The sequence below is a fragment of the Saccopteryx leptura genome, chromosome 6 (assembly GCF_036850995.1).
Source record: "Saccopteryx leptura isolate mSacLep1 chromosome 6, mSacLep1_pri_phased_curated, whole genome shotgun sequence".
Taxonomy (NCBI): Eukaryota; Metazoa; Chordata; class Mammalia; order Chiroptera; family Emballonuridae; genus Saccopteryx; species Saccopteryx leptura.
This window is the reverse complement of record NC_089508.1, coordinates 61,790,944-62,030,975: the sequence shown is the minus strand read 5'-3', so window position 1 is coordinate 62,030,975 and position 240,032 is coordinate 61,790,944. Positions and strand designations below refer to the sequence as shown.

The window sequence follows — 240,032 nt, the reverse complement described above, 5'->3', positions numbered from 1 at the left end:
ATTTATTTATTTATTTATTGTATAATTCAGCAGTGAAACCATCTGGTTCTGGGTGTCTTTTTTGAGAAATTTTTGATTACTGATTCAATGATTTACTCATTATTAGTCTTTTCAGATTTTCTATTTCTCCATGATTCCATCTTAATAACTTGTATGTTTCTAGGAATTTGTCCATTGTATTGAATTTTTAGACCAGGTTGATAAGAATTGACAGTTTAACAATATTGAGTCTTCCAATCCATAAACACAAAATATCTGTCAATTTACTTGAATCTTTTAAAATTTCATTTATTGGTTTTTAGTTTTCAGTGTATATATCCCAAAGATATTTTGTTTGATTTATATGTAAGCACTTCCTTTTACTGGGTGAGGGATTCTAATATAAATGATACTGTTTTTAATTTCAAGTTCCAATTGTTCATTGCTGGTTTGTAGAAAAGTAGTTAACTTTTGTATATTACCCTATGTTTTCTGACCTTGCTATAATTGCTTATTTTCAGAAGTTTTCTTGTCAATTCTCTGGAATTAACTACATAGACAGCATATTATTTGCAAATAAAGGCATTTTTTTCTCTCTCCCCAATCTGTATGTCTTTCATTTCCTTTTCTTGTCTTATTGCTCTAAGTAGAACTTCCAGTACAATATTGAATAGAAACAGTGAAAGGTAGTATTCTAGCTTTGTTTCTTATTTTACGGAGAAAACATCCAGTTTCTATTAAGTATGATAATATTTATTTTTCTTATTTTTTTCTAAGTGAGAGGAGGGGAGACAGAGAGACAGACTCCCACATGCACCTCAACTAAGATCCAACCAGCAACCCCTGTCTGGGGCCGATGCTTTGCCCATCTGGGGACATGCTCACAACTGAGCTATTTTTAGCATCTGAGGCAGAGGCTCCACAGAGCCATCCTCAGCTGCCGGGACCAACGCACTTGAATCAATCAAGCCATGGCTTTGTGAGGGGGAGGGAGGGAGAAATAAATGATCGTTTCTCTTGTGTGCCCTAATGGGGAATTGAACTTGGGACATCCACATGCTGGGCCGATACTCTACCACTGAGCCAACTGGCCAGGGGCAGTATGATGATATTAGCTATAGGTTTTTGTAGATTTTTTTTTTGTATTTTTCTGAAGTTGGAAACGAGGAGGCAGTCAGACAGACTCTCGCATGTGCCCGACCGGGATCCACCCGGCATGCCCACCAGGGGGTGATGCTCTGCCCATCTGGGGCATCGCTCTGTTATAACCAGAGCCATTCTAGCGCCTGAGGCAGAGGCCATAGAGCCATCCTCAGCACCTGGGCCAACTTTGCTCCAATGGAGCCTTGGCTGCGGGAAGGGAAGAGAGAGACAGAGAGGAAGGAGAGGGGGAGGGGTGGAGAAGCAGATGGGCGCTTCTCCTGTGTGCCCTGGCTCAGAATCGAACCCGGGACTCCTGCATGCCAGGCCAACGCTCTACCACTGAGCCAACCAGCCAGGGCCAGTTTTTGTAGATTTTTTAAAAAACCAAGTTGAGGAAATATCTATTTTTACTTTGCTGATAGTTTTTAATAATGAATGAAGGTTGGATTTTCTCAAATTGGTGTGATCATATGCTTTTGTTCTTTAGCTTGTTGATGTGGTGGATCAGATTAATTGATTTTTGAATGTTGAATCAGCCTTGCATACCTGGAATAACTGTCAGTTAATCATAGCATATACTTTTCCTAATACAATGCTGAATTTGATTTCCTAATATTTTGTTGAGAGTTTTTGTGTCTGTATTTACAAGAGTTTTTGGTCTATCCTTTTCCTTTCTTATAATATCTTTATGTGGTTTTGGTACTAGGGTATGCTGGTTCCATAGACTGAATTAGGAAGTATTCTCTTCACTTTGATTACCTGGACCCCAATTTTTTAAAAATGTTGTTATCATTGGTATAGTCAATATTTATTTAGATCTTCAATGTGTTTTTACCGATTTCTTTGCTTAATGTTTCATCTGGCATTTCATTTTTTTCATTATGAGTATATATTTTTCACAGCAAGGATCATTAAGAAGTAAAATATCTTAGTCCTTGTATATCTGAAATGTCTTTGTTTTACCTTTGCTCCTGACTAATAGCTAATCGAGGTATAGATTTCTCATTTTAAAATTTGTTGTGTTTTTCCCTCAGCTCAATCCATCATTTGTTTCATTATCTTTTAGAATCCATTATTGCTGAGAAAAAGTCTACTGTATGGGTAGTATTTTCTTTCTGATACCTTTAAATATTTTCTCTTTATCCTTAATGTTCTCAATTTATGGCACTTTTTTTTTTTTAAGATTTTATTTATTGATTTTACAGAGACCTCTGGCATACCAAGATGACACTTTATTAATTGAACCACCCAGCCAGGGCAAGAATACATATTCTTAGTATATATTTTTTAATTATTTCACAATGTTATCTACATTTCCACCAGCATAAATTATCTCATTTGTGGGATTGTTCACTCTCATAGCACTGGACTGACTCATATATTGTCATTTTGTCTGAGAGCTCTCTTTGCAGGGGAGTTTTCTTCACTATTGGGTGGCTTCCTAGTTGCACATTCTTTAAATTTGACCTTTGGTTAATAGTCTAATGTTTCTGTTCTGGTCAGAGACTAAATTCTAGATACAGGGTGGAGTGAATTTCCAGTCATGCAAATGACCCTGTAGCATTCTCCTTGTGTGGGCGAGATGTATTTTTCTGATTCTAAATCTAAGCAAGCTGCCTGACCTGTGGTGGTGCAGTAGATAAAGTGTCAACCTGGAATGCTGAGGTTGCTAGTTTGAAACCCCGGGCTTGCCTGGTCAAGGCACATATGGGAGTTGATGCTTCCTGCTCCTTTCCCCCTCCTCTCTTTCTCTCTTCCCCTATTCATAGTGAATAAATAAAATCTTTTAAAAAAGAATCTAAGCAAGCTATATTAATCTTCATTCTTGAGCAGACAGCATGTTCTCCAGCCCTGGTCTCATGCCCAGGGCTCTCAGTTTAATCTGGCACCACCCTGAGTAAGGTAAACATGGCTCCCATTCTCAAGCAGGCACAGAAACCTTGACCCCCAGCTCATATCTGACCTTAGCTGTCCACGCATTCTTAGTGGTGGAACATATAGCTACAGGTTTCCATTCTGTTTGGGGGCTTTTCGTTTTCATTTATTTTTGTGTTTCTATTGGAAGGGAGTAGGATCTGTCTGTGCTCACTTGGCTATCTTGACCTAGCAGAGCTGAGTTACTTTTATAATGAAAACAAAAAATCTGCATTCTAAAATAAACATTACGTACAAGAGAGCTGGCTCTGTAGGCGTGCGATATATCCTGGGGACTAAACACACAGGTTCTGGAGTCAGACGGATCTGGGTTTGGATCCCAGCCCTGCCACTGGCCAGTTGTGCAATCTCAGGAAAACTGTATAATCTCCGTGTACCGCTTTCCTCCTCACACAGTGGGCATGCTGCCTGGGCCGTCGTCAGGACTGACTGAGATAATGGGTAGAAAGCGCCGGCGCACTGCCTGGCACATGGAAGTTCCTTCTTCCTCTACTAACCAGGTCTTCACCAACTGAAACTGATATCAGAATCAGTCAGAAGAGATCCAACTGGAGTTCTGATTACTGGTGGAGGTGTTAGAGAACAATGGGAATACCAGGTAGTGGGCATCTTTCCAAAAAAATAGTGCTTCATATCATCATTAATTCTATTTTCAACAAATTGTGTTATAATATCCAGGTCTATATACAGTGAATCTTCACTTATCATCCATAGGTCCTGTGACTTTAAAGAAAACAACATACAGGTAACCAATTTTACCACAGGCTAATTGATATAAACAAGAGTTCTACTCCTACAGCATCTCATCAATGTTATAACAAAAGGACATTGAACAAAATGATATTCTTCAAGGACCTGCTGCAACTTATTACCACAGGCATTGCTGCTGCTCCTCCAGTGGTTCATTTGAATAAGAAAGATTTCAAAATTTGTTGTAGCTTTTGGAGATTTTTGTAAAATGAGTTTGTTGTTTTGTTTGTGTGGATTTTTTTCTCTTGGCTGTGGGTGCTTTGAAGGGTAGGGACCAGGGGTAAGACTGGAGGAAACCGAGTCGAGGCAGACCTTGAACAGATGCCATATGTTAGAAGTGATTTTGAGAATTTCTTTTCTTACCATTGCTAATTAACTTGTAATATTGTATAAAGTAAGACCTAGATTCAAATTTTGTCCATTACTGGGTGCCTTTATTAGCCACAAAGTCTTGTACATACATTGATGCTCAGAGATTTCCATCAGCCAGAGCACAAACAGAAAACATTTTTAAAATAAATATAAATCATCTCCTCTCTTCTTTTTTCCCATACATGTTCCCTCTCTCTCTCTCTCTCTCTCTCTCTCTCTCTCACACACACACACACACACACACACACACACACTCAGGCAAACTCTAAACCACAATGTTTTTGTGGTTTTCCCCCAGTCACCTGGGCCCAGGGACTTGATCTTCTTTTTTAATTGTGGTAAAGCTACAAATGTAAAATTTACCATTGTATACTATTTATAAGTATACAGTTCAGAGGCATTAATTCCATGTACAGTGTTGTGCAGCCATCACCTCCATCCATCTCCGGAAACTTTTCACTAAAATACAGCTTTGAAAACTATCAATTTTATTAAGTGCCTCTCATTCAAATAGTAACAGCTAAAGAAAGAAATATAGACTGGGCAATGTCTACTGCTCTCAGCTGCTGCATTTCGGAAGTAATAAAGTAACCGCCTTTGAAAAATTTCTTCCCATTTTATCATTCCTTGCAAATCCATAGTAATGTCGCTTTATGAAAATATAATTTAAAACAGAAAACAAATACTCTGTCCCCTGCTGATATATAACAACCAAAATTTATAACAAAGTAACAATTTTATAGCCCTCCAAGCTCATTAAAACTACATTCTTCCTGTTGTGTTCTATCTTTTGGACAGATGTGTAATGAAGATAGATGATGTGTGATCCTAAGAGCTCCCTTACCAGAAAACATTCTGGACAAATTCAGTTTGTTACATTATACCGTTATTTTATATGTTCCTTAGTATCATACTTCTTAGCTGTTTATAGAATACCAAATGTAGGTCACCTTCCTTCTCAAAATGCTTTTTACCATTGTTAGAACCTTGAAGGAAGTTATAATTATTCAGAGATGTCTGAATTTTACTGCTGATTGGATAGATCTTTTTCTGGTATTAAATGTGAATATTAAACCCCTGAAACACAAATTGAACTGTTTGTTGGAGTTCTCTTTCACATCTTTCTATATTTTCTCTTTAAAATAACAACCTTTATTTTATTTACTTTAAATATTTATTGATTTTAGAGAGGAAGAAGTGGGAGAGTGAAACATCAATTTGTTGTTTCATATTTGTTGATTCTTGTGTGTGCTCTGACCAGGGATTGAATCCGCAACCTTGGTGTACTGGGAAATGCTCTAACCAACTGAACTTCGTGGCCAGGCCTCTTTTATATTTTCTAAAAATTTAGTAATGCTGTGAAACTATGCCAGGCATTGCATTAGAGCAGGGGTCCCCAAACTACGGCCCGAGGGCCACATGCGGCCCCCTGAGGCCATTTATCCGGCCCCCGCCACACTTCCGGAAAGGGCACCTCTTTCATTGGTGGTCAGTGAGAGGAGCATAGTTCCCATTGAAATACTGGTCAGTTTGTTGATTTAAATTTACTTGTCCTTTATTTTAAATATTGTATTCGTTCCCATTTTGTTTTTTTACTTTAAAATAAGATATGTGCAGTGTGCATAGGGATTTGTTCATAGTTTTTTTTATAGTCCGGCCCTCCAATGGTCTGAGGGACAGTGAACTGGCCCCCTGTGTAAAAAGTTTGGGGACCCCTGCATTAGAGTGTGGTATCCAGAGCTCCATTCTCTTTCTTGGGGCTTAAGAATGTTCTAAAATATTGTAAGGTGGGAATGTAGTTCCCAGAATCAAGAGAAAGGGAGTACGCAAAGATTCTGGCATGAATGGGCATCCCCCTCCTGAGTGGTGACCAGGCAAGGGGCTAACTTCAGAGGGAGGGGGGGAGGAACACCTGGCCAGTCCGGGGCAGGCTGCAGGGAGCCGCCTGGCTCCCACTGTGCTCCCTCAAGTCTCTCACAGTGGCCCTCAAAGCTATTTTTTAAAAATTCTTAGTTTATTAATCTTCTCATGAAACATCTGCACAATCACCACAGATAAAGCCACTGCAGACTCTTCACCAGCACCAACGTTGGCCTCTGCTGTCCCCCTGACTTGCTTCGTTCCGTTCTTGTGTTCCTCCCTCCGTTTCCTTGAGGTGTTCTTCTCACACAGGCCACTCCTTGCAAGTCCACGTTTGGGTTCATTTTTTCTTTGTATAACCCAAGGAATCATAAATCACGCGGAAGCCAGTTGTCTTACCACCACCAGAATGGGTTCTGAATCCAAATACAAAGGTGACATCTGGTGTACATTTTGGCTAGTATTCCCCAAATTTCTGTCTTAGGTACTGTCGCCTTCCCAGGGTCGAGGATGTCCATGACTGTTTGTTCCCACTGAAGTAGCCTATTGGTCATGAACTTCCTGGTCTAGATAGTAACGGTGTTGCTCATGATGGTGGCCGAGCTTCAAGCACCCTGGGGGGGGAGGAGAGCCCTCACATCTATTTTTCCTCATTCCTATTTGAATGTTTTTCCACACACACACGCACACGCACACGCACACACACACGCACACGCACACGCACACGCACACTCTTAGTCTCTACTCTCCATAGTTTAGAATGATATTTTCTAGTCCTCCAGAACAAATCCCACACGTAAGTCCGACATTGCCCAAATTTTTGGTCTAGGCCTAGAGACCTGCGAGTCTAGAGGCCTCTGAAACGGCCCCTCTGAGACCCCTTTCTCTGCTGCCTCGCACCCTGCACATCCCACCCTGCAAAGGAGAGGCAGAGCTGCAAAGAGCAGAAAGGGGGGATTAATACTGCATAGACATTGCCCTACTGTCACGTCAAGAGAGGAGATTTTCTCCGAGAGGATGCCGTCACTTTTGGAAAACTGATCTGGGGAACAGTGGTCTCTTTCCAGTCGCAACAGACAGTCTCTCAAAAAAGCAATTTGAGAATTTGTTATTGAGAAACTTAAGGTCTTATGAGAAATATATGATCAGAGCCAGGATCACAATCTTGGTTGCACATTAGAATCACCTGGGGGAACTTTTAAAATGCCCAAAACAGGATACCGGGGCCCACCTCTAGAGACTCTGTTTTAAGTGGCCTGGAATGGGACTACAGCAAAGCTATTATTCCAAGTTTCCCAGGTATTCAGCGCAGGGCTGAAGCTCTCGGTACAGAAGCAGGGCTGACTCATCCGTTAGACAATAGCACAGTGCCTGTGCACATGGTACACGTTCAGGGGCCCACAAAAATATGTAATTTCTTTTAAAAGTACAGGGGAACATGACTATTTCGGTGGAAGAACATGTTTTACTATATAATAGTAACATATTGCCTGACTGGTGGTAGCACAGTAGATAGAGCATGAACCCGGGATGCTGAGGACCCCAGTTCAAAACCCAAGGTGGCCAGCTTGAGCTTGTTGGCTTGAGCAGTGGTGCACCAGTTTGAGTGTGGGATCATCAATGTGACCCCAAGGTTGCTGGCTTAAGCCCAAGGTTAGAAGGTCACTGGTTTGAGCAAGGGGTCACTGGTTCAGTGTGGCCCCCACTCTCTGGTTAAGGCACATATGAGAAGCAATCGATGAACAACTAAGTGAAGCAACTACAAGTTGATGCTTCTCACACACACTCCTCCCTCTCTCAATCCTCTCCTCTCTCTCTCTCTAGAAAACACACATAAATTTCTTTATAGCAATGCATTTGTAAAATATAATTTTTAATATATTTTAAGAGGAAGGAACCCACAACACAAAAGTGCCCAGGCCCCATGAAGTCATAATGCAGTATTAAAGAGGCCAGGGTAAGGGTATGTCTTTGACTAACTGTAAATGGAATTACTCTGTTCACGTTAAGATAGTACACAGAAATGCGTCTGTGATATCTTCAATTTGCATTGGCAATAATGATGCCTAAATTTCTCTTTATCATGTCTGTCCATTACAGATGTTTCAGGGTTGTCTCTACTCAGTTTCAGTGAGCTACCTGTAAGTTTTGCTGCGTTGCCAGGGACAGTCTAAGACAGTGGTTCTCAACCTTTCTAATGCTGTGACCCCGCAATACAGTTCCTCATGTTGCGGTGACCCCAAACCAAAAAATAATTTTGGTGGCTACTTCATAACTGTAATTTTGCTACAGTTATGATTTGGAATGTAAATACCTGATATGCATTATGTATTTTCCGATGGCTTTAGGCGACCCCGCTGGGGTCGCGACCCACAGGTTGAGAACCGCTGGTCTATTTTTGAGTGTAGACTCTTCTACTTAAACATACAGTGTCACATTTGATTTGGAGCTGCTGCTCTGGTCCCTGTGGTTTGTCTGTTTGTTTGGGTGAGAGGCGGGGAGATGGTGAGGCAGACTCCACATGTGCCCTGCCTGGGATCTACCTGGCAACCCCATCTTAGTCCAATGCTGGAGCACTGAGCTATTTTTAGTGCCTGAGGCTGATGTGCTCCAGTGGAGCCCTCAGTGCCTGGGGCCACAGTCAAACCAATAGAGCCAGTGGCTGCAGGAGTGTAAGGGGTGGGGGTGGGGGAGAAGCAGATGGTCGCTTCCCCTGTGTGCCCTGACTGGTAATCGAACCCAGGGCGTCCATACACTGGGCCAACACTCTATCCACTGAGCCACTGGCCAACCTGTGGTTTCAAAGTCAGTGGATTGAAGGCCTCATAAATAAAGCAATGTTGGCCCTGAGCGAGAGGCCCGCACCAATTTGGGATTCTGCCTGGCCTATCCCCACCTCTGAAGCCCAGCTCAGCTCCTGCCCAGTCCTTTCTGTGGGCAGAGCTTCCTAAGGCTGAGTTACATAAACCTCTGCTGCCCCTTTTCCTTCTTTCCAAACCCATATTCAAAGTTTGTGCCATAGCCTGACCTATAGGGGTGCGGTGGATAACGCTGACCTAGAACCCTGAGGTTGCTGGTTCAAAATCCTGGGCTTGCCTGGTCAAGGTACACATGGGAGTTGATGCTTCCTGCTCCTCCCCTCTTCTCTCTCTCTCTTTTTAAACTTTTATTCATTTTACAGAGAAGAGAAAGAGAGAGTAGTGAGAGGGGGAGGGGTGGAGAAGCAGATGGGCACTTCTGTGTGCCCTGACTGGGAATTGAACCTGGGACATCCACACGCCAGGTTGACGCTCTACCACTGAGCCAACTAACTGGTCAGGGTCAAAAAAAAATTTTTTTTAAGTTTTATTTTTAATCTTGGAATTTTAACTATCCTGACTTTGGCCAAAGATGATAGAAAAGACAAGGCTTTTATATCCTGGAGCTGTTTCAACATAACTGGGGACACTTTGGGGATAATATTTAACAAACGCATCTTTGTTGAATTAGTCTCAATTGGTGACTTGGGGATGACTGAGGAGGAAGGACTGTAAACTTGTGCTGTTTCTAGATAATTCTTCCCTCAGCTTTGTCATTTCTCCTCTTGTTGTTCAGCCTCCAAACAAGTGGGCCAAGCTTTCAGAGAGTCCAGTTCTGTTTGGGTCCAACTGGTCCAAAAAATGTACACAAGAGACCTCTAACTCTGCTGGATCCCAAAGTTACTATTTCTTTGCCCCCTGATTTTTAAATCCATTGTACAAGTTGAAACAACTAGGGGATTCTTGAACTGTGCTGGTGCAACGGAGAGAGTGTTGACCCAGAACGCTGAGGTCACCTTCCAAACTCCAGGCACAACTGGTCAAGGCACATATGAGAAGCAATCAATGAAAAATTGAAATGAAGCAACTACAAGCTGATGCGCCTCACTCTCTCTTCTCTCACTAAAAAAAATTTTTTTTTTTTTTAAATAAGGTGCTTAAAAAATATAACAACGATGGGAAAGGTCTGTGGTATCTTTGTAGCTTACAGCAAGTCCAGGAAGGACGCCTGGAGTGGATCTCAGTCTTGTTTGCCCCCCCCCCCCCCCCGCCTTTTTTTAACTGAGAAATGTCACTCCTCTTTCAACATTTCCAACTACATGATAGGGATGTCCTACCTATAAGGCCAATAAAAAATAAAGTGATAGTTTCTTTATCTTCCTGTCTCCCACAGAATAAGAATATGTTAATGGTATGCTCAGTTTCATTACCTTCCTCCCTACTATAGACAAACACATTTGTTTTTCCAAAGGCTACTTAGGACCTTTAAGTAGTAATTAGGCCCCACCTATTTCCTGTGGGGTGCATGATTATCACCTCCCTTTACAGACCCTGGATCCAGGCCACAGAGAGATTAAGTTACTAGTCTAAGGCCACCGGTAAGTCTTTGTTTTTGTTTTTTTAAAATATTTTATTTATTGATTTTCAGAGAGGAGGTGGGGATAGAGAGGAGAGGGGAGGAACAGGAAGCATCAACTCATAGTAGTTACTTGTCCTATGTGCCTTGCCCTGGCAAGCGCAGTTTCCACCTGTGACCTCAGCATTCCGGATCCACGCTTTATACGCTCTATACACTGCACCCCCACAGGTCAGGCTGCAAGTCTTGGTTAGAAATCAGATACATTGGGCCATTCCCTGCTCTGGCCATAGGACCTAAGCTCAGAACTTGTTTCCAGTGGCATTTTCTGATGATGCCTGTGTGCACTGACTAGCATGTGTTTGCTCATTCATTCATCAGACATTCACTGAACACTGGCTAAGTGCTGGTGGCTTGAGAAGCCACCAGCTGCCGTAGGTTGTAGGAGGCAGGGCCCGAAGGAACCACATGCACTGTGACAGCGTGGGCAGTGGACAAGTTGTAGCTGCCAGGACGGCTCCGTGCAAACTCGGCATCATTTAGTGCTGACAGTTTCCCACCGCAAGTGAGCACTTTGGCAGCTGGGAGCCCCCTCAGTCTGGGAGCAGGGTGGGGAGTGTAACCCGTAGGGGCAACCTTGCTAGAGCCTCGGGGGTAATATTACTCCAGCCCTGTCCTCTGTGCTGTTAGTCCTTGGGAGCATTCAGCAGCTCTTCAAGAGGCCCCTTTGCATGGAGTAGCAATCTGTTACACACCCTAGTGAGGGCTTCCTCCTCCCTGTCTCCCTCTTCCTGTTGCTGCTTCTGCCCAGAGATCTCCAGCTAAATACACTACCTGCCCCACATCCTGTCGCAGGCTCTGCTTATAGGGCAGTGTAAACGATGGCAGCCTCTTTCAAAGGTTCCAACCAAGAGACCTCTTTCCATGCGCCCTTCCCAATCCCGTATTACTTCCCAAACCCAATTCTTCACTTCAACCAGGTAAACTACTGAACTAGTTTTGGCTTTGTTCACTACCTTCTGGTTCCTGCCTTGTGTGTCTGACCACCTCTTCCATGAATGCCCTTCTAACTCAACCAGTTTCCTGCGTTCACTGAGTCACAGTGTGAGCCACCGGAAGTGTCCCAGGATGCAGCTTCCCCTCTATGGCCCTGCTATATTCCGCATCCTCCCCTGACTTGTATGCTGCTTACATCATAGCATTTCTCTATTTCTGCACCATATGTATACAAAATCCAGTGGAGAAAATAGGTGATTTTTCTCTCCATTTCCTCCTGAAAATTTCTTTTCCGGTAAGTCGCTGGCAATTGACTAAACAAACAAACAAACAAACAAACCCATACAGGCTCAGTATAACAACAGTCAAGGGAGCAGAACTTATATGCTTCAAAATTTTAGATGTTTGGCCCTGGCCGGTTGGCTCAGCGGTAGAGCGTCGGCCTGGCGTGCAGGGGACCGGGGTTCGATTCCCGGCCAGGGCACATAGGAGAAGCGCCCATTTGCTTCTCCACCCCCGCTCCTTCCTCTCTGTCTCTCTCTTCCCCTCCCGCAGCCGAGGCTCCATTGGAGCAAAGATGGCCTGGGCGCGCTGGGGATGGCTCCTTGGCCTCTGCCCCAGGCGCTAGAGTGGCTCTGGTTGTGGCAGAGCGACGCCCCAGAGGGGCAGAGCATCGCCCTGGTGGACGTGCCGGGTGGATCCCGATCGGGCGCATGCGGGAGTCTGTCTGACTGTCTCTCCCCGTTTCCGGCTTCAGAAAAATACAAAAAAAAAAAAAAAAATTAGATGTTTTGTCTTGAGCAGGGTGGTGTTTACTTTAGGTTAAGGTTGAAGCAGCTTGAGCCTGCATTTTGACAAATCAGCATCAAAAGCAATTTCTCTGATAAACTAATCTCCACTCTGCTTTTCTCCTTGCCCCCAAAGACTCCTCTTATTTTTGTATCAGCAAAATATCTGCCTGGAAGTAGAAGCAATTGCTGATTAAATGCTTTTTAGATAGTTAACAAGTGACTACATTCTGCAGCTCCTTGTGTGAGAGTCCACAGGAGAAGGCGACTAGTGACTCTGGGCTTTCCTGCTGGCTCTCACGTACCCTTCTCCTCCCTCATCTGGTGCCTCTGCTTCCTCAGCCCCAAGTGAGGGCACTTCCCTCTGCTGTCCTGGCACCTGGTCCAGCCCTGGACTCCTTGGCCCTCCACCTGGGTAATGCCCATATCTGGCCCTATACCTTCCAACCCTCATCCCCTGCTACCTGGGGCCATTGCCACTGAAAAGGGCCATCATCACCGCACACTTCTCAGAAATTTCAGCAGCTCCTATGACAAATCATCCCAATATCTGGGGCTCTAAGCCACCAGCCTGGAAACCTTAGCTGTGTCTTTACCCTCTCCACTCCCTCACTACTCATATTTAGTCCTCAGGTCCTAGGGGTCTTCTTTAGAAATTTCTTACTTCCCCTTCCCTTCCTACTGCAATCCCTCCTCATCAGTTTGCTGGCTCCTGGGCTGTAGGTTTCTGCCATCCCAGGTCGCCAGAGCCATTTAAGTGCCCTCTGAAGGATACAGTTCCATTCAAACCATTTTGAGGTGTTCAAGTATTACTCTTTTAGCTTCCTCACTTTGATATTAGATGCTTTTTTCACCATCTGTCCTTGTCCCCATTTCTAGTATAAACCCCATGACACCCTGCAAGCAGTTTCCATTCAGTAAAGCTGAACCAGTCTCTGAACTCTGTTCACCTTAAATGTCCTCCTGGATACACCAGCACCTACATCCAATATTGCTAGAATAGCTCAATTCCACTTCCTCTAAAAAGACTCCTTTGACCATTTCTGCTTCCCTTGTCTCCTTAAGTAGTGTTCCCCATCACTATATTCCTTTAAATTTATTTAGTTATCTTGTTTATTTATTTAGGAATCATTGACATATAACAGTTTTAGGCATACAACATAATGATCTCTCCCCTTCCCTCTCCCCCTTCTCTACCTCTTCCTCTCCCACAGCCAGTGGCTTGATTGGTTCAAGCATCAGCCCTGGGCACTGAGGATAGCTTGGTTGGTCTGAACACATCAGCCTCAGGTTCTAAAAATAGCTTGGTTGATTTGAGCATTGGCCCCAGACAGGGATTGCCGTGTGGATCCTGGTCTGGGCACCTGTGGAAGTCTGTCTCACTATCTCCCCTCCTTTCACTTAAAAAAAAGAAAAAAGATTTTATTTATTGATTTTACCAAGAGAGGAGTAGGGGAGCAAGAAGGTTCAACTCATAGTTGCTTCACTTTAGTTGTTCATTGGTTGCCTGTAGTATGCGCCTTGACCCAGCAAACCCAGGGTTTTGAACCAGCGACCTCAGCATTTCAGGTCAATACTCTATCCACTGAGCCACCACAGGTCAGGTCAATATTTGTATATATTGTGCAATGATCACCACAATAAGTCCATTTAGCATCCAATTATAAAGATCTTTTGTTTCTTGTGATGAGAACTTTTCAGATCTCTCTTAGCAACTTTCAAATTTGTGATAACCATAATCACCATGCTGTATATTACATTCCCATGATTTATTTATTTTAAAACTGGAAGTTAGTACCTTTTGACCTCCTTTACCCATTTCTCCTACCCCCACCCTTGCCTCTTGCAACTACTAATCTGTTCTCTGTATCTATGAGCTTTTTTTGTTTGTTTTTTTAGATTCTACATATAAGTGAGATCATATGGTATTTGTCTTCCTGACTTATTTCTCTTAGCAAATACTCTCAATGTTCATCTAGGTCCCAAATAACATGACTCCCTTCTCTTTTTTCTGGCTGAACAGTATTCCATTATAGTCCCCTCCCCCCGTTTTTAGCTCACGTGCGAGAAAGAGAGAAAGACAGAGATAGAGAAAGGGAGAGAGATGAGAAGCATCAATTTGTAGTTGTAGCACATTAGTTGTTCATTGATTGCTTCTCCTATGTGCCTTGACCCGGGGGGCTCAAGCCAGTGACCTTTGGGCTCAAGCAAGTGACCATGGGATCCTGTTAATGATCACACACTCAAGCTGGTGACTCCACACTCAAGTTCTTGAGCATGTGCTCAAGCCAGTGACCTTGGGGTTTCGAACCTGGGACCTCAGCACCCCAGATCAATGCTCTATTCACTGTGCCTCCATTGGTCAGGCTATATCACAGTTTCTTTTTCTATTCTCCCACTGATGGACACTGAGGTTGCTTCCATATCTTGGATATTGTAAGTAATGCTGCAACGAATATACACATTTTTGAGTTAGTGTTTTATTTTCTTTGGATAAATCCAGAAGTGGAATTGCTGGATCATATGGCAGTTCTTTTTAACTTTTTGTGGAAACTCCATACTGTTTTCTATAGTGGCTGCACCAATTTACATTCCCACAAGTGTTCCCTTTTCTCCACATCTTCCCAAACACTTGTTATTTCTGGTGTTTTTGGTAATAGCAATTCTAACAGATGTGAGGTGATATTTTATTGTAGTTGTGATTTTCCTGATTAGGGATGCTGAGCACCTTTTCATGTACTTGTTGGCCATCTGTACATTTTCTTTGGAAAAATGTCCATTCTGTTACTCTGCCCATTTTTAAACTGGAGCTTTTGGGTTTTTTGTTTTTTTTTTACATAGAGTTGTATGAGTTCTTTATATATTTTGTATATTAACCCCTTATCAGATATATGATTTACAAATATTTTCTCTCTTTCACTATTACTTTTTAAAGTCTTTATATTGCTATTTTAAGTTATTGAATTTTCAAGTGACTATTTCAATCACTATGTCAACAGCATTTACTTGTGAAGTCCAGGTTGTGTGACATTTCCATGTTTTTTTTTTGTTTTCTGGCAATCTTTACAACCTGGTGGGGTAGGTATCCTGCTCCTCATTTCACAGAGGAAAGGAAAAGGCTTTTGCTAAAACTCTTAACAGGGGGTCAGCAGCATTCTGCAGTTTCCATTGCAATGGGCCTAAACCAGATCTAGGAATCTGGTTTCTAATCCCAGCCAGTATTACCGTCAGCAGTGTGGACTTGGGCCCCTCACTCCGTGTCCTAACAGGCACAGACATTTATTACTGTTAAATTGTAAGTGGCGGCTATCATTTTGTATCTCTCCACCAGTGTCTAGACATAGTAGGTGCTCACTAAATATTTGTAGATTTATTTGTGGTAAAAGAAAAGTTATACCTTAAGTTTCCGACTAGTTAGGGAGAAAAAGTCTGCACGGAAGGGTAAAGCAAAAACTGGGCTCAGAGGCTGTGGGGGAGAGACAGGAGGGGGTGGGAGTGCGAAATAGAGAAGGCTTCCTGGAGATGGGGAATTTGGAAAGGCAGGTTTGGAGGAGAAAAACAGCCGATGGCGGGGAGGGGTAGGTAGGTGGAAGGTATTCCGATCTGGGGAAAGGTGAGGACAAAGCGTGCTGGAGAGGAGTGTGAGGCTTGAATGAGAGGGGGAAGAGGCGCTGGCCAGGGGCGGAGGGAGGGCGCGCGCGGGCCAACCCGGGTGGGGCCGGTGGAGGGGTGCCTGGGGAAACGTGCCCGAGGGGCGGGTGGCAGTGACGGGAAGTGGCTGCCAAGGGAGGGCCGGGCAGGAGCGGGTGGGGCGGTCTGCTGGAGAAGGGGCGTCGGGGCGCTGGACTACCTCTGCTTGGGCCGCAAGGCCGGCGGCCACGGGGGCAGGTCTCGCCCCTGCCCGGCCCCCGGCCCCTCCTTCCCGGGGGCGGGCGGCGGGGGGGCGTGGCTCGGGCTGGCCGGGCCTCCTGGTGGCGCCGCGGACAGTGCACTCGGCCCGGCTCTGCTGGCTGCGGCGGGAGCGGGACCTGGAGACCCCGGCGGCGGTAAGTGAGCCGGGTGCGGAGACGGGCCGGGTGTGTGCGCTGACCCAGCCCCGGGGAGCCGAGATGTCTCCGCGGGCGGCGGGACTTGGAGAGGCTCGGGCTCTGCCAGGTGCGCCGCGCTCAGCCCGCGCGTCCGGCCTTGGAGCACCGCGCAGTGCCCGCTGCCCCGCGCGGCTCCCGCGGCTGGAAGGTGCACTGCTGGCGCGCGCCCGCCGCGCCCCGCCGGGGGACGGGCGAAACATATGGTGGGCATTCCGGGGACCCCCGCAGCGGGGCCGGGGAGAGGGTCTCAGGATTTCCCTTTAGTGAAGAGGGCCTGGCAGCCTTCGCACCCCTACTTTGACTCTCGGGGTGAATGACAGCCAGGAGGGAGCCACGGTTCCCTTGGGTCCCAAACGGAGCACCTCAGCCCCTGTCCTACCCTGTTTTATTTAATTTCCCGGCGTGCTCGTCCAGACCATCCCTTAAAAAGGGCTTGTGGCCGCCTCTCCCTCGCCTTCCGAGTCCCGGCAAGTCGACCCTGAACGCCCCCGCCTCAGTTACAGCACATATCCTAGCTTTCCAAGGGACTTTTGCACGTTGCATCACTGTTTGGCCTGTAGGCAGGTGCTTGGCTGTCATGTTGGATGGAGTTAGTTACACAGGATCTTATTAAAACTTTGTATATTTACTATGTGTGTATTTCCTCACCTCAAGGGTGCATCACCTTTCCAGCTCTGCTCAGACAGGTTGGGAATGATTTGGGGGCACTGGCTCTCAAATTTGGCTGAACATATAGTGAGTGAGTTTGTACGGATACAGATGGCTAGATCCCCACCTGATACAGATCTTGATTCATGTGGGCGCAGCCTGGGCAATGGAATATAAAAAGCTGGTGATTGTAAAGCCCCGCCACATTGGAGAAGCTCGGCTCTGGGGAAGCTTGCTCCCACAGCCACTTTTTGAACTACTAAAGGTTAACCTTAATACAGAACTCCTCTTAGGCACTGTTCTTTTTTCCCCCCTTACTTTTCCTTCAGACTTGCTCACTGAAAACACAGCCCTGCTCAGGCACTCTTGGCGCTGTAGTCCACCTGAACAGCCTCTGATGGTTGGTGCATTCCAACTTTAGACTGCAGATGGTGCTTTTTTCCTGGAGTTCCCTTTGTTTCTACCTCTCCACTTACAGTAAATATTGCCTGGGCACTTTCTGCCAAGGAGGTGGCAGTATAGGAATTGAAGCCATGATGTCCTTGGCAAGGGTCAAGGTTATCATGCGGGGTTGCCTTATTCAGAGGAAACCAAGTAATAGTTTGACTTGGCCTGTTTGGAAAGTATTTCAGATTAAAAGGAGGAAAAAGACTTGAGGACTCCATCAGCTTTTGGAGACCCTCGGCCACAGAGAATGATTTTGCATAGATGTGGGGAATTTTCCTTGAAGAAAGCAAGCTAACAAGGTTCCTGAGGTTTATATTGTGTTAATGTGTGTGCATCTGTGGTTAAGCTTTATTCTCACTGTGTGATTAAGCCCAGCAGATGTAACACAGTATACAGGTTGGGGCAAAAGTAGGTTTACAGTTGTTCATATGGGAAATAATATAATAATAAATAAGAATAAACTCGGTGGTTTGTGTACTCACAACTGTAAATCTACCCTTGCCCCACCCTATATATTTCTTATTGATAGAATAATATTTGAATTGGAGAATTAGTGCTTTATAGTAGTACGGCACATCTGAGGTGAGACTTTAGCCACTTGTCAAAGGATCTTTTTAAAAAAAAATTATTTACTAATTTTAATTTTTTTTTTTTAGAGAGAGAGTAAGGAGGGAAAGAGAGAGAGGAACATCGATCCATTGTTTCATTGTTCCATCTATTTATGCATTCATTGGTTGATTCTTGTGTGGGCCCTGACTGACTGGGGTTGAACCCACAACAGTGGAGCATTGGAACAATGCTCCTACCAACTGAGCAACTTGGTCAGGATGTCAGATGACCTTAAAAATAATAGAGTGGCCTTGGCCGGTGGCTCAGTGGATAGAGTGTCAGCCTGGCGTATGGGTGTCCTGGGTTTGATTCCTGGTCAGGGCACACAGGAGAAGCAAACATCTGCTTCTCTCCACCTCCTTTTGCCCTTTCTCTTCCTCTTCTCCTCCTGCAACCAGTGGCTTGGTTGGTTTGAGCGTTGGCCCCGGACACTGAGGTTGGCTCAGCTGGTCTGAGCAGGTCAGCTTCAGTTGCTAAAAATAGCTAGGTACTTGAGCATCGGCCCCAAATGAAGCATCTCCCCTCCTCTCACCTAAAAAGAGAAAGAAAGAAAGAAAAAGATAGGGTAATAGGACTAAGAAAAAGTTGAATATGTGTATGCATTGATTGTACATGTATAATAAACAATACGTGAAATATATAATATATATACTGAATTTGATCATATGTATTTTATTAAGGAAGTGTGTTTTCAGAGTCAGTGTTATTGTTGTGACAATCTCTTGGGATCTTGGTTAATTTTCTGTTATACCTAACTTGATGTTTGTATTAGATTCCCACCTGGGTCTACGGCCATACCACCCTGAACGCGCCCGATCTCGTCTGATCTCGGAAGCTAAGCAGGGTCGGGCCTGGTTAGTACTTGGATGGGAGATTCCTACCTGGATGTTGCTAGCTGGCCACAAACCAGTGGATTTAATTTTTGCTTGGGTGCTGGCCCTCTGTGTTGCAACAGAATGCCCTCCAGAGGAGAAGGACTGTTTGTGTCATTTCTAGCATCTAACATGAATCAAAAGAACATGGTTTTTGAAAAATTAAAATTATGGAGTTTTGCCCCAGGTTTGTTTGTTTTTTCTTTTTCCCACCTTTTACCATTGTGCCCTGCGCCTATGGCTGTATCTAATTGCTGGAAGTGGGGCCACTGTAGGAGTGCTCTTAATTGTCTTGGCTTGAGATTGGAGGTTATGTGGAGTGCATGGTCTCACAGGGTGGCCCCTGGCCCAAATCCTTAACCTTTGGGGAACAAGACCATATGGAAAGTGTTTTCCTACTGTTCGGCTCCTTCCTTCCTTCCTTCCTTCCTTCCTCCCTCCCTCTCTCCCTCCTTTCTTTCCTTTCTCGCTACCTTTCTCTTTCTCTTTAATTTTTTTTTTTTTTTGGACCACACCAACAAAATGAAGCCATGTTATTGAACAGTTTAATAATTTGCTAGTCTCGTCTCCATTTGGAGGGGACATGTTTATTTGAGGATGCTGTTGAACTCTTGGTCTCTGAAAAGTTGCACCCGAACAGCAATAGTTACACTGTGAATATAATAGTATATTTTGGAAAAAAGAAAGAAAAAGTGTATGTAAATATGGATCTGAAAAGATTTATTGAAACATTTCTCGCTCCAGGGTAGCAGCTCTAATATTTTAAAGTGATTAGAAGAACATATAGGAAGAAGAAAGAGTCATAAGAGGCTTCTTCATTTAGAGAAAAGGGTGTACAGCACTCAGAAGAGTGATCTTTGATTCATGTTAAGAAGAGACTGTTTTATTGGCTTCCTTTATTTCTTCAAGTAGGGCCAGTGAATGTGGTACCAATGGGGTGGGGGGTGGTCCAAAAAATTTAATGGCTTCCTTAACTCCCTTTCCCTCGGAAATCCACTTCTTTAAGAGATGCTATTGACGTTTTTTAAAAAACACAACTGATTTTATACTTTTCCTTTCTTTTCCTCTTCTGACCCTGGCAGTAAAGGGCATTGAAATGGCTAGAGGTTGGCATCACAGCAGAAAAACAAAGTTCGAGAGAAATTGAAAATTGAGTAATTTTCTCTGAATGACCAAGCGCTTACTTGATTCTGTCATGTGACATTGCTGTTATCAAGAAACAAGTTATGACATGAAAACTCTGAAAATGGAAAAGGAAAGAAAAAGGATTTGATGGAAATAGCAGCAAGGTCTACTGGCTTTCTCATAGCGTAAGCTTATTGGGGTTTTCAGTCAAAAGCCACAGAACAACCCCCATTATCTTCTTCATGTATTGTTCTCCATCCCCCGCACCACTACCCCTGGGCGAGAGAGTGCTTCATTTTAAATTCACCAAGTGGTGTTGTTTTATTTTTTTATTCACTCATTTAGCAAATTCTTTCAAAGTCCCCACCCCTGGCAAAGCTCTGTATTCCTTCAGGAATTCTTGGTAAATAGTGTATAGTCCCTGACTTCCAGAGCTTGCAGTCAGTTGGGTTATAGTAAGTTGGGGTCTCTCAGAATCAAGATGAGCACAGAAAACTGTGGGGGTAGCTAGATACTACCTGGCTAGTCTCACCTGGATAGATACCTACTCAATTCATTGGCACAAAAAAAGCTTCGCTCCAGTTTAAATTAGAATTTATTTTAAAACATCACTTTAGTTGTTCATTGATTGCTTCTCAAGTGTGCCTTGACTGGGGGGCTCCAGCTGAGCCAGTGACTTCTTGCTCAAGCCAGCGACTTCGGGGCTCAAACCAGTGACTCTAGGATTATGTTGGTGATCCTGTGCTCAAGCCGGCAACCCTGTGCTCAAGCTGGTGAGCTGTGCTCAAACTGGTGACTTTGGGGTTTTGAACCTGGGTACTCAGCATCCTAGGTCAATGCTTTATTCACTGTGCCACCACTGGTCAGGTTCTACATTAAGTTTTTTTGTGTGTGTGTGTGACAGAGACAGAGGACGGATAGGCAGGAAGGGAGAGAGATGAGAAGCATCAGTTCTTCGTTGTGGCACCTTAGTTGTTCATTGATTGATTTCTCATATGTGCCTTGACCAAGGGGGCTACAGCAGACAGAGTGACCCCTTGCTCAAGCCAGCAACCTTGGGCTCAAACTGGTGAGCGTTGCTCAAACCAGATGAGTCCGCGCTCAAGCTGGTGACCTTGGAGAACCTGGGTCCTCCACATCCCAGTCCTACGCTCTATCCACTGTGCCACCACTTGGTCAGGCTCTAGGTTAAGTTTTAAAGGACTGATTTCAGATACTTTTATGACAGGAGGGGGAAGGGTAAAGAGAAGTGAGAAGCGAAGAAAGAGGAGGCCAGATTCAGGCAGATGCATTTTGCTCAAGAGGTATGTACTTAACCAAGTTGTGCAAGGGTAGACCACTTGGGGCTGGGAAGCGGGTGGAGGATGGCTGGATCTATTTTTGGCAAATAGTAACTGGCAAAGTAAGCTTAGTTAGCAGTGGCTGCCTCTGCGACAGAGCCCTGAGGACAGAACAAAATACCATGTTAAAGCAGAGCTGTGGTACTTTTAATTTTTTTAAATTTTATTTATTTATTTATTTAAACATTGATTTGTCATTCTACTTATACAGTACATACCGTCATTGGTTGAACCCTGTATATGCCCTGACTTGGGATTGAACCAGCAACCTTGGCACGTCAGGACAACACTCTAACCCTACTGCGCTACCTGGCCGGGGTAGCTGTGGTACTTTTTAGAGCAGGTGGTTTGGATTATGTTTATGACTCCATCCAGTGTGCAGACATTCATTCTCTAGTCTAAATGTTGTCATTTTAGCTCAAGTTTCCTTGGACAGACTGAAAACTGAACTTCACACTGTTTTTCCTTTGGGACGGTGATTTCCAAATAGCTGACCCACAGGGCTAATAACCCCAGGGTTAGATGAGTCGTTACCATTTGTTTATTGACTGCTTTTCAAGTGCCAGGTTGTGTGCTCGGCACTTGTCTTCCATTCTCTGAATCAGTGTTTCCGAGAAGCAGGTGGCAGTGGACTCACTTTACAGATGAGGAAACTGAGGCCCAGAGAGGAGCTGAAATGTTGTAGTCACTCACAGAGCTCAGAAGTGGCAGAGTTGAGGGTTGAGAGTGCTTGGGTCTGTCTAATAAAAAGCTAAGTTCTGCCTGACCAGAAGGTGGCACAGTGGATAGAGCATCGTCCTGGGATGCTGAGGACCTAGGTTCGAAACCCTGATGTTGCTGGTTTGAGCACGGGCTCACCAGCTTGAGAGCAGGGTAGCTGGCTTGAGTGTGGGATCATAGACATGACCCTGTGGTCTCTGGCTTGAACCCCAAGGTCGCTGGCTTGAGCAGGGGGTCACTCCCTCAGCTGGAGACCCTAGCTCAAGGCACGTATGAGAAAGTAATCAATGAACAACTAAGGTGCCACAATGAAGAAATGATGCTTCTCATCTACTCCCTTCCTGTCTGTCACCCCCTTAAAAAAATAAAAATATAAAACAAATAAAAAATGAAAAGTTCTTTCCACCGCTCCTTGTTCCTCTTAAGCAGAATTAAGAAATGAATATTCATTGCCTGCTTTCCTGACCTCACAGTCCTTAGGTTTGGGTGACTTGCTGTTTTCCTCTACCAGAGGATGTTTAATATTAGACTGAAAATCACCTGTGGGCTTGTCATCCCAAGGACATTTTATAAAATCCTACTTTCTGTTTGTTTTTTTGTTTTTTTGTTTGTTTTTAATGTACAGGCTGTTCAGAAAGGCTCTGAATGGATCCCAAATCCTAGGAAATAACATACAGTATCTTCATATTTCTTCAAGTTCTGCAAACCTCTGAATTTCTGTAGGTAATTGGTTGTTGGGGAAGTGATTAAAAACAAAATTGAATGTTAAACATTGTGGAGCAAAACCAAGCTGTGCATGTTCGATTCCTATTTATGTGGTACTTGAGTTGAAACCAAAATGTTGCTGCATAGTAATTACCTCAAGCTCTTAAAATTACAGGTAGGAAGGGCTTCGAGGCCGAATGGAGCAGTAATTACTAAAGATGAGTTTCAGACAGGGTTACTGAATGCGTGTTCATTACTCTGATGGGCTACAGCTCTTCTGAGAAGGATCAGCCCCAGGGAACATTTCCATGGCACTCAGGGGAGGGTCCTTGTGGAGTTTGAGTGTTTGGGATTAGAGCACAGGTCCTTGTCAGGCATGTGGACTCTTTCTGCCAGTCTTTGTTTGTAGGGTGGAGTTTATTCCCAGCCACCCAATCACAGGGATCTCTGTTTGCTTAGGTAGAGTCCATAATGGTTCAGGCTGTTGTTGCTTTGTAGTTTTTATTATTATTTTTTTAGGTCTATAAAGGCCCTTTATTAATAATAATCTTTTACTGTTGCTTGTTGCTTTGCTAGAGGACCGAGGCAAGGTGACCAAGACTTTCTAGTTTGACTTCAGTAATTTTCTTGGTTTTTACACCTGACTCCCCCTGCCTTTCTATCCTTGTAGTTTTTAGCATTTGAAACAGGCACTCTGTTCTTCCTTGAAAATTTGGAGTCCATTCAGGGAAGAGTACTTACTGTGACCACGACTCCTCCCAGGGATCCTGTGGTCCTGTGACATGGCGCTGGTGTTAGTCTCAGTTTCCAGGTGGGGATCTTGGTGAGGTTTGGAGTCCATAGTAAGCGGGAGTTTGGAAATTCCAGCGCAGACCTTCAGACTCTAGTTAGCTGCCCTCTTTTGATTTTATGACAAAGGAAAAAGAAATGGCCCCCTCTTCAAAGTCACGAAGAGGTTCTAGTATATCTTATGAACTACTCTATATTGTTGAGCTTCATTGTAGCTGTATCAATAGTTTATGTTTTTTAAATTTGATTCTTCACCATTTTTGCCTATGTGGTTTTTATTCTCCTTATTAAGAACAGTGACTTACTCTGCATTGCACAGCAGCAGCTGAAAAGTCGATTACTTTCTCCCCTTGCCCTAATCAAATACCAAAACCCCGGAAAGTTTACTGAGAGTGGTGATTACAGTGGAAGCTTTACGAGTTGGAGAGGAACTGATAGAGAAAGAATGAAAGGAGAGATAACAGAGAATAGTTTGCAAAGGGACTGCAGGGTAGAGTTTACCAAATTTAAGATTTATTTACTCGTGAGTTTCAGGTTTGGGGCTTGAGCACCTTTGTTCCAGTCAAGCCAAATCAGCTCAGCTCTGTCTGTACTGCCCTGAGCCACCTGCAAGCGGTTGTTTTGGGTTTTTTCTGTGGGGGAGAAAGGGGATGGGTAGGTAGTGGGGGTTGGGTATAGGGTGGGAGAGAGGAAGTAGAGGGGTGTGTGCAGGAGGATGGGATTAGAGCCATTGCTTACCTGGTTCTTCATGTCTGGTCTGCTCAGGGCATGACCACCTGGCACTACCTGCACTGAGTCCAGCTTTCTGGGTGTGAGGCAGCTGAGTGGGGTACAAAACAGAAAGCAGGTCACAAATCTTCCAGGGCACGCACTTCTAACTCTGTCTGAGAGCTTTTAACCTAGCAATTCTGTGGGGTTGGTGCTGTCGTGAACCCACTTTATGTGTGAGCGAAACAAGGTCATGAGAAATTGGGTAACTTGTCAAAGTTGTGCAGCTTTCCAAATGGTAGGACCTAAGGTTCAGACTTGTCTGGCTCTGAGTTGTGCTGTTGACAACTTAGATGGCCTCTTTGTACCCAGAGCTCTGGTGCTGCACTGGCTCTTCATCCATTCTCTCAATTTACCCACTATTTCATTTCTTTCTTTCTTTCTTTTTTAAGTGAGAAGTGGGGAGATAGACTCCCGCAGGCACCCCGACTGGGATCCACCCAGCAACCTCTGTCTGGGGCCAGTGCTCGAATCATCTTGAGCTATCCTCAGTGACAGGGCGGACGCTTGAACCAGTTGAGCCACTGGCTGTGAGAGGGGAGGAGGGAGAAAAGGGGGAGAGAGAAGTAGCTGGTTGCTTCTCCTGTGTGCCCTGACCGGGAATCAAACCTGGGATGTCCATAAATAGGTCCAGCACGCTATCCACTGAACCAACTGGCCAGGGCCCACTATTTCATTTCTTCCACAAATTATTGACTGCTCATCTGTGCCTTTATCTCAGCAATTAGAAGACCATCAGTTCCCTTTGCTACACGTCTGAACTCCCACAAATATATGAACCTAGAAAGAGGACGATCTCCCCGCTGATCTTGTATCCCTGTGTCTAGCAGAAAATAGGTGCTCAACAAAGTTTCGTGGAAGGAAGGATGGAAGTCAGCCGGTGTTTTGAAATTTGACATCTTTGCATTTGGTCTCTCTGTCTCTCTTTGGCAGCCACAGTGATTTCTAAACAGAAAAACAGATGAGGGCTAAGAAGGCTAAGAGTGAGGGGGGAATGTTTCACAAAAACAATCAGAGAAAATTCTTGATAAAAACATGTTTTCAAAAGTGTACCGTAATTTCAAGCTCTCATGGCCAGTGTGTGTTTGTGCTTAAAACATCTATTATTTGAAGGTCATGCCGACCCCCAGCCTGCAGGTTATTGTGAGAAAAGGAGTCCTTTCAGACTTCCTGGCATCCTTGGGACTGTTCTTGTCAGCAGAGCATGTTTTCTTTGGAGTTAAGGACCAAACATTGGAGGCTTCAAGCCCACCTGCCATCCATTTTCCTAGGGCCAGGTGTGGTTTAACATTGAAATACAGGAGCTGGTAGAAACCAGTCGTTCTTTCTTGTGTTCTCATTCTTTCTTCACACCATAGAGCAGGAGTCTCAAACTCGCGGCCTGCGGGCCGCATGCGGCCCGCCGAGCAATTTTGTGCGGCCCGCAGACTAATCCACGAAGTTCAAAATATTTTGGATAAAATTAAGTAAGCCTAGGGACCTACTTGTATTTTTCATTTCTCTAGCATCCTAGCTAGATATTAGCTTAGTTAACAGCAGTTGTGATGCGAACTACAGTTTCTGGTCGTTTTGTGACACTGAGTAAACTGCATGTACGATTGTGCTTGTTGTACTGATTTTTTTTTGTTTTCGACTGCAGTGAGAAAAGTGTTTGTAACAGTTGCCTTTTGTAGACCTAGTGCGGCCCGCCGAACGGCTGTGATCTTGCTCTGCGGCCCACATGCTGAGTTGAGTTTGAGACCCCTGCCATAGAGTAATAGCGTTGGGGTCTCACCTGTTTGGATTGGAGGCCACATTTGCCCATCACTAGAGCGTGGTGGTTTGGGCAGGTCCCTCTTCCGTTTCAGATTTGTCATCTGTAAAATGGGAATGTAGTGCTTATCTCATCGAGTTACTGGGGCCACATCTCTTTGACATAGGATAGAGACTCTCAAATGGAGGTTGCAATGGGGGACACTTGGCAATATCTGGAGACATTCTTGGTTGTCATGACTGTGGGTGGTGGTGACTGCTGGCATCTAGTTGGTAGCGGCCAGGGCTGCTGCTTACTTACAGTGTACAGGACAGCCCCACAATGATGATCTAGCCCTCGCTGTCAGTGGTGCTGAGGCCAAGAGCCCTGGTGAGGCGGGACCTGGAATAGTGGTGGTTGTTTTTAGCATCTGTCATCTAACCAAGCTGTTGGCTAGTGACAAAGGGCCCTTCTTTCTTTACTAGAGTGGGAGATGGAATTTAACTTTTTAAAACATATTTTCAAAAACTTTTATTCATTTGAGAGAGAGAGAGAGAAGGAGGGAGGAGCAGGAAGCATCAACTCCCATGTGTGCCTTGACTGGGCAAGCTCTACGTTTCAAACTGGTCATCTCAGCGTTCCAGATTGACGCTCTATCCACTGTGCCACCACAGGTCAGGCGGGCCTGGAATTTAACTTTTTATTGATTCTTCTGGGTTACCCCACAGAAGCCCCTGATATAAAGGAAGAGCTACTTTCCTCTCCATGGAGCGCACCTTAACTTCATTTGTAATTGCTTGCATCTATTTACATATAAATAACTTAATTTACATGTAAATTATATACTAAAGAAACATCACAGAGGGTAGTTAAACCTGGCAGATTACAGAGTTGGGCCTAGAGTAGAAAGAAGCCAGACTCCTGCACTGGGCCTGTGGCCTGTGGCCTGCGGCTGGTTACAGACTGTGTGAAGCTTGCTTTTCTCCTAGGAGGTAAAAGGACAGGCATGTTGTTTCCAGGACAAATACATTAAAGCCGCACATGTGAAGTGACCTCTATAGACGTGAAGATAGCTGTGCACATGTGATTCCTAAGGTGTGCCTTTTTTTATTTTTATTTTAATTTAATTTTATTTATTCATTTTAGAAAGGAGAGAGAGAGAGGAGACAGAGAGAGAGAAGGGGGAGGAGCAGGAAGCATCAACTCCCATATGTGCCTTGACCAGGCAAGCCCAGGGTTTCGAACCAGCAACCTCAGCATTTCCAGGTCGACGCTTTATCCACTGCGCCACCACAGGTCAGGCCAAGGTGTGCCTTTTGAACGTGTGTTTAGAGAAGCCCATTCATAAGTGACTAAGCACTAAGTACCACTGGAAAAGGATTAGTGCTCGACAGCCAGAGGATATCTGTGTTGTGGGCAAAGTGGTAAACTAGGCCCAGAAAACATTTTTGCAGAAGAGCTTGTGATTTGGAGGCAGTGTGGGTGTAAGCTCCCTGGTCCCCCCGCCTCCCTTCCTCCTTTGGCTTTTCCCTTGTTTGTGTGTGACCCTGGGCAAGCTCCTTGACCTCCTTGCACCTTGGTTTTCTCTAATGGTAGCACCACCTACCTGAGGACAGGTGTAGGGGCAGTGACAGGTTCTTGAGAAGTACATGGTGCAGATGGGAAGCTTAGCTTAACCAAGGAGTTGCTATTAGTAAAATAATATTCTTTATTACTTTGGCCTATAACTATGTATATTTTTAGTCAGGTAAGGAAGGATTGTTTCTGTGTTAGAAGCTGATAATAGATTTTTCTGGAGTTCCTGGTATCATTTTTTTTTTTTCATTGTGGTTCCAGTATATGTGACATAAAGTTGATTAGTTTAATCAATTTAAAGTGTGCGGTATGCCCTGGCCAGATAGCTCATTTGGTGGGAGCATCGTCCCAAAGTGCGGAGGTTGTCAGTTCGGTCCCCGGTCAGGGCACAAGCAGGAGCTGATCAATGTTCCTGTGTTTCTCTCCTGCTTCTCTCACTAAAATCAATAAATAAAAATTAAAAAAAAAAAGTGTGCAGTTTAGTGATATTAAGTACTTTCACAGCATTGTGTGACCGTTACCACTATTTAATTCCAAACCTCTCCATCACCCTAAGGGAAGGCTGTACCCATTGACAGTCACTGCACAGTCTTCCTCCCCGGGCCCCGGCCGCCACTAGTCCACGTTCTGTGTTCTGTCGCAGTGCAGTTGACTGTTCTGGATATTTTATATAAAATGGAATCATACAATATGTGGCCCTTTTGTCTGGCTTCTCTCACTGAGTATGTTTCCAGATTCACTCTGTATATAGCAAGTTTCAGCACCGTTCATTTTTCCCTGGTGTCTTTGTAGAGCGACCCAAGCCTTGGTTTCGTCTGGCCTGTTCTCTCATGTTATACCTTGTTTTCAAGTTTTAAAATGTCTTCTTTTATTGCGGTCCTTTTTGACCAGCTTTATCTCTCCACCCTTTTCCAATTTAGCGATTCTAATGACCCTTGAAATGAATATTGGGAGTGAAGCTCTCAGCCAGGTTCTTGGTGCTGTGGGGGAGAAGGTCTTTTTAGGTATTTTGTTTCTGCTGAAGAATTAGCAGGAGGATCCCATGCAGGGACCTTGAGGCTTGCTTCATCTCCCCCAGCGTGGCACAGTTTTAAAAACAAGTGTCTGGAAAACACCCACCAGGCCTTTTTTATTTCTTGGTTTAAAAGCTTTCTGCGATGAGAAATGGCCCTCAATTAAGTTGTTTAATAAAAACCTCCCTCCGTTTTAAAGCATTCTTGGGAAGTGTTTACATTTAACGCCACTGCGGGTTTCTAAATGAGGAGCTGTGGAGTGAGTGATCCTTAACCTGTGACTTTAATAAGATCCTTTGCTTTAGATTTTCAGGTGAAAGCCTGGGCCAGATTTGTAGCTTGTCATTGATCCAGACAATCTTGACTCTATCGTCCCTACCCCTCCCCCGCCCCACCCCAGCCACCACTAGTAGAAGACCCGGTAACAGCCTTCAGAAAGGCCTAAACCCGCAGAGAGATGTAAAACTAGCTATTTGGAGAGAGACTAGATTGAAAAAGGTGAGGTGCTCCCCTCAACACCCCCCACCCCAATTCTGACTTTAGTAAGAGGGTTGAGAGCTTCAGGAAGAAGAGATTAAAGTGTTGAGGAGAGCAGCTTGGGGCTGCTGAGATTCTGGGTCCTTCTGGAGGGCGAGGCCTGAGCTTTCAGCCAGAATTTGGAACTTTCCTGTGCTAACGAGGCTGAGAGCTCTGATAGGTGGGGAGGCTGTATTTTTTGTTGTAATTTGGAGAGGTAAGTAGGAGGCAGTATGTGGGCAGTTTAATGGGGCTTACTGAAGGACACTTCAGGGTTTTGTTTTTTTTTAATGCTTCTTTAATTGATTTTACAGAGGTAAAGGGAGAGAAAGACAGGAACATTGATCTGTTTCTGTATGTTCCCTGATCGGGGATCGAACCGGCAACCTCTGTGCTTCGTGACGATGCTGTAACCAACTGAGTTATCTGGCCAGGGCTGAGGACACTTCAGGATTTATTGTAGAAAAGCTGTATCTGGAAATAAAGGCTGCTCCAGGATGGGCTCCCTTTGTGCTGCTTTCCTGGGGACGTTTGTTGAGCGGCCCAGGACAGGAGGGCAGAGGAAGCCCAGAGTCCCTGGCAGGGCTGGGGTTTACGGAGAGGCTGCAGGGCCTGGCTGTTACCGGTCTGAGTCCTGCCTCTGAGAGGGCGGCAGTTACCCAGAACAGTTTCATGTTATATAAATTAATATGTCCGAAGTACTTACAGGCGTCCCCAAACTATGGCCCGCGGGCTGCAATGGAGGCCATTTATCCAGCCCCCACTGCACTTCTGGAAGGGGCACCTCTTTCATTGGTGGTCAGTGAGAGGAGCACTGTATTTGGCAGCCCTCCAATGGTCTGAGGGACAGTGAACTGGACCCCTGTGTAAAAAGTTTGGAGACCCCTGAAGAACAATGTCTGCATGGGAAGGTGTGTGTCTTACTATTCTGACCCTTCACTTTTGTGAATTCCCAGCTGGAATCATTAGAAATCCTCCTTGTTTTCAGAGCTAATGCACCTCCGTACCCTGCAGACTTGGGAAGGGTGATATCATGGGGGCCCTTAAAACAACATGACATGCTGATTGAGAAATCATGCTTGATGAATGTATTAACGTTCTCTGAGGGAGAAAATAAATGTGGGAAGAAGGGCAAACCAGCAGATATAATTTATTTTGACTTCTAAAGGACCTCCGCATAAACTTCATGCCAAAGGTTATTTAAGTGTATGAGTCTCCCACAACTCTGTGTGGAGGTGAGTGTAAGAAGGAATATGGCTGAAACCCATCTGCTGAATGGTCTCAAAAATTCTTTCTTTAAAAAAAAAAAAAAAACTTCTAGTTCCTAACTGTCTTTTTAAGTAAATATACCGCTCACTAAAATGAGGGGTTATTTTAAAATGAATATGAAGTGATAAAATATCCCCTAATTTTTGTGAGCGGTGTAGTACATTTGTAGAAGGAAGTCGATTCCACCATCAGATCACTTATATGCAGCCATGCTGAATTTCATCCCTTCCGTGATTTGACCGGGATGAAATGAGTAGAAGCTTTGTTGACACAGACCCCTCCCCCACAATAGGATTTAGGAAGCCTGGAGTTCTGCTAGAATAAGAAGACACACGCAGGAGTTCGTGGCCTTGTAGTTTTCATTTTGCTCAGCTCCCTGTGGGCCTGCCATGGTGTCTTATGTGTAGAAGTGCTGTATACGTGTTTCAGTGATGAATAAATTACGATCTCTTTAAACTAGGCATGAATATTTTATTATTGTATGTTTATTAATGTGTCAGGAAAACTGAACTTTTTATTTGTTCCTATGATGTTTGTATTAGTTTTTGCTGTATAATATTGCTGGGTAACAAACAATCCCAGGTCTCATTGCCTAACAACCACAAACATTTATTTTCCCACTGACCCATCTGTTGCTTGGGTGTGGTTTGGTTGATTTAGTGGACTACTGGCTTCTGTTTGGCTTCAGGTCTGTTCCCCAGGAGCTTATTCCAGGGCCCGGGTGAAGGGCAGCAGTAACCCAGGGCATGCTCATCTCGTGGCAGATCACAGGATCATAAGAGGGCAAAGCCTCTTAAGGCTTTGGCTCTAACTGCTATTCTGTCGCTTCTGCAGACATTCCATTGGCTGACACAAATCACATGGCCAACCTCAATATCAATGAGGTAGGGAAGTATACTTGGGCTGTTCCAGTGGGATGCACTGTAAAGTCACATGGCAAAGAAGGTGGATATATAACCCCATTATTGAGTGAGGCCCTGGAAACAGTGTTTCAATAGACCACACTGGTGGAGAATGAAAGAGAAGAGAAGGAGGAAGTGTGGGCCAAACCAGCATTCTGGGAACTTGATAACCTGAGGCCATCTGGGTGAAGAATCGTACACATCTTGCCCAGGCCCTGGCCTAGACCTCGGTAGGACTAGAAATTAGCCTGGTACACTCTGACTCTTGGCTGGTTGCATGTCCCTCCATATTCATTCACTGTCATGGTGGTCCTGGGGTTCTGTTCATCAGTGGGAGGAGCAGAGTGATGGACTGTTTTTTTTCTGGTTAGTACCTGTGATTTGATGTGCTGCCCAATGTGGTGGCAGGTTGACAAGGAGAGGTAGCATAGAGGGCCAAAGTATCCAGGGAGGCCAGGGGCTTGGCTTACCCTTTACACCGTCACCTCTTTCATAGGTCTTTGGGAAGTCAGTCTAAATCCCACCTTTAATAGTCAGTGCCAGTTTATCATCAGGGCCATCATGTACCCTGTCCCCATCTTTATAAGGACCCTGGGCCTTAGTTTCCAGAGCTCTTCTATTTTATTGGAAAAACAGACCTTGGGAAGTTAGGTGACTTCTCTCAGCCACCCAACTCAGAGCCAAAGGAAGTCCTCAGCTCCCACCCAGCCTAGGGCTTATTTTTCCATGCCTTTGTGCCTCAGCCCGGGCAGTGTCATGACTGAAGGCATCACAGCATATCCCAGGCCTGGGATGCTGGCGCCTCCTTTCCTGAAGGAGCGTGTTGAGCCTTTTGCCACAGTGTGTGCCACAGTGTGAGCAGAATAGAACTTGTTACGGTGTGTCCTTTTCTTAGTGAAGAGCTGCCCAGGAAGAAAAGGCTCTGGCCGTTAAGTGAAGATGAAAAGGCGCTGAGCATAGATGGAGACTAACGCCCTGTGAGGCCAAGGATATGGTAGATGGATGTTGATACACATGCTGTCGGTTGGCCTTCTTTTTGGAAAGCAGTTTGGAAGTGGGGATATCTCACCTATAGGTAAACAAAACTCAATTAAAAGTGTTTCAATAATAAGGACATTTATTATCTCATGTAAACCAGAAGTCCAAAGTTAGGGCAGTTTTTGGGTTAATTAGTGGACAACTAGATGAATTTCCTCTTTGCCAGGCTCAGGGTTAGACATGAGTCCTCAAGCTTGTCTCATGGTTCCATTGTGATTGTAGCTTCTCCAACCTGTACCCTCATGCTCAGTGATGTCCATCCAGAGGCAGGAAAAGAGGCAAGCAGAGAAACTTCTACTATTAGTGACCTGCCAAAATTTCATGTCCTTTAGGCAAAAATGGGCCCAATGCCCACACCTAAACCAAATGACTGGCATGGGGACATTTGGCTTCTGCAGCTTGCTTAGCTCAATCTTGGCCCTAGCTAGGACCCAGCCTTCCTGAAGCACATGGCCATTGGGAGGAGGGGACAGTCCTGGAGCTCTGCTGGCCAGGGGGAAATGGGCAGTGGCTATATAGGTATTTGCTGGTGTTGGTCATGGTGTTATCTTTCCAAATTAAGAATGTACATGACTCCACCCGCCCATAGTTAGGGCAGTCATGTTATGAGTATACCTGTGCGAGTGTGCTGGCACACATACAAAGGTCTTTATTACAGCGTTATAATGGCAAAATGTTGGAAATAACCTAAATACCTCTTATAGGGAGTGCTTGAGTAAATTAAGGTATAAGCATATTATGAATTGGGCAAGTTTGAAAGTACTGATAAAAGATGAAAAATGAAATATATATATATATATATTTAAGAATATAAAACACCTGCCTGACCAGGCATTGGCACAGTTGTTAGGGCGTCGGACTGGGATACGGAGGACCCAGGTTCGAGACCCCGAGGTCACCAGCTTGAGCGCGGGCTCATCTGGTTTGAGCAAGGCTCACCAGATTGAGCCCAAGGTCGCTGGTTCGAACAAGGGGTTACTTTGTCTGCTGAAGGCCCGCAGTCAAGGCACATATGAGAGAACAATCAATGGGCAACTAAGCAACCACAATGAAAAATTGATGTTTCTCATCTTTCTCTCTTCCTGTCTGTCCCTATCTATCCCTCTCTCTGTCTCTCCCACAAAAAAGAAAAAAAGAATAAAAAAACACCTTTATTATGAAGCTAGGAAGGAGGAGGATTTCTTGGGGCCTTGGTTTCCTCAGCTAGAAACCCAGTGCCTTGCTCTCTAACCCGTAGCCGTCTGCTCGGCCACACTGGCCTAGTCTTCAAGTGGTGCATGCAAGAAGCTTGCCCTGCTGGAGCCGCTCTGGAAGATGGCTGATTTTGGTGGCGTTATTTTTCCTTTTGTCATATTTCTGCTAAATTTTCCTTGATCATCTTTTGTTTAAAACCGTGGTGGCGAACCTATGACACGTGTGTCAGCACTGACACGCATAGCCATTTTTGATGACACGTGGCCACATACCACAGAAGTATGGGGCCGCATGCCGAGAAAGATGTTTCATCCCTGGCTCCTGCACGGCCAGGTGCAGTAGAGAGGATAAAACATTTGCTGTAGTGTAGACACTTTGTGCTGGAGGTCTGTAGGCTAAAACAACAGAACTCTGGCACAGAGCGTCTAGTTCTGGGACTTCCGGTTAGGCTGTTGGGGGATCTTTGACCTCACTTCCGGCCAGCGGAGCAGGGAGCAGCGGAATGCCACAGGGGGACGCATCTCTGGGGGCCCTGTGATCGCCATTACCAGCAACCACATAACCACAGCAACCATCATCCAATCTACTGTTCCGGGGTGTCGTGGATTTCTAATTGACCATCATTACTGAGATAAGTGAGGGGGAGGCTGGGAGAGGTGAGGGCCTGTGTTATGGGTGCCATTTCTTACCATTAGAAATAGCGGCAGCCATCTTAATTTACATAAGATGCAACTTGCAGAATTTCAAGGCAGCATTTGGGCTCAGGTGTTTGTCGACTTGAGGTCAAAACTTGAGAATCTGGAAAGGTGCCACTTGGAGAATCAAGAGGAGTGCCACTACGAACAGGAAATTTGGAGTGCCTGGAACCGATTACCAGACACTTTTAGCACCCTGAAAAATGTAGCAATGGCTTTACTCACAATTTTTACCTCTATGTACTTTAGTGAGACCTTATTCTCAGAGTTAAATAATATCAAAACCAACAAAAGAAACAGATTGACAGATGAAGTTAGTAACGCTTGCTTGGGCTTGAAGTGTACAATATACCAACCTTCAATTGAAGATTTAGCTAATGAAATTCAGCAACAAAAAAGTCACTAATAGTCAGGTTAGTTAAAGAATTCCCCCTCCCCCTCACTTATCTTAGTTCACGGCACAGCACACAAGTTAAATAATATCAAGACCAACAAAAGAAACCAACTGACAGATGAACAAAGAAGTCACTAAGCAGGTAAGTGAAATAATTAGTTTTTGGTTTATTAAATATAGTTATATATTACAATTATACATTTTTGTTATTTAAACTATAAATATCACAAAATTATGGTTTTTTTTCTTGAAGTGACACACCACTGGAGTTATGCTTGGTTTTTTGGCGAATTTTGACACACCAAGCTCAAAAGATTGCCCATCACTGGTTTAAAATCTCCTCCTCCTCTTCAGGGGTCTGCTTGGCCCCCTTCTTGCGGCCCAGGGGCAGTGCGTAGTGGGACTCATACCAGGTCCGCACGGTGTGCTATCCGTGAGCACGAGGCAGTTCTTTGTTAGAGTCTTGGTGCAGATCAGTTCTTTGTTGGATTCATTGTGGACACATCAGTGATTCTTGTTTTGTGCATACAACACTCCGAGCCCCAGAAGTGCCCACGCCCAGCTTCAAGGCTCTGCACTTCTTGTTGCCTTCCTGCACGCGGACTGTGTGCATGTGGCGGGGGCCAATCTCAAGTGTTGGCAGCAGGGCGCCCCAGCTCAGTTTTCCTTCTTCTCTTTCCCTGGTCTTGTGGTGCTTGTACCAGTTGTCCTGAGAGATGCCCATGGCTTGGTGTTGTCTAGAAAGAGATACTATTAAGGTTTGTGTTTTTTTTTTTTAAAACAAAGTATAAATCAGTATATATTCTGAGATCTCATTTTTGTTTAAAAATTGCCTTAACTCTTAATTGCAAATATACATCTGAAAGCGGACCACCCAAGAAATGTGGTTATTTGGTCCGCAAGGATTGGTGGTTTGGTTGGGAAGGACATTTTCTTCTTCACTTCAGGCCCTTCTTGACCATTTGACTTTTATACAAATCATGTTATGTATTATTGTTATAATAAAAATAAAACAATTGGTATTTTCGTGTGTTGCCGGGGCTCAAGGAGAGGAAACTGGGCTCTGTGTACGTTATTAGAAACATGGCTGTGAGGGGACGGGAATGCCACTTGGCTGTGTGATACCGGCTCGAGGGGAGACTGCGGAAGGGAAAAAGTCCAGGTGTGAAATGGCATTTCTTATCTTCCTGGTACGTGGGGTAGTCTTACGTACAGTGGAGTCAAATGCATAGTTGAGGCTGTTTCAGTCAAGAGCCGAAGCAACTTTATAAAGTGCCAGTACCCCACCACGCAGCTCAGGTCAGCAAGGAGGTAGATTCTGCTGGAAATTTGTTTTGCAAATAAAATATGTTTCCAACCTTTCCTTGAGCTCCTAGCATCTGATTCATTGCTAGGAATCCATGTAGTCTGCAGCTTTGTATTCAACATCTGTCTCATACCAAAGGCCACTTACTGTGCCATGTTCTGGGTAATACAGCAGAACCAAGCTTTTATAGCTAAGGGTAAGAGCAAAGGCAGGAACCACCATCATGCATTAGCTGTGTTGTATGTATGGCTCCAGTGCAGAGGTATGAGCAGTTATTTTTTTAAGCAAGATAAGGTTCTATGATACTTGGGCTAATCAGAAAATAGCCCTTAATTATGTCAATGATAATAGGGGAAAAACACAGTTAGTAATAGTTAGTAAGGATTTTTTATCTGATTTTTGGCCAGTGTTGGTAGAAAATTATGAACATGCCTACTCGTGAAATGGAAGAATTATATGTAGTAGTATTTTCAAGCATAATTCTCTTCCACTTAGAAGAGCAAAGGCGTGTGAGTAGTAACAAGCCCTTTTATCAATATTAGAGAGGGTAGGAGGAAGGGGAAGTAGTAGGGTGCTACCCTTATGTTGTGATGATATTTTTCATAATTATTTGCTTGAGGGTTCTCTCTTTCTGAATTGACTCTTGTAAATCAAAGAAAGCATGTTGTAACTGAGGTTTCTATTGAGTTGCTTTTATCTTTTATGCCCTTGGGTTTTAGCGTTTAATTCTTCTGTAATGGCTACCGGATGCCCACTCTATTCAGACAATGATGATATCGTTAAGCTATGGTAAGATCATTTCCTTTGGAACAAAATGAAAAACTTTTTGTGCTCACAATTGGAGGAAAATATAAAATTTTAGTAGGCCTCCTCTGCCGCAGGTTGAAAAGAGTCCATGTTTGAACACCGTCTGCTTTGTGGCTCAACGGTGCCATGGAAAGGTTCCAGCGTGTTTTTGAAATACAAAAAACAAATATACCTTTTCACCGTTTGTTTTTGAAATTGTCCTTAGAAGTATTTGAAGGAAGAGTAATGGATCATTGGTACATTATGTTCTAGTGATTTTAATTACGTGTGTGGGTCTGAGAGAGAGAGAAAGGAAGAAGGAAAAGAGGAGGAGGGGAGAGGAAAGGAGGAAAGGTTTGTGCGTGCACATGTGTATACCTATACAACTAAATATTCCTGTTCACTTGACATAATCTTAGTACACATCCTCCTGTTTGTTTGTTTGTTTTTAGAGAGCGAGAGAGGAAAGGAGAGAGAGAAACATTGATTTGTTGTTTCACTTCTTTATGCATTCAGTTGATTCTTGTATGTGCCCTGACTGTGAAATGAACCGTCAATGTTGGAGTATCAGGACAACAATCTCACCAACTGAATGACCTGGCCAGGGCCTCCTCTGGTTTTCAGCCTATCCTATGTTTGCAAAATATGTTATTTATATATTATAATTTTAGACAAATTCTACATCTACGTAAGAAAATATAATAAAAATTAATAATAGCACTAGCATTCCATAGTACTTGGTTGGTACCATTTTAAGCATTTAATACTTATTAACTCATTTAGTCCTTATAATAGCCCTATTATTATCCCAATTTACACTCGAGGAAACTGAGGCACAGAGCAATTAAGTAACTTGCCCAGCGTTATACAGCTAATAAGTGGTAGATCTATGTTCAAGTCCAGGCAGTCTGTCTTTCCTTGGTTGAAAGCAAATTAAAATTTAATTGGAGCCAAAATTATGAGATATGAGTCATTCCTAAATCTACAGATTAATCTGATAAATTGGAGACTATTCTATCAGTGTGTATAGTATGTCATTTAACTAAAATAATCTTTTATAATCTGAATTCCTTACTTCATGACCAACATTTTAAATTACTTTACACAACAAGCATATACTTTAAAAATTATTTTAGATGTAAATCTGAAATACATTAAGGGGCAGTAAATTTAGCTAATCAACATGAAAAACTTTTAACAGAGACTTTCTTGTCTCCTCTCTTTCCTTAGGGAAGAAAGATGAGCTCTTTCAGTTCCAAAACGACTCCTCAATTTAAAATGAATTATTCCACTAGAATAAAATATTCTTTCTCCCCTTGCAGAAAAAGCAGTTACTGCTTTCAGAAGCTGAGGTCATTTTTCTCTTCAATAGCCTGTGATTAATCCTGATGCATGACTCTTGCCAGTTTTCTTTCTTTGAAACCTCAGCAGCAACAAAACTAGTGATTCACCCTTCTCCTTGAAATAAATGCTGTGATTGGTGTTCTACACAGACTTCTGAATGCTCAGGTCACAACCTGGCTTCTGGCTTTGAGTGATAGATAAGAACAGGAACTGAGAGAGATGGTATTCAAGTGACTAAGAGTTTAAGGCTTAGACACTGCCTTGCACCTAGGAAGACCTCCAGAGATGTCCCCACCTCATCCCTTCCTACTATTGATATGCATTGTGCTTGTGGCACTGTGTTAAATACTGTACATGCATTGCCTGATTTAATTCTTATCATATTCCCCTCAAGTGGGTGCTGTTTTCGTTTTTATCCCCATTTACCAATAGAAACAGAAACTTAGGTCAAGAAATTTGCCCAAGGCCATACAGCCAATAATTAGAGCTATGGTGCAAGCCCAAACCCAGGTGTTGTGTTTTTTTGTTTGTTTGTTTTTGTTTTTTTTTAAGTACAAAGGTACAGAAATCATAAGTATACACAGAATCTTTCAGAAGTTTTTTTGTCCTTCCTACCAGTTATATTCCTCAGCAAAGATAACCACCATCCTGTTTCTATCACCATAGGTGAATTTTGACTGTTCTTGAACTTCATTAAAAAGAGAATCATATTCATATAATGTATATGCTTTTACATCTGGCTCCCCCCCCCCCCACTCAACATTATGTCTGAAATTCATCCATGGATTTGTATGTGCACTTACTTGTTCTTTCTTATTACTGAATCTATTGCTACATTTCTCATTGTGTATGTGTACCTCAGTAATTGATTAACTACTGTTGATGAACTTTTGGTTTGTTCACAGTTCTTGGCTGTTATTAATAGTGGTACATTCTTGTTTATGCATGTATATTTTTGGGTATATGTCTAGGAGCAGAACTGCTGGGTGTTCATCTATGTGGAGCCATGGTTAGTACTGTGAAACAGCTTTCCGAAGGGGTTGTACCACTTTATATTCCCACCTAGTACTGTGAGTTCAGTGCCTCCAATGTTAACATTTGGTATTGAGTATCATCTTCATTTAGTTATTCTGGTGAGTGTGGACCTGTGTTGTATCAAACACAGGTTTGACTCAATAGATGCTTATTGTAAAACATTTGGAAAATATAGGAAAGTATAAAATGAAAATTAAAAACTTTTCAATTCTGTGATCAAGACATATATAGTTATGTGCAGTGACATAATGTTGTGGTCAACAATGGACCGCATATACAATGGTGGTCCCATAAGATTACGATGGAGCTGAAAAATTCCTATAACCTAGTGACGTTGTAGCCATAGTATTGTAGTGCAATGTATTACTCATGTGTATGTGGTGATACTCGTGTAAATAAACCTACTGCACAGCCAGTTGTATAAAGTATAGCATATATAATTATGTACAGTACATAATACTTGATAATGATAACTGACTATATTACTGGTTTATGTATTTACTATACTGTACTTGTTATTATTTTGAGTACACTCTTTCTAGTTATAAAAATGTTTTCTGTAGACAGTATGCCATGTTATGCCGGCAGCAGCCTCGTACAAACAGCTCATGTTTACTGCATCCCTTGATTGTATCGTTTCTCTTGTACTTGATTTAATCTCATGTTGTTTTGTACAGAAACATGCTGTAGGTCATAGCCTAGGAGCAGTAGGCTGTACCATATAGCCTAGGTGTGTAGTAGGTTGTACCATCTAGGTTTGTGTAAGTGCACATTGTGATGTTCACATAACGACAAAATCACCTTACTGATGCCTACTGGGCAATTAGATATTTCATATTAGTATCTTTGTTGTTAAGTGGCACATGACTATACAGCTCTTAATATTTGGGTGTATTTCCTTTATTTTCCACAGCATGTGTGCATGTATATATACGCTAAATACAAAACTGAAATTGTTTCATGCAAGAAAGTTACTGTTAAAGGGAGTAATTTGGGTGCCCATATAATGACATAGGAAAGCAATGAATGGAATGCCCAGGAATATTCTTAGTGATAAGTGTACATTGTATTGCTATTTTTCTATTATATTTGGAGGAAGAAGGAAAGGGGAAAGGAAGCCAGCATTTATTGTGCACCAGCCATGCTCTGGGCACTGGGGTGCTGGGAGTGGACTTGGGCACTGTGAATGTTTGAAAATACATCTGTTTCACACCTAGTAACTGGGCAGGTTGGAAAATGGCTCGTGTCATTCAGTATAAATTCAGTTTAATTAAACTGGGGGCTGTTGACACAGTTGTGAAGGCACACATACCTCCATTGTTTTAACCCACTTGAACATTACCACACAGTCAATACATGACACTTTGAATAGAGTGTCATGTATTGGTGCATAGGCTTTATATTTTAAACAATTGTCCTGTTTCCTTCAAATGCATTCAGTCTCACTGCATTTTGTTCAACATTGATTCTAATCTCAAAATTCTAAGTATAATGTATATTTGAATACTTTGCATTATTGGCTGAATCTTCGTGACAATCAGTTGAGATCTGGTTTTTTCTTAAGAGCAGAAGGTATGAAATCTTTCTCTCGAGGTTGTGGACTTAAGGTAAAGTTCTCTTTTGTGAGTTTTATTTAATTTTGTGTGTATGTGAATTACATACTTAAAAAAAATCCTACTCTGATTTTTTTTTCTGTGTGTGACAGAGACAGAGAGAGACAGAGAGAGGGACAGATAGGGACAGACAGACAGGAAGGGAGAGAGATGAGAAGCATCAATTCTTTATTTTGGCACCTTAGTTGTTCATTGACTGCTTTCTCATATGTGCCTTGATGGGGGGGGGGGTGCTACAGCAGAGCAAGCGACCCTTTGCTCAAGCCAGCGACCATGGGTCATTTCTATGATCACACGCTCAAACTAGCAACCCTGCACTCAAGCTGATGAGCCCGTGTTCAAGCTGGTGACCTTGGGATTTTGCACCTGAGTCCTTTGAGTCCCAGTCCAATGCTCTATCCACTGCGCCACTGCCTGTCCAGGCTGATTTTAATTTTAGTTGGTTGATTTTTAGAGAGAGAAAAAGGGACACAGAGAGAGAGAAGCACTCATTTGTTGTTTCACTTAGTTGTGCATTCAGTGGTAGCTTCCCCTATGTGCCCTGACCTGGGATGAAACCTGCAACTTGGGTGTTTTAGGACGATGCTTAACTGACTGAGGTAACTGGTCAGGGTCATGAATTACTTTTAAGAACAATGAATATTTTATCTCATGGCTTTTAAAAAATAAAAACCAGAATTCATAAAACCTTATTCAGTCAACACAACCTAAGTAGAAAAACAATAGCTTAATGATATAACATGTTGGGCAATTAGAATTTCATATTAGTTCATTTTTTTCTGAGTTCTGAAGTTTCTTCAAGTGGTAAGACTAAATATTTAGCTTTTAAGTTGAAATTTGGATTGGGACACATTTCCTAGACGCTGAGTAAAAGTTACCATTTTCATTCTTCTTGATCTTATCTGTCCTGTGGAGGTATCTCTAGGGGCTCAAGGTGCGTGAGTCTCCTCGTTCCTACACGGACAGTTGGCAACTTGCTGGGCTTCTGAGTCTCATGGCTGCTTCCTGTGGCACTTCTGTCAGCTTCCGTCACTGATACCTTGCTTGCTGCCGCAGTCGCTCGCATTCCTGTGTCACTACTTCTACTTTGCTTTGGCTAGGAATTGTAATTCCCAACAGTGTAAGTGGAGAGTAAGAAGAAAAGGAAGAAGGAATCCGATGCTGAGTAGTGTTACGTGTTGGGTTTGAGACAGCCTGCTGCCTACAGAGGAAACTGCGGCTTCCCAGCACCGTCGTTATATATGTTCAGTGGCCATTTCAGCTCCCATTTATTTATTTCTTTTCTAGTATAATAATAACTTGTTTGTAAATAAAAATGGGAGTGATATAGAAATGTGTGATATTAAGTGAAAACACTCTTTTATCATCTCCAGTCATAACTCCTCTTTAAGAATTTGGTCAAGTATTTTTTATTAGATATTTTTATACATATAACTAACTTTATAGAAATGAGGCTACACAATATTGACATACATTATTTTGATGCTTTTATAAAAACAATGTAGCTTGGTATTTTCTATGACTGTGTATATAAATCTTAGTTTTTAAATACATTCCTGAGCCCTGGCTGGTGACACAGTGGATAGGGTGCCAAACCAGAGTGCCGAAGTTGCTCACTCAAGCCCGGGGTTGCCAACTTGAGCCCGGGGGTGCCAGCTTGACCCCAAGGTCAGGGCACATATGAGAAGCAATCAATGGCACAACTAACTGGAACAATGGGTTGCTGCTACTGCTTTCTCTCTCTCTTTCTCTCAAAAAAAGAAAAAAAATCTTGGTTTTCCACAAAGTGGACGTATCATAATTTAACTCATCTCTTATTAATAGACATTTAAGTTATAAATACTTTATATGTAAATATTTATGCACTTAGTAGTGTATTCATGTAATTCTTCTATTTATGGTTAATTACTAGAATTGCTGGATTAGGTGGTGTGTACATTTAAAATTTGATATTGTCTTCCATAAATGTGCCAATTTCAGTTTTGTTCCCCCACCCTTATAAAGGCCATTTCTCCATATTTCCTGGTGGTTTCAAGGCACAAACAGAGTCAGAAGTGTCAGATGAGCCTGACCGGTGGTGGTGCAGTGGATAGAGCAGTGGGAGTCAACCTGGTCCCTACCGCCCACTAGTGGGCGTTCCAGCTTTCATGGTGGGCGGTAGCGGAGCAACCAAAGTATAAATAAAAAGATAGATTTAACTATAGTAAGTTGTCTTATAAAGATTTATTCTGCCAAACTTAGCAAAAATCCGACATAAAGTATCAATACTAGGTAAGTAATTATTATTATATGCTTTAACTTGCTGTAACTCTGCTTTATAAATTTTATAAAGTAAAGTTACTTCCCTACTTTATAAATCACCATTACTGTGGAACCAGTGGAGAGTTAGAAAATTTTACTACTAACAGAGATACAAAAGTGGGCGGTAGGTATAAAAAGGTTGACTACCCTGGGATAGAGTATCGGCTAGGAGCACTGAGGACCCCAGTTTGAAAATCACTGGCTTGAGTGCTGGCTTGTCTGAGCATGGGCTCATTGGTTGGAACACGGGTTGCTAGCTTGAATGCGAGATTATCAACATGATCCCTAGGTCACTGGCTTCTTGAGCCCAAGGTCACTGGCTTGAGCAAGGAATCATTGGCAGCTTGAGCCCCCTGTCAAGGCACGTGTGAAAAGCAATCAGTGAACAACTAAAGTGAAGCAACTATGAGTTGATGCTTCTCCCTCTCTCTCTTTCCTCTCTCTCTTCCCTCTTGTCTCTCTCACTCTCAAAATCAATAAATAAAAATTAAAAAGAAAAAAATGTCAGATGAGGTATTTTTGAGTTTCAGTTTTTAGTCAAAAGATAAACCTTTATTTCCTGGGTGTAAGAGGCAAGAAAGAGAAGAAATGGATTCATCTTTGTCAAGAAGAGAGAAAGAGGGTGAATGAAGAGAAAGAAGACAGCAGGGGAATGCTAGTCTTCCACCGGAAGCCGTCTCTCCTGTGCCCTCTGGTCTCAGCACGAGGCCGGTTCCAGCCTGGCCCAACGGTTTTCCTTAAATCTTGTCTCCTTTCTCAGCATTTCAGGATAACCTGAATGGATAACCCTGGGGAACTGGAACCCTCCCTCTTTCTATGAAGGCATCAATCACTGTCTTTAATTTTTAGCAATAGAAGCTAATCCTGGTAGATCTAAGTGGAGAGAATATACTGTGAAAATACTGTAGGCTCATGGAATTGCTGTGAAGGTGGGAACCAGGCTGTGAAAATGGGCTCGTGGAGAGAAGCCAGGTAGGTAGCATGGTCCCACCACAGGCGCGCTCTGATGAGGACATGCCACCGGGGGCCAGGCTGCCACTGGGACTCGGGTTCTTTCCCTAGCTGCTGGGGGCAGACATGAGATTTTGGCTCTTCCATTCCTACCAGTTGACATTGGACCTTGCCTCACTTCAAGACTCCTATGTATGATGGGGGATTCCCCAACACAGGAAGGGACTGCATTCAGATACTGACTGAAACATAGATCATCTCCAGCCTCCCTCCCTAGGATCTTTTAGATCTCAGAGAAGGGGGATATCAATGTGTATATATACATACAAGTCCATGCACACCTACGTATTTGTTTTAAAATCACTTTTTTTTTCTAAAGTGAGAGGAAGGAAGATAGTAAGACAGACTCCCGCATGCACCCTGACCTGGGATCCACCCAGCAACCCCTGTCTGGGGTTGATGCTTGAATCAGCCAAGCTATTTTAGCACCTAAGGCCGACACTCAGACCAACTGAGCCACTGGCTGCAGGAGGGGAAAAGGGAGAGAAAAGGGAGACAGAGGGGAGAGAAGCAGATGGTCACTTCCCTTGTGTGCCCTGACCAGGAATCGAATCTGGGACATCCATATGCTGGGCTGATACTCTATCCACTGAACCAGCTGGCCAGGGCCAAAATCACTTCTTAGATGGTTTTGTAGCACCAAGAAGCACACTTTTCTGAAGATGTTGGGTCTAACTGCCAAGGTTGGGATTCTGCAGACGGTTGTACCATGTGTGCTGGTGGCTAGGTAAGTACAATTTACTTGAAGTTCGATCTAGCCTGGAAACTAAGACCCTTCACATGGAAGACCTGAGTAAAATGATGGGTGGTCTGATTATTTGTGTTTGGGAATCTGAAAGCTCATATTCAAATTCCTCAGAGAGGTGATTTCAAGAAAGAGGCCTGGCCTGGATTATGGATGAAATGACTTAGGTTCTAGGTCTGATTCTATCTGACAATGAATAGGGACCCTGGACAAATCACATGACTTTTTTTTTTTTTGAGAGGGAGAGAGGAAAGGAGAGGGTGGGGAAGGGGGAGAAATAGAGACAGAGAAGCATCAATTTGTTGTTCTACTTAGTCGTGCACCCATTGGTTGCTTCTCAAACATGCCCCAAACCTGCAACCTTGGGGTCAGGCCAGCACCCTTGGAATCAAGCTGGTGACCTCAGGATTGACAACCCTGGGATGGATCCAGTGACTACAGGATCAAGCTGGCAACCTTGGCATTCTGACATGATGCCCTATCCAGCCAGGGCATCACATGACTGTTTTAATGTTTCCTTATGTTTGAAATGAAAGTTTGGATGAAGTCACTATTTTTTTTTTTCTGAAGTGAGAAGCAGGGAGGCAGAGAGACAGACTCCCGCATGCGTCTGACCAGGATCCACCCGGCATGCCCACCAGGGGGCGATGCTCTGCCCATCTGGGGTGTTGCTCTGTTGCAACCAGAGCCATTCTAGTGCCTGAGGCAGAGGCCACGGACCCATCCTCAGCGCCTGGGCCAACTTTGCTCCAATGGAGCCTTGGCTGCAGAAGGAAAGAGAGAGATAGAAAAGAGAGGAGGAAGGGTGGAGAAGCAGATGGGCTCTTCTCCTGTGGGCCCTGGCTGGGAATTGAACTTGGGATTTCCACATGCCAGGCCAACACTCTACCACTGAGTCAACTGGCCAGGACGAAGTCACTATTTTTGAACCAGGTTACTCATCAGAAGAATCCTCTGGTTTGCTTTTGTGTGTGTGTGTGTGCATGTGTGTGTGTGTGCATGTGCATTTGTGCAGAATTGTAGGCCTCATACCTAAACCATCTCTCAGTATTTCCTAAAGTGTGTCTCTAGGATGTGTAGTTTTAAAAAGCTCCCAGGTGATTCCAGTGGAGCCGCAATTCTAAGAGACCTAAGAAATTTTCCTTTTTTTTTTCTTTTATTTATTTATTTTAGAGAGAAGAGAGAGAGACAGAGAGGAGAGAGAGAAGGGGGGGAGGAGCTGGAAGCATCAACTCCCATATGTGCCTGACCAGGCAAGCCCAGGGTTTTGAACCGGCGACCTCAGCATTTCCAGGTCGACACTTTATCCACTGCGCCACCACAGGTCAGGCTGAGACCTAAGAAATTTTCTTACTAGCTTTGTTTTGTGAAATATGTTCAATTCAACGATGGATTGTTTGGAAAAATTGGTATCATAACTTGTTCAAAACACCTTCAACGTAATAAAGTTTTAGTTGTCCTTGAAGAATAATGTCATTTGAGACTTCATCCCTCAATACTTTTTTTTTTTTTTTTTTACAGAGACAGAGTCAGAGAGAGGGATAGACAGGGACAGACAGACAGGAACAGAGAGATGATAAGCATCGATCATTAGTTTTTCATTGCGCGTTGCAACACCTTAGTTCATTAATTGCTTTCTTGTATGTGCCTTGACCGCGGGCCTTCAGCAGACCAAGTAACCCCTTGCTCCAGCCAGCGACCTTGGGTCCAAGCTGGTGAGCTTTTTGCTCTAACCAAATGAGCCTGCGCTCAAGCTGGCGACCTCGGGGTCTCGAACCTGGGTCCTCTGCATCCCAGTCCGACACTGCATCCACTGTGCCACCGCCTGGTCAGGCATCCCTCAATACTTTTTATTTTTTCTACTACCAGCTCTTCTGAACTTAGGTAGAGCTCCAAATTGGCTCATCTTCAAATTGTCCTTTATGCATTATATTGGTAGGGTTATTAATTTCATACCTTCTTCATATCTTCATCCTCAGTAACCAAAAACCTGTTTTTCTTTTTAAAGAGAGAGAGAGAAAGAAGAAGGGAGAGAGAAAAAGAGGAGAGAAAAAAGAGAGTGAGAAGCATCAACTCGTAGTTACTTTTTAGTTATTGATTGCTTCTTGTACGTGCCCTGACTCGGGGGGCTCAAGCCAAGCCAACAACGTTGGGCCCAAACCAATGACCTTGGGCTTCAAACCTTTGGGGTCAAGCTGCTCTTTGGAGACCTGCTCCCAACATGAACCCATGCTCAAGCTGATAAGCCTGCACTCAAGCCAGCAACCTCAGAGTTTTGCTTTGGGGACCTTATTGTTCCGGGTTGATGTTCTATCATCCACTGTGCCTCCACTGGTCAGGCATGATTTTTTTTTTTTTTTTTTTTTTTTGAGAGTGAGGCAGTGTGTCAAGATTGGAGACTATAGCTGAAACTCTCTCTCTTTTTTTTTTTTTTTTGGTATTTTTCCCAAGCTGGAAACGGGGAGGCAGTTAGACAGACTCCCACATGCGCCCGACCGGGATCCACCCGGCACGCCCACCAGGGGGGGATGCTCTGCCCATCTGGGGCGTCGCTCTGTCACGACCAGAGCCATTCTAGCGCCTGGGGCAGAGGCCAAGGAGCCATCCCCAGCGCCTGGGATATCTTTTGCTCTAATGGAGCCTCGGCTGCGGGAGGGGAGGAGAGAGAGAGGAAAGAGAGGGGGAGGGGTGGAGAAGCAGATGGGTGCGCCTCTCCTGTGTGCCCTGGCCGGGAATTGAACCCGGGACTTCCGCACGCCAGGCCGACACTCTACCGCTGAGCCAACTGGCCAGGGCCTAGAGACTCTCTTTCACCAGTGATTTACGCTCTAGTAAATGAAGGGTAATTGTTATGTGTGGGCTTAGGGAATGTTCCAGGAACTGACTTGTATGGACAATGCACCCTTTCGCTTTTCCTGTCTTCCTACCTACTGCTTGGAACATGGACGCAATGCTGAAATCTAGCAGCCCTCTTGGATCATGAGGTAACCGTGACCATGCTGTATTGGAGCGTCGAGGAGGAGTCATGATACCAGCCCTAGACTGCTTATCTCCACACTTCTCTCTTATTGTTTAAGCCAAAGTTATTTCATGTTTTCCAACATATGCAGCTGAACTTAACCTAACTGATACACTTGCTGTGTCCACACCATCTTGAAGGTGACTTGTACGTAGTAGGAGCTTGGTTAAGTGTTTTAACAAGTTAAATGCCCAATGGCATTGAGATGGGGCATTTAAAGGCTCCAGCTGCTCTGACCTCTGTTCTTCTTGCCTTAGAGTAAGTTTCTCATAGAGACCTTTTGTTTTTCCTATCCTAACCTCCAGGAAGGTATTTCCCAGCCCTTTGTGCAGGGCCTTGGGGCTACAGGCTCAGATATTTTGACAAGTGGGCTGTGGGCCTTTAAGATTCCAATGACCTGCATGCATTATTTCACATGAAAATCTTAAGGGTCGGGCACCTTTCTGAATGTTCTCAAGAAGTTGCAGGTGGTGGTTTGAATGATGTCAGAAAAGGCCGCTAAGGATTCTTTTGCTGTCCTGTGGAGACTGTACTTTCCACAGCAGCTGCCAAGGACTTGATGTCAGGGGAGTCTTTGGAAAGTGACTGTTCAGGAGCCTTGATTGCCAGCTATTGAGAAGGGGTCTGCCTTCTTAGTGGCAACCTCTGAGGTGGTCTTGGCCAGACCAGCCCGTCCCTGACTCATGCTGAGCCTTGTCAGCCAGGCTGACACACCCCTCTTTGGGGCCCAGGACAACATGCTAGTTTCCTGGAAGCATTTAGGCTAAGAATCTGCTGCTAAGAAAATGATATTGTTTTTGCAAGTATGGGCTAATGAGAGTGTGTTTAAAACTCTTTCTCAGTCAAGAGTAAAGCTCTTTTCAAAGAAATATGGGGTTAAAAAAAAAAAAGCCACCCCAGACAAAAAGGAAAACTTGGAAGGTGAATGAATTCTTCACTGATGCCAAGGAGTATATTTCAAAATAGGTTTCATGGACTACAGGGGCTTGGATGGCCCACCCCATTGTGCGCCCAGTGAAAGCGGGGGCAGAGGCGGACCCACCCCCCTTTGTGGGAAAAAGTGAATTCCGCGGCAAACCCCAGTGGCTCAGGAGTGTTTTCCTCTCCTGGAAATAATTACAGAAATACGCAATTCTTGAAAGGCCACATCTGGCTGGTTGGAGGCAAGCTGGCAAACACTCAATCTAAATAGTTGGAGGTGACGTTGTGCAGAAGGAAAGGAGCAGCCTCAGAAAACGGCCAGTGAGTTTCAGTGTCCATGTCCAGGGAGACACCCCTGCCCTGTCCGGGGCTCGACTTCTTCCCTGGAGCTGCAGGTCACCCCTGCCTTTGTACGAGAAGGCTGCGCAGCCCAGAGCTCAGGTACCTGCCCCCTTCCCTTCCGAGGCTTCCATGGAGGAAAGGGGACCTCCCACAGCACCGGTTGGTGCCCAGAGCCCAGATGGGTTTGCTGTCCAGGGAGTGTTCTGGGCCGGTGCTGTGCGGTCAGCCTTGACGTGTCATCTGGTTCCAGTGCAATTTGAGGTGTTGATGTCGACCGTTAGAAATCTCTCTGCCCCTCAGTGCTTTCTCAGGACAGACGTGCGTGTGTTCTTTCTAACCAAGCCCAGACCCAGGTGTCCACAGTGCTTCCAGGAGAGGAGTTTTTCTCATGCACTCCCGCCTCCCTGCTGAGGTCAGAGGGGCTTAGCTTTGCACCTCTTGAAACCCCAGGGCAAAGCCCTCTCCAATTTTGCATCTACCAGCTGGGAACAAAGGTAGAATAGCATCTTCATGGATTTAAATCACTGTTGAAGGTTTTTTCTTTTTTCATGGCATGTGAGACATTTTCCAGTCAAGAATGCAGTTCTAATAAATCCAGTGAACCTGTCATGGATTTTCTGAAGCTCAGCTACGATGGAAAGCTATGGTAATAACATTTTGAAGGAACTTATTGAAAATATGGGCCTTTAGAGCAAGTTTTTGCAGTGAATGCATTTTCACATAAAAATGCTTTGTGTAGCAGTTTTTGTTCAGTTGTTTTGCAGCCTCTGGTTTGGTTTTGCAGAGCCTTGAAGCAACATTTTCTTAAAAATTGATTTTAGAGAAAGAGGAAGGGGGGAGAGAGAGAGAAAGAGAGAGGGAGAGATTTGTTGTTCCACTTATTTGTGCATTCATTGGTTGATTCTTGGTAGGTGCCCTGACCAGGGGATCGAACCTGCCACCTTGGCATTTCAAGATGACACTAACCAATTGAGCTACCCGGCCAGGGCTAGTTTTTAAAGGCCTGAATTTGACTTCTTTTTGGTCTCTTCAGCTTTTGAGCACTTCAGGAAGACCAGATGTCTTTTCAAGAGGTCATAGAATAAATCCCTGGAGGAATTTCGGAGGAGCATCTTCTTTTGAATGAATAGTCATTAGCATTACATGGATTAGGTCTTGTTAATTATGTTTGGAGGGGACTCAGGATGGTGCTCCCTGTTTGGATTTTGAGGGGTTGTTTGAAAGAGCTGAAAATCCTTGGAGCCCTAAATCCCCTCAAGTTCCACATCTGCATCTTGTGTGCTGTGCAATCTTGGACAAGAAATCCCTTGACCTTTCTGAGCCTCAGTTTCCTTACCTGGAAAAGTATACTGATCACCTCAGTGTCTTTTTATGTGAATCAATAAAGGTGCATTGTGTTGATGCTTTCTAAATTGTAAAGTATTCTGAAAATACTATCAAGATGATGGGGTTTTTTCACTTTCCCTATTCCATCGCCTCCATTGACAGTGGTGACATCAACATTATTGCTCTCACCTTGTCTGGGGTGGACATGTTCTGTCTGACATTCAGGCGGTGTGTCTGTCCTTCTGTGTCACTACCTTTGAGTGGGTCGCCATCCTGTACTGATCTTGGTTCGGGAGTTGTGACCTTTACTTTTCTTGCTCTCAGCTAAGTTTTTCTCTTTCCAAATCTTTCTGTCCTGACTCTGTCTAAGCCCCTACTTTCTGTAGCATTCTTTGCCTTGTCATTTGTAATTTTCAGCTCTTTCCTATTTTTTAAGGGTGTGTGGGGAGTGGAGAGAGACTGACTCTGCTCTGCTCTTGAAGGGCTGGGGACCCCTGAGAAAGTGACCCATAAATCTGACTTCTTTTGTGCTCCCTCCACATTCCCCTCTCTCAGCCTAGACTTGGCCCCTTTCCCCAGGGTTCTGGGAAGAAAGGGCCTCTCTTAGAAGGTGTTGACCATTGTTAACCCTGTGGGGCTGCAGCTTACACTTAATACAAATGCATTTGCCCTGGCTGGGTAGCTCCATTGGTTGGAGCATTGTCCCGATATGCCAAGGTTGTGTGTTTGATTCCTGGTCAGAGCATGTACAAGAATCAACCACAACCAATGAATGCATAATAAGTAAGTGGAACAATAAATCGATCTCTCTTTCTCTCCCTTTTTGTCCCTCCCTCCCTTCCTTTTGCTCTCCTCTAAAAGCAATCAGTCATTAAACTCAACAAACAAATGCTTTTCATTCATTCATTCATTCATTCATTCATTCATTCATTCAATACAGATATTTACCAAGTGCCCACTGTGTGCCAGGTCCTACATGGACACTAAGGATATGGCAGTGCCCTTAGAGCAAGGAGAGCAGCTTGTCTGGCAGTGGGGGAGACCTGGGGGAGGAGGTGCGGGTGAACACAAAGGCATGCCAGTGGTTGATAAGAGCTCAGAAGACCGGATGGCCTGGATAAGACGGATTGTGAAAGGCGGTGGGGGATGGTAGAGAGAGGCTCCTACCCCATGGGGATGGTCTTTGCTATGACATGGCGGCAACAAGTTGAGGCCTGAAGGCAAGTTTGGAGCATGGCTACCTGGGGAGCCGGCACCGGGAACAAGGCCCTGAGGCTCCAGGGATAAGGGCAGGAGGGAGCTGGCTGTGTTTCGGGAACAGCAGGGAGTGGAGTGTGGCTGGAGGGAGGGAGTTCCAAGAGGAGGCGGTTCTGCAGGCCATGTTAAGGATTGTATTGTGATGGGAGTAGGAAGCCAATGCAGAGTTTTGAGAAGGGAGGAGGCAGGTATTGCAGTTAGGAGCCTAGTGCAGTAGGCAGGGCTTTCTGTGGAACTTGTCACGCAGTCACTTCCAGGTGGCCACGGCACAGGGATGTGGAAGAGCAGGGTCCCTGAAGGAGGCAGGGCCCGGAGGGTGGGAGCGGAAAGCCCAGAGTGGATGCCCTAGGAATCAGATGCCCACCTGGTCCAGGGGGTCTTCATTTTAAAAATATGTTTTAAAATGTCAATGAAACACACATAGGTAATAAATTCACATGAAAATGCTTTGTAAATTCAAAAGATTATTAGTATGCATACTGACCTACTGGCCAGAGTTACCCAGAATAATGAGCTCTGCAACCATTCTGAAACAGGTATTTTTTCTTGCATTCATTTATTTATCAAAATATTAACTGAGTGCTTACTGAATAGTAACCTAGTACTTAGTGTACTGGCTGAGACGAGAATTTACGACTGTTGTCTTCCTCCCGGTCAGTTTGCAGGCCACTCGCAAGGTGGGGCCATCTGTCTCTTTGGCATGAGTTTTCTTGTTATCTGATGGGGTTAGAATTGGTAACTGTTGAATCACTTGATTATTGTTGGCAGAGTCCAGTCATGAGCCCCTTCTCTTGGGAGTGGACTTCCCAAGTGGCTTTCTGTATACGTGAGGAATTTCAAGACATTTTGTTACTGCAGTGAGAACTGTGTTTTAGTGTTTACAGGTCTTGAGTCACTTGCTATAACTTTCCTGATGTCTGTGTCTATTCTTTTCTTTCTTTGTTGTTGGCAAATATGATGGAAAAAAAAAGATTCCTCATTTCCTTTGTTTCTAGTCTTACCACTCCTAATAATCTTTAAAGAAGTAATTGTGGCCCTGGCCGGGTAGCTCAGTCAGGGCGCATACAAGAATCCACCAATGAATGCATGAGTAAGTGAAACAACAAACTGATTCTCTTTCCCTTTCCCCCATCTTCCTCTCTCTCTCTCAAAGCAATAATTAAAAAAAGAAATAACTAAAAAAAAATAGGCCTAGGATGAGGTTTCTTATCAGACAGTTTATTCAAATATTGTTAGTCTTTTTGCTATTGAAAACAAAAGGTCCTCTTATGATGGTAATTAAATTAAGTTCCAAAAAGGGATGCTGACATTTTGTTCCATGTTGGGGAGTATTATTCTGTTTCGTATCTTCCAAGATGTGGAGCTGAGGGTGGGGTGGAAGTCGAGGGAGTTAAGTGACCTGGTAAAATTAAGAATCCGGGTCTTGTTGAAACTTGACAGCAAGGGGGATGCTCAGAAGGAAAGCAGTCTCGCCTGAGAACTGGGTTCCCTAGAGCAACTGAGCACACACCCTGTCATGTGTTTATTTTAGTAAAGGGAAAACAGAGTTCAGTTTCCCTGGGGCCCTGAACATCAGGGCTGATGAACACATACATTCATAAGGTGAAATCATTTCCTTCAATAGAGACCTCTGTCCTGTGCGCCTCCTCAGAGGGGACTCTCTTCTCAAATGTGCATTGCCCAGTTCCCTGTGGACTCACAGCGCGGATTATTCAGAAATGTGACTTTCAGGTCCCAGAAGAAAGTTTGGGCAGTCTTCCCAGAGCTTACCTTCTGGAGACTGTGCACTTATCCAGTCGCTGAGGCTTCTTTAGAATTTGAGCTTACCTTCTACCAGGACCAGGAGACCGGACTCGTCACAGCTGTCTGGAGGGTGGCCTCGGCCCCTGACTCACTCTCCGCCAGCTCTGCCTTCATTCCTGCATTCTTTTATCGGACCAGCTGCGTTCGCACCAGACAGCCAAAACCAGGTCTGGCGTCTTCGCCCTCAGGGAGCTTACAGTTTAGCTAGTCTGACATTTCTGCCACGCACTGTTCAGCTCTCACGAGTTTTCTTCATTCCCTACTTTGGTGTGGATCATTTATTTTGTTGGACTTTGGCTCAACTTCTGTGTGGAGTTTCTTAATATCTTGCAATACCTCCCTGAAATCCTTTCTGCTGCTTTTCCCCTCCTTCCTACTCTTCAAAGGTTATAGACTTTAAGTTATGAGTATCAAGTACTCCTTGGAAAATTCCATCAAGGCTCCTAGTTTCCAAGTTCACTGTCAGTTGCCACATCAGTGTTCACAGCCTTTTAATGTGACCTCCTCAGGTTTCCTTTGGGACAGGTTTTGGTTGATTTCCTTCCTCTGCCATGAGGCTAATCAGCCAGTGACAGTTTTGACATTTATATTGGGATCCCCTGATGTCAGGTGTGTGCCTGAAGTGATTCTGGAGATTCTCATTCATCGCTGGTCCAGGCAGGAGCCCGTAGGCAGCGGATGCCAGAAGTTGGGCCAGAACACCCTCATGCCAGCTGCAGGCTGGAGCTGCCTCGCTCAGTCAGGAGACTTGAATTCTGAGGTTAGTGTTCTGTACAGAGAAAAATGAAGGCTGTTATCTAGAGACAACTTTGTTCTTTGGTGGTTCTGTTACCCTTTTCCAGACTGCTCCTGCTCTTTCTCCTTTCCGTGCATCTTTGGTGTAATTATCTTGATGTTTGTTTTTTTTTTGTTTTTTTTTTTGTTTTTTTTTGTATTTTTCTGAAGCTGGAAACGGGGAGAGACAGTCAGACAGACTCCCGCATGCGCCCGACCGGGATCCACCCGGCACGCCCACCAGGGGGCGACGCTCTGCCCACCAGGGGGCGATGCTCTGCCCCTCCAGGGCGTCGCGCTGCCGCGACCAGAGCCACTCTAGCGCCTGGGGCAGAGGCCAAGGAGCCATCCCCAGCGCTTGGGCCATCTTTGCTCCAATGGAGCCTTGGCTGCGGGAGGGGAAGAGAGAGACAGAGAGGAAGGAGGGGGTGGGGGTGGAGAAGCAGATGGGCGCTTCTCCTATGTGCCCTGGCCGGGAATCGAACCCGGGTCCCCCGCACGCCAGGCCAACGCTCTACCGCTGAGCCAACCGGCCAGGGCCATCTTGATGTTTTTTTCCTCTATATGTAAATGGATGATTGTTACCAAGTAAATATGAGTTGGAATTTTGACTCTCGGATTTGGAAAAACCTGCCTTTATTGAGGGGCTGAAACTGGAGTCCCTTCTCAAACCAATCCCTGAATGAATAGCCCCATCCACCCACCCCGTCCGCCCAACCCGTTTGCATTCCTCTGTGGATGGGGAACTCATTAGCTTATGAGACAGCTCAGTTTATCTTCAGGCATCTCTATTAGGATCCCGTCCCCCCTTAGATTGAACTGGAATTTGTGTCCCTGGCACATCTATTCATTGTTCCTTGTTCCAACCTTTGGAGCCACAGAGCAAGTTTGACCCCTTTTCACATGACATCCCTTCTGGTATTTCTGTTTGACACTGTATTGTGTTCAAAGCCCCGTTCCCCTCCTTCTGAGCCTGCTAGCTTCTCTTAGCTTCTCAGGCCAGAAACTAGCCTAGTCACCCATTTCTTAAACCAGGTTCTTGCTGCTCAGACCCCAGCAGAGGGGGCTCCCCAAACCCCCAGAGAGCAGGACTCGTGGTGAATGTGGCTGCTGGGCTGATGGCCCTCTGTCCTCCGGATGAGCCCCTGAGACTGTGTGCTTGGGTGAAAAGACACACTTCTGAAATACTTGGGGGGATGGTTCTTGATTTCAGGGGAGTCTGCAGTTTGGCTCATTGCCCTGCCGTGCTGCATTTGGATGTATAATTTCCAGAAACACTGGTCTTTGACAGTGAATTTGTTGTCAATGGTGATGATCCCTAAGCCTTTGAGGGTGGGGGTGGCGGGGGGGAGACAGAGTTTGCTTCTATGACTCACTCATCCTTCAGTCAAATAGTTGGATTCTTTAGGGCCTTTAAATCTCCCCATTAAACTTTGTTTTGTTAGGCTTGACCCATCAGTCCAGGCCGCTGATCTGTTTGGCTTCTTACCTCTCCCACAATGCGCTGTCTGTTCCTGGTTCCTGTAGTTCCAGTGCTCCAGGGCACTGGCTTTGAGGCAAAAGAGACTGGCTGTGTGGTTTTGGGCAAGGGAATAGTGAAGTGACTTCTGGGACAATTGAGAGAGCAGATGAGTGGTGTCCCGCAGGGCCCACGGGCAGGAGGCAGCAGCCCCTGCTTCTCTCTGAACACTTCCTGTTGGCTGATTTCCCCTGCCTGCTCATGGGGTAGGCAGAGTAGTGCCCTCCTCTCACCCCCTGAATTAGATGTCCATACCCTAATTCCGCAGCCTGTGTATAGGTCACCTTACATGGTGTGATTAAATTAAGGACTTTGAGATGAAGAGATTCTCTGGTTATCTAGGTGGGTCCTGTGTCATCACAAGGTCCTTATCAGGGAAGGAGGAGGCAGAAAGGGGCGGGAGGCTGGAAGCAAAGTCAGGGAGAAGGTGGTGCACTGCTGGCTTTGAATGGAGTACTGGGCCCAGAGCTAAGACATGCAGGAGGCTTTTTGAGGCTAGAAAAGGCCCCTAAAGCCTCCAGAAGGAACTCAGTGTTGTCACCACCTTGATTTTGGCCTAGTGAGACTTCAGACCTCCATTACAATAAAAATCAATGCAGCCTGGGCTGGAGAGCTCCGTTGGTTAGAGTGTTGTCCCGACGCGCAGAGGTTGCCGGTTCGATCCCAGTCAGAGCACATACAGAACAGATCGATGTTCCTGTCTCTTTCTCTCTCTCAAATCAATGTGTGTTTTTTAAAGCCACTGAGTTGCACATGCCTCTTTGCCTTAAAGTCTTCCTCCACGCCACACATCCTCTTGTGGTCATGAGCTCCCCAGCCTCCTCCTGTGCCCCAGGTTGGAGGCCCTGTGGTTTGTTCCTGCCTTCCACTCCCCTCAGCACCGTGGTCTGCCTCAGGGCCTGGCACGGGGTGGGTTCTTGGTACATCTGTGAAACCAAAGGTCCAAGTGAACCCGATGATGCCTTTCAGAAACCCATCTTTGCTGCTGCCCCCCCCCCAGCTCAGCAGCCCTGCCCCAAAAGGGAGAAGGCCAGTCCCTCCCTCATGGTTCTCCCAGAGAGCGGGCTCCCAGACGGCCTCTTCTTTCCTAAGTGTTCTTTCACCGCACTGGGAATCCCTGCTCTAGAGCTTCTGTGTGGTGAACCCCCCTGCTTTTGGAGAATGAAATATAGCCATTTTTTATACTCTTCAAATATCAGAGGTTGAATTAAAAAACAACAACAACACCAAATATGTTTCAGTGCCATCTGTTTCTTTAGTGTACTACAGTTGAAAACATGCTTCTACCTTCGTGATCTCATTTAATCCCCATAGTGGCCCCGGGAAGTTTTCTTGTGGGAGTGGGAGTGGTGATATCCAGGCTGTTTACATGTTGGGCTGAAAACCCACCCTCCGTTTTCATGGGTCAGAATTCGGGGTGGTGCCTTGCCCAGTCTCGCTTGTGTAGTTAGAAGGCGTTTCTCTTCCCAGGGCATTTGGAAGCACAGCTCAGCACCTCTCCAGAATCGCCAGGAACATTCTCATGCTCCCTTTAGAATTCTGGAAAGCTGCTTGAATTTCGCTGTCTGTTCTCATTAAGATGGCATCCTCTCATGCCCTCCTCTGTAGCTGCTTTTGATATGGCCTCTTTGCTGTCTGCGCCTGTCGCCATCTTCCTTCTGGTTTGAATTGGAGCTCCTCTGGGAAGGCCTCCCGGAATAGCACCTGCTCTCAGAGGCCCCTGCCGTCAGGGTGTTCTGGGGTCCCGATCTCATGTCTCCTGCTGGGGTGCGCACCGGGATGCCTAGTCACCGCTGGCTGAGTGCTGTCCTGGCAGTCGCATCCTCCTCCTTTCTCCTCATGATCCTCGGCAGGTTGCCCCACACTGCAAACCAGATGAGTTCCAAAAGGTTATTTTGCAATTAGTGGATGGTGTAGAGCAGGGGTCCCCAAACTTTTTACACAGGGGGCCAGTTCACTGTCTCTCAGACCGTTGGAGGGCCGGACTATAAAAAAAACTATGAACATATTCCTATGCACACTGCATATATCTTATTTTAAAGTAAAAAAACAAAACGGGAACAAATACAATATTTAAAATAAAGAACAAGTAAATTTAAATCAACAAACTGACCAATATTTCAGTGGGAACTATGCTCCTCTCACTGACCACCAGTGAAAGAGGTACCCTTCTAGAAGTGCGGCGGGGGCCGGATAAATGGCCTCAGGGGGCCGCATGTGGCCCGTGGGCCGTAGTTTGGGGACCCCTGGTGTAGAGCTAGAAGGCATCTCCCTGGGGATTCAGTATTATGAATGAGGGTACCGGTCCAAGTCCCCAAATAACTTTTGTTGCCCCTGTTATGTAGCCAACTCTTGAGTTGTGAAGAGAATGGATTTTGGAGTCAGACAGGCCTTGGTGACCTCTGGCTCTGCTACAGCTATCTGGGTGGCCTTGGACAAGTGATTCAAACTTCCTAGGCCTCAGTCGCCTACAAAATGGTGATAAGTAATAAACCCACCTGGCAGGGTTGCTGGGTAATGTGTAAAAGGTGCTTAGCATAGCACTTGGCACTTGGTAAATGCTCTGCAATTGGTCGGTACTGGTTATTACTGTACTATTAATTATGTATCATGTTTAATAGCAGCAGGCACTTAGTCATTATTTACGCTGCCATTTCTATGGCTGAATTGATTTCAAGGTCAAACTCTGTATTAGTCACTCATTCAAATGTCTTTTTTCCCTTCTGGAGGTCTCAGATTGCTGGTGGAGTGGGGGAGGAGTCTCTTTCCTTCCTTCCTTTATTCAGTTCATAAAGAATTGCATTATAGCCAGCATGCTCTGGACCACTGGGGGTAGGATGGTGGGAAAGCCAGTATTGTCTCTGTTCTCATGGATCTGATAGTCTGGTGGGAAAGACAGATATTAATTAAAATAAAAACCCACGGAAATGTAAAACTATATGTGCTGGGAGGAGCGGTGGCGGGAGAGGGCGGGGAGGTGCCGCCAGCTGTTTGCCGAGCCTCTGCGGTGGATCTGAGTCGTTGGGTGGCAGACGCTGTCTTCAGTTGGGAGGCTGAGGCTTGGGTGGCCCTGGGTTCAGATCAAAGCAGGAGTGGTGGTAGCTTGGGTCCAGCAGGTGCCGGCCCAAGGTGTCTAAGACATCAGAGACACAGCATTTATGAGTGAGGAGCAGCTGGGAGGCGCGCTGCTGGGAGACAGGGCAGACTTCCTGCTCTCCAGTCAGGGAGCTGAGTCTCAGGTGGTGATTATTAAGGAATGTTTCACCTGGGACTCGAACTTGGCCACTCCTTATATTCCACCCAAATAATACTCCATTCCACACTTCCTGTCACGGTGGCTTCCTGTGGCCAAGCCAGGTTGATTCATATCTTCCTCCCTGTAACCGCCTCCATCTCATCTCTCACTGTGCACTCCTTTCTTGCTCTCATCTCTTTGTTATTTCTCCTGTTTAATCTCTCCCATTCTGTTCTGCAACTGACTCAGCTCTTCTGTTTTTCATCCAGTTAATGTTTCCCTCGTTACTGCATTTTCTGTGAGCCTGAGATGGAGGAGGATGGGGGCAGAGTTCTGTCAGCACTGGCGCTTAGGTTTTGCTCAGCGCCTCCATTTAAATTGTGTTCCGATGTTAAGTGCTCTGTGTTTGTCCAGCTCTTGGCTGGCTCCTTCTCCCTTCCACAAGATGCGGTTTGAAAGTTTTTTAGTCATTTAGTTCTGCTCTTTGGTTTGTGGTAAACTGTGCACAGCTCATAAATTATCACTATGTGGGTCACATTCACACCTTGTGCAGTACTCGGAGCTTGGGGACTCGCTGGACGTCTCTTTGGGTACCTATGATGTGATGCTGTGTGTTCTCTGGGGCCAGGAAGATGGTTTGCTCCGCTCTTCTTGGCAGAAGTGTGAGCACTTCCTGGGGGCAATGCTTAGAGCTAACCTACCCAGGTGCCCCGTGATCTGTTGAGGGACATGAGGATCTCCATTCTGGCTGCCCAGCAGAGGCGTAAGATGGATCAGAAATCGCACGTGTTGGCTCTGCAGTAACCACACTGACCACAGTAATGGGTTTTACTGACTTTTGGCCTTTTATTTTTTTATTTTTAGAGAGGAAGGGAGAGAGAGAGAAACATCTGTTTGTTGTTCCACTTATTTATGCATTCATTTGTTGACTCCTCCTGTGCCCTGGCTGGGCATCAAACCATCAGCTTTGGCGTATCAGGTTGATGTTCTAATCAACTGAGTTATTGGCCCAGGGCTGTGGTAGCTTTTCAAAAAATTTATTTTAAAAGAACCTTTATTTTAGAATAGTTTTTGATTTACAAGAAGATTGTGAAGATAGTACAGAGAGGTTCCATACACCCTGCCCCACAGTTTCCTCTATTATTGACACACACATTTGGTTTGCCAGAATTAAAGCACAAATGCTGACAAATTGTTTTTAGCTCGAGTCCATACTTTATTCAGATTCAGACTTAATCTAATGCTCTTTTTCTATTTTAGGATTCTCTCCAGAGGACCACATTACAGTTTAGGTGTCATGTCTTGTTAGGTTTCTCCTGACTGTGCCAGTGTTTGAAATTTTTCCTATTTTTGATGATTTTGACTCAATAGGTATTTTAATTAATTAATTAATTTAGTGGGGGTGGGGGGGAGAAAGACAGGAAGGGAGAGGGATGAGACACATCACTCATAGTTGTGGTGCTTTAATTGTTTATTGATTGCTTCCTCATATGTTTCTTGACCAGGGGACTCAAGCCAAACAAGTGACCTCTTGCTCAAGCCAGTGACCTTGGGCTCAAGCCAGCGACCATGGGATCATGTCGATGATCTCATGCTCAAGCATGCGACCTCGGGGTTTCAAACCTGGGTCCTCAGAATCCCAGCCGATGCTCTTTCCACTGTGCCACCACGGGTCAGGCCATTTAATTTCATTATATCTACCAAGTGTTTAGTGGCTCTATGCCACTCCATAACAGGATTCTTATAATCTTTTCTTCCTCTGCTCACTGTTGGTGCTACTTGTTTGCTATGGACTGAATGATTGTGTCCCCCCAAAAAGCAAATGTTGAAGACTCAACTGTTGATGTGATGGTATTTGGAGATGGGCCTTCTGGGAAGTACTTAGGATTAGATTAGGTCATAAGAGTGGTGTTCTCATGATGAGATTAGTGCCTTTAGAAGAATAGGAAGAGTGAGCTCTTGCACATGTGCTGAGAAAAGTCAGTTTGAGGACATACTGAGAAGTCTGCCATCTGCAAGCCAGGAAGAGAGCTCTAACCAAGAACTGAGTCATCTAGTACTTCGATCTTGGACTTCCCAACCTCCAGAACTGTGAGAAATTTCTGTTGTTTGAGCCACCCAGTCCATGGTGTTTTGTTTTGGCAGCATGAGCAGACAAGACAGCATTAGATATGGAAGCAGGACAAGTACTCTGAGCTGTTGAGCCCTTTGCTAAACCAAATCCCTCAATTCCCTTTCTACCTTTAAACAACAAAGGGACCTCTCTTTTCTCCAAAGCATGTGGGATAGGAGATGGGTCCAGGTAATGTTCTTAGGGGTGCATTTAGATATGAGAACACCCAGGTAAGGCCTCTCTTGGAATTGTCTGAGGATATCTATTGGTCAAATAAGTTTGTAAATATGACATATATATATATTTGCTTGCTTATAGTTTGTATTGGGTGTGGGGGACAGGCTGTAAGCAGGCCGGGTTGTTATAGCCTAAGGCTTAGTTTTTTTTTTTTTTTTTTTTTTTTCTTTTTTTCCATTTTTCTGAAGCTGGAAACAGGGAGAGACAGTCAGACAGACTCCCGCATGCGCCCGACCGGGATCCACCCGGCACGCCCACCATGGGGCGGCGCTCTGCCCACCAGGGGGCGATGCTCTGCCCATCCTGGGCGTCGCCATATTGCGACCAGAGCCACTCTAGCGCCTGGGGCAGAGGCCGAGGAGCCATCCCCAGCGCCCGGGCCATCTTTGCTCCAATGGAGCCTTGGCTGCGGGAGGGGAAGAGAGAGACAGAGAGGAAAGTGCGGCGGAGGGGTGGAGAAGCAAATGGGCGCTTCTCCTGTGTGCCCTGGCCGGGAATCGAACCCGGGTCCTCCGCACACTAGGCCGACGCTCTACCGCTGAGCCAACCGGCCAGGGCCCAGCCTAAGGCTTAGTTTTAAGACTAAGCTTTTCTCCACACCCTTGACTGATTGCATGCTGTGGGGTGGTACACTCTCATGAGGAATCCCATTATGCCTCAGATAAGTGACTTTGTATCGGAGACTTCCTTATTTGTATACAGGAGTAAAGGTTTTGATTTTTACACTATAAAATGGGGGCAGACCGGGAGCTTGCTCTCTCCTGAGATTAGCATTAGAGAGGAGAGCAGAGGAAGGCCACATGGAGGAAAGGAGAAGCAGCCAAGATGGCAGAGTGCTGAAGGAGAAGCCAGTTTGTGCAGAGTTTGTGTAGAGAGAAGGAGATGGGGAACAGAGGTGAATAAGGCTGGTGAAGTAGAAAACTTTGATTCTAGGAAACTTGGATAAGTCAGTGGCTTTGGGAGCCCTGAATGGAAAGGGAAGTGTTTTCCCACTGTGTATTTCTTGCCCGCCGGGTGCAAGCTAGGATAAAGATGATGGCCCACCAGTTCTTGGCTCCATTCTTTCATTACCGTCTGTCCGAATCAAGTGGGAACCTGCATGGGCCAGGCGGCTGTGATGGTGGCTGTGGCTACTGGCCATAGAATATCTGTTGGGACACTTTTGGCAAAAATAAATGTTAGGATCGAGGGAATACTTCTCAGTGGAAAGATTAGAATCACCTACTTGGAGGAAAACATAACCCCTTTCCCCAAACATCCTGAGCCTCTGTGAGAGCAGGACAGCCTAGTTTTAAAAGCAGGAAGTACGCTGAGAAGGGTCGTGGAGCACAGCCGTGGATGGCTAGGAGCTGGGTTTGAGTCCCACTCTTCAGCGCTGTCGGCTCTACTGCATCATGTGCTCCCATGTGGACTGGGGTGCTCCCATGTGGACTGGGGCCAGTAGTGGGGTCCTGCCCCAGATCATGGATGTGGAAGCCTTTTGTAAACCATGACCTCACAGTGTGGAGGTGACTGATTGTTACAAGGTCCAAGTTAAAGGTGTTGGCTTTCTTGAAGCAAGTTTTTCCCTTAGATGCTAGTTGTGGATTTTTAGTGTTTCTTCTGTCGTTGTTTAGTATTTTTAGTTTTCTTAGACAGGTCACCGTGTCTTCTTCCTACAACTATCTACTCACTTCCTACAAGGAGAGAAGTCATAGCCGCTGTCACTGGTATAGAAAAAAGAAGCCTGTAGCCCTCAAATTAAAAAAAAAAAAAATCTCTTAACTTCCAGGGAGGGACTTCCTTTCATTGTGTCCCTTTTGTGTTTCTTCCTTTTCCTTTTCAGTGTTTTCTCTTTTCTTTGTAGTGATTTTTTTTTCATGTTCTGTTTTTTTTTTTTTTTAAATTACTTTGATTGCCTGTTTTATTTCAGAACTTGGCACCTGTTTTGATAGGACTGTCTGCTTCCTGCCGCCTGGGGACAGGCAGCGAGTGGGGGGTAGATTTGTCTCAGGCTTCCCACCAGGATTTCCACTGCTCTGACTCAGAGAAGGATCCCGCTGAAAAAATCCACCCAGGGAAACAAATTGCACTTTGGTTTTTCATACAAAAATCTTTCTAAATTGAGCCCCTTAGAGAAAACTAACACATTCATTTAAGCGCTCTCTCTTTTTTTTTTTTGCAATTTTTTTCTATGTGGTCATCAGTTAACCACCCAAATTAAAGTGTGTTAATGTTCAACATTAAGCTAATGTCCAGAGGGTAGTTTGGACATTACAGTTCGGAGAAGGTTAATATTCAACATACAAACATTTAGAAGAAAACTTGGTACTTAAGAATTAATTATACATATCATTATTGCTATTATTATTGCAAACTAAAGAATTGCTCCTGTGTTGCATGTTGCGGGATAGTAAGACAAGGAAGAATGACCTAACGTCACTGTGGGGTCAGGTGCAGAAAAGTAACTGGGATTGTCTTGTTCCTGGTGCAGAACTTGTGATGGGAATGGGGATGGATCCCAGAGCTAAGTTTTGATCTAAAAACTTGGAACCAGAGAGCTGGAAAGTGGCTCATTTTACAGATTTCAAGGGCGGGTTAGAGAGTCTCTGAAAGCCTGTCTACCTTTATTTTTTTTTCTTTTTTTTTTTGTATTTTTCTGAAGCTGGAAACGGGGAGAGATAGTCAGACTACCGCATGCGCCCGACCGGGATCCACCCGGCACGCCCACCAGGGGGCGATGCTCTGCCCACCAGGGGGCGATGCTCTGCCGTGACCAGAGCCACTCTAGCGCCTGGGGCAGAGGCCAAGGAGCCATCCCCAGTGCTCCAATGGAGCCTTGGCTGCGGGAGGGGAAGAGAGAGACAGAGAGGAAGGGGGGTGGGGTGGAGAAGCAAATGGGCGCTTCTCCTGTGTGCCCTGGCCGGGAACCGCTGAGCCAATTGGCCAGGGCCACCTTTCTACCTTTAGAAAGTGATTCTCTGTAGGTCCCCTCTACCCGGAGTGGGAAAGAGTAGGGGTGCTGAGCGTTAGTAGGTCAAGGGTTTCTATAGCAGAGAGGGAGAGGAGTGAGTTCTTTTTCTGAGTGGGAGGCTTTTACCAGTGTCTTTTCTGTTTCTCCCAGAATGGAAAAAGTATTTCCGTGTGCTTCTGCAAGTGGCTTTGATTAAAAACACAGGCCACACCTCTTCTCAGCTACTCTTGGTGCACACACACCCTTAGAGGCTCAGCTGCAACTCGGCCGGAGGGAGGGGAAAAAGTAACATTCCATAAAGTTAGGTAAGGTCTGGCCCAGAATGCTTTGAGCATGAGTACCAGGTTATGCGTTTTCATTTGCACACCTTCCACTCCCGCCCTGCAAACACATCCAGGGGGAGAGGAAATAGACACAGCAGGCATTTAGTGCTCAGGTGGGAGCTAAGTTTTCCATGACTGCCTTTATCTTTATGGTTTAATTTCTGTGATAATTAACATTCTCCATTCTTTCGCTAGCCCACTCTGGTTAGACTTCCATGCCTCCCACTCTAGTGACAGACTTCTTCTCAGCGTCATCTTTAATCTCCATCCTGCCGAGTACAATGGTCCGCTCCCTGTCTTCATCTGTTTAGGAACAGTGTTTGGCTTATTTGACCACGCCTTCCTTTGTCAAACCCTAGCTATTCTTGGCTTCTAGGCAACCACCACATTCTCCTGGTTTCCTCCCATCCCACTGGCTGCTCCTTCTCAGTTGTCTCTGCCTGCCGCTTCTCTTCTTGACTTATCAGTGTTGAAGTGCTAGGGCTTAGACCCTCCTGGAGATCTTGTTTAATGTACATAATGATTCAGTGGGCTTGGGTGGGGCCTAATATTTTGCGTTTCCCTCTCTCTGACTCTCTCTCTGTCTCTGTCACAAAATAAATAAATAAAATTAAAAATCAATAAATTAAAAAAAAAGAAAAGAAAAAAGAAACTGCTATAGGAGAGTGCCTAGAATGGTGGTAGGCTCCCAGTAAGAACTTGCTAGAGGTTAAAGAGAACATGAGTGTGAGTGAGCTGGGCGACCACTGCTTACTGCCACTCATTTCCTAGGCCGTGTTCATAACGGTTTGGGTGTCAGGTTGTATGATAGTATTTTAATTTTCACGAACTGTTGGAAAAGAACTGAGATGGATTGGACACATACGTGAGACCATCACACTGTGTGGAGACCGAACATTTGTGTGGCGGACTGCACAAATGAAGGTGTTGTAGTCTGAATAAAAACTGTTGCAGAAAACTGCACAAGGTAATTGGACGTGATGCAGTCCTGGGGACCTGCACGGTAGCTGCAGGTGTGTCTTCCTGTTCACGCCACGTGTGGGAATTTACTCAGCAAAATTAACATCCTGCGTGTTAAGTTCATGCTGTGAATTTGTTTTTTATTGGTTTTGTAACTAACTGTCTTTGCATTTAATGTGCAGATTTATTTTGGCTTTATGATATCATAAAAACTCTATAATAGCTTCATATTTGTATATTAAGTGAACACTAAAGGTCTTGGAGAATTTTTTTTCTTTAAAGGTATCTGTATATTATGTAAGCTGGCGAAAGACTAAAATAACAATAATTCAGGATTGAAGAGGCTGAGGACGGGGATACCCAGGACTAGGCCTTTACAAAAGGCTTGTGGGAAGCTATTTATAACAAAATAAAGAGTATAGGCTTATAGTGGGCTATTCAATTTTAGTATGTTTTCAAGAGAGTAAAAATTTTAAATGTCTATATTTGTTTGAATATAAAAGAATATACTATAAAAGACTAAGATAAATAATACTTTTGCTTATTTATATAACTGAAACTTGTTTCTGATTACTGACTCAATTTTTTAAAATTAATTTTAAAGGGATGACATTAATCAATTAGGGTACATAGGTTCAGAGTCAATTTTTGATTATTGAAAAACATCATGAATTGTGAAACTTTCTTACTGGAGACATCTGTGCAAAATAGAAATTTTGAAATGTAAAATGAAGATACTGGAGTCAATGGCCTTCACTACAGCAAAGCCAGGACCCCGGGGAAGAGGAGGGTAGACAGGCAGACGCTAACTTTTGCCCCAGGCCCTTTTGCTGTCCTCTGGCTCCTAGAGACCAGAGAGAGGAAGAGGTTTTGCACTTGGGAATGGGGCCCAAGAGGGAGATGAGTCCTCGATTTCAAAGTAGTTATGAATGGTTGTCCCACACACATTTCCTTTGAATGTATGTGTTTGTTTATATCCTGTTCACTTCTGTTTTAGTCTCTTTGGGCTACTCTAACAAAATACCACAGACTGGGTTGGTGGCTTATAAACCACATAAATTTATTTCTCCCAGTTCCGGGAACTGGAAGTCCAAGGTCAAGGCACCAGCGTGTGGCATTCTGGTGAGGTCCCCGTCGTGGTTCACAGTGGCACGTTCCCACTGTGCCTCTCATGGTAGAAGAGACAAGGGACCTCGGTGGGGTCTCTTAGAAGAGCACTAATCCTATTCGTGAGGGCTCCATTCTTACGACCTATACATCTCCCAAAGCCCCCGTCTCCTACTGCCATCTTGGGTGCTAGGATTTCAATGTGTGAATTTGGGGGAGGATTCAAATATTCAGACTATAGCAACTTCCGAACATAATTTTTGGCTCTCATACTAATGAGCCTGACGGTGTGGAAGTGTGAAACCAGGAAAGCCGGGACAGAGGATGGAGAGTCGCTGCAAAGGCGTGGTTGGGTGGTAGCACTGTAGGAAAGGAGAGAGGGATCTAAGGATGTCAGAAATGCTTGGCTTATCTGAAAGTGTGGTCCTTTCTTCAATATCCTGATTACTTGGCAAGAACAAGATGCAGCATGTTTGTGTAACTCTGGGGTCTGGGGTTGGGCCCCTTCTCCTTCTGTCCACCCTGGAGAATTCTGGAGAGGAAGACGGAGGTGGGAAACAAAGTCCCCTGTGTCATGAAACTTTGGGGATAACTGTCTTTTTTTTTTTTTTTAGGGAGAGAGAGAGAGTCAGAGAGAGGGATAGATAGGGACAGACAGCCAGGAACAGAGAAAAATAAGAAGCATCAATCATCAGTTATTCGTTGTGACACCTTAGTTGTTCATTGATTGCTCTCTCATATGTGCCTTGACCATGGGGCCTTCAGCAGACCGAGTAACCCCTTGCTTGGGCCAGCGACCTTGGTGACCTGTGCTCAAGCTGCTGATGTTGGGGGTCTCAAACCTGGGTCCTCCACATTCCAGTCCGACGCTCTATCCATTGTGCTACTGCCTGGTCAGATGGGATAACTGTCTTGAACACTGGAAATGAACTTACCCATGTAGTAATATGCCAGGTTTCTATTTTAGGAACGTTATTTTGATTTTATTTTTTAATATTTTGGGTGACAACACAATGTTCTACTTGTTTTTGACAGTCACACTGTGATTTCAATAGGTTTCTGTGGACAGTAATTTTGCTTTTATTTTAAAGATGTTATTGATTAATTTTTAAAAATTATTTATTTTTTAGAGAGAGGAGAGAGAGAAAGAGGAAGGGAGGAAGAGCAGGAAGCATCAACTCATAGTTGCTTCTTTTTTTTTTTTTTTTTTTTTTTTTGTCTTTTTCTGAAGCTGGAAACAGGGATAGACTGTCAGACAGACTCCCGCATGCGCCCAACCGGGATCCACCCGGCACGCCCACCAGGGGGCGATGCTCTGCCCCTCCGGGGCATTGCTCTGTTGCGACCAGAGCCACTCTAGCGCCTGGGGCAGAGGCCAAGGAGCCATCCCCAGTGCCCGGGCCATCTTTGCTCCAGTGGAGCCTCCGCTGCGGGAGGGGAAGAGAGAGACAGAGAGGAAGGAGAGGGGGAGGGGTGGAGAAGCAGATGGGCGCTTCTCCTGTGTGCCCTGGCCGGGAATCGAACCCGGGACCTCTGCACACCAGGCCGACGCTCTACCACTGAGCCAACCGGCCAGGGCACATAGTTGCTTCTTATATGTGCCTTCCCCGGGCAAGCCCGGAGTTTCGAACTAGCGACCTCAGCGTTCCAGGTTGATGACAGTCCTAGGTGCCTATCGTTTATAATGTGGTCTTTCTAGATCCCATGCAAAGAGCTGAGACATCTGTGAGAGCCGGTTGTTTGTGAACTTGCACCTGCAGGGAGGTAGGAAGGCTGCATCCCAGTCACTGACCCTGCCGGGGGTCTGGATCTGGCCAAATGTGCTCATGCTGCTCACTCCCTCAGTCCTTTCCTGGGTAAGGACAAAGACAGACAGGTTTCCCTGGCTTGGTCTTGTTTTCAGTGACTAAGAAGCGATGCTCTGCAGAAGGCATGACATTTTCCAGAGAAGGATTGTTAACTTCGGAGCTCACTTTGCAGAAATCCTCTTTGAGGAGGTGCCGGGAGTGTACAGCAGGCATTGTTGGAATTCCACAGGGTCCTTCTACTCCCCTGAGGAGTGATAACCTGGGGCCTGTTTTCTGCGAACGTGGTGGGTGGAGGTGGAAAGAAAAGCCGCCGTGATGCTGATAATCAGGTTCTCGTGTTTTAACCACTGGTACATAGTCCAGCTGGAGTTGGCAGGCCCACTACTGAAGGATGGGCAAAGAAGATATGTAATGAAAATCCTTGATTTCTTTTTCTGGAGGTTTTTTTTTTTTTTGTTTGTTTGTTTTTTTTAGAGATTGAGGGAGAGAGACAGGAAGGGAGAGAGATGAGAAGCATCAACTTGTAGTTGCAGTACTTTGGTTGTTCATTGATTGCTTCTTATATGTGGCTTGACCAGAGGTAGCGGGGGGCTTCAGCTGAGCCAGTGACCTTGAACTCACGCCTGCAACCTTGGACTTCAAGCCAGTGACTGTGGGATCCTGTTGATGATCCCACTCTCTCAAGCCGGCGACCTCAGTGTCCCAGATTGATGCTTTTCCCACTGTGCTACCACTGGTCAGTCAAACCCTTGACTTTTAAAAAATATATACTCATAATTTTTACTTTCATTTAAGATAACATAGTTTTTTCTTATAATGGATATTTTGCCACTTCACACACAAAAATAATTTTTTGCAGGTTCAGTTTTAAAGCATGGATCTCACAGACTTGTGTATGTGTCGAGCAAGGACTCCTTGGTTGAATTATAGCTGTTCAAATTGTTGAAAGTTCAAGGGGAGAGACCGAGGGGACCCCTCACACTGTCATGCCTCTGATGTCACTCTGACATTTTTTTTAATTGTTCAAATTTTAAAAGGGGATTCAGAGAGCTGTGTGTCTGGCACATAGTTTATCAGTTCATTCATTCATTATTCATTCAGCACCTACCATGGGCAGGACTCTTCTGGGGGCCAGACCATGGCAAGGAGGAAGGCTTCCCCGAGGAGGGAAACTTCCACTGAGATCTGTCAGACCAGAGGCTGCCTTGCCGGCACGCAGTGTAGTGGGACACAGTGACGTGTCTGGTCCACATCCCTCCCAGGGAACTGTCTGAGATACAGTGCGAAGCAGAGAAATGAAAACATGGTCTCTGCTCAGGAAAGAACGCAGGTCTTGGCCCTGGCCAGTTGGCTCAGTGGTAGAGCGTTGGCCAGGCGTGCAGGAGTCCTGGGTTCGACTCCCGGCCAGGGCACACAGGAGAGGCACCCATCTGCTTCTCCACCCCTCCCCCTCTCCTTTCTCTCTCTCTCTCTCTCTCTTCCCCTCCTGCAGCCAAGGCTCCATTGGAGCAAAGATGGCCCGGGCGCTGAGGATGGCTCTATGACCTCTGCCTCAAGCGCTAGAATAGCTCTGGTTGCAACAGAGCAGCGCCCCAGATGGGCAGTGCATCGCCCCCTGGTGGGCATGCTGGGTGGATCTCGGTCGGATGAATGCGGGAGTCTGTCTGACTGCCTCCCCGTTTTCCAACTTCAGAAAAATACAAGAAAAAAAAAAAGAATGCAGGTCTTAGGGACAGAAGGTCTGCCTCTGCATCCTGGTGCTGCCCTCCAGCCTGGGGTGAGACCTTGGGGAAATTGTCGCTGCTCAGAGCTGACACATCTTAAAGGGGAGCAAATAGAATCACTCCCTCATGCAGGGCGTGCTATGAGGATCCAGACAGTCCCAGTGATATAAAGAAAGCACCCACTTGTGCATGGCACCGTGGAAGAATGATGTATGTGTCAGGCACAGAATCAGTGAAAAATCTTAAGATGTGGTTGTTGGGACAATGCTGGAGAGTGGGTGCTGTGCTGTGGAGAGCTGACCTTGAGCTGGATGCCAGAGCCAGAAACTGCTGGAGCGGTGAGCCTGACTGGAAGCAAGAACAGGATTTTTGCAGCTGAAGGGAGATAGTTTTTTTACTGGGAGGAAAAAAAAAAGTTGAAAGTAGGGTCATAAAAACAGTATGGGGACAGAAGCTTCTCTTGCCAGCAACCCTCACATGTTCCCTTCCTCTTGGTGGCCCGATAGAATTGTATTGATGTCAGTAATGTGAACGTGAGCATAAGATAGACACCGAGTTGCAAGAGTGTTTCAGTGCCCAGAGTTGACTATAACATAGTGAATGACCAGACTGAGACATCTGAGAAGACCGCACTGGGGTTTAGGAGATCATTTGTTTTCTGGCCGTTTTGTCTCCAGCAGAGGGAGGTTTAGGTGAGGATCGTGACACATCAGGGATGACAGACAGGTTTCATTTTGTGTCTGCACTGATTGATTGGGAGTGAATGCCAGGGTGTGCTGTTGAGGAGGATGCTGCAGCTAGCTTTGGGCTTAGGAAGAAAATGCAGTGATAAAATAAGCCTGTATTGATATGTTTTGGGCTTATACTCCATGTAGGAAACTACAGCACATATGTCGTGAATCTGTTCTCTCTGGCTCAGAGCTTTTTCTGTGTACCTGACAACATTAAAGATATTCATGTATTTGGTCAACAGCTATTTATTAAATTTCCCCTGTGAACACAGCACTGTACTTTAGACTCAGAGCCCTCTGGTTTCTTAATTAGTTAATAAGCTATTTCAGGATGTTGGTGGTTAATGAGGTTTGGTTAACCAGAGGGGTTTTTAGCCTCTGTCTCAGAAGTATTTGAAAACATTTTATGATCAAAGTCAGCTTTCTTGTGGCCATAAATGCCACATTGAATTTTTTTGCTTATTATTTCCTGCTTTTTATTTAACAGACAACATGATTTAGTTTTTTCCTAAGGACCTTCAGAAGCCATCGTTAATGACCTGACTTTTGCGATAGGATAACTGAGAAGTTAAAGAACTTGCCTGATCTGACCCAAGTCAGATGACAAGACATGTGTCTGGCCCCTGCACCTGGCCCTTGTGCCCATTCCTGGTCCTCAGAATGGCGGACGTCTATATCTTAGCCTGCGTTGGCGGGATAACTTTCACAAAGCATTTCAAGGCCAAGAGGTGAAAAAGGATAAATAACATTTTCTAAACATTTTGCGGACCTGTATTCTGTGTTTTTTTAGAGACCATGTAGAATATAAAAGATCAATCACTGAATTTTTAAAATTGAAGGGGATATAAGAACACCATAAGTTAAGTGGTAATACACATCTAACCAGGTAAGAAAAGAGGAGTGGGATCAAAACCAGCAGAAGTGGAACAGAGGTGATGTGGCGGAGACCCCTGACGGGGACACAAGGGGATGCCTCTCCAGGGGCGAGGGGGCGGGTCCCGGGAGAGCCAGGTGAGCGCCTGCACCCCAGTCTGACTGTGGTCAGTTGCTTAGTCTGGTGAGCCTGCTCTTCACACTTCTGGCTGGTTCTCCACAGCTCTGACCCTGGTAGAGAAGGACACTTCCTGCAGGCCCTTCTTTTCTCTTTGCCATCTGCTTTTTGTACAAGCTGGGTTGGGAGGAGGCTGCAGAACTCAATATTAAAATGTATTTATTTTTTTCCAGAAATAGAAACATTTTGGTTATCATGCACATTTAAGGACATTCAAACCATACAGAACTGTGTAAAATAGACAGCGGCTTTCCTGTCATTTTCAAACCTCAAAGTTTATTTTTGAAATTGTTTTTCTAGGGATTTCTGAAGGCTTGACTGTGTGTGAAGATGTTGTCTTTGAAATATTAACGGTTTGGTTAGTTTCCTGTGTTTGCACTATAGAACTGATAGGTAGATAGACAGGTAGATAGGAAGAAAGAAAAAGAGAAAAGAGAGAAAGGAAAGGGAAAAAAAGATAGAGGAAGGGGAAGGAAGGGAGGGAGGGAGAGAGGAAGGGAGGGAGGAGAGGGAGGAAGGGAAGGAAGAAGGAAGGAAGAAGGAAGAAAGAAAGGGAAGGAAGGAGGTAAAAAAGGAAAGGAAGGAAGGAAGGAAGAAAAGGTAGGAAGGAAAAAAGGGAAGGAAGGAAGGAAGAGAAAGAGAAAGAAAAAGAGAAATAGAATGAAAGAGAGTGAAAGAGTAAGGAAATAAGGCTTACACATTTAGATAAGGCTGCCTATTTCTGTCATGTTTGGGACTACATTAAAAAAGAGTATGCATTTTGCTAATTTCCACACTCTGATTTTTCACTTTTATCTAGTTGAGGTTCTTTTAAAAAATTTATTGGGCTGATGCTGGTTAATAAGATTGATAGGTTTCAAGTGTACTATTCTACAATACATCATCTATATATCGAATTGTGCACTCACTGCCCAAATTTTAGTTTCCTTCTACCACCATATATGTATTTGACTAGTTGAAGTGTGTGTGTGTGTGTGTGTGTGTGTGTGTGTGTGTGTGTGTGTGAGAGAGAGAGAGTGACAGAGACAGAAGAGAGAGAGGGACAGATAGGGAGACAGATAGGAAGGGAGAGAGATGAGAAGTGGCACCTTAGTTGTTTATTGATTGCTTTCTCATATGTGCCTTGACCAGAGGGCTACAGCAGACCAAGTGACCCCTTGCTCAAGCCAGTGACCTTGGGCTCAAGCTGGTGAGCCTTGCTCAAGCCAGATGAACCTGCGCTCAAGTTGGCAACCTTGGGGTTTCATATCTGGGCCCTCTGCGTCTCAGTTTGATGCTCTATCCCAGGGTTCGGGAACCTTTTTGGCTGAGAGAGCCATGAACGCCACATATTTTAAAATGTAATTCCATGAGAGCCATACAATGACCCGTGTACGTTACGCATTATCCAATAAAAATTTGGTGTTGTCCCAGAGGACAGCTGTGATTGGCTCCAGCTGCCCGCAACCATGAACATGAGCGGTAGGAAATGAATGGATTGTAATACATGAGAATGTTTTCTATTTTTAACGTTATTTTTTTTTATTAAAGATTTGTCTGCGAGCCAGATGCAGCCATCAAAAGAGCCACATCTGGCTCGCGAGCCATAGGTTCCCAACCCCTGCTCTATCCATTGTGCCACCACCTGGTCAGGCTTTTTTTTTTTACTTTAAAATTTTTAATGGAAAACACATGAATGTGTGTATATATTACAGAAGATTTGTTTCACATACAGTTAGGAGGGATAGACTCTATATTAAATGACTACTACTATTTAAAAAAATTCCATTCACTTCTCCCCTCTGCAATTTGGCTTCTCCTGACATGATGCTACTGAAATTAAAGAATTAATTTGCCAAACATATGAGCATTGATAATGATACCGTGTCCTCGGGCTGAGCCCATAGCTTCTGCTCAGTTCCAGTCCACCTGACTCGCTGAAAACTACGCCTTCTGAGCCTTCTCTGCTCCTGCTCTCCTGTGGCTCTTCTGCTTCTTTGACCTTTTTTTTTTTTAATTTTAATGAGGTGACATTGATAAATCAGGGTACATATGTTCAGAGAGAACATCTCCAGGTTATTTTGACATTTGATTATGCTGGTCAGGCTTTTTTTTTAATTAAGTGAAAGGTAGGGATGCAGAGGGACAGACTCCCCCATGCACCCCAACTGGGATCCACCCAGCATGCCCCCTATGGGATGATGCTCTGCCCATCTGGAGCATTTCTGTTGCTTGGCAACCGAGCCATTTTTAGCTCCTGAGGATAGGCCATGGAGCCATCCTCAGCACCTGGAGCCAACTCAAACCATTAGAGCCATGCTGTAGGGGTAGGGGAGTAGAGAAAGAGAAGGGGGAGGGGTGGAGAAGAAGATGTGCCCTGACTGGGAATCAAATCCATGACTTCTATACGCCGGGCCGATGCTCTACCACTGAGCCAACCAGCCAGGGCCTGACTAGTTGAGATCCTAATGTAGATATTCCCACACAGAATTCATGTCTTTTTACTAGTCTTACAAGCAGGTCCTTTAGGAGTGAATGTTTTGTTCACTCTTTAGAATTATTACCTTTTGTGTATCATCTGACCTGCAGTGGTTTCTGTCTGACAGAAACAGTCAGTGAATCCCACTCTGGGGAAATTACTTTCTGGTTTGTGACTCCTTTGTTATTTCCTGGAATTGAGTTCAAGATTGCACTGAGGCTCCTTAGCTTCCCATTTCTGCTTTAAATCCTCTTTTAAATGATGTGTGTGATAAACTAGAACTATTCATCCAAGTGGACATACACAGAGTCCTCCCTGTGCCAGGTGCCGTGCCGGTGCTCATGCCAGCTTGGCCTGGCAGGTGGACACTGCTGTCGTCAGAGGGGAGAGCAAGCCATGGCAAAAAGCTTTCTAATTGCCCAGGTGTATTTCCATAGTAGCCACGGGGGCCTCTGGAATTGCTGGTGAATAGGCTTCCAGGTCTTGGAGGTGCCCCTGGGAGTTAGAGTAGATGTGTAGCCCAACATTGTGACTAACGTTCATGCTCGGCTGTTAACATGTGATGGCACAGAGAGAGGAAATGTTTCTATCTGGCATATGTCCATAGTTCTTCCAAGTGCTAAGCTCTTTGTTCTAACTCACAAACACGCTCATTGATCTCACTAACTAAAGCAATTATCATGATTTAGTGGTCTTTTCCAAAAGCATTATTTCCACTCCAAAACACCAGTTTTATTTGCCAAGTGCCACAGTGTTACATTCTGGCAACTGGTCAGCATTATGTGCTGCCAAATTATGTAAGCCCTGGGTTGGGCTTAGTCCTCAGCTGAGTAAGTGTGTCTGTAGAGTGTGCTAAGTTAGAGAGGTGGCCCTGTGTCTGAAAATGGAGAACAGCTGTCCTTAAACTCATTCATTAACTCAGTGTTTATACTGTCATTGGGAAGGAAATCCACATTTGCTTAAGATACCAGTGCCCAGCTGAGAAATGTCCTACCATGAAAATGTTGGATTGAGGTTTGTTGTCAAGGAAATGTAAATTGTGGACATTTTATGAAATTCAAATATGTGGATTAATTTGCTAAACCAAACTGGCCTTATTAAAAGATTGAAATGTAATTAGTGTTGACTGTAGTAGCGGCAACTAATGAAGAGGACTATAAAATCCTAGAATTTTGTTAATAAATATTAGAGGAAATATTTTCATAGAAAACTCAGAGCCAGTGTAAGAAGAGATTATGGGTGAGTAAAATGACCTCATTTAGTAAATATCATTAAAAAAAAAGTGTCACAGTGAATACATTTGTTTGTACAGAAGCTCTTCTGTTCAACAAATAATTTTAAATAAACTGTAATGAATAGAAACAATTCTGGAGACCAGGAATGAAACATGCCAACGTGGCTCGGAAACGGGGGATCAGGACACACCCTGTCCTTTTGGTTTTGGCCTTTATGCATCGCTTCATCAGTCTAAGGCACATTAGCTGTTCTTGTTCTAGTATTGAAGCGTTTCACAAATACGATTAGCCTTGTCAAGGTAGATGTTAGATCTTGCCTTTTCAAAATCCTACTCAAAAGAAAGTAAAGGAATAAAAATTAAACGTACAAAGACTAAGAATGGCAGTGGAGACTTAGCAGAGGAGAGTTCTGAAGCTGACTGAGGTGTGATAACTGAGTTAGTGGAGTGATGGATGCCTCAGCCTAAAATGCTGGCAGTGTAGACATGAGGTGCTCTGCCTGCAGAGCTGCTGAGAGGCTCGGAATGGAAGGCACCAGTCAGTGTGGAAGGCAGGCTGAGGGGCCAACATCCAGGGAATTAAGGGCCTTGAGAACTGGAGCAGGGCCCTCTCTGTACCCTGGATATCTGGGGAACCCACGTGCCCGCCCCCCCTCCCGCCCCAGAGCAGACTGAAGGGCTATTCTCTGGAGAAACTGAACTGGAATAATGTTGGAAGGGGATGTGGGTAACTGAAAACGGGACTGAATGAGAGCTGGGGCTTCCATGCTTGTCCCTTGTCCTGTTCCATTATGCCAGCAGCCAGGCCTGTGTGTCCCAACAAGGGAAAAGATACTCCCAGATACTGAAATGTATGGGTCCCTCATTGGAAAGCTTGGCCCCTTTTCCCCTACCTTACTTGAAGCTCACCAGCGAATGACTCCACACATACAGAGCCTCCAGTCTGCTTTTAGCACTTTGCTCTGAGGATCTGTCATATTAGGAAAGGCTCGATGCAAAAGATATAGACCCAAACAAGCCCAGAAGGAGAAACCTTGCAGAAAATGGAAATGGTGCAGGCAGCAGAGAAAATCTACTTTTATTTTTTTTAAGCGCGCGCGAGAGAGAGAGAGAGAGAGAGAGAGAGAGAGAGAGAGAGAGGGAGGGAGAGAGACAGGAAGGGAGAGAGATGAGAGTCATCAACTCGTAGTTGTATCACTTTAGTTGTTCATTGATTGCTTCTTGTACGTGCCTTGTTAGGGGAGCTCAAGTTGAGCCAGTGACCTTGGGCTCAAGCCAGTGAGTGACCTTGGGCTCCAAGCCAGTGACCATGGGATCACATAATCCCATGCTCAAGCCAGCAACTTCGCAGTTTGAACTTGGGACCTCAGCATCCCAGGTCAACACTATCTACTGCGCCACCACAGGTCAGGAGAGCAAATGTACTTTTTGAAAAAAGTTATAATAGTATTCGCAGAAAGAGAGAAGCTATTTCTTGTCTAAAATGACCAATAGCACTTATGAAAGAAAACTGGAGAACAAGAACATAATAGTGGAAACAACAAATTAAATACTTGAATTAAAAAAAAAAGAGTTGAGAATATATTTCTCCAAAAGTAGAACAAAAAGAAAAAATGGAGTTGAAAAGTAGATGAGAAAGAAATGTGAAAAATTGAAATTCAGTCTAAAAGATTCAACATTACTAATACATTAGATGCAAAAATCAAAAGCAAAATAAAATGGTTCTCTTAACATTATTATGGAAATAATGCAGAAATATTTCCTAGAACTAAAGACATGAGTTTTCAGATTGAAGGAATATATTAAGAGCCCACGTTTTATAAAGGCGTTCAATTGTATAAAACCCTCACTCGGGTCCATCACTGACAAAGAAAAGGTCTGAAAAATGCTTAGAGAAACAGGGCACATGCAGAGGAGGGCTGTCAGGATAGCTCTGGAATTCTTTACAGCTCCATTCCTGGAAGCTAGCAGATAATGCAGTAATAGTTTTAAAACCTGGAGAGAAAATTACTTCTAACCTAGATTCTAAATCCAGCTATGCTATCAATCAAAAATAATCATAGAATGAAGGCTTTTTTTTTTAGAGTACAAGGACCCCAAAATTTCTCCCTGGGAACTTTTCTTAGAAAACTACTGGAGGTATATACTCCATCAGATCAACAGGGTAAACTGAGAAAGAGGAAGACAGAAAACTGGGAAACAGTTTGGAACAAAAGGGAGAGAAGAACCAGACTCTAACGTGGGGCAGGAGGCTAGAAGGCTGCAGAAGGGAGGTCACCAGGGGACCAGGTCACCGAATTATCTGATCCTTTGATCATCTGGGAATAAGTATCTAAGAGTTGTGATGCAGCTGATGGAAGTATTTAAGGCTAGGCATGTTAGAAAACAAGACAAGTAAAAATACCAATCAAATTATTAGCTCTAGGAAAGCTAAAGTTTTACAAGAAAGTAAAGATGACCAGAATCTACAATTATAATAATATAAACAGTATTTTATTTTGGGGAAATTAGCAGAATGAGAAATTCATATGTATGCAGTATTATTGATCATATGTAAAACTGGTACATTAAGAAATGGGCGCAGTGTCTACCAACATGGAAGTAAGCACTAATGAAGCAGCTGTAATTTGCAGTTGGTGTCCTCTGGGGAATGTGACTAGGAGGGGTAAGGGAAGCTGGGGAGTATGGGTTTTCATTATATTTCGTGTTACTTTGATTTAAATAAAATTACTTTAAAGTATTAGTATAATGGATGAAACTGAAAGTAGACATAGTAAAATAATTGGAATCTGTGTGATGATAATGAATTTTGCAGATGAATGCCCCTCTCCAAATTGTTCCTATCTATAACTTAGGTGATGCTGTCTAACATGTTTTACATTTAGATGGAAAGCCAAGCAAAACTGATAGCTAGTAGTAGGAGACAGATGTATCCAGGAAGACCCAAGACAAATCAGAAAGACAAAATAAGTAAGGATGTGCCACAGCTGAACTAAATAATTGGCAAGGTTGTGTTGGTGGATATATTTTGAATGTTAGGCCTTTATAAAAGAGACTACACTCTTACACCCAGCACCCATTAGACACTGACAAAAATCATCTGTTTGACCACAAAGAAAATTTTAATACATTTAAAAAGGAAGAAATGGTAGGCTTTATTTTCTGACTACAGGGCAACTAGAGATGCACAATATATAGAAATAAAGACCCTCCAAGCCAAAACAACACAACAACAAACATACTGAATTTGAAAAATACTTTCTCAAAAACAACTCTTGTGCCAAAGAAGAGATCAAAACCACAAATTAAGACCATTTAGAAAACAATAATAGAAATATTACTGTGGTAGAAATATTACTATATGGAAAGCTGCTTTCCCATGGTTTGTTCTCTTCTCTCTTTTTACCAACACAACATTGATTTTGTTGAGCCACGTCACTGACCAGCTAAAAACCCTATTTCACAGCCCTCCTTTCAGTCACTGGGGCTGGGCAGTGGCCCTGTGATTAAGTTTTCACCAGTAAAATGGAAGGGATTATTGATGGGCAGGGCTTCCAAGAAAGCTCCTTAAAAAGAAGGTTGGCCCTGGCCGGTTGGCTCAGCGGTAGAGCGTTGGCCTGGCGTGTGAAAGTCTGGGGTTTGATTCCCGGTCAGGGCACACAGGAGAAGCGCCCATCTGCTTCTCCACCCCTCCCCCTCTCCTTCCTCTCTGTCTCTCTCTTCCCCTCCTGTAGCCAAGGCTCCATTGGAGCAAAGTTGGCCCGGGTGCTGGGGACGGCTCCATGGCTTCTGCCTCAGGTGCTAGAATGGCTCTGATTGCAACGGAGCAACGCCCCAGTTGGGCAGAGCATCGCCCCCTGGTGGGCATGCTGGTCGGGTGCATACAGGAGTCTGGCTGACTGCCTCCCTGCTTCTAACTTTGGAAAAAAATACAAAAAAAAAAAAAAAAAAAAGGTTGACTCAGCTGTGCAATAAGCCTTTGACATATGTGATACTGGATCAGTCATCTTATAATCAGAAGTTGTGTGATACATACTCAAGCTAGGTGAGTGGAAACATAAAAGAGGTATTCCTCAAAAATATTCAGGAATTCATTCATTCCAGCTCTGGATTTCCTACCTCTAGGGAAAAAATAAATCTGAATTCTTAAGTTACTATATTGGGTCTCTTTGTTAGTAGAAACCAACAAAATTCCTAACTGACATAGTCACATATCACAATTTATGGGATAAATACAATTAAAGAATGAAAATAAACAAATGGAACATACAAGTCAAGAAACTGGAAACAAAAACAACAAAATAAAGGAAAGCAGAGGGAAGTAATGTTTAAAATAGAACTCAATAAATTAGAAAATAAAAAAAAGGATAAATCTAAGAGCTAGCTCTTTAGGGGGAACAACAGTTTAAAAAAATATAGAGACATATATTTTACCTGCCTAATCAAGAAATAGGTGAAAAAAGCATAAACAAAACTAGATCCTGAGAAGTAGATGTAGAGATGAAATGATTTATACTTTGTAAAACTGTGTGCAAATGAATTTGGAAATGTGGATCAAACAAATGATTTTCTTGGAAAATATGCTACCAGATTGACTCCAGGATACAAAGAAACTCAAAAAGGCTGCTAACAGTGAAAGAAATGAGACAGCTGTGATCTGTGACCAGTTCTTACCGCTCCACCTGCATCTCCCTTGCTGTTGGAGTTTTTCAGTGATAGAAGTAGATTTCTAGTGGGAGCACCTTTGCGTGGGGCGCAGACTGCTGATCTGCCTGCAGTTTCTGACCAGGGTGGCCTCACACCAGAAAGGTGAAAGCAGTGATTCTCGGCATGAGCACCCATCACAAAATAAAGACCTTTGAGTCTTTAGTTTTTTGTTTTTTAAATTCAGAAGGGGAGGGGAGGGGAGGCAGAGACAGACTCCCACATGTGCCCCAACAGGGATCCACCCAGCAAGCCCACTAGGGGGCGATGCTCTGCCCATCTGGGGTGTTGCTCAATTGCTCAGGAACCAGGGGTAGTCAATCTTTTTATACCTACCACCCACTTTTGTATCTCTGTTAGTAGTAAAATTTTCTAACCGCCCACCGGTTCCACAGTAATGGTGATTTATAAAGTAGGGAAGTAACTTTACTTTATAAAATTTATAAAGCAGAGTTACAGCAAGTTAAAGCATATAATAATAATTACTTACCAAATCTGACTTGATGTCAGATTTTCGCTAAGTTTGGCAGAGTAAATCTTTATAAAACAACTTACTATAGTTAAATCTATCTTTTTATTTATACTTTGGTTGCTCCACTACCACCCACCATGAAAGCTGGAATGCCCACTAGTGGGTGGTAGGGACCAGGTTGTCTACCACTGCTCAGGAACTGAGCTCTACTTAGCACCTGAGGCAGAGACCATGGAGCCATCCTCAGTGCCTGGGGCCAACTTGCTCTAATCAAACCATGGCTGCGGGAAGGGAAGAGAAAGAGACACAAAGAGAAGAGCAAGAGGGGGAGGGGTAGAGAAGCAGATGGTCACCTCTCCTGTGTGCCCTGACCAGGAATCAAACCTGGGACATCCACACGCCGAGGCGATGCTCTACCACTGAGCCAACGGGCCAGGGCCGAGTCTTCAGTTTTTTATACCATTTTTCAGGTCAATATGTTCCTTGATCTTTTTTAGTAAGAAAAAGAAAATGATGGAAAATTGTATGTAATCATTTACTCTCACTGTTGGTCTCACAAACAACTGATTCCTTAAAGTCAAAATGTTTTAAACAGTAAATCCAAAGAAATAGTGATAAAGATTTCAAAGCAAGATTATACATAAAAAAGGTTGTGAAGGTTGTTTTGATGGAAGAACTTACGGTTATAGGAATAAAGAAAAGTGGAGAGCATCAGAATACCATAGCTCTTAATTTCATGGAAAAGTACCTTGTTCTCAAATGCTGGTAACTGGACTATCCCTATTGGTTAAACATAAATAGCATACAGTGTGAGGAAACCAGTTAAGGAAAGAAACCGAAGCAACCAGAACAGCCCATCAGCTAGGAGCAGAATCATGAGGTTTTGCCAAAGACTTCAGATCATTACACCAATTGTCCACCCTAAGGCCAGGGTTCAGGCCCTGTGTTGACAAACACCATGGTCACCTGAGCCCAGGGGCATCCAGAAAGGCCTACTTGGACATGCATTTGGTTCTGAAGTTTCCTTGCTGTTGGAAGTGTTTTGTTTTTTTTTTGAACTTTGATGTCTCCCCACATAATCTTCATTTAAACAGATGTAATTCTAACTAATGTCCTCTTTTTACCACATCTTTCCCCGGTAGCGGAAGCAGTGAACCATGGAGCTGTATTTCGGTGAATATCAACACGTGCAGCAGGAATACGGGGTCCATCTGAGACTTGCAAGTGATGAAACCAAAAAATCAAGGCATTCCCAGCACTCTAAGGCGGGGTCCTATGGTGTCAGTATTCGGGTACAGGGAATTGATGGCCACCCCTACATAGTCCTGAATAACACAGAGCGCTGTCTGCCAGGTGCATCTTTTTCTGAAAATGGGCCATCATTTCCATCTGCAGTGATAAATAACCTGCCTGTGCATCCCAGCAACGGGGCTGGACTAGAGGAGAACAGCGCAGAGGAACTGCAGCTTCCAGAAAACCCGTATGCCCCACCCAGCTCAGTCAGAACGCTGAAGCAACCCTCTCTCTTTGAGGGCAAGAATGGAGTGCTAGAACACAAAGAGGAGCTCATGAAGCCATCCTATGTGCTGAACTTTCAGAGGCATCCAGAGCTTTTGCAGCCCTATGACCCCGAGAAGAATGAGTTGAACTTACAAAAGCACCAACCTCCTGAGAGTAACTGTCTGAAAACCTTAACAGAAGATGGTACCAACAATAAGAAGGGTTGGACTTGCTTTCCCAAACCGAGTAGTTCCCAGCCTACCAGCCCTCCTTTGGAAGACCTGGCCAGATCCAACGTGACGGCCATTCGTGTGTGCAGCTCGGTGGTCATAGATGACCCCAAGAAGCAGACCTCGGTCTGCGTGAATGTTCAGAGCTGTGCCAAGGAGGGACTGGTGGAGGAGGTCCTCTCCCCTAGCGGGAGGTCCCTACCTGCCCACAGCCCACACACCCAGTCTGAAACCAAGAAAGCCAGGCCAGATGTGCTTCCCTTCCGGAGACAAGATTCAGCTGGCGCCATTCTGGATGGAGCTCGGTCTCGGAGATCCTCATCGTCATCAACAACGCCCACTTCGGCCAACTCCTTGTACAGGTTTTTACTCGATGATCAGGAATGTGCCATCCATGCTGACAATGTGAATCGTCATGAGAACAGAAGGTATATCCCTTTCTTGCCAGGAACTGGGCGGGATATTGATACGGGATCAATTCCTGGCGTGGATCAGTTGATTGAAAAATTTGACCAAAAACCTGGGCTGCAGAGAAGGGGAAGGTCTGGGAAGCGAAACAGAATCAATCCAGAAGATAGGAAGAGGTCCAGAAGCGTGGACAGTGCCTTTCCTTTTGGTCTCCAGGGGAACTCAGAGTACCTAAACGAATTCAGCAGGAACTTGGGCAAGTCCAGTGAGCACCTGCTGCGCCCCTCACAGGTGTGCCCACAGCGGCAGCCTGGCCAGGAGCCCCGTGGGAAACAGGGGGCCGGCAGTGCCTCCGCCAAGCTGCAGGGAGCCCACCCCAGGCCTCCCCAGCAGAGCAAAGATCTCGAAAGCAAAAGTGGTCAGGAAAGTGCTACGGCTTGTGCTTCCTCCCTCCCAGCACAGAATAAGAAGGAGGAGGAAATCAAAACAGCCACTGCCACGCTGATGTTACAGAGTCGGGGCCTTGCAACCTCCCCTGACTCTGGTGCCAAGAAGATTTCTGTGAAGACATTTACTTCCACCTCAAATACTCAGGTAATACTAGTTAGTGCTCCCCCCCCCGCCCCGCCCTTCCATATCCCGCAGCCTCTGCTGTAGGAAGCTATAGAATATATATCCTCCATCTGGAACGGTGATTACATATCCGATTTTTCTTTCTTTTTTTTTTTTTTTTTTTTGACAGAATCAGAAAGAGGAACAGATAGGGACAGTCAGACAGGAAGGGGCAGAGATGAGAAGCATCAATTCTTTGTTGCAGTACCTTAATTCATTGATTGCTTTCTCATATGTACCTTGACCAGGAGGCTACAGCAGACCAAGTGACCCCTTGCTCAAGCCAGTGACCTTGGGCTTCAAGCCAGTGACCTTTGGGCTCAAGCCACCGACCATGGAGTCATGTCTATGATCCCACACTCAAGCTGGTGAGCCCAAGCTCAAGGAGGATGAGCCTGTGCTCAAACCGGCGACCTCAGGGTTTCAAACCTGTGCCCTCCACGTCCCAGTCCCACACGCTATCCACTGTGCCACCGCCTGGTTAGGCACATCCGATTTTTAAAAAAGAGTTTTCCCACAGGTATGTTCTACTGCCAATTGTATGGTTTTCTGAATTAATTCAAGTACAACTAGATTTCCACTGTGGTCTCATCTGTAAAGTAACTTGGCAAACACTGTAGAGAAGTTTGACTTTTCTGTTTGTAGTGCTGTATAATCAGGAAGTGTGTGGATTGTTGCTAAACAGTGGTTCAATGCTAAGGGTATGTAGATATATTAATTTTCCTCATGAACGTGAATGACTGAGTTAATTTATGGGCTGAAAAATTAGGTTAATCCTAATTTAAACATAACCCTAAATTGATGGGATTTCTTTAAGTGGTACATTTAGTGTTTTGGTAGACACAATAATAAATTAATGATAATGGTAAAAATGATAGTAAGGTTAATAAGGGTCAGGCACTGTTCATTATCTATTATAGATAGCAGCAACCCTGTTAACCTAAATTTATAGGTGAAAAAACTGTGGTGAGGAAAAGGTAAGTAATTTGCCCAAGGTTACAGAGCTGTTTACTAAGTGGTGGAGCCAGTTGTAATGAAGATCTTTACCTGAGGAGTCATTTTTGGAAAGTAGGAATGTGTTTGGAAGCTTTTACTTCAGGGTTTTGCCTTCCAGTGATCTAATAACAGACATTGTGTTCCAGGCCACACCGGATCTGTTAAAAGGCCAGCAAGAGGTCACTCAACAAACCAACGAGGAGACGGCCAAGCAGATACTTTACAATTATCTCAAAGAAGGGTTAGTGCTTTTCCGTTTTTTTTTGTTTTTTTGTTTTTTAATTATTAAGTGAGAGGCAGGGATGCAAAGACAGATTCCTGCATGCACCTTGACTGGGATCCACCCAGCAAGTCTCCTACCAGGAGATGCTCTGGCCCTACCACGTGATGCTCTGCCCCTCTGGGGCGCTGCTCTATTGCAACCAAGCCATTTTAGCATCTGAAGAAAGGCCATCATGAGCCATCCTCAGTGCTTGGGGCCAACTTGCTCAAACCGTTTGAGGTGTGGCTATGGGAGGGGAAGAAAGAGAGGAGAGAGAAAGAGACAGAGAGAGAAGGGGAGGGGTGGAGAAGCAGATGGTTGCTTCTCTTGTGTGCCCTGACCGGTAATCGAACCTGGGACTTTCTAGTGCTTTTCCTTAAAGGAGCAAAATATTTTCTTTTCTAAGACTTTGTGTTTTGCCCTCCTTCGCTGCTCTGTGTGAGACATTTGAGGGTTATAGCTCAATGGCTGGAGTTTTCACAACAGCATTTAAATCTTGGGTGGCGGGGAGGGAAGTGCAGGAGAGGGCAGTGTAGGAAAGGCCATCATTCTTTTTTTTTTTTTTAAATTCAGTGAGAGGTGGGGAGGCATAGACAGATGCCTGCATGCGCCTTGACTAGGATCCACCCTGCAAGCCTACTAGGCAGTGATGCTCTGCCCATCTGGGGTGTTGCTCCGTTGCTCAGCAACCCAGCTTAGAGCTCGAGGTGGAAACCATGGAGCCATTCTCAGCACCCGGGGCCAACTTGCTCCAATTGAGTCATGGCTGCAGGAAGGGAAGGGAGAAAGAGAAGTGAGAGGGGGAGTTTCTCTGTGTGCCCTGACCAGCAATTGAACCTCGGACATTCACATGCTGGGCCGATGCTCTACTGCTAAGTGAACCAGCCAGGGCACCATCATCCTTTAAAAATTAAAAATGAATATATTTTTAAATGACTCTACTGAATTTGTTACTAAAAACAATTTCAAAGATAGGAAGAATGTCTATTACTTAGTTTTGAATTAAGTTTGCCATCCCTTTGAGTTCTTCCATGGAAGCACACAATAGTGCTCTATCATCCCTTACAATAAATTACAAATAAAAACACGTCCTCCCTCCCCAGAACTGACATTGGCCAGGAGCCCCTGCTTCCATTATTTTTAAAACATGTGTGAGTCATTCAAGGGTAGTGCTTTCCACGTACTTATCTTGGAGGTTGAATTTGTGTTATCTGGTTTTCAGTCCTATTTAGATACTAATTGTGCTGGAATTCTAGGTCAGGAATTTGAAGTTTCTGTTTCAGTTCTCTCATCAGATGTGATTAAAAAGAAAAAAAAAGCTGTACAGCCTGACAGGACTGAAAGTCACATGGCAAATACTCATCGGTATCAAAACACTTCACATTTTTTGTATTGCACCTTAGAATTATGTGTCAGTAATATAGAGCTGGTTCAAAATAGAAGATAAAGCCTTTTGAAAAGAAAAAAAGTAACCAAAGAGGTTCTTCTATTCTTCTAGCTAAGAACTAGTTATTAGTGTCTCTGTGTGAAGGGTTTTACTATATAAAGGTTAAGGTAGAAGAACTTTTGATTTTTAAAATTCTCGAAATTATTTTTTTGGTTCATGATTTGAGAGACTGGTGAGAGAGACTAGCGGGAGGTGCTTATTTAAGGAAACATATTACAATTTTTTCCCCCTAATTGTCAGGTATGTGTGGTAGAAAGTGTGGTTGAGGTTAATAAGACTTCAGCCAATCATTACCTGTCAAAGTCTAGACAAAGGGCTGCTGTGCTGACAGTCTTGGCTTGGAGTATTTATTTTTTTAGACATAGGCTAAGCCGATCATTCTTAGCATAATATTTAAAAGTGAAAATGAATGTGTATATGAGACATACACAGAAGAAATCCTTTGTTGAAAGAATATATTTTATTTGAATCAAACAACAAATTACTAAGTTTTCTCCAAGCTTATTTAGAAAGTTGCTGTGTCTCTTTCACATGTTTGGAAGTGGGAACCCTGTCCCAAATTGGATGGTAACATAGAACAACATATTTGCCAAAAAAATACACCATCCATTCTGCTCTTCTCACTTTGGTTTTGTAATTTATTCTAAAACAAAATCATACCTTTTGCAGTTTGTCCTTTTTTTCTTTTTAAGTGAGGGGAGATAGTGAGACAGACTTCTGCATGTTCCCCAACTGGGATCCATCTGCAACCCCTGTCTGGGGCTGATGCTTGACTCAGCTGGGCTATTTTTAGTGCTTGAGGCTGACATTTGGACCAGCCAAGCTATTCTCAGTGCCTGGAGCCAATGCTCGAACCAATTGGGCCACTGGCTATGGGAGTGGAGGAGGGAAAGAAGGATGAGAGGGAGAGGGGGAGAAGCAGAAGGTTGCTTCTCATGTGTGCCCTGACTGGGAATCGAACCTGGGACATCCATACGTTGGGCTGACACTCTTATCCACTGGGCAAACTGGCCAGGGCTGCAGTTTGTCTTCTTAAAGGGCTTGTTTGTGTGTCACAGCATATGAAATATTCTGAGACCAGTGGTTGCCCCTCACTGTTGGTTTTCTTTTCCAGAAGCACAGATAATGATGATGCTACTAAAAGAAAAGTCAACCTGGTCTTTGAGAAAATCCAGACTTTAAAGTCTCGAGCAGCAGGAAGCATGCAAGGAAATAATCAAGTAAGCTGCTGATTTGTATCTTGCAGAGGGCCTTTAACGTGGAAGGTGACAGACAATTTGCTGTTTCTTAAGTCTGTACAATTGGTTATAGCACCAGATGGAAGTTTCCTGAGTAGTGAGTGGTCCCTGGGAGGGAAGATCATGTTTTAAATGTTATAAGTTTGTACCCTGTCTCTTTTTCAGAAAGGTTTTAAGATATTTCATTTAAAAACATATAAAATATAATAGGATGGAACAATTTAAGAAAGGGAAACTAGGAATAGAAAGAATGAAGCAAATTGGATAGAAAATGGGAAGAACCCTAGTGTTACCATAGACAGATTGGGAAGGTAAGTGCGAACTGGCTTGGCCCCAAGCTCTGGAGCTTCAGGGAATGAGAAATAAGAGAATGGGAACAAGAGACTAAGGGGCAGAGACGGGAAGCGCAGGGGCATCCATAGAAGGGAAAGGAAGGGGTGCAGTGGTGCCAGATTTGTTTCTTAAAAGCTGCCTGTTTAATTGATTGCACTGAATTTGAATCGGGATTTGGGATCTTTTTATTAAAAAAGGATTCGTCTCATAGTTGATGAACATCTACTACTGTATGTCAGACACACTTGGTGCACTGAAAAGAAATAGCATTTAAGGGAGATGATTACACGCTTGCTCCTCATCCTACACTGTCATGCTGGGACCCGTTTCTTGCTTGTATGTCTTTACTTTCTCTTCTCGGGGGAATTCTGCATGAGCAGGAGAGAGAAGAAACCAAGAGCCAGGGAGCAGGAAGTTTGTCTGTGGCTTCTTTTCAACTTTGGGAATATGTATAGAGGATATTTTTAGGCATCAACTACCTTCTTTTTTCTACTGCTCAGTATTCCCCTGGCACTCGGCTAACCTCTGACTGCTGCTCTGGCGTCAAATATAGAATTATATATATGTGCGTATGTATATGTACATTTATGTGCATATGTGTATGTATATGTGTGCGTGTGTTCATATATATATATGTGTGTGTGTTTTATTATATAATATGTATGTATACACACAGATATATACACATACACATACACACAGAGGTGGGTCAAAGTAGGTTTACAGTTTGTATGGAAAATACAATAATTTTTTTTTTTTTTTTGTATTTTTCTGAAGCTGGAAACGGGGAGAGACAGTCAGACAGACTCCCGCATGCGCCCGACCTGGATCCACCTGGCACGCCCACCAGGGGCGACGCTCTGCCCATCCGGGGCGTCGCTCTGCTGCGACCAGAGCCACTCTAGCGCCTGGGGCAGAGGCCAAGGAGCCATCCCCAGCGCCCGGGCCATCTTTGCTCCCATGGAGCCTTGGCTGCGGGAGGGGAAGAGAGAGACAGAGAGGAAGGAGGGGGGCGGGGTGGAGAAGCAAATGGGCGCTTCTCCTATGTGCCCTGGCCGGGAATCGAACCCGGTCCCCCGCACGCCAGGCCGACGCTCTACCGCTGAGCCAACCGGCCAGGGCGGAAAATACAATAATTAAATGATAATGCAAGAATAAACTGTGTTGCATACTCACAAGTCTAGACCTACTTTTGGCCACCGTTGTATATACTATTTATTGATATCTATATGAGCTCTTCCCACTGGAGAATTTGTTAGATTATATACTTTGCTTCAGGGAGCTCTACATAGTTCTTAAAATTAGTTTAGGATTTTTTTTTCTTCTAAAACTCTTAAATCTAAGTTATCACTCTCACTCTTGCTTTTCATTAACTTGCATATTCTTAGGGAGAACACATTCTTTGTTTGCTTTTTGTTTTTCCTTTGAAATCCTTTGGTCTTGATGTTAAGATTGTCATTGTGCATCACAAACCCGGGTATCCAGCCCAAACTGGGGAAGCCAGGGTAGCCCTCTGGAGTCAGTGACGCTAACAGTGTCTCAAAAGATGATAGAATTCTCTGGGCTAAGGGAAAGCAGGGCGTCGAGGGTAGAGGGCAGGGCACAAACAAATGTAAAATGTCAAGAGGCTCGTGTTGGCCATGTGTAAGGGACGGAGGTAATGTTGTTCAGCAGGAGCAGAGAGCAGGTGGAGATGAAGCACCAGGTGGGAAGGACCTCGCATCGCATAAAAAGTTTCCATTTCAGGCTGAAGGTGATAGGTTACTGCTGATGGGCTTTAAACAGATATGAATAGCATCATACTCATAAAAATTCATTCCTTTTGTAGCTGCTTGAGAGATGTAAGATTAGAGGAAGGAGACCAGTTAAGAAGCACCACTGAAGCAAGTGAGAGATGAGGAGGAGATGAACTGAGGCCCTTAGATTTCTGGCTCCGATCACTGTGCTGTCCTCCCTTAATCTCCCTCTTTATTTTCTGAATCTGTTTTTCGCTGGCAAAGGCTTTGGAGTTTTATCTTTTTGGTGTCAGTTAAGTGATTTCCTGTGAGAGAATGTGAGAACCCTCTCCCGCATGGGCTGAGACCGTACTGGAAAACAGCAAAGTCGGCAGAGTTTATGCTGGGCAAAGAGCAGTGTGCAAGTTCCCTCAGGGTGGGATTTAGATTTCTCAAATGGATTGTTTTCATTTTATCTAAGAGGATTGGAAATCCTGCGTTTTTTGTTGACTGGGGGTTCTGGCTAATTTCATAGGAGCGAGTGAGGAAATACCTCCTTCCCGGTTCAGGAGGCACAGCTCACACCTGGATTCAGGCACATGAGGGCTAAGTCATTGCCTTTTCTAGCTTTGATTCTTGCTTTTCTTCCTCCACTCCCATTTGTAGTGTTCTAACGACTTTCTATAGGCTTTATCCCATTATTACATCCATAGAAGAAAAAGAAAAAGAAATTTGTTAATATTTATAATCAGATCAGAGATATCATATCTTTGACTAGACTCCCTTTAATCAGATCCCTTTTCATTATATCTCTCTCCATTATGGAAATATAACATCTAAAAGAAGAAAGCTGAGTTAGCCAGCATACATTTATTTACTACTTGCGTATAGGAATATGCAGGGAGTAGGGATATAAATCTCATTGGTGGTTATGGAGCAATAATTTCCAATCTAATGAAAATTCCGGGATAGAGTTTTATACAAAAGGCCTTGGGAACAGAAACATGGGCTTTGGATATTACTTTATGCAGTAGATGAATCTTCTCAAATTATTTTATCTTTTTACTGTACTTTGTTTTACTGGGGTATAACTTATACTAAGTTGCACTAATCTTAACTGCATAGTTCATTGATTTTTTTTTCTTCCGTTTCCAAGTGAGAGGAGGGGAGATCGAGAGATGGACTCCCACATGCGCCCCAACCAGAATCCACCTAGCTACCCCCATCTGGGGCCGATGCTCTGCCCATCTGGGGCCATGCACGCAAGCAAGCTATTTTTAGCACCTGAGGCAGAGACTCCATGGGGCCATCCTTAGCACCTGGGGCCAATGCGCTTGAACCAATGGAGCCATGGTCATGGGAGGAGAAGAGAGAGAGAAATGGAGGAGGTGATGGGGTGGAGAAGCAGATGGTCGCCTCTCCTGTGTGCCTTGACCTGAAATCAAACCTGGGCTGATGCTCTACCACTGAGCCAATTGGCCAGAGCCTTGATTTTTTTTTTAAAATTTATTGATTTTAGAGAAAGGAGAGAGAGAAAGAGAAGGGGATGGGAGGAATGGGAAGCATCAATTCCTAGTAGTTGCTTCTTATATATGCTTTGACTGGGTAAACCCAGGGTTTTGACTAGCGACTTCAGATTCCAGGTTGATGCTTTATCCACTGTACCACCACAGGTCAGGCAGAGTTTTTAAACACAGGTATGTGTCTAGGCAAACATTACCCAGATCAAGACATAGGACACTTTCAATACCCCAGAAGCTTTTCTTGTGCCCCTTCTCTGTAGGGATACACATTGGAATTGGGTCTTAAGATTTTAATGTTACTGCTTTGGTTATATTTTTGGGGAAAGGGAATTAAAATAAGTCACCTTGAACATTTGAATTAGAACATCTTTGTAATTAATTGCAGGCTTCTAATTCTTTGTCTGAAGTCAAAGATCTGTTGGAACAGAAAAACAAGTTGACCACAGAAGTGACTGAACTTCAGAGAAAGCTTCAACTAGAAGTCAAGGTATCTGGTTTTTCCTTTATGTTATTTTTTTAATTTCTGTCTTGATTGGTAAAGAATATTTTTATACCTTGGGATGCCCAAGTGAATTGAAAGCCTTTTTTCCCCCTGGAAAGACATATCTTTCTCATCACAGAAATAAAATCCTGTATATTTGGCTCCTGCTGTCTGAGGAACTTTTTTTTTTAAATAACCAAAGCACATAGGGACTTTATACTTTGACAGAGTCGAAGAAACACTGTTGGATTCGGGCAGTAGGAAACTAAACGCCTATAAAATATCAGAATTACCGTATTTCCCCATGTATAAGGCACTCCCAGGTATAAGACACACCCTAATTTTGGGGCCCGATATTTGAAAAACAATGTATTACATAAAGTTATTGAACTCAAGTTTTATTCATCATAAAATTCATACAACTCCTCATCACTGTCAAAACTCCCATCCATTAGTTTGTCCTCATCTGTGTCTGAGGACGAATCACTGTCTTCAACAATGAGCACAAACACAAGTGCGAAAAAGCGGGAAATGCAAGTAAAAAATCTACAACCACGGTATAAGACACACCCAGTTTTTAGACCCCAAATTTTTCTAAGAAATGGTGTGTCTTATACATGGGGAAATAAGGTAAGTAATCAAAATAGCAGAATGAGGTTTAGCTGTGTTAGGAGTATTACAACTCATTAAATATTTAATATTCTTTCTAGCTACAAACCCCTATGCCTTAATTATATAATTTGATGAATAATTAATATAATTAATAATAAAGTAAGTGCAAAGACATGGAGTCCATCAGAGTATAGAAGTAGGCTTCTGTGGGATAACATGAATGTACGGTGGAGGTACTTTTTTTTTTTATAAAGACAGAGTCAGAGAGAGGGATAGACAAGGACAGACAGACAGGAACGGAGAGATGAGAAGCATCAATCATTAGTTTTTCATTGCGCATTGCAACACCTTAATTGTTCATTGATTGCCTTCTCATACGTGCCTTGACCGCAGGCCTTCAGCAGACCGAGTAACCCCTTGCTGGAGCCAGCGACCTTGGGCTCAAGCTGGTGAGCTTTTGCTCAAACCAGATGAGCCCTCGCTCAAGCTGGCGACCTTGGGGTCTCGAACCTGGGGGTCCTCTGCATCCCAGTCCGACGCTCCATCCACTGCACCACTGCCCGGTCAGGCACGGTGGAGGTACTTTAAAATCACATGTATTCATATTAGAATCAACAGAACATTAAAGAAGAGAGAGAGAGAATGAAAGCAAACCTGGAAGAGCTCCAGGGCCAGCATGCAACTAAGGTGGAGGAGAACTCCGTGCTGCAGCAGCGACTGGAGGAAAGCGAAGGGGAGCTCCGGAAAAACCTGGAAGAGTAAGTTCTGGGCCAGGAGCCTGTGTCCTTCCTGGGTTCTTCATCTGATGTAGTCAGAGCCTTTTTGTTCATTTAGAACAGTGCTGGTCAACCTGGTCCCTACCGCCCACTAGTGGGCGTCCCAGCTTTCATGGTGGGCGGTAGCGGAGCAACCAAAGTATAAATAAAAAGATAGATTTAACTATAGTAAGTTGTTTTATAAAGATTTATTCTGCCAAACTTAGCAAAAATCCGACATAAAGTACTTGGTAAGTCATCATTATATGCTTTAACTTGCTGTAACTCTGCTTTATAAATTTAATAAAGTTACTTTCCTACTTTATAAATCACCATCACTGTGGAACCGGTGAGCGGTTAGAAAATTTTCCTTCTAACAGAGATACAAAAGTGGGCGGTAGGTATAAAAAGGTTGACTACCCCTGATTTAGAAGTACTAGGTCTCCCAAATATTTATAGTGGCTGCTGATTCTTCCTTTTCTCCCTGGTGAACAGAAAGGCTAGTAATTTTAAAGTTCTTTGTCTGTCTTAAAGGATGTTTTGTATAGTTTCAGCCCTTGGAATGGGTCTCATAGCAGGTGAGTAAGAAGTAGGGAACACTGCATGGCAGTATCTAATGACTGAGATTTCAAGGAGCTTGGGCCCAGCCTCCAAAAAGCACATCTCACGAGACCTCCCTGATCTCCAGTTTGTGAGTTTTTCCTGGGATGGTGCTGGTCTCTGTGACCTGTGTTTATACTTCTATTGGGTCTGCGGAGATGGAAAGTCAAGCTCAAGGTAGGTCTGGCATTGTGTAGTATTAAAATCTCTGAAAACAAGATCTGAAACTAAGGTCTGAAAAGGTACAGTGCTGTGAAGCCCTGTGGTCATGATGGAAACTTTTAAGTGAAGGTTCAAGCAGGAGTGAGATCTGGAGGGAAATTCAAGAGAAATAGGACATTATATAATAAAGGCGTTTAATTGCCTTGGCAATTTTGATGGTATAGATTTTTGCTTTTACAACATTCTTAGAGGTTAATTTTGGAAAAGAAGTTGGTAAGAAAAAAAATAAGAAAATTTAGGGCATAGTCAAGACTTTACAAAATAAAATGGTACAATAGCTGTGAATTTGATTTGGAGCAGAGGTTGGCAAATTTTTGTCGGATAGTAAATACTTTACAGTTTATGGGCCATATGGTCTTTGTTGGAGCCACTCAATTTTGCCATTGTATTGTGCAAATGACCGCAAGCAATCCATAAATAAATGACTATGGCTGTATTCCAATAAAACTTTATTTACAAAGGTCGGCAGTGGGCCAGATTGGCCCATGGGCCATAAGTTGCTGACTCCTCTGGTCTATAATAGTAGGGGTCGGGGGCAGCAGAGAATGGGAGGCTCCTTGGGGCTTTAGATGCCTCTGCCTGAGCATCTAAGGGTCTGAAATCAGACTGGAGGGAAATAAGCAGAGTACAGAAGAGATTGTCTGATACACTTCCTTTCCTGTCAGGCTTTTTCAGGTGAAGATGGAACGGGAACAGCACCAGACTGAGATCAGGGATCTCCAGGACCAGCTCTCAGAAATGCATGATGAGTTGGACTGTGCTAAACGATCTGAAGACAGGGAGAAGGGGGCTCTGATTGAGGTAAGGGGCCTGGGGGCTCAGGTGATAAGATAGGCCCCACGTGCTGAAGAGGATATGAGATGGTGGAGGTAAGGCAGGGACTGAGTGCTATGAGCCACATTCTGTCTCGTGCATTTGCTCCACCGGTGCCTGTGGTAAGAGCATCTATGTCACAGTGTTTAAACATTGTCTTAGGAAAATATTCAACCATTCAAAAAAGTAGAAAAAGTACTGCATCAACTTCCATGGAGCCCCAACCCAGATGCAACATTTGTCAATATTTTGTGATATTAGCTCCACTTATTCATTTGTATATCCGTTCATCCTTCCGTTTTTTTTTAAATTTATTCATTTTAGAGAGGACAGGGAGAGACAGAGAGAGAGAGAGAGAGAGGAGAGACAGAGAGAGAGAAGGGGGGAGGAGCTGGAAGCATCAACTCCCATATGTGCCTTGACCAGGCAAGCCCAGGGTTTCAAACCAGCGACCTCAGCATTTCCAGGTCGACGCTTTATCCACTGCGCCACCACAGGTCAGGCCCTTCCGGTTTTTTTTTTTATGCATCCATTTATTCACCTTTGCTGAACCATTTCAAAGCAAATTACAGGTTAGCTCCGTGCCTCACTGATAAATTCTTAGGCAGGCATCTTTGGAAAGTTAGGGAATCTTCTTACAACTAAAATACTGTTATCACACCTAAAAAATTAATAATTTCTGTTATATATATAATATATCAAGAGTTCTAATACCTGGGTCCTTAATTTCCGGTTGTCCCCCAAGTATATTTTATGGTCGTGGTCCCTTAGCCTCCCAGCCAGGATCCAGCCAAGAGTCTCTCATTGTTTTCACTGTTGTCTCCAGTGTTCATTTATCCTAGTAAAGACCTCCTCCTCCATTCCCTACTCCCTGCTTTTTTTTCTTCCATCCCCTCAATCTGGTGAAGAGACAGGACCAATGCCCCACTGATTTATCTGACTATTTTCTTATGGTGTCCATTAACTTGCTCCACTCTCCCTTGTATTCTAGTAAATTTGTACTTAGATCTCTACACATTAAACTTCGGGCAAAAATACTTTGTACATAATGCTGTTTATGCAGAAGCATTGAGAATACATTCATGCCCATATAGCACTTTTCACAGGTTAAATTTTTATTTGTTTAAGGCCCCACCAGACTGTAAGCTCCAGGACGGTAGGAGTGGTGATGATTAGCACAGAACTGGATCCACAGCTGCTGTCCCAGTGCTTGGGATGGATAGCACTCAGTAGATAAACATTTGTTGGTTGGTTGGATGGATGCATTATGAGTAAGGGAACGAGTGAATGAACGAATCTATTTGCTGTGTACACAGGCTGCCCATCTGGCCTCTGCCCATATTAGTATATTAAATAGCTAGCTCTTATCTATGAGTCAGTAAATGAGATTGCCTCTTTCCTCTGCTTATTAGCATTTGTTAATTATTAAGGGATTTTACAAAGACAATTATCATTTTTTCCCTGGAATTAGATTACCATCGTGTTGAGGTGTTAGATACACACATATAAAATGATTGGAGGAAGACTAGGTTATGAATTTTTTTTTGTTGGGAATGAGTTTAATTGAGGGTCAGAGAAAGATAGAAGTTTTATCTCTGTGCCCATTTAGATGCTTTGATATTTGCTATAACATTATTATCACCCATATTTTTGAAATTTATTTTCTTAATAAGCTTTGTTTTGTAGGAACAGCCCCCCAAATAAATTATGCACAATTTAGAGCAAAGCCAAAAAAAAATCAAATAAGAAAGGTACCTTGTTAGTACTGAACTTTTATTTTCTATTGCTCTTAACCGAAGAGTTTGAGTCTTTGTCCTCTTCTTGGGTTTAAAAGCTGCTGGCTTTTAAGTTCCTTGTTAAGTTTCCCCTGTCAATTGTTTTCTCAACCCCTTCCTTGTTTAGTTTTGAATTCCCCAGGAAGGAGTTTAGTTCTCGCCCTTCAGAATGTAGCCTCTCTCTTCCCCACGACTTCACAAGGGCGGGGAGCTGAGTGCTTGTACGGCACAGGACACCTCATGAATCCATTTTTCACATGGCTAGTCGTGGGAATTACTTCTGTTCTCCCCAGCTGACCATCTCTCTGTCTCTGTTTAGACCTTTTCTCCTGAGAACACTTTAGGCCTCTTTCTTAACACTGGTATTTCTCTTTTTATCCAAGGATTTCTTAAAAAGCACCATACTGATGGTATTATACTGCCTCTCATGGCTCTGCCTTTATTTTCAGGGCTCAGAGTTACAAAGACGGTGTATTAGAATGCAGTTTTGAGAATATGTATATTTATCACTGAAATATTGTTAAAACCACAAAATGAAATTTTAAAATGGGGGTGGGTGGGAAAACATCTTTTTTATTTTTTTATTTTTCTGAAGTCAGAAGCAGGAGTCAGTCAGACAGATTTCAGCATGCGCCCTACTGAGATCCACCCAGCATGTTCACCAGGGGGTGATGCTCAGCCCATCTGAGCGTTGCTCCATTGCGAACAGAGCCATTCTAGTGCCTGAGGCGGAGGCCATGGAGCCATCCTCAGCGCTCTGGCCAACTTTGCTCCAATGGAGCCTCGACTGTAGAGGGGAAGAGAGAGACAGAGAGAGAGGAAGGAGAGGGGGAAGGGTAGAGAAGCAGATGGACACTTCTGTGTGCCCTGACCGGGAATCAAAACTCGGGACTTCCACACGCCGTGCCGATGCTCTACCACTGAGCCAACCAGCCAGGGCCTATTTTCCTAACATGTTTTTATCTATCTATCTATCTATCTATCTATCTATCTATCTATCTATCTATCTATCTATCTTCTAATCTATCTATCTATCATCTATCATCTTCCTCAGTGAGAGGCTGGGAGGCAGATACAGACTTTCACCTGTGCCCCAACAGGGATCCACCTGGCAAGCCCCCTATGGGGTGATGCTCTGCTCATCTGGGGCCATTGTTCCGTTGCTGAGCAACTGAGCTATTTCAGTGCCTGAGGCAAGGCCCTGGAGCCATCCTCAGTGCCCAGGGCCAACTTGCTCAAATCCAGCTGTGGCTGCAGGAGGGGAGAGAGAGAGAGAGAGAGAGAGAGAGAGAGAGAGAGAGAGAAAGAAAGAGAAAGAGAGAGATTGGAGAAGGATGGAGAAGCAGATGTTCGCTTCTCCTGTGTACTCTGACCGGGAATTGAACCTAGGACATCCACATGCCAGACTGATGCTCTACCACTGAGCCAACTGGCCAGGGCTATTTTTCTAACATCTTAACAACTATTTTTATTTCTACATTTTCTGTTTGCCTCCCTACACATTGATGGGTTTCATCTACCTGTCTATATGTGTAATTGTAAGGACAATTACACAATGTCTCTATGGTTTTGATATCTACTTTTAAAAGTTAATGTCAGGAAAAAATTTCTTTATTATACCTTGTACTCTTTATGTCATTTTTTTTTTTTAGCAAGAAAGGAAGAGTGAGCAAGATGAGAAGCATCAGCTCGTAGTTGCATCACTTTAGTTGTTCATTAATTGCTTTCTCATATATGCCTTGACTAGGGGCTTCAGTCGAGCCAGTGACCCCTTGCTCAAGCCAGTGACCTTGCGCTCAAGCCAGTGACCTTAGGCTTTAAGCCAGCAACCTTTGGGCTCAAGCCAGGGACCATGGGCCTATATCTATGATCCCACGTTCAAGCTGGTGACTCCATGCTCAAGCTGGCGAGCCTGCGCTCAAGCCGGCGACGGTGGGGTTTCAAACCTGAATATTTAGTGTTCCAGGTGGATGCTCTACCCACTGCGCCACCACCTGGTCAGGCTATATGTCATTTTTAAGGAGTTAAACCACAATATATTTAATCATCCTCCTATATTTAAGTTACTTCCTTTTTTTAATTATGATAAAATATTGTGAACAGTTTTTACATGTATCCTTGTCTTTTTATAGAAAAATAGCCTAATGATAATTTTCCAGAAATGATATCACTGAAACAATTTATGGCTTTCAATAAAAATGTAGCTTCACAAACAAATATAAATAGAAGGTAAGGCTTTGACATACTTTATGATTACTGTGTGGACACTTCATTGAATGATTTTAATATATATATTTTTTTAGGTAAGAGGAGGGGAGATAGTGAGGCAGACTCCCGCATGCGTCCTGACCAGGATCCACCCTGCAACCCCATCTGGGGCTGATGCTCGAGTACTGAGCTATTTTTAGCATCTAAGGCTGTTGTGCTCCTAAGGAGCTATCCTCAGTGCCCTGGGCCACACTCGAACCAACTGAGCCACTGGCTGCGGGAGGGGAAGAGAAAGAGAAGAGGGAGAGGGAGGGGAGAGAAACAAGACAGTCAGTTCTCCTGTATGCACTGGCTGGGAATCCATACGCCGGGCTAATGCTCTATCTGCTGAACCACCAGCCAGGACCTCAGTGAATGATTTTAAAAGGGAAAGATGCTATTTTAGCTATTGGGGAGTCCCCTAATTTGCTGAATTTTCCCAATAACTGAAAACTGTAATGGTTATTTGCCCTTTCTCCTGATACCCTCTAACTTTAAATTCTTTATTTTAGCACATTTGACCTTGCTTTGTTTATGTATCTCTTTCTTCTAGTCAGCTAATCCAGTGCCATATCATATTTACATCTTCCCCCATTTTACACTAAGCAACAGAACAAATGAATAAATACATTTCAGTATCTAAATTACTTTACAAGGTCAACATTTTGAAAAAAGGCAATATTTCTGAAATGACCTAAATGCCTCTTTGCATCTTAAACACTTCTTTTGTGCATATATCAGTGGACAGAATATAATTAACTAAATTATTTATTGAGGTATTTGTAGTGGTAACTAGGATGAGGATATGAGCCTCAGTTCTGGTGATGTGTTTTCAGGCAGAGGCCAATAATGAGAGAACAGGAAAGAGAAATAGCGTATCTTTTCTTAAAAATGTTCCTGATGTTGCTGGCTTTCTGGTCGTCTCTTTCCTGTGATGGGAACTATTCCATATATTGCTGGCCCTCTGTAAGGTGAGTTAGGGCACACTTAGCTTCTGTGTGCCAAAGTGGGGTTCTCTCCCTCTGGAAAATCACCCTCAGTGTTTTATTTAAAAGAACTCTATTTTACTTTTAATTTTTCCGTTAATTTGAGAGAGAAAAAGAAAGAGAGGGAGAGAGAGAGAAGCACCAACTTGTTGTTCCACTTAGTTGACCCATTTTGTTGTGTACTCATTGGTTGCTTCTTATATATGCCCTGACTGGGACCACACCCGTGACCTTGCCCCGCCAGGAGAATGCTCTATACACTGAACCACCTGGCCAGGGTTCATCCATACTGTTTTAAATCAGTTTCCTTTGACTTGTCAGTGACATTTAAAACATGATCATAGCCCTGGCCGGTTGGCTCAGTGGTAGAGCGTCGGCCTGGCGTGCAGGAGTCCCGGGTTCGATTCCCGGCCAGGTCACACAGGAGAAGCGCCCATCTGCTTCTCCACCTCTCCCTCTCTCCTCCCTTTCTGTCTCTCTCTTTCCCTCCTGCAGCCAAAGCTCCATTGGAGCAAAGTTGGCTCGGGCGCTGAGGATGGCTCTGTGGCCTCTGCCTCAGGCGCTAGAGTGGCTCTGGTCACAATAGAGCGATGCCCCAGATGGGCAGAGCATCGCCCCCTGGTGGGCATGCTGGGTGGATCCCGGTCAGGCGCATGTGGGAGTCTGTCTGACTGCCTCCCCGTTTCCAACTTCAGAAAAATTAAAAATAAATAAATAAATAAATAAAACATGATCATAAAATAGACCCCATCTCCTTGACACTTTTAATCTATTCTTATATCTTAATAATAAGTGACTGGGGAATGTGATAACATTACAGTTGGGGCCAAGATTTCCATGCCATTTGGATTAGAACAGACTCTTAAACACATTGTGCTTGTGAATGTTTGTAAAAGCTTGAGGGCCCTATATTTTGTATATTTTGTTAGTTGCCAATGCACAAGATTTTTTATGAACTCTCTTCCAATACTATTTCACATTTTGTTAAATAACTTTGGGCCCCTATATGGAATCAGTAAAGTAACCTTAAAAGAGAACACAGCTCTGGCTGGCTGGCTTAGTGGTAAAGTGTCGGCCCAGTGTGTAGAAGTTCCAGGTTCAATTCCTGGACAGGGCACACAAGAAAGGCACCCATCTGCTTCTCCACCTTTCCCCCTTTCCTTCATCTCTATCTCTCTCTTCCTCTCCCACAGCCAAGGCTCTACTGGAGCAAAGTTGGCCCTGGCACTGAGGTTGGCTCCATGGCCTCTGCCTCAGGTGCTAGAATGGCTCTGGTTGCAATGGAGCATCATCCTCAGATGGGCAGAGCATCGCCCCCTGGTGGGCATGCAGGGTGGATCCTGGTTGGGTGCATGCGGGAGTCTGTCTGCCTCCTTGCTTCTCACCAGAAAACTACAAAAACAAAAACAAAGAAGACAGAACACAGTCATTTTTTTTTAAGGAAGAAAAGAAAGAATGAAGTAGAAAAGAATCCTGCTTTCTCTACATAAGCCATACAATTGAGCAGTAGGATGACTTTTTATTCTTAAACAACTGATGGTTCTGCACTTTTGTTTTGAACTCAAGGTACAAATATGAAGAACAGATTTTCAGCCACTTCTTTGTCCAAAAATGTGGTTATTTTGCATTCTGAGGGAAATGGTTGGAGATGAAACATCTTTGTAAGTGCCATGACAGTGGAGTTTCCTAATTGCTGACCATCATCTCTGCTGGGCGCCTACTGTGCTGGCAGCTGGGCCTTCTCCAGCAGCTTGTGGCATCTCCCCACATTTGCCAAGATGCCGGTTCTGTATGTATCAGTAAAATATACCGGCTATGAGATTGTATTGCTGTGGGGATAGACTGTTCTCAGAAATGATACTATTGAACATTATAGGAATTTTAATAAAACAACTAAAAAAAGATTGCTTCTCACCAGCCCTGTTACACTTTCTAAGCATTCCTTTGGGGGAAAAAAATCCCGAATTCTCTGTCAGCTTCAGTTTCGATATAAAACCTCTTACTTGCCCTTGAATTGAGTTTGGCCCAGAGATACGGATCCTATAGAACCTCTGGGCTGCACTTATGCAAGAGAGGGTTTAGATCGGTATTTTTCTCATTTTGACATGGAGCACCTATGAATAGGTGGCACGTGAGGTAAAGCCTTCTGTGGGCAAGTAAGTTGTTGCTTCAGACATGCTGGTATGTGTCTCTTAGTGAGCCCGTTGACAGGCCAGCGCTTGCTGGTCCCAGAGTATGCTTCCCTTTCCTCTCAGTGTTCCTTCCTCCTTGTCCTTTTAGGTTCTGGTCATGTTTCTTTGCTTTAGTTTAGAAAAGTTTAGCACAAGTCTTAATGTGCAGTGAGTACTACATACAGTGAAACTTCATAGCTTCTCATTCTACATGCATATGTATGTGCACACACACACGCTCACACACACACACACGTTCACACACGCGCGCGCGCACACACACACTCTCTTCTCCTGGCTGCTTTCATGTGTGCAGCCCATGAAAAACGCTGATTCCAAATGGCCAGCATTTCCCCTTGTTTTCTTTGATTGCAGTCTATAGAGAGGCATGCTCATTTCCAGTGGGTGATGACTTATATTTTGAAGTTTAAATATTATCTTTCCCTTGATATAATGGGCAATAAAAGCCCCTGAAATGATGAAGTCACATTTTTGAAATCTCCCGTGCTTTTTGGTCTGTACGCTGGAGAACTTCAAGTGCTCCTGACTGATAGGGTGTAATCTGATTGGATCTGTGCGGCACAGTCCACTTACGCGGCAGCCCTAGCCGCAGATAGCAGCGTGTCGGTGTAGAAGGGACCGCAGAACCGAGGTTCCTAAACATGCACTGGCGGCAGCGCACAAAAGACAACTCAAAACACAGATCTATTCCGGAACAGATAAGTGTGGGAAGAGGAACTGCCTTATCGTCACAACAATTGAGAAACGTGTGAGAGTAAGAGCAGGAAACGGGTTAGATTCACCAGGGCTGTGGTGCGGAGGCTGGCAGGAGGCTCCAGGAAGACCCAGCAGAGGAGCCAGCAGCCACAGTGACGGGGGAGCCGGTGCCACTTCTTAAGGGGGGCGGGGCTGGGGCTGCAGCAGGGCTTCCCCTCTGTTCTGCGTTTAGTGCTTGGGAAGAGCCAGTTCCCTTAGCTACCCGGATGCATGTCTTGATGTTTCATGTGAGCTTATCCATGCCTGTAGCTGATTCCTGGAGGGCTAAGTCTTGGTCTGTGCAATTCGGCTCTCACCCCGAGCCTGCAGAGCTTCCCCTGGTCCAGTGGGTACACGTGTCCTAAACAAAAGGACAGAGATTCATCGGCAGTTATACTTAAATCAGCACAAATATTTTCATCCACTCATCAGTGACACTTCTTGAATGGAAAGTAGCTTTTCTCTGAGGCCCTGGGTCCCTGGGTAGCGACCATTCCTCCAATTCCCTGGCAGTTCCCAGAGAACAGGATAAGTATTTACTTAGAAGCCACCGGTGAAAAAAATAGACTACTTTAGAATTCTGGTACATTTAAACTCCTTCTCTACTGTACATACTAATTCATTTACATCTAGAACAGAGACATTCCCGATACCACTTATCCATGTGTCAAAAATATAGTACATCAGATCTCTAGCCTTCTTTCAAGGGGCAGACAGTCTAGCAGGGGAGATAAGAAAATACATCTATGGACAGCAAAGTGAGAGTATTAAGTGCTGTGATAACTACAGCTAAAGTGAGGTGGTCATTCAGGGAGGGGATTCAAGGAAGACTTCTTGGAGGAGGTCATATTGTATGCGTCTTCAGAGATTTTCTGAACGGCAAAGGGAGGTGGGACTGAGAGGGAAGAAGGGCACTTCAGACGGAGGAAGCCCTGCGGCTCACCTCATGGAGGCCACAGGTGAGAGGCTGGGTGTGGGAGCTGTGAGGGAAAGGCTTGAAGACGTCACAGAACTTCTCGGTTATGAAGTACAAGGATGAGCTCAGTCAGGTTGCTGTCAGGCTTCTGAGCAGGCGCTGCCTTCACAGAATAATGAACAAAGGAAGAGGAAAGGAAGGACCGTGATGAAAAACATAAACCCACGGAATCTGAGGTGCCTGTGGCACATTGCGGGGTTGTGCCCAGCAAGTCATTGGAAGTGCAGGTCTGAATTCAGATTAAGAAGGCAAAGGTTTTGGGGTTATTTACATAGCATCAGTAGTTGGAGAAAAACAGATAAACTTGCCAAAAAAAGAATAAAGAATGCAAACTTGCGTTCTTGGGGATCATCTTAGCTTTTGGGAAGAGGAAGAAAAAAGCCAGAAAAGATTGTCATAGAAAAAAATGCCCCAGGGAAGAAAACAGAACAGTCTAGTGTCTGTGAACTGCAAGGCAAAAGAAATTTTAAGGAGATAGGTGGGGGGAATCAAAAAGGAGTCAAGAAAAGTGAGGACTGAGAAGGGGCTATTGGGTGTGGTGATTAGGAGGTCACTGTGACCTTGGAGGGGGCAGTCTTAGTAGAGTAGGAAGAAGAGAAACCAAATCACAGAGATTAAGACATGAGTAATAGGAGGTGGTCAAGAAGTAGAGGAAACAGAAATTACACTTGTAGAAAGTTTGGTGGTAAAGCGTTTTGTTTCCTGCCCTGAGACGCTCACTGGGAAGTGGCTTTGTGTTGGGGCAGAGGCCCGAGGTGCAGAGAACTGGGTGAGGGAGCCAGTCCAGGGTGAAGGGAGGTGGTCTGCAAGGGGGTGGGCTTTCAGCGGGGGGGGGGGGGGGCGCTGAGCCGGGCTGGGGTGAAAATGGCCACACAGAGGCATGCCTGTCGAGCTTTTGGCAGAACACGCTTGGGTTTAGGTAATGCGATTTGTAGTGGAACTTGTTGCCCCAGTTTTGTGACTTTCCTTATGAACTCTGAGCAGCTGAGGAGAAAATGTGAATATTTTGCCCTGCTCAGAGGCAAGGAGGCAGGGGGGAGGGGCGCCCCAGGTCTGAGATCCGGGATTGAGGGTCCAGGGGTGTGTGAAATAAGCAAGCAGCAAGTCAGTGTGAACCCCGTGAAGCAACAGCGCATGAAGGCCAGCAGCAGGGGCCACACACCACACCCAGAAATGAAGTGAGGTGGGAAAGACAGACATGTCCCCTCAAAGCAGTGAAAATTCAACCAGGTTCCCTTTCTCCCTCAAATCTCAAGGAAGCTGAGGGAGTTGAACCAAGGGGGATGATGGCCTCTGAGGAGTGAAGGGGGGAGGAAGAGATGGCCCAGGTGGTGCGTGGTGTGAGGACACAGGGAGAGTGGGGGCACGGCCCAGGCGGTGTGTGGTGTGAGGACACAGGGAGAGTGGGGGCACGGCCAGGCGGTGTGTGGTGTGAGGACACAGGGAGAGTGGGGGCACGGCCAGGTGGTGTGTGGTGTGAGGACACAGGGAGAGTGGGGGGATGGCCAGGTGGTGTGTGGTGTGAGGACACAGGGAGAGTGGGGGCACGGCCAGGCGGTGTGTGGTGTGAGGACACAGGGAGAGTGGGGGCAAGGCCAGGCGGTGTGTGGTGTGAGGACACAGGGAGAGTGGGGGCACGGCCCAGGTGGTGTGTGGTGTGATGACGGGGAGAGTGGGGGCACGGCCCAGGCGGTGTGTGGTGTGAGGACACAGGGAGAGTGGGGGGACGGCCAGGCGGTGTGTGGTGTGAGGACACAGGGAGAGTGGGGGGATGGCCAGGCGGTGTGTGGTGTGAGGACACAGGGAGAGTGGGGGGACGGCCAGGCGGTGTGTGGTGTGAGGACACAGGGAGAGTGGGGGGATGGCCCAGGAGGTGTGTGGTGTGATGACGGGGAGAGTGGGGGGACGGCCCAGGCAGTGTGTGGTGTGATGACGGGGAGAGTGGGGGGACGGCCCAGGCAGTGTGTGGTGTGATGACGGGGAGAGTGGGGGCACGGCCAGGCGGTGTGTGGTGTGAGGACACAGGGAGAGTGGGGGCAAGGCCAGGCGGTGTGTGGTGTGAGGACACAGGGAGAGTGGGGGCACGGCCAGGCGGTGTGTGGTGTGAGGACACAGGGAGAGTGGGGGCACGGCCAGGCGGTGTGTGGTGTGAGGACACAGGGAGAGTGGGGGCACGGCCAGGCGGTGTGTGGTGTGAGGACACAGGGAGAGTGGGGGCAAGGCCAGGCGGTGTGTGGTGTGAGGACACAGGGAGAGTGGGGGGCACGGCCCAGGCGGTGTGTGGTGTGATGACGGGGAGAGTGGGGGCACGGCCCAGGCGGTGTGTGGTGTGATGATGGGGAGAGTGGGGGCACGGCCAGGCGGTGTGTGGTGTGATGATGGGGAGAGTGGGGGCACGGCCATGTGGTGTGTGGTGTGAGGACGGGGAGAGTGGGGGACGGCCAGGCGGTGTGTGGTGTGATGATGGGGAGAGTGGGGGCACGGCCATGTGGTGTGTGGTGTGAGGACGGGGAGAGTGGGGGACGGCCAGGTGGTGTGTGGTGTGATGACGGGGAGAGTGGGGGGATGGCCCAGGTGGTGTGTGGTGTGATGACGGGGAGAGTGGGGGGACGGCCCAGGCGGTGTGTGGTGTGATGATGGGGAGACTGGGGGCACGGCCCAGGAGGTGTGTGGTGTGATGACGGGGAGAGTGGGGGGATGGCCAGGCGGTGTGTGGTGTGAGGACACAGGGAGAGTGGGGGGACGGCCAGGCGGTGTGTGGTGTGAGGACACAGGGAGAGTGGGGGCACGGCCAGGCGGTGTGTGGTGTGATGACGGGGAGAGTGGGGGGACGGCCCAGGCAGTGTGTGGTGTGAGGACACAGGGAGAGTGGGGGGACGGCCCAGGCAGTGTGTGGTGTGAGGACACAGGGAGAGTGGGGGCACGGCCAGGCGGTGTGTGGTGTGATGACGGGGAGAGTGGGGGCACGGCCAGGCGGTGTGTGGTGTGAGGACACAGGGAGAGTGGGGGCACGGCCAGGCGGTGTGTGGTGTGAGGACGGGGAGAGTGGGGGCACGGCCAGGCGGTGTGTGGTGTGAGGACACAGGGAGAGTGGGGGCACGGCCAGGCGGTGTGTGGTGTGAGGACACAGGGAGAGTGGGGGCACGGCCAGGCGGTGTGTGGTGTGAGGACACAGGGAGAGTGGGGGCACGGCCAGGCGGTGCGTGGTGTGAGGACACAGGGAGAGTGGGGGCACGGCCAGGCATTGTGTGGTGTGATGACAGGGAGAGTGGGGGCACGGCCAGGCGGTGTGTGGTGTGAGGACACAGGGAGAGTGGGGGACGGCCAGGCAGTGCGTGGTGTGAGGACACAGGGAGAGTGGGGGCACGGCCAGGCGGTATGTGGTGTGAGGACACAGGGAGAGTGGGGGGACGGCCCAGGCAGTGTGTGGTGTGAGGACGGGGAGAGTGGGGGGACGGCCCAGGTGGTGTGTGGTGTGAGGACACAGGGAGAGTGTGGGCACGGCCAGGCGGTGTGTGGTGTGATGACGGGGAGAGTGGGGGACGGCCCAGGCAATGTGTGGTGTGAGGACACAGGGAGAGTGGGGGGACGGCCAGGCGGTGTGTGGTGTGAGGACACAGGGAGAGTGGGGGCATGGCCAGGAGGTGTGTGGTGTGAGGACACAGGGAGAGTGGGGGCACGGCCAGGCGGTGTGTGGTGTGAGGACACAGGGAGAGTGGGGGGACGGCCCAGGCGGTGTGTGGTGTGAGGACACAGGGAGAGTGGGGGTAGGCCAGGAGGTGTGTGGTGTGAGGACACAGGGAGAGTGGGGGCATGGCCAGGAGGTGTGTGGTGTGAGGACGGGGAGAGTGGGGGCACGGCCAGGCGGTGTGTGGTGTGAGGACGGGGAGAGTGGGGGCACGGCCAGGCGGTGTGTGGTGTGAGGACGGGGAGAGTGGGGGCACGGCCAGGCGGTGCGTGGTGTGATGACAGGGAGAGTGGGGGCATGGCCAGGCAGTGCGTGGTGTGATGACGGGGAGAGTGGGGGCACGAACAGGTGGTGTGTGGTGTGAGGACACAGGGAGAATGGGGGCACGGCCAGGCGGTGTGTGGTGTGAGGACACAGGGAGAGTGGGGGCACGGCCAGGCAGTGTGTGGTGTGAGGACACAGGGAGAGTGGGGGCATGGCCAGGCTGTGTGTGGTGTGATGACGGGGAGAGTGGGGGACGGCCCAGGCAATGTGTGGTGTGAGGACACAGGGAGAGTGGGGGCACCGCCAGGCGGTATGTGGTGTGAGGACACAGAGTGGGGGGGACGGCCCAGGCGGTGTGTGGTGTGAGGACACAGGGAGAGTGGGGGGACGGCCAGGCGGTGTGTGGTGTGAGGACACAGGGAGAGTGGGGAGAGATGGCTCCCCGCTCACATTTCGTCTTCACCTTCCTGCTCGTGTTTCCTCATTTCAGGAACTCTTACAGGCAAAGCAGGACCTTCAGGACCTGCTTATCGCCAAAGAGGAGCAGGAAGACCTGCTGAGGAAGCGGGAGCGGGAGCTCACCGCCCTGAAGGGAGCCCTGAAGGAGGAGGTTTCCAGCCACGACCAGGAGATGGAGAAGCTGAAGGAGCAGTACGACGCCGAGCTGCAGGCCCTGCGGGAGAGCGTGGACGAGGCGACCAAGGTGAGGCACCCACCTGCAGGTCCGCCACAGCAGGCGGCGGCGTGGGGCTGGTGGGCTGTGGGGCCCATAGCCCGGCGAGACCCCTCTCGTACACCAGGGCCAATTGTCTTCCTTCCTGTCCGTCAGAGAGTACAGCTGTCTCTTCACGTCACGTCACAGAAATAGGGCTAACTCACAGAGAAGAAGCTCAACAGTGCTACTCTTGACTGTTTTAAGTCTATACACTTAAACGTTATTAAGGACATTGTTTGAATGCTGTTGCACCAGGGGAGATTTGAAGGCCCTTGCGTTAACTACAGAAGTTCTGCAGCCCCTTGCAGAGCAGAGAGCTGGACTCCTCTCGCTGTGCCCGAAGCTCAGAGGCCCAAGATGTTGTGTGGTTTTGCTAATGGCACAGGATGGCAGACAGGACTCAGATTTCTGGAATCCTTCGTCCCTGCCCGAGTCCGGTGCTTCTGACTTGGGAAGCCTTTTCTTAGACATTTCAGGTTCTGTTCTCAGCAGAGTTACAAGGGGATTAATTGGCTGACTTGCCCAAACTCTCACAGGATAATTTTCCTCTTAATTGAACTCTTGGCTCCTACAAATAGATCCTCATAAATTATGTTGAAGTCTTTTGGTGCAGGCCTCATGGTGGCTGTTGAAGAGGAGAAAAAGCAATGTTTTGAAGGAGAAAATGCTTTGAAATACCATGCCATCTTTAAGGAAAGAGGGGAATTACAGAGCGAGCATTTATTTATTTTTACGAGTCTCTGCAATGTCCAGGTCAAAAATGACGAAGAAGGAACTCTTGATATGGTCTGTTTATTCTCTGATGATAACAGCGACAGGTCGGAGCTGGCAGGGCCTCCCTTCACTGAGCTCCATGGTGATTCAGTGATTTTCAATTATGGCACCATAATTGCAAATGACAAGAAGTGAAAGATGGGTTTGTTTGTTATAAAAATAAAAAGCCTGGGAAAAGTCTGTTTGGGGTTATTATAACTGAGGCGGTTAAAAAGCAAAAGCCTCTCGTTGATTTGCCTATCTTAGATTCTTGTGAGATGTAGTGTGAGGGAGAAAAGCGAAACTGATTGAATTGTTATTCCTTTGAGGGGATGTCTGTCTTTTCCACCTCATTTTGCTTCTGTGCCACAGTCCGGTGTCCTTGCTAGTGGCCTTTATGTGCTGTTGCTTCACAGAGGACAGGCCAATAGGCTCCTTAATGAAATGATTCTCTGTTGAGCCCACCGTGTCTGTATCATCTTCAGATATTGCATCGAAGTTAACATGGTCTATTCATTGAAGGGTAGATAGTTGAGGATGGTGTTTAGTTATGTTTATAGTGATTTCACTATAAGGAAAAGTAAACCGGTTACCACACATAGGTCTCTCAGATGTTGTAAATGGGGAAGGGAAACATGGTAGGTGAAAGAGGATGTCTTTGTCGTATGGAGTTGAGATAGTCTGTAGAGGTTTAGGCTATTGCATTTTGACCTTCTTGAAGACCAACGTTGTCTGTTAGTTCGCGGCACTTGCGTTGTGCCAGTTCAAGAGGGGTAATCAGTCGGTGAAGGAAACAGCAGGTGAGTTAGCCAAGATGTATATATCACTGGCAGAGATTGTAGGGTTTCTGAGCACCAGGAAGCGAACACAAAGGGGTTCACCTTAGCATCCAGTGGGGTGCATGCCAGTGAGGCTCTTTGCCCCAGGTCGGGTCCTACACTTCTGCCAGCATCTTCCCTGAAAGAACAAATCTGGTCATGTCAACCTCTGCTTTAATAACTGCCTTGGCTCCCCGTGGCCCTAGACCTAAGTTCAAAATTGTGAAAATGGTAGGTAACAGAAGTTTCTTCTCTTCTTAACCCCATCTCCGGAAAACTTTATATTTTTTAATCCACTCGCCTCTTGCATATGTGAAACGACTTCCACTTTTCTGCCTGGAGCAACCTCTACTCATCCGACAAGACCCTCCCCAAATGTCCTCTCTTCTCTGCAGGTACCCGATACCTTCACTCCCTTTGGTGGAGTCAGTTGCATCTTCCTTAGGGTTTCTGTTGCCCTAAGGCAACAATAACCAATAACCAATAACCAATAACCTTGGTTATTCCTCCACCAAGAATGATTAATTTGTATTAGTTTGTATCCCACCATGTTGTAATTTGGTCTGTTTACCTCATGAGAATTGGAGCTTCTTAGGCACTGAGGCCATTTTTATTCCTTTTTTCCTCCTAGACCGGGACTGGCAAACTCAAATACCTCAGGGCCCAGACAAGGACATACATGAGTGAAGCCAGTGACCTTGGGCTCAAGCCAGTGACCATGGGGTCCTGTGTATAATCCCATGCTCAAGCCAGTGACCCCACGCTCAAGCTAATGAGCCACCCCCAAGCCGGCGACCTCAGGGTTTCAAAACCGGGTACTCTGCATCCCAGGCTGACGCTCTATCCCCTGTACCACCACCTGGTCAGGTGTGACCCTTCCTCTTAAATGTCTTTGAATCTGGAACCACCTTTATTGCTATTGCTCCACAAGGCCCCAGCTCAGTCACACACCTCCCATTCCCAACTACAAGATAGGGCTTGAACCCCAAATGTCCTCAGCCTCTAGGCTCACCAGTCCAAACACCATCACCTTTCACAGCCCAACCTAAACACTGCCCCCTCCATGAAATCTTTCCTGATTGCCACCGGCCTCCTTCCTGAGCACAAGCCACCTCCTATAGCATGTCATCCCCACTACATTTGTCATCCCCCATACCTTGCGACATTTGCTCTTTCCTACTCTGTAATCAGCGTGAGTGTTACTGATTTCCTTTCAATTTTCTGGAAGATAGATTTATCCTGATTTATCTTTATCACCCTCACATAACTTCGCACAATACCACGCACCTGGCAATTTGTTCAGTAAGTAAATTGGTAAATGCTGTATCTCACACATCTTCCTCCTCCCTCCTTCTCCCCTTCATCCACTCATTAAAGAGATATTTGTTGCTTCACGACCATATGCTAGCACCGTGAAAGTACCTAATGGTCCAGAAGTCATATGACCCAACACAAAAACAGAGTGGCTTTGTTTTTTTTTTTTTGTTTTTTTTTTTTTGCATTTTTCTGAAGCTGGAAACAGGGAGAGACAGACAGACTCCCGCATTCGCCCAACCGGGATCCACCCGGCACGCCCACCATGGGGCGACGCTTTGCCCACCAGGGGCGATGCTCTGCCCATCCTGGGCATCGCCATGTTGCGACCAGAGCCACTCTAGCGCCTGAGGCAGAGGCCACAGAGCCATCCCCAGCGCCCGGGCCATCTTTGCTCCAATGGAGCCTTGGCTGCGGGAGGGGAAGAGAAAGACAGAGAGGAAGGCGTGGCAGAGGGGTGGAGAAGCAAATGGGCGCTTCTCCTGTGTGCTCTGGTCGGAAATCGAACCTGGGTCCCCCGCACGCTAGGCCGACGCTCTACCGCTGAGCCAACCGGCCAGGGCTGTGGCTTTGTTTTTTATCATCCTCAAAACACCTGCAGCTTTTAGACACAACAGTCGTCCTTCCAAGAGCAACATTAACATTATGATATTGCTCCCAACAGACAAGATGTGTTCATTTTCATAGGAAACCATTTTAATCCATAAGTGAGACCTGAAAACAGGCTAATGCCTGGCCTCAGGATTGTCAGGAGTCAAAGGGCATCTCCCCTTTTGTCTATTCATTCCTGTCACCCACCTACGTTTTCTGAACAGCTAATAAGTGCCACACACATTGGAAATGCCTAGTGGAAAAATGATGGCAACAGTACTTAGTATGATGGAAAAAGAAAAAAATAAATTCCAGCTTCAGCAATTTTAAGGCCCAGGAGGGAACGGGAAGCAGGCAAGTTCCTGGAGGAGCTAGAATTTGAACTTAGCCTCCTTGCAGAAACCTGAACACACTAACCAGTCTGTGCTTCTCTTCTGAGCAAGAGTTGGAGACTGGAGGGTGGGAATGAAGAAGAGAAGCTAACAGCTATGGACAATCTTTGTGGTCGTCATCCACATCCCCAGTGACTGTCCCTTCTGCACATGGATTCCAGCCACTGCCACAGACCCAAGGAGAAAGAGGATACTTTTTTTAAAAAAAACTGAAAAAGGTCTAAAAGGATGTAAGGCAGCAAAAAAGTATGAGATAAAATAAGGTGTCAAAGTCTTTAGAGTCTTTTCAGAGAATGTTTGATGGTTCCCTTTCTGACAGACCAGGAGGACCCATTTCTCTAAGGGGAAGTGGCTAGCCTAACGATAATGACCGAACCACCCCCACTCTGCAGGGGGTGCTGTTCATTCCGCTTCGGAGAAAACCCACATAACCAGGGCACTCATCAATTCTCTGGGGAGCAATCAAGCTGTTCTTAAAAAGGTGAAGCTATTTGGGCCTACAAAAAACCCCCACTTTAATAGAGTATCTGTTTGAAATACCTGTAAAACGCTCTTAATAGACTTTGACAGTTTTCACCAAATGTTCTAGTAATTTAAAACTTTTAGTGCTCAAGCTCAGGCCAAGATGAAATGTTTGTTATTTGGTGATAATAAAATAGCACTTTAGAGTTTTTTGGCCCTGGGGCAGTGGGAGAAATTAGAAAAATTGATGGCAGGAAGTTGGGCTGCCTCCTAAGACGTACCAAGGAAATAAACTTTGTAATGCAATGCAGTTCCTTCATGAAATGTTAGCTTTCAGTCACAGTGGTGGGTGGGTGGGTCCTTCCCCAGGGACAGAAAAGGGTAAAGGCTAGTGCAGATTTCAGAAATAGCCTTTAGCAAGTTAAAACATTAAATTTAATTCACTCTCTTCTAAGTGGTTCTATTATATAATACCTATATGTACATACATAATGTAACAAAAAGGCTGCATCTGCCCACTAAATTAATGTGTTTTTCCATTAAGTATGCTTCTGGCACATTTGTTCAGTAACTACCTTCATAAGCAAGATCTAAGGATAAAAACATAATCATAATCCTCTTTAAAGGAAACTCGAAGGCAAAGCACAGAAATGCACCAACTAATGGCAGATTTCCTAGAAGACCTCCCACGTGATCGTATATTTTATTTTATTATTTATAAATATTTTAAGGCTTTATTTTGATTTAGTATTCTTTTAATATGTTTTAATTAATATTTATATATTTAATATTATTTTCCATTTTTTTAGGCTAGAAAATGCTTATTTCACTGCAAAAATAATTAAAATAATAAATATATAAAAAAATACCTATATGCTGCAAAATCCCGCGATATACTGAAAAATCCACAACACAAAATTAGATATATACAATTTAAAAATCCGTGATACAGTGAGACGGCGAAAAGTGAACGGCGATGTGGCGAGGACAGCTGTATTGTGATAAGTGAGGGGTTTACTTGGTGAGGGAGCACTGGATATCTTCTTCATGAGGGAGCCAATAGGTACATGACTTGTAGTGATGGGACCTGGAGGTCGGAGAGGTTAGAAGTTAGAAGAAGGACTAGAAGGAATGAGGAGGAGTGAGATGCAGGTGGGGGCTGGGGAGAGGTGGAGCTGCCAGGGGAGACCCCATGGGGGGCATGTGAAGGGGAGACAGAGCTCAGCCCAAGGTGTCACCTCTGGCTTCCTGGAAGGAGGCCTTGCTGGGAATGGGAAAGTTCCAGTGGTGCCTGGGGGGGGGGGTGGTGGTTAGTGAGAGGCAGGATGGCCCTGTCACTGGGTAGGGTGGTGAGCAAATCCCCAAGGGTGGGGGGCCACTCCTGAGGGACTTCGATGGGATGGAGAGAAGACAACAGGGGCTTAGGATAGGAGGAAAAGGAGGAGGACACAGAGGGAGAGACCTGAAGAGCCAGAGAAGGCCACTAACTAGAAAGTGAGGAGGAGAGCACTGTATCTAGCTTCATTAATGACACAATATTTGCGAACCTTCTAACATGAGCCTGTTTTTATGTCACATTATTTATACACTGAGTCTCTTTACTTTTGTCTTGTTTTGCCTCTCACAGGGTAAATTGTTTCTAACATTATACCCATATTTTATATTCTATAGCCTTTGTAGAACTTTTATTCAATTTCAATAATGAAACATTTTTTCCTTCAGAACTATTGAAATTATGGCTGCATGTTTGTGTTTCAGCTGGCAGTTGGGAAATGTCACTCAGCCTTCTAAACATGAATGTGTGTGCTTGGGCACTTCTTTCCCACGTCACTTCCAGGGTTTTCCTTCCCTCTTTCCTGCTATTCTGTGAATGGTTTCTTCCAAAGCATAAGGTCAGCAGAGGTTCAAGTGGTCAAACCAGGGCTAATCTCAAGATCAATGGAATCACCTCCCTGAAGACAGGGCTAATTCAGTGTGAAATCTCATTTTCTGTTTTCTCTGAGGGTGCCCAGTCAGTGAGGGAAACTGTAAAAAAAAAACCTTATTTCCTCAGCTTTTTTGCTTCAGATAATCAACTGACTCTGAATGACAACTCTTATGGGGAGGGGGGAGGAGCAGCAGAATTTGCCATCCGGTGCCCAGGTAAAGGAAAATACCTCTTTTCTGCAGACTCGTGTGCCTAGAGTGGCACAGAATTTTCTCTTGGCAAAAGTAAAATGGGAAAGATTTAAGGTAAAAAGAGATCTTCTTCCTTTCATTGTTTATTCTCCTGTCTATCCCCTCCTCCCAAATGACTCTTCTAATATATAATTGCAGCTTTTGATCTTTTAAGAATTGTATCACTCTTCTGTATTCTGTGTGTAAGGCTGGTGGTTCTGGCCATGCAGATTCACACTGAATTCGGGCAGACGGGAAAGGTGGAGCTGGAAAGCAGTGAGCCATACCTATTTGTTGGAAGCTCGCAAAGACAGGCAAGCCAAAAGAAGAGAGGGGAAAAAACAAAAACAACAACAAAGGAAAACCTGCTTTTCCCAGTGGAGGGCAAGGGATCAGGAAACAAACCACACTCTCATCGCCCCTGAGGGGAAGCACTTACATCCTTATAATAGAGCTGTCACATGCTCATGCTGGTAAACCAGCCAGCAAGCCTAACCCAGCTGTTTTGCCCACCCTGTTGAGTTAAAGTAGCTAAATATGAGGTCTGGTATGATGTGCTTGGGCATTCTTTTTGAACCCTCCTAAGCCCTAGATATGCTTGCTTCTGGCTGTGACTGTCATCTCAGGGGCAAGGGTCCTGACCAGCCTCTTAGGGGGTGGGGCTGAGCAGCAAACAGGACATCCACTCCTGGTGTTTTAACTGAGCTGTCACACTAGCTGTGGGTTGTAGAAGACAGAAGAAGAGTCCCAGACATACTCACTCATTTTTAATCAAGTGTTCAACTGTGGTCTCTAGCTTCGAGGCTCTTTTACAATGTTGGAGAGAAAGACGTGCAAATATCATGATAATAAAGGGATAGGTGCTGTGGTTGAGGCATGTGCAGGGTAGATCAGGAAAGACTTCCTGCTTCAGATAGCAAAATTCAAGAGAGAAAGAGTGGATCAGTTCTGTAACTGGACACTAAGTGCCTTTTTATGCACCCAAATATTTAAGAGTTAGAAATGAGAAAGATACTTCCTTTTCCCCGGACCTTTTGAGAGTTTCTAGAACTAGCAAACCTTGAACCTGCTGTTTTTGTCCCCAGCTCCTTTTAGTAATGTCAGAGGTAACAATGTGAACTGCTAGAAAGTTTAAATACGTAGTCTGAAGACAAAGGAAGAATATTGGCTTGGGGGACAAGTTAAAATAGACTGCATTTATTAAAAAAAAAAATCAATGGTTTCCAGTTACAGTTAAGATTTCCGGCGTCGTAAAATGAAATATTTATGAGGAGGGCCTCCACCTTTCCTGGTTGGAACTAGAGCTCTCCTGGGCTCTGTGTCATGACTTCAGGTGAGTAGTTTAGCTGCTGCTGTTCTGTTGAGTGCCGGAGGAAGTGCTGATGACGAATTGCATTAGGGAGATTCCTCAAGCGGATACAGGTAGATAGGACATTTGACAGTTTTTAATGACAGTACCTTCAAGCCTCATGAGCATTGTTAAGCAGGAAGGCATTTTCCCGCAGTTCCAGTGGGAGGAGTGGTGGAAATCGGGCTTTCAGGACACCCAGAGCACTCAGGTGATCCAATTCACATGCAGTGTGAAGAGAAGTGTTGAAACTTAATTGAGTGAAGAAGGAAATAACAATCCTTGTCCTGACCTCAGGAAGAGCAAGAGAACAGTCTGGTCTAGATGTCTTGCTGTCTGTGCCTCACCTGACACAGGCTCTAAGCCCACTGACAGGGGGGAGGGGAATGCTTGCCCTTCTCCCCTGTAATGAGGAATGACCAAGGGATGAAGCTAAATAATGCAGGAGATTTAACGTGCAGTGGTCAGCATCTACTCCTAGTGTTTAGAAATGGATCCTTGAGGCAGTTTTTTGAGTCTCTATCAATAACCAGTTCATTTATAGTCATTAATTAACTAAGCAACTATCTGTTGAGAATTTTTTTAAAAGATTTTTTAATTTATTCATTATAGAGAGGGGAGAGAGAGAGAGAATGAGAGAGAGAGAGAGAGAGAGTGAGAGAGAGAGAAGGGGTAGGAGCAGGAAGCATCAACTCCCATATGTGCCTCCACCAGGCAAGCCCAGGGTTTTTTGAACTGGCAACCTCAGCGTTTCCAGGTTGACGCTTTATCCACTGTGCCACCACAGGTCAGGCCCTGTTGAGAATTTCATTTGTGATAGGCACTGGCATAAATTCCAGTTGGGTTGTTGGAATAAATGGGCCAAAGGAGGAGGACAGACATTATTGAGTTAGTCACATGTATAAATTAGTCTTTCAGTTGTGGTAAGTGCTTTAAAAAGAGGAGGGAGGGGAAGCCTCCTTGAGGAAAATGAGGATGGAGATCTGAAGGATGAGTAGGAAGTTGCTAGATTTAAATAAAACCTGGCAGAAGGAACAGCATGTACAAAGGGCTTGAAGCAGGAAGGAGCGTGTCCTGTTCAAGATGTGGCACGGAGGCCAGTGAGGCTGGGCTGCAAAGGGCAGTGGTGTGCGAAGAAGTAGAGAGGGAAGTAGGGACCAGCTTGTGCAGGCCTGTTTGTACATCTTAAGGCTATTGTTCATTTTTTCTAAGAGTGATGGAAGTTATAAAAGATTTCTGAACAGGTGTGTGTGTGTGTGTGTGTGTGTGTGTGTGTGTGTGTGTGTGTGTGTGTGTGACATAAGCAGGTTCCTCCTATGCCCTGGATGATTTGTTCATGCTGCCACTGATGATGGAGGCACAGGTGCTCTGAGGTCTTGTCACCAGTCCCATTTGCTTTTTAAAGGGGTTATTACCTACCCCTCTCTGTTGGAGGGAAGAGAGGGTCCTGGAAGGTCCTATTTTGTTTGTAAGGGTTTGCTCTTTGCCTGGTGCTGGCTTCCTGAATTTGTAAATTGTGTCTGAGCCAGTGGATGAGGGTGGACAGGGGTCTTGGATAAAGGGAAAGGTTTGGTATGTTGGCAGTGAGGTCTGTAGGAGGAAAGTTCTCATTTGTTTCTTGTTTCATAGGGCTGTTGTGTCAGTGCTGGAAATACTTTTACAAATATTTGTAGAAGTGGAGAGAATAACCTAGTGGAGTGCCTGTCTCCTCAAAGGGAATGAATGTTCTGAGGTCTCCGTGGACACGCCCAAGCGTGCCATCAAGGCAGGAGCAATGACCAGTAACCATCACTGAGGGCCAGTAACCAGATTCTCTTCCAGGCATGGATATGGTCAACCCCCTGAACTGGGCGGTGTAATGCGAGGGGCTATTTTAAATAGCTAAGGACGATCACAGTCAGTTTAATGTTGCAAATAGTTTACCTCTTAACATCTGAAAGGAAAAACCACTTTAGTTTTATTATCAGACATACTACTCAATCTGTGTTATAGTTTCTCTGATCCTCTGTACTCTCTCTGGTCCTCTAAACTCTGCCTGATGAATGTTTTTCTAAAGACTTGCCAAGATCATTAAGTAGATTTCTACTCGGTGGGAAAAATTGGCACTCTTATTTGATCGCTTTAAGCAGAAAATGGAACATGTCCTAAACTCTAAATCAATTAGATAAGAAGTGTGGAAACAGAAGTGTCAACAATGTCAAAGCACTATCAGGATGTACGGTCATTTATGGGAGCCAGACCCAGAGATGGCCCCTGTGACCTACTTCCTGGTCCTCTTGCTCCTTTGTCATTGCTTCCCCTGTTGAATAGGCTGATCCGTGTGAACAGCAGGAAACGGAAGTGAGACTTCCAAGGCTAGGTCATAAAAGATGTGGCTTCCAGCTTGCTGCCCTGTGCAGAGATGTGTGCCCTGTCCACACTGCTTCCCACCCCCGGGCCTTTGCTGTGTAGTCCGCTCCCATCTGAATCGGTGTGGTGCAGCGAACAGAGTCGAGGCCGCTGTCAGAAGATAGGGGCCTGTTTCATTGCTTACTAGCAGGGAGCTCCTTTGGGGGAAAACTGTATTTTATTTTATTTTGTGGAGCACTGTTGTCCATGATTTTAAAAACATCCAATTCTGTGCATCAGACACCAAAATACCCTCAAGTCTCACCTCCTTTCAATCCTAGAAACCCGCTTGTGTGTTCTTTGGCAAATAATCTAAATGTATGTCGGTTGTTCTCAGCTGGAAGCGATTCTGCCCACTCACACTGGGAGACCTTTGGCAATGTGTGGAGACATACTACATTGTCACAGCTGGAGGAGAGGGGGTGGAGGCCAAGGATGCTGCTAAACATCCTACAATACACAGGACATACTTCTCCCTCTCAAATATTGCTGTTGTAAAGCTGGGGTCTGTGTGTACAAGTGTTTGTAAATATTTATGTGTGTGTACACATGCATATATACAATATATATTTATTTATTTTATTTTATTTTTTTTAGCAAGAGAGACAGAAAGGAAGAGAGATGAGAAGCATAAACTTGTAGTTGCATCACTTTAGTTGTTCATTGATTGCTTCTCATATGTGCCTTGACCAGGTGGCTCAAGCAAAGTTGTGACTTCTTGCTCAAGCCAGTTATCTTGGGCTCAAGCCATCAACCTTAGGCTTCAAGCCTTTGAGCTCAAGCCAGCAACCATGGGATCATGTTGATGATCCCATGCTCAAGCTGGCGACCCCGCGCTCAGGTTGGTGAGCCTGTGCTCAGTCCGGTGATCTCGGATCTTTGAACCTGGGACCTTTGCATCCCAGGTTGACGCTCTATCCACTGCGCCACCACTGGTCGGTCTATATAGTCTATTCTTTTTACACAAATGACTAAAGTCTGACCTTAAGCATAGTTGGTAAGCAGTAGAGTGAATGACTAAATACTTTGGGCAAACCACATCTATTATCCCAGAATCAATTCTTTTTTTCTCAGCTGGGAAAATAGTACCACTAGCACCTGTCTCCCAGGGTTGTGCATGTTTTAGCCTCAGTTTGTCTTTTCTGACTTGCTCTCCTGTGTCCTTGCCATATGGACTTCTCCCTCTGTCCTCTTCGTGTCTCTCTGCCTTCTTTCCTGTTTCTCTGCTCATATTAGCTGTCTATCTCAGATGTCCTTCACCAACCCTATGTCTCGTTTTCTGCTGGTTAAAATCCTTCCTGTCCTTCAGAGCTGAGTTCAGATGCCCTCTTCTTTGTGTGGTCCAGCAGCTGCTGTCCTTTCTCTTCGAGCTCCTCAGAGCCTTTTGCTTCCACTTTAGCATTTATTGTGTTTCGCTTTGCCTACAGTAGTTATTTGCTCACTCAGAATCTCAAGCACCGGTGAGCCTGGGGTGCAGAGACAGAGGAGGTAGTCTCTGCTCTCCCTCTGCCTAGTCCTGAGATGGTCAGCAACGTTGGTGCTGCTGATTGGCGCTCTGAATGGTGACATCCAGGCTTGGAAAGGCTTTTTTACGGTATGTAAAGCAGAAATGCAAAAAAGGGATGCCTTTGGTCCGTGTAGGCGGGCCAGGAGAAGTTCCTAAGAGGAGATGGGGCTTGGATTGATTCTTGGAAGCAGTGACAGTTAGTAAGGTGACCTTGGGGTGGGAAGGGACATTTTAGATGGGGGGAGACTTCATAAGTCAGAGCATGGGACATTTTAGGTTGTTCTCTTCAGAGACTTTAGGGCTAGTCATTTTCCATATTCTTTTAGTATCCTTCACAGTGTTACCCTAGGCAGTTAATAGATTTGTTTTTTTGTGTTCATGTCCTTACTTATTCAACAAGTAGTTTTGAGTGCTTTCTATATCTGAGGTACTGAACTGATGATGTAAGTGGGTAGGCACATTGTTGGTGGCAGATGGATTGCAGTAAAAACAATGAGAGTGGTAGGTGGCCTCTGCCATGATCCGATGTGGTTTAGTGAGGTTTGAGTTACGAATTAAGTCATGTGTTTGTGGTGAGCACACACTAGGATCCTGGAAACATATGTAAGAACAAGTCAGAGGCAGATGTGATGGGGAACTCCTACCCCAGTGACCACTCAGGATCAGAACTCGTTGTGGCCGACATTATTAGGCTGGTTTCATGAAAGACAGACAAAGGACGAGGTGTTTGTTCCTCAGGCTGAGTACAGCAGTTTTCCCAGTAGTGAATACTATAATGTTTTGTCAGCGGTGCATAGGAATTGGGTGGGAGAGGTTTGTTCCTTTTCTAGGAAATTCCAAAGCTGTGGCTAGGCCTTGTCCTTCGGGACTTTCAGACAGAGGGGAGAATGTGGCCAAGTCGCATATTTCTCCTTTTAACGCTTACTTCCCTTCTCCTTCTTTCTTTTTGTTTTATTTGTTAAATTTCTGCACATGTTTTTCAAGTGTGTGGTCCAGAGGGATGAAATACTGGTAGTGTCTGCATTTAGGAAACTCTGAGCCCACTTACAGTTAGGAAAAAAAGGTCTGGATGTGCTTCAAACACTCTTTGGAACAGATGGGGGAGGTGGCGTTGGAGATGGATCTGGACATCTTCGAGCAGATGTGGCACAGGAGGATGTGAAAACATTTGTCTTTTCTATCCCAGAATTGTCCAAGAGCCTGCAGACGTCTGTCCTGCGCCAGGGAAAGTATTGGCTAGATGACAGCACAAGGGAGACTTAGGTGTCAATTTAGTTGGAAGACACCGAGTTCTTCCTGGCTTTGGAGCAAGAGCCAGGGCATTAAGATGCTCTGGAAAATAGGCAGTGGGGTCGTCCTGTAGAGTCCATCTGGAGAGGTCTTTTGAGCCAGTTGGGTTTATAAATATGACCCTGAACTTGAGTCCAGGATCAGCCACGCCCTCTTTGCCTGGTTAGGCATTTGTCTTCTATGTCACTAAAGCCTGTGACCTTGTGTGAGAAGATTCCCATGGCTTATTTAATACGTGGTTTCTGAGACCTCAGGATATCACCTACCCTGCCCACTGGGCTTCCTTCCACCCATCCCGTTGTGAACAGTGTCCCTTCAGCCCCTGGTCACTGCCGTTTGCCATGTCTGTCTTACTGACCCTTCAGTCGGAAGCAGACTCTTGTGCTGTGTACCGTGAACTTCCTGCTGCTGAACTGGGGAGAAAACGTGGCTGGCAGGCGGTGAACTCGGTGGCAGTTAGGGCCCAGCAGAGAACCAGGGTTAATAATTTACTGTATCTCTGTGCAGTCACTGATGTTGACCTTGACAAAACTCTGGCAGAAATTAGTCAAGCCTGGCCTGGCATTTAACTAACAGGATAATACAGTGCAAAAATGATGTCTTGTTGAGAAGTTAATCCTGTCTCTGAGTTTACAGTCAAGTTGTATACATTTGGTGCTATTCGCATCCAGCAGTGGAGAACTGTTTGCTTACCGTGTTCACAGTATTCATGAGACAGCAATGTCACACAGGGTCAGTGGTCCGAGAACAGAAGTCACATTGATGGAGAAACCCCGTAGGGGAGGCAGTAGAACAGCGTTTGGACTTGTGGGTGTGGCAGGTGAAGAGCCCTCCTTCCCTTTAATTTAAAATTCATAACTCTTTTTCTCCAGCAGTTCTAAAACTTGTGCTTCTGGTGCTAAGAGAAGGTCAAGCTGATTAAAGTTCACAGTAAAGTCAACAGCAGTGCTGCTTAAGACACTTTAATCGGAGGGGCCCGCTCACTGTAGAATTTGCTCTCTTTTCCCTGAAATGAAACCAGCCCCAGGGCAATAAAGACAGCCAGATTGGGGTTCTAGTTAACTGTTGAATAAGCCTAGACTGCCAGTAAAGGTCTGGCAAAGGGGAGCCAAAGGGAGATGTTTACTTAGGAGGGAGAATCTAGATGGCTGTGTTAGGAACTATTGCTCTCTGGAGTCAGAATGCAGTTATGTCCCTGTCGGGAGCTGCAAAGCGCTGTAGAAGTCTAGCTGACCCCTTGTTCCCCCCACTCTCTTGGGAAGGTACAATGACTGGGTTAGAGATGGCTCTAGCAGGTAGATTTTGGGTTCTTGGTTAGTGTTTTTTCCAGTACACTGGCCATCACTTTAATCCAGCGAACATTTACATGCTCGGTAAATACACATGTGCTTTGGGAAAGGCAGCTGGCTCCAGGTGGGAGTGTGTGGAGGAGGACGGGACGGCAGCACAGGGCAAGCCAGGAAAAAGGAGAGGCAGCCAGGAAGGACAGGAGCTCAAAGAAAGAGGTCTGGGGACTGGAAGCAGTGCTCAGACACAGAAGAAATTAGCATTTGAAACAGGCAAGAGGGACAGTAACAACTGGGTGTGGTGGGCCCGGTGAAGTACAGCAGAGGAGGGGGGAGGAGGAAAGAGGAGGGGGAAGGTGGTGTGAACAGGGAGTGGGGAAGCTGGGAGCATCAGGAGATGAAAGACAGCAGAGTCAGGAGTTTGAGCCAAAGAACTAGAGGGGAGAGGGAGTAAAGATGGCCCTGAGGGGCACAAGAAAGGCAAAGAGATGGAGGATAAGCTGTGAGCTCCAAGTCACACCTGCTGTGATATCTGCTCCAGGGGTATTGACCCACAGTTATTCGACATAAAAAGCTGCCAGTGTTGATTTTAGAAATACATGGTTATAGCCCTGGCCAGGTAGCTTAGTTGGTTAAAGTCTCATCTCAATAAGCCAAGGTTGTGGGTTCAATCCCTGGTCAGGCACAGCACATACAAAAATAATCTGATAAGTGCATAAATAAGTGGAACAAAACAATGTTTTTCTCTCTCGCTAACTCTTTCTTAAAAAAGAAACACATGGTTACTAAACAAATAACTTTTAAATAAAATGTGAAGTGTAAGAAACTAAAAGAGGATAAATGAACATCTTGTCACCTGCGATGGGTATTCTTTATGCCTCCTATTTCTGGGGATTCTCTGTCAGTAGCATTCAGCATGGGTATGAAAATATGCATTGAATTTAATGCTTAAAAGAGTTACAAGTACCAATTATCTGTCTGTGGAAAACAGGACCATAGTTCAATAAGACTCGTCTGGTCTTTGGGTAAGAGTTAGAAAAGACACTACTGGAAAGACATCAGAAGAATAAATGACTCAGGGCCCATCCTTGGGAATGAAACTAATATTCACTAAAACATGTGTATACACTAGCTGAGAATTTCTATAACCTGAAGAGGAGATACACACTCTCTTGGTTCCCAGTTATCCATCTGTGAGCTTGTGTACTCTGTGTGTCCAGGAACTTACTTCTTCTATCAGCTGGCTTGGGGCCATTTCCCTTCCTTTTGAAATGAGCTTTCTTTGACATGTCTTTGGAGATTTTCTATTACTCTTCTCCAAATCATTCCTTGATAAACAGTGTATAGACATCAGACAAGCCAATATAATATGTTATTCTAATTTGTTTTTTGGTCGGTTTCTTGGGATTTCCTTCATAGTCAACCATGTCATCTGCAAATTGGGTTAGTATTCTTTTCTTCTTGTTGATCTGTATGTCTTTGACTCTTTTACCTGCTTTATTTTGCTGGCTAGAGCTTCCAGATCTTGTTAACTAAGATTGGTGAGAATGGACATGTTTGCCTTATTTCTAATCTTAGGGAGAAAGCATTCAGTCTTTTTTTTTTTTTTGTATTTTTTGAAGCTGGAAACGGGGAGAGACAGTCAGACAGACTCCCGCATGCACCCGACCGGGATCCACCCAGCACGCCCACCAGGGGCGATGCTCTGCCCACCAGGGGGCGATGCTCTGCCCCTCCGGGGGGTCGCTCTGCCGAGACCAGAGCCACTCTAGCGCCTGGGGCAGAGGCCAAGGAGCCATCCCCAGCGCCCGGGCCATCTTTGCTCCAATGGAGCCTTGGCTGCGGGAGGGGAAGAGAGAGACAGAGAGGAAGGGGGGGTGGTGGAGAAGCAAATGGGCACTTCTCCTATGTGCCCTGGCCGGGAATCGAACCCGGGTCTCCCGCACGCCAGGCCGACGCTCTACCGCTGAGCCAACTGGCCAGGGCCAAGCATTCAGTCTTTTATCATCGAATATGTATAATGTCAGTTGTAGGTCTTTTGTTGGTGCTCTTTATTAAGTTGAATATGCTCCCCTCTAATTATACTTTTCTGGGATTCTTTTTTAAAATTATGAATGGGGGCCCTGGCCGGTTGGCTCAGTGGTAGAGCATCGGCCTGGCATGCAGGAGTCCCGGGTTTGATTCCTGGCCAGGGCACACAGGAGAGGCGCCCATCTGCTTCTCCACCCCTCCCCCTCTCCTTCCTCTCTGTCTCTCTCTTCCCCTCCCGCAGCCGAGGCTCCATTGGAGCAAAGTTGGCCCGGGCGTTGAGGATGGCTCTGTGGCCTCTGCCTCAGGCGCTAGAGTGGCTCTGGTAGCAACAGAGCGACGCCCAGGATAGGCAGAGCATCGCCCCCTGGTGGGCATGCCGGGTGGATCCCGGTCGGGCACATGCGGGAATCTGCCTGACTGCCTCCCCGTTTCTGGCTTCGGAAAAATACAAAAAAAAAAAAAAAAAAAAAAAAATTATGAATGGGTGTTGAATTTTATCAGATGCTTTTTCTGCATTTATTGATATGATCATGAGATTTTTCTTCTGATTTTCAAATATTGAATTAGCTTCTCGCATGCTTGAATTAAACTCCACTTGCCAAATCCCACTTGCTAATATTTTGTTAGGAATTTTCATGCCTATATTTGTGAGGGATATTAGTCGTTCTTTTCTTTTCTTTCTTTCTTGGTATTATGTTTGTCTGGTTTTGATACAGGGTAATGCTGACCTTATTAAATGAATTGAGAAATATTTTTTCCTCTTCTATTTTCTGGAAGAGATTGTGTAGGGTTGATGTTTATTCTTTAAACACTTGGTAGAATTTTCCAGTGAAACAATCTAAGCCTGGAGATTTCATTTGGAAAGTTTTGAAATGTGAATTCAATTTCCTTAATAGCTCTGGGACTATTTAAATTATCTATGTCATGCTGGGTAAATTGTGGAAGTTGGTGCTTTTTGAAGAATCGGTCCATATCATCTTAGTTGTCAGATTGACATGTGTAGGGTTGTTCTCAGTGTTCCTTATTCTTTTGATGCATAAAGGGTCTGTAGTGATATGCCTATTTCATTCCTGATGTTGATCATTTGTATTTTATATTTTCTTTTCAGTTTTGCAGTTTTGTCAGTCTTATTGATCTTTTAAAATAATTAGCTTTTGAAAAATTAAAAAAAATATTTAAATCAGTTTTTTGTTTCATTAATTTCTTTTCTACTGTTCTTATGTTTTTAGTTTCATTGATTTCTACTCTTTTATCCTATTGTTTCCTGCTCTCTGCTTGCTTTGGTTTTATAAAGCTCTTTCTTTTCCAGGTAATTGAGCTGACAGCTTAATTTAATTCAGACTTTTGCTCTTTCCTAATGTAAATAATTCTATAAGTTTCCCTCAGTACTATTTAGCCATGTGTCACAAATTTTGATATGTTGTATTTTAGTTTTCATTCAGGCCAATGTATTTTTAAAAATTTCCTTGAAGATTCCTTTTTTTTTTTTTGATCCATGGGTTATTTAGAAGTGTGTCTAATTTTATAAGATTTGGAGATTTTTCTTTTATGTATTTCTAGTTTGATTCCATTGTGATCGGAGAATACCCACTGTGTGATTTCAATTCTTTCTTTTAAATCTGTTGAGGTTTCTTTTATGGCCCAGGATTTGGTTTATCTTGGTATACAGTCAGTGGGCTCTTTACAAGAACATGTATTTTACTAGGAAGTGATTTTTAAAATAGCAAATACAAGTCAATCTCAGAGATAAAAAGAAATGATTTTTTTTGCCCTGGGCAGTAGAGAGATTGTTACTACCAGTCATTTAACCATGCCCAGTCTTCATTATATCATCTACAAGATGAGAATGCATCCTTTTTAGTGCTTTACTGTTGGGCAGATAAAATATATTATGCTCACTTTGTTAAAGATGGCGCTGCCCATGTGGAAGCCCGTCTCCCAGGTGATAATATTAGTTGCCCTTATGCTTGGAATGGGCGTAATTATATTAATGTATATTGGGGGCAGGCTGTGGGCAGGCAGGATCCTTGTAGCCTGGGGCTTGGTTTTGGGACTAAGACTTTCCCACCCTTTTTGATGTGAGGTGGACTTTGTATCAGAGACTTCCCTATTTTGTATATTGGATTAAAGATTTTGATTTCTGCACTGGGCAGACCGAGAGCTTGCCTCTTGGTTCCTGAGATTAGCATTAGAGCAGAGAGCAGGTTGGAGAACAGAGTAAGCCCATATGGAGGAGAAGAGAGGAGAATTAGCCAAGATGGTGGAGTGCTGAAAGAGAAGCCATTTAATTCAGACTTTTGCTCTTTCCTAATGTAAATAATTCTATAAGTTTCCCTCAGTACTATTTAGCCATGTGTCACAAATTTTGATATGTTGTATTTTAGTTTTCATTCAGGCCAATGTATTTTTAAAAATTTCAGTTAGTGCAGAGTTTGTGAAGACAGAAGGAGATGGGGAACAAAGGAGAATGAGACTAGTGAGCTAGAAACCTTTGATTCTAGGAAACTCGGATAAGTCAGTAGCTTTGTGAGCACTGAATAAGTGGGTTTTGGAGCCCAGTGTGTGTTTTTACTTGCCTGCTGCATGCAAGCTAGGATTAAAGATAATGGCCTACCAGTTTGTGGCTCTGTTGTTTCATTACCATCTGTCCGAATCCAATGAGAACCTGCATGGGCCAGGCTGCTGTGATGGTGGCCGCGGATACTGGCCATACATTTACAAATCCAACTATATTTGCATCCTAAAAAGTAAACGGTTAAGGGTATGTGAAGTATAATATTATTTGCCTCTGAGGGTCTTTTCTCATTCAAATTGTTATGTGGAGTTTTTCTGTTTTAACTATGAAAAAATTATTTTGGATCATACTTTGGACAACACATATTTTTCTCTCTCACACAATATATTTAGAACATCTTTTTAGGTGAGTATGTATAGAACGATCCCATAATCTTCAATAGCAGCAGCACAGCCCACAGGACAATGATTTCATAGGGTTAGCTACCTGCCTGCCATCTTTTCTGATGCCTCAGCCTCACTGAGTTCTCCTAATAGTCTAGCATTCTCCTTCTAGAGAAATAAAGAGCCTGCCAAGGTAAGTCAGCAAACCAGGCCAGAGTAGGAGGGCCAGAAACTCAAGAGTTCATGAATAACTGAGTCAGGGGACTGGAATCAAAAGTGAGTGAGTCAGGATCTGGGCCCAGTCTGGGGTGGTGACCTTGTTTAATCAGCTACCTTCCTGATGCTCCAGGGCAGGGTTAGACTCAACTGTGCTGAAATTTCATCTCCCGCAGACATGGCCAAGGAATTTGGCCTAGGTCAAGCTTCCCCACCTCTCCCATATTAAGTTACCTGTCAGAAAAATGTAAACCAAAATTTAGGGTCCCATGACTCTGTTTCTGTCTGTGGAAATGAGAACGACATTATTGCAGAGGGTTAAGGAAAAGATCATGGAGAGAAAGGAAAAGGGAGGTGAATAACATAGTGAAGAAGAGAGAAACATAGGGTTGGAAAGCAAGACAGACAATGAACTCTTCTGGAAGAAGTAAACAATTCTTATCACATGCCTGATTGATTCTTTTAGGTAAGTCTGCCCACTCCTCTGCGTTACTTTTACTATCTAAGTCCTTAAATGGGAGTGCCTGCCCATAGCTATGGTTTGATTGAATGTGTGAGAACAGGTTGTCAAGAGTGACCTTCAGATATTTACACCAAGTGACTGGATGAATATTAGAGACATTGAAAAATTCATAGGTGGCCTTGGCCAGTTGGCTCAGTGGTAGAGCGTCGGCCTGGCGTGTGGAAGTCCCGGGTTTGATTCCCGGCCAGGGCACACAGGAGAGGCGCCCATCTGCTTCTCCACCCCTCCCCCTCTCCTTCCTCTCTGTCTCTCTCTTCCCCTCCCACAGCTGAAGCTCCATTGGAGCAAAGATGGCCCGGGCGCTGGGGATGGCTCTATGGCCTCTGCCCCAGGTGCTAGAGTGGCTCTGGTCGTTACAGAGCAATGCCCCGGATGGGCAGAGCATTGCCCCCTGGTGGGCATGCCGGGTGGATCCCAGTTGGGTGCATGCGGGAGCCTGTCTGACTGCCTCCCCGTTTCCAGCTTCAGAAAAATACAAAAAAAAAAAAAAAAGAAAAAAAAGAAAAATTCATAAGAGGTCAATGTTTTGGTAGTGTTGAGTGGGTTGGGGACTTAAACTTTTTTTTCATATTGCATCTGACTTTGGAACATCAAGGAAAGGTGTTTGGTCCAACAGAGAGGGTGGGCTAGAGCTACTAATTTTGTTTGGCTCCAGTAGGCACCTATATATAGTTAAAGGATCCCATGTAAGAGGCTGTTTGAAGTCTACCCTAGTTTTATCATATTCCCATTGGTAGGGCGTGTTCTAGAACTTCTTACTGAAGGCACGGCAATTGTAGGTCTGGCCCTGCCAACCATATTTGGGACACTGTGGAGGTAATCCACTTCTTTTGACTCCATTTTTTAACTATTTGCTGATATAGGCCAAGATTTTAGGGAAGGAGAACTTTTTAGTGAACAGATTAAAAGCACAATCACACTAAACTAACTGCATAGCAGTTAGAAAAACACAAGATTAAATACTCTATCGTATATATGTATTTTGGGGGTCGAGTATTTCCAAATTTATATGTATTATGTGATCAGGATGGCTTCTCCTTGGGGGATGAGTTTCTCTAGGATGGTAAGTGGGTTTCAAAGAACAACTTTTTCTTCTTGAGTTTATTTAGCTTCTTAGTTTATTTTGCCTTAAGCCAGCATCACTTATTTTTAGATAAGCGGAGCCCAAAAAAAAGTTACTAAAGAGGAGGGCTGGCTTATTTTTGTTTTTCTGGACAAAAATGATACTTACTGGGAACATTTGGCCAGGCTTGGCATACTGGGTTAAAATATTCTTTTTCTCCCCGCCATGTTTTTAGGAATTTAATGGGGTTAGTGTTCTGTGATACTGGTAATAATATAAATGTCATTGGTTTTTACCAAATGAACCTATATACTTGGATTTCCTTTTTTTCAGATTATTTTATATTTTTAAAAAGACCCAAGCTGAGACAGGTTTCTCTATGGGACTGGATGATTAGAACTGTGTTTAGTTGCTAGTTTTGTAGATATTGCTGCTATTGAGAATCTTGTTAACTGGTTTTTTGTCTTTTTCCTCTTTCTCCTTCTCCTCCTCCTCTTCTTCCTCCTTCTTCTCTTCCTCCTCCTCCTCCTCTTTTTCTTCCTCTACCCTCCTCCTCTGTCTCCTCCCCTTCCCCCTTTCTTCTTCTTCCAGTGAGATATAAAGGGAGAAAGAAAGAGAGACAGGAACATCAAACGGTTCTTGTATATGTCCTGACCAGGGATTGACCCAGCAACCTCTGCATTGGAACAATGCTCTAACCAACCAAGTTATCCAGCCAGGGCCTTACTGGTTTCTTTATTTCTAGTAAATAGCAGGCATGGAATTAGAGGTCGTGTATTCTGCCTAGATGAAATAGATTTGGCCACAGACTTAGATGCTGTCAGGTATGCTATGTGGGGAGAAAAAATAACGTTAAGATAGCTTTCCTTGAAAAGAACCTCCAATATGCCACATCTCTGGGTATAGTTTCAGAATATATGAAGTGTGCAGGTTTCTGTGTGGACAGATGTTTTAATTTATTTAGGGTATGAACCTACGAGTAGACTTTTTGGGCCATATAGTAACTTTGTGATCAATAGTATGTAGAATTGCCAGACTGAATTTTGAAGTGGAGAATTTTACATTCCCACCAGCAGTGTATGAAGGTTCCAAATTCTTCACATTCTCAACACTTGCTATTATCTTTTTTAATGATAGCCATCTTATTGGATGTGAAATGGCATTTTATTGATACTATTTCCCTGATGGTTAATGATATGAAGCATCTTTTCATATGCTTATTTGGTATTTGTGTATCTTCACTGAAGAAATGTCTGTTCAGATTTTTTGCCTGTTTATTAAATTGGGTTCTTTTTATTATTGAGTTGTAATGGTTCTTCATCTTTTCTTTCATTCTGTGGATTGCCTTTTTACTTTCTTGATGCTGTCTTTGGAAGCACATCTTTAACTCTTATGATGTCAAGTTTATATATGTAATTTTACTTATGTCATATCTAAGAAACCATTACCTAAACCAAGGTCATGATAACTTACTCTTCTTCTAAGAGGTTTTTTTTTTAAATTAAAGATATTTTTTGGCCTGACCTGTGGTGGTGCAGTGGATAAAACGTCAACCTGGAAATGCTGAGGTCGCCGGTTCGAAACCCTGGGCTTGCCTGGTCAAGGCACATATGGGAGTTGATGATTCCAGCTCCTCCCCCCCTTCTCTCTCTGTCTCTCCCTCTCCTCTCTAAAAACATAAATAAATTAAAAAAATAAAATAAATAAAATAAAAATATTTTTCAATTATAGTTGACATATAATATTATATTAGTTTCAGGTGTACAATCCAGTGATTAGACATTGTATCACTTACTAAGTGATCACCCTAATATATCTCATACCCATCTGACAACATACATAGTTATAGTTATTAGAATACTATTGACTATATTCTTTGTGCTGTACTTTACACTCCCATGACTATTCTTTTTTCTTTTTTTTTTGTATTTTTTCCGAAGTTAGAAGCGGGGAGGCAGTCAGACAGACTCCCGCATGCGCCCAACCGAGATCCACCCAGCATGCCCATCAGGGGGCATGCTCTGCCCATCTGGGTTGTTGCTCCGTTGCCAAAGTCATTCTAGTGCCTGAGGCCAAGGCAATGGAGCCATCCTCAGCGCCTGGGCCAACTTTTCTCCAATGGAGCCTTGGCTGTGGGAGGGGAGGAGAGAGACAGAGAGGAAGGAGAGGGGGGGGGGGTGGAGAAGGAGATGGGTGCTTCTCCTGTGTGCCCTAGCTGGGAATTGAACCCAGGACTTCCACACGCCAGGCTGACACTCGACCACTGAGCCAACCGGCCAGAGCCTCCCATGACTATTCTTAACAACCAATTTGTACTTCTAAATCCCTTCACTTTTTTCACCTATCACCCCAACCCCCCTCCCATCTGGCAACTGGCAACTGTTCTTTGTATCTAAGAATCTGTCTCTGTTAATTGATTTTGTTTTTTAGATTTAGTTGTTGATAAGATATGTATTTATTGCCATTTTATTGTTTATACTTTTGATCTTTCTTTTCTCCTCCTTCTTTTTCTCCTCCTTCTTCTTAATGGAGACCCTTTAACATTTCAAGTAATACTGGTTTGGTGGTGATGAACCCTTTTAGGTTTTTCTTGTCTGGGCAGCACTTTATATATATTTTTTATTCTAAATGATAGTTTTGCTAGGTAGAGTAATCTTGATTTTAGGTTCTTGCTTTTGATAACATTGAATACAGTGGTCTCTCGTCTATCATGGGAGTTAGGTTCCAGAACCCCCCGTATAGGTGAAAATCTGTGAAGTAGTGACCTTATACATATTTATTTTATTATTTATATACATTTTAAGGCTTTATAAACCCTACACACACTGTTATAAACCTTTGCCACACTTTACCTTTCCCACACTCTTTATAAACACTCCCTATGCTCTTAAACACTTTCTACATATTTTATGTGATTTAATATGTTTTAATTAATACTTTTTATATTTTTGTATATTGTTTTCAATTTTTTAGGCTAGAAAATGCTTATTTTACCACAAAAATAATTAAAATAATTATGTAAATACCTATATACCACAAAATCCCATGATATAGCGAAAAATCTGTGATACAAAATTAGTATATACAATTTAAAAACCCGCTGTAAGCCTGACCTGTGGTGGTGCAGTGGATAAAGCGTTGACCTGGAAATGCTGAGGTCACCGGTTCGAAACCCTGGGCTTGCCTGGTCAAAGCACATATGGGAGTTGATGCTTCCAGCTCCTCCCCTCTCCTCTCTCTCCCTCTCTGTCTCTCTCTCTCCCTCTCTCTCCTCTCTAAAAATGAATAAATAAAATTAAAAATCCGCTATACAGTGAGACTGTGAAAAGTGAACTGTGATATGGCGAGAGAGGACTGTGTTTCCTGCCACTCCCTCTGGCCTGTAAAGTTTCTGTTGAGAAATCAGCGGACAGTCTTATGGTAGCTCCCTTATAGGTAACTAACTGCTTTTCCCTTGTTGCTTTTAAGATTCTCTCTTTGTCTTTAACCTTTTGCATTTTAATTATGATATGTCCTGGAGTGGACCTCTTTGGGTTCATCTTGTTTGGTACTCTGTGCTTCCTGGACTTGTATGTCTATTTCCTTGAACAGGTTAGGAAAGTTTTTAGTCATTATTTTTTCAAATTGGTTTTCATTTTCTTGCTTTCTCTCTTTATCTTCCAGCACAACCCCATGATGCAAATGTTAATTCACTTGAAGTCCCAGAGGCTCCTTACACTAAACTATCTTTATTTTTTTTGAATTCTCTTTTCTTTTCGCTGTTCTGATTGTTTTTTGTTTCCTTATATTCTGAATTGCTGATTTGCTTCTAGGCTTCATCTACTCTAAGGTTGATTCCCTATACATTATTCTTCATTTCAGTTAGTGTATCCTTCATTTCTGACTGGTTTCTTTTTATGGTTTCCATGTCCTTTTTCATGCTGTTGAAGTTCTCATTAAGTTTTTTGAGCATCCTTACAGTCAGTGTTTTGAATTCTGTATCTGGTAGCCTGCTTGCCTCCATTTGGTTTAGTTCAGTTCTCTTTCTGGAGACTCCTCCTGTTCTTTCATTTGGGACATGTTTCTTTGTTTCTTCATTTTGGCTGCTTCCCTGTGTTTGCTTCTGTTATTAAGTAGAGCTGCTACATGGTGTCCTGTAGGGCCCAGTGGCACAGCCTCCCTGTCACCTGAGCTGGGCACTCCAGGGGCACCCCTGTGTGAACTGTCCTGTTGTAGTTGAGCCTTGATTGCTTTTGGTGTCACTGGGAGGGATTGAGCCCCAGGTTGATTGGCTGCAAGGACTAGCTGCAACTGCAGTGGAGGAGCTGCTGTGCAGGACTGACCCTACGGAGCAGGACTTGTCAGTGGGGCTTTAGTGTTCACTGCTTCTACTCCTCGAGTGTGTTGCTTGTGGAGGTGATAGGACTGTAATCTGGCATGGCCTGAACTTGCCCACCAGGTGCACTAGCTTGGGTCCTCCCCTGAAGGTGCAAGGTCAGCCACCACATATCCAGGAGAGGCCAAACTGTGAACCAAGGCTGGCTGCCACTAGTGCCAGGCCTGGGGCCACTCAGCAAAGGGTTTTTGAGTACACAGAGGCCCGATGCTGCTTATTTGAGAGATTTTAGGACAGTCCAGAGCACGAGGCAAAGAGAGGCCATTTCTATGGAAAACCACAGGAAACAGCTTGGGTTGGCCTGTAGGTGGGTAGGGTGGGGTTTCAGGGAATCACCTGGATGGAGGGGGGCAGTGTGAGCCAGGTTGATGAAAACTCAGATACGGTGCCTGCCCTGCTGGCTCTGTGAGAGAGGGGTCTTAGCATAGGAACAGTGGCCTCTACCAATACCTTGTTGGGCAGTAAACTGTCCTCCCAGCCCTGGTTCTTACCATAATGCCCGGCAATTCAGTTCCTCCCCGTATGTCCCTGTTTCCTTTCAAGGTGCTGTCCCAGAACTGGTGCTCAGAGGGAGTGAGTCCAAGTAAGTCTGTGGGCCCTTTAAGAGGAGCTGCCTGGAACTTCAGCAGCCCTTTGTCTCTGTCAGCCTCAGTCCCCGCTGGTTTTTACAGCCAGAAGTTATGAGGACTTTTCTTTATGGCACTGGAACCCTGGGCTGGGGGCCTGGTGTGAGGTTGGGACCCCACCTTCCTTAGGGGGGACCTTAGTAACCAAGATATCCCTCCTAATTTTAAACTGCCACACAGGCAAGTTCTGTGTCTCCACCCCTCCTACCAGACTCGATGTGGCTTCTTATTTATATCCTTATTAGTTGTAGGACTCCTGTTCAGCTAGATTTCAGGTGGTCCTGAATGTAGGTTGTTCCGTAGTCTAGTTGTAATTTTGATGTGATTGTGGGAGGATTCAAGTACTGTGTATACCTATGCTGCCATCTGGACTGGAGGTCTAAGAATCAAAGTTTAACTCTTCCATTTAAGTCTAAGATCCATTCTGAGTCCTTTCCAGTATGGTGTGAGGTTGGGGTCCATCTTATTTCTTTCGCATGTAGATGTCAGTTGCCCCAGCACCGTTTGTTGAGGCTGTTCTTTCCCCACTGAATGACCTTAGCACTGTTCTGTCCCTGGTGATATGTACTTTCCAGGCTCCTTACCAGCCATTTCGTTCCCAGATTTTAGGTTTGGTGGTGATGCCAGGACATTAGGAAAAATTAGACCATTTTCAGAGGGGACTGAAATACTTACTGCTAACTGCTAAGTTCAAATTAGGGTCCTGCCATCTCAGGTGGGTGAGAAATTTTGAGGAAAATTAGTCTGGTTTTAGAAAAAAGAATATCATCTTCCTGAATATCTGCAGGTAACATAAGCACATTTTTAAAATTCTGTTCTGCATGCAACCTTACTGAGGTCACTAGGTCACTTGGAGAAATTTAGTGATGGACATAATTTCTCTATGATAGACTGGGCTTTCACACATGTGCAACAATAGAAACTTGTAATAATGACAATTAAGAAATAAGCTTATGCAATAGAAAATAGGGGCTCCTATAATGGCTCGATTATTAAAAAGCTGTGTGACTTCAGGTACACTGCTTCAACTTCGCTCGCAGTTTTCTCTGTTAAAGGAGGGTGCTGGATTGACAACCTTGGATGTCCTCTGACTTTAAAGCTCTTTGCTGGTGTGTTTGAAGATGTTGTCAATATGTTCAGCCTTTGCTGTTTAGAAAGTGTATTATAAAAACTTAGCTGTTGCCCTGGCCAGTTAGCTCAGTGGTAGAGCATCGGCCTGGTGTGCAGGAGTCCTGGGTTCGATTCCCAGCCAGGGCACACAGGAGAAGCGCCCATCTGCTTCTCCACCCCTCCTCTCCTTCCTCTCTGTCTCTCTCTTCCCCTCCTGCAGCCAAGGCTCCATTGGAGCAAAGTTGGCCCGGGCGCTGAGGATGGCTCTGTGGCCTCTGCCTCAGGCGCTAGAATGGCTCTGGTCACAACAGAGCAACACCCCAGATGGGCAGAGCATTGCCCCCTGGTGGGCATGCCGGGTGGATCCCAGTCAGGCACATGTGGGAGTCTGTCTGACTGCCTCCCCGTTTCCAACTTCAGGAAAAAAAACACACAAAAAACTTAGCTGTTAGTGCCAGAAAGTAAGAAAGCTCTCAAAAGAAACACATGCATGTGCACAAACACACATTGATGGAGGTATGGCAGACTGACACAGGAACCAACAGAAAGAGCTCCTGGTGGTCAAATATGGAACAATTTGAGCAATAAAAGTAGCACTGGGCCTGACCTGTGGTGGTGCAGTGGATAAAGCGTCAACCTGGAAATGCTGAGGTCGCTGGTTCGAAACCCTGGGTTTGCCTGGTCAAGGCACATATGGGAGTTGATGCTTCCTGCTCCTCTTCCCCTTCTCTCTCTGTTTCTCTCCTCTCTCTCTCTCTCTCTCTTTTCGAAAAAAATGAATAATAAAAAAAAGTAGCACTGGATTATAACCCAAAATATAAAATAAATATCCAAGGGTCTATACTAATATAAACAAATGATCAAATAAATAAATAAATAAAATAAATGGGGAAGTATAGACAAATCTCTCTTACAGAAGCATTCCAAACAATTTGTACAGGTGCTTTGCTTTCAAGGAGGAAGAGCTTAATTCTACAGTACACAGTTAGGAAAGAAGGAATAAAGAGTACCTTCTTGGCCTGACCTGTGGTGGCGCAGTGGATAAAGCGTCGACCTGGAAATGCTGAGGTCGCTGGTTTGAAACCCTGGGCTTACCTTGTCAAGGCATATATGGGAGTTGATGCTTCCAGCTCCTCCCCACCTTTTCTCTCTGTCTCTGTCTCTGTCTCTCTCTCTCTCCCTTTCTCTCTCCTCTCTAAAATGAATAAAAAGAATTAAAAAAAAAACTTTAAAAAAAAGTATCATAAAAAAAAAAGAGTACCTTCTTTTTTCCTTGTCAGTGAAGAAACTAGACAAACACTACCTCAGCCAGGTTATCAAGGTCAATATCAACAGTGATTAATCACATCAATAGCATACACCCTTGATATAGTATGATAAGAACGAACTTTACCTCTAGGCTTCTCCCCATAACCCATGACCTCAGTCTAATCATGAGAAAATCATCAGATAAGTCCCAGTTGAGGGGAATTCTACAAAATACCTGACCAGTGTTCTTGAAACTATCAAGGTCATCAAAACCAAGGAACTGTCACAGCCAAGAGGAGCCTGAGAAGACAAGGTGATTAAATATAGTGTGGTGTCCTAGATGGGATCCTGGAACAGAAAAAGGACTTTAGGTAGAAACTAAGGAAAACTAAATGAAGGATGGACTTTTAAAAATAATGTATCAATATTGATTCATTAATTACCTCAAATGTGCCTTATTAATGTAAGATGAAATAATAGAGAAAATTTAGTGTGGGGTATATAGGAATTATGTATTAGCTTAGTAATTTTCTATAACCTAAAACTATTCTAAAAATATATTTTATTGAAAAAAAAACCCCAAGAAACAAAACCCCTGTGTGGGGAAACCTTCTAACACCCAATTTGGGACCTCTTCTGTCAAATCATCGCTGAGCAGCCCGTCACAATGCCACCTCATCCTCCACTGCACACCTGTTACGTCACTTGCACACTGCCCTTGGTTAATTTGCTCTGTCTGCCCTAGGAGTCTCCGAGCTCCTCATTCATCTTTATGCACAGCCTCTGGCACGCACTCACATACTTTTTAACTGACCTAATGAAGGAATGAGCACAAGAACAAATATGTCATGAATCTTCTGCGTGTGTGACCTTTTGCTATCTTGGTTCCTGTGTTCAAAGATGCTCACAGTGTAGCGAAGAAGCAGAGTAGTAATGGGATAATGGTGCCATGATGCAGTAAAGAAAACAAATGCCTGCCTTGTCTGCTTCAGAGAACGGCGTAAGATTCTCAGATGATGTCAGTGACAGTGCTCTCAAAAGGTGTTTGTCTCAAGTGGAATTCAGATGGTATTCTCCCATTTGTCTCAAGTAGAATTCAGTGGGACCAACTCTCCCAGCCCCCCACCCCAGTAGGATTTCTAGTTAGAGGCTTTATTTCTTAAGGCTGTTATTCTTTGAAATGCTCACCTATGCTGACTTATCTGGAGGAGCCCAGTTTGTCAGCTGAAGTTCTGATATCTCAGACTGATGCAGGCAGCATCTGGGATCCCTGGCAGTAACACAGGCACCTCTTAATGGAGAGGGAAGAGGATTTGATCCTCGTCGTAGCCCCAGAAAAGGAGGCTCAAAAGGTGCGGTGGGCCTAACTAGATTTCCTTCTTCAGAGATGTCATACACATTTCAGAATTCTGATATGGTCCTACCTCATAGTGCAGTGCAAAGACTAATGGTTGCCAGGCTCTCATTTAAAAGGGAAATTTCTGTGCCCTATAAGTTTGCATCTTTGTTGTACCCTGACATTTTTTTTTTTACAGTATGAACCTGAGACTGCTCACAAATGTACCTACAATAAAGTAAAAAAAAATATATTTATATATTTATAAAAGATTATGGAAAATATAAATCCAAATAGTCAATACTGGGGTAGTGGGAACAAAATAGAGTCCAATCATGTAGCCCAAAGATCCTGAAGGCAAATTAGAAATGTGGTCCTGAGATTCCTAGCAAAGTGCAAAAAGAAACACGATCACCTCATGATTTTTCCTGACTGTGAGAACACTCAACTATTTCCTCAAGGGAACAAAGCTTCTCTTCACATATAATTTTGAAAATTATACTCAAATTCCTTACCTAGTTTTAGGGGTGTAGGGACTCCATGAGCAGAGAGGAGATGGATGCTAAGACCCAGACATGCCACGGTCAGTTATCCATGTCCCTGGCTCCCGTGCCTCTAGGCAAGTCATTGCCCGTAGTCTGGGCCAGCCTCTTGGGTATGGGCGTTTTAGTTCCAGATTTTGCTTCCTTATTGAGAATTATGGGAGTACAGCTGTCCTTTAGCCTTGGTGGGAAAAGGGGACTAGCCAGGCAGCCATATATTGGTATGTGAGTATTTATGATTCTGAGATGAGGTTTGACACCAGGAATAAACAAGGTGAGGAAAGTAAGTATATTAGAGTAGAACTATTGCTTTTAATAATAAGTTCATGATTTCAAGTGTGCAGTGAAGTCAGTGATAGTCCAGTCAAGTCACATTGATCCCTGTTCTTTTTTTTTAAAATATTCAAAGTTCAAGTAAGAGGTGATCCCTGGTAGTCAGTAAAACTCAGGGTCATTCAAATTATGTCTGTCTTTTTTTTTTTTTAATAATTTTTTTTTTTTTTTGTGACAGAGACAGAGAGGGACAGATGGGGACAGACAGACAGGAAGGGAGAGAGATGAGAAGCATCAATTCTTTGCTGCGGCACCTTAGTTGTTCATTGATTGCGTTCTCATATGTTCCTTGACGGGGGGGGAGGGGGGCTACAGCAGACCAAGTGACCCCTTCTCAAGCCAGTGACCCTGGGTTCAAGCTGGTGAGCTGTGCTCAAACCAGATGAGCCTGCACTCAAGCCGGCAACCTTGGGGTTTTGAACCTGGGTCCTCTGCGTCCCAGTCCGACGCTCCATCTACTGCCCCTGGTCAGGCATATTGTCTCTCTTTTGACAGGGTTACTAGGCAAGGGTTTTGGGGTTACCCATAGATTTGGGAGTAGTTTTCTAGTGATGGACAGCTCTGTCCTGTGAACTTGTTTCCTGTGACATCAAGACACAGAAAGCATGCTTACCAAGTCTGTAGGTGACCCTCAGCAGTCAGAGTACCCACTGTCAACATAAAAAACAACTTCCAAGCCTATAAGAATTTTTAATGAGTTTATTTGAGCCAAACTGTTGACAATTTCCGGGAAGCAAAGTCTCAATGCTCTGGAAGATGGAGGTTTCACCACTGATTTTATACATTAGAATCGAAGGGAAAGACATGAGGGGGTTACATGAAACCCTTTGGTGATAGATTAGGGAGATGGGGAAAAGCAAAGTGGGGAGATCTTTGGGATTGAATAGAAAGTAAAAATGTATATACTGAAATTTCTTTTACATAGGCAGGAATAAGATAGTTAACAAGTTAAGGATTCCTGCGATAACAGTCACAATGAGGGTGGGGGCTTGTTGGTTTCTGTTCTGGTGGGATGCCTGCCTGGAGGGGACAGAAAAGATGACCCTTACATTTCAAAGACACGTTTATCAGGTGCGTTATCTTAGATACTAAAAGACAACAGACAGGCTTGATTAAGGTAAGCATTGACGTTTATTTAGAGAAAAATACCACTCTAGTACGTGACTAACCACCATGAGCTGCTTTTAGTTAGCAAGTTCTCATTTTAGACCCTTCTGTGTAGTTACTTTAGGTCTCTGAGTCTGCAAGGCTGCCATACAGGCTTTCCCTGAGCTGGTCAGTGTTGGGCAGATAAAATATATTATGCTCACTTTGTTAAAGATGGCGCTGCCCATGTGGAAGCCAGGTGATGGTATTGGTTGCCCTTCTTGCTTGGGATGGGCGGGATTATATTAATGTGTGTTGGGGGTGGGCTGTGGGCAGGCAGGATCCTTGTAGCCTGGGGCTTGGTTTTGGGACTAAGCCTTTCCCACCCTTTTTGATGTGGGGTGGCACACTCTCATGAGGAATCCCATTATGCCTCAGATAAGTGACTTTGTATCAGAGACTTCCTTGGATTAAAGGTTTTGATTTCTGCACTATAAAGTAGGGCAGACCAGAAGCTTACTCTCTCTCAGTTCCTGAGATTAGCATTAGAGAGGAGAGCAGAGAAAGGCCACGTGGAGGAGGCCAGGAGAAGCAGTCAAGATGGTGGAGTGCTGAGGGAGAAGCCAGTTTGTGCAGAGTTTGTGCAGGGAGAAGGAAGGAGATGGGGAACAGAGGTGAATAAGGCTGGTGAGCTAGAAACCTTTGATTCTAGGAAACTCGGATAAGTCAGTGGCTTTGGGAGCCCTGAATGGAAAAGGAAGTGTTTTCCCACTGTGTGTATTACTTGCCCGCCGGGTGCAAGCTAGGATTAAAGATGTGGCCCACCAGTTCTTGGCTCCATTGTTTCATTACCGTCTGTCTGAATCTAATGCGAACCTGCATGGGCCAGGCAGCTGTGATGGTGGCAGTGGCCAGTGGCTTTACAGTCAGGTTCAGCACCTGGCCCTTTTTCGTCCACACCACCGCCTTACGTGATAGACCCAAGACTCCGAATGGTCTCATCAGTTGAAAGCAGTGGATTAAAAATCAACTTGATTCGACAGAAAAGAGATTAAGTGATAGTTCTTGTTGCTTTCTCTCATTTTTAGGGGTTAAGAATGAAAGGGAGCATTCAAGGCTCAGTAGGACTTTTGGATGACTGTAATAAGATCCACTGCATGAACCCAGGCAGGCACTCAGATATACTCACATGCCAGTGAACATGCTTTCAAACTTTAAGATCCTCTAAAAGTATCACATAGTGGATTCAGTGAGATTGCAAATTCCTAAATTCCATTCTTTCCACCTGCTCTTGTTATAATAGGCACTTGGTAACTTTCCCAACTCAAGAATATTCAGCAAGCAGCAAAATTTTGAGCTCCAATTGTATATTTCAGTGTTTTTTGACCGCCAGCCCGTGGACCCGTCCACCAGAAATTTCTCATGCCAGCCTGCAAAGAGTCAATCATCCTGATGTCATATGAAGATTATAGACCAGTAATCTAAGCTGAATTTGCTTATGCGCAGGGTGATTTCTGCCTTAGCGGTCCCTGAAACAGTTCTCCTCTTTTCATTGGTCCCCAAGGTTGAAAACCACTGGTGTATATGACACTGGTCCAGGCACTGTCGCTGAGAAGGGCGACATGGTCTCGATCCTCAAGAAACCCAGGCTTCTCTCCTATGTGTGGCTGAGGGACAGAGCCGTACACCACTGCCATACCCCAGTACTCAGAAGGCTCAGACAATAGTAATCACTCAGAGGGAGATGCGAGGATACTGGCAATATCAACCCGAATATCACTTAAAAAAGAAATCTCCCCCCCCCCCCAAAAAAAAAAAAAAAAGAAATCTCCCGCCTGACCTGTGGTGGCGCAGTGGATAAAGCGTCAACCTGGGAATGCTGAGGTCGCCGGTTCGAAACCCTGGGCTTGCCTGGTCAAGGCACATATGGGAGTTGATGCTTCCAGCTCCTCCCCCCTTCTCTCTCTCTGTCTCTCTCTCCTTTCTCACCCTCTCTGTCTCTCTCTCCTCTCTAAAAAAAAAAAAAAATGAATAAAAAAAAAAAAAAAGAAATCTCCCAAGGCAAGGAAATGTATGCCGCAAGGACCATCATTTTTGTATCCTTTGCTCCTGCCATTTACTTATTTATATAGGTTTTATTTATTCATTTTAGACAGAGGAGAGAGAGAGAGAGAGAGTCGGGGGGGGGGGAGGAGCAGGAAGTATCAATCCCCCTATGTGCCTTGAGCAGGGAAGCCCAGGGTTTAAACCAGCGACCTCAGCGTTCCAGGTCAGCACTTTATCCACTGCGCCACCACAGGTCAGGCTAGCCATTTAAAAAGTTCACATTTATAGGCTCATTTAGTGAGTTAGTGTTTTAAAGGTGGAGCCATCCTATGAACATTTGTAATTGGATACTGTGTGATTGAGAAGGAGGGGTGGAGAAAGATCTGCGTTCTGAACTGGCAGCCAAAAAGCTTTTATTTATGATGGGAATACAAAGAATTCTTTCTTCTTTCTTCATCTTTTGGTCCCTGCTGTGGTTCTGTTGAAATTTAGGGTGTGGAAGAGCCCGTTTCTGCCCTCACCCTCCTCTTGGTCCTTTTCCCCCCTCTGCACCCGGAGTTAGCATTTAACACCCTTCCCTTACGAGCGACTCATAATAACTTACTCCTATACGACTAGGCCTTTGAAAATAGAAATATTAGAAAATTAAAAGCATTAAAAAGGATGGATTTTGTTTTGGGAATGGACCCAACCCCATGAACTCTTTGTTCTCTCTTTTTGGGGTTAAATGGTTGATTCTTCATTATAGACTAATTGCAAGCTGGAGCATATTACATTTTCCATCCCAGAACAACTGGATTATATCTTTCTCTGTTCATTCCTGAACCCCTGCCACTTGTGATGGTGCTCAGCGTTCAGCTGGTATCCTGTCCAACGGATTTTGGCCAAGGGTGTTCCCTGGAAACTTGAGTGTCTAGGCATGAGCTCAGATACTGGCACGTTTGCTGTCCTCTAAATAGCTCCATGTGCTTCTTGTAAAAAACGGACTGGAAAGCCAGAGGGTAGCTCCTCTTTTCCTCTGGAGGCAATAGGCTTCTCTTCACTTTTCTCTTCAAGATTTATCACCCTTTTTTTTTTTTTTGTATGACAGGAGCTGTGAAGCTGGTTGTCATCACCTCGAAACTCTTCGAAGGCAGGGTCTTACTTTATTTTTCTTTACATCATTTTGGGGACTTCAGAGGTTAGAGGATCAGTTCGTGTAACTTGGTCATACTCTGTGGCTGCGTAAACCACAAACCTTTCCTATGGTTTCTACAGGAAGTTTTTACTGCAAAGTCACTGAAATAGCTTGCATGTGTAACCCAGAAACCAGCTGTCAGCAACTCATTTGCATTATGCCATCAGTGCCCGTCTTGCTTTCTTGGTCAGCTCATTAACCACCAGGCCTCCCTTGTGCTGGTCTCGTAACCAGCGTTCTTACAGACGGGAAGATGCAGGGACTGGGGAACCTCTGCCTCTTCTCCCCTCCAGGCTGCTGGACCTGTCTTGATATAGGCTTCCCATCCAGGGCAAGAATTCCTTATGCCTGTTACTTGATTTCTTTAAAATCAAACTTATTGTAAAACCTGTGATGACCCTCAGAAATAGCCTCCTTTGCCCTTTTGACCTCGGAACACCACTAAGGAGAGAAGGATAGATATTAGCCTTAGGGACTGTCTGTCTGTCTGTCTGCCTGGGTGAATACAAAGGTATGACCACCCTACTATTTTGGGGCTCTATATAGTCAAGCATTGATGAACAATGTGGGGAGGTGCTTACAAACACCAAGAGGGTTAAACGAACCCACATTGTCTTTGTGTGGTTTGGAGGATGACCGCTTTCGTCACTTCCCTAACGTGGACTGACTTGACTAGAGCATGTGTTGTGGTCCCGCTGTGGCGTCAGGAAAGCCATGGGAAGGGTGAGGGAATTAGGAAGGCATCGATTTTCATGTAAAAGCATAACTTTGGAAACACATACAGTGACTAATTGACAAGAAACATGAAAGCATATTTCTAGAAGGCCAAGAATGCCTTAGCAATCCAGATACGTGTTGCTTGTAAAAGCAAAACTGATAACCAGGAGCCTCATGCACTCTGGGGAGTGGAGATAAGATAAATGAGTGAAAGACAAGAGGAGGGAAGTGTGTTTCCAGGGAAAATATTCACAGGGCTGTTCTAAAGGGCAGTTGGATGTGCTCACAGAGGCAACTGATATGTTCAAAAATAAAAACAAAACCCAAACTGCCTAATTTCTTTCTTTGTTGGGCCTTAAAACCAAAATGTGACTATTTCCAAAAAAATCATTTTAATTATCAACAGAACTGTCTGCTGAACAGACTGAGAGTGGTGCTGGACCTGGTGTATGGGAGGAGGACAGCCTGCCACCCTTACCCAGTCTGCTTTGTCAGGGAATTATCAAGGCCCTTAAGAAAGGTTGGTGGCTTGTGCTTGGGTCAGACCCTGGCGGTGTGATTTGGGGCTTGTCACTCCACGGGTCTGAGTCCCAGTCCCCCTTTAGTAAAATGAGTGGAATAACAGAGCCACAGAGCTGCCGTGAGCACAGGACGAGACTGTGGGCAGCACGGACTCCTGCACACTGTGGCTGAGCCAGATGGACACTCTTAGGCCAGGGGGCAGAGAGGGGGGAGGGCTGGGCCCCACGACACTGTGGCACATCAGTCACCAGAACAGAACAGCGGATACCTTGGCCCCATGTCCTGCTGGGTTGGGTAGCCTGAAGGTGGTGGTGGAAGTAGGAGGTCAGGGAGTGATAGTCCCAGCGGAGGCAGGTCCCTGTGGGTACCTGGCGCACCTGGGAACTCCTAACAAAGGACATCTGTGACCTTGTCATCCAACAGGAAAGAAAAGTCTTGGGCAAGAGGGCCCCTTTGTTTGCTTCTGAGTGTGCGCACCTCGTTGGCCCTGGCAGGCGGAACTAGCTGTTTGTTTTGTGGGACAGGGAACAGGCCTGGTTAGATTGGGGTGGGAAGGGGCAGGGGGGGTTCCCGATGGACTCCTTGTGGTTAAAACAAACTTGAGAGGCAGCGCCTGGCCTGTGTCACCCTGTTGCAGATGGGGAGTAAAATAAAAACACACATACATGCTTAAACTTTAATCCAGCAAAGTCAAAGCCCACAGAAAAGGGTCCTGAGTGACCTAACCCTCTTGTTCGTGGCTTTGTGTTCAGCACCCACAGGAGTATTATTGAGTATTATTGGAGATCGGTGCTAACCAGAGCGGGATTACAGAGAGGTCTGTGGTTTCCAGAAATGGGTCAGTTCCATAGCCGTGGAGGGTTTGGGTGGGCCACACACGGGGCAGGCCCTGCAGAATCTGCAGATAAGTGTTTCTAATGTCTAGGCCATGATGACCTGAGCCTGTGCGTTGTGCCACAGAGGTGTGGGCTGGCACACATGCACATGGAGGTGGCAGCCCTTAGGATCCCTGTCCATACAGATGAGGGGTTCACTTCTCACATCAGTGGGCACGTCTGTGCTTCCACTGCCCTTGGCTTCATGCTACAGAGGAGAGGGGAGAAAGCACTCTCCCTTCCCTTGAGGATTGCAGATGGGGATGGCCTAGATGTAAAGCAGAATTAGCCAGAAGATAGGCAGCCCTCGAAGGCTTTCATACCTTGACATGTGCTGTTTTTTCTTACCTACACAAAACACTTTTATTTCCTCAAAGAATCCTGCACAATACTTTTTTTTTTTTAATCTTTCTTTTTTACAGAGACAGAGAGAAAGAGAGAGAGGGATAGACAGGGACAGAAAGGAGCGGAAAGAGATGAGAAGCATCAATCATCAGTTTTTCGTTGCAACACCTTAGTTGTTCACTGATTGCTTTCTCATATGTACCTTGACCACGGGCCTTCAGCAGACCGAGTAACCCCTTGCTGGGGCCAGTGACCTTGGGTCCAAGCTGGTGAGCTTTTGCTCAAACCAGATGAGCCCGCGCTCAAGCTGGCGACCTCGGGGTCTCGAACCTGGGTCCTCCATATCTCAGTCTGACACTCTCTCCACTGTGCCACCGCCTGGTCAGGCATACTGCACAATACTTTTGTGTTATAGAATACTTTTGAGAAATTCTGCATTACCAAATTCCTTTTTTGGGAGTCCTTTCCACAGAGAGTTGTGGATATTGTGCAAAGTTGTGTAATTGGGAACGAAGCTGACACACAGTATAGAGAGGAATTTGACACAGAGTTGGAAGATTCAGGCAAGGATAGATTGACTAGGTAGACAGAAATCAGTTTAGAAAGGTTTTGGAGGCCAGGCTATGGGGAGTTTGGATTCCATTCGTTCTGTGTTGGGAGTCATTCTGGACTCTGAGCAGAGCTGTGCCATGGTCAAAGTGTCATTTTGGCCAGATCATTCCGGAAGACATTATCAATGAGTTGAGTGGTGAGGTGTGTATTAGAATCTGGTATCCAAGTTTTCTAGAAATAAGTAGATGAGAACCTGGACTTAGGGGAGGGAGTTACAAGGGGAAAATGCATCTTTCAGGTTGAGAAGGAAATATAAGATACTCTCTTTCACACCCTTTCCCCCGGTGGGTGGCCACTGTCAGCAGCAGCAGGCTTTTCTGAGGCCAGATAAGCACAGGACTTCCCCAGGGCCCTTCACTTCCCAGTCCGTGCTGGGAGAGCAGGTGTGTGTTCAGAATGGCGTTGTCATGGTCCGGCAGCAGGAGAGGTGTTACTGAGGTTAACAGATGATGCCAAGGAGGGGGTGAAATTGAAGTCTAGCATCTAGTTCCTGCCATGGCAGAAAGTCCCACTGTGTGACATTGAACAAGTCACTTCACCTCTCCAGGCTCCGGTTTGCTTGTCTGGAAAATGAGTGGCTAGAACAGATGTCAGGTTCTGCCTAAGCTAAAAATTCCAGCCCTGTCTTCGGGAATTAAACATTCATGTTTTAGGACGGTCATTTATCAGGTTAATAAGCAAGACCTCTTGCCTCTCAGAGAGCCATAATTTCATGAAAATTTGGATTGAGAATGGGGCCTTTGTAAAAAATGTGAGGAATGCCCAATTTACACATTCCATTGAAATTTAGACACCTATTCTGAGGGCAGAGATGTAGCAGAGGGAGGCAGATTTTAGTCTGGAGGGATGTCTTAGTCATGTGAAGATTAACAGCACCCTAATGAGGGAATCTGCTAATTGTGTGGTTCAGTTTAGGAAAGGAAGATGCTAACATTTATTTTTATGTAGGGTGTTTGGAAGTTGAAAGGATTTTCTCATAGACACATTGTTATACATCGGGGTTACCTTCTCAGGCTATTTAACCCAGGCCGATCTAGCTTATGACAGATCAGAAATAATATGTGTGTTGATAGTAAAAAAAAATAACATAGGATAAATGTACAATGTGGCCCTATGTATGTTTGGCAACTACACTGCTCACAAACATTAGGGGACATTTTATCACTTCATATTCAGTTTTTAAATATCCCCTAATGTTTTTAAGCAGTATATCATCAGATATGTCAATATATACTTAGATACTTAAAAATACATAGAGAGCCAATTAATTCACTCAGCTCCAATTGTGAGCACCCTGTGTGCCAATTTGTGGGCTGGACCCAGAGTGAGACACACATACATGCTTAAACTTTGTGAAGAGCTGACAGCCTAGTTTTTAGCCTGTTGGGTTTTCAAGATAACTTCCTGGGGTTGTATCCTGGCCCTACTGCTTCCGAGCCTGGAGACCTTAAGCAGGTTACTTACCCTCTCAGTATCTCTGTTTTCTCACTTGCAAGCAAAGGATATAACAGTTCTCCCCTCAAGGGCTGACTGAGGAATTAAGGAAGATGCCCGTGGAAGTCAGCAGTGCCCAGATCAAGAGAGCTCTCTGTAGGTATTGTCATGCCTGCTTGGCTTGGAGACTTGTCCTTGGGGATGCAACCAGCAGCATACCTGGGGCTAGTAGTGAATTGGCCCCTGGTCTAGTTTCTCATGTGTCGCCCCAGAATGAGATAAGGGGGAGCTCATTGGCCGTAGAGGGACAGACGTCTGGGAGGCAAAGGAGGTTAAGGGAAATAGAGGCAGATTAAGGTCGGTTGAGGCCCCAGGTGCAGAAGAAAATATTGGGCCCCTTAAAAAAAAAGACAGAGACAGGAAAAATAAAAATACACGTTAACCATATTTTTAAATAAATAAAAAATATGTACTGTTAATGTTAAAATTGCACATATGAAACCAAACTTGGTGTCATTAGAAAAAAAGTGTCAAGTTGGAGTTTTGTGGGGCCCTTCAGAAGTCAGGGCCCAGGGCACGCACCTGGTTCGCCCGCTGTTAAATGCCTCTGGAAATAGATATTGTCTTTTTTTCCCCAGCAGAATTAAAGAATAACTTCCAGCCAAGAGAGTGGCATTGGGTGACAGGCTGAGCTCTCAGGAGCTATGTGAGAAATGCATGCTAGCCAGAGGGGGTTGGAGGTACTCGGATGGGGAGGGAGAGGAAAGGCACTGGCCGCTGAAGGAGGGATGGGAGCAAGAGCAGGACTCCAGCAATACCCTGATTGTCAAAGCCTGTGCTCCCTGCGGTATTGCTCACAAGGGGGAATGGGCTTCTGGGAAGGGCCTAATGGATGTCTGTTTGTCGAGGTAGCTGAAGCTTTCTTTGGCTTGTGGACTTGAGTGCAATCACCAGGTTTCGTCTTTGGCCTCTATGCAGACATGGTCTGTGAGGGATCTATTTTATATACTGGGAGACTTTGTCTCAGCAGACTAGGGTGCTTGGTAATCAGAATGAAAGCAGACCAGACTCTTCTGGGAGTATTGTTTTGTTTTAGTGCCCCATTCCCTGAGGGACCGCTGGTGGGTAAGTATAAAGCCAGTAGCCAGGGCCACCATCACAGCCGCCTGGCCCATGCAGGTTTGCATTAGATTTGGACAGACGGTAATGAAACAATGGAGCCAAGAACTGGTGGGCCATTACCTTTAATCCTAGCTTGCACCCAGTGGGCAAGTAAAAACATACACTGGGCTCCAAAACCCATTCAGTGCTCACAAAGCTACTGACTTTTCTGAGTTTCCTAGAATCAAAGATTTCTAGCTCACCAGTCTTATTCACCTCTGTTCCTCATCTCCTTCTCTCTGCACAAACTGGCTACTCCTTCAGCACCTCGCCATCATGGCTGCTTCTCTTCCTCTCCACGTGGCCTTACTCTGCTCTCCTCCTAGAACGTAATCCCTCTTCTCTGGAACATGTGACCTCTCTTCCTTTTAAAACCTGTTGGTGCAAAAGCCCTCCCCCAACACAAATTAATACAATCACGCCCATCCCAAGCAAGAAGGGCAACTAATATCATCACCTGGGCAATGGGCTTCCACGTGGGCAGCGCCATCTTTAACAAAGTGAGCATAATGTACAGTGTGTCTGTAAAGTCACGGTGCACTTTTGACTGGTCACAGGAAAGCAACAAAAGACGATAGAAATGTGAAATCACCAAATAAAAGGAAAACTCTCCCAGTTTCATACCTATTCAGTGCAGTTCGAGGTGGGCTCACGCACAGACTTTTTAGGGTTCCTTAGGTAGCTATCCCATAGAGCCTCTACAGACTCATCACTGACTGATAGTCTACCAGAACGGGGTTTCTCCACCAAACTGCCTGTTTCCTTCAACTGCTTATCCCACCAAGTAATGTTATTCCTATGTGGTGGCACTTCATTATAAACGCACCGATATTCACATTGCACTTTGGTCGTGGATTCAAATTTAGCGAGCCACAGAACACACTGAACTTGCCTCTGTACCGTCCACACCTCGACTGGCATGGCCGTGGGCTGCTTCGCTGTATACACGGTGTTACGTCATCATCTGCGCATGTGCACATGCTGCCACATCATCCTACAGAAACTGGGAGGGTTTTCCTTTTATTTGGTGCAGATTTCACATTTCTATTGTCTTTTGTTGCTTTCCTGTGACCAGTCAAAAGTGCACCATGACTTTACGGACACACTGTATTTTATCTGCCCAACAGTAAGGAAGGACCTTGAAAGTTTAGCGTAAAGATAAAAAGACAGGGCCCTGGCCTGTTGGCTCAGTGGTAGAGCATTGGCCCAGCATGTGGATGTCCCAGGTTTGATTCCCAGTCAGGGCACACAGGAGAAGCGACCATCTCCTTCTCTACCTCTCCCCCTTCCCCTTCTCTCTCTCGCTCTCTTTTTCTTTCTTTTTTTTTTTTTTCTTTGTATTTTTCTGAAGCTGGAAACGGGGAGACAGTCAGACAGACTCCCGCATGCGCCCGACCGGGATCCACCCGGCACGCCCACCAGGGGGCGATGCTCTGCCCATCCAGGGTGTCGCTCTGTCGTGACCAGAGCCACTCTAGCGCCTGGGGCAGAGGCCAAGGAGCCATCCCCAGCGCCCGGGCCATCTTTTGCTCCAATGGAGCCTCGGCTGCGGGAGGGGAAGAGACAGAGAGGAAGGAGAGGGGGAGGGATGGAGAAGCAGATGGGTGCCTCCTGTGTGCCCTGGCTAGGAATCGAACCCGGGACTTCCGCATGCCAGGCCGACGCTCTACCACTGAGCCAACCGGCCAGGGCCCCAAATGGCTTTTTAAAAAGAACTGATGAGGTCCTGGCTGGGTGGCTGGGTTGGTGAGAGCATTGCCCTGATGCACAGAGGCTGCTGCTTTGATCCCCTGTTAGGTCACATACAGGAACAGATGGATGTTCCTGTCTCTTCCTCTGTCTCTGTCTCTCTGTCTCTCCAGCTCTCCCTCCTGGCCTCCCTCCCTTCCTCTCTTCCTCTCTCTCTAAAATCAATAATAAAAACATTAAAAACCTGATGGGACCTAGCCCTCAAGCAGCCCTGGGGCAGGTCTTTGATTAGACTTGGTCACTTTGTCCCTCCCCTCTTCTTCTCCAGAATCTCAGAGGAAAAGAGGCATTTTATTCTTCATTCAGGAGCAGAGGACTGAGTAAGAGCGCTGCCAGCAACTGTGGTTGAGAAACAATCGGTCCACGGGGATGGAGGCCAAAAAGTCACGATGCCTCCTTCAAGCCTCTGTCTAGAAGGAAATCTGTGATTTATGCTCTGTAGCTTCTGGGTGGTACTAATTCCTTCCTGGACACTGTTTGCGTAGCAACTGGTGTTTTGACACTTGGCACCATTATCTTTTTTTTTTTTTTTTCTCCTTGATCCATGCAGTGAATGGATCCATAGCACCACCCCTGTTTTTAAGAAAACCGGACTGCAATTCAGAGAAATTGTTACTTGGATAAAACCTCCGAGGGGGCAGGTGACCATACCTAGATTAAGACATTCCTATTGCTGGCCCCGATCCCTTTGCTCATCAGTTAGAGCTGGCTGCTGGCCCGCAAGGAGGAAGCCGGAGATCATGGGCTTGGTAGGAGCCCGATCTGCTCAACTCTGTCTCAGGGAATAGCCAACATCTTTAAAAGAGGAAGTAAATAAAGGTCACCCTTGTATGTCTCCACTCTGGAGACTGTGGGAACCAGCGTCAAAGCAGGTGAGAGTATTTGCCCAGCCTCCTGCCTCCCAACCATGTGATGTCGGTTCCACTTTTTCTCTTGTTTCTGCGGCCATGAGGTGGGTAGCAGAGGGAAGAGCTGACAGTTTTCTGCATGGAAAGTTGGTCTAGTGAGCGGGTGCGAAGGGGCACTAATGGGAATGAATGGTCATCGGAATGAGGGTTCCTGATCTAAGCATTCTCGTTAAAAAATTTTAAAATGACATGATTTCTACGGCTTAGGGTTGATATTCTCATCATTTACGGAAATATGGGAGCAGCAAAATGGGAAAATTGAAGGCTCTGCTTTCATAAATAACAAGATTTCTGGGAAGGAAACAGTATAGAACTGTGGGCTTGATTGGGACCTGTTGGCTCCCAGACTGAGTCTTTCGTTTATCTTGGAGGGGTCCCCACACCTCCCCGGTAGGCAGGGCTCTGGAGAACCTGCTTGTTTATATTCTGGCTCCAAAAATCCTGTTCAACCTGCTGGACCTGTGTGCTGACAGCAAGCGAATTTTAACCATTTGTAAAGCTATCGGGTCTGTCAGTGACAGAGTGGAGCTAAGGGGGTGTCTTACCCCTGCTTTTTTTCCTGCCGCCACCCCCCAGAGTTTTCCTACTGACGCAGAGCTCTGGACACAGCTTTGCCTGGTGGAGTCCCTTCCGCCAGCCAGCAGCTCCTTGAACTGCTAACTGCACTGCAGGGGGATGTTGGATTCTGCACACTGAACTTTAACTTGCTGGTCACAAGATTAGCTTAGTCTGGGGCCATCATGATGAAGGAAGTGGTGTCTTATAAAAATATAATATAATGTGACACTCTTTTTACCTGCCGGAAACTGAGAGGACCCAGGGAAACTGGTGAAAGTTTAGTAAGAATTTTTTAGGGAATGGTGTTAAAAAAAAGAAAAAAAAAAAGGCAGAAGTACATTAAAAGTGTGTCATCCAGAGCTCTGTTTTAGAGAAGTTGCTGAACTGCTGTTTTTATGATACAACTGCCTGTTCCTTTTGTCTCCACTTTAAATCAGGGTGTGTGGACATAGCTAAAGCCCCCAGTTGGCAGGTGTGGATCTTCCTTTTCCCTTCTCTATTGAGCGTGAGGAATTTCCCCTGAAGATGCTGCCTCACTTGGAAAACCTAGTAGCATGCAGCAGAGGTCGCAGATGGGGAGTTGGAGAGCTGGGTGCAAGTCCTAGTTGTGCAACCTTTGGCTACCCGACCTTAGTGTGCAGCTGTCATTGAGTTCTTAACTGTGTGACTGAGACATTGCTACATACTTCTAGCGTGTTTATCAGAACAGAGGGAAACTAGGGCTTAGCAGAGAACAAGTAGGGCCAGTCTGAGTTGGCTGACTCCAAGGCATGGGCTCTTTTTTTAATTTCTTTTATTTTTATTGAGATAACATTCACATAACATAAATTCACACTTTAAAGTGTACAGTTTAGTGGTTTGTACCACTAAATGATACACAGTGTTGGGCAACCATTACCACTGTCCCAAGTCCAGAAAATGTCCATCACCTTCAAATGAAATCCCTTACGTTTGAATTCCCCTCTTCCTCCACCCCTAGCAACTAGTACTAGTCTTTTTTCTTTCTTTGTGCATTTGCCTGTTGTGGACATTTCATAGCAATGGAATCATACCATATGTCAGGGCCTGAACTATTGAGCATGTTGCCTCTTGGGAAAAATCACTTGACCTGTTTAGGTGCAGAGTATTTTTATCATAGGTATTTTTACCCCACAGTGGGTATTTCTATAGGTCTGTTGCTTAAATGAGCACCTATGTCAAATGCATTCTATGACCAAGTGTGAGGTATTTTATTAGCATAACTTGTCTTGGACCTGTGTCTGAATTACAGGCCACTCTGAGAGCAAATCTTGCAGGTTTTTAACTATTTATAGGAAAGTATATCCACTTACTTTATGAGGAGATTGTGAAGGAAATCAGTGGTATTTTTTTTTTTCATTTTTCCGAAGCTGGAAAACGGGGAGGCAGTCAGACAGACTCCCGCATGCGCCCGACCGGGATCCACCCGGCACACCCATCAGGGGGCGATGTTCTGCCCCTCTGGGGCGTCGCTCTGTTGCATCCAGAGCCATTCTAGCGCCTGAGGCAGAGGCCACAGAGCCATCCCCAGCGCCCGGGCCATCTTTGCTCCAATGGAGCCTCGGCTGCCGGAGGGGAAGAGAGAGACAGAGAGGAAGGAGAGGGGGAGGGGTGGAGGGGTGGAGAAGCAGATGGGTGCTTCTTCTGTGTGCCCTGACCGGGAATCGAACCCAGGACTCCTGCACGCCAGGCCGATGCTCTACCGCTGAGCCAATCGGCCAGGGCCAAGGTATTTTTAATCTATATAATCAACCGAGTTACAAGTATGCTTAAAAGGAGTATCGTCCCCTCCCCCCCTTTTTAGATTTTATTTATTGATTTTTTAGAGAAATAGAAGAGAGAGAGAGAGAGGGAGAAAGAGAGGGTGGGCAGGATTGGGAATCATCAACTGGTAGTAGTTGTTTCTTGTATGTGAGCCTTGACTGGGCAAGCCCGGGTTTTTGATCTGGGGAGCTCGGCATTCCAGGTTGATGCTTTATCCATTGTGCCACCACAGGTCAGGCAAAAGGGAGTATCTTTTAGGTGGTTTCATAAGCAGGAAAATCACAGGAGCAATGAAAAAAATAAAAGCAGGATGTAAACAAAATCATTAGGCATGGTACATTTAAACTTGATGAGTTATGGCAAGTTAGTGACCGTGGGCCAGAGAATGAGCTAAGAACACGTTGCTTTGCTCTGTGGCAGGAAGTTGCCTGTCTTTAGACACAGCCCTCAGCTCCAGATGCTGTGGCAGGGACATTGGGGAAAATGACAGCATTTGAGTTTGAAATTGAAGCATATTGTTTTAGGAGTCAAACTTCTGGAATTCTTAATTTTGTGATTGCCTAACCCTAACCAGTTTCTTTAATTTCCTTCTGGAATCCCAGACTTTAGAACTGGCAGAGACATTGAAATTAGACTGACCAGGTCAAGTGACAGAGGAGGAAACAGAGGGCAGACGGAGGGCTTGCCTGAAGTGGTCACGGGGTCTACTGTTAGCAGAGTCTGCTCCAGAATCCACATCTTCTAACAAAAGGAAATGAGTATTGACCTCTACTCTTCTTGGCGTTGGAATCCACTCTTCCTTAAAAGTGCTTGGGGTGTTGGTAACGAGTACCCTCTTGTGCTTTGCTGCATTTATTATTATCTCTTTCATGCATGGCCCCCTTGCCAAAAACAAGCACGCAAACATGAACACAAACAAACAAATAAAAGGAGCTTCTCCAACTCTACAGCCAATGCAGTTCTGATAGGAAGGAGTGGTGTTGACATTTGGGAAATGTAATAGGGGAATTTTGGAACTCTGATGTTCTCAGACTAGGGGTTTAGGAATGATGTTTGTCAGCGGCTTGGTGCCCCTACTTGACCAAATGGTATGTAGGGACAGTCACAAAGGAGGAAAACCCACCGCTGTACATTAGTGTAGAGATTTCAGCTTTTTCAAGCTTTTATAGCTCTTTTTTTTTTCCTGATCCATTTAGAGAAGTATTACCTATTACACTTTCTTTAAGGGTATGAACTGAGCTCAGAGGGGTCAAGGGCTTGGATGGGTCACAGTGTGAGCTGGCCGCAAAGCCTGCAGTAGCACGTGAGCCACCTGGTACCCTATGCCTGGCTCTGGAGTCAGACCAACGGGCATAAAGGACTTGACAGTTGGGGCCTGATCTGGAACCTCTGCAGGATGGCCCTGAGGTCGGAGCAGCCTCTCCTCCGCCCAGACCTCACGCCTCAAGGTGGGAGCCACAGCCCAGTATGGTTGACTCCACCGGGGAGCATGTGAGAACTACACAGTGCAGGGCCTGCTCCATCCTTCCTGAGTCAGATCCCCAGGTGAGCCCTATGCTTATTAAAATGTGAGAAGCCCTGGCCCGGAGGCCTTATGCAGTGAAGTTCACTAGGGGAGGGGATGAACTGAGCAGCTTATGTCTTAAAATATATGTTGTGTCTATTCTAAAATAGTTCACTGTTGCTCAGGTGAGGGGGCAGTTGAAGACACACACAGAGGACCTGGTTCTTCACCCGTTCAGAGTGAGAAAGAGATTCACTCTATTTGTGATCCAGGTACTCACTGTGGAAATGAAAGTGAATACTGTACCAGCAGCTGTGGTGGTGGTGAAAAGGCATTCACCTCCCAGCAGATGACCTGCCCCAGGGTCCCCATCAGCGGAGATCCTGCGGCCTCAACCCACTGGAGTGCGGGGGTGGCCAGTGACATGGAACCGACAAGCCCACATTCCATTCCCTGGGCTGGGGCCTCCACGCCTCAGCTGTTTTCACTCATTCAGCAAAAAAGGGAGACAGAAAAGAAACAAAAGCCGGCTGTAGCAGAGGCCTTGTTAATTAGTAAGACCTGATGTGGCCGTGTTGGGTCTGCACTAGGACATGCCGGGAGAACCCTGTCCTGTGAGGTCACTTGTTATCCGTTGGGAGCAAACCTATCTGAGGTGTCAGGTCTGTGCCCCTGTAAGGAAGGCCTGTCAGTGCCATTGGCCCGGGGAAAACACTCAGATGTGGCCGTGCTTGGTGCTGTTTGGGGTTTATTTTACTTGTCACGGATAGAAGTTTCCTTTGGCCCCAAGGGGCACTGTGAACATTTCTAAATGTGGGTGTTAACTCATGAAAATGTGCCAGCTTGTAAGCTGGTCATTATTTGCAGTGAATGGTGGTACTTGACAAAGACTGGGATTTGGGTTTGTGTGTGTGTGATGCAACTGTATATTCCTCCCTCCCACACCCCCCCCCCCTTTAAATCAGTAATTGGAGCATATGGTTAAAAGTCAACTATTTCAGAAGTAGTGGGAATGTAGCAATTCAGCACGTTGAAACATGCTGTCTGTTTTGGAAGAATTTTCTTAGTTGCCATCAGTTTACCAGACCATCCTTGACAAGGAAATGGGGCTAAATTTTTAATGAATTAGCCAACCAAAAAACCTGACTTGCCCTTGAAATAAGACAGGGGTCACCTAATTTGTATGGTGCAGTGGCCCTGGAGAAACTATTTGAAGATCTCAATGCTCTCTTGAGAAAGCTAGGCTTGATATTTATCTGGTAAAGAATGTGCACTTTGTGCCTGACCAGGCAGTGGCGCAGTGGATAGAGCGTCGGACTAGGATGCGGAGGACCCAGGTTCGGGATCCTGAGGTCTCCAGCTTGAGCGCGGGCTCATCTGGCTTGAGCAAAAAAAGCTCACCAGCTTGGACCCAAGGTCGCTGGCTCGAGCAAGGGGTTACTCAGTCTGCTGAAGGCCCGCGGTCAAGGCACATATGAGGAAGCAATCAATGAACAACTAAGGTGTCACAACGAAAAACTGATGATTGATGCTTCTCATCTCTCTCCGTTCCTGTCTGTCTGTCCGTATCTATCCCTCTCTCTGACCCTGTGAAAAAAAAAAAAAAAAGATAAGAATGTGCACTTCGCTATCTGAAGCCAGGTTGGAGGATTTAGAACCCCAGTGGGTGAGCTGTGCAAAGTCCTGCCCTGAGAAGCATGCATGGGTTTCATTGGCCTGGTAATAACAACAAGAACTACAGTACGAGCCATCACTGCATTTACTGGATATTTCCAATAGTGTACAAGTTGGATAACTTCATCCTCCTTTTCCAAACGAGGAAATGAAAGCTCTGCAAGGCCAGGCTGGATGAAAGGCCCCAGAAAGAGGCACAGCCTGAAGTAGAGACTGCTTTTTCTTCTACACTGTTAGCGATGCACTTTTGGAATTAAAATCGAGAATTCCATTCTTGAGATGATTTATGTCCGTGTTTCCCGGGCTGCAGTGTGTGCACGTGTGCTGGGTGGGTGGGGAGGAGCATGCTTGGCAAAGCTCCAGGGTAGAAGTGGCACATTTTCCTGGAACACCAATGACACGGTATTGTAACATAAAGGGACGTGGAGTAGAATGAAAAATGTTATGGTGTCGAATGCCAATGTACATGCATTTTTGATGGGAGAACCCAAGCCCTGAAGGCAGTTAGTTCTCTGCAGTCCCTTGGTTGTCTCTCATCACCCCGCATTAGATTTCTCTGCCTTAGGGTTGCATGGGTGGAAAATTCGGAGAAGCACTCATGTAAGCGCAGGTCCTAGGCCTTTTCCTCTCTCCCAGCTATATGTGGTGAAAAGGAATGTCTTAACTGTGTAAACCAGCGTGGGAGAGTTGGCGCCGCACTCTGTTTGTACAGCTGCTCCTGAGCTCCAGCGTTGCTATCTCCAGGGCCCAGGAGTATCTGTGAATGTGCTGGGGAAGGGTTTCTAGAGGCTGGAGGAGGTGAGGACGGGCTGGGGACGTGGCTGTCCTCCAAGTGTCTGTGGCCATGGATCGTCAATCTTTTTCAAAGAAAAAAAGATATACTGAAAAGTATCTTTAGTTAATTAGATAATAGCTGTTATAGAACAACTAGTTAATATCTTTTGAATTTCTATAGTTCGAAATTCAGAAGTTCTGAGAGGGTTTGAGGTGTAGTGCCTGTCTCGGCTTCTTTCCATAGCCCCAGTCCGTCCCTCGCAGCCAGCCAGTCAGCGGGACCGGTTTCTTGTGTGGCCAAGTACATTCACATCTACTCCCTGTAATGCCAGTGGCCAAGGCCAAGCGGGTCCACATTGGATTCGGGCAGAGGGTAGAAGAACTGTGGAGCTGGAAAGCATCGGGCCATTCCTGTTTAATAGAGTCTCGTTAATGGCAGACGAGCTCACAGGCAGGGGAAAACCACTTCTCAGGCAAAGAAATAGCAAAATGGCCCCTCACGGTGGTGGGCAAGCAATCCGTGATTCCACAATCCCCCTGAATGCAAGTGCCCCTAGCCTTACATTGGCCACACACACATGGCGCTGCCATGCACTCATGCACCAGTCAGGCAAAGTGCTTGCAGCTGGTAAACCTGTGAGCAAGTCTAACATAGCTGCCCCACAGAGGACAGACAGACAGGAAGGGAGAGAGATGAGAAGCATCAATTCTTTCTTGCGGCTCCTTTGTCTCCTTAGTTGTTCATTGAATACTTTCTCACATGTGCTTTGACAGGGGGTGGAGGGGCGGCTACAGCAGAGCAAGTGACCCCTTGCTCAAGCCAGTGACCATGGGATCATGTCTATGATCCCCCGCTCAAGCACCCCCCCCACTCAAGCCAGATAAACCCACGCTCAAGCCAGCAACGTCGGGGTTTTGAACCTGGGTCTTCTGTGTCCCAGTCTGATGCTCTCTCCACTGCACCACTGCCTGGTCAGGCTTCCTCACCTTTTTATTCCTTTTTTTTTTTTATTGCACTGACATAACTTATTTTACAAGTGCCTGATTAATTGGTATTTAGCCATTTTTAATCTTGCTATTATAGTGCTTTGATTAATAATCTCATTTATATGTCATTTTGCACACATGTAGGGTAAGTGCTAGAGGCAAAGATGCGGGGTCAGAGAGAATGTACATGATCACTTTGTTTGATGCCATCAAATTGCCCCCCCAGGAGCTCAGACCAGCTTCTAGCCCCACTAGCAGTGGATGAGAGAACCCAGCTTCTTACACCACCTGCACTGTGTTATCCAGCCCTTTGACCTGGACTGTCTGATAGGTACAGAAATAATCTCAGTGCAATTTTAGGGGCTGGTCTGATCTTGAAAAACAGTGGCACACGGCACATCTGCTACCTTTGCCTTTGTGGGGATGACCTAGCACGGTGTTTTCAACCTTTTGGAGCATCCGAGGTATTGAAATAGATTTTAGTTAACTATTTATAACTCAATAATAGTTAAAATATTGAAAAAGAAAATCGGTATAATCCTTTTAAAAATAGGTATTACATAGATGATATGACATGCTAAACCAATTGTTGGAAACTGCTTTTTGGTTTTATTTATGTAGGAACATCCTCTCTAATCTTGTTATGACATACAGGACTTAAGATCAAAGAATCACTGAAATGTAGAACCAGCACCTTAAGTGAGGTCAACAGTAGTTGCCCCTGGTGACCTCCTGTGTAAGTAGATCGTGGCCAGTTCTGGTCTTGCTGGAGCTCTGCTGCCTTTGCCACATTCATGAGATACACTGTGAACCAGGGGTCCCCAAACTTTTTACACAGGGGGCCAGTTCACTGTCCCTCAGACCGTTGGAGGGCCGGACTATAAAAAAAAAAACTATGAACAAATCCCTATGCACACTGCACATATCTTATTTTAAAGTAAAAAAACAAAACAGGAACAAATACAATATTTAAAATAAAGAACAAGTAAATTTAAATCAACAAACTGACCAGTATTTCAATGGGAACTATGGGCCTGCTTTTGGCTAATGAGATGGTCAATGTGCTCCTCTCACTGACCACCAATGAAAGAGGTGCCCCTTCCGGAAGTGCGGCGGGGGCGGATAAATGGCCTCAGGGGGCCACATGCGGCCTGCAGGGGGCCGTAGTTTGGGGACCCCTGCTGTAAACAGTTGAAAGAGATGATGTATAGGTCAGTTCTGAGTGGAAGGGCTTTTGAAGGTCCTCTTTTCACTGGGAAGTCATGGAGAACTTGCATGTGGGACTTGCCTATAGAACAAAGGGAGGTGGTTTTTAGGTTTTTAGATTTCAGGACTGTTTGCAGCAGGTGAGCATCAGATATGGTTTCAGGGAAAGGAAGTTTGTTCCACGGGCTTTATATAAATTAGTGAACGGGGTGCATGTGTGGCAAGGTGGGGACAGGGAAAGGGTTCTGGAAAGGTTTGTCAGCAGAGGCTTAAGTTAATTTATTTGTAAACATAATGCGGTCTACCACACTATGGAGACACAAAGAAAAACGTATTACAAATAGTCAACACAGGACCAAGTATCTCCACACGCACACGCTCCCGGGCGTCATGCTCACTCAGCCTGTGAAACAGCCGGGATTGGGGCAGACCCTGCTGGTTGCCGCTGAGGGATCTCCTTGCCTGGCCAGGCTTCCCAGGACTCAGAGTGTGCCCCCACTGCTTTCAAACACAAAACACCAAGTTCTCAACATCAGAACACTACATCAGCTTCTTCGTGTAGCGTGTCAGGATGTCAGTCAGGCCCCAGGCCAGGTGAAACCAGATCTGGGTCTGTGTCCTCGTCCTGGATCCTGAGATTTCCGGTGAACGAGAGAGCACTGACCACACGTGCAGGTGTGCTTGGCTCTCCAGTCCATTTAGGCAGCAATCCACCGTCTTCTCCTCCTCCTCCTGCTAGCGCCTGGGCGGACCTCAGACCCCTGGGGCAAACGGCCGCCTCTCCCTCTCCGTCCGTACTTCTCCTCCAGGTTTCTTCTGTCTTTTTCCTTTTTTTTTAAAATCAGCTCTATTGAGGTACAATTCACATAACATAAAACTCAACTATGTCAAGTGCATGACCCAGTGGTGTTTAGTGTGCTCACAGAATTGTGCACGCATCGCTACAATATCAGAGTATTTTCATAACCCTAGAAGGAAACCAGCACCCTCTGGCTGTCATCTCCCAATCCTTCCGTGCCCCTCAGCCCTGGGCAGTCACTCATCTACTTTCTGTCTCTAGATGTGCCTGTTCTGGATATCATATACATGTCACCGTTTCTGAATAGCTTTCTTTTCACGCTGCACAGCTCTCAAGCTTTCTCTGTGTTGTAGCGTGTGTCGGTATCAGCGCTTCACTCCTTCTTAGGCCCCCCAGTTACTCCACCGTCTGGACAGACCATATAGTGTGTCCCCATTCACCAGCTGATGGACGTGTGGGTTGTTTCCATGTTTGGGCTATCATGAATAAATGTGCTCTGAAGTTTTTGTGTGGCCATATGTTTTTATTTTTCTTAGGTATATACATACTTAGGAGTAGAATTGCTCGGTCATATGATAACTCTGTTTAACATTTTGAGGAACTGCCAATATATTTTCTAAAGTAGTCGCACCATTTTATTTTCCCATCAGCAGTGTATGAGGGCTCTGATTTCTCCACATCCTCGCCAACACTTTCTGTTATTTGTGTTGTTTTTTTTTTTTACATTAAAGCCATCCCAGTGGGTATGAAGTAGCACCTTGATATATTTTTTTTTTGTATTTTTCTGAAGCTGGAAACGGGGAGAGACAGTCAGACAGACTCCCGCATGCGCCCGACCAGGATCCACCCGGCACGCCCACCAGGGGCGATGCTCTGCCCCTCCAGGGCGTCATTCTGCCGCGACCAGAGCCACTCTAGCGCCTGGGGCAGAGGCCAAGGAGCCATCCCTAGCACCCGGGCCATCTTTGCTCCAATGGAGCCTTGGCTGCGGGAGGGGAAGAGAGAGACAGAGAGGAAGGAGGGGGGGGGGTGGAGAAGCAAATGGGCGCTTCTCCTATGTGCCCTGGCCGGGAATAGAACCCTGGTCCCCCGCACGCCAGGCTGACACTCTACCGCTGAGCCAACTGGCCAGGGCCCTGATATGGTTTTGATTTGCATTTCCCTAATGACCAGAGATGTTGAGCAGTTTTTGATGTGCCTATTGGACTTTTGGATATCTTCTTCGGAAAAATTTCTGACTACCCAGATCCTGTGCCCAATTTTTTTTTTTTTTAATAATTTTATTTTTTTAATGGGGTGACATCAATAAATCAGGATACATATATTCAAAGATAACAAGTCCAGGTTATCTTGTCGTTCAATTATGTTGCATACCCACCACCCAAAGTCAGATTGTCCTCTGTCACCTTCTATCTTGTTTTCTTTGTGCCCCTCTCCACCCCCTATCCCTCTCCCATTCCCCCCTCCCCCCTGTAACCACCACACTCTTATCAATGTCTCTTAGTTTCACTATTATGTCCCACCTACGTATGGAATAATACAGTTCCTGTTTTTTTCTGATTTACTTATTTCGCTTCGTATCATGTTATCAAGATCCCACCATTTTGCTGTAAATGTTCCGATGTCATCATTTCTTATGGCTGAGTAGTATTCCATAGTGTATATGTGCCACATCTTCTTTATCCAGTCATCTATTGATGGGCTTTTTGGTTGTTTCCATGTCCTGGCCACTGTGAACAATGCTGCAATAAACATGGGGCTGCATGTGTCTTTACGTATCAATGTTTCTGAGTTTTTGGGATATATACCCAGTAGAGGGATTGCTGGGTCATAAGGTAGTTCTATTTTCAGTTTTTTGAGGAACCACCATACTTTCTTCCATAATGGTTGTACTACTTTACATTCCCACCAACAGTGTATGAGGGTTCCTTTTTCTCCACAGCCTCTCCAACATTTGCTATTACCTGACTTGCTAATAACAGCTAATCGAACAGGTGTGAGGTGGTATCTCATTGCCGTTTTGATTTGCATTTCTCTAATAGCTAAAGAAGCTGAGCATCTTTTCATATATCTGTTGGCCATTTGTATTTCTTCCTGGGAGAAGTGTCTATTCATATCCTCTTCCCATTTTTTTATTGGATTGTTTGTTTGTTTGTTGTTGAGTTTTATGAGTTCTTTGTATATTTTGGATATTAGGCCCTTATCTGAGCTATTGTTTGAAAATATCATTTCCCATTTAGTTGGCTTTCTGTTTATTTTGTTATCAGTTTCTCTTGCTGAGCAAAAACTTCTTAGTCTGATGTAGTCCCATTCATTAATTTTTGCCTTCACTTCTCTTGCCATTGGAGTCAAATTCATAAAATGCTCTTTAAAACCCAGGTCCCTGAGTTGAGTACCTATGTCTTCTTCTATGTACTTAATTGTTTCAGGTCTTATGTTTAGATCTTTGATCCATTTTGAGTTAATTTTTGTACAGGGGGAGAGACTGTAGTCCAGTTTCATTCTTTTGCATGTGGCTTTCCAGTTTTCCCAGCACCATTTATTGAAGAGGCTTTCTTTTCTCCATTGTGTGTTGTTGGTCCCTTTATCAAAAATTATTTGACTATATATATGTGGTTTTATTTCTGGACTTTCTATTCTGTTCCATTGGTCTGAGTGTCTATTTTTCTGCCAATACCATGCTGTTTTGATTGTCGTGGCCCTATAATAGAGTTTGAAGTCAGGTATTGAAATGCCCCCAGCTTCATTCTTTTTCTTTAGGATTGCTTTGGCTATTCGGGGTTTTTTATAGTTCCATATAAATCTGATGATTTTTTGCTCTATTTCTTTAAAAAATGTCATTGGAAGTTTGATGGGAATTGCATTAAATTTGTATATTGCTTTGGGTAATATAGCCATCTTGATTATATTTATTCTTCCTAGCCAAGAACAAGGTATATTCTTCCATCTCATTATATCTTTTTCGATTTCCCTTAACAATGGTTTATAGTTTTCATTATATAAGTCCTTTACATTCTTTGTTATGTTTATTCCTAAGTATTTTATTTTTTTTGTTGCAATCGTGAAGGGGATTATTCTTTTGAGTTCCTTCTCAGTTGTTTCATTGTTGGCATATAGAAAGGCTATTGACTTCTGTATGTTAATTTTGTATCCTGCGACCTTACTGTATTGGCTTATTGTTTCTAGTAGTCTTTTTGTGGATTCTTTGGGGTTGTCGATGTATAGGATCATATCATCTGCAAAAAGTGATACCTTTACTTCTTCTTTTCCGATATGGATGCCTTTTATTTCTTTGTCTTGTCTGATTGCTCTGGCTAGAACCTCTAGTACCACATTAAATAAGAGTGGAGAGAGTGGACAACCCTGTCTTGTTCCTGATTTAAGGGGGAAAGCCTTCAGTTTAGTGCCATTTAATATGATGTTAGCTGATGGTTTATCATATATGGCCTTTATCATGTTGAGATATTTTCCTTCTATACCCATTTTGTTGAGAGTCTTAAACATAAAATTGTGTTGTATTTTATCGAAAGCCTTTTCTGCGTCTGTGATAAGATCATGTGGTTTTTGTTCTTTGTTTTGTTGATATGGTGTATTACATTAACCGTTTTACGTATGTTGAACCATCCTTGAGATTCTGGGATGAATCCCACTTGATCATGATGTATTATTTTTTTAATATGTTGTTGTATTCTATTTGCTAGTATTTTGTTTAGTATTTTAGCATCTGTATTCATTAGAGATATTGGTCTGTAGTTTTCTTTTTTTGTGCCATCCTTGCCTGGTTTTGGTATGAGGGTTATGTTGGCCTCATAAAATGTGTTTGGAAGTATTGCTTCTTCTTCAATTTTTTGGAAGACTTTGAGTAGAATAGGAACCAAGTCTTCTTTGAATGTTTGATAAAATTCGCTGGTATAGCAGTCAGAGCCTGGACTTTTATTTTTGGGGAGGTTTTTAATGTTTTTTTCTATTTCTTCTCTACTGATAGGTCTATTTAGGCTTTCTGCTTCTTCTTGACTCAGTCTAGGAAGGTTGTATTTTTCTAGGAATTTATCCATTTCTTCTAGGTTGTTGAATTTAGTGGCATAAAGTTTTTCAGAGTATTCTACAATAATTCTTTGTATATCTACGGTGTCCGTGGTGATTTCTCCTCTTTCATTTTGGATTTTGTTTATATGAGTTCTTTCTCTTTTTTCCTTGGTAAGTCTTGCCAAGGGTTTGTCAATTTTGTTGATCTTTTCAAAGAACCAGCTCCTTGTTCTATTAATTTTTTCTATAGTTTTTCTGTTCTCTAATTCATTTATTTCTGCTCTGATTTTTATTATGTCCTTTCTTCGGCTGGTTTTGGGTTGTCTTTGTTCTTCTTTTTCTAGTTCCTTAAGGTGGGAAGTTAAGTGGTTCACTTGGTTGTGCCCAATTTTTAATTGAGCTATTTATCTTTTTATTATTAAGAGTTCTTTCTCTATCCTAGATATGAGTCTTTTATCAGATACATGATTTGTAAATATTTTCTCTTATTCTATGCATTGTCTTTCATTTTCTCGATACTATCATTTGCAACACAGTTTTTAATTTAGATGAAATCTAATATATCTATATTTTTTTGTCACTTGTGCTTTTGGTATTGTGTCTAAGAAGGCTTTTGCCTAACCCAGGGTCACAAATATTTACTCCTATGTTTTGTCTTGTTTTTTTTTTTTAAAGAATTTTATAGTTTTAGTTCTGGCTGGTTGACTCAGTGGCAGAGCATCGGCCTGGCGTGTGGAAGTCCTGGGTTTGATTCCTGGCCAGGGCACACAGGAGAAGAGCCCATCTGCTTCTCCACCCTTCCCCGTCTCCTTTCTCTCTGTCTCTCTCTTCCCCTCTCATAGCCAAGGTTCCATTGGAGCAAAGTTGGCCCAGGCGCTGAGGACAGCTCTTTGGCCTCCACCTCAGGCACTAGAATGGTTCCAGCAGGAACAGAGCATCGCCCCCTGGTGGGCATGCCAAGTGGATCCCGGTTGGGCCCATGCGGGAGTCTGTCTGACTGCCTCCCTGCTTCTAACTTTGGAAAGATACAAAAAAAAAAAATTTATAGTTTTAGATCTTATATTTACATCTGTGATATATACATATTTTGAGTTAATCTTTGTACGTGAATCCATTTGTCCTAGCAGCATTTGTTGAAGACTGTTTTTCCCCATTGAATAGTCTTAGCATCCTTGTTGAAAATTGATTGGTGAGGGATTTAATTTTGGACTCCCAGTTTTATTCCATTTATCTATATGTACATCCTTACATAAGTACCAAACTGTCTTGATCACTGTATCTTTGCAGTGTCTTATCTTCGAATGGGCAAGTTAGGGCAGGAATGGGTAATCTAGCCTTTTTTCTTTCTTTCCCTGGTCTGACCTGTGATTGGAATCTTTGGATTCCTCTTTAAGCTTCCAGCCACACTTGATTTCTCATTCACCTTGTTGGTTTAAGTAGGACATAATGTCCACACAGTCCTGAGAAATCCCAGCTGCTGAGCCCGAGTTTTCCCGCTCAGTGTCAGCTGACTGCGTTCTGACTCAGTAGCTTGGCCCTGGGCTTCCCCGGGTGTATGGGATGAAACATTTGGGTTGTGAAACAAAGTACTGGTTTCTGAAGCTCTCTAATTGGCTTCGTTCAGGATACTACAGCTTACTGTGCCTTTAAAAGATTCAAAGCTCTTTCTGAATGGCTACAGAAGCAAGCAAGCGATCCGATCCGGCAGACAGCTCTCCCAGGTGGGCCGCGACACAGCGGAACCTTGCCCTCCCTGGGCCTGCCGCTCCTTGCAGGCGTTTGCATCGCTGTTTTGTGAGCATTAAGTGTGCTAATACTGGCGTCATTGTAGTGGTGGAGAAATGGAAGGCGAGAGATCTGCTGGGAGAGGTGGGATTCTGGACAAGGCCACTTAATCACTTCAAGCGACTGAGCCAAAAAATTAAAAGTCTCTGTGACATCTGGAACTAACAATCACTCTCCTGTAATTGTTGCCATTCCTTTTTGTTAGGACTTGTGTGCAGCACAAGGTCACGTTCAGGTAATAAATATGATAGTACCTAGAGCCTGCACTGTATCATAATTTAAGCAAATTTTAATTTCCTGATTTGTATTGGACATTAAAAAAAACTACTATACACAAAAACTCTCCTTCATCAAGGGTGGGGCCCTGCCTCTGATGGGGGTTCAGAGAGGTGAACTCACCAGAAGGCAGTGGTTACAGGGTAGAGAACAGTTTCTGGATTCAGCCTGCCTGAATGCATTTCCTCCTAAATGAACATGGACAAGTTCCTTAATCTACTCAAGTCTCAGTTTCTTTGTCTTTGAAATGGTGGTAAGAATAGTGCCAACGTCCTGGAGTTGTTTACAGGTTGAGAACTGGCGTAAGCCTCAGTGTTTACTGAGCACCTTCTAACTCACTCTCCTGATTGCCGGATTTTATCTTTCCTTCTTGCACACACAAGAGCCTCCTCTGGACGTCGAGGACTTAATCCAGGCAAGGGTTAACAAACTTTTTCTGTAAAGGGCCAGATTAGTATACATTAGATTTCGTGACACCATAGGCCTTGTGGTCTCGGCCACAATGCGTCACTGCTGTTATAGCAGGAAAATAACCACAGACAGTGCATCCATGAACAGGCATGGTGGTATTTCAGTCATACTGTACATTTTTTCATAGCAGGTGGTGGGCAGGACTTGGCCTGCCTGCTGTATTGTGTCAACTTCTTGCTTAGCATAGTGCCTGGCTCATGGTGTTTTTTTTTTTAATTCATTGAGAGGAGGGGAGGTAGAAGACAGACTCCTGTATGCACTCCGAAAGGGAACCACCCGGCAAAGCCCACTAGGGGACGATGTTCTGCCCATCTGGGTCATTGCTCTGTTGCTCAGCAATGAGCTCTTCTTAGTGCTTGAGGTGGAGGCCATGAAACTATCTTCAGTGCCCGGAGCCAACTTGCTCCAATTGAGCCATGGCTGCAGGAGGGGAAGAGAGAGAGAGAGAGAGAGAGAGAGAGAGAAGCAAGAGGGGGAGGGGTGGAGAAGCAGATGGCGCTTCTCCTGTGTGCCCTGGCCGTAAATCGAACCTGGGACTCCTGCACTCCAGGCCGACACTCTACCACTGAGCCAACTGGCCAGGGCTCATATGGTGGGTTTTTAATTAGCGTTAGCCATCCTCGGAGCTGGCACTGCCCCTTGACACTGGTTTCCATGTTTGTAACAGAATGTTGAAGTCCTGGCCAGTCGGAACCCCACTTTGGAGCGGACCCAGGCTGCAGAGCAGGTGCAGGCTCTGGAGGAGGAGAAGAAGAGGCTGCAGGGAAGCCTGGCAGAGCTGGAGCAGAGCGCCGCCCGGCTTCAGAGGCAGCTGGCTGATATCAAAGGTGATGAAGCCAAAGCGAAGGAGACCCTCAAGAAGTACGAGGTGAGGCTTGTGGGCCCTGCACCCAGCGTGGGCAGCTGCGGAGCCTTCCTCCCCGTGCGAGCAGTTTCAGAAGTGGGAAGGGATTGTTATAATTTAGTAGGAAAGGTTGAGGCCCTGGCCGGTTGGCTCAGTGGTAGAGCGTCGGCCTGGTGTGCAGGAGTCCCGGGTTCGATTCCCGGCCAGGGCACACAGGAGAGGCGCCCATCTGCTTCTCCACCCCTCCCCCTCTCCTTCCTCTCTGTCTCTCTCTTCCCCTCCCACAGCCAAGGCTTCATTGGAGCAAAGTTGGCCCGGGCACTGGGGATAGCTCTGTGGCCTCTGCCTCAGGCGCTAGAATGGCTCTGGTTGCAACAGAGCGACGCCCCAGATGGGCAGGGCATCGCCTCCTGGTGGGTGTGCCAGGTGGATCCTGGCTGGGCGCATGCGGGGAGTCTGTCTGACTGCCTCCCTGTTTCCAACTTCAGAAAAATACACACACACAAAAAAAGGAAGGTTGAAGCCCTCGTGTCTGTGCCCTTTCTGCAAACCCTTCCTTCGTTTTCTCAGCAGGTGGTTTGACTAGGAACTGAGCTTCTCCCGAGGCCCAGGAACAGGGCTGATGGAGTCAGGATAGGGAACGCATGTGCAGGAATTCCACTTGCACAGATATCAGACACGCGCAACTCGTTGACACTGAGCAGAGGCCTCTGCACACCTGAACAGGCCATCTTAGCACCACCATCCGGTCCATTCTCTCTCATGACTATTTCTTCTTGTAACCCACAGCTGACGGTTTTTGAAGCTGCAAACCAATTTGACAAAGCGATTCTGTGGTTTGCAAGGTTTCTAGAGGTGGGAGGCTGTTTGCAAGAGACGGGTGCTGATGGCAGCTGCCAGTAAAGAGGGGACAGAAGAAATGTAAAGGGAGATGTGTTCCAACAGAGCTTCTCCAAACGGTCGTCCTCCAGAATCGCCTGGAAGCCTTTTCTGAAACTCTGTGTGCCTGAGTTTATTCAGTACCTGTGCCGGGGGCAAGGCTGCATATTTGTATTTTTAGAAACCCACCCCAGGGGATTCAGACATGCACGTGTGGTAGGGTCCGGAACCACCGGTGGGCACACATGTCCAGGAACATGGCTGCTGTGTGCCGTCGTGGACCTGCTGGCTGAGAGTACGGCGCCTCCCTCCCTCCTTCCACCCAGCCTCCCAGCCACCGCACACGTCTGAGTGCACACTCACCCCCTGCTTCATTGTAGGAGGAGACTCGGCAATTAGAGGAGGCCCTCCTGCGTGCAAGGAAGGAAGAAAAAGAAGCCACGGCAGCCCGACGGGCCCTGGAGAGCGAGCTCGAAGGAGCTCAGGTAAACACTGAGGGCTGTCGTCTCCGCGCCTCACACAGGGAGCCCGAGAAGCACACTCGGGGAGACCCGTACAGACTGCCTTCTAGGGAGCCCCTTTCTGATCATAACCACCCTGAGCTCAGGTTAGCCATCTGGAGCACTGCTCTTAGCTGGGGGACATTTGGTGATAGCTGGAGACATTTTGGGTGTCACAGTAGGGGAGATGATGGTGACATCTAGCGGGTCAAAGCTGGGGACACAGCTAAACATCCTACAGAGCACAGGACAGCCCCCATAGCAATGCATTATTTGGCGCCAAATGTCAGTAGTATTGAGGTGGAAAAATCCTGGTGTAGATGTTAAAGAGCTTAACAGCTTTCCAAAGATAAAGTCTGAATTGTGGGAGAAGGCTGGGCAGGGTCGGCTCCGGGCAGCGTGGAGCTGGCTGGCTGGCAGCAGCCAGTTTCTCTCTGCTCTGGGCAAGTGGACTCCGCAGGGTGCAGTCCTCAGAGATGGTTTTAAAAGGAGCAGGAGGAAGTCATTTTCTTGAAATTAAGTAGCTATCTCTATTCAACATCAATAGATTCTTAGAAAATTAGCTTTTCCTATTTGAAGGTTGATTGAAGTACATTCTTAAAAAAACAGTCTGCAGCATAGTTCTAAATTGATTTTGCACAGTGACCTCCATGTGATCCAGGTGTATCCTTCCTTCTACCTGCTTTCAGGATTTAAAGAGCCAACCCCAAGCATCCTTCTGGCAAGTTTCTGTAATAGATTCACTCAGGTCCCCTATAATCAGCAGTCTCTGACTTCTTTCTGGCTTTGGACAGAGACCTTGTTTTGTATATAGTAAAAGCCTTGTGTCCTGAGTGTGATGAGTGAGCGTCCTTGCTTTGGATTTCCTGCTCTAATGCTCTCCCTTTCCCCCTCCCCCTTTCCCCTACTCCTATTCTCCTCCCCCTTTCCCTCTCTCCCTCCTTTGCTCTCTCCCTTTCCCCACCCCTCTTCCCCTCCCCTCCTTCTCTCCCCTCTCTCCTCCCCCTCTCCTTCCTTCCTTCCTTCCTTTCTTCCTTCCTTCCTTCCTTCCTTCCTTCCTTCCTTCCTTCCTTCCTTCCTTCCTTCCTTCCTTCGTTTCCCTCCCTCCCTCCTTCCCTTCCTTTTTTTTTTCCACCATCCATCCACCCAACATCCATCCACCCACCCATACATCCACCCATTCACCCACACATACATCCACCCATCTATACATACATACATACATACATACATACATCTATCCATCCATTCATCTATCCACCCACCCACCCAACAATCCACCCATTACCCACTTACCCATCCATCATCCATTGAGATCTTTGTAACAAACTCATGTTCAGTTAATTTTGTGTGGATGGCAATTTCACTGTGCTGCTATTTAAGTCTTATGGTGGCTACCACATAGCTGCCAAGATGTGGGGTCTAAATTTGTGAGCTAGTTGGAGATAGAGAGGAGAAACATTTGTATTCTACAGGGACAAAAATCCTCACTTTCATGTCATGCGCACATGGAGCACTGGGGGGAGGGGGGGGGCCACCTGTTTCAGGATCTCAGTCTTCATTGTCCTTTGGTCAAACTCGAAAGTTTCACACAAAATGGAAGTAGTTCACTAATTATGACTCCAGGCTCAGGAGAGAAAAGAGACGGCCTAAAGCCCTGAAGATGTTAATGGGCCCTGCCCACATCCACCTCTGGATCCTGGCCTTGGAAGCTATCCCTCGCGTTCCTTTTCTTCCAGCCTATTTTCCCGGGTTGTTGAGATGGTGAGAGTGCTTCTGAGTGGTGTGTGGCCATCCTAACACAATCCAACAGGAATTTTAAAAGGGCCCAGCCATCTCACCATAGTTAATCTGCATTATCTGGTCTTGAAAGTAGCGCTGTGAAAAATGCATCATCACCCTGAAATCCTTTGTTTTCTCTAAAATTTGGAAGCAGATAATCAGCTCCTTTAGTTCCTCTGTCTGCAATGGAAGGAGGGCTTCACCCTGAGAGGATGAGGAAAGAATCGCTGGGTTTTGTTTTTTTCACATATGCATTTTACATTTCAAAATCTTTTTGTCCTTAGCAACCTGTTGCATCTTCATGTATGATATATTTCTTTATAATAGCTGAAGATCATGTGAACCTAGGTCTGATGTTATGAATCAGTCAGAACATGGCAGAGGGTCCTAACGATGTTGTGTTTGGTTTGCTCGACCCCCCCCCCCCCCCCAGTGGTTTAGGGCTGTGCTGCTGTGCAGATCTGCATGAACTTCATTCAAGCCAGAGGCATCTATGATTCATTTGAGAAGTGGCATCTGCAGATGGGGAAGTGAAGAAACCTTTTCTGGAGATGCCATAGGGAGGAATAGGATTTATCTTCTGCATACCGTCATCTCCCCTCATTAGGCTTGTGTGTATTGAGACAGCAGAAGGAGAGAGCCCCCCATGCTTCCACTCTTGCAGCCCATGGATAGGGTATGGCAAGGGCTCTGAAAGGACCAGCTTCCTCCTGATCAGCCTCTCATTCCTTAAGCCTTTAGGCTCACCTGCTACTACTTGGTTAATGTTAATATGGACGAAGCATGGTGTAGGGCTGGGTGCCATGGTCATGCAGGTTCCGATTGGATTTGGGCAGATGGCAAAGGAACTGTGGAGCTGGAGAATGGGACCATTCCATTTATTAGAGCAGGGGTCCCCAAACTACGGCCTGCGGGCCGCATGCAGCCCCCGGAGGCCATTTATCCGGCCCCCGCCGCACTTCCGGAAGGGGCACCTCTTTCATTGGTGGTCAGTGAGAGGAGCATAGTTCCCATTGAAATACTGGTCAGTTTGTTGATTTAAATTGACTTGTTCTTTATTTTAAATATTGTATTTGTTCTCATTTTGTATTTTTACTTTAAAATAAGATATGTGCAGTGTGCATAGGGATTTGTTCATAGTTTTTTTTTTATAGTCTGGCCTTCCAATGGTCTGGGGGACAGTGAACTGGCCCCCTGTGTAAAAAGTTTGGGGACCCCTGTATTAGAGTCTCCTAAAGGTGGGTAAGCAAGCAGGCAGGGAAAACTGCTTCCTCCTCTCTCTGAGGACTCATGAGCAAAAGGGAGGGGGGAACCCCTTCTACGAACAATAGCAAAAAATGGCCCCTCCCAATGGCAGCAGGCAGTCCACAATTTAAAATCTGTCGCCCTGAAGGCAAGCACCTGCAGCCTTACTAGATAGACTATACACATGTGGTGCTGCCCTATGCGAATGCACCAATCAGGCAAAGTGCAAGCGAGCAAGCCTAACACACTTGTTTGCCCAACACAGCACCTTACTCAGTCATGTAGTAAAAGGCTTTGCATCCATTGATGGACGATGGGCCCTAAACTCCAGGACACTCACTTACATAGTCACTGACTTTGTGTTTTTGACTTTCCAAGTTTCATAAATTTTCCCCAAGCTTTAATCCCAGTATTAGCAATGGGTTTGTGTAAGGCCCATGCCCATCGCCATCATGGCCATGCAGGTTCCCATTGGATTCGGGCAGACGGCAAAGGAACTGTGGAGCCAGAGGGTGGTGGGCCATTCTGTTTATTAAAAGTCTCGTAATGGCAGACAAGCAAACAGGCAGGGCAAACTGCTTCCCTTTCTATCAGGGCTCCCAAGCCCCAACTTGGTCTCCCGTTCCACACCCCAGACTCGTTGTCCAGACTCACCCTCCGGACTTCGAGGCCTCCACAAGCCTCAGCAAGGCTTTGTCTCTCTCTCTTTCTGCACTCTTTTGTAAAACAGGCTGGGGAAAAAACCCCTTCTCCATCAAACAATAGCAACAGTGGCCCCTCCCAAGCAGGAAGGCAATCCTCAATTTGCAATCTGCCGCCCTGAGGGCAAGCTCTGGTAGCCTTCCATAGACTGTGTACACATGGTGCTGCCCCAGTACAATCGAGCAAGCATAAAAAAGCCTGTGTTTACCAAACAGCTTGTGTTGCTGGGCTTGGAACTACAGTCATGTAGTTACGAAGCATTTTACCCCTAATTCCTAAATGCATAGTTGCCAGCTTTGCTGCTTGTCACATGAATGCAGGACACCTTTTCTCAGCAGTGATGTATTGGAACATATACAACATTTCTAAATTTTAGGGTACAGTATTAGAATTACCTGAGTAATGTGCAGGTGCAAATTTGCGGGCCCCATGCTGAGAAAGAATTGTGGATTCCATAAGGAAGGGCTAGAATCTGCATTTTAAGTAAGGAGTATTCCACTTGCTTGGTGATTCTGATATTAGGAATCTTTAGACTGCCTTTGGGGATAGATATTAATTTTCAAACAATGAGTTTTTATCGTATGCCTAACAGTGAGTCTGGGCTGAGACATAGTTGATCAGCTAAAAGGCCGAGAAGGGACTGGCCCATGGGACACACCCAGATAGATAATCTGTGCCTTGCCTTCTTACCTGTCTTACTGCCCTGCAAGAGAAGCAGGCGTAGGAGAACTATTTTAAAAATAATGTAGCCAAAACTATTAGTAAAATGTGTGTGTGTTGAGGGGGTGGGGTGGGGTGCTGGCTGGGCCCCAGGCCCAGAGTGGCTGAGCCTTGGTCTGCAGTAGAGGCAGGGGTCGGAGTTCGAGGCCAGCCCTGCGGGAGCCAAGGGTCAGGCCAAATGCACACACCCCGTGGAGGCTGAGTGTGGAGCCGGGGCATCTTGTCTGCTGTCCTGGAGCTGCTGGGATCGGGGTCCAGGAGAAGGAAAAAGAGAGGCTGGTATGCCCTGTAGGGCCAGGGCTTGAGCTGTGTCATGAAGGTTCTGTGGGAAGCTGTTGATCCCCCTCTGTTTTTATACTTTTGTTTTTCAAGAATTTACATTTTGAGACACATGTTTCTGAGAGTTTTCTCCCACAGAAAACTGGGTGCTCCCCTTTGCCCCCCACACCACTAAATCAACCGCAGACAGATCCCAGGCAGTGACCCTGCCTCCGGTGTGTGCCCAGCTGGGCTGTGGTGGGAAGTACTGCTACAGCTAGTGCTCGACTTATGACCACGATTGGTTCCGACAGACCGGTCGTAACACGATTTGGTTGTAAGTTGAGTAGGCTATATGTACAGTACTGTGAAGTGATGTTATAAAAATCTTTAAGTCATATTTTATCATAATTTTCTTTCATTATTGTTATATATCAGAATTTTCTTTGTTCATTTTATGCCATTTGTATCATCTCTACACCATTTTTTTTTCTTATTTTTATATTCATCAGGTTTAAGTAAAACACTGCCTTACCAGTACAACTGGTTTCATATTTGCAAAGACAATTTCCTGTTGGTAGACATCTTGGGAGGGGTTTGATGAAAAATATCCGAGACACAAAACACAAATTGCTGTACCGAGTCTGGGATAACAGTTGAAACGGTGCACGCGGAGATGGTAGTGCTGCCGGAAGCTGGTCCGCACTGTCGGACGCCCAGCTGGGCAATGCTTGCGCTGCCAGACATGGAGCAGTCGTGGCGAGCGATTGTGGTCGTAAAGTCGAATGGTTGTAAGTTGCATAGGTCGTAAGTTGATCAGTATTTGTAATTGTGCCACAAGAATGTCTGATTACTTTTCTTTAGCACCTTTCCCCCCACCCACCTTGGTTGATTTTGGTTCCCCGTAGCAAATATCACCGGAAGCCTGGCTGCTGGGTTGGCTGTTTTATTGCATGCCGCCCCATCGGAGTCAGAGGGGTAAGAAAGGCTCCCATAGATGGCTTTTTGGTTCCAGGTCAGGTGGTGGCCCACAGAGCTGTTTCCGTGCTCCGCAAACCAGCAGTGCCTGGTGATTTGGGAGTGTTTTCAAGCAGCTTGTATGTAAACTGTTAAGTACTGTAAACATATAAACCATTGTCAATACCCAGCCTCCACAGGGACACAGACTGGGGAGGTTCTAAGCAGCACCTGTACCAACCCATACTCAGCCCTCAGCACCAAACACTGTCCGGATGACCCAGCCCACGTTTGGGCCCTGCTGCCCATTCCGAGCTGGGCCTCTTCTTGACATTGTCACACCAGTGGGTCTCAGCACTCAGCCATGTAAAGAAGCCACTATAACCTTCCTAAGATATTTTAGGATTTTGTTTAGAATTGCATGTTTTTTTATAAAAAGGGCTTCAATCTATAGAAGGTTGTGAGAGGAGACTCCAGGGAAACCCAGGGAAAATGTCATGCCCAAGGTGGGGTTTTTTTGTTTTTTTGTTTTTTTTTACAGAGACAGAGAGAGATTCAGAGAGAGGGATAGACAGGGACAGAGAGATGAGTAGCATCAATCATTAGTGTTTTTATTGCGCATTGCAACACCTTAGTTGTTCATTGATTGCTTTCTCATATGTGCCTTGACCATGGGCCTTCAGCAGACCGAGTAACCCCTTGCTGGAGCCAGTGACCTTGGGTCCAAGCTGGTGAGCTTTTGCTCAAACCAGATGAGCCTGCGCTCAAGCTGGCGACCTCAGGGTCTCGAACCTGGGTCTTCTGCATCCCAGTCTGACGCTCTATCCACTGCGCCACCACCTGGTCAGGCAAGGTGGTTTTATTTTATAGTGACTACTAGTATTTGCTGTTGATTCACTAATCCCTCATATGTAATTATTTTTCTGACTGATGTATCTTCCATTTACCACTTTCTAGTTGTCAAGTTCATCAGTCTATAGATTGCCAAGTTCTTTTTCTTCTGTGTATGAGTCCAAACCATGTATTCTGTTGATTACAATTCCCCTGTATCCAAGTGGACTCTTGGCCTATGGGCAGTGTTCTCTGTCCTGATAGATTCATTTTTAGGTGTTTTAATGGTAATGATCATCTGCAGAACTGAGCAAATTAAAGAATATTAGGTGCCATGCTGTGTGGCACAGGATATACACTGCCACGTAGGTTTAGGTTGGTCTCATGTATAACTCTACCTCCGTTTTCAAGCATGAGCAATCAGGTTTTCGGACCCTACCCTGAATTGCCACGTGGGCTGTTTCCCACCCTTCATGTATGTTTTTGGCTAAGTCACCTTGGTCTCTGAATTTCGGAAGCAGGAACGCCCTTGTGTCCTGTGATGGCTCTGTATCACTGACATAGAAGGTTTGAGCGCTATGTGACGTGGTCGTGAAGCTCCTGCTGGGCCTGTTCTCACAGCTGACCTGGTAGGTAGATGACAACACTGTCCTTACCCTGCCATCTGCAGAGAAGTCTGAGTCGGGCCACCCAGGAGCAGAAGCAGTTGTCAGAGAAGCTAAGAGATGAGACGGAGCAGAAGGAGCAGTTAAGGAAACTGAAGAACGAAATGGAGAATGAGCGGTGGCACCTTGACAAGACCATCGAGAAACTGCAGAAGGAGGTGAGGGAGCGAGAGGAGGTGAGGGAGCGAGAGGAGGTGAGGGAGCGGGAGGAGGTGAGAGCGGGAGGAGGTGAGGGAGCCGGAGGAGGTGAGGGAGCGGGAGGAGGTGAGGGAGCGGGAGGAGGTGAGGGAGCGGGAGGAGGTGAGGGAGCCGGAGGAGGTGAGGGAGCGGGAGGAGGTGAGAGCGCGGGAGGAGGTGAGGGAGCGGGAGGAGGTGAGGGAGCGGGAGGAGGTGAGAGCGCGGGAGGAGGTGAGGGAGCGGGAGGAGGGGAGGGAGCGGGAGGAGGTGAGGGAGGGGGGGAGGTGAGGGAGCGGGAGGAGGTGAGAGCGCGGGAGGAGGTGAGGGAGCGGGAGGAGGTGAGGGAGCGGGAGGAGGTGAGGGAGGGGGGGAGGTGAGGGAGCGGGAGGAGGTGAGGGAGGGGGGGAGGTGAGGGAGCGGGAGGAGGTGAGGGAGGGAGGAGGTGAGGGAGGGAGGAGGTGAGGGAGCGGGAGGAGGTGAGGGAGCGGGAGGAGGTGAGGGAGCGGGAGGAGGTGAGGGAGGGAGGAGGTGAGGGAGCGGGAGGAGGTGAGGGAGCGGGAGGAGGTGAGGGAGCGGGAGGAGGTGAGGGAGGGAGGAGGTGAGGGAGCGGGAGGAGGTGAGGGAGCGGGAGGAGGTGAGGGAGCGGGAGGAGGTGAGAGCGCGGGAGGAGATGAGGGAGCAGGAGTGGTGGGGGAGCATGTGGAGGAGAGGGTGTGGGGTGAACGCCTGGCTTGGGACCCAGCCCGCCCTGAGGGCCTGATGTTCCTAGGTGAACCTGCAGGGATGTGTAAGCACAGATGTGTCAGGGATCTCACTCAGATCCCCTGAAACAGCTCTTTGGACTTTTTGAGAATCCCAGATATAGAGAAATGGGTCTAGAATATGCCAATACCCTCCAGATTCCAGGCCTAGCTCCTGCTTCCCAGTTTGAGGTGATTGGATGGCCCATGACTAGGCACTTTGCAGTCTTTGGGGGAGGCTGTCAGAGAAAGGAGAGGAGGTATGATCTGTGTTTAGAGGGGACCCGAGCCTACCTTCCTGGCCCCAGGTGGAACATCTCAGGATGGGCTCACACCTGTGTCACCTCTTCCAGATGGCCGACATTGTCGAGGTGTCCCGCACGTCAACACTGGAGCTGCAGAACCAGCTGGATGAGTACAAGGAGAAAAATCGCAGGGAGCTGGCCGAAATGCAAAGGCAGCTGAAGGAGAAGACCCTAGAGGCAGAGAAGTTCCGTCTGACTGCCGCGAAGTTGCAGGAGGAGGTAACGCCTGGCCAGAGCTGGTCCTGGTCCTCCCTCTTCTGAGCTTCCTTACTGCCTGGGAGACTCCCCTAGGAGAGACTCGGGGAGACTCTCCAGACAGCGTTTGTGCTTGATTCCTCAGTCTTAACCCTCTGGGTAGTTACATGGGGCAAATGGCATTCTAAGACACGGCGGTCCCAGAGTCTCTGAGGTGAAATTGTTAAAACTGTAATTTGACAGTTTTCTTGATTAATCCAAGATTTTCTGCCTAAAAAGTTTAGCTGCCATTTATGGGACACCAGTGGTGTGCTCAGCTGTATACAAATGATTTATATGTATTAATGTTTTAATTTAATCCTAGGACAAGGATTATAACCATGGTTTTCTTTTTATTTTCCCATTCGTTTAGAAAAGATAGACTTTTATTGGAGTGGAACTGGTAGACAAGAGTTTCAGAACAATAATGGAGACAAAAAGAGATCTTCAGGAATATATGTGTATGGAAATTATTAAAACATATTCTTGTTTATATATTGGAGAATAATAGAGCAAAGTAACCCAAATGTTAGTTCCCTCAGTCTTGATTTCTAAAGAAATGAGAAAAATAAAGAGAATGGTTTTAATTAATTTAATGAAAAGCTGAAGACTCTAATATGCAGATACAGTGATACTGACTTCTAGCTCTGTTTCTTGCCATCTGGGTGACCTTGGGCATATTACCCTAATTTTCTGAGCATCTGTCCCTACCTCTTTAAAAATATACAAAATAATAATGATTTAATAAAATTAAATAACATGTGGGACTATGTAACAGAGGGTCTGTGTAACCTGGATACAAATTTTATTATTTTTTATTCTAAGTCTTACTTTTTTTTTTTTCATAAGCAGTGCCAAGAGCACTAAGAGTTCACAGGACAACACGTTTTTCTTTAAAAAAACAAACAGTATCTTTGATGTTCAAAGAAAAGTCGCCCATGAGTCAGTGTTGAAAGTGTGTGGAAGAACAATGGCTATTTATTACAGACTTCTTGCACAGTTCTGAAAGGATCCTGATAACAGATCCGCTCTGGCGCAGGGTCATGTGAAGACTGAAATTAGCTTATTGACATCACAGTTCTTTTTGGCATTAAAAAAAAATCATTTTCATTTCTACAGCAAGTGGGCAGGGGGATTCGGGTATTTGCCAGGCTACCAACAAACACCAGGCATGCACTTTTGATCTTAGAAAATTACGGTGTCTGGGTGAGCCCTGCAAACAGCTTCCGTGGCTTTTTCTGTCATGGTGGTTCTGCTGGGGTGTTCAGATGAGAAGGAACCTTAGGGAGCTAGTTAGATAAGGAGACCGAGGTCCCCAGAGATTACTAAAGGCCAGATGGAGACCGGTGTTGTCTAGAAAAGAGCACTAATTCAAAAAAGGATTCTTTAGGATGAAAACAAAGATAGCCTTTCTTAGATTTTCTCGGGGGCAAAGCCCTGTGAGAGTTTCCATCTGAGTGGCAGAAGCGGACACCTCATCATTCTAAAAGGGAATGACAGATACCCTCCTGAATCAAACTGCGGAAGGCATGGAGTTGGTTAAGACAAAAGTCTTTGACCACCTCAGGATCACGCTGGATCCTCGAAAAGCTCAAGCTCAACTGTGGTCACTGCTCCCCATCCTAAGTGAAAAACAAAACCGAACCACAAAACGATAGGTCCATCCTAAGTGCTGCCATACTTGCCATCTTTGCTTTGAGGGAAACAGACATTTTACCTATTTTGCCTTTGGTGTGGAGCTAGGAAAGTTCCGATGTAGATGATCTTGAAAGAATTAAGACTTAGAATTTATGGTTGTTCAGTTTATTGTCTAAATCTCACTTAGCGAAAGGCAGTTCTAACTATGTAAAGGCAGCACAAGAAGGTTCAAAAGTTATTTGCTTACTTGTGATTCCAGACACTGTACAGTTATGCTGGTGAGCATAATACTTATCAGGTACTGTTAGTCTGCCCGAGCCCTGGAGAGATGTTCCAAGGACAGCCTGTGAGTGGTATGGTCAGAACGTGCGAGGAAGTGGGCTGAGGGGCTGCCTGGGTTCGGGAAGGACACCAACAAGGAGACACAGGCTCTACAGTCACCTATCGTCTCTCTGACTCTCAAACCATGTTCTTTTCTGGTATTCCTTCATTAGATTTGCATACCAGCTCTATAAAGTAGATTTTAAAATTATCCCAATATTGCAAATTAGGAAACTGAGGCACGGAGACATTATATTTTTAACTTTCTTTAAGAGAGATTTGTAGCCTGACCAGGCGGTGGCACAATGGATAGACCGTCGGACTGGGATGCGGAGGACCCAGGTTCGAGACCCTGAGGTCGCCAGCTTAAGCACAGGCTCATCTGGTTTGAGCAAAGGCTCAACAGCTTGAGGCCAAGGTCGCTGGCTCAAGCAAGGGGTCACTCCATCTGCCATAGCCCCCAGGTCAAGGCACATATGAGAAAGCAATCAATGAAAAACAAAAGAGACTAAGGAGCTGCATCGGAAGAATTGATACTTCTCATCTCTCTCCCTTCCTGCCTGTCTGTCCCTCTCTCTGTCTCTCTCTGTTCCTGACACACACACACAAAAGAGAGAGAGATTTGTAATGTTCTACGGTAAAGTGCACCGTCCTTTGCCAAAGACTGTCCAGCATCCTTTTCTCGTGGGGTGATGTTCACTTTGTGCTTTTACTCAGCTTCATTCCATGGTCATCTCTTCCCTCGGCCCCACCAGGACCAGGCCGTGGTGTTCATCAGGAGAGGTCTTCTTCACGGCTGTGCTATCTCTATAGAAATGCCAAGTGATCCCATCAGCCACCAAGAGAGGAACACAGTTCTGAAAGTTTTCCCACTGGTCTTCCTAAAGTAACCTATCTAGGTTCCCCGCTGCCACCCAGGACCATCTTTGGGGCTTTCCCTACCTTTCTGTGAAAATCACCCCCCAAAGAAGCTATTCTTTCACGGAGTTTTAATTATTATTATTATTATTATTTTTTTTATTGGTTGTGTTTTCAACCATCTCCAGGTGGGTAGGAAGTTGAGAACAAAACAGCCTTGGGCTTCACTGAATCTGTCAACACAGATGTTTCAGGAATACCTAGTGTGTGCAGCGGTGGGTCGTCCCTTTGGAAAACGGGACCATCCCTTGTGAATCAAGCTCTTTTGTCTTTTGCAGCCTTCAAAACTGTTAGTTTAGTGCCACCTTGTGGATGATAAGAGCACTGTCAGTTATGACCACTGATGACGTGATTTTTCTCCTAGTTTTCACCTAAAGGGCAGGTTTATATTATATTAGATTTCGTGCTTGCAGGTTGCCTTGGGGTAATTAATTTAGTTATTATTTCCCCCTAACTTTAAACTTCTGTTGAGATGATGCTGATCCAGGTGGGCAATCAGTTATACTCTGGAAAGCACTTATTTAGTTCAGTGGCTTCCAGTGTTTCTGATCATGACCCAAAGTAAGAAATACCTCTTGCACTGCAACCCAGTGATAAAGACACCCCTGCTGCCCTGGCCGGTTGGCTCAGTGGTAGAGCGTCGGCCTGGCATGCAGAAGTCCTGGGTTCGATTCCCGGCCAGTGCACACAGGAGAAGTGCCCATCTGCTTCTCCACCCCTCCCCCTCTCCTTCCTCTCTGTCTCTCTCTTCCCCTCCCGCAGCAAGGCTCCATTGGAGCAAAGATGGCCTGGGCGCTGGGGATGGCTCCTTGGCCTCTGCCTCAGGCGCTGGAGTGGCTCTGGTTGCAACAGAGCGACGCCCCAGAGGGGCAGAGCATCGCCCCTTGGTGGGTGTGCCGGGTGGATCCCGGTCGGGCACATGCGGGAGTCTGTCTGACTGTCTCTCCCCGTTTCCAGCTTCAGAAAAATACAAAAAAAAAAAAAAAAAAAAAAGACACCCCTGCTGAATATTTAGTACAGACGTTTCACAAAACATTATTTGCTTGTACTCTACTCTGAATATTTTTTGTCCTGTTGTATTTAATTTTAAAACACTGGTCAACATCTACTATATTGTATTTATAATACGGGTTGTTCCCTGTAGCTGGAACCCCCTCTCTTTTTACAGAAGGGGGCACGGAGGCCCCAAGGGCAGTGGCACTTGCTCAGGTCCTCTGCTGCCCAGTAGTGGGGTCCACCCGACCCTCCTCGGGCTCTGCTTGCACACGGTCCGCCAAGATCTCTGTGCCCCTGGTGTGCCGCAGCTGAGCGCCAACCCCTTCTCGTTCTAGACGCGCCTGATGGAGGAGGAGTTACGGGACTACCAGAGGGCTCAGGAGGAAGCACTCACGAAGAGGCAGCTTCTGGAGCAGACGCTGAAGGACCTGGAGTACGAGCTGGAGGCCAAGAGTCACCTCAAAGATGACCGGAGCAGACTCGTCAAGCAGATGGAGGTCTGTGGGCCGCGTGGGCGGCAGCAGGGCCTGTGGAGAGAGTGGAGCACGAGGGAAGCAATCTCTCTGCTCTTACCTCAGCCTCTGGGGAGTCTTCGATTTTTATTCTCTCAAACAGCCAGATGTTAGGAAGGTCATTTCCTGATCTGGGAAAGCTGGTAGTTCACAGACTCATTGGACATCAGTACTGGAAGGAGTGATGGAAGTAATTGAACCTAGTTTCCTCTTGCCTTGAGGAGGAAGCAGAACAGAATCCTACAGAGATTAGGTGCTTTTACAGAAGGGCACACAGAGGGCTCATGTTCTGTGTGCTGCTTTGGGCTGTGCTTTTGACTGCACGGGAGATGAGACTGCTGTAGATCTAGAGACGGGCCGAGCTGAGCTTTGGCTCCAAGCTGCCTCACTCCTAGGGACGCCCAGCACTCGCGGGCCACACCGCATGCTCCATTCTTGTTTGCTGATTTTGGCCCGTTTTCCCTTACCAATGACCCAGCTTTGCCAAAGCTAGCAGCCAACTTGCTCAGTTTACTTATGGACACACAGTATAAACACAGTTGAAGACAGTGTATCAGAAAGTGCTCAGCGGGGTCACCAGCTGGGGGTGAGCTGTTCTCGAGATGAAAAACACAACACGTTAGGAAAGTGAATCAAGTAATAGAATCTAAATATAAACAGCCCAGCAAGAATGACAGGAAAAACCTTAATATCAGTCTACCCGAATTTATAGAAAAGAACAATCCTCAAGAATAAAATCAACCCCAAACCAAAAAACACTCTCCAGTCGCCCACCCCGACCCTCCACATCCCAATGGGATTGAGAGAGGGAGAGACCTACTAACCAGCCTCAGAGCCTCGGGAGAAGTTAAAATCCTCAGGGTCGGAGAGTGCTCAAGGCCAGGGAGAGAGAGAGTATCGATTTAAAGTCAAGGGAACGTCCAATTCAACTTTGCAAATAAATAGAAATAATTTCTAAAGCCTCCGTGGGTTTTAACTTAGTAGCAGTTCATATCTAGAGAGTGATGTTTTAGCCACTAAAGATTTTTATAAATGGGCTGTTTTTAGAGGCTAGTATAACCTGGTTGTAGTTTTCTAGGATTGCTCTATATTTTTGCTATTGTCCTGGTTCTGATCTCATACTAGAGGAGGTCATTTTAAGGCAAGCTAAATTCAACCCAGTTGACTAGGAAGTAATTATTCTAGGCCCCAAACAGTTTGGTTAAACGCAAGCAAAAGCCTTGTCAGGCAGTGACGTAAGAGCCTTTGGTGTAACGACCCTTGGCCTGGCCCCTGAGCGCTCCTGCCGGGTTCTGTGCAGTACACATTGTAGGCAAGAAGAGGTGCTTTGAGCTAAACATTGGGCTGTCAGGGCACCTTCTAGAACAGGGGCCCCCAAACTACAGCCTGTGGGCCGCATGCAGCCCCCTGAGGCCATTTATCTAGCCCCCGCCGCACTTCCGGAAGGGGCACCTCTTTCATTGGTGGTCAGTGAGAGGAGCGCAGGATGCAGATGCCGCAAAGTGCAGAGTTGCTCATGTACAGTACTACTTCCCGGGAGGCAGGACGCACGTGTCACGGCTCAGGAAGCGCGTCATATGATGCACATCCGGTCTGCGGCTGCAGCGCCCCACATTGAAGTACTGGTCAATTTGTTGATTTAAATTTACTGGTTCTTTATTTTAAATATTGTATTTGTTCCCGTTTTGTTTTTTTTTTTACTTTAAAATAAGATATGTGCAGTGTGCATAGGGATTTGTTCATAGTTGTTTTTTATAGTCCGGCCCTCCAACGGTCTGAGGGACAGTGAACTGGCTCCCTGTGTAAAAAGTTTGGGGACCCCTGTTCTAGAATTTTTTGACTGAAAAGAACAGTTCCTTTTGTTAACTCAAGGTCTAGACGCAGTGGCGTAGCTAAGCTTCATTTATCCCTCTGTAATATTTTAGCTATTTCGCCACGAATTACAGAATGGATAGCTCTCCAGGTCCCACCCCGGGGAAGCACAGTGGAGGGGTGTTTCCTCCCCTAAGAGGCGGCTGGCATGGCGGTCTTGCTGTGACTAGTATCTCGCCTCTTCTTCACTAACATTTAAGTTAATTCTCAGGACTCCAGAGCTCTCTCAGCAATGAACATTTTCTGTAAACTCGGAAACTCAAGTGATAGTCCCATGTAAACGTGGCACTGTGGACCTGTGACTTCCAACTTGAGTGAAACTGGCCTGGGAGGAGTCGGGGACAACTGAACAAAAATGGGCTTTGGTGCAGGATTCAGTTGTCTGTCCTGAGTTGGACTTTGGGACTCTTGGCAACTAGGGGAGAGCTTTCTGGGCCCCTATAGATCTCAGTCAGTAAGAGGAGAGGCATTCACAGACAATGAGTCATTCCCATGCATTCTGTGACCTTTCTTTTTGGCACTTAGAGGGGCATCCATTGCTTGTCAGTCAACCTTGACAAAGGCAGAAACAGTATTTATATACCGATACCTCAGTCTCATGTTTAAAAACTCACAATGCTGATATCTTTTGTGTGTGTTTGGCTCTGAGTTAACCCAGACCTGTGACAAATTGGCTAGTGACAGAAGAAGCACATGTACCAAGCCCCGCCCCCCCTTCTCTCTCCTATCCAGTTCTAGGTGTGGTGGTTTATGTGAGAAGCTTCTTCTTTCATACACAAAGCTGCTTTGCAATTCTTTTCTCCTAACACTCAATGATGCTACAGTAGGAGATGGCAAGGAAGATAGAAATTATGCTGCTTCTGTGATGGTTGGTTCCGCAGGATGGGCTGATACTGCCTGTACATTCTGCTGATGTGGATTTGGGATTGCATGGTGCTCGGTGAGGTTCCTTAGGAGGAAGGGCAGGTGCGAAAAGCTGTTATAGACACTCTGAGCAGTACGGAGGCAAAACGTTGTCCCGAGCTCGGGGTATTTAGAGAAATGTGCCTTGAGTGATACCTCATTCCCCACATGTAACTTAGATACCTTAGGGTGCCACGGCAGATCTTAGTAGTTATTGGTTCATAAGGGGGAAAAAAAGACTCAAAAAAAATATGCTAAAATATTTGGTGCTTGTTAGGGTTTGGGGTAATGTTTTTCCTCCTTTAATGTATTTCCTAAATGCACAATTACGTTATACATTATGAAAGCACAGTTTAAAACACAGTTTTAAAAATACTGTTTTGGGCAGTATGAGAAATAGACACCCTTTCCCAAACCCGACTGACACTGGGCTCTGATGTGCTGTTGGGTTTCCCCCGACAGGGAACCCTTGCCCCTGACCCAGGTCAGTGTAAGTTCATAGGCTATGTGTGTGTGTCTTCTTGCTTAGGACAAGGTGTCTCAACTGGAGATTGAACTGGAAGAAGAAAGAAATAACTCGGATTTGCTGTCTGAGAGGATCACTCGGAGCAGGGAACAGGTACTGTACACAGTGGGATGATGAGTGGATTGATCTGTGTGAACCAGGAAACGCAAGACGTTAAGCCTGAGAATTCAGCTAGAGGAAGGGAAGAGAGGTCATGCCTTCTGGAAATGATGGAAGATTGCATAGTCTTCACCGTAGAAGATCCCTGGGAGGGAGGGGTAATAGACGTATAATGCAAGGTGTAAAGTGGAAGTTTCCAGAGTGGTTATGGAGAACAATCTATGAGCCATAATAGGCAAAGTGCTTTTGGAGCTGAGGCTCTAAGAATCATTAGTTCAGCAAGCAATTGTGTGAGATTTGGTAGCTAACACTACATTAGCATAACAGAAAGTAAATGATGTGGTGTAGTCTTTTACTTTAAGGACTTTACAAACTAATTAGCAATACATAAACCTAGGAGGCATTCACAATACAATAACAGTACCTTCCAAGTGAAGGCTTTTTGCAGTTTTGGAGGGAGTTTCACTTACATTTGATCCTTATAGCTACAGGATCCGGGGGGCAGCCAGGAGCAGTTCACCCTGTCCTCACGCTGTAGCTAATGGAACTAATTTTCCAAACTACACTTAGTATAATTGCAAGGTTTTCAGGTTTTTGTTTCCATTTTTAATGAAGGAAAAGCTCAGAGCGGTTAAGTCACCCCCTGGAGATGGAGTATCACATCACTAGAACTCTTCCCTATCAAAAGAAGCCCTGTCCTCTGGTCACTCTGACACTTGTTCACATTCCCCGCGCCCATCTCAGGACGGCCACGACCTGGAGGTGCCAGTGCCTAAGGACGGCGCCAGTCTGAGCTGGTCACCTCTACTCAAAGCTGAAGGGGAGTCACTGGCTTCTTTTCCATCCGCCATTGTTTCCCTGTTGACGGGTTCTTTGCAAACAAGTAAGGTAGTCATGCGATTTTGCTCCTGAGGATGAAGAAAGTTCCAGCTCAAGACTCCATCCGCCGTCTCAGCTGAGCTCAGGTTCTGTCCGCCTGGTCCGATGCTGTGCTAGTCACTTTCCTCTGGAGGGGGGCCCCCTATCCAGCCCGAGCTGGAGAAGTTTAGAGAAAGGACTTCATGAAAACTTGAAGTCCAGATGAGGAGCCCAACCGTGGCCCTTGAGCCCTGATAGGTTCTGACTAAAGCCTGCATTTCTCAGTTCTCTAGCTGTTTTGTTACCCAGCCTGGCTAAGTAGCCACTTTCCACAGGCCATTTTGGGACCTGGGAGGCATTTATGATGAGAGGAAAGGTGATCATAAATTTGTTTCGCTAATGCTTCTTGTGACTTACGTAAGGAGGAATGGTGGGAAAGAACGTCATCCTATCAATAACCAGGCAGTGAAAAGACTTCGGGACCCATGTTTTACATCCACAACAAAACAAAGACAGACCGGCACGGAGGGGTTGCCTCCCTTGTTCAGTTGACAGCCCTAAACTAAGGGGCTGATCACTTCCGATCAGTTTGCTTTTGGCTCCTTGTTACTCCTCCCAGCTGAGTGCTGGGATCCTGGGGGTTAGAACTGCTCTCCACAATCAGGGGCTGATTGAGGCTGCTCGGTTGCCTTGACAACTGCAGGATAAAGCCCTGTGGATCAAGTCTCAGGCTTCTGCAGTCACTTTAAGGAACTACCCCAGTGACCAGCTTATACCTGCTCCTTAGCCTGCACCAGAGGGATGTAACCCCCAGGATAGGGGACAGGGAAATAAGGCTGCAGGTAGTCAGTGAATGAAAGGTCAAAATGGGATTTCTTTCTTTCTTCTTTTTAATTAAAATGATCCCAGTCTCAGAACTGCCTCTTATTACATCGGCTGTTCAAAAACCCAATGTGTACGGTTGGCTAATAATAATTTTCCTTTCTTGTGACTGAGTATTGTTTTAATTACCATCTAGGAGTGTAGGCTCACCTGCCCCTTTACAGCCCAATGGTGATGGGGTTAAATATTGTTATTAGCAATCATAAATATCTCTGGCTTTTCATTAACTCAGAAGGCAGCTGCTTCTAATCCTGAGAGCTGGCTCAGGTCATGGGTGCCTCTGACATAAAACCCTTTGGAATCTGATACTGTTATTTCTGATCAGAATGCTCAGGGGTTAGCAATCCAGCTGTGATAAACTGTTGCCATCAATTTGACTGGAATTTTTTGTAACTGATTGATTTGAGAGAGAGAGAGAGAAGCATTCATTTGTTGTTCCACTCAGTTGTGCATTCATTGGCTGCTTCCTACATGAGCCCTGACTGGGGATTGAATCTGCAACCTTGGTTTGTCAGGATGATGCTCTAAGCTAACTGGCTGGGGCTCGATTGGAAGGTTGTTTTTTTTTTTTTTTTTTTTTTGGACCATTTAATATTAGCTGAAGGATAAACAGCACATAAAGCATTAAGCTTACATAAAGAAAATTTTTCCCAGCCTCAGATTTACTTTCCTATTCCAAAGGAGGAAGCTGGCCAAGCCACCAGAGCAGAGGCCTTCCTTTCTTTCTCTTTCTTTCTTTCTTTCTTTCTTCCTTTCTTTCTCTCTCTCTCTCTCTCTCTCTCTCTCTCTCTCTCTCTCTCTCCCCTTTCTCTCCCCTTTCTCTCTCTTTCTTTTCTTTCTCTCTCTCTCTCTCCCTTCCTTTCTCCCTCCCTCCCTCCCTTCCCTTCCCTTTTTCCCTTCCCTTCCCTTTCTCTCTCTCTCTCTCTCTCTCTCTCTCTCTCTCTCTCTCTCTCTCTCTCTTTCTCTCTTTGTTTTTTAACTTGCCAGTGTAGGCTCAGGAGAAGAAGGCTCTGATCTGGAATATTCCCAACTCATTAGGCCATTCCTGGGAACGACTGTGTTGAGCACAGCTAAAACACTTGGGGTTTCCCATAAAGCCCATCCTCAGGAACACTGCGCGTAACACCATGCGGATTCCTTGTACAGAGCTCCATGTGGCAGGTTTATTTTCAGATGTAGTGTCAGGCTGTCCTTTGTGAAGAGTTGAAGGAAGCCTATCGTGTTTGCCAAGAACCTTGGTTTCCAAAAGACTGAAGAAAAATGGTCTGCCTGGTCAGAGTAACTGTTAGGTTTTATGGTTACACATGTGTTCCTTCCTGCTCTACATGCTGATTTATTTCATACTTCCATTTTAATGGCCATCTCTGAGGGGATGCGGTGGGATAGAGATATTTATGGTTTGTTTTTTTCTTTGGAGAGTCACCATTTGCCAGGGGGCTTTCCAGCAGGGGTCTTGAACCTGCAGAGGCCTCCCTGATGCTGTTTCCTCAGGGCTCCTCCGCCCCGGGAGGCCCATTTTCTGGCAGGATCCAGATTTTTCGGTTCAGGCCATTGAGGGAGCAAGACTCGGCCACTGGCTGCTGCTTTAAGTCATATGGTTTGTCCTGAATCCCAGCCTGGGCCCAACGCTGACTGCTTGGCGGTCCTTGAATCTCTCCACTGTAGACATGGTTTTTTTGGACTTTGAAGTGCTTGCCAGGGCCCCCCCCCCCCTCGTCCCACCCCGCTTTTAGGATCTGCCTTTCCGGAGAGCCCTGGTCCTACAGGTTTCCTGGGCGGAAGAAAAGGAACACACGATTTCAGCCGGAAAGCCTGGATTGGAACCCCAAAGCTGCTTCCTCCATTACTGAACCTTCCACCTGGAGGGTGGGGTGATCACAGCTGCCTCGGAGAACAGGGAGGACTTACGGGCTCCCATGCAGACTCTCAGTTGCTCAGTGCCTGTCGCCAGAGGCTTGTGGTTCCCGGTCCTTCCCTCCTGGTGCTCCCGCGAGCACTGCTGCCGAGATCACCCGACCCTGAGGAACAAACACCCTGCAGCTGCACCAAGACCTCGCCTCTGCTCTGCCGGCCTTTTACTGGCTTTTGGGGTTTGTGGCCTCACACCCTCCCACAACCAAATTTCTAAATTCATTTTTCTTTCTACAGGCCTCTGGTTCTTCCTTATCCCTTCACTTTTGGGAAAATAATTTCCCCTTCCTTCCTCCCCTTCCTCTCCCTGCCTCCCCGCCTCCCCGCCTCCCCCTAAGCCCTGAGTTATGCTCTCTGTCCTGGGCTCAGAGGAAGGGGCTCTCTCTGCTCTCGTACTGACCTCAGTGCAGGGCCGGGACCTGTCCCTCCCCCAGTGGATGGTCGGTATTCCTGTCACGCTCCCTTCTCATCGCAGTCCATCGTCTGTACCTGTTCCCTCCTCCAGGAATCTCACCCTCACTGGCTAACAGTGCAGGGCACCCCTCTTGCCGACCCTGCTATGACCTCACCAGCCCTCTGGTTATAGCTGTCATCTCGTTACGGCGGGAGTTCCAGAGGAGAGGCGTCTGCCCGCCTCTCCGTGCCCAGCCCCCTCCTCTCCTGCATTCTGCTTCCCTCTGTGACGAGCCTCCCAGAAGGCGCTTCTCGCCCACCCAGGCGCGTCCCTCCATCCTCTTTCTGCCTGACCTCTGCAGTCCTCATCCTCGCTTCCTGGCTTTGGGGACAGGTCAGGGTCCTGGTTTTCTCCATGTCTCCCCTGACAGTTGTAGTGGGGAGGGCTCCCAGGGCATGGTTCTGGAACCCCCTCATTCTCATGCCTCTCTCCTTGGTGAGCTCGTCTGTCCTGTGGCTGCATCTGGCTTCACCCCATCTCCACACCTGTGTCTGCAGCCTCTTCTGACCCGTAGGGAGATGGGGATGGTAGCAGTATGTATTTCACTGGGTGGTGGATTAAATGAGTAACACTATAAAACTGCTCGAGACTCGCCTTAGTAAGTGCGGTACAGGTGTTCACTATTGCCACCTGTGTATGGGCCCTGTGGGGCTGCTCCCTATCTGCCTCTCCACCTGATGTCTTAACCTGTCCCCTGTTCCCCACGTGACAGTTCCGTCCTTTCAGTTCTCCCAGCACTCCCTGCTGTCCCACTTCCCGCTCTTTCTCAGTGGTGGTCCTGGTTTGGAAAGCTGCAATTCCTCCCCTGCCCCTTCCTCTACCCAGCCTGACACTGGCCTCACGGTTAGGTCCCACCTTAGGGTCCCTCTCTCTGGAGAATTTCCCTGGCCTTCTAAGTCTGGCCTGTGGCCACTGCCCTAGCCCACTGCCCTTCCCCATTGCAGTAACTCTGACCAGGACCTGTCCGTCTGTCCCCCATGAGGCTATATTAAGGGCGGGTACTCTGTTGGTCTTTTTGTCACAGTGTCCTGGGGCTGAGAGTGTAGTCTGGACAAATGAACGAACCCACCCCCTCCTTCCAGAGCACCCCAGCACCGGCACACAGACATGTATGTGCATTCACACTCTGCTGTCGCCTTGACGGACTGCATCATTTCTGGGGACAGTCCTAAACATGTGGAGAGCCTGAGGAGGAGGCAGGGGCCTCTGGCTTCCTCCAAGGGGGAGCTCCCCAGCCCCCCCAGAAGGCGGAGGGTTTGCCACAGTGTACTTTCACTGTGGTGCAGGCCAGCTCCCGGGGCCGTGATAGGCATCGCGTGAAGTTTGCTGTTTTAGAAACGAGGAGTCTGCCTGCCTCCCAGAGGTGAGCTCACACTCAAGTGGACGCTGATCCAGGCAGGGAAGCAGGGTCCGTGCTGCTTGTCTGTGTAATTACTTCCCACCGCAGTGGAAGTTTAACTGTGCCCTCAGTAAAGTCCCCGCCTGTGCCCAGGGGGTCTGAACAGAATGCTCTCTCCCGGGAGGCACGTCATGGTCCCGTGGCCCGGCCGTGCTGACGCCTTCCGTGCGTGGTGTCATCGGCTGGTTCTCAGCCACGTCCAGGGTCGGGTTGTGCGCCCGCATTCGTTACTCGGGGACTTTGTGCCCCTGCAGCAGTCACAGGAATCCTTCCTGCGCCCTCTCTGCAGCATGTGATTCCACGGGCTCTGGGGCCAGGGAGAGTGGGAACAGCCGCGGGCAGAGTTTTACGTGCTCTGCCCGCTGACCCTTTGCATGGCTGGCATTTTGTCCCTGCTGTACACAAGCCCAGAGGAGACTGACGGCCTCCCCGAGTCTTGGTTTGACGTGGCAGTTTGAACCCTGGGTCTGTTTGAAGCCTTTTCGCTGAGTTGGTCTGGAGGGAGCAGGTGGCACAGTGGGCAGTGAGCAGCGGGTCTGGCCCAGGGTCCAGTCCTGTTTCTTCCAGTTCAGTGTGTGACTGCCCCGGGCCTCAGAGTCCTCTGCTGTGCAGTTCTGAACCCCTATGACCTAGAAGCCGGCCAGGCAGAAATGCAAAAATGTGAGCATTCTTATCTTTTGTAATTTTTGGTATCCTATGCGTACCTTGTCCCCGCTTCCCCCTGTGGTATCCACAGCGCCACGTCCAGGCCCTGCCCGTCGCCAGTCTCACTCCTACACTCCCCGTCACCCCCGCTGTGCCAGCCACACCTGCTGCTTGTCATTCAGTGTGCACACTGTGGTGGGACAGGAGTCGATGGGAGCAGGTGCCAGCCTGGACCAGAGTGGTGGTGTCCCCCCTTACTACTTCTGGGACCCCGGGTCTCGTTCTGCAGGTGCGGTCTAGGGAGCTTGTGCAGGTGGTGAAATCCAGGTTGAGGCCAGTCTGTTATAAATGGATCGCAGGCGTCCTGGACTCCTGTGTGTACCTCTCCTACCCAGGCTGGACCCCAACCTTGAGGAGGACGGGACAGTTGTATTTTCCTGGGTCACCTTCTTAGTTCTCCTGGCTCCTCTAGACCGTCCTGGGCGCAGAGTCTGGGCCCCCTGCCTCTGACACTCATGTCGTTGCGCTGAAAGCCCATGGGGGACGGGGAACAGAGGTGCTGAATGTTTGGGTAGGCAACTCAATGTCTTTTCAGATGCTGCTCAGCTGGGCTCATTTCCTATTAATATAAAAGACATCCTTAGTAACATTTAGCCTTTGCCAGCCCACCTGGAGCTGCCCGGTCTTCCTGCTGACTTCTGTTTCTGGCCTGAGAAGGGAGAAATGGAGCAGCATCTGACTGGGTGGCCCAGATTGAACAAGAGAAGTTTTATGTCTCAGTGCTGGAGGCCAGAGTCTGAAGCCGAAGTGTCAGTAGGGCCGTACTCCCCCTGGACCTGTAGGAGAATCTCTTCTTGTTTCTTCCTAGATTCTGGTCGTCATCTGGCAAACCTTTGGCGTTTGGACCTGTGGGTGCCTCCCTGCAATCCCCGCCTTCCCTGCAATCCCCGCCCTCCCTGCAATCCCCGCCTTCCCTGCAATCCCCGCCTTCCCTGCAATCCCCGCCCTCCCTGCAATCCCCGCCCTCCGTGCAATCCCCGCCCTCCCTGCAATCCCCGCCCTCCCTGCAATCCCCGCCTTCCCTGCAATCCCCGCCTTCCCACGGTGTTCTTCCCGTGGCTCCGTCTTCACACAGCCACGTCGTTCCTCTCGGTTTGTCTGTCTCGGCATCCATTGTCCCCCTTTTCATAAGGACATCAGTCGTACTGGGTTCGGACTCACTTCATTTTTCTTTGATTACCTCTGTAAAGACCCTGTTTCCAAACAAGGTCACAGCTGAGGCACTGGGTGGTGGCTGGGTTAGGACTTCAGTGTAGCTTCTGGAGGGACACGATTCTATTCACAGCAGCAGGATTAGCTATGGCTGTTCCTGTTCGTTGTATCCTCATCTTTGCAATCACCGAGGCACCAAGCCTATCTAAGAAGTAGCTCCTGCACCCAGGAAGAGAAGTGGCAGGGGACCCCATCACAGACAGGAGCTGGCGTGGTTGCTGGAACTCTGTATCTGGAGCTGTTTCCGCACCGAGGATCTAGGAACCACCCCTCTGACCCCTGGGCTCTTGCTCTTGTTTGGTCAGATGGAGCAGATGAGGAATGAGCTACTTCAGGAGAGAGCTGTGCGGCAAGACTTGGAGTGTGACAAGATTTCCCTGGAGAGACAGGTGAGGGCAGCTGGCCCCGTGAGCCCTTCCTTCCTCCCCGAGGCTTTGGTCCAGAACCCCTTGGTGGTACCTCCTTTGTGTAGCAGTCCAAAGAACTCTGGGTGTACCTTGCCCAAGAGAGGTATTTCTGAGACTATTTCCAGAGAAGACTTTCTCAATAAGATTAAATACGCTTGGTACTTTACACATTGGGGGGTGGGTAGAATTACAAGTACTACAAGTACTGCCTTGATCCTAAAAAGGGTACATTAAAAAAATAATTTATTCATTTTAGAGAAGCGGGGACAAGAAAGGAGGGAGGGAGAGAGAGAGAGAAAGAGAGAGAGAAGGGAGGGGGAAAGAGCAGGAAGCATCAACTCCCATATGTGCCTTGACCAGGCAAGCCCGGGGTTTTGAACTGGCGACTTCAGCATTCCAGGCAGATGCTTTATCCACTGTGCCACCATAGGTCAGGCAAAAAAAAAAGGGGGTAAATTCTGATGTAAAGAAAATAATAAAGATCAACTCAAACACAGGTTGCTAACAAAGCTTCCTTTGTTACTATTTTACATGGTATTCATGTAAATTCTTCACTGAATATCATGTGATATTGGTGAAGGAGCCTTTCTCCTGCCAAAACTCTATGAAAGGTCAACGTCATTTGTCTGACACCCAGGAGTCCTAGGTCCTGGCAAAGATTTCACTCAGGCTTATAAGGCGTAGGACAGGATCTCCTTTTGGTCTGCCAGCAGAGGGTGCTGGGCCTTTCCCTGGAAGCACCCTTGGCTTCCCCAGGTCCCTGGGCCGCCCATCCTGGTGTGGAAAGCAGGCTATTACAGTCTCTGACTGAATGCCAGCTCCTCCTGTAACCTGCTCTGCAGAGAGGGCAGACACACAGCCCCTCACGGTCTCGCTGTCTGATTCCAGAACAAGGACTTAAAGAGCCGGATCACCCACCTGGAAGGCTCCTACCGGTCCAGCAAAGAGGGGCTGGTGGTGCAGATGGAGGCCAGGATTGCGGAGCTGGAGGACCGTCTGGAGAGCGAGGAGAGGTGAGCCTGGCCCAGCTGTGCTGCAGAGGTGAGCCTGGCCCAGCTGTGCTGCAGAGGTGAGCCTGGCCCAGCTGTGCTGCAGAGGCCTGGCAGGCAGTGATAGTCGCGTCACAGAATACTTTCATACTTGTGTCTCTTCCCATCATGTGAGGAAGGCAGAGAAAGTACAACCTTGCTGTTGTTATTATTTCCATTTGATAGATGAGAAAACTGAGATCCATCCAAGTAAGTACTCAAGGGAGGCAGCCTGACTGAACACTGGGGCAGCTGGCCTAGAACTCAGGACTCCTGCTCCTACTCTGTAGCTTCTTCACTGGCCTTGCTACTGCTTTTCCCATCCCCTCAGTGGGACAGGCGGCTTCAGAAGCTATACATTTGAGCCAGATTAGAGGCCAGGGTGCTGGCTCTGCCCTGAGGCCAGGTGTATTCACTCTGCTTAGCAGAGGCCTAGTGGCCATCTGTCAGAGATGGGCAGGTCGCCCCACAGCAGGTGGGAAGGACATGGGATCAGGTGACCATATACCTTTCCAGCACCATGATTCTTTGCAGCTAGCTCCCAAATCGCAGCCTGAGGACCAGCACCAGGTCGAACTTGACCAGCCTCAGTTCTTACTCGTGGCCCCTCTCCTTCTAGGAGGGGTCGTGTGGGTGTGACATTTCACATTATTATCAGTAGGACTTTGGGAGCTGGGCTGGAGCAGCCTGGCGTAGGGTCTGGCAGTGACCTTCTGTCTTACAGTGTAAAGCTCAGCACAGGAAGAAAGCACTCAGAGCCGGTCTAGTCCCAGCTCAGCCCCTTGCTAGCTCTGCAGCCTGGGGCAAGTCACTCCTTCTCAGAGCCCCTGGTTCCTCATCTGTCTGATGACCAGCCCTTTCCTCTTGTCCTCACGTGTCTCCCGGGATAAGAGGGCCCTGAGCTCTGCTTCTCCCCCCCCCCCCGCCCCGCCCCACCTCTCCAGGGACCGGGCCAGCCTCCAGCTCACCAACCGACGGCTGGAGCGGAAGGTGAAGGAGCTGGTGATGCAGGTGGACGACGAGCATCTGTCGCTGACTGATCAGAAGGACCAGGTGAAGGAACCCTGCAAGTTCAGTTCCCATGAGACTCTGTGTCCCAGGCTGGGCAACGGAGCTGTGGGAGACAGACCCTGTCGCTCCACTCCATTCCACCCTGTGACATCAGAGAACGGGCCTTTCTAGGCTGCTTTAGAGAGGATTTAGCAACCTTCAGACTGGGAACTTGGCTTGTAAAAAGCGAACTTGTCTGTCCCAGAGGATATGTCCGCTTTCCCATGGGACTGGCTGCCCCCTCTGTATGTCTCGGTTGCCTGGAGAGAAGGTAGCTGAACCGCCGCCTACGCGGGGACTCTGCCCCATCCCAGGGGGCTGGGGGGCCGCCAGCACGAACCGCCCACTCTCCCCACACAGCTGAGCCTGCGCTTGAAAGCCATGAAGCGGCAGGTGGAGGAGGCGGAGGAGGAAATCGACAGGCTGGAAAGCTCTAAAAAGAAGCTGCAGAGGGAGCTGGAGGAGCAGCTGGATGTGAACGAGCAGCTGCAGGGACAGCTCAACTCCATGAAGAAGAACTTGAGGTGAGCGTGTGCGCAGACCCCAGAGGCACCGGCACCCCGCCGTCTGAGCACAGCGCTCCGCGCGCCCGCCGGGAGGGCACCCTCACTCCTGCTCCGCCCCGGGAGGGCACCCTCACTCCTGCTCCGCCCCGGGAGGGCACCCTCACTCCTGCTGCTTCCAGCAGGTTTCCGGTCTCCGCCCTGTCCCAGCGATGAGAGTGGCTGCGCTCACCTCAGTTACCCCCTGTGCTCAGTAGGGCCTCACACGTGTCATTCTCGTGTCAGTGCCCTGATGTCAGCCAGGATCCCTGCTGTCGGGAAGGGAGAACCGAGGCTCAGAGCAGGAAACACTAGCTCCCACCGCCATGGAGGGGGCAGCTCCTCCATCAGCCTCTAGCACTCCTATTTTTACAGGATTTGGGGAGAAAAAAGACCAAGTTCTGGTTTGTATTCTCATGAGGACTAGAATATCCCGGGTTTCAGGAGCGAATTGCTTCTAACGCTCCACTGCGCTGGTCTCAAGAGGATAGGTGGGGGGTCGCTTTCCCTGTCCAGGCTCACTCACACCCTGGCGTTGGGGTCAGGGCGGGTTAGGTTAGTTCTCCTCCATGGAGTTGAGCATTTTATGGAGGCTGACTGTGCTGGTAGCACACGCAGTTCTCTTATAAATGGACGGAAGACTCCGGCCCCTAGAGAGTCCTGTAAACGGCCCATCCACCATTAAGGTGCCCATTTAAGAGGCCACCAAAAATCTCTGTAATCAAGATAGATAATATTAAATGCAATGTTGAAAACAATGCAAAAAAAATAAAATTTACGGTGGACAAGATATCAAACATTTAAATTAAGATGGGCTCAATAACAGCACCCCCTGCCTGACCTGTGGTGGCGCAGTGGGTAAAGCGTCGACCTGGAAATGCTGAGGTCGCCGGTTCGAAACCCTGGGCTTGCCTGGTCAAGGCACATATGGGAGTTGATGCTTCCAGCTCCTCCCCCCCTTCTCTCTCTCTCTGTCTCTCCCTCTCCTCTCTAAAATGAATAAATAAAAAAATTAAAAAAAAAACAAAACGTAAGTGCTTATGAAAAAATAAAAAAATAAAAAATAACAGCACCCTGATGAGCTACTTGAACTTGCTTGAGGTAAAAGTGAAATCAGTACTACTGACCTTGTCCCAGCCCTGCCTAGGCCCCCTCCCCCCAACACGGGCTTCCGTGCTGAGAGGCGGGTGTTTGCTCCTGTTGCTCAAGGAGCTGGCAGGTGCAGACCAAGTAAAATCACGTGCTTTCCTGACACTGAGTGGGGTGGAGGGACCCAAGGCCCATCCTTCGTGTCCTGATGAGAGGTGAGCCCGGTCCAGGGCCAGGAATCATGACCGTGTCATTTCCGCAGACTGAAGAAGCTGCCCAGTAAAGTGCTAGATGACATGGACGACGATGACGACCTCAGCACCGACGGGGGGAGCCTCTACGAGGCACCGCTGACCTACACCTTCCCCAAGGACGCCATCAGCCAGATCTGAGGCCACGGCTGGGGCTGTGGAGGTGGCCAGCATTCCTCCCGGAGACCCTCGGCCGCCCGCAGCTGGAGGCAGGAGAGGCAGCACCCTTCTGGCCTGAGACCCATCGCTGCCTCTGCACATGAAGCCGATTCCTCTGCGCCCCACTCCTCCGCTGATCTCTGAGTGGGAGCGTGGCTCTTGTATCTGAGATGGAGCTATTGCAGTTTAGATGTTAAGACGCCTGAGGCCTAGCAGCCACCACCCATTGGGGTGTTTTGGGAAATATAATTTGACAGGCTGAAGTCCTGTTGCACAGCCACCTGCCGGACCATTTGCATTGGCTGCTCCTGCCCCCGTTGCCCTCCCCCCTCCTCCCTCCCCCCAGTCCCCGCCCCCTGCCCAGAGAAAGGGTCCACAATGCTACTTACTATTTAATAGGCACTGTGCATGGTGGGAAGTGTTGTACAGGCTGTACATATTTTAAACCAGACCGTCTAATGACCACTGCTGTTCCATTTTTGAATGTTCAGAGGTTTCCTAGGGTGGCTTGTTGGTCAAGTTCACACATTGGCAGTGAGTATTATTTTCTTAAATATGAAGCTACTAGATTTTAAGTATTAAGGAACAGAGGCAAGAGAAAGAAGGTAGAATAAAAACCATTTTGGACATCAGATTTGGGAAAAAAGGATTGTTGTGGTGATAAGGGACAATGAACCCTGAGAAGAGAAACTTAGGTGGTCTTGATAAACAACTTACTGACGGAAGGAGGGAGAGTCAGAAGGTCACTTGTATCTGTGACCTTGCTTGTTAATTTTATCTAGAATTCTGTTATAATTTTCCAAACCATACCGAGATCAATTCTTGGTCACTAATTGCAATTTCTTTTACATGGGGCAGGGAGACTTGTAAGTAAGGTTTCTGATAAATGATGTAGTTTCTGCAAGGATGGGGCCCTGCTGTCGTTTCTTACTGGTCTTTTCCTGCGTCTTCCGACAGCAGGCCTCTGAAGTGAGTTCTCTTGGTCCTTGAATGGGCAGCTGCTGGGTGGGGAATAGGAGAATATGGGGACAAGGCTCATGGACTATGGGGTGAGGAAGAGACAGGTGGTATCCGGTGAGGTCACAGGGAAAGGGAGAAGGGAGAGGAGATAAGCAAGTGTCTGTGGGTTTGGGTAGGAAGCAAGAGAAGGAAGAAGTTCTTGAAAGCCGAGGGATGTGTAGACAGGAGGTGGGTGGGTGGAGCAGGATCTCATATCAGGAAAGGGAGGCAAGACAAGCCAGACAGAGACGTGTCAGCACAAACTGACAGGCTCCTTACTGGGACAGAGGGACATTGGCCGGCACCAGCCACGAAATGACTGGGATTGGGTGAGGTCTGGGCAAGGCCCCGTTGCAGGGATGGAGTATAGGGAGCATGGCATCGGGAGGATAGCAGGCTATCCTGGCACTTCCTCCTGGACTTCCTGGTGTCTCTTCCTACTGTGACAGTCCCCAGGCACACCCCGATGCCAGGTCTAATAACAGCTGGGCCCCCATAGGTCAGGGCCAGGAGGGAAACCCCGTGAGCTGTGAACATACATGGGGTGGAGATGACGATGTTAATTTGCTTCCACAGTGTACCCAAGCATCCTCATAGATGGGAATCCGGTGTACCTGAGAACGGGGAGCCTGCCGTGGGGGAGCAGGCTCTCTCAGCGCTTTCCCTACCCCATGTCACAGAGCCCACAGAACAGTATTCAGAGTGACCAGCCTGATTTAAGGGCAGCATCCATCTACTCCTCCCCACCCCCGCCTCCACACACACAGGTGAGGCCCACGGGGCAGGAGAGCCAAGCCCTCCCCCACCTCTGATTGGAGTGTGGAGAGAGTCCTCCCTTTAGCTATTCATTCACTTAGCAAATATTTATTGGACATCTGTAATGTCTCAGGCATGGTCCTGAGACCATGGCACTGAGAATATAACAGTGAGTAAAATGGATCAAAATCCCACCCTTCCTGGAGCATAGTTAGGGGAAAGAAGGTGATAGACAATAATCATACAAATGGACACAGAGGCTGAGCCCCTCTGTCCCCAGCCCTGGATCCCCGCTGTCCCTGTGGATGCACCAGTGGTTGCTGGCTCAGGGGAAACCCCAGGGCTGCTTTGACCCTCAGTATGTTCTTGATTTCCCTGCCGCTTCTACCATCATTAGATATTTGCCACAGAACCCTCCTGGTGATACCCTTAGCCCACTCCTAACCAAGTTTGACATGACAAAGGATCTGAAGCCAAAGAGCTTTGTGAGCGAATGAGTATCTGTCCTGTTTGTGAGAAAGTTTCTGCCCTCATGTTGGCCAATTCCTTCTGGTACCCAGCAGCTAGCTGGGAGAAGCAAGCCTGCCCATGAGAAGAGAGATTGCCATTCAGAAGACTCGCATCCTTACCCTAAAAACCAGGCCTTTTAGATGTTAAGTGTGCCCTTCTGCGTGGCATTGGAGCTGAGTGAGCTGGATGCACAGTGTAGCTTTGTGGGTGGGGGGCTGGACTTGGTGTTGCAAGGGGTGTTTTCAGGTCCCGCTTTATCTTACCCCCGTGACCTTGACAGGGCACGTGCTCTCAGAGCCACAGAGTGCCCAGAACAAATGAGGACCAGAGCCCAAGTTCTTTCTAGCTCTGACATGCTCTCATTCTTTGATTTTATTATATACACATATTGTTTTGTTTGTTGCTTTAAGAACTAACCCTATTCAACAATATTTTCTTTAGCTAGCTTAAAAAGAAAAGAATATTTAATAAATATGTAGCCAAATGCAATGGCAGGGAGACAATCATCATATATCTTTATAATCTTTTTCCTGCCTCTGAGAGTCATTCGGCAATGCCAGTAGGCTTATTCTGTTGGGCTTCTGCACTTGGCACTACGTGATTGCTTTGGGCTGTCGTGGGGAAGAGACATTCTTATGCAGCTACCTCCATGTAAACGAACTCCAATGAACTCCTGGATCAAACAAGATTGCCTTTCAATAAACGGTGTCACCCGACGGGAATCCCATCTCCCATTATTTTGACTTGTTTTCTCCAGAGCTTAGCTCCCTGTCTGCCAAGAAACAGCCAAAGTGAATGTCTGGAAGCCACTCGAGGAAGTGAAATGTGGTGGTACTCCAGGCCTGAGACCAGTTTCCGAAACAGAAGGGTGGGCAGAGGGTCAATGTGAACCAGAAGTTAGTGCACCTGGATGGTTGTGATGCTCCGAGAAATCCAAACTGCTCACTTCCAGAATACGGCAAAAGGAGAGGTGTGTTAATAACGGAAAATAAGCAGGCAGCCCGTTTCTTTCTTGTTCCTAAATCCAGGGTTCTCTTGTCAGCACAGTGTACATATAATCTCTCCAGCTGGCCGACAGTAGATATCATGGTCTCCATTTAATAGGGAATGAAAGTTACTCCTCCATGGAAAAGTCCTACACTGTTCATTTTCTGTCCTCAGACCCATTTGTACCCTGTCCTTTTTATTTATTTATTTATTTATTGGTATTTTTCTGAAGCTGGAAACGGGGAGGCAGTCAGACAGACTCCCGCATGCGCCCATCTGGGATCCACCTGGCACGCCCACCAGGGGGCGATGCTCTGCCCATCTGGGGCTTTGCTCTGTTGCAACCAGAGCCATTCTAGCGCCTGAGGCAGAGGCCACAGAGCCATCCTCAGCGCCTGGGCAAACTTTGCTCCAATGGAGCCTTGGCTGCGGGAGGGGAAGAGAGAGACAGAGAGGAAGGAGAGGGGGAAGGGTGGAGAAGCAGATGGGCGCTTCTCCTGTGTGCCCTGGCCGGGAATCGAACCCAGGACTCCTGCACGCCAGGCCAATGCTCTACCACTGAGCCAACTGGCCAGGGCCTGCCCTGTCCTCCTGATGTGGATCCCTGATTTCCCTGCGTGACAGATGGCCACTGTGGTTGGGGTCAGCCAATGGGAGCAGGTGGAGGTGGGGCATTTCTCGGTTGTCACTCACTCCCTGCTTTGTGCAGCTTTTTGGGCTGTGGCTCCTGTCTGCGGGCCTTTTAGCACCTGCAGCCTCCATGGACATGGGTGACAATACCTATCCTTGCATTTTCAGTTTGTTTGTTTTTTTTTTGGTATTTTTCCAAAGTTGGAAATGGGGAGGCAGTCAGACAGACTCCCGCATGCGCCCGACCAGGATCCACCAGGCATGCCCACCAGGGGGCGATGCTCTGCCACAATCAGAGCCATTCTAGCGCCTGAGGCAGAGGCCACAGAGCCATCCTCAGCGCCCGGGCCAACTTTGCTCTAATGGAGCCTTGGCTGTGGGAGGGGAAGAGAGACAGAGAGGAAGGAGAGGGGGAGGGGTGGAGAAGCAGATGGGCGCTTCTCCTGTGTGCCCTGGCTGGGAATCGAACCCGGGACTCCTGCACGCCAGGCCGACGCTCTACCACTGAGCCAACCGGCCAGGGCCCGCATTTCCAGTTTTTTTTTTGTTGTTTTTTTTTAACAGAGAGAGAGAGTCAGAGAGAGGGATAGACAGGGACAGACAGGAATGGAGATGAGAAGCATCAATCATTAGTTTTTCGTTGCGCATGCGACGCCTTAGTTGTTCATTGATTGCTTTCTCATATGTGCCTTGACCGTGGGCCTTCAGCAGACTGAGTAACCCCTGGCTCGAGCCAGCAACCTTGAGTCCAAGTTGGTGAGCTTTTGCTCAAACCAGATGAGCCCACGTTCAAGCTGGCAACCTCGGGGTCTCGAACCTGGGTCCTCGGCATCCCAGTCTGACGCTCTATCCACTGCGCCACCGCCTGGTCAGGCCGCATTTCCAGTTTTAAAGGTGGTCATGGCTTCCTGCTACTGGTCCTCTGGGACTCGGCAGCCCTGGTGGATTGTTGCAGCTGCCTGTCCTGCAGGGTAGCTCTTCCTTCTGCATCAGGACCACTGCAGGTGGCCGCTGTTCCTGCCCAGCCCTCTGCCCGTTGCCCCCTCGATGCCCCAGTCATGCAAGCATCCTGCCCATCCTGCTCGTCTACAGACCGTGGACTCCCCGTGTTCTGACCAGACCATCTCAAATATAAACGAAGTCTTCCTTTAATAAGTCCTTTAAGCCTTTGCATAAATTGTTTGCTTCTTTTAGAAGTCAGGTTTATTGAAGTATAATCATATCCTTTGTAGTAAAAGATCCTCTCCTTGGTCTTATTTACTTTTGAAGCTGTATTTAGGCCTTTTTCCTTGGCCGCCTGCCAGGGTCCTTGTGGGAGGAGTGCGGAGAGGCCACCTCTCCCCGAGGCCAGCTGGGGGAGTCTCTCTCAGGAGCCCGGCTCAAAGGGAACCGGTGCTTCCAGGCCTGCAGTCCTTCACATTTTTAGCATTCTTTCTTTGAACTTGAGGATAGTTAATAGTGATCCTGTCTTTGCTGGAGACCGTCATTAGCCAGAAATTTTGTGTTCTAAGTTTTCAAATGATAGGAAAAAATGACTCGACAGCAAGTTCCTATCGGGGTTTAACAGCCCCAAATCCAGAAATTCCAGGTTTTGCGTAGGGTCCAGCCTGGCTTGGTCCTGCTCTCAGACCTGCTGAACATCCTTGCAGACACTCCCGTGCCTGACCTGAGACCCGGCCTGGCCCCATTCGCAAAGCCAGATGTGAATGTGTGCCCCTCGCCGGATTTATTACGGCTGGAAAATGCGCAGCGTAGTTCCAGAAGACATTCCACACCCGTGCCTGTACTGTGGGGGGAGTTGGCAAGTTTCCCACCACGTGAACGGTCTCACACCAGAATGTCAGCAGCTCCTCTGTGACTCCAGAGGTTTTCTGGGTAAACAGAATTGAACAGATTTATGAGAAAGGCAGAAACAGGCAGGTGGGGAATCAGGCTTGGGGAAGTTGGGTATTTGCTGTAGGTCACATCTGGAGTAAAGAGCCAGCCGCGATTAGAACCTGCCGTCACAGGCCAGGCACTGCGGCAGACAGAAGGCTGAAGCCACAGTCTCGGACCTTCAGGAGCTGCCAGTGTAATGATAAAAATGGAGGTTACTAAGCTAAGTGGAAATTAGATAGAAAACTAAGTCCTTCATATATTTATGACACACCAAATTTGTCTATTTTAACTTGTGCTTGGCCAACTCACACTATGTATAGTCAGTACTGCATTTTCCTTGAGACCATATACAATTCAATCGCTAACGTGTTGAGCACGTTCCTGCCACGTGTTAGGCATTGTTCTAAACCCTTTACATGTGTCTATTCAAGTGATGCCTCCAACCACCCCCTCCCCCGAAGTGAGTGAGTACTTTTGTGACAAGAAAGGCAGCCCAGGCAGAGGGAGTTACTGCCCTACCCGAAGGCACGGGTGAGAGGTGGGAGAGCCAGGATTGGAGTCTGCGTCTGGTTCTGGGGTTCACACATTGTACAAGGAAGCTCGGCTGCCTCGCACCTACCCTCGCTGCCCGGGAGTGTGGCCTTTCCTCGGGCCTTGTACTAGGGCCTCCTGGGGCCTTCGGATCCTTCCTCTTTCAGACGGCCTCTTGTATTGCAGGGTTCTAGTCAACTCAACAGCCTGCTGCCTGCCCCCACTTTGAGCACACAAACAAAGGCACATGGAAATCAAAGCTAGCCTTCAAAGCCACACCTGATGGACGTGGCTATCACTAGAGTTTTAGCAGCTCTTCTAACCTAGCTGTCTTGGATGCCACTGGCTGCTATGACCTTTGGATCTCTCATTTTACCTCCCATGCTCCTCTGCTGCTCAGCTCACCCGACTTGTCTGGGCCTGAGCCGGGAGGGATGGCTGCTCTGGGCGGTCATCCAGCCTCCCCAGTCTCACCGTATGGAAGGTGGTCTTTGGTCAACTTCAGCAAGTCCCTGAGTGAAGTGGGACATTAACCTTCCCAATACCCAGCATGCTTTGTGATGAAAACCTTCTAGAATGGCATATAGCATGATTTCACTGTGTAGTACACCTTTCATGTTATGTTAGTCTTACATTTAAAACTACACCTGCAACCTGAAATAAGCAGATAGTCCCTATGGAACACTATTTATTGACTGGGGCCACAAATCACACCCCTCACCCGAAGAGCTCATTTAAGAACACTGGGCGGTTGGGCTGAGGCTAGGGTGTGGCAGTGGAGACTCTTCTAAGCTGAGGAGCGGTCCCAGTGCAGGTGGCTCTGCATCCGGGTGAGTGGGCAGACGCCGGTGCGCATGGGAGGGAGAGTCCCCTGGGGCCCGCCGGCTCCAGGACTTAGAGCCCTGTGTAGAAGCTCATCTGGACGGACAGGGACCCCTCTGCCCCAGCCATTCCCAAAAGGAGTAGGGCTGCTGCGGTGGAAGCTGGCCTCTGGCCTCCCTGACTTGGTGTGGGGACTGGCAGTGGGGGTTGTGTGTGCAAGTGGGCAGGTGCTAGGTGCCTGCTCCCCATCTACCCACAGACAGCATCCCTTCGGAACCCCAACTCAGGGGTCTTTTGAGCAGCAGGAATTAGTGCTGGGATTCAGCCAGTTTGCACCAGTTTGGCAGAACTGATACCTAGTGTTTTGTTGAGTTCTGCGAACCGGTTGTTACAATGGCACTTGTAATCAGGGTTCTCTCTAAGGTGGGCGCCTGGGCAGCCGCCCAATGTAGAAATCACAAATGTACATTGCTTACTCTTTTTTAACGTTCATCTGCACAATAGCGTAGTCTAAGTGCCCATAGTAATGTTCATTCCGTCCACAGGTGAAAAAATTTGATGGAACTATGCTTGTGATATTTATTTATTCATTTCATAAAACTCATACCTTTGGTGACATACTGCATTTTAATTCCCTTGTGTTTGTTACTTCAGTAAGCAAACATATAATGTAAAGAGAAGAAGTGCCAAACAACCATGGGGATAAGCTGTCCTTTGTTTCCGCTGTGTGTTACGCCCAAAATTCCCCTGAGATGTTATGAGTATTATTTAATATTTTTCATTAGTATTTTAAAACTTTATTATAACACAGTCTAGTTTTGTGTACCTCTTTTATTGTTATTTAAGTATTAAATGCATGAAATAATAAACTACCTTTCGGTATATCATTTTTTTATACTTAAAATAGTCGTTAGGGCAGAGAACTGGTTGTTAAATTATTTGAATCCCAGCACTGGTGGGAATGATTTTTTTTTCAAGATCTAAAACCCCTTACCAGGGCAGAAACTGAAATTTGGCAAAGTCCTGTGGGCCAGGAGTCCTTGTACCTCACCTGATTTCCTCTGTATCCTGTGGGTGCATGGCAGTAGACAGCGTGTGCAGAGGGAGAAATAGCTTGTCCAAAGTCAGCAGTTAGTAAACAGTGGGGCTGGGATAACGTCCTGGTCTGCTGCTCTTATCAGCCCAAAGGTGCCCTGTATCTTGGCCATCTTCCTTTGTTGTCCCTCCAAATAGTCACCTCTGACCTCCCGAGCTGAGGACGTTAGACATGAAGGCTGGGTGATTAGTCTGAGGTCACAGCACCTGGGCTCTGGATCGGAAGTCTGCTTTTGGAGCAGGAAGCCTGCACGAAGGAAGGCAGTCAGCCTGCCCGCTCCCCTCTGAAACCCTTCCGCGGTCTGCCTAACCTCGCTCCTCCCCCTTCTGGCCCTCTGGTGTCTCCAGGACAGGCTTGTTTTCCAGGAAAGCACTTGGAGATTAAGATAAAGCAGGTATCTGCTTAAATGTCCCCCTGCCTCTGAAAGGCCTGGCCTGGTAAGCCTGTCAGTCCAACCCCTTGGTTTGCTCAGTTTTATCTCTGGGCTGGGGCTGCCTGGCCTTTCAACAGGTGCCAGTGGGCGCGGGCCTATCGCTGGGCGTGGATAAGGGGCCTTTTCGAGATAGGCACAGGGTTCCCTGCAAAGCTGGGTAAGGGAAATAAGATCTGAGAAGACAGTGACAAATTCCTCTTGGGGCTTCTGGCTGCTCCAGAGGGAGACACTCCATGTCTCTGCCCGTTCTCCCTGGGGACACTTGTCCTGGCATCTAGATAACGAAGAACTAGGAAACAAAGCTGGCCTCCTGCAGCCCGCCCGCAGCCTCCTTGTCTGGCCTCGCTACAGACCAACGCTGGCCCTGCCACGTCGTGTTTATTCCCGACTCACACAGGGCTTCCCGAACCAGCGTCATTTTCGGAAACGAATGACTAACTCATTCTACTACCTCCTCCCCTTCGTGGCAATTTAAGGACTTTTGTCTGGGTGTTTCATTGTTCCTGCACTCCAAAACCAAGTACAAAATGCCTGTGGCCTTACTAACATCATGTGGGCTTCCCAAGCCCCGTGGAAGGGTGAGGTGTTTCCAGGAGAATTGGGTTAGTCAACGCCAACGATGGTCAGGGGTGTGCAGGCAGGAAGCATTGCACTCCCCCACTGGGCCTCTCCTGGGGAAGGGCTCTCTGAGGACTCTGGGTGTATCAGAGTTGGCTTCGCAGATGTCAGCAGGACTTTGTACTAACAGGAGCAACAGAAACAGGGAGCAGCAAATACAGGGAAGACAGAAATAGGCAAGGGAATACCACATGGCACTGAGTCTCTGAGCATCGCCAGTGAAGGACTTTGGGTTGGTTCTGTCGAGGAATATGTGTTCCCACCACCAAGAGTGAACAGTGATTAACATTTGGTTGTATCTGCTTCACGTTTTTAAAGAAAAGAAATAATATTTTAAGGACAAGGTTGAAGACTTTCCCTTTGTGCCTCATTCCTGGCCCCATTTTCTAACTTTTCCATATAAAAGAGGGCAACTGTATTACCAAAAATTTGGAAAATAACCAGCCTAATGCAGTCATCAAGAGCATTTTAGTGCATTTCCTTCCAGCCTTTATTTCTACACGGTTTTTAAAGAAAAGTATACACAGTGTTTATGTGATTTTACATATGCTTTGTTGTCCTTTAACATTAGAATAAACATGTTTCCTGATATTAGATGATCTTTTATTGCATTTAAAAATAATATAACATCCTCTTGAATGAATTCCATTGGTTAATTACTATCCCTATATTATTGGATGTCTAGAATTCTAAATATTGACTTCCTACAATGAATACTTTTGCACCTATAGTTTTTTCCATATTTCGAATTATTTGCTTTGACTAGATGATTGGAAGTAGAATTACTGGGTTATCAAGTGGGGGGGGGGGTGGGCTTTATCTCTATGAACGTTGCCAAATTGCTTTTCCAAAGAATTTGCCAATATGCACCGACACCAACAAGATAAAAATATGGCTGTTCCTCTAGGTCTCCACCCTCAATTACTCTCTCTTCCTGAGCAACAGACTGACCTCTTTCATCAGGTTAACCTCCTTTTGTATTGTTAGTGGGGTTTATTTTGTAAGATGTCCTTTTGGCACTTGTCTGTGCTTGTCCTTCTAATTTTTATCTGTAAGGCTAGAGCGTTTTTTAAGTATCAATTTTAAAAAATGCAAATAGTATATATAATAGAGTATAATAGTAGAAAGTAACTGCTTCATCCTTGACCCAATTTCTCCAGTCTTGACCCAAACTCAAACCATTCTTTCTGGTTTCTTTTGTTTCTTCCAAGTCCGCTCCTCAGTGTTTCATCCGGGCCCCAGAATGTCCGTGTCCCTCTGGACGTGTTCACAGAAAAGTACATGAAGGCAGCTTGGAGGATGTGTATAAGATGGTGAGGAGCGTGTGGGCCCTGGGAACGCCCTTCTCCCAGGACAGCTCCTCTTTGATGCCCCCACCCCCACAATAAAGGAGGCCAGCCTTGGGACTGCTCACCACAAGGGGCACGTGGAGGAGTGGGACTCACGGGTCAGGAGGCCAGCCTTGGGACTGCTCACCACAAGGGGCACGTGGAGGAGTGGGACTCACGGGTCAGTGAGGCCAGCCTGAAGGGAGGCTGTCCACAATGTTTTAATATTTTTCAGGGACTGTACTGTCAAATTCACAAGGGAGTTTCAAGTTAAAAGGCCTGGGGCTGTGTGAAGAGGCCTAAGCCTCAAGGGATCCAGGCTCCCAAACCCCTGTGCCTGGACATCCCTAGGACTCCCTGTGCTCGAGTCCCAGGTCGTGGCCATGTCAACCTCACCCCCTGGTGGCCTGGCCTTGCCCACCTGGCCGCTCACGCTTTACTAGCTCAGGCTCCCTACGGTGGTGACCATGTGACTCGCGCATTTCTGTCTGGTGGCCCCTGGATTCGTTCCTGTCCGACTTCCACTGGCTTTCAGGTTCTCTGTCTAGGGCACGCTCTACCCCAGCTTCAGGGTCAGGCCCTGCGGGCCTTCCTCCCCAGCAGGTTCACATGGTTAAAACCATAAATCTAGGGACAATTCTTGGAGGAGGCAGCAAGGATGAGGACCCCTGCGGCAAGTGGCTGTGGGGAGAGAAATTACAGGTTGACCCCATCTGCCTGAGATGGCAACAGAAGAAGAGCTGGACCAAAGTCTTGGGGTCTCTGGGAGGCAACCTTCCCAACCACGTGCTGGAGGTTGCTGGAAAGATGAAATTTTCCGAGGGCTTCTGGGTTCTCAGGTGGGCTCCTAACGGAGCTAAGAGGCTGCTAGCATGGAAGGATTCACAGGGCTACATGCAGCGAGTCCTGGCACAACAGCTGTGGTGGCCAGCGGGGGGCGTTGGTGGCCACTCTGGCCCTGATAGGGCATGCATGGTAGGTTAGTGGACACTGGATATCCAGGGCCGTTATCAGTGGTGGAGTTTCAAAGAGGCCTTTGGACAATAACAACCATTGTCTTCCCAGCCTGGCCCAGGCCATCTGGGGTTCCTAAGTTATCTTTATATTGTAATGTTTGCATTGCACTGATTTTAATTGCAACATTCATTGTAAGCTTCTATCTTGCGAGAAATCCGAAGCTACTCGTTTACACCTTTCAAAGGACATTCGCTGTGCACCAACTCGGCACTGGCCTATAGAGATGAGCAGGACTCAGTCCCTGGACCCCACCTGGAAAAGAAATGTCCACTAAGAACTAAAAAACAAGGGACAGAGTCTAAAGCTCCAAAAGAGATATACAGAGCTGAAGTGTGAGGGGGTTCATGAGGGGAAAGATCATTATGGCTTGGGAAATTAGGGAAGAATTCATGGGGAAGGGGTGTTTGAGAGGTCCTGAAAGTGGGTGCAATGTTTCAGCCTTTTTAATTTTAATTGTACAGGTGGGTGCATCCTTGGCTGATGGAGAGAACAGAGTGAACACATGGGTGCCAGCTGGATTCACAGCATCAGCTGGCATTAGAGTTTAGTAATATTTGAAGGTGAGGCTTTGGGACTGTACTTTTGGAAGATCTTGCTGTCACTCTCAGAAACAGGCAAGCAGTGGATGTCTATAGGCAGGAGATTCTGGATAACAAACAGAAGAGTTGGTTGTATGTCTTCCTGCCCTTTTTTTTTTTTTTTTTTTTTTTTTGTATTTTTCTGAAGCTGGAAACGGGGAGAGACAGACAGACTCCCGCATGCGCCCGACTGGGATCCACCCGGCACTCCCACCAGGGGCGACGCTCTGCCCACCAGGGGGCGATGCTCTGCCCCTCTGGGGCGTCGCTCTGCCGCGACCAGAGCCACTCTAGCGCCTGGGGCAGAGGCCAAGGAGCCATCCCCAGCGCCCGGGCCATCTTTGCTCCAATGGAGCCTTGGCTGCGGGAGGGGAAGAGAGAGACAGAGAGGAAGGAGGGGGAGGGTGGAGAAGCAAATGGGCATTTCTCCTGTGTGCCCTGGCCGGGAATCGAACCCAGGACTTCTACACGCCAGGCCGACGCTCTACCACTGAGCCAACCGGCCAGGGCCTGTCTTCCTGCCCTTTTGAGGAAATAAATATTTTTTTAAAAGTAGTCAGTGAAATTTAATGCTTATGAAAGGTATGATCTTTGATCATCAATAAGAAGAATTAGCTTCTCCCAATTGAGAATTCTCTGATTATTCATATTAAACATCCTAGGGTACAAATTGCTATTTAGTCTAGACCAGAAATTTAAAAATTATAAACCAGAATCACCTGGAAAGCTTATTACAATGTAGACTGCTGGCCTCACTTCCAAATTTTCAGGAAAGCCAAAAATTTGCTGTTGCTGCTGCTGCTGCTATGGGGACCACACCGAGAACCTCTGGATTAATTTTCCACTTGACCTTTCTCAGTAAATCCACTGGATGGCAGCAGAGAGCACCGCAGGCACCACAGTGTCCAAACCTGGCTTCCTCAGGCAGTGGAAGCTGTTTCTGTGAGCCTTTGATGTAGGTCTTTGCTACCAAAGACCTTGCAAACTAACCACAACCGGAAGCTCTCTAACATGCAATAACACATTGTAGAAGGAAATGCTTGGTGACTTAGATCTTGTTCCTTCTTCTGGATGTCCCCACTCCCACGTCTACCCCAAACACCCTCTGCTAAGTAGAGTATACGGATGGGTTTCAAGATCACCTCCAACAAAGTTTCTGTCGGAGGGTAAGGTATAGAGCTTGGAAAGGGAACGGATTCATCCAGAATGGACAGGTTAGGCTGTGGCTATGGTCCTCCTGAGCTTCTCAAACCATACCTCATGGTGCACTGCCTTCCGTCTTTCAGCAGAGATCACCCTACCCAGGACAAAAGGCTGGAATTAGCAAGGTGTCATTCTGAGTGAGATGGCATCCTCCCACCTCCCCCACCCCCACTCCACCAGATGTCTGCAATGCCTGCTCCTTCGTACAAAGGTTGTCCCTGTCAGCAGCACCAATGGCCATTTGGTTGACAATAACCCTTTCAGGAACCAGTACAGAGCTCTAAAAATAATTACCTACACATACTGCCTACTAGTTGCTGCATGAAGGACGTCATTCCTACTTGGGATCTGACAATTTAATCCACCAGCAGCCAAAATGGTACCCCTGCTTCAAGTCTAAGCGCCAGTATGAACCGGTATGAAGCCTTTTCTGATTCTTCAAATCCAGATTGCTCCCTTTTCAGGGCTCACAGCCCTCTCTGTTCCATTGTAACCCTTCTCAGATGTGGATAGTTGATTGCAGTTGATACTCTCTCCACCACTGGGTGGTGAGCTCCTCCAGGGCGAAGGCTGCCGTCTCATTACTCATCTCTGTAGGAGGTACCTCGTAAATGTTGATGGAATTGGAAGGAGTTTTATTTGTCTCACATTTTGAGAAATGATCAGGACTATATTTACCTAAACTTTATGATTTAGTAAACAGAAAGCACATTTCCTCTGGGCCTTTCTGTTCCTGGACTGAATAGATTTAAACGATTTTACTTTTACATTATAAGGCAACCCTCCACCCCAGGGAGGATAAGGCTAGAAAATCTAGAGGTTTCTAAGCTGATCTCTGAATTGTTGAAAAAGAATGGACACTGTTTTGGTCAAAAGGTGAGAAGTGGAGTTAACTTGAATCCACTGAGGACAGAGAGGCAAACACGCCTTCTGCTGCTGACCCATTTTCCCTGGTAATAGTCTCCTCTCGTTCTTTCTAGTCTGTTCTCTTTAGGATATGTATTCTGGTTCCTTATATGCTTGAGATCAGACACATGTTACTTTTATGCTAGTTAATTTACTTAACATTGATAGCATTTTCTAATATTTTAAAACATATCTCTAATGTTTTAAAACATTCTGAACATCTTTTTAAATCAGTATATATTATCTTATAATGCACAAAAAAATACACTTTACCTAATTCTATAGGCAATATTTTCTTTAGTATTCGGGATTATTTCCTGGAATAATGTCTCCCCAAAAGGAATTGTGTCAAATGCCTTTTTTGTGTGTTCATGTGGAATCTTTATTAACTTTTTCACTTAAATAATTTATGTGTTTTTGTTAAAAAAAAAAATACAGATAAATAAAGAGTAATAATAATAGTACAAACAAGAAAGAGAAGAAGGAGGGCAGGAAGGAGGAAAGTCGCCATTGGTTTTACTATCTAGAAGTAAATAGTTTAATGTATATTGTCTTGAATTTTTTTCCCCTCAATATGTATGTTTATTTTATAAAATTTGTAACCATACTGTTTATACTATTACATGAATTATTTTCAAATTATCATGACTTTCTCCATGTATAAAGACATATTTTCTCTACATGGTTTTAACAGCTGAACAGTATTTCATGAAATAATAATAATAGTTAACATTTATTTTGTGCTTGGTATATGCTAGGAGGTTACGTATCTAAGCTCATTTAAATCCTTATTACAACCCTATGAGATAGGTGCCATTATTCTCTGCATTTTAGCAAAAAATAAAAATAAAAATAAAAATTTTCAAGCATAAAAAGATTAAATAACTTGCCTAATTATAGGAATGTCATCATCCTATTGGTTCATATATGTGAACCAATAGTCTGTTGTAAGACATTTGTTTCTTTTTGTTTGCTGTCATGAGTGATGTTGCTATTAATTTATTAAACAAATATACATCCAGCTCCGACATATGCTGGTGTTTTGCTAGATGCTGTGTATACAGGGGTGAAATTGGCAGCAGAAGATAGGACTGGTCAAGGAGAGACCCATCTGAAAGGTCTGGCATCAGAGTAGGCTTTCTCCATTCTGTTTCCTCACCTGGCTGGGGGAACCCAGCGCTGTGATTGCAGCATCTGGGTAGGTGTGCTTCTGACTCTTCCATCAGCATCAATATTTCCCTATTTTTTTTCCTGCTCCACACACCTGTCAGGGTGGGGCCTCGTGAGGGCTGGCCTTCTTCCTTCCCCAAACAGGCAACCAAAGGCAGAGGTGCAACCTGGGGTCCTGGTTCTGCACCTCTGATTCTGCTCTTCTGTGTATAGTGAAAATGCCTAGACATGTTCATGGTCAGTTATTTATTTATTTATTTATTGACATGGACGAAGAGAGAGTCTGAGAGAGGGACAGACAGACAGGAAGGGAGAGAAATGAGAGGCATCAATTTTTCGTTGCAGCACCTTAGTTGTTCATTGATTGCTTTCTCATGTGTGCCTTGACCGGAGGGGGGGGCTACAGTAGACTGTGTGACCCCTTGCTCAAGCCAACGACCTTGGCTCAAGCCAGTGACCTTGGGCTTCAACCCAGCAACCTTTGGGCTCAATCCAGCAACCATGAGGTCATGTCCATGATCCCACGCTCAAGCCAGCGACCCCGCACTCAAGCTGGTGAGCCCATGCTCAAGCCAGATGAGCCCGCGCTCCAGCCAGGACCTCAGGGTTTCGAATCTGGGTCCTCCACATTGCAGTCGATGCTCTCTCCTCTGTGCCACTGCCTGGTCAGGCTCATGATCAGTTATTAAAGAAAAACGACATTTGGCTGCCTCATAGTGGAGTGGGTTACTCCACCCTGCTAGATCTCTACCCTTTCTGATAGGCTGTTTACTTATGTGTATTTGGTGTGCTGGGAGGGAGCCTAACTCTGCTGGGAAACAGACAAGAAAAAATAGCGGTCTTCAAGTTTTCATGTGTTTTCTTTTAATAACAGTTTTATTGAGATATAATATATATCATAAAATTCACCTATTTAAAGTATCCAATTCATTGGTTTTTAGGACATTCACAGAGTTGTGCAACCATCTCTACTATCTAATTTCAGAACATTTTTATTACCCCTAAAAGAAATCCCGCACCCATTAGCAGTCACTCCTCATTTCCTCCTTTCCCCAGACCCTGGTGACCACTGATGAGCTTTCTGTCTCCACAAATTTGCCTCTTCTGGAAATTTTATGTAAGTAGAAACTGACAGTAGTTACAGAATCAGTATTTGAACCTGATTCTGTCTAAAGCCAAATCTCTTCCTATTGTCTTAATTTTTGCCTCTTGAAATAAATAGTTAATATTTATTTGCCTTTCGACTCTGTTTTCCTTCAGAGCCCGATTTCAGCCGAGCACGTTTTCAAGGCTCACCCGTGCTGTAGCATGTATCGGCACTTCCTTCCTTTTATAGCCCATAATGTAATGTCCCATTGTGTGATTATGCCACACTTTCTTTGTATATTCATCAGTTGATGGACATTTGAGTTTCTGCTGTTTGGCTCTTATGAATAATGTTCTTGTGTGGACATATGTTCTCACTGCTCTTAGGTCTATACCTAGGAATGGAATTGCTGGGTCATCAGGTAACTGTGCATCTAACTTTTTGAGGAACTGCCAAACTGTTTTCCAAAGCGGCTGCCTAATTTTATAATCACACCAGCTTGTAGACAGGCTTTATGCGGTTTTTTTTTTTTCAATTACCATGACAGTCTCTAGAATCTGGGCAGTCACAAGCCAACTGACCCCGTGGCTCATCACTTACTCCAGTGCATTCCCCTCTCACCTGCTGCCACACCAAGGGCTGCCCAAAGCCACTCAGTGCCCCGTTCTGAAATGTGAGTGAACAGCGAAGGGTCATCAGGCATTTGAGAGAAACCAAGACAGAGACAAAAAACAAACAAACAAACAAACAAAAATCCCACAAAGAAACAAGGGGAACTTGGAAATTAGCAGGCGAGGCAACAGAAGGAAACAACTACCATAGTAATGACAACAAGGTCCTGTAATTGGTTGATCCCCGGAGAAAACACGCTCCAGGGCAAGAGGTTGTGATAAGGAAATAGAGAACAGAAATAATCTTTGGAACTTCGTAGTGTGAGAGCAGAAAGAAAATTAAATAAGAGTTAGAAACGAAGCTAAGGAAATCACAGAAAGTAGAACAATAATATAATCGGATGGAAAGCAGGAGAGAAGAAAACATAATAAAATGACAAGATCTGTCCAGGCAGTCTAACAGCCAAATAACAGGTGTTCTAGAGGAGAAAGAGCGTATGGAGGGGAGAAAAGTATCAAAGACAGAATTCAAGAAACTTCCTTATGTCTGAAAGACCTGGATGTCTAGATGGAAAAGGCCCACGTAGTGCCAAGCACACTCCATGGAAACAGCCATCACAAGGGTGCGATCGTGACATTTGAAAAGCTAAAAACTTCTGGAGGAAGAGAATGGGGCATCAGGAGTCATGAGAATGACATCAGACTTTTCAGAAAAAGCAACACTTGGTGCTAGAAAACCATGTTAAGAACCTTCAAAATGTGAGAGAGAAGGATTTTTTTATACCTAGAATTCTATATACATCCTAAGCATTAGTCGGGCCAGTTTCAGAAATGCAAAATGTTAAAGAACTTTAATTCCTGTTTACACTTGGGTGTAACAGGTCATCCAAGAAAGAGGAAGACATAAGATAAAGGAAGCAGGTGATACACCGGAGAAATCCAGGATGTTGGGAAGGGAAGACTCTGGGTGACGCTGTGGGGCCGGCCTGGAGAGGAAGCAGCCCGGCTGGAGCAGGAGCTCGAAGGCTGTGCCAGGAAGCTGGAGGACGGCTGTCTCCAGAAACAGACGTCACTGATACAGGGCCAGGGCGGTTATTGCTACTTTTGAAGTAATGCTAGTGATGAGTTAGAAATAAGTACTGCATTAAAGTTAAATAATGAAGAAAAAGTGGTAATTGTTAACTCCAGGGAGTTGTATAAGAAAATATTACTATACAGTGTACTTTATGATCTAATAATCTCACAGCAATAGGGGATAAGCACTGAATATCGACTTAACCAAAATTATGATACAGCTCTATTTGGAGAATGGAAGAAGGAGTGAACAGGGAGATTTAAGAGACCAGAATTTCAGCTTCTATATGGAAAGTTGATAGGTAAGCTCCAAGATAAAACAAAATCTAGATGAAGCCATATAATTGTTATTTGAATATACAGTAGTCTCCCCTTATCTGTGGTTTCGTTTTTCATGGTTTTAGTTATCCTTGGTCAACTGTGGTCTGAAAATATTAAAAGGAAAATTCTAGAAATCAGTAATTTATAAGTTTTAAATTGCATGCTGAGTAGTGTGATGAAATCTCTTGCCATCCTGCTTTGTCCTGCCTGGGATGTGATTCATCCTTTGTCCAGCGTATCCATACTGTATATATACATGCCTGTTCATCACTTAATAGCTATCTTGATTATAAGATTGGTTAAGAGAGAGAGAGAGGCCACATTAACAAAAATTTATTATAGTATATTGTCATAATTATTCTATTTTATTATTAATTATTGGTAATTTCTTACTGTGTCTAATTTGTAAGTTAAACTTTATCATAGGTATGTTTATAGGAAAAACATGGTAGATATATAGCAGGGGTCGGGAACCTATGGCTCGTGAGCCAGATGTGGCTCTTTTGATGGCTGCATCTGGCTCTCAGACAAATCCTTTTTTTTAAATTTTAATTTAATTTTATTTTTTTACAGAGACAGAAAGAGAGTCAGAGTGAGGGATAGACAGGGACAGACAGACAGGAACGGAGAGATGAGAAGCATCAATCATTAGTTTTTCGTTGCACATTGCAACACCTTAGTTGTTCATTGATTGCTTTCTCATATGTGCCTTGACCATGGGCCTTCAGCAGACCGAGTAACCCCTTGCTTGAGCCAGCGACCTTGGGTCTAAGCTGGTGAATTTTTGCTCAAACCAGATGAGCACATGCTCAAGCTGGTGACCTCGGGGTCTCGAACCTGGGTCTTCCGCATCCCAGTCCGACGCTCTATCCACTGAGCCACCACCTAGTCAGACTCTCAGACAAATCTTTAATAAAAAAAATAATAACTTTAAAAATATAAACATTCTCATGTATTACAATCCATTCATTTCCTACTGCTCATGTTCATGGTTGCGGGTGGCTGGAGCCAATCACAGCTGTCCTCTGGGACAACACCAAATTTTTATTGGATAATGCGTAACATACACAGGTCATTGTATGGCTCTCACGGAATTACATCTTTATTATATGCGGCTTATGTGTCTGTTTGTCACCGATAGCTTATTGGTTGCTTGCGTAACTGTACTAGCCAATGGGGTGAAGTTGCCATGGCATTCAAATAGTCCTGCCTTCTGGCATGCCACCTCACAAATTGAGGTTAAAGATTGGAGCAATTATTATGCTGTTAAGAAATCTTAACACCAGAAGGGGTCTTTGCAATGGTACAAGACTAGAGGTTCTCCAATTGAAAAATAATGTCATAATAGCTAAGTCTTTGACTGGCTCCTCTAAAGGTGAAATACATGTCATTCCAAGAATTGATTTGGCTCCATCTCAAACAGGGTTGCCATTTCAACTGAGACGTAGACAATTTCCTATAAAACTTGCCTTTGCTATGACCATCAATAAGTCTCAGGGCCAAACGCTTAAGCGTGTTGGCATTTTTTTACCTGAGCCTGCATTAGGACACGGTCAACTTTATGTTGCCTGTTCAAGAGTTCGTGAAAGAACGGACGTAAAATTAAAAATAATTGATGGTCCTCTGCAAGGCGAGCTTAAAAATGATGGAAAGATCTACACAAGAAATGTTGTGTACAAAGAGATCTTTGACATGTGAATTAACATTTTATTTTTTAAATCACCTTTATTTATTGAGCTAAGAAATGTACCACCAGTGGTTTCCTTCATTGCACTCTACTTTAAGCAATTAAGCAAGTAGAAGGGGGAAACCCCGTGGGGCAGTAAGCAAAGGGGCGTCCTCGCCACCTGCCCTGGGTAATTCAGTTTCAATTAGCAGACACCTTTGCACAAATCATTTTAATTACAATTTATAATATCTAGAACAGCGGTCATTTCGTATGACCGCCGGGCTTTCTAGTTTTAAAATATGTGGCATTCATGGCTCTCTCAGCCAAAAAGTTTCCCGACCCCTGATATATAGTCATATATATACTGTATATAACATACATACTCATATATGTATATATATGGTTATATATACTATATATGTATTATATGGTTATATTACCATATATATGTATATATATGTGTGTATATATGGTTATATATACACACATATATATGTATATATGTATGTGTGTATATATGATTTGGTACTATTGGTTTCAGGCTATTGGACTTTTAAAATCATGCATGTGTAACTGTGATTTCTTTTTAATAAAGTCAATAGCTAGTAGTTGCAGAATTAGTATTTGAACTTGATCTATCTGAAGTCAGGCCTCTTTGTATTATTGCAATTTTGCCTTTCAAAATAAATACTTAATGTTTATTTGCCTTTAGACTCTGATTTTCTTTAAAATCTGCTTCATGCAAATGATCCAACAATCTTCACACTCCATGAGGATATGGTCTGTTCTTATTTTGCTAACCACTGAAATAACTAGGCTCTCACAAAACATTTGCTTGGCATTAGGTCCATTTTCTAAATCTCCAGGTATGTTGGATTCAATTCTTGAATGTCCACATCCCTCTTAACAGCTGTCTCCGTCCTGCACACAGACATGAGCATCACAGCAGATACAGATGCAATAACAAGTTGGAACTGCAGGAGAGGGTTCAGAGTCTGAAGGATGGGGGTTGCCTGTTGCTTTCTCTCCAAAAGATGCCATGGCAGGGCAGCCACTGTCTGCATGATAGTGGCTGCAGTTTGGATGGCAGGAACAATGGCTGGCTGAGTTTCCTTGGGGGAGGTCTTGCTGGAGCCAAGTCTCACCCAGAATTTAATGTGATGAGATGTTACCTTGTACTCTAAATGACTGGCCTAAGGATCCTCCTTTTCTGTCCTCCCTTCCTAGCTTTCTCCTTCCATCCTGTCCTGCTTGCCCTCAATAAGCCTGTATGGAATACCTACTACTTACCGGGCACAGGCAGAGAGGGGGTAGGAGAAACTGGAGGGGAGAGAAAGGTGATTGATGATGCCCTTATCAAGGAACCCACAATCAAGTAAAGGAGTTGAGCATGAAGTCAACTTCCTGATTAGAGCAATGCAGAAAGAAGTAAGAGCTAACCATGGGGCCAGTGAAGGGTGTGAGAATGCAGAGCAAGAGGCGTGGGATACCAGCTGGGGATCAGGGAAGACCTGAGGGGAAGCCTGCGGCTCACAGGAGAGACAGGACAGAGGCGGTTTGGCCTGACCTGTGGTGGCGCAGTGGATAAAGCGTCGACCTGGAAATGCTGAGGTCGCCGGTTCGAAACCCTGGGTTTGCCTGGTCAAGGCACATATGGGAGTTGATGCTTCCAGCTCCTCCCCCCTTCTCTTTCTCTGTCTCTCTCTCCTCTCTCTCCCTCTCTGTCTCTCTCCTCTCTAAAAATGAATAAATAAAATTTAAAATAAAATTTAAAAAAAAAAATTAAAAAAATAAAAAATAAAAAAGAAAGGACAGAGGCACACAGAGGCCTCGAGCATAGCATAGAGGACACAGCAGGAGCACGGAGCCCAGCGCTTTCGGCAGACCATCCAGAGGGGGATTGCATGTCCTTCTCTGCTTTCTCCCTGAAATAGGGTTGTGATGGGACTTTACAAAATTTCCCAGAAATGCTGAGGGGGTGTGGGGAGAGCCTGGAGAGACCCCGCTGCTGTCTAGAGAGGAACCAGACAGGAATGTGCTCCATGGCCTCTGGGTGAAGCTGGGCTGTTACTGCAAGCACCCAGAGCCCATTGGGATTACCGTGACCAGGAGAACTTGTTCTAGGGTGGGAAGGATGTCTCGCAAAGCCCAAGGGCAAGGAACTTGAACCAGGAACTGGGGCACCAAAGGGAACCTGCGAAGTTCTTTCCATTGTTTCTCTGTGCTTACCCCTGCCTGTCTGATTCCCAAAGTAGAAAATAGCCACTGAATTTGTACCTGAATGGAGCAGCTAGATAGACACCTGAGAAGGGATGAGATACAGTCGTTCCTCGTTGTACTTTGGTTCACTTCTCGCGGTCTCACTGTGTCGTGGATTTTAAAATTGTATATATCTAATTCTGTATCGTGGGTTTTTGCTATATTGCGGGATTTTGCGGTATATAGGTATTTTTACATATTTATTATTTTAATTATTTTTGTGGTAAAATAAGCATTTTCTAGCCTAAAAAATTGAGAAGGTTTATAAGAGTACGGGGAGGGTTTATAAAGCCTTAATATATATATTATATATTATCTATTATATATATAGATAATATATAATAAAATAAATGTAAGGTCACTACTTCGCAGATTTTTGCCTATTGCGGAACCTAACCCCCGTGATAGACGAGGGCCCACTGTAAACCCAACATGAGAGCCAGCTCTAAAAAGTCTTAAGGGAGATCCAGTGGGAAGCACGGGCTCTTTGTGGAGCTCAAGGGGTGCATCTGGTGAATGTGGTTTAGGCCTGGGCGCTGGCTTCCCTGAGGGGCTTTGTCTTATGTTGGGATGCCCTGGTGGACCCCAGGCTACAACAGGCAGCCACCCTTGGATGGGTAGCTGGACTGGGAGATCTTTAATGGTATCTTCAGAGAAGTTGTTTACCTGTGTTAGAACAAACGTAGAACTTGTGCAGTGGCAGGGGGCAACACTGACTTGGAGTCTGAGGACGGCATCCCAGTTCTGGCTCCTCCTCTTCTTAGCTGGGCTATTGAACATTTGATCTGTAGCCAGTCCTAGTTGAAATGTGCTGTGAGTGTAAAGTACATAGTAGATTTTGAAGACTTAACACCTCTCAAATATAAAACATCTCATTGCTATTTATTACTAATGGTAACATTAATATTAGTGTTGAAATAATATTTTGGATAGTTTGGCTTAAATAAAAAATAGTATAATTAGAATCAATTTCATCGGTTTCTTTTTACTTTTTAAAAATATAATTCTTAAAAAATTTTTTTCTTCTTTTTCCAAGTGAGAGGAGGGGAGATAGAGAGATAGAGTCTCGCATGCACTACAACCGGAATCCACCCAGCAACCCTGTTTGGGGCCGATGTTCTACACATCTGGGGCCATGCGCACAACCTAGCCACCTTTAGCGCCTGAGGTGAAGGTTCCACAGAGCCATTCTCAGTGCCCAGGGCCAATGCGCTCGAACAATTGAGCCATGGCTGTGGGAGAGGAAGAGAGAGAGGTAGAGAGAGAAGGGGGCGGGGAATGGTGGAGAAGCAGTTGGTTGCTTCTCCTGCGTGCCCTGATCAGGAATTGAACCTGGGACATCCACATGCTGGGCCGATGCTCTACCACTGAGCCAACTGGCCAGGGCCTTAAAAAATGAAAAATTACAAAAATGGTTCTCATTTTATTTCTATTGGTCATCACCAATGTAGACTGTGGACCTCATGCATTCATAGCCTTTATCAAAAATAATAAAATTACATAGCCTTGGCACTACTCTGGAAAGCTGGGGAGAGGTGTTAATGTACTCTTTATGCCTTAGCCTCCATTTAATGAATTAATTTAGTAGCACCTTGTCCTCTAGGGTCCCAAACCCTGGCTCAATCCTCAACTGCCTCAACCCTCTACAACAAGCCAGCCCTAACCATAGGGACAATGTGAGGACAATATTCTTAACATAAGGCTTGTGTACCCTAAGGGGCCTGCAGATGTCCTCCGGGGACCTGCAGGCTATTCTACTGCTCTGAAACACTGGATTGGAAGAAATCCTACTTCTTCCCCAGTACTGCGGCTGTGACTGCTGAGATCAGACTTTCCTGACTCAGGGCTTCCAGCAACCCAGCTGGGCAAGGTGGGTGGTCTCAGCTGATCAGAAGCTCTAATATATAATGGTAAATCTATGTGATTAATGAAAATGTTGAGAACAATTTAATTTAATTACTTATTAAGATGTAACTGGTGATGGAAAGTTTGGAAACCATTGACAAAAGTACCGTATTTTTTGCTTCATAAGACTCACTTTTTTCCCCCCAAAAGTGCATCTTATGGAGTGAATGTTTATTTTTTTAAGCTGCTGCGGGGTTCCCGGACAACTAGAAGAGTATTTGAACATTAAAGTTTCTTCTCATTTGTTAATAAGGCTAATGGTTGTTAATACTGCTGTTGAGTTTACATTGTTGAAATATTATTGTGGTATATTTCATTAAATATTTTAACATACCATTTGGTTCAGAATATTTTTTTTTCTTATTTTCCTCCTTAAAACCCTAGGTGTGTCTTATGGTCAGGTGCATCTTATGGAGCGAAAAATACAGTAGTTGTATTTTCAGGGTTCTGGTCTTGCATGTTTTGTCTTCACATTTGGTTGGTTAGTGACAGAGTTCCCCTTAATGTTCCCCCAGGAATATGTCCTTGGCATGTACATTCCTCCGAAGTTCGTAGATTTTTGGCATTTGGAAGACCTCAGTTGTTCTTCCATCTGGTGTCATGAACAACTGTCATCACTGTCAGAGAGCTCCATGACCAATCCCCATGAGCTTTGGTCAGACCTGCTTACTCTACACCTTGGAATGTACCAAGCTTTAAACTATCCCATCTCTAAGAACTAAGAGTCATAACCACAGGCTTCACTCATAAACTTTTGCTTGTATTTGACAAAGAAAATGTCATAACCACAAATTTCTTAGTTTATGCTGCAGCTCTGCATGCCACTGCCATACTCACAGAACCAGTTCTTTACCCTCATGGAGACCACAGGTGTCTGGGCCCTCCCAGTGTGCTCAACATCACACTCTCCTTGACCTGTGTCTCCAGCCCCCACCCGTAAGGAAGGCAGCATTGACCAGAAGTTAAGGGCCTGTGCACAGGGGAAGGCTGCCTGGGCTGTGTCCCACACCTTCCTTACAGCCAGTACGATTGTGGGCAGGTTACTTAATCTTTCCAGAACTCAACTGCCTTAACTGTAAACTGGTGTTTGTGAAAGCACTTACCTCACTGAGAAGGATGTGATATATAACTGTGTGTGTAGATACACTATGTATATATGTACACATTGTATATACTGTATTTTTAGCTCCATAAGACACCACTGACCATAAGACACACCTAGGGTTTTAAGGAGGAAAATAAGAAAAAAAAAATCTGAACCAAATGGTGTGTTAAAATATTTAATAAAATACTGTATTTTTTGCTCCATAAGACACACGGGCATTTTCCCCTCCACTTTTTGGGGAAAAAAGTGCGCCTTATGGAACAAAAAATACAGTATGTGTACTAGCGCACAGATGCTCTCAGCAATGTTAGCTATCATTAGCCATTATTGGTTCTGTCTTTTCACCTGCCCATTAGTGCTTCTCGGAGAAAGCTCAAGAATCAGACTGCTTGTCTATGCTATGGAGTCACCATACTCCCCAACGGGACCTCTCATGGCCCGGCTATCAGTGTGTGTGCATGTGTGTGTAAAAGTTTCATCTACAAATGTGTGCGTCAGTGCTGTTTTTAAATTTTTTATAGCAGCTTTATTGAGATGGAATTCACATGCCATACAAATGTATGGGTTTGAGTATATTCACAGAGTGACACAACCATCAGCACAATCAATTTAAGAACATTTTTATGACTTTCAAAAGAAACACAATACCATTTTCAGTCAATCTCCATTTCCCCCCAAGCTCCTTCAACCCCTGGCAACCACAAATCTACTTTTATTTTTCTCTTTTGATCAGCCTATTCTGGACATTTCATGTAAATGAAACCATATGATATATGGTCATTCACGACTGGTTTTTCCCCCCACTTAACGTATTTCCAAGGTTCATCCACACAGCATGAATTAGCACTTTATTCCTTTTTATGATAAAACAATATTTCATTGTATGAATATACCACAATTTGCTTATTCATTTATCAGTTGGTAGACAGTTGAGTTGTTTGCACTTTTTGGCTACTATGAATAACGTTGCTATGAGCATTTGTGAATTAATTCATGAATGGGCATATATTTTTATTTCTCTTGAGGGTACAGCTGGGAGGGGACTTGCTGGATCACATGTTAAGTTTATGTTTAACCTTTTGAGAAACTCTCAGACTATTTTCAAAGTGGTTGCACTCTTTTAGGATCCTACCAGCAGTGTAGGAGGGTTCTAATTTCTCTGTATCCTTGCCAGCACGTGTTATGCTGTGTCTTTTTGATTGTAGCCATTCTAGTACTTGTGAAGTGGTCTCCTATTAAGGTTTTGATTTGCATTTCCCTGACGGCTAATGATGTGGAGTAGCCTGACAATCATTTCATCCAACATTTGCTTATTTCTCTTGGATTCCCAGTGTGGGTATTCCAAACATTTTCCAAACTTCACAAGGTCCCAATTCCTCTCTTTTCCAGAGATCCCCATTTCTTCTGCCACTCTGAAAAAGCTCCAAGCACCCACTCATTCTTCAACAAATACTTATTGGGCCTCATTTGTGCAGAACTATGCTCCTTGCCTTCATCTCTCGTTTGCTCACGACGTCCAGTACCATTTACAGTCTGACTGCAATATGGCATCGTAGGATGCTCTGCCTACTACACTACACTTCAGTGACACTTTTAAAATTTGGGATAACATCTAATGGTGAAATTCACAGCAACCAAAGTTCTGTGTATATTTGTCTTAGGGAAGCTCAACACCCTTCCTCACCATCTTCCTTGCCTCACATCTTCTCCTACCATCTTAGGCTCCAAATGAAGAATTCTTTCATGCAGCCCTATCCCTGTTCTCCGCTGCCCTACTAAACTGTCGCCTTCTCCTGAGGAAGGGACAATTCTCACACATCCTTGAATTTCCTACAGCCCAAAGATGGTAATTGACACATTCAAAGTACTCACCATGATGCCATACAACATACTTGATATGTTTATCATTGAATTAGTAAATGAATAGATGGAAAAATAAGTGAATGAATGAAAGTACAAGGTCTTGCTAAATAGTGAGATTTATTTTAGTTTTTAGTTGGCTGAATTGGAGATCTATTCTGATCCTACTTCATACTGGCCTGAATGATATGCCAGGCCAGGTGAACTGGGGAGGCTTTATTTTAGTTAAGTATTTATAACAAATAGTGCTGCCTTTTTAAAAATTTTATTTTTTTACAGAGACAGAGAGTCAGAGAGAGGGATAGATAGGGACAGACAGACAGGAAAGGAGAGAGACAAGAAGCATTAATCATCAGTTTTTCGTTGTGGCACTTTAGTTGTTCATTGATTGCTTTCTCATATGTGCCTTGACCGTGGGGCTACAGCAGACCAAGTAACCTCTTGCTCAAGCCAGCGACCTTGGGTCCAAGCTGGTGAGCTTTGCTCAAACCAGATAAGCCCGCGCTCAAGCTGGAGATCTAGGGGTCTTGAACCTCAGTCCTCCGCATTCCAGTCTGACGCCCTATCCACTGCGCCACCACCTGGTCAGGCCAAAAAGTGCTGTCTTATGGAGTGTTACCTCCTGGCATGTTTGCATTTGTTGGTACCCTGTGGGATTTTAAGCACAATGAAATAAAATGACATAAATAACATAAAATATCCACAATCTGATGTAAACACACTGAACACGTTAGAGGTGGCTGTGTCAAACTCTGCAAGGAAACCTGGAAAGTTCCGAGTACCCTGTCATGGGGCATCTTCCCCACTCATCCTCATAGAGGCAGGATAAGGTCTTTCTCCTGCCAGGACCGGAAAGTGTTTCTCCCCTGAACAGTCTGGTTGAGGGAGGGGATGGAGAGGGTGGAAGCGGGCTTCCAGTGGGGTATCCGGCGCCCTGTGGGAGACAGGATGCCGGGAGCCAGGCTCTCCAGCCCCCTCCACTCAGGCTATTTCCTATTTTCAGAGGTACAGGTGATGGCCCATGTGACACAACAGTGATAAATGCATTGTCCTAACATCTGAACTGGGAGGGAGGAAACGCCTGGCATTTATGATTATCTGTCTGCTTATTCTCTGAGAACGTCGTCTGGGGAAGATAATGAACTCAGCGGAGATAGTGTTCTCAGAGGTCTTGGTGACTGTAACATCCTGATAAAGGGCTAAGCCACTGAAGACATCTGAGGCAGGACTCACAGCCCGCTGGCCCCTGGCTCTGCTCCTCAACAACCCTTGCTCCATTTCGGGTCCCCCCAGTTGTCCATACTCTGACTCCCACATCTCCAGCTCTGGTACCGTTTTCCCCCACACACTTACATTGCTCAGGGCCACGGCTCCCCCACGGGATGCCTTCTCCTGGCCAAAGCTACCCACGATTTTCCTCTCCCACTCCTGAAACTGAACAGTCAGACCTTCGCTAATAGGTCAGGGAGGAAAGACTACAGGAGACAGCCCTCTCTGCTCCTCTTCTCTTAGTACTGCCACGTGCACGTGTCTTACTTCCATCATTTAGGTAATCCTAAAAACCTCAAAGGAGTGATAGAAACCATTTCCCCCATTTTGCAGGTTGAGAAACTGAGGGAAGGAAACTAACGGTCCTCAAATGGGAACCCTGGGGATTTGAACTCTTAGACTAAAGCAGAGACCTCACTCTTCTTCAATACATTCTGTTTCCTTCCCGCTACTTGCAGACACCATGTGAATGTCTGGGGCAACAGAGGTGCGCAAAGCAGCCCTACCCTTGAGGGGTTTGGGGTGACACGAGCACTGATGAAGGTCTGGGAGAGGCACAGCACCAGCCGGGCTGGGAGGGGACAGCGGGGTGAGGATGGACGGTGAGGGAGGACATGAACGTTGGCCCTGTGATGGCTGCTGCCCCAGCCCACTTGCTGCCCCAGCTGCAGGAGTGGTGGTTGTGACGGCTCCCTGGAATTGCCCGATGTTAGGCCTCCTTCCCAGAGGAAGCAGAGTGCAGAGGCCAGCCTCTCTGCCACAATCGAGCACAACTCTGAAGGGCCACCCAGCTCCAGAGCACCCCGTCGAATCGGCCGAGACCTCTGGTGTGACTACATCTCAGGCCAGCCACCCTCTACCGGTCCTGCTGCCCTGGTTCCAGGACCCTTCTGCACACACGCCGACCTCAGATGTGTGCCCCAAGGAACCCAAGACCCGTGGAAGCATGAGGTGTAAAGGTACATAGCACGTTCCAGAAAGTAAAAGGAATCCCAGACTGCCAGGCTGTAGGATGTGGGTGCACAGGGCACGCTGGGCAGGTGGCGCTCCCCGAACATCCAGTGAAGGACCTGTCTCTAGCTTTTTCCAGAACCAGCCTGCAACTCTGCCCAAGAGTGGCCTCCCGTTAGTTCACCGTTCTCTCCACTACTCCTCGGTAGAGCTATTTGTCATTCCGAGCAAGAACTTAAACATGAGCTCATGAAGATTCACTCATCCTGGGCCTCCAACAGCGACTCATCCAGAGTGCCAAATGTCCTTGAAGAAGACTGCCACCCAGCCAGCTTCCCCCCAGTGGCTCTGATGATTCTCCACAAGGCTCCACAAAGTGTCGTTCTAGAACCTTCTGCATTTCCCCTACTTCCTATCAGATCAAATTCAGCTGTTTTTTCTCCAGCCATGTGGAAGCCATAGAACTCACAACGATGGCTGCTCTACCTACTGGCGCAGCTGTTCAGTGTTGAGCACGGGCTCCGGCCCTAGGGTCAGTGACTTCTCTTTACCACGCTCCCTGGGTGAGCTGGGCCCCTCCCGTCTCTGGGGAAAGTGTTATCAGGTAAACTGACCTTCAGCGAAGGTACTTACTGTGACCAGTAACAGTCCTTAGCCCTACCTAGTACATTAACCTCTGATAAATGGATGACTGACCCATCGATGTGTTGGAGACAGCAGTGCTCCATCTCGGCTGCCATGTCTGGATTTGAGACTTTGTCCTTTGATCTGGCTTCAGGGCTTGGCAATTACTAACCCACATAATCAGAGTTTATGTGAGCTTCTCTTTTTAGATTAGGCCACTTTATGGAAATGCTGCCTAGAGCAGTGTCTCCCAGCTGGGATCTGGGCTGTGCTAGCTTCCTGTGCGCTCTCTGTACTACTTATTCCACGTGCTGGGAGGGTCCTGTGCAGAGGCGGATTTAACGGCAGGCGCACCGGGCACGCGCCCTGGGCCCGGACTTCTGAAGGGCCCCGCAAAACCCCAACTTTACACTTTTTTCCAATGACACCAAGTTTGGTTTCATATGTGCAATTTTAACGTTAATACTACATAGTATTTTTTTTTATTTATTTAAAAATATGGTTAACATATATTTTTATTTTCCCTGTCTTTTTTTTTTTTAAGGGGCCCAATATTTTCTTCTGCGCCCAGGGCTTCAACTGACCCTAATCCGCCTCTGGTTCTGTGGTCATTAAAACTGGAGAAACATAATTATAAATATTTGTCTTTGGAAGATGTTCCATCTACTTTAGGGCAATAAATCCTATCTTAAACCTGTCTACTTTTGTTTAACTTAGATTTTCCCAATTTTATTTGACTACAGAAACTTTTTTTGCCTGGAACATCTTTCAACCTCCTTGAAGGAGGTTAAACCTCGCTTCTTTCTGAGTCCCGGTTCTCTCCGTCCTGGCTCTGACAACGAGCCTTTCTGTCTGGGCGGCTCCAGTGGACTCATTGTTTTGTGCCTCCCAGGGCCCCTCCGCACACTGGGGTCTGCCTGTGTTCCTGTGGCTTTGCTCCCTGCTTCTTGATTCTCATTTATCTGGGACTGATGAAGTTTTCAGGGACATGGGACTTTTCGTGCTACAGCTGAGGAAATCCCAGGCAAACCGGGACGTGTTGGTCCTCCGTCCTGAGCCCTGCTCCGCGCTTGCAGTCCCTCAGCTCCCTGGCAGCCGCTCTGGTGCTCCCCAGGCCTCTCCTGGGATTCCCTGTCCCTGGGCTCAGCCCACCTGGCAGAGCGCACAGCTATTTCACCTTCAAGTTCCTGCTTCTGATCAGTGGTCTGGGACTGGGACTGCAAGTTGCTTAAGTGCTTACTCCCTCCCTTGCCTTTCAGCTAACTCAACCTTCTTATCATCCCATGGCGGGGGCAGATCCTGCCATTCCCTTGCTGCCCCTGAGCAGAGCCTGATCTCATCCCATCCCACGCCGAGTGGACTTGAGTATTCACAGCACCAGGGTATCCTTCTGCCCTCAGCCCCCAGCCTCTGACAGGCACAAGGGGAGCTGAATGGCTCTCAAAAGAGGTCACAGTGATGTGCCCTCAGCCGAGAGGGAGCTGACGGGTCAGGGGCTGCCCTGACATGTTTGTGCAGACGGCAGAGAGAGCCCAGGTGTCCAGGGAACAGCAGCTGCAGCCACCCAGTCCCTCCTCGCCCCTCTGCCCTGTCGCCACAGTAAGCAGAATTTGGGGGATTGGTACCTGGGATGGACGACTGCGTGCTGCGTCTCTGGGTCACACAGAAGTCCACTCTGATGAATGAGTAGTCTCTGACGCCAAGGACCCTCTCACAGTTGGGGAGGGTGACAGAACATGGGAACAAATGAGTGTGATCTAGTGTTAAGACTTGTCAGGGCGTGCTCGCTTCGGCAGCACATATACTAAAATTGGAACGATACAGAGAAGATTAGCATGGCCCCTGCGCAAGGATGACATGCAAATTCGTGTAGCGTTCCATATTAAATAAAAAAATTAAAAAAAAAAAAAAAAAAGACTTGTCAGGGCACAATTGGTTGGATGATTAATTTGTCTCTGTTTTAAGTGCTGTAAATATTTTTTCTTATTCTCCAGTCCTTGCTCAAACCTTCCTATTCCCTTGTTCCAGGGTCTTTTCTGTAGGTCCAAATCGGAAGTTCCTTTTTTTTCATTAGCACCCTAACTTATTGAGAGACTGGCGACATTTATTCTCAAAGGGGAAGGTATGAGGTGACCTGTTGCAGTAGGGAGGAGGGGACGGACAGAAATAGCCATATCAGAGGGAGGTTTGGACCAGAACTAGATGTTTTTCCAGGCCTGGTGAGCAATGGAGCCCAACACTACCCCCATCCAAAGGTGCTGGGACCTTGGATGAGCTCATCTGAGCTGCTGTCACCCTGGGGGCCACGGCAAAGGACCACTCATTCCTTCGGACTGGGATGCATAGGAACCAGGTTCGAGACCCCGAGGTCGCCAGCTTAAGCGCGGGCTCATCTGGTTTGAGCAAAGCTCACCAGCTTGGACCCAAGGTCGCTGGCTCAAGCAAGGGGTTACTCTGCTGAAGGCCCACAGTCAAGGCACATATGAGAAAGTAATCAATGAACAACTAAGGTGTCGCAACGAAAAACTGATGATTGATGCTTCTCATCTCTCTCCATTCCTGTCTGTCTGTCCCTATCTATCCCTCTCTCTGACTCTCGCTGTCTCTGTAAAAAAAAAAAGAAAAAAAAAAAAAGAATGAGCTACTAGATGTCTGTTCTGAGCCACACACTCTTATAGACTCTGGGATTAGAGGAATGAAGGAAACAGACGACCACTCCTGCCTTATTAGATCTTGGGTCTTAGGGAGATGAACATATACTAAATATAAAAGACTTGGGCTTTCATCTGAAGAGCTGTGAAGCCATTAGAAAGGTGTATGCAGGGGGATGGCTTTAAAAGAATCACAGTGGCCTCGGTATTATGATTAGAGTCTTGTGGGACAGGGGCAGAGGTAGGATGACAAGTTAGGAAGCTGTTTCTAGGATTCAGGGGAGAGGTATTATGGCTTAAATGGTGATGAAAAGTGCTTAGATTTGGGTGAAGCCAGATAAGGAGAATGTAGGGTATGAGATTAAAGGGAGGAATCGAGAATGACTCCAAAGATTTTGGCCTGAATTCCTAGAATAAAATGCCATTAACTGAACTCCGGAAAGGGGAGGGTTGGTGGTGAGGAGGAGGATCTTGCACAGAAATAGCAGTTTTCATGCCCTTGATTTCAGGCATGAACCAGTCTACATGGTTGTGTGTGGGTTAGAATGGCATCCCTTCCTCTGGTGGGCGTAGCACCATACCAGGGGCACAGCTTGGCAAGGGGAGCATTAGCTCTTCCAGCCGGAAGCCCTGGTGCTGTGAACAACCTTTAAACCACAGAGAGAGGCCCTGCCTGAAGCGCCTATCGGCTCATCAGGAAGACCCCTCCAGGCAGGATGGGGCCAAATAGATACTTGGGACAGAACAAACTGAACTTAGAGAAATAATTATTCACATCTCTAGGTCATGTTTAAGAGGAAACTTTATACTTGCCTCAGCAGCTATAAAGAAAGTTTGTTTGCATGAGTTCATTAGAGACATAAGGGCAGAAAAATAATGTTAGGAAGTATTGTTGGTCTTCTTAGGATTAAAAAAAAATGCTGTTTAGTTTTAAAGTTATATGATCTTCTTCCATCACATGATAAGGGCCGATAAGTTCTTTTTTTTTTTTTAACAGAGACAGAGAAAGTCAGAGAGAGGGATAGACAGAAACGGAGAGAAATGAAAAGCATCAATCATCAGTTTTTCGTTGCGACACCTTAGCTATTCATTGACTGCCTTCTCACATGTGCCTTGACCCTGGGCCTTCAGCAGACCGAGTAACCCCTTGCTGGAGCCAGCGACCCTGGGTCCAAGTTGGTGAGCTTTTGCTCAAAACAGATGAGCCCACGCTCAAGCTGGTGACCTCGGGGTCTCGAACCCGAGCCCTCCACATCCCAGTCCGACGCTCTATCCACTGCACCACCGCCTGGTCAGGCCAGTTAAGTTCTTTATATTAATGTCTTAATAAAGCAATCAAAAGAATGGTTTTCATTCTTTCCCAAATGTCTTATATTAGCACTGGTATGGAACACAATATATTTGCTTTGAAGAAGTTGTTCCAAATCTAAAGAAGTGTTCCATCCTCTTTCACACTCAGCATTACCCAAAAAATGATCAGATAATTCATGGTTTTCTTTGGAAGGTTCCTCACAACATACTATAGTCATATAGTTCATACATTCATTCAAGCCTCACACTGACCCTAAGAGGTGGAAATATTACCTCCCATTTCACAGGTGAGAAGATTAAGGGCTGGAGAGTGGAAATGACTTTCCCGGAACCCTTCAGTTAATACATATGTGGGAGAGCCTGAATGTAAACTCAGGTTAGTTTGGCTCCAAAGCCCAGGCTCTCTATTAAACAGTGTTCCTCAGATTCACCCCTCTGATGTGAAACCTAGCATTCCTCAATCCCAAGGCCACAGGTTCCTGAATTTGTAGGTAACAAATGCTCCCTCCTCCATCAGATACCTGAGATTGCTCCAGTCATCCTTGATGGGATATCTTCACCAGTGGTCTCAGCCCCTAGTCAGAATACAAATGCTAGATGATGGCATAAGAGAGATGGAGAAGCCTATTTGAATATAAATATCTGGGTGTAATCTCAGATCCATTAAATGAGAATGTCTGTAGGTCAGGACCCAGAAATGTATAGTTAGCGAGTCCCCAGGTGGCTGTGGTGTGGAGCTGGGCTTGTGGACCACGAGTAGAGCTACATTCCTGTGATGGGGATTGCCCTGCTTATGTCCTTGTGTGAGCCCTGCCCATAATTTCCACCCTTCTCAATTTCTTTTCTTTATCCCCGGTCCTTGGTTAGCTTTGGCTATTACAGTATTCCTTAAATTACATTGAACTCCATCTCCCTGGAGCTTTTCCTGCTGGGCCCCTTTCTACACTGTGGGTTACACAGAACAAGTTTCAGCACTTTGCGACAGTGACAGTCTTTCATGAATTAAAGTCACCTAACATGTTCCCTGGTCTTTTCTTCTCTAGGGACAGTATTCCCAGCTATGTCACCTATATTTTTCACTATTTAATATCAAGTTTTTATACCATCTGTGTTCTTCTGAAGTCATTCAGGTGGCTCATGTCTTTTTAAACTGGGGTATCCAGAACTGAAGGACACATTCCAGGCATGGTGGGACCACCCCACATAGCAGGGAGTTCTGCTTTGCTGGTTTCAGACCCTGCTTTTCTCTAAATGCAATTTAATTTGGATAAGATGTTCTGGGTCACTAAAAGATGAGCTTCTGTGGAGCTACTGGCCAAGCTGAGTTCTGGTATCCTTAGTACATGACGCTGCTGAGCTGGGTCTCCCGTACCTTCCACTGGTGCCATTATTGACTTTGGACCCAAGGTTAAGACCATAGTTTTATTCCTGCCGACTCCATTTTGTTAGATTCTGATCCTTGCTCCAGACTCTTCATTTCTTGGACCCTGCCTCTTCCATCAGCAGATTGAGTGTTCTTTCCTCTGATTCTTTCAGACTATCTAGATTCACATTGTTTTGTGCCAGACTCTCTGGGCCACACAGTGGTTTATGGTCATTCTTGTTCCAGAGGTCTTTACTGTGAAAATGACATATATTACATACTCCTTGGCATCGGTCTGCATATCCAAATTTTTTAAAAAATTTTAAATTTTTTTTATTTTTCTGAAGTTGGAAACGGGGAGGCAGTCAGACAGACTCCCGCATGCGTCCGACTGGGATCCACCCGGCATGCCCACCAGGGGGCGATGCTCTGCCCATCTGGAGCATTGCTCTGTTGCAACCAGAGCCATTCTAGGGCCTGAGGCAGAGGCCACGGAGCCATCCTCAGTGCCCAGGCAAACTTTGCTCCAATGGAGCCTTGGCTGTGGAAGGGGAAGAGAGAGATAGAGAGGAAGGAGAGGGGGAGGGGTGGAGAAGCAGATGGGTGCTTCTCCTGTGTGCCCTGGCCGGGAATCGAACCCGGGACTCCTGCACGCCAGGCTGATGCTCTACCACTGAGCCAACCGGCCAGGGCCTGCATATCCAAATTTTATATAAATATAACATAGAGATATAGTGGACACAGTTGGTGCTTACCCAAAGCTTTCTGGTTATCTCTCACCAGCTGTGTGTGTCTGTTTTCCAGCTATTGTGTGATTTGATGCTAATCTTCAGTACTTGTCACCATCAGAAAATTTTCCATGGACCTACAGGCTCCTTGCCCCTGTGGAGTGCCACAAGTGCCTGGGAGTGACACACCTCCTTGGCCCTCCACCCCCATACCAAGGAACCACTGACAAACACACAGCTCTCTGGTTTGGAGGCTGGACTCACTGAGATGCAACTGACACCTTTGAGCTGCCACTAGAATCAGGCTGGGTCTGGAACTTTGCTTAAGACGGTGCCCTTGCTCACTTCTTCCCCTTCCTGGTTTCTCCTGGGCGCACCTACTCAATAATCCCTTACCTGTGAATATTGACTCAGAGTTTGCTTCTGTGAGACGCTGACGTAGATGGCAGTCATAGCATGAAAAGATGTCTCAAATATTCTACATGGATATATATCTATAGATTTTCAGGGCTTTTTTATTTTAGAAAACCAAAAATTTGCCCTTTATAAATTAACCATTCCATTTTTGGTATAAACTCAACTACAGGTATTACTTGTATTTTAATTGGTCCAAGTGGGGTTTACTGACCTGTTACCAATCCAATATCTTTCAGAAAGACTCCCCTAAATTACTCAAGGAAGCACATGGGTGCCAAAGGGAGGCGTTCTTTGTGCCCTGCTTCCCGGGAAGGCCCCTCATTCCTTCAACATTTCTCATCTGACTTACTCCTCCCCTCTGTGATTATGTTTTTTTTTTTTACAATTGGGTGAAGCTTGCTTCCTCTTAAAGACAGTCATCAGGATGTCTTCCTGAAAAAATAAATACATAATACTACTGCCTCTGCACCTGCACATTTTCTACTACAAGCGCATTTAGCTCCTTGGGAAAGTCAGAAGGATGCCTCCCTCCAGGTGGATGTCCACATTTGCCCCGGTGTGCTCAATGCGAGACAAAGCCCAGGGCTGAGAAAGGAATCGCTTGTCCTTTATTCCATCCCTTTTCTTGACTGCTTCCTCTTACCTCAGGGTCTATAGCGGAGTCAGTCTAGCACTCATTAGGGTGACTTACAAGTCATATAAATCCTCCCATTTTTGGATGGTTACTACGTTTTGTCCATTTTCTGCCTTTTGCACCGATCCCCTGCTTTCCGCCACTGCTGACTGCCCTAGTTCAGTCTCTCATTGCAGATCAGGACTATTTCAGAGGAAGCCAGAGGACATAGGTTTGAGCTATGCAGGTCCACTTGCACATGCATTTTTTTTAACACTACTCTAAATTTTTTTCTTTCTTACGATTTTGTTAACATTTTTACTCTCATATTATTGTACAAATATAGTATATAATACACATAACATGCAAAATACATGTTAATTGACTGTTTATGTTATCGATAAGGTTTCCAGTCAACAATAGGCTATTGGTAGTTTAGTTTTAGGGGAGTTAAAAATTATGTACTTTCTGCCTGACCAGTGGTGATGCAGTGGATAGAGCATCACCCTGGGACACTGAGACCCCAGGTTCAAAACCCCGAGGTCATCGGCTTAAACATAGGATCATTGATATGATCCCATGGTTGCTGGCTTGAGTCCAAGGTTGCTGGCTTGAGCAAGGGGTCACTGGCTCAACTTGAGCACCCTGGTCAAGGCTCATACGAGAAACAGTCAATGAACAACTAAAGTGATTCAACTACAAGTTGATGCTTCTCATCTGTCTTTTCCCCCCACCCTCTCTCTCTCGGAAAACAAAACAAAGAAAATTTTGGACAGATTTTCAACTGGGCGAGGGGAGGTGGGTAGGCTCTGCAGTCTCTGCCTTCCGTCCACACGCTTCTTTCTGCTGCCTGATCTCGCCACTGCCCTGGTTACAAACTTTCAGTAGCTATCCATCGCTTGAAGATGGATTCTCAACTTTGTTCGAGGCTCTTTGCAACCTTACTCCATCCTACTTCGTCTCTGGCCATCCCCTACTGCCCTGAAGTTCTAGATAGCTGGCTACCACACATGTCTCAGGCCCTCTGACCTCACCGTTTCCTGTGGTTCCTCACCCTCTAATGCCCTGATCTTTCCTCCTCCTTTTTCAGGGCCAGCTGTCATGCTGCCTTCTCCCGGAAGCCTTCCTGTTCTCTGCTGCAGCAGCAGCTTGGCTTCCCTCTTCCTGTGTCCACCATGGTGCTTTGGGCAGGCCTCAAGTCTCTACCTGAGCCAGGAACAGGAGGTGAACAGTCAAGCCCACAGACTCTGGAGCCATCTCTCCTGCAGCTGAAGCTTCGCTTCACCACGTACAAGTATTGGAACCACAGGCAGATCACTTCACCTCCCTGTGATGGGATTTCCTCATCTGCAAAATCGGGGACATAATGGCATCTTCCTCACTGAGTTGCTGGGAAGATGAGTTGATGTCTTTTCAGCCTTTTGCACAAAGTAAGTGCTGGATAAATGTTAGCTATTGTTTTATTAAGTACATGTTTCTATTCCTAAATGGATTGTAAACTCCTAGAAAGCAGGGTCTGTCTTATTCATCTCTGCGTCTTCAGTGCCTGGCACACAGTAGGTGCCTGGTACATCCTTGTTCAATGAATTGGCTTATTATTACTCTGCCAGTAGTCCATTTGTTCAGGGGTTGACCGGTGAGCGCAGGGTTATTTTCAATGAGCTTGTATTCTCCAGAGTGGGCCAGCAGCAGGTTCCAGGCCCTGTGTCTAGACAGGTTTATAAATGCTGTGTATCTGGGTGACTTGGCCAGGGTATAGGGTTCCTCTCAGTCTGCTTTCCTTATCTCTAGGCCCTGTTCTCTGCTTCTCAGGTGCCCCATGAATACGGGGTGTTTCTTGTTCTACTTTATCCAAAGAGGCTTTGTAATTCAATACCCTTGTCCTTGGTTTGGAAATGTGTCCTTTTTTTTTTTTTTTTTTTTACTGTGAAAGTTTGGTCTCTATTTGACATTCAGAAGAGGAGACTATGCCAGGACTTTGAGATGTTGTGACAGCTGAAACAGCTGAATGGAAGAGGAAGAAAAGGGCAGTCTCAGGAACGTATCAGTGAGGAGGGCACAAAGTAACAGGAAGCCTGGCATCACTGGGCTCACCTTGTCTGGGTCCTTGTCCAGAGAGTCAATTCCTGATTATTTCTGCCAAGAAACAACGATAGTCTTTGCTGCTGGAGAAATGGGTCCCCTCATAAGCCTCTCAACTACAGACGCTAATAGAGAATTCAGAGTGGGCTCAGCAGGCCGCAACAAGGACTATTCCAAAGGCAGAGAGTGGGAGGGTATGAGAGAGAAATCTAGGAGTGGGATTGGAGAAGTACGTGCCATTTAGTGACTGAGTTCAAGAAAATGAAGGGTGTTTATACAGACATCTAGAATTTTCTACAGACTTGTGCTGCAACTGAGAGATTTAGAATGGCTGTTAAGAATATTGGCTATGACTGTGTGTACGAAGGGATGGCAGCTAAGACAGTTCTGTCATAGCTCCTGTGCCCTCCAGCCCAAACTGTGGCCATCTTCTGTCTCCAGTGCTCTGGGAGGGCCTGGGATAGCCTGGAGCAATGTTGCAAGGGAACAGGGTGACCTTCCACACCAGAGCCCTGTCCCTGTCCCTGTCCCTCAAAAGTTCGCTCTTTCAGTTTGTCAGTTCTGTGGCCCCCGGAGGACTTCTAGCTGGGAAAGGAATGCTCAGTCTTCAATTCTTCTCTTAAAAAGAGTCAGTTCTTCCCTTTTTCTTCTCCCAGAACTGTTCATAGACATCTGTGACTATGAGTTCATTTTTTACTTTTCATTTTCATTCTAGATCCATCTTTCCATTCATTTCTCAATCCTTACTTGTCTTTTCATTTTTCTTCTTTCTCCTTTTCTACTCTCTGGGGCTCCCCACTCTCCTCTCTTGTGCAGTTGCTGATGTGTTGGCCTGGAAGAGAGGGGACATGGCGTAAGCCAGAGCCTGGCATCTACCCATGCCCACCAGCTACAGCCCTAAGTGACAGCCAGGATGGGGAGTTTTCCTGGCTAGGACCATCCTGGGGCTCTGGCTGCTTCTGCTGGCAAACTGCTTGGAGACCTTCGCCCACCCCAGAAACTTGGTTGAGAAGGATCTTGGTGTCAGTATTACTTGATCATGGGTGAGTTGAAATATTGCTCTGTAACATCATTTCTTCATTCGTTCAACATTTACTGTGCACTTACACATGCCAGTTACTGTTTTGAGTATAGGGCAGAAAGAGATGTGAACAAGATCCAGTTTCCACAGTGAGCCTACAGGCAGGTGTGCAGCCTGCTGCTTTTGTAATGGACCATAACACAGCGCAAAAAGTATTATATTAATAATATGAAAAGGACTCGGGTGGATGGAGGAAAAATGAATCCATGGACCACACTTCCTCTCAAAAGCTGACTCCATCTTGGGTGGTCACTCGGACGGTTGACATAATGTAAATAAACATGGATGATGCCATGTTATTCTGACTCCATCTGGAGAGCAGCCAGTTTCCTTTTCTCCTTGGAGCAATATGACAAAACAACAATAATCATTAGCCTTTTTCTGCTGAAGTAGCTATACAGATATTTCTAACCCCTATTGGCTTTCAACAGCCACCATTTGGCCACTTTGTAATTGAAATCAGACCCAGTTGTTAGTCTTACAAAACTCTCCGAAGAGTAAGGGCTACATGGAAGTACACCTCTCATGAATGATCTGTTTTTAGAAGAAGACATGGATGAGAGGATGCAGTAGGCCTGGAGTTAGAAGAGGTCTAGTCCCAGCTATTCACCAATTAACCGAATGTCGCTGGGTCTCAGTTTCCTCATTTGGGTCATGGTGAGAATTGGATGAGAAAATGCGTATAAACACTTAAAATGTAGGCCCAGTGGCAGTGATGATGATGGCCTTACTTCTTCATCTGCAGAAGGAGCAAGTTTCTGTTCAGCAACATTTCTTGAGCATCTTCTATACTGGTGCCACATTGGGGGTCCAGAATAGTCTAGAAGCTCACCATTGGGGAGGGACACACACACACATTCATAACTCTAACAGATTATACAGTCCCAAAATCCTGCTAGGTTGACAAATGTGGGTATGCAGGGCAGGAGGGTCCGGGGGAGCTTGGTAGAGAGGCAATGTTTGATCCCGGCTTTGGAAGGTGAGTAGAGAGATTGTTTCTCCCTGCAGAAAAACACACCGGTTTCTTCATGATCTGCCTGTACTCCCTGCTGCTCCTTGTACTGGGATATTTTCAGTTCCTCAAAAAGATACCACACCTTCTCTTGCCTTCATCTTATCTTTTGGCCTGGAACTCCTCCTCCCTCTGCTAGGGGGCAGCCTAGTGACAAGCAAGACACTGGGGTCAGACTGTGGAGTTCATCTAGCTTGACCATTTACCAGCCAGTGGGGCCTCTGCTGTGTTAATCTCTTGGTTAGTCAATGTCCTCACCTGCAAAATGGGGACGCAGGTTATAATAATACCTATCTCAAAGGCTGGCTATGAGGATTAAATGGGCTAATACTTGCCAAGTGCTTGCCAGCCCCGCCCACAGTAATCACTGAATACTAAATAGGAGCAGATGTGGTGAACATTCTATGCCTGTCTTGCTCTTACTTGTATTTCAGGTCTTAGCTTAGTCATCACCTCTTCTTGGGGGCCTTTTCCTACAGGCCTACTCCTATTGGTATCTCCTGTTCCACCTGATCACCGACAACTGTCATCTCTGTGTACCCGCCAGGTTGCAAAGTTCATGAGGACCGGGGAGAGTTGATTGTTGGCTGCTGGGAGGGACACATGGTAGGCACTCAATATTTATTGAATGAGTAACTAGGGCTGAGGATCCCCGCGACGCCCGGGGTTGTGGCAGAGCCTCCTGGGGCAGCCAGGCTGGGAGTGGGCCGTCTGAGGACAGTGAGGATGAACGGAGAGGTAGATCTTGACAC

The 240,032-nt window shown here is 45.8% G+C and overlaps 1 protein-coding gene, 1 non-coding gene and 2 pseudogenes across 2 annotated transcripts; 2 read left to right on the top strand and 2 right to left on the bottom strand.

Annotated features, from left to right (window-relative positions):
• Positions 1 to 6,171: 6,171 nt before the first annotated feature.
• On the bottom strand, positions 6,172 to 6,629 carry LOC136377074 (small ribosomal subunit protein eS24 pseudogene; annotated as a pseudogene).
• A 9,468-nt stretch (positions 6,630 to 16,097) lies between these two features.
• CGNL1 (cingulin like 1) lies at positions 16,098 to 200,812 on the top strand. Its single transcript, XM_066344509.1, has 19 exons — positions 16,098 to 16,243; positions 81,991 to 83,580; positions 84,741 to 84,835; positions 87,418 to 87,523; positions 91,498 to 91,599; positions 92,815 to 92,963; positions 94,448 to 94,583; positions 107,949 to 108,161; positions 167,922 to 168,122; positions 169,358 to 169,462; positions 176,643 to 176,795; positions 177,908 to 178,078; positions 182,302 to 182,463; positions 185,783 to 185,872; positions 193,605 to 193,688; positions 194,595 to 194,719; positions 195,679 to 195,787; positions 196,145 to 196,308; positions 197,678 to 200,812. The coding sequence occupies exons 2-19, from the start codon at positions 82,006 to 82,008 to the stop codon at positions 197,805 to 197,807; spliced, it is 3,870 nt and encodes a 1,289-aa protein (XP_066200606.1). The 5' UTR covers positions 16,098 to 16,243; positions 81,991 to 82,005; the 3' UTR covers positions 197,808 to 200,812.
• LOC136376723 (small ribosomal subunit protein eS8-like) lies at positions 33,557 to 35,360 on the bottom strand (annotated as a pseudogene).
• Positions 200,813 to 229,802: 28,990 nt separating the features above from the next.
• On the top strand, positions 229,803 to 229,909 carry LOC136377776 (U6 spliceosomal RNA). The gene has a single exon (XR_010746407.1). It is a non-coding gene; the product is annotated as a U6 spliceosomal RNA (small nuclear RNA).
• Positions 229,910 to 240,032: the final 10,123 nt, after the last annotated feature.

Coding starts and splice junctions, on each gene's coding strand:
- CGNL1 (XM_066344509.1), top strand. CDS start 82,006: ATGGAGCTGTATTTCGGTGAATATCAACACGTGCAGCAGGAATACGGG. Junction 91,600..92,814: donor AGCTTCAACTAGAAGTCAAG/GTATCTGGTTTT, acceptor TATTCATATTAG/AATCAACAGAACATTAAAGA. Junction 194,720..195,678: donor CGTCTGGAGAGCGAGGAGAG/GTGAGCCTGGCC, acceptor CCACCTCTCCAG/GGACCGGGCCAGCCTCCAGC.